General features: G+C 39.7%; 4 protein-coding genes across 8 annotated transcripts; 3 read left to right on the top strand and 1 right to left on the bottom strand.

Annotated features, from left to right (window-relative positions):
• Positions 1-2882: 2882 nt before the first annotated feature.
• Positions 2883-177716, top strand: LOC149081017 (dipeptidyl peptidase 4-like). 5 transcript variants are annotated; one of them, XM_089237759.1, is made up of 22 exons: positions 2883-2948; positions 6527-6687; positions 150171-150285; positions 150401-150499; positions 152999-153093; positions 157104-157178; positions 158445-158497; positions 159744-159822; positions 161298-161418; positions 161600-161769; positions 163223-163320; positions 165940-166066; positions 167108-167260; positions 167407-167486; positions 169329-169558; positions 169688-169789; positions 172214-172289; positions 172939-173133; positions 173229-173386; positions 174239-174376; positions 174484-174557; positions 176605-177716. In XM_089237759.1, exons 2-22 carry the CDS (start codon positions 6574-6576, stop codon positions 176752-176754), a joined length of 2502 nt encoding a protein of 833 aa, XP_089093885.1. In that variant the 5' UTR covers positions 2883-2948; positions 6527-6573; the 3' UTR covers positions 176755-177716. The 5 variants fall into 5 exon arrangements, with proteins under 5 accessions (XP_089093885.1, XP_089093887.1, XP_089093886.1 ...); XM_089237761.1 differs by lacking the exons at positions 2883-2948; positions 6527-6687 and adding an exon at positions 23949-24131; XM_089237760.1 differs by lacking the exons at positions 2883-2948; positions 6527-6687 and adding an exon at positions 122436-122709.
• LOC149081018 (uncharacterized) lies at positions 51548-65068 on the top strand. The gene is made up of 2 exons (XM_089237757.1): positions 51548-54748; positions 61259-65068. Exons 1-2 carry the CDS (start codon positions 54515-54517, stop codon positions 64982-64984), a joined length of 3960 nt encoding a protein of 1319 aa, XP_089093883.1. The 5' UTR covers positions 51548-54514; the 3' UTR covers positions 64985-65068.
• LOC149081019 (uncharacterized) lies at positions 95973-109458 on the top strand. The gene is made up of 2 exons (XM_089237758.1): positions 95973-99138; positions 105649-109458. The coding sequence occupies exons 1-2, from the start codon at positions 98905-98907 to the stop codon at positions 109372-109374; spliced, it is 3960 nt and encodes a 1319-aa protein (XP_089093884.1). The 5' UTR covers positions 95973-98904; the 3' UTR covers positions 109375-109458.
• Positions 177717-181762: 4046 nt separating the features above from the next.
• On the bottom strand, positions 181763-218258 carry LOC149081020 (midnolin-A-like). Its single transcript, XM_089237764.1, has 7 exons — positions 217872-218258; positions 197088-197175; positions 194436-194492; positions 188341-188790; positions 187655-187742; positions 187210-187524; positions 181763-184385 (listed from the first exon to the last, which is right to left on the bottom strand). Exons 1-7 carry the CDS (start codon positions 218051-218053, stop codon positions 184144-184146), a joined length of 1422 nt encoding a protein of 473 aa, XP_089093890.1. The 5' UTR covers positions 218054-218258; the 3' UTR covers positions 181763-184143.
• Positions 218259-288358: the final 70100 nt, after the last annotated feature.

Here is a 288358-nt window from a genome sequence, read left to right on the forward strand (position 1 = left end):
GGGAGTTGAGTTGACTTGAACGAGTCGAACTGTCCGTTCTCCTCCACACGGCACTACTAAAAAAAACAGAATCTGAAAACCCCGAAAAATTAGTAAAAATGACGTAGTTCACCTGCTCATCTCCCTGTGCATTATGAACCGGAGTAGGAGGGGAAAAAAATCAAATTTTTATTGATTCTAGCAGCAATGAAGTTGATATTTCATTATTATCACAAATAATTATCATCCTACACTATTATTTCAGCAAAAAAAAGGATAAATAGAGACGAAAATTGTGGGTATATCAGTACATTGAAAATAACATTCATCATACACTATTCGTTACGGCCAACGGGAATCAGATTCCTTGTATTATACGGAATTAGAAAAAAAATATTTACCTGAAATTAATAAATCAGCTGGTTACACAGGTCAGCCCTGATGAATGACTGATAATAATGCTTAATAATTACGGTAAGTGAAATTCATGTTGCAAATGTCCAATATTTGCAGGGAGTTGTTATTCTATAACATGAAGAAGCTTTATTTCCTTTTAAGAGCTGACAGTACTGCTACCATATCGAGAGAGAAAAATATAACTGTGTTTATCTTGGAGGGGTTAGGGTTTTCCCATATACTCCCCACACGCACGTGTGTGTGCGTGACCTACATTTGCATTTCACGCATTCCATTCGACAGGGATTTGGGGTTAGGGTTGCATCAGAAAACATTTCTGTAGAAAATAGAAGTTGCATACAACATAACTGTTTATTTTGTCACAAAATTCAGCGTCGGGCACCTCTCGTACAATCTGGACCGATGAAAATATGAAGGAATATTTCAAGAGTTGCGTTACTTCTGTTGCGTTCGACCAGCATGCAAGTCTCCAAGTGATTCCGTTACGTAGGATATTTTGTCGCCAATACGCCAACATCCCGAGGAGCTCCATCGAAATATACGCGTTCGATCTTCTGGATACGGAGTCTCCTATCAGTCGCGAGACTTTAGTATCCCCGTGTGGGGGGGGGGGGTCATTAGCTACACTTGCATACTTCCGGCATAAAACTCATTCGGTAGAAACTGTCCATGGTGATAGGACCTGAGTAGTGCTCGGTTTCAAGGAAAGAAAGAATGGGGCAAAAGTTTGATTTCGAAATTTTCCAAAAAAAATATTTCTCTCAAGTGTAACACCCAAAAACACCTTCACTGTATTCAAAGTTATTGTTTATAGCTGGAATTCTCCTCCAATTTTTCATGCATGCCTTGAAACTTTCATTCATATAGCGTATGAAGAGCAGCCGCACTTAACCGGAGGTCCACTTCTCTTTGAAATTTCTTGGAGATGCTTCAAGGGGGGCAGTGAGCTTGGATCAGAGAACAACTAACTTGCTATTTTCCCTTAAAAATATGCTAAAGGGGACCGGGTCTTTCATCTTATTATCAACGTATATCACAAAAAGTGTATAGGAAGGGGAAGACTGGAGCCAAGGAATCTTTCTGGCGAAATTTTGAGTTACCAACCTTCCAAAAGATTTTACATTTACAGAAATTGATAATCAAAACAGCGTTTAAAATGATTATCTCTTGTATAACAATTTAAGGTATCCGACTACGTTGAAAACGTCATTTTGGAAGAAAATATGGATTTTCATTCTTTATTATTTTTTTTTTTTATAAAAGCTCTATTTGTTGTGATTCCAAAACGGGCCTTGTTTTGTTTATACGATGCTTAGAATCAAAGTTACGTTCACTTTACTGTTGCGTTTTTACATACAAGTAATACGCGAATAAAGACTTTAAACGTGTTTTACGAAGAATGCAATTTTTGACATTTTACTTGAATTTGTGACATGATTTATACAAATTGATGCATTGCATCCTTACGAAATTTTAATGTGATATTTTGCTATATATTGTTGAGGTTATGAACCAAAATCTAAGGTCTATCACATATATATTTTGAATTACAGTGTTTTATAGGCAAAATGTAGGATGAAATTTCAAAAAATTCACACGTACTTAAACATATTTTGGTGTAACTTATGAACATATCATGCAATCCTCTAAATTTTGGTTCATAACCTGCAACATTACTAGTTAAGTGCACTGTGAAAATCACAAAGCATTTCATTAATAAAATTTTTTGCAATCGTGTTTCAAATATCACGTGAATTTTGCCTAAAATTTGACATAAAAACGACTTTTTCATAGAAAATATAATAGATAGACCCAAATTTGTCACTGTTTTGACCATTTTGGGACACTTTCTATCAAAAAATGTTACTTAAGTTCACTCCAGAACCATTTTAAAGGAAAGTGACAAGAAAGTTAGTCGGATACCTTAATTATTTTAAACACACATATTTAATTTAATTTTTTTTTAAATTGTTGATCGTCTGGCCGGGAGTAGGGCACGAGTCTATTATTCCTCTCCAACCTGCGTCTCTGGTTCCTGGCCTTTGTCTTATTGGAGCAAAGGTTCCGAAGGACACAAAGGTTCAAGAACCCCGATGAAGAGAGTGTCAAAAACTACTTTTTTCAACGATTATTTCATTACAAAGAAAACTCTCCAGTGAGGGAAAAAGGTATGTTCTTTGTTCTGGAAGTTGATAAAATGAAAATTGGCGATTGTTCTAAGTGCCATTCTCTCGCCAAAGACGCGTGCCATACTAGAAATAAGTGAGAGTTTGGCAGAAAAAAAGTAAATATAAGGAGCAGATATGGATGGCAACCCTTAATTTTTCTCTTCTCTTTTTGAGGTTATGGAAGAAATAAAGCTCGTGCAAAATGTGATCGCGCATGGCGTGGCTTGGCTTTTGGGTGGACGTTCGGTTGTCATTAAGACATTATTGTCGGTGTCGATGTCCACCGGAAAACGACAAATAAAGATTGGTTTTTTTTATTTCTTTTCCAGGACTGTGTCTAAGACGTCAACATCTCACTCATCCTCTCAATTTCGTTTCCAACAGGTAAATAAAGCCTTTTCATACTTTTGGTAATTAATACGATTATGTCTCCAAAAACTTTGAACTTTGTCACTTTTGCCAAACAAAAACGCAATTTACCTTACGTATGCGGAGTTTCATTTTTAGTTTTACATACACAAACCTGTTAGCATAAAGTTGTAATTATTTGTTTTTTTTGCTGAAAGGTTTCTTGAATTGTGTATCCTAAGATAAAACAATGTATTTTCATTTTATAAATTAATTTAGAATTAATACCTCCAATTCAAAATGGCAGTCGAATTTTAATAGGAACTCAGAAAAGTTCGAAATAGTTTCTCGAGAAAGTTCAAAAGAATTTGAAAGAGGTTTTCAAAAGAGTTTAAAATAGTTTCTCAAAAGAGATTTTGTATTTAACAGATTTGTATTTAACAGATATAGCGAGTGTCAGAAATGAATCTTTAAATTTGTTCAAACAGATATTGCAAGCGTGAGATATGAATCTACGAATGAGTCAGAATATATTCTCAAATGTGTTTGCTATAGGCTTCCGAAAAAGTTTAAAATTGCTTCTAAAACGACTTGAAATTTTTTCTGAAGAGACCTCAAAATTTCAGAATTAAGGAAAGAGATTATTACAGAAATTAAGGATTAAGAAATTATTCCACAACTAAGAAAGGGAATGATTTACAAATTAAGAAAGAAATGAATAAAAAAAAATTAAGGATTAAGAAAGAAAAATCCCAATTAAGAAAAGAAGTGATTTCATCATCAGAAAAAGAATAAGAATCCAGAAAAGAAATGAATTAGGAATTAAGAAAAGACATTTTTTTTTAATTGAGGAAAGAATTTTTTTAATTAAGGAAACATTTTTTTTAATTAATAAAATAAATTATTTAAAAATTGAGAAAAGAAATGGTTTCGTAATTAGGAAAAAAAATTACTTCATCATCAAAAAAAGAAATGATTTAAGAATTAAGGAAATAAATTTTTGAATTATGAAAAGAAATGATTTCACAATTAAGAAATGATTCCATAATTGAGAAAAGGAATGATTTCATGATTAAGAAAAGAAATGATTTCATCAAGAAGAGAAATGTTTTAAGAATTAAGAAAATAAATTATTTTAAAAAATTAATTAATATTAAAAGAAATTGTTTTACAATTAAAAGAAGAAATGATTTCTCATTTAAAAAAAGAAATGATTAAGGAATGAAATGATTAAAGAATGGATTAAAGAAATTTTTGAATTAAAACAAGAAATGATTTCAGAACTGATGAAAAATTAATGACGGAAATAATTTCAGGATTGTGGAAAATGAAAATATAATTTGGGAAACAATTTCACAATTGATGAAAGCCTTTCATTTCCCAGAGGCATGTTGGCCAACCCATTAATTAGCCACTGATTAAAACACATGTAGTTATTTCTAACGTTTTGCATAAATTTCTTGGGAAATCGAAGTAGGTTTTTTTTCCTTTATCAGCATTTCAACTGTTAGGTAGGCCCCGCATTCTCGTAAACTTACCACCCCAAGTATAGCCGGATAATATGGAGAAAATGTATCGGTCACGTGAAATACGGGACGCAGGCAGGCCTGTCATTTGGGGGGACCGGGGGGGGGAGCCCCCCCCCCATATCAACTTTAGAAAGTACACTAGAAATGGTATATATATATACATACATTATGCATACATCCAGGGCCGAAACTAGATGCTTGGTCACCCGGGGCAAACGCGCATTTTGACGCCCCCTTGTAATGTTGGAGAGGTTTCAGAATGAAATTTGCGCCCCACTCGGGGGGTCTAGCGCCCGCGGCATGAGTCCCGCCTGCACCCCATTAGTTGCGGCCCTATATAATACATCTATATACAGTCGAATCCCGTTATAACGGGAAGGGGGAGGCACATAAACGTAGTATTTTGTAAACCCCCCACAAGAAGAAATCACACATTGTGAGGTCCGGCGATCTTGGAGGCCAGTGATGCTTAACTGAATCGTCAGGTTCCGTACGGCCTATCGCATCGTTTAGGAATGCGAGTGTTCAAAAATTCTCGAACGTCCAAGCTCCATCTAGTGTGGTGGTGCCCCCCCGTCCTGCTGGAAAATGAAGTCATCCGCATCGGTTTCGGAAAAGCCAATTTTGACAAACACTGAAGTGGCGGCCGAAGGAAGAGTGTTGGCGCTATCTGTCGGCAACTGAGTGGAAACTCGAGATTTCCCTCTTTCTACCTGTACATTATTCGATCAAAACGGATTAAAAGCTGAATAGTTACGATTTTTTTTGAATCGGACGATTCGTTTTTGGAACACCCTGTATATTCATTTCTACGTTTCTTTAAATCTTGATTTGTTTATTTCATGAGTCGAGCAGGAAGTCACCATATTGGTTAACTTAGACACGGTTTGTATGTGCCTCAAAGAAAGAGTGAGTATCACGTGATCCAAAAAGCCTCATTGAAGAAAACCCGGGCAGCGCCGGGTGTTATAGCTAGTGTATCTATCTATGTGTTACGGGGTAAAAGCCCGAAGACTGGTAAAACCTAGAACTCATCGGTAAGACCTAGGTTTTACCATGACGAGTTGGTAAAAGCCCGAAATGTGTTTGTGAAAACGTTTTCATTTCTGACTTTTACCAAGTCATACCCCCTTTTTTAATGTTAACGTATTCGTTTCTGCCGTTTATTAGTTAATGAATAATTATGAAATTTACTAATTATAATTAATAGTTAACAAATGAATTAACTAACCAACAAGAACTTATTAGTTCAACGATAATTAATTAATTTATTCATTAATTTACTCCGAACAGTAAAGGCCTGTTTTTAATGAATCAATTGAATGCCCCACATTATTATCAGTTAACTAATTTAGTTAGTTAAATGATTAATAACAGACCATTATAATAAATTAGTTAACCATTTTAATAGTAATTAAAAATAACTATAACTATTTATTAAAAATGGGCATTTCAGTGTACTCCGAACAGTAAGAACTTTAAACCAATTAATTCATGAATTTATGATTTACCTACATAGCGTCAGGAACTGAAAAGTTCACGTTGGTTAATAAATTAATTTGTTAATTATTAATAATTATCAGTTAATTTTAAGCGGCAGGACGTAATAAATTGATGATGATTTATTCATTCATTAAAAACGGTCTTTGACCTCGTCGACGTCCGAAATGAAAACGTTTACAAGATTATTTCGGCTTTTACCAACTCGCCTTGGTGAAACCCAGGATTTACCAGTCTTCGGACTTTTACCGTAACGTGGAATAAGTTGAAATGACGGTCCTGGACGTAGGTAATCATTGGTCCACTAACATTCGATATAAGTCGCTCCCTCTATCATATCCAGTGGCGTCGGAGCCGGGGGTGCTCAAGCACCCAGGGTAATTTGTGGCATGGATCCGAGCACCCCCAGAATTGATTCAGAAATGAAAATTTCCGATATAAAACTAAAGACGAGCACCCACAGTTTCGAAACATTTCCGACGCCCCTGATCATATCATTCTGAATACGCACCTGCTTTTTTGAGATCGTTTATGGCAATACCATGTCTACCTACCCATATATATCATGTGTGTTTCATTTCTAAGGTTATTTGAATGAAGAGGATAAATGATTTGTTTGTGATCGGCCGGGAATGGCGTCGGGTGTCGCTCCAGACATGTCGTCGGTGTCGACGTCCTTGAAAGTGAGTAAAGGACCACCCGCTCGTGGTGGCGAAATGGACGCCTTGTTGCTGGGACGGACCAGGGTGAGTTTTTGAATCGATTAATTTCATTATTTTTATCGACACCAGATGCTGTTTTAAAACAACTATTACCCTTTTTTAACACTTTTCAACACTCTTGAAAAGCAAACAGTGATGAAACCGCCAGGAAAAGGTAAATTAGCTGCTACTCAAGAAATGTTCATCATGCTGTCCTGAGCCGAAAGCGCACAACGGCATGTTTCACAACAGATCGAAGTGTATCAGGGGTGATGTTGTGAATGTGTTGCGCGATGTAGTTTTTCAACTCGGCTAAGTTCGCAATCGGACCACTGTACACAACATTTTTTTGGATGACCCCCCACAGCCAGAAGTCACAAGGGTTCAGGTCAGGTGATCGTGGCGGCCAAACTGTTGAAAAATGGCGACCAATAACTCTGTCATTGCCAAAAATGGAGATTCAACAGTTGCTTCACTGGTGTTGAAAAATGCGGAGGAGCACCATCGTGCATGAAAATTGTGCTATCCACACATCCGCGCTGTTGCAGTGCTGGAATGAGCTACTATTACTACTAAACCACACATGCACCTCGTCCATAAGCTGGAATGAGCTGGTTGCGCAAAATAGATTTACACCTAGTCCCATTGACGGTACAGGTTACAGGACCCAAAGGACCTATCTCCTCGAAAAAGAAAGGCCAACGATAAAAGCTGCCGTAAACCCGCACCACGCAGTGACCTTTGGGGAATAAAGAGGCAATGGTTGCATTTAGAACGGATTCTCTCTTGCCCATATCCTGCAATTGACAGAACCTTGGAGATGGAAATGGGCTTCGTCTGTCCTCAAAATGTTCCATGGCCGTGCATGGCCCACCTCCATCCGAGCGAGAAATAGCAGGGTGAAATGTTCTCGTAATGGCAGGTCCGCAGGCAACAACTCTTGAACATGCGTAATTTTGTATGGATAGCAGCATTGCAGGATGTTTCGTAAAATTTTACGAACCGTGCTGACAGGCATGTCTAAAGTTCGGCCAATTCCCCGAGCACTGCACGTTCCCAAAGCACTGCTTGACGCTTCCTTCAATGCCGTAGCTAGCCACTTGCTCCACTGACGTCGAAGCAATTGCTTTCCTCCCTCTGCCACGTTGCACGTCAAACGAACCCGTCTCTTCGAATTCAGCAATCCTCTTCTCTAGACCCTTTGCAGACGGGGAATTGATGTCTGGAATTTCTTGAATGCGAATGAAGAATGTCTTTCGAATGAAGACAGTGTTCGGTGAACATGCGCTACTACTACCACTACACCAGACATGCACCTCGTACATATTCCTCTGCGGAACCTCTAACGAACTGGTACATGTTGGAATGTGCATGTACGTGTAGCGAAGTTTGTTTCTGTGTAATGCTTGTTATGTGTAGTGCTACCATCTGCCCCCAGTTTTTCTAACTATGAGTGAAGTATAATGATTGAATGATTTATCGTTGTAGGCCTGCTGCTCTCTGTGGCGAGACTTTTTAATGGGGGAGATTGGCTCGCATTTGCGCCTCAAAGTTGGGAACCACAGGAAACCAACTTCAGCCGACCACCACTGTGGTGACGGTGGGGTTCGAATCCGGATCCTCGCGATGCGAGTACGTCACTATGACCACTCGACCACCACAGCGGCCCTCACTTCACTTCTGAAATATAGATGGCAGCAATAAAAAAGCAGACGTCATGCTGTAGATACGCACTCAGACTGTTAGATACACACACTTACACTTCCGGCACAATTCACCAGGTAGTAAATTGCCCATGGCGATGGACCTGAGTCGCGCTCGGTTTGAAAGAAAGCGATACCGCGGATCTAAAATTCGGTTAGCAGACGTCCCCTCCTTTTTTGATGTCCTTTCAAGCGTCTCTCCTCCTACGTTCCGGAAAATTCACAATTTTGTCCTCCTTTTCCGGTTTTCTGAATTGTTTTCCTTTCCTTTTTTCTGAGGAAATTTGTTTTTCCACTCCTGAAACATATGAAACATATAAAGCTTCATTTGATATGAGCGTTTTTATCATCTTTTTTCCGCTCACGCACTGACTGATGACCCCTCTTTTGACCAAAAAACTTATCGGCGACCCCTGCATGAGCTGGCCGTGATCATTACATTGTCTGACCATGTGTCCCGGTTTTTCGGAACAATCCGATTTTGTTGGAAAGCCCTTTGCGGAACGTTTGTTTCAATTAGGTGATATTGACGTCCACACAAGAGATATCCTTCTTTTTTTAAATATAAATATTTACTTTGTATTTTGCTGTACTTGGTGTAGGATGGAAGTGTAGCGATCTGTATGGGGTCCTTGATTTTCGTATATAGGGTGATTAAGAAAGAATCAACAGATACGGAAAACTGGCTGAGTGAGAAGATATCGATGTTTCAGGAAAGGAAAATTCATCTCTGCCCTCTCACGGGGGTTTGTTAGAGCACTACTTCACCAACTATGGCCATATCGCAATTTACTGCCATTAATGAGATGAGCTGGAAATGAAATGCGCTGTCTATTGGTGGTCGGCTCACGTTCATATTAGGTAAAATATATATTATTTACATCCTCCCTCGGGTTCGAACCCCGGACCGTGAGACGGTGGTAGACGAGCATCTTGCCACCACGCCACTCGCTATTAATGGAGCACTCGTCCGGCAAACGAGAGATCGGGGTCCGGGTCCCCGTGAGAAGGCAGAGATGAATTTTCCTTCCCTGTGTAACATCGATATCTCCTCATTCAGCCAGTTTTCCGTATCTATCGTATTAACGAGGGAGAGTGACATCTTTCGTCAAGAAAGAATCATGCGATTCCAAAATGATTCTACACTGGAAATGGACCAGGATTAAAAACTTTCGTATGGTAGCGGAGAGTGACGTCATCCTTGCATAAGTCGCCATCTGGTGGCAGCGTCAGCAGTTGTGAGCTTGGCCTGAGTCTGGTCCGGCCGTCCATGTACAGTCCCTTTCAGTGTTCACGAGCTCCAAGGAAAGATTGAAAGATTCGTTGCCCCTGTAGACTAGTTGTCTAGGGCGTGGGTTCGATTCCCCGCAGGAGAAGTTGAATTTTTTTTCTCCTTCCAAAATATATCTTCGCAACAACCAGTTGTTAAAAACCTTCGTATGGTAGCGGAGAGTGACGCCATCCTTGCATATGTTCATGCCTTTATAATGCTTTGCCACATTTTCAATCCTCCCAGTAATGAGGTTTTTATTGACGTCATAATCATCATGAGCATCACTCCGACGGACTAACTCTACATGATCCCCATAGAGATAAATGTTGAAATTGCCGATTTTAACTGTAGAAATGCGGAAATTTAGTGGGGTTTTCCGCCACGAAAATGTATCCGTATTGTTTTTTAATATTCAACTGCATAAATTCATATAGTTTAGGTTGTTTTAAAATCAGTTACGGGCCCATAAAGTACTTCGAAGAAATTCCATGGCTTTAACTAAGCATTTTTGGAAGCTGAAACAGGCAGAGATGGATAACTTGAAGTTCAGGGGGGGGGGGCATCGAAATACCTAGCGCCCCTTGAAAAAAGAAAAAAAATATTTTCATTTCTACGTTTCTTTAAATCTAGATTGGTTTCTTTCATGAGTTGCGCAAAAAGTCGCCATATTGGTTAACGTGAACGCAGTTTGTATATCCCTCAAAGAAAGAGGGAGATATCACGTGATCCAAAGAGGCTCATTGAGGAAAACCCGGGCAGCGAAGGGTATTATAGCTAGTATTTAAATAAAACTAAATCACTCTTATTTGTAAATTTTTATTTTGGACAATCTCCCGCATCCCCCTCTAGTTCATTGACGTGACCCCGCGGGGGAGAGGGGGGGGGGTCGAGACTTACGGTTTGCGCAGCACTGAATTACATGATAGTAGAATGTAAACAAAATATGAATTAAAATAAAATTCATAAAAACTTCCATTTAGTCACTTTTTTCTATCCCTGCCAGTGACCACTTCCTAATCCTCCGAGAAGTGATACATCGCCGCTGGCAGGATCATTGGGACACTCAAATAAATAATAAACTACATGCCATCAAGCCCACACTCGGCCTTTGGCGTTCGAGCCGCAGGACTAACCGGATTCGGCTGAAGTTGTTTTTCTGTGGTTCCCAACTTCGAGGCGCAAAATTCGAGCCGATCTCCCCGTTAAAAAGTCTCGCCACAGAGAGCAACAGTCCTACAAACAGTACAAATATTCAGTGACTACACATCACTCACTTCACTTCCGAGATATAGATGGCAGCACTGAAAAATCATACACAACACTAGATACGCACTCAGACTATTAGGTACACACACTTACACTTCCGGCACAACTCACTAGGTAGTAAATTGCCTATGGCGATAGACCTGAGTTGTGCTCGGTTTGAAGAAGAAGAAGGACTAACCGGAATTAGGAAGTTTTGCTTGCCCAGGACACAATCGGCTCTCACGCAATCATATTTATTATTACGAGGGAATCGACCTGAGTTCCCACGTTGTCCGTCCATTGACCATCGCTCATGCTTTTACTTGTTCACATCATCGTCATCATTTTACGACCGCTTTCGGTCGTAGTCATTTTTCACTTCGCGACGTTTTTAGTGGCCATTGCGATGCATCTCGTATTTTTAAGTTCATCAAAGCTATTGCTTTTTATAACAAAATTTGGCTTTACACACTTTCTTCTTCAAGCCGAGCACAACTCAGGTCTATCGCCATAGGCAATTTACTACCTAGTGAGTTGTGCCGGAAGTGTAAGTATGTGCACCTAACAGTCTGATTGCGTATCTAGTGTTGTGTATGATTTTTCAGTGCTGCCATCTATATCTCAGAAGTCAAGTGTAATAACTGAATATTTGTACTGTTTGTAGGACTGTTGCTCTCTGTGGCGAGACTTTTTAACGGAGAGATCGGTTCGCATTTGCGCCTTGAAGTTGGGAACCACAGAAAACCACTTTTATACACTGTTTTTTGTTTAAGTTTTGTTTTGTCATGCGTGGTTTTACTTTCTTAACGCGACAAAAATACATTTTAATTGCTCAATTGTTTTGGCGCAGTTTGACCCAACTGGTCATTGCGCCAATAAATCGAAAATCCAATCCAACCTTCCTCTGAAAAGAGACTAAATTTAGTCGGGGAAAAAAATTGTTGTTGTGCGGTCGAATTTATTGGTTATAGTAAAATGGCGTAATCCGTTGTGGAAATTGGGAAAATTGGCGTTATAAAGGGTGCCCGCGCAGGCGTCCTCCATTCTGAGTTTTTGAACCTGGTAACCCTAACCCAGGTGCGGATCTACGGGGGGGGGGATTATCGGGGTGATCAACCCCCCCCCCCCCAAGAGAAATGCGAATATGATAATACAGTCGAATCCCGTTATAACGAACGTCAAGAGACCGAAGCAGTCATTTCGTTATAAAGGAATTCCAGATCTTTGCAATGTTTCTAAGTAAACTTATCTGGGGGATTGGAAAAGTGTTTGTTGAAACGCGATTTTCGCTATAACGATATTCGTTTAAACGGGATTCGACTGTATTACATTCAATAAATCCGTTGAAAATTATTTGTGTCAATGCTTTGGATTAAATAACAAATTTCAAAAAAAGTCGGAACAAAGAAGAAACCGTGACTGTTCCGCAAAATACGGGACAATGTGGGATGTATGGTCATGCTATTTACAGCGTAATAAAAAAACCAAAAGATCTGTACTTCCAGTTTCATTTCAAAAAAAGTCCCAATTCGAAGCTTTTTGTGCTGCCATCTATGTTTGCATTTTTGAGACATGGAATATACACTTCCTGAATTGAATACAAACTGAATATGCAATATTTTTTATTTCAATCATACTTTTACTTGATTTGAAAATGATTTTATCTTTCAAAGTTAATAACTTGTTGAAAACAGTAGATTTTAAATTAGGTGCAGGAGTTTAGGATTAATTAGGTGTTAAATTTATTCAGCCCATCGCCCCCTTTTTAAAAACTGAATTTCTCATCGCCCCCTGGAATGGATGTTAAAAATCCACATAGAAAAGTTGAAAGATGCAGTGACGAAATTTTGCATCAATGTTTCCCTGCAACGGGGGTAGTATATAAAAAGGGTTAAAATTCGAAAATACTTGCAATAAACTTTCAAAAAAATTACAGTAAACATCATTACAAAACATATAAAATTAAATTTTTGAATTTTAATAACATATGCATATATAGAGCCATGGCCCCCACATCATACAGCGGGGAAGGCTGGGATCTTTTGTGGGCGTCCCCGGTCAGACTTTTCACGGGCGCCTTCTGTAGTTAAATTGTAGGGCGAAAAAGCAAAAAAATGATGAGAACTGTTCCGAACCCCAGGGCTATAGCCAGTGCCGTCTTAACGCTTGGGCCCACCCGGGCACGGCCGGGGCGTTTTTATCACACAAAAATTATATCTGGTTGAACTTTTCTCTGATTAACCAGGTAGAGCCTCAGAAAACTCACTTGGCCCGGGGGCCCCATGATGCTCTTAAGACGGCCCTGGCTAGAGCCCTGCCAAACCCTAGGCTTACTAAGAGTGTGATGATTGTTGCTTGGTTTTACTCTCACAAATCCTCACAATTGAATATCCGTTGGTGATTTCGATTTTTGTCGAAAGAGATTTGCGTCTGCATTGAAACGTCTCGCACGTGAAAATTTTTTTAGCTACATTAGAACCTCTCAATAACGGACACTCACGGCAGGCGGTCTTGAGAGCATCATGGGCCCACGGGTCAAGCGATTTTTTTGAGGCCCCACCCAGTGCCGTCTTAACGCATGGGCCCACCCGGGGGCCTCACGAAAATGAGATCTAGTTAAATTTTTTTTTTATAATTTACTAGTTAGGGCCTCAGAAAAACCACATGGCCCGGGGGGGGGGGGTGCATGATGCTCTTAAGACGGCCCTGGCCCTACCTGGAAAATTGTCAAAAAATGCAACTGCTTGTTTTTCTGAAGCCTCTCTTTTCTTGAGGCCTGCGGGCCGTGACCGGGTGGCCCATGCGTTTAGACGGCACAGACTCACGGGACCGAAAATTTTCTCCGTTGAAAAAAATTGGTTGCACTTAATCCGTCCACTGTTTTATAGTTAATAATAATTGCATTACATTATCCAAGTTAATGTCAAGCCAAAAAATAAAGTTCGCCATCGGCCAGCTATACTTATATAATGCAGTTTAATGCTCGAGCGAAATATGTCATCAAGGAAACAGTTATTTTACGGATATTATGCTGAGGTGAACTTGGAAACAAAAGCCATCACGTCTCCGCCGGGAAGTAGAGGCAGTAGACTCAACTTCAGGAAATGGCCCCCGGGTGGGACGGTTCAGAGAGCGATAGATGGCTTTTTGATATCTCGAGCTGAGAAAAATACAAATACAACGCCACAACAGGCAAACCGCCCAACGAGGTGGCTGACTTAAGAACATCATGGATCCCCGAGCCCCTACCTATTACTGCTACACCACACATGCACCCCCCCTCCCCCGCGGAGCCCCCCAACGAATCGGTATATGCGGGAATGTGCGTGTACGTGTAGTGCAACCTGACGTAAAGTTTGTTTCTGTGTAATGCTTGTTATGTGTAGTGCTGTCATCTGCCCCCAGATTTTCTAATTATGAGTGAAGTGTTATGATTGAATGATTTATCGTTGTAGGACTGTTGCTCTCTGTGGCGAGACTTTTTAACGGGGAGATCGGCTCGCATTTGCGCCTTGAAGTTGGGAACCACAGAAAACCAACTTCAGCCGACCACCACTGTGGGGTTCGAACCCGGATCCTCGCATCACGAGTCCGGCACTATAACCACTCGACCACCACAGCGGCTCTGAAAAAGCCATCTATCGCTCTCGAAATATGTGAAACGTGTGGAGAAGTAAATTCCTAATTTTTCTCTACTTTTCTAATACGGACTACGTTCATCTGAAACGAAATCATTTACGACTAACGCCATCTTGTCAAAGCAAAGTTGGCAACACTAAATCCCCCATCTCTCAGATCACTTATTTGCGTTTAAATGAGCCTGAAAGTTGCTTTCTGATGATAATCCATACTGAGAGTTAGAAAATTCTAAAAAGAGCAATTCTTTCGTTCTTAATGCTCAAAATATCAAAGTTTTGCAGATTATGGCTTCTTAAATTCACTAATGAACTCAAAACTATGATTAAAATAGGCATTTATGGCTGTAAAAGTTCAAAAAAGGCATTTTTAACAAAAAAAGTTTGAAAATAGGTCAAACTAAGCTGATGATTTTTTCGCTCTCGTGCACACACACACACGTACTGTGGAACTGTGAGTAATAGTCTTCCCTACAGTGTCCGGTTAGCGTACCTCACTGGAAAAATTGACTGTTATACGAAACTAGATGTCGCATTCTATGTGCGTTTGTTTTTTTATAAATTCTGCTTGGCCAAGAGTTGACCATAGACGAACTGATGGACCCCCATTGCATGCAATAGCAAGAGCTTATATTGAAGGTATCTTTTCCTGAGGACGAGAGAGAAGAAATTTCACATTTGAAAAGTAAGAAGTCTCTCACTTTTCAAATGTGATTAGAGAGATGTGTAAAATGTTGGAATCTGTGCAAAATTCTGTAGAAAAGTACCAATGAAATAGAAGCACAGTCAGAACCGCAATTAGGGGGAGGGGGAGCAGGCGAGTCTCGTGCCCCGGGCGCAAATTTCATTCTCAAACCTTACCTTCAACATTACAACGGGTGCCAAAATGCGCACTTGCTCCGAGTGACCAAGCATCTAGTTGCGGCCCTGAGCACAGTAAAGCTTCAGTCCCACGAGAGTGGGCTGGAGCACTCTTGGTAAGATAATTAAAGTTAAAAGTCTTTGTTGAACATAACCGCAAAAACCACAGCTGCCTTGAAGCAATCCCTATTTGTTCGGTTATTCACAAAGGAAGACGCTCGTTCGCTGCCTTTATATTGAAATCCATAAAAATTATTGCTTCCCCGAGGCCCGAGGATCCTGACAGACTTTTATTGTCTTAAACTTTAATTATCTTACCAAGAGTGCTCCAGCCCACTCTCGTGGGACTGAAGCTTAAAGCAAGCAATAAATTTGTCCAACGACAATGCGATTTCCCATCTCCGTGAAATCCTAAAAAGGAGGCAAAAAGCAAGTGCCATTGGATACGTTCTTTTTAAAATCACACAAAAAGAATAAGAATGCAAACAACAGTGAGTCCGTAAATCGTCTAACACGAGAGAAAGCCCTCTTCTCTCTCGTTGTTTAGAGTGAGTTAATTTGTATACACTATCGTTTCGCATGTTTGTTTACGGCGTTATTACATTATACAGTATATACTGTACATATTTCACTTGAAAGCTCTAATTCTTCACCTCTCTTTCCGTGTGTGGGCCCCCTTCAGCACTTGTCGTGACTCGCCTTTCCATGTGTGTATCACTTTTAGAGTATTCCAGGGCCACTTGGCATCAGATTGTGAACTACTGCTAGTATACATGCAAAGAAAAATCATTTCACTGGAACTTTTGCTGTCACCTATCGAATAAAATTTCTGACCAGCTTTTAAATAACGTAATTAAAAAAATATATAATGTATCATATTGATAATATTTTAAAAAACAATAATATATATAAAATTATCAAATTTACTAGAAAAATTTATCAGTTGATATTTGTGTACAGTAATTTAAAATCAGAGAATTTTATCAACCGCTGCCGTCTTTCACTTCAATGACATTGAGAGTGAGTTATTAATTGATGAGGTAAAGAGAACGGCTTATGAAACCATGGACGGCTCTTCTTGGCAAACTTACTAATATTATTTTGCTTTTTAAAAATATTAATCGTTAAATTTTTGAAGTAAATTCAATAATTTATAACATATTATTGTTTAAAAAATTATTTTATTATACTATATTATATTATTTTTTCAACATATTTCACTAATCGAAAAACTTTTTACCAATGTCAATTCAAAATTATATTAGTTTTATTCGGTAGATGGCAGCAGATATTTCAATTAAAGGATTTATGTTAGCATGTTAGATTGCAGTGGTTCTTGATTAGATTGCCATATGACCCTCTAGCGTCTCTGGGATATTCTGGGGCGTGGGGAGCACAGGTGAAAATCAGATGAAGGGGGAACCACGACTATAGTGCTGAAGAGGGTCCTCAGAGAGAGAGAGAGAGAAAGAGAAGTGATAGATTTTTTAAGTGAATTATATGGTGGGAGAAAATGTTAGTACGTTCTGAAATCACAGCACAGCATGGAACCAGGATCATCTAAATCCGCGGGCCCATATGGGCAAGGTCCGTGGCTTGATATCCTTAGGGGGCACATGATGAGATCTGGCACTACAATTTCTGGATGTAATTAGTATGTAAGCACTACACTTCTCTCCAGCCAAGTACGGGTGACCCAGAACACTTTGTCATTGCCGTCTTAATACGTGGGCCCACCCTGGAACGGCCCGGGGGCCTCAAGTTTGAAAGGGGTGCTCACGATAACGATATTTGGTCAAAATTTTCGAGAGCTTCAATATGTGAATAGCGTACTAGACAGGCCCCAAGTACGGGGCCTTAGAAAAATTACTATATCCAAGGGGGGAAGCCGATGGGGCTCTTAAAACGACCCTGCACTAATTTTAAGCACATCAAAAAAATGCGTCACTTCGAGTCAGAAACCGTGGTGAGAATCAAATGTGGCCTTCTCGTGGGCATTCTAACCGCGACCTACTTTTGTCATATAAACGAAACTTGTCCATTCACACAAAACAAAGTGTAATACATAATAATTCATTTTGATTAGCAATAACATTTATAAATGCTTTGAACGCAAAAAGTTCAACAATAAAAGTTTGTGGGAAAAAAGTTCAAAATTTAATCGTTTAATAATGAATTCGTTTTTGAAATTATCAATGGAGCCGCTCGTGACACATTCGTTCTTGTTCTAAGTAAATTCTGAAACGAATTCGCGCGAACGCGAGTATTTTCTTATTATATTACCTTATGGACAACCAAAAAATTTGGACTCGAGTCACAGAGGCCCTAATACCTGCCTTGCCCGGGACATTCTCGTGTCGGGCTCCGGCTAGCTGTCATTTATTTTTCAAATCGCCGGTGTTACTGCGATATTATACAGGTCCAAGCTTCAAGAAAGTGTAATTTTACATTATTTCAAACGCAGGCCTCTCACTTCTTCCTTGATTAAAATTGGCCAGCATTGGGGGTGGGGAGACGACGACATTGCAATTGATTGTTTAATTCTACATATAATTCTGAATGAAATCTCATTGAATATTTATCGTTGTTTTATGAACATATCAGAAATCTTGATTGCAATGAATTGCAACACTTTCAGCTCAAACAGTAATACAAAAATCCAGATGAAACCACGCTTATTTAAACGTAAAAATACAATAAAAAAAATCCTTTCAGAGAAATATGATTGATAATACAATTATATATCATTGAGTAAAATGCTATTAATATAGAACACAAAGAAAACCGACGATGTTCACTAAAAATACCCGGAAATTCATTGGCGTTCATTTCCGTGTATTTTTAGTGAATATCGTTGGTTTTTGCATTCTACACTGCTCAAAACAAATAGGGGAGCAAGCAAAAAAGTGAAGAAAACCGTGCGAGACAGCCACGTATTGGCATACAATGGATAGTACACGCGTATCAATGCGCAATACAGAAAAAAGACGTAAAAAAATTTGGAATTAAGCTTTAATTCTTTGAAAATATGGAAAAAACATGAAAAGATGATTCAGGGCAACAATTTGGTTACATGTAAACGATAAAAAAAAGTACTGTTTAGACATGATGCATGAGTTTTAATAGGGCGTGTGGTATCCTCGAACAGCTAAGACTGCTGCACACCTGTTTGCCATGGATGCGATGAGGTTATCGATCAGACTTTGGGCAATACTGTTCCACTCCTCAAGAAGTGCAATCTGCAAGTCTCGGACAGTAACAGGCGGCCTTGGTCGCGCAGCGATGCATCGTCCGAGCGTGTCCCAAACATGCTCGATGTCTGGATTCAGGTCAGGAGAGCACGTTGGCCATTCCATACGCTGTATTGTTTCAGCTTCAAGCATGTTCTCCACCAGATGAGCTCTATGCGGTCGGGCATTATCATCCTGGAAAACAAAGGAATCTCCAATGGCTCCAGAGTAAGGGATGACATGAGGTCGCAGTATCTCGTCTGCATACCTTCGGGCCGTCAAAGTGCCATTCCGAATGATATGCAGGTCCGTACGTCCGCCTATGCTGATTCCACCCCATACCATCCAACCAGCTCGTCTGTATTGTGACCTTTCACGAACGAATGCGGGGTTATTTCGAGTGCCCCTGCGGGTGTCACACTCCAGACTGAATCGGGACTCGTCTGTAAACAGCACACTTGGCTCCAATCATGTTGCTCCCAATCTCGATGTTCAGCAGCCCATCTTCTTCGGGCCGCACGGTGGCGTGGGGTCAACGGAATGCAGACCATTGGCCTACGTGCATAGAGCCCTCCCTCATGAAGCCGATTACGTACTGTTTGGCTGGACACCCTTCGTCCTGTCGCCAAGAACAACCGTCTTTGCAACTGCGTAGCATTCTCTGTTCTGTTTCGACGGGCTGTTAACCGTATATACCGGTCATCAGTTGCTGTAGTGGCGCGTGGCCGAACTTGCCCTGGTCGACGTCTAACATTTCCTGTTTCTTGGAATCGAATCGATTCATTTTACGTTACTTATCGGTATACATCTTTGCGTAATTTTGTTAAAACCATGTGCTCCCCTAATTGTTTTGAGCAGTGTACATTATTATATAAAAAGGTAATATTCCATCATATTAATTAATATACTACGATAATTAAGAATGAGTCGATTTCGAATTGAGTGGAATCACTTTTCCATGTCAGCGCCTCTGATAGGTAGATTCGCGCAAGTGCCTTACTTGAAAGTCATGAAAATCAGTCAATATAATTTATTACACCTCGTTTATTACTTGTAATTATTAAATTTTCAATTTTGACGTGATTATGACCGCCATGGTATACGAGTTTGATTTATAAATAAACGCCAGATGCATATCCAACCCTTGAAATCTGCAAAACATGTAAGGCGGGATGTATCTGGTCCTTATCGGTCAATATAAGAGCATGTGGAAACATCAAAATTTTAATGAATAGAAAAACATCAGTGTACTTACGGTGTGCGGAAGAAGTAAACGCACATCTTCTTCCGCATTACATTCGTTTCTTTTCGGACACCATCGAAATTACAAACACAAAGGCCACAACAGGCAAATTAATTGCCCGACGAGGTGGCTGAAACTGATATGCACGTTTGAACCATGAAATGGTTCAAACGTGGTTCAATGGTTCAAATGGTTCAAACCATCCGTTGTGTAAGGGGCCGTTCAAGTATTACGTCATCATCGATAGGGGAGGGGGAGGGGGTTCCGATTTGCTGACTTTTGATGACAAGGGGGGGAAGGGGGGTTTGGATAATGCTTACGTCATCAACCACCCTTTATGAAAATATGAGTTAGGATTCAGTGGGGCAGAGCTGATGACGAAATTTTGCTGATAAGGGGGGGGGGGGTCAGCGTTTTGCTGACTGTTGCTGACAAGGGGGGGGGGTCAAAACTGGCTAAAAATTCGCTTACGCAATACTTGAATGGCCCCTAAACAAACACTTTAGACGGGGCCGCAACTAGATGCTTGGTCAAGCTGGGCAAGCGCGTATTTTCACACCCCCTTGTAATGTTGAAAGAGAGGCAGTGGCGTCGGAGCCGGGGGTGCTGTGGGCGCTCGAGCACCCACGGAAGTTTGTAGAACGAGTCCGAGCTCCCACAGAATTGATTCAAAAATGGAAATTTCCTACATGAATCTCAAGACGGGCACCCGCAGGTTCGAAACACTCCCTGAGGAGAGGTTTCAGAATTTAATTTGCGCCCCCTCGGGTCAAGCGCCTGGGGCACGTGAGCCGCCTGCTCCCCCTTAGTTGCGGCCCTCACTTTTTTTGCACGAAAATTCAATACTGCTAGCCTGTATAATTCATATTTTGCACACACACACTACAAAAAAAGACAAGCTGTAGATGAATGAACAGTGATACTGAAATCGTGGCCCCACCCGCATCCTGCTGCAGGGTCCCGAGGCTAGGCTCTTTAGCGGGCCACAGATGTATTGAATTTATAATGTTTAAATAAAAATGAGAATCGTCTCGGAGGCCCCTGAAATCAGAACACTGATACCAGCCACACTTTTGTGGGGGGGGGGGGGGGAACGATGGCTCCAATAGCAAAACCAGTCCCAGGGGGATGCTGGACCTTTCATTCCCAGGTGGTGTTGAAATTTGTGCGGCAGTAGGCTTTATATCGATCAATTACAATTACAATACATCTGGAATGTATAGCGCATATTCGGGGGGAAAAACACTTTAGAGCTCTGTGTCCTTAACACAGAGGTCTTCGACCTTTTTCTAGTCACGAGCACTGCCTGTACCAATCATCAAAATGAGAGCACCCTTAAGGCAAGTTTGGCATACGAACGCATGCAATCAGGCGGATTTGGATCCTTGTAAGCAATTTCGCAAGGTGTTTAATTGTAACGTTGGTCAAGTGCTCGCGAGCACGAAATTGAACGCAAGTATCGAGCACTCTAGATGCTTCAGACAGCTCCGTGGTGCTCGCGAGCAACGGGTTGAAGATGCCTGCCTTAACAGATGAAACAAGTACTGCTATTGTGTGCAATATTCTTACTTTCTTTTTCGCCCATAGGCACTGATATTTACGAAGGCTTTCTTGGGGAAAGGGTCCGAGTTTTCGAAAACTTATTTTTTCCTCTCGTCCTCCCATCGCCCCTCATGCCCATTCGTGGCCCCCCCCCAATCGTGTTTGCAGCTTGTATCGCCCCCTTAAATAGTTCCATCGCCCTCTTTGGGCGACGTCGCCCACTTTGAAAAACACGGATGTAGAGAGACTCTTTAGAGAAATATTGTGATTAATCAGGATGGAAGAGATTAGACCAGTGTTTCCCAAGTAGGCGATGGAATTGTCCAGGGAGTCGGGATAGAAGCTACGGGTGTAACATAGGATCCTCTATGGCAGCGATTCTCAATCCATAAAATCTTATGTTATACTCGTAGCTTCTACCACCCCCTGGAACATTCCATCGCCCCCCCCCCGGGGGCGTTAACGCCCACGTTGGGAATCACTGGATTAGACCAATGTTTTCCAAAATGGAATTTTCCACGGGGGTGGTTAGCCTACGCCCCATGTAGATACGCCTGTCTAAAACACTGCATAAACTATGCATAATAAAGCACCCAACATCGCCCAGCCCGCTCATCCGGGCAGTGGCTAAAATTGACAATGGTCGATAGAGCCTGGGCGGTGCACGGAATGAAATGTCTAAAACACTCATTTTGGTCATTCACATGCTTGCACACGCTCTGGGTCACTCTTTTGGTCATTCATATGCTTGCACACATTTTTAAGTCACTCTTTTGCTCACTCACGTGCTTGTAAACTCTCTTGGTAACTCACTGACGAAGTCCCTTGCTGTATGGACAGAGGCAGATTTGTTGAGGGTTATACAAAGTCCGCTGCCTTTCTCCTATTCTACTAATTCTCTTGGTCAATCATTTAGATCACTCTCTTGGTCCATGACCATGGCCCCCACAAGGGGTGGGCTGGCAAGGCTCCAGCCCTGGGGCCCGGGAGGATTTCAATAATTTTTTTGCTTTTTCACGCTATAAATTCATTATAAAGGGGGGCCCGTAAAAGATCCCAGTCTAGGGGCCCTGCTTCAGGATGTGGGGGCCATGTCCATGACTCATCAGTTCCTTCGCTCTCTGATCACTGACAAGCTTGCACACTGTTTTGATCGCTCACTGACAAGCTTGCACACTGTTTTGATCGCTCACTGACAAGCTTGCACACTGTTTTGATCGCTCACTGACGTGGTTGCTTTCTCTCTGGATCACTCTCGGGCTTGCAACCTCCTTACGTGATTCGTTTGGTCGCTCATTGACTAGCCCCTTTCTCTATAGCGGGTCCGTAAGCATAAGCGGATACCGGCCTTTCTCGAACGGGGCGGGCGGAATTTCCACCTCCACCTTCCCGAATATGCCAATAATGCTTCCTTTATTTAAAACCGAGCACAAGTTCCATCCATCGCCATCTATGGGCAATTTACTACCTAGTGAGATACGCGGGAAGTGTACGTGTGTGTACCTAACAGTCTGTGTGCGTATCTGGTATCTATATTTCAGAAGCGGAGTGTAGTTAATGATTGAATTACATTTGCACCGTTTGTAGGTCTGTTGCTCACTGTGGCGAGACTTTTCAAAGGGGAGATCTGCTCGCGTTCGAGCCTCAAAGTTGGGGGGAACCACAGAAAACTAACTTCAGCCGACCACCACTGTGGCGACGGTGGGGTTTCGAACCCAGGACCACTCGACCACCACAGCGGCTACTAATAACAATACTTTTTTTGGGGAATGGCCGTCTATGGTCGTAATTATGATTTTTTTTTTTTGGGGGGGGGGGGTGTTTGAACTTGATTCCGCTGCCTCTCTCCCCCCCCCCCACTGTAAAATTCGATGACTACCGAACGGTGATTTTGGTTCCTACGTGAATTGTACTGTTCCCCAAATTTTTGCGCCCTCTAGACAGAAGAAGAGGGCGATTTATCACAGTCGAATCCCGTTTTAACGAATACCGTTATAGCGAAAATCTCGTTTTAACGAATACCGTTATAGCGAAAATCTCGTTTTAACGAACACTTTTCTAATACCTCAAATAAGTTTACATGGGAACAATGCAAACAACCTGAAATTCCTTTATAACAAAATTTCGTTATAACGAAGTGATTTCTCCTGTCTCTTGGAGTTCGTTATAACGGGATTCGACTGTATTTCGCCGCTTGCGTGGACAACAAAAATTTTGCCATCCTTCCCCCACATACTGTACTAATTTTCTTTTTCTTGACCAGACCTCCCCCCCACCCTCGTAAATACGCCCCTGCTCCTTACTCCACCGTCGAATCATTATTTTCGCGTGTTATCGGTTAAGCGATAACGGTAAGGAGATGTCGTCTGCAAGCAGCTGGAAGTTTTGGTTACATATAATAGTTTTAAACAAACAATTCTCTCTGTTGTTTTGGCGATTTTTATTTTGGATCACAGTACAGAAAAGGCGCCAAACGGGACAGAAATAAAACGAAAACGGAACGTTGTTGCGCCACGCGCGCGGTGGAAGGAAACATTCACTTTCACCTGTCCCGCGCCAGGTGAAGGGTTGTTCGTCGTGATTGTTCTTTGATTGTTGTCGTTGTTGAGAGCGAGAAGGTGTGCTCTTTTGTGTGTGTTATTGTTTTTGTATTTAAAAAATTAACCAGCCATGAATGTTTCCACTGGGGGTACAACGGCTGGTGGCGCCACTTCCGGTAAAAGAGGAAAACAACAATCCGGAAACGAACAATTTTCGGTAATTGTTATTTTTATTTCCTATTTTTGAATATTCCAACAATGACTCTGCTTTAATGACTTTTTTTTTTTTAAGGAAATGTTATTATTATTGTATGTTACAGTGAATTGGCGATAAGTCGAACTCCGATAGCTCGAGAATATCTCTTTAAGTCGATGTTTGATGTTTACACACAGCTCCAGAAATTTTTCCGTGTGTCAACGTTGAAATTTTTTTTTTTAACTCGAAGTTTTCTTCAAGTCGAAGTTTTCGGGAATGAGTGAAATTTTAAAAAAAATAGCATGTAGAATATATAATAAGAATTTATCATTTATCAATAGAATTTAGCACCAGAATTTATCATTTAGCAACGGATCAAATTTTATCATTAAGCAACTGAATTTATCATTTAGCAGCAGAATTTAGCATTAAATAATAGAATTTATCATTTAGCAGCAGAATTTAGCATTAAATAATAGAATTTATCATCTAGCAATAAAATTTATCATCTAGCAATAGAATTTATCATCTAGCAATAGAATTTATCATCTAGCAATAGAATTTATCGTTTAGTAAGAGAATTTATCATCTAGCAACGGAATTTACCGTTTAGTAAGAGAATTTAGCATTACCTAACAGAATTTACCATTACATAACAGAATTTACCATTTATCAATAGGATTTAGCATCAGAATTTATCATTCAGCAATAGAATTTATCACTAAATAACAGATTTATCATTCAGCTGCAGAATTTACCATTTAGCGACCCATTGTATAAAAATAGCAAATAACTCCGATGCAATTTAAAAAAAAATGGTCATTAAAAAATAATTTCAATTTTGCGTCTCCGAGTCGTCGGTCATCCAGAAAAATAGTCTCATTAAAATCAATTTCCTTTTCTTCTTCTCCAAACTTTTATTTTGGTTTTTTTTTCGGATCATTCAGAAAATACTCGTAACAAATTGCAATTTTTTGTCTCAACATCGAGAAAAAGTTACTATTTTATTAAATTTTTTTATCCAAGAAAATGGCCATTAAATTTTGAATCTTTTTGGAAAATGGTGATTAAAAAATTGCAATCTTGTGTTTTCGATCCACGGCTCCTCAAATCACATTAAAAATAATAATAATACATAATAGCCATTAAAATAGTTTTCTTTTATCCCACGCACACTGAAATAGCCGCTAAAATCACAATTTTATCCAAGCCGTTCAGAAAATGACCAATTAGGATCATTCAGATCAGTAAGAGAATTTATAGCATTAAAAAAATTACCAGAATTTACCATTTATCAATATGATTTAGCTTTTCTTTACGAGCCATTTAAAAAATTGGTCATTAAAAAGTATTCTATTTTGTGTTTTGTAGACGTCCAACAGCCGTTAAAATCGAAATTGTTTTTATTCGAGCAATTAAAAAAAATGGCCATTAAGGTATCCGACTACCTTTCTTGTCACTTTTCTTTAATCGTTCTGGAGTGAACTTTAGTAACATTTTTTGATAGAAAGTGTCTCGAAATGGTCAAAACAGTAACAAATTTTGGTGTATCTATTATATTTTCTATGAAAAAGTCGTTTTTATGTCAAATTTTAGGCAAAATTCATGTGATATTCGAAACACGATTGCAAAAAATTTTATTAATGAAATGCTTTGTGATTTTCACAGTGCATTTAGCTAGTAATGTTGCAGGTCATGAAACAAAATTTAGAGGATTGCATGATATGTTCATAAGTTACACCAAAATATGTTTAAGTACGTGTGAATTTTTTGAAATTTCATCCTACATTTTGTCTATAAAACACTGTAATTCAAAATATATATGTGATAGACCTTAGATTTTGATTCATAACCTCAACAATATATAGCAAAATATCACATTAAAATTTCGTAATGATGCAATGCATCAATTTTTATAAATCATGTCACAAATTCAAGTAAAATGTCAAAAATAGCATTCTTCGTAAAACACGTTTAAAGTCTTTGTTCGCGTATTACTTGTATGTAAAAACGCAACACTAAAGTGAACGTAACTTTGATTCTAAGCATCACATAAACAAAACAAGGCCCGTTTTGGAATCACAACAAATAGGGCTTTTATAAAAATAAAAAAAATGAAAATCCATATTTTCTTCCAAAATGACGTTTTCAACGTAGTCGGATGGATACCTTAAAATCACAATTTTTTTTTTTTACCTACGAACCATCCGGAAAAATTGTCATTTAAAAATTACAAATTTGTGTCTTCTAGACATCTGAAAAAATCGTCATTGACTTTATCCCGGACATCCAAAAAAAATTACCTTAAACATCACAATTTTTTTTTTCTGCCCTGAAACATGAAAAAAAAAAATGTTTAAGACAATTTTTTTCAATTTCTTTGTCTTCGTAAAATATCCAAAAAGCAATTTTATCCGAGTTATCCGAAAAATGACCATTACGAATGAGTTTTCTTTGTTCGCCAAGCCATTCCAAAAAATGGGCCATATAAATAGTAATATTTATCTCCGAGACATATATACACACGGTAGACTATCTCGATAATCCGGCCGTTCACTTATCCGGCGTTTTTTTACTCGGGGTTTCTTTTTTAGTATAGAAGCAAAAACATAGCATGTCTTTTTGCGGAGAAGTTGATATCATTTAAATGGGGGTTTTTTTTTCCATTGACTACCAATAATCCGACGATTCACATAATCCGGCGCACCCTCTCTGATACGTGCCGGATTAGCGAGGGCATCTTCAACCCGTTATTCGGGGGAAGCAACGTGGTGCTCCCCCGAATAACCCAGAGTGCTCGATGACTCGTGCCCGATTTCGTGCTCGCGAGCACTTGATCAACGTTCCAATTAAACACCTTGGAGGAACTGCATTCAAGGAATGAAATCACCGTCCTTTCATGCATTCGTATGTTGCTTTCAACAAGTCCATCTTCTCTTGATGATAGGTATAGGCAGTGCTCGCGACTGGAAAAAAAGGTTGAAGATCTCTGGTCTACTGTAATAGTCAATTGAAAAACTGCAATTTCGTGTTTTTCGAGTCATCCAAGAATCAGAGACATTCACAATTTTTTTTTTCCTTTAAGACATTCAAGAAATATCATTCAGAAATCCCAATTTTTCTATTTCTGAACCATCCAAAAAACTGGTCCATCAAGGGAAAAAACCCTGTAATTTTGTGGCCATTAAAATCACAATCTGAAGCATAAAAATAGCCTTAAAAATCCCCATTTTCCCCTTCCAAACCATCCAATAAAAAGGTCATTAAAAATATTTCAATTAGTGCTTTCGGTGGTACATTTTTTTAGCCATCTAGAAAATTGCCACCCACACACACATTAAGAACCACAATTCTTTTAACCGAGCCATCCACAAAATGACCATTAAAATCTCAATTTCAATGGTCATTATAAAAACTCATTAAAGAAAACTGAAATTTTGTGGTTTTTCCAAAAAAAAAAGCCTTTGAAATCAAATAATTCGAGACATAAAATGTGACCACTGAAAATCATAACTTTTTTGAAAAAGATCTCTGAGAACCCCATCTATAAAAATGCTTAATTGCTATAATTGCAATTGTGTCATCCAAAAACATTGCCATCAAAAACACAGATTTTTGGGCAGAGCTGACGAAATTTTGCTGACAAGGTTGGGAGGGGTTCAAAAATGGCTGAAAATTGAAGTAAAATGACGTAATAATTGAACGGTCCCCATTCAAAAAATCGGAATGATTTTGTGTGAATGGTTTTGAATTCGCAATACTGTACTTACGCGAAAATATACACTTTAGCGGACAAAAAAATCGCAACCGTTAGCATCCACTGCCCTAATCCCATTCCAGTCTAATTTTCTTGGCTACCCTTTCCGCGAATTCGCCACCCTGTGCTATAACCCCGTGCTTCGCCTCTCTCCTCTCCTGCAAGTACACCCGTGTTTTTGAGTCACGCTTTTGGTCACTTCCATGCTCGTACACTCTTAGTCACTCACACGCTTTCATACGCTCTTAGTCACTCACATGCTTTCATACGCTCTAGGTCACTCGTTTGGCTGCTGACTCTCATGATTCCTTGCTGGGTCAGTCTTACGATCAAGATGCTCGTCTACCATCGTGAAGGTTGTTGTCAGGGTCCCGGGTTCGAACCCAAGGGAGGATATCGAAAAGATATTTTCCCTAACGAACTCGAGGCGACCACCGATAGACAGCGCCTTCGCTTCCAACCCATCTCACTAATGGCAGTAAATTGCAATATAGCGATATGGCCAGAGTTGGTGTTTGGTAAAGTAGTAGTCTTATGATCATTTACATATGCTCTAGGTCATTTTTTTGGTCATCACATGCTTCTCTAGGTCACTCTTTTAGTCATTCACATGCTCACACACTCTGTAAACCACTATTTTAGTCATTCACATGCTCACACACTCTGTAAACCACTATTTTAGTCATTCACATGCTTGCACACTGTTTCAATCACTCACATGCTTGCACACTGTTTCAATCACTCACATGCTTGCACACTGTTTCAATCACTCACATGCTTGCACACTGTTTCAATCACTCACATGCTTGCACACTGTTTCAATCACTCACATGCTTACACGTGCTCTAGGTCACTCTTTTGGCTGCTCACTGACATGATTCCTTGCTGAGTCACTCTTTCGATAATTCACATGCTGTAGGTCATTTTTTTGGTCATCACACGCTTGCACGCAATCTAGGTCACTGTTTTGGTCATTCACAAGCTTGCACTCACTCTAGATCACTCCTTTCGTCATTTACATGCTTGCACACACTTTTAAGTCACTCGTTTGTTCCTTCACGTGCTTGCAAACTCTTCAGGTCACTTTTTTGGTCACTCACTGACAAAGTCCATTACTGTCTGAGCAGAGATGGATTTATTGAGGGTTATACAAATTTTGCCACCCTTCTCCCATTTCACTAATTTTCTTGGTCAATCATTCTTCAAATTTGTCACCCCTTTGAACTCACCGCCCTGGGCCCCCCCCCCCCCCGTGTTAATACACCACTGAGCGACAGACTAGAGTTGTGTTCGGTTTGAAAGGAAAAAAAACGTAATTACAATCAAAATAAATCAGGGGAGGGGGAAGAATAAAACGTAAAAGACATCCAATTTCGGGAGGCCCCCCACCCCACAAAGAATTGGGGACCCTGGGCATATTCTTCGTTTGCCTATACGAGAACCCAGACACTGATTGCACGTCAAATTATACGTGTGTTTTTGCACAAATAGCTCAAATATGTAGATTTCACATCGGGGGGGGGGTGTCTAATTTTTTTTGCCCAGTGATTGTAACGATACCCGATAATAACCATTTGTTTTTACCAAACACACGGACAAACAACGAAAAACTTGGAATTGAGAGCACTTTTTCTGCTCTCTTTGCCGGTAGAAATGCGCGTGGTGCTCGCTTTCCCCGAGGTTAATTTCACTCCACTCTGGTTACGATGTCACGTATTCGCGTCACGAGTTTTGTGTGCGGGAAACGTGTTCCGGTTCAGCCATATTGCCTTTTCCCAACTCAATTTCAGCGCAATTTCCATCCTCAAAGGGGTATTTTCCCCCCACCGACATCGATTTCTAAGAAAAAAAATAAGTTTTTTTTCTCAGGTTCCATGTATATTTCAACAGCAGAGTTTTAGTAAAGTCCTCTCTCATAACCTGATTATGATTTCTAAATTATTGTATGAATTTCAAAATTTTTGTCGATGCAACTGCCCTAATATCTTCCGCATCGATAGCACCACGAATATCCAGTATTAGTGAAGAAAGGCGCGGTAGCCCGGTCGATAAGATGCTCGCCTAAAGTATCAAAGGATGTTTAGAGGTGTCGCGAGTTCGATACCCGGTTCATCCATGTCAGAAAACTTTCCTGACACAGGGGTACAACAAAAAACGGCGACTTGACCGCAGCAAAAAATTGCTACCGCAGGGAGTTTCCCCCATCGAGGGGTTAGTGCACCAATCTCTCGATGAGTATAAATACAATCCTGCCGTTCGGAATCGGCAATAAATTGTAGGTCCCGGTCTAATTAGCCCTCGTGTGCAGAAAATGACCGTGGTTGCGACAAAAATGATCAAATGATTAGTGAAGAAGAGCACCAGTACAACACATCTGCCATATGCTCAAACTCAGATTAGTGTGGTGTGAATTTTTAATGAGATTATTCACTTTTGGGCATCTGTCAACCCCTCTCGGTCACGAAATAGGGCAAATCCATTGACTGCTATGTCAGATACTTCATCGAGCAACAGGTTGAAGATGCCTGCCGGTCATGTCAATGCCGGAATAACCCTGTGCCCGATACTCTACGGGAGTGGTCTGAGATGGGTACGTGGTATTTTAACAAATCTAACCATTGCCGCATCCTGTGCAAAGCATATTCCGCCTTCACATAGATATTTTCAAACTTTAACGAGCGACGTCTTTGCCTATCATCATGAGAAGAGTGCCATATAGCAACACACACACACTAACTAACATACCTGAGAAATTGATGCCCTCTAAAAGATATGAAAGATAACTAGAGAAAAAAATATATGCTATTCAATTACATATAAGAATGCATCATTGAGCTGGAACTCCGGCTGTCACCTATCAAATAATACTGTGGTAATCCTTCGATTGCAATTGGTGATCGGATTTTTTTGATTGATGTGACACATAAGGTAAACAAATACAGTAGGACATTGAAAAATACTTTCAAAGCCAATAAAAAATAAATTGAACAATCAAATTTGCTGCAAAACTTTAACAGTTGATGTTTGTTTTAAGTAAGATAATACAAGAGTGAAACCAGAATCAAGTTATTCTAATTGCGGATGCTGAATAGCTATAATTCCAAAAACGTAAAGAGGACTGATTCCTCTTGGGTTTTGCAAACTTGATAGCTAAATGCTCAAGAAATATTTATTAATAATGCCCCCATATTGTTTCTTTTTCATGCGGCACATCAATTGAAAACCGGTCACCAGTTTCAATCGAATAATTATAACCGTTGTGGTTTTTTTTTATTTGATAGATGACAGCAGGAGCTCCTGTTCACAGCAATGTTTTTACACATAATATAATACTGTATAGTTATTTTCAATATTTTCTAGAAGACATATTTTTGCTGATAAAGTTTTATTTTTCGCCCGTTCATTGGTTATGGGCAAAAATAAAAAAAAGCCTTCTCGTACACTCCACGATAATGGGATCAGGGCGCGGTAACCCAGGTCGATAAGATGCTCACCTAAAGTACCAAAGGATATTTAGAGGTGTCGCGAATTAGTTACCCGGTTCGTTCTTGTCATAAAATTTCCTGACACGGGTACTTGACAGCAGGAACAAAATTTCTACCGCAGGCAGTCCCCCATCGAGGGGTTAGCTCACAAACTCCTCGAAGAGTATAAAAAACAAGCCTGGCGTTCGGAATCGGCAAAAAATTGTGGGCCCCGGTCTAAAATTAGCCCTCGCGTGCAGAAAATGACCGTGGTGCGACAAAAATGATCAAATGATGACAAAGGGATCAGGTGCTATGAGAAAAGCAGGTGCCACTTTTGCAAATGCCTCGTTTTTCCACGCGGTAATTTGAGCAATTGACAAGGGCTACATAATTTTTGGGTCTTGCGATGGGGGCACGTCCGAAGCTCCCCTGTGGATTTATCGTATTGTGGCCCCATGGACTATACGAATTTTGCCACCCTACACCCATGAGAATGAACTAGGCAGTGTGTGTAAGTATGGAAGTGCCCTAGAGAATGGGGAACCACTTGTATAGTTTCTAGAACTTTTTTGCTTATGCCCCCCCCCCACCCCCAGAAAATTCTCTTCCTTGTCAACCCGCTTCTTGAGCGATGCCATAGGATTCTGTGTTGAATCGTCAACTGTAATCGCCCCTCTGGTACTTTCCATCGTCTCCAGGGGGCGTTATTGCTCACTTTGGGAAATACTGACCTTGAGAGGTGGGAGTATGACGTGAATAGGGAACGAGTCAATGAGCTATCAAAAGAGTGACCTAGAGAGCGTGTAAGCATGGGAGTGGCCAAATGAGTGACCTACAGAGAGTGTGGAAACATTTCAGCGACATAAATAACGACACACAGAGACAGGGGCAAAATTTATTGGTGGGGGGGGGGGGAGAGTAGGCTATAGCCCGAGACGGGAAATTTGAGGATTGAATGGGCGAATAAATTTGATTAGAATGGGTAAAGGGCAGCAACATATATGTGTAGCCAACAGGTGGCAAAACCTTAAACCTGCCTCTGAGTTCACGGAATGCGGCACTGATTTCTTATCAAAACTGGAAGCCGATTCATTTTATTACGAAACCCCATTGAAGTGGCCCAACGCTCTCTCGAATAGGTAGGGCACCCCCTACCCCCTGATATAAATATCCAATTTTTTGGACAGGACAATAATCGGTATTGATTTCTTCTTCGTGAGTTCCATACACAGCGCGGAGTTTCCAACGTCCGAGCGTAATCCTCACGGTGTTGGCCGTATTACGTGACAGATTAATGGTTATACTTCAAGAAGTTTCTCGAAATTTTCCAAACTCGAGGAGACTTTAACTTCAAGCACTGCATATAGCCTCGAACGACACATGATATCCAATTTTAGAACGAGCCAAGTTCAAAAAAGAAAAAAAAAATGTCGCCTACGCTTCGAGACACACCTCCAACAGCAAATGTGCCAAAATAAATCTAGGTTTAATCACACGGCTATACGCGATAATAACGTCTCTCTCTTCCTCTGTATGTTTAACCTAATGGGTAGGGCGATCCTAAAACTTGCCGGAAACATAAATGTCTGTTACAGTATCTGAATCAGCATCATGAGAGCCATAAACGCTTTCTAAACTGTCTGTTCTCTAGACCAGTGTTTCTTGAAACTTTTCTACTTCCGCACAGGTGAGATTAAGTGAACAATTTCGCGGAGCAGCATAAACGGGAGAAATAATTTGCGAAATAGATGGGGGAAAAACACAATACAAAATATGAGGGAAAATTTCCGAACTTTCTAACTCATCATACTTGTGCGAAACATAATCAGCATTGAGCTGGGACCTGTACTGCCACCTGTTAGCGAAAACGAAACTATTATTTAGTTACAATTCTTCGAGTAAAATTGGTTGTTGTCTTAAATCGGTGTGCAGCATGTGAATAAATAATGCATGGCATGCCACCATATATTTTTCATTTTTTTCATTTTCGTGGTGTAAATTTTATGCGCCATAATTCCAATCAGAAGCGGAAACAGGCTCTTCGAACGATTCATTTCCATGCTGCATAGAGGTATGTAACATAAATCAATTTTACTTGAAGAAATTGTTTCAAATAATTTTCGTTCTTATTTTATAGGTGGCAGCAGAGTTCCCATTCGAAAAAGTTATGCAGTCGAATCCCGTTATAACGAACTCCAAGAGACCGGAGAAATTACTTCGTTATAACGAAATTTCTTTGTAAAGAAATTTGCAGGTTTTTGCATTGTTCCTATGTAAACTTACCTGGGGGATTGGAAAAGTGTTCGTTAAATCAAGATATTTTTTTTTTCGTAATAACGGTATTCGTTAGAACGGGATTCGACTGTATATATGGCTTCAGTGCTGTTTTGCGATCTAAAAGCGCTACAACAATGTCCATTCGATTCCTGTTTGGTTTTCATTGCTAACACGATTGAGCAATTTTATTTCACATGTCGTTCCCATCCCTCAACATTTCAGCTTCGTGATGGTGTGGTACGTTCAAGAATTTCGCGAAATGTTTCGCAACCCCCCCCCCCCCACCAGCAGAGGAAATTCCCACATACCAGCTGCTGAAGAACAACACCACTGCTTTGGATGGCTCATCTGTAGATCTTCGTGGCATTTAGCCATCAGGAAAGGCGTATGCCATCCGTCACCTATAAATAGGAGCAATTACAAAATTGTAGGCGGCAGCGGCACCTCTAAAAAAAAAATTCGCTCGTCATTAAGAATCTGCCCGGTGTGTGTATTAAAGAGAAACTAAAAGAAGTTATTGATTTTAAGGGTGGAGATCGAAAGGACCTCACATACAATAACCCTTTTATGCCCATTGTTCGGATATTACAAGGCGAGTGAGAGATCTTTAATAAATTGCCTCTTACATGGGCCGAAGAATAAATCAATAAAGATCTTAATCACTTCCATGAAAAGCTTTATGTGAAATACTGTATTGATTTCTATTGTTCTTCCCAATCCTTGAGACACTCATTTATTTTCTTACCCTTTAGGATGTTTTTAAAATTTCAATGATCCACATTATCACTCGCACAAGTCGGAGCCGCCCTTTAAGGGTGTACGACAGGTTCAGTCGCACCGGCACCCTTCGGTTTGCGGGGCTCCGAACACTTTTACTAACAATTCTGGAGTTTTTTCCTTCGTTAATCCTGAATTTTCATCAATTCTGGAATTTTTTTTTATCAATTATTTTCTCGAATTATTTCTTTCATCAATTTTGAAATAATTTCTTTCACCACTTCTGGAAGAATTACAGTAGAACTTCGGAATAACGATTCGCATTACGAGCTAAAATTTTCCGCTTCGTTCATTTATTTTCACATTATCACAACTGCGCTGGAGAAACCGCGAGACACCCAGGATCTGTCGCAAGAAGCAACGTAAGCTCTTCTAACCCCCCCCCCCTCCCAGGGAGAGAGGTCCAGGGCATCTCCGGCGAAATCACTATTTATTGGTACGTCAAAGATTACGTATAGTGCAAGCAAATTAAAAATTATGTAAATCGAAGAATCAAATGAATCAAGTTAAAGTAAAGTGCAGCGGGCACGGATAATAATCATAGGAAGTTGTATAAAATCATATCGCAAAAGGCGCAATTGAAAATTTGATCAAGGATTGTATGACAGAAGGACAGAGCACCCCCATGGCGCTCGGGCAGTTCAATACACTCAGTCTGATTCGCTTTTGATCACTGTTGAAGATCTTTAAAATTTCTCCGGGACTTCATTAGATTTGGGATTAATCCTGCTCCTCGCCTGCAAACATTGCCACGAGCGCACTGTCACGGTGAAGACGCGGCGATCCCAATAACGGCGCTGGTACCGGAGTTACAGGAGCTGGCGTAGACGGATCCCATATCTTCTCAGGATGTTCCTCAAGGAATTTCACCATTTTTCTTATCAAATTTTTCTTTTGATTTCTCTCGATGTAGTATGCCAAGCATCCATGGTCTGTGTAGATGGGCAGCCGGCGAACGGAAGTGAAAGGGCGTCGTTTCTGGACAGCACGTGGCGTAGTGCAGGGGCGTGCCAGGCTCAAGACAAGAACATTTGTCACTGGCATTTGCCGGGAAAGGCCCATGACCGGTGACAAATAAGATGAGCTCGCGTGACCAGCCCCTGATCCTAGTATATACTTTCTTTATAACTTCATGAGTTGATCTTCTTGACGCCTCCGGCATATTCCAATCCAGTTGCCACTTTGCTATCATGTCCCGCCAGAGGAGAGACTTGGCGTAAGAAGCTGGATATATAAGAGTTCGTCGCAAAAGACTCCGGTATTGGTCGCTTTGCGTTTTCAGAGAGCGGGTTTAGAATGGCCTGGGGACTTGAACGGCTATCCGATCTTATTACAGTCTGCCTCCTGTTTGTAGCTGCATCCAGAGCTGCTGTAAATATAGCGAGCATCTCAGCTTGATATACTGAATTATTTTCTTTTAGTTTAGCAGCCCATTTATCCACGATCTCCGTTCCCACGGTTTTTATACAGGCAGCTCCTGTACCTGATTCCAGTTTAGAGCCATTAGTGTAGTATGCGATGGATTTCTCCTTAGGTGGTGTATCGTCCTCCGAAGAATCTAGAAGTACTTGATTGACCTGCAGAGATTCTACAGGTCCAGCGAGGGGTCCAGCCTATATTTTTCTGCTCGAAGGCGTCCGGGGCTAATGCTCCCCCTAGCAATGGACATGACTTGTGAAGCTTTAGAAGACGCGTGACTCTTGCCAGGAATTCTATCTTCAGGGATAATGGCGGAAGCCCCAGAATCACCTGAAGAGCATTCGTAGGAGTAATTCTGTAAGCACCAGAGATATATAGGTGGAAGGGTCTTTGTATATTCAATCGAGCCGTCTGAACATCTGGATCTTGGCAGAATGCCATATTGAAGCTCCATAAGCTATCATAGGCTCAACCACAGTCACGTAGAGTGATCTCCTTAGAGCCCGTGTCAGTCCCCACTGTGGTGCGGCCATCAGGCGCATCTTCTGAAGAACACCGGAAGCCTTTCTCTTCTGTTCTTTGACGTGATATTCCCAGCTAAGTTGCTTATCGATAAAGACACCCAAACAGCATAGCACGTCCGTTTTCTTGATGGAACACAACTGAGCAAAAACCCATCACAACTGAGCTGATGGGTTTTTGCTTTCGCTCACACACGTGTTATGGAATTTTGGGTAATATTCTCCCCTACAGTCTACGGTAAGCATGCCTCACTCGGAAAATTAACACGCGTTCGAGTATGAATTTTTACGATGCGAAACTAGATCTTGCTAGATCGATGCGCATGAAGTTTTTTTTCAAATTCTTCTTTTGTGTGTGCGTGCGTGCGTGCGTGTGTGTGTGAAAAACTGTGGGCTGATTTGAATTAGTGAACGTGATTTTGAGGGAGGGGGCTAACTCATGAACAGGAACCACTACTTGTCGAAGAGATTGTGTGATTGGGGAAGACCATGGACTGTGGAGGTGCATGAGGATGGCATTCAAAAACTAGTAGTGAAAAATGTCTAGAGATCACGGTATATGAAGTTATGGATCTCTTTTTCACGCACCAGCAAGAGTTTATGGACGGTATCTCGTCTGAGGAAGAGAGAAGTAAGGAGTTCCTCACATGAAATGGGATTAGAGCGATGTGTAGAATGTGGGAATATGTGCAGAAAAGAACTACCCAAATAAATCTGTAGCAGTGTGCTAGCAATGTGCAATCTCTCCAACGACAGAACACTGTAATTTCCCATTTCCTAGAAATCCTAAAAAGGAGGGAAAAATCAAATGCCATTGGTTAAGTTTCTTTTGGAAAGTCAAAAAAACTTTTCATTCTGTCGCCCTTAGCTCCAGAATCTCTCATCGCGCCCCTAGCTGAAGTGAACGCATAGGATCCTATGTTAAATCCGTAGCCTGTGTCGTTCCACAGGACTATTCCCATCGCCCATAAGGGAGCGATATTGCCCATTTTGGGAAACACTGGTATAGACCAAGGGTGTTCAACCTTTAGAAGAGTGCGGGGCCACTTCATTGATTTGAAAACGTGTCGCGGGTCACTCAAGTGATATGTAAATGTGCTACGTATTCTTGAAGTGATCTGAAAATGTTCCGCGTGCCGCTTAAATGCCTTAATACTGCACCGTGGATCACTCAAGTGGTCTGTAAATATGTCGCAGGTCACTTGAGTGATATGAAACTGTGACACAGGCCGCTCAAGTGCTCTGTAAATATACCACTGGTCACTTAAGTGATCTGTAAATGTGCCATGGGGCGTTTAAGTGCTCTGGAAATGTGCGGCGAGTCATTCAGATGATCTGAAAATGGGTCGCTTAGCTCATTTTTACAAAATTCTGTTTGAAATCACCGGCCACATCAGATGAGTCTGAGGGCCACATTTGTCCAGCTGGCTATTGGTTGAGCAAATATGACTTAAGGTATCTGAAAATGTGTCACGGGCCACTTTAAGTCATGTGGAAATGTGCCGTGAGCCACTTGAGTGATCAGGAAATGTGCCATAGTGATTAATCGAGAACTCTGCCACGAGGAACTTAAGTGATGTGGAACTGCGCCGCACCGCTTATGTGCTCTGGAACTGTGCCACACGTCACTCAAGTGATGTGATGCTAAATTGTGTCACGGGTGACTTGAATGATTTGTAAATGTGCCGCGGGTCACCTAAGTGACCGGTCAATGCACCATCGGACACTTAAGTAATGTGGAACTGTACTATGGGCCACTTAATTGTTCTGTGAATATGCCACGAGTCACTTTCAAAATTTGCCACGGGACACTTGAGTCATCTGTAAAAATGTGCCACCCAGTTTATTTTTACAGCCGCTATGGTGGTCGAGTGGTCATAGTGACGGACTCGCATCGCGAGGACCCGGGTTCGAACCCCACCGTTGCCATAGTGGTAGTTGGTTGAAGTTGGTTTTCTGTGGTTCCCAACTTCAAGGCGCGAATGCGAGCCGTTAAAAAGTCTCGCCACAGAGAGCAACAGACCTACAAACAGCACAAATTCAATCATAACACATCGCTCACTTCACTTCTGAAATGTAGATGGCAGCACTGAAAAAAAATCAAACACAACACTACATATGCACTGAGACTGTTAGGTACACACACAGTTACAGCTCCGGCACAACTCACTAGGTAGTAAATCGCCCATAAATGGTGATAGACCTGAGTTGTGCTCGGTTTGAAAGAAAGTTTATTTTTACAAATTTAGGTTTGAAGCAACGGGCCATATTCAGATTACCCTCAAGGGTCACATATTGCCCGCTGGGCATGAGTTGAGAATATGTATGCGCTAATATCTCCGAGACTTATCGCAATAATGGAAATATATTTCCATGCATTCAAAACAGGAATGTATAAAATGGGTACCTACGGACAGGGCCGCAACCAAAGAGAAGCAGGGTCTGGTGCCCCGCTCGCCGGACCAGAAGGGGCGCAAATTCCACCCACTGACATTTCCTTAAACGAATTAGACAAAACGAATGGGACCTTCCCTTAAACTTGGGGGAGCTAAAATGCGTGCTTGTCCCAGCTGCCCAAGCATCTAGTTGCGAACGTGTACATAAGTGACTCGTAAACGTGTAGTTAAGTTCGTTTTTTTTTTTTTAAATTAGGTTTGAGGCAGCTTGTTATGCAGTCAAATCCCGTTTTAACGAATACCGTTATAGCGAAAATTTTGTTTCATCGAACACTTTTACAATCTCCCAGATAAATTTGCATAGGAACAATGGAATTCCTTTATAGGGAAATTTCATTATAACGAAGTGATTTCTTCGGTCTCTTGGCGTTCGTTATAACGGGATTCTACTGTATATCAGATGACTCCGAGAGCCAAATTTGGCCGCGGGCCATGGGTTGAGCATGTATATTAAAATTTGTGTTTCAGTTGGAAAATAAATTGTTTTTTTTGCTGTTATAGAAGGTGCTTATGGTGACAAGTTGGGAGGTGCGATTGCGACAAATTTCAGGAATGCGTTTTTAAGAAAATTCGCCTAAAATGGCAAAAGGGCTGCAAAATTTGCGTAGCCCTCAAGCGGCAAATCCATAAATCCACCTCTGACTATGTATACTATTCTCCGGTGGAATCGGAATGAAATTTTGGATATTTCATAATTGGTCATTTTCTGGTTTCCTGACAGAAGTCGTAAGAGTATCATGGGAACCGGGCGAAGTGATTTTTCTGAGGGCCACCTACCTGGCTAAACATTTCCGGCCTACCAATTTACACGCTTATTCCCGAAAATTTCAACCAGATTTAATTTTCATGAGCAACCCCATCCGCCTTCGTGCCACATTAAGACGGCACTGGCCCCGGATCCCCCTGAGGTTGTCGAGTCACGTATCGTATCTTCGGATCCACTTTCATCTTCAAATGGGAAAGATGGAACTTCATCCAACGAAGGAGAGAGGATTCGGCAACTGTGCAGCCTGTAGTTGGTGTCTTCTACTTCAGCGTTTCTTAACCCTTTTTAGCCCGTGTTCCCTCATACAGTAAATCATTCGGTCACTCATACGATCAATCACTCAGTCACTCTTGGTCACTCATACGCTCAATCAATCAGTTACCTACTTGTACTTGAAAACTCATACAAGCATTCAGTCGGTCACTCACTTGATTACTCATATGGTCAATCACTCAGTAACTCCCTTGGACACTCATGCGGTCAATCACTCAATCACTCGCTTGGATATTCATACCGCCACTCACCTGGTCACTCATACAATCATTCATATGGTCAATCACTCAGCCACTTGTACGGTCAACTACTCGGTTACTCATTTGGTCAATCACTCACTAGGACACACATACGGTCACTCAGTCATACAGGCAATTCCCCTCTCATAGATATTGTCACTCACGTGGTCAGTCATTCTGTCACTCAGTCATTTGTACGGTCACTAACTCACTCTTAAAGCCGATTTCACACTCACTTGGTCATTCACATGGTCACTCACACAGTGACTCACTTATATGTTCAGGGCAGGTGAAATATCAGGTGCGAAAATTTCGGGGGCGAAATTTCCGGGGGTGAAATGTGACCGGGACGAAACATTCCAGGGGCGAAATTTCCGGATCCCGTTCCCCCTTTGGAGAATATTTTCTTCTCGTGCCACCCCCTTCCCTCCCGCTTGTCTTATCCAGGCCCCCAACCTCATCCAGGAGCGAGACTTTTCTCATTGAATCGATTTTAGTTAATACTAAATTCATAATCAACAAAAGTTTGAAGAGCAAACAAAAAAAACAGGCGTGGATCCAGAAGGGGGCGGGCAATCATCCTTCCCAAGTAAATCCCATATGGAAAAAATTAGTCTGTCCCAGAAACTACGGAACGAACTCAAACAATCAATCGCCCCTCCTGACATGCCACCCTGGATCCGAGGTACTGCAGGAATTCAGGGCTATGCAGGACCGTCCCAACATCATGGGTTCTGAAGCAAGGTGCTGTTATGGGTGGGAGGCCATACTTAGCTGGAACAGTAACAGCTTACATATTTGCATACTTCCTCGCAAAAATCCGTGATCTCATCACGGAAGTCTCTTATCGACTTGAAGCTCTCAATATCATACTCAGATGGGTCCATGATTTAAGCTGGTCCAAACAGTGCCATCTGAACCCCACGACCAACCCAGGTCCTGCTCGGCCACTTCTAATACAGAGGGAGGATTCATGATAATGAAATATGATTAAGATTTTCCAGATTGAGCTTGTAAATTGGTAGGCATAGGCATTTCTAGAAGGGTAAAGCCCCCCAGAATTTTTTTTTTCCATGGGGCGCCCATGATGATCTTAAGCCATCTCTGAGCCCAGGCTTTTTTGTGGATTTTGAAACCAATCACATTTTTTTCCCGAATCACATATTTCACCGAGAGAACTTTCCAGCCGAATTTGTTTTCCCAGTTCTCCGTGCCCCAGCCCCCGCCCTTAAATGCCTGTCGTGGCTCCCCTTTCGCTTGATTTTTTCTAGGTCGACTTAGACTATCCCAGGACCGCAAGAGGTTCCATATGGACCGTAGATTGAGAACCTTACGTTCCAGGTTGTCCTCAGTGAATCGAATGGCTCTTATCTACCTCATATCTATTATACTTTTTCCCTTTTAAATATGTTTTTCCCCCTTTTCCTTTTCAAGCGTGTGATTAGGTTAAGACAAGGTAATCATATTTATCACCGATTCGTCAGAGAGATCCCAATTTTCAAAATTTCTAGCCAAAACTTTGTACGTGAAGTGCTTAAATGCAAAGAATACTCGCCAAGCCGCGAGAATCGAAAAAAAAAATGCACCATTTTCCACACCACCCAAGAGGTATGGTGCCAGGCGCGTTACCCCTTTTGTGTACGGCGGGTTCCCACGTAGGCATATTTCCGTCTTCATCCTGCGCAACCCATCGAAGATCTTCTCTCGACGGGCCCCAGAGCAGCAACCGTAAGTGGTCGGTTGGGTGCCGTGGTAGAGGCCTCGCCCGTACACCACGTTTCGGCCGAGCCCCGGACCCGGTTAAGGTCGTATGGCTCGGCCCAACGATGGAAAGAAGCCTTTCGACACGGGCCGCTTCCTCTGCCCCGGCTTCCTTGACAGTCGACCATCACGCGCGCGAGTGAAATGGCGACCGACCAGCTGCACGTGGGGGCAAACTGGGGGTTGGTCATCCAAACTCGTCGTCACCGAAGATGGGACGGGCAAAAGCCGTGGAGCTCTCCTCAGAGGCGGATGGATAAGAATGAAGCAGTCTGAGAGCATCATGCTTCCAATCAAAACAATGGAATTTTTATATTGTTTAAGAAATTCGTTCCAAAAGCTTCAAAAATATAACTTCAAAGCTCATTGTTTCGATTTATAAACACAGAAAAACAAAGTTGGGTTTCAACATACATGTACTAGACCAGAGTTTTCTTAATCTATGGGTCGTCGCGGGCCTTCCGAGACGAGTCGTAGAACTTCACTTAGTCAGGGATTCTTGAACTATGGGTCATAATCCAAACTTGTTTCAGGGACTTCTGACATGGATCCATGGGTGGAGATACGGGGGGGGGGGAAGTCGACTGATCTAATGTATATATGTATATATCATTTATACAAAAATTGCCACGTTTTTAAGACAAATAAATTCAATTCGTCGAATGGTTGACGCGTTTCGGCTCTTCAATGGAGAGCCGTCATCAGGACTTCGTGGTCAGAATTCACATTTTTTTTTTCTGATAATGTATATATCAATTGACATCATCATCATCTTGCCCCCCTCCCAACAATAATGACCGTGCCCCCCCCCCAGACTTCCAAGTCTATCTCCGCCTATGCATGGGTCGTTCAAATCGACTAATAGCTGGTTTCTTGACCTATGTATCGAGACCAGGACCGCAACTAAGAGGTAGAGAAGGTGGATCTGGTGCCCAATATGGCAGAGTCTATTAAAATTAGAGTCCGAAAATTCATAATTCCGTCCTACAAACTAATATTACACAGGATAAAAAATTATCTTCTGCAATTTGAAGACATTCGTGTTTAGCTAAATCAAGCGTTTCAATTCAACCTTAAGAAGAGTAGGGGCTACTCCATTGATTTGAAAAAGTGTCACGGGCCAGACTTAGGCGATGTGTAGATGTGCCGCAGATAACTGCAGTGAACTACTTTAAGACCAGTCATGGCCCAGGCTCTGTCCCTTAGGACAGTGGTTCCCAACCGTTAGGGGGTACGCGAAAAGAAAATGGTAATGGCGGCCATCCATCTAAAAAAAAGAACAAAATAATTAAAAAACATTAAAAAGAATTTTTAAAAGTAGGTAGAGGTTTTTACTGACATTGTCAGTTGTAATATATTGACTTCCCTATCAATAAATTCCTCTATAACAGAGGGGTTGCGACCACTGGAAGGATTGGTCTTCCCTCCTCCCGCCCGCGCCCAACCTATGATCGGTTTTTGTGAATTCTATCCTCTCGACTCACTTTTCTTCGGCATTTTAGATTTGATTGTTGACACATTCCGGTCTGCGCATAAAAGCGAAGAATTAATTCGTGTTGTGTTTAAATTTTGTTGTGGGCGTTTGTATTGAGGCGTGTGCGTGTAATTACCACAATTTTCTACGTCAACTTTTCTACCAAGCACCTATTACTCATGCGATTTGCGCTATGGATCACAGTGACTAACAACTGGATCTGTGCGGAAGCGGAAGTTGACCGAAATACCAAGATGAAATACCGTGCACCTGTAAACGTGAAAACATATTTTGAATCTTCCAAAAGTGATTCTGTCAAAGCCACCGAAACCTCTTACTGCATTAGCTGTCCTGTTGCGAGACAAGGAAAAAATCACACTATTGGTGAAAATATGCTGTCAGATGCATGTTTGCAGAGGAAAGAGTGCTCTTATAATGAGTTTAATATCTCTGTCAAATAATACGGTGTCTCGAACAATACAAGACGCGCCAGACGATGTTGAGAGCAGTCATAAGTCACGTCAAAGGTTGTGAATTTTTTTTGTCTATCCAAGTCGACGAAAGTATCGACGTTTTGCGCAATATTCTGTGCTACTTGCTAAGCACTTGAAAGAGAATTCGAAGTAAATCTTTTTATTTGTCACCCATTGAAGGGGGTCGTACGACTGTTAAAGACTTATTTGAAGCAATTGATCATTATTTCGTTGAAAAAGAATTCAATGGTCAAAATGCATTGGGCTCACAACAGATGGAGGAAAATCCACGGAAAGTTGCTACTCAGGCCGTCGTGTACGCGTGGCAGAAGTCGCTCCCAAAATGAAATGGACTAACTGCACAGACAGATCCTTGCATCGAAACCGTTGCCCCCAAATTTGCGAAACGTTCTTGATGAGGCGATCAAGGTTTTCAACTTTGTCAAGGTGAATCCTATCAACTACAGGTTGTTTAAATTGTTGCGGGCAGTCCCGTCTTAACGCATGGTCCGGGGGCCTCAAGAGAAGAGGGGCCTCACAAAAATGAGATCTCGTTGAAATTTTCCAGAATGTACCTTTTAGGGCCTCAGGAAAACCACTTGGCCCGTGTCCCATGATGCTCTTAAGACGGCCGTGGTTGTCGGAAGACGTGGACATCCTACACAACGCTTTGCTTTCGTACACCGAAGTTACGTGGCTGTCTCGGGGCCAAGTCCTGATGTTGCTGTTCGAACTTCGGAACGATGTAGCCCTTTTTTTTTTAGGAAGTGTTTAACACCCTTCACGATTTCTTGTCACAAGCCGAGCTAAATTTGACAGTCAGTCACTTGGACGGATTGAAATCCTCGTTTGAAAAATATTTTTCAGAGCCGGAAATAGGAGATCGGTGGACATCTAATCCTTTCAAAGAAGACTATTTCGAACCGGCTTTATTGGCGATTCCAGAAAAGGAGAAATTGCTAGAGCTCGCATCAGATATATCTCTCTCTGAAGATCCTCTTCAATGGCGGAATGGCGAAACTAGTCGGTTTTTGCGCTTGTCGCGGTGATGAATACGTTGACCTTTTTAGAGAAGTCATTGTTTTTGTTGCCGTTTGTTAGTTCGGAGCTTGTGTTGAACGGGCGTTTTCTTCTCTCTCTCTCGTATACTTACGTAAAAAAATAAATATAGAAGCAAATCGAACGCGACTTGAGTTTGTATTTATGCTCTTTTGAGCTAAATTTTTCAAAATTTTGTAATTCAATTTACAATCCCAAACATCACATTAATTTCTTTCCCAGTCTTTGTGTTAATTTGTTTGCTTACTTGGAAAAGAAAAAAAGCTAAATAATGAAAAAATATACCATTTAATTTAATTCAACATGTACATTTGTTTTTTAAGTTTTCCGAAAACTGTAATGGGTGAAACAGATAGGAGGTGGGGGGGAGTCCGGAGGATTCTGGGTTGGGGGTTACGCGGAAAGGAACCGAGCCAGCTGGGGGTACGCGGACTGAAAAAGGTTGGCAACCACTGACATAGGGGATATAAGCAATTTACTCCGAAGTGTTGGGACTACTACTGGAAATGTGCCGTGGATCACTTAAGTGATCTTTAAATGTGCCATGGGATGTTTAAGTGCTCTGGAACTGTGCGGTAGGTCACTCAGATGATCTGTAAATGTGTCGCTTAATTCATTTTTACAAAATTAGGTTTGAGGTCGCGGGCCACATCAGATGAACCTAAGGGCTACAACTTTCCCGCGGGTTATGGGTTGAGCGTAAATGGTATACACCAGTGGTTCCCAAAGTGTGGATCGCGAGTTGTTTTTCCCTCCTGTTCCTTCATCGCCCCCTTATGTTCGTTCGTAGCCCCTGTGTCTAGAGCTGGTATTGCCTCCCCCCCCCCCCGCGAATAGTCCCATCGCCCACTTTAGGAAACGCTTATTTAGAAGTTTTTACAGTGTCATCTATTAGCAAGTGATAAAATCAATTTTGGTTTTCTTTTATTCTACATAACGTTTAAAATTTCTTATTCAAAAAATTCATTTTAGTTTGTAAAATTATATTTTGTAAGAAAATATTATAATTTTAAAAAAGTACGTGATTTATTAAAACAAAACTTTCAAAACTTTTGACAGTAAAATAGTATATAAAAAAATTTGTATTGTGAATTCGTTCCTTCCGCGCCTATAATCTTAAGTTTTCGAATAAGGGTCCATATTTCCGTATCTTGTGTAAGGACCCACTGAGGTATTGGCAGTGTTATTATAGTGATGGTTGTGACAAGGTGGTTTGAAATGCCTTTGTTTAGCAGAATTGTTTAAGATCCAGGATGGAAATTACATAGGTAACGTTGCAGTTAAATTTGCCTTCGTGTTATTTACTAGGGATGCACAACTTCCGGCTCGCGGAAGGTGCTCTGGCAGAAATGGCAAAGCATCAAAACATATGCAACGATATATACCTGGGATGGTGAAATTTCCTTCGCAAAAATACTGGAAACGGATGGATACGGGGGCATCGCAAAAAATTGTCAAAAGCAAGTAAAATTTCCAATAGCTAAAGACAGGAATATACGAGCTACTGCGATTAAAATGGATTGAAATGCAACTCACACAAAAAATAAAGCATAAGTGAATATATTTTTACGATACTTTATAGATTATATTACGATAATAGTGGCTCTATAAGTCATGGAAATATTCTTAATTTTAGTGAAGAATAAAAATTCAAGCAAGTTCATTGAAAATACGGGGATAAACGAGATATTTCCGTTAAGGATATCATATTTAGCAGTACGAACTAGAAATCGTACATAATCACTGTTAAATGTGATAAATTTGCAAAAATTACGGGAATATTACATAAAAAATACGGGGGTCATATGGTCACCTCCAGATATGCCATTTAACTAGCTGGGCAATGCCGTCTTAACGCATGGGCCCACCCGGGCCGTGCCCGGGGACCTCAAGGGAAGAGGGGCCTCAGGGAAATTAGAACCGGTTGAAATTTTCGAAAATTTCTCAGGTCGGGCATCAGAAAAATCACTTGGCCCGGGAGACCATGATGCTCTTAACACGGCCTTGTAGCTGGGTCCTAGGACTCGGGTCATTGGCAAAATCTGAGCCCTTTTTGAATAAAAGCGGGTCCCTCTCGAAAAAAAAACCAGTTGGGTAACCCCTCCCCCATTATTAATCAAGCAAATAATAGATTCCTAAAAAACACACATGTTCAATCCAAAGTTCACAAACATAAAACATTAATTTACTAATATAACTGGATTTTGTTACATCCATTACCGAGTATTCTACTGTGTGGTAAAGAAAAGTTGAAAAGAGAAACCCACCAACACTGAGGAATTAACAAATTTAAAACAAATATAATTTAGTCACATTTATATATTTACTAATTAATTAATTGGTCTGAAAAATTCTCTCTTGATTGATTTTTTACTTCAGAAAACCTTAGCTCTTTCGATAATATCTTCTGCATAAGTTTAAAGTAAAATGATTCTGATTTGATCATATCTTCTGATTCAGAAGAAAATCCCTTTTTGACCAATTTTCAGCTGGGAATGGTCTACAGTTACTCTACCACCATTTAACTGCCACATATTTCGCACCTGAATATGGAAGCTGTATAAAAGATTTGTTGGACGCTGGACACACAAGAACAACCTAACAGTGTCCAGCGTTGTGTCTTGTGTCCAGTAGGTGGTGCCATCCATACATCAGATCACTAATGTGTGGATTTGCAGTTTAATCTATATCTGTGCTGTAGGGTTTGCTGGTCATCATGGCAGGGATAGCTCGAGACAAAATCTCTACCTGTGCAGGATTTGTTTTCGGCACCCCTCCTGCCTACGCCCTATCCCAGCAATTCAAAACGAAAAAAAAAATTTTTCGCCCTTTAATGTTGGATATGGCACCCCTCCCAGAGCGGCCTCTCGTGCGGCCGCTCCAAAGAGCCACGTCCCAAGAGCCACCACCATACCAACCGTGACCCCCGCTCTGTCCCCCTACGGGATATAAGCTGGTCCGTCTCAGGAGACGTGGGCCACGGTGGAAAAATCCAACGACATCCAAGACCAGCAAACCACCCACACCAAGCAACGAGCCAACCAGTAGCAGGACCCCTTATAAAACTTCACCCCCCCCCAACCACACACATTTCCCCACTTGTTGTACACGAGATGATATTATCCCTAGAGCCTCCTCTGCGTCGTGGCAACAGCTTTTTTTAAATGGGTAGCCAACTCAAAGTTGGAAAACCTGAGAAAATCGTACTTAACTGACCACCACTGCGCATTTGTGGCCTACCGGGGTCCAAAACGCAGATATTTGCGATGCGAAACTCACGACCGCGTAGCGGCTAGATGACAAAACTGGATATTTATGATCGAGTTATTTCAGAGATTAGGATTTCTTTTTCTCCAACGATCTCGGAATATATTCTTGCAATTCGAACGGGCGATGCAATCCAGTACGAATCTTCAAAAAGGCCTATGTGCAGCCTTCTGGGAACGAAGCGAATTTACGCTGTAAAAACGCTGTCTCTGAATGTGCGTGGGTAGCCACGGAGGTACCGTTATTACGGAAATAACGTACGCGAAAACACGTTGGTCATGCATATTATTAACTCCTTTGGTGGCGCAAATAGTCGGAGATATGCCTCTTTCTGTGTGTCTACGCTAACGAAATTTATTTCTTTTCTTTTTAGTTTAAGTTTATGAAAGATAGATGACAATCAAACGCAGACGTTGCTTTGACCCAAAATAATCGGATATAGTTTAAGTTATCTGGAACTGCTCCACGGGTCACTCAAGTGATCTGTGCATAGCCCCCACATCCTGGAGCGGGGGCCCCTAGACTGGGATCTTTTGCGGGCTCCCCAGTTAGACTTTTCACGGGCCCCCTTCTGTAGTAAATTTATAGCGTGAAAAAGCAAAAAATGATGGGAACTGTCCCGGGCCCTAAGGCTAGAACAATGTCAGCCCACTCCCCTTTGTGGGGGGGCCATGGATCTGTGAATATGCTGCTGGCCCCTTAAATATCCTTTAATGTGCCATGGGGGCTACTTGAGTCATTTTGGAATGTTAACTTAATTTTTACAAAATTAGGTTTGAAGTCACGGGCCACATCAGATGAATCTAATGGCCACATTTGGTCCTCGAGGTTATGGGTTGAGCATGTATGCTGTGGGAGAACAAAATTCGGTTTAGATACAAAATCGAGGATAAATGTTTGTTGGCATTAGCAAGTCAAACACGTGAACATGGGATTACATTCTGTTGGCAACAGTCTGTTGCCATAATCCGCATAATGTCCCCAAACACCTGTTTTTGGAAGTGAGTGTATTCGTAGATTCAGAGAGTCCACATCGATTCGATGCGGACTCCATTTTCGTAACATTAGTGTCCCATTTCCTAAAGAAGATATGTTTGAATGTATGTGCATTTGTTTTGTTCCTTAGACAGGAGCTAAAAAAAAACCATGAAATTTATAAATGACAAATATCTGTCCATAAATTTAAACCAGCGTAACGTCTCCCTCATTTACGTCTGAGACATGTCAGTATGAACATGATATATGGTTATTGAGTGAAATATTTACGGAATGTCCTCTGAAACAGGAAAAGATTCATCACGAGACACGGAAAAAAATATGTTTACGTCATGATTTAATGTGGATTATCACGAAAACATGGCTGACTGCGCCCGATCGTCATCTTGGAATCAAAACTATTGTTTCGAATAGAAACTATTGTACGATGAGAGTTTTAAACTCCTGCCATATTTTTACCGTGCAGCGCCATCTATTGACAAAAGTTTTAACTGAAATTTATTCTGTATCAAAACATTTCTCTTGTCGAGAAAATAATTCTTTTGCGAAATAAACATAAAATATCCAATTTTTTTAATTTGTAGAAAATAATGAATAATTAATAATAATATCTAGTAAATAATTTATTAATATTTTAAAAATTTATAAAATTTTAAAAATGGTAACATTAACTACATCGATAGTGAGCGCTGAACTGGCAATACGCGTCGGCAATATGCCGGGAATGATTCGACCCGAACCTTTTTCTTTTCTTTCGTGCTGCGCCTCTATCGGCACAAATATTAACTTATTTTTTCCTATGGCGAAGAAAAGTCCTCCTTTATGAGAATAACTTTTCCTCAAATCGCTTTAAAACATACAAATTCCTTCAACTTGAATTTTTAAACTATTTACGGGACACGCTGTACTTCTTACATTTGTGGAAGTCATGACGTAGGGCCATTCTTACGAGACGAGTGGCCTGGTGCGATATGAAAAGAGGGGTCTTATCACGGGCTGCGGTGTTTTGATTTCGGTTTATATACATATATCTTAATTTCTTAATATACACTCATGTCCATAAATTAAGGATAATGCCAGCTCCGACAAATAAAGATTCAGAAACAAAACAAACGTTACTTATTCATAAAGCCCATTTATTAAACAAAATATAAAGAACAAAAACGATGGTGTATGTATGATACCATTCATAAAAACTACGATTTTTGCTCCCTGGAGCAATTGTAAAAAATATCTCCTTTACAAAAACTTGCTATTACATGGTTGGTAGGATGGTTAATACATTGAATGTCTCCCATGCGATGAAATACAGTCCGTACAACGCCTAGGCATGCTGAGTATCAAATTATCGATCTGATCTTGGGGAAGATCACTCCACTCAGCAAGCAATGTTCTCCGAAGTTCCGATACACATGTAGGAGGTGGTTGACGGGCTGCAACTCGTCGGCCAAGCATGTCCCACACATGCTCTATCGGATTCGAGTCAGGTGAGAATGCTGGCCATTCCATACGGGCTATATCCTCAGATTCAAGGCATTCGTTTACGATGTTTGCTCGGTGAGGACGGGCGTTTTCATCCATAAACACAAATTCTGCGCCCATGACACCCCTAAACAAACGTACATGTTGTTCCAGAATGATGTCCCGATAAATATGGGCTTTCATGGTTCCCGTTTGAACATGCAGATATGTTCTGGAACCCAGTATAATTGCACCACCGTAACGGTGTCGTTCAATGATGTTGTCTTGGTGGTAACGGGTACCTGGCGTTCTCCATATGAAAGTCCGACGTGAATCAGACTGCAAGATAAACCTGGACTCGTCGGAAAACATCACACAAGCCCACTGTGACGATGTCCACATTGCACGTTCTCTACTCCAGGCTAATCGCTGCCGACAGTGAGTTGCCGTGAGCGGAACACATTTGACAGGACTGCGAGCATATAGACCAATAAGTAGGGGAAAAATGGGGTTTTCAGGACAATAGGCACTCCCCACTTACTCCCCACCAGGACAATAGGCACTCCCCACTTACTCCCCACCAGGACAATAGGCAATCCCCACCTTACGAGTGGATGTCTTCCACTAGATGGCGCTCCCACGCGATAAGGGATGCTTCGATAAGAGGGGTGACGCTTTACTGTTTTTTTTTTTTTCCTAAATCAAATTGTTTTATTGGGGGTCGTCCTTAAATTAAATTTTTATGCCACGTCAGGGATCTTTCCTGGGAGTCATTATTAAATTAGAATTTTTTATGTCACCCTCTGTATACCGGGGCTATGGGGCACTCACGTGATCAACTGTGCCCTACTTTTTTCATCCAAGAAAGCTAATGACGAACAACATCATTAAAATATCGCATGATGTCACATTAGGGGTCGTTCTTAAATTATCGTTTTCTCCAACTTACTTTTTTTTTTTCAAACAGGTTTGATGAGGGCTTAAATTATTAAAAAAAAAAAAAAAAAAAAAAAAAAAAAAAAAAAAAAAAATTATCGAGTTTAGCAAATACGATACCAAGGAACCTTTCCCAAATTAAATTTATTTTATGTCACATCAGGGATCTTTCTTATATTGCATCCTAAAATATTGTTTTTTTTTCAAAGAAGTTTGATGAGGGTTTGAATTACTTTAAAATAAAAAATTATCGTTTTTTTTTTACGATGCAAGTCGTTCTTACTTTTTATGTCAGTTTTCCCAAGTCTGACTAAGAAAAGTCCCTAGAAGTTTCCAACGCTTTTTTTACCGTTCTTAATTTTTTTAATGTAAAAAGTTTTCTTCCCACACAAATTAAATCCCCAAGATGAGCTTAGCTGTAAAAAAAATAATAAAACAAGGGAGCAATAAAATACAGAGCCATTTTATGCGAATCAAGTTTTCATTTATTTCAAATAATTTTCTTCTATCTTTGATTTCAAAACATCAAAATCAATCGCATCAAAACATTTTTCTACGACATTGTAATTTTCCACAAGAATTTTTGCGACTTCGCGAAAGTCAATTAAAGTTATAGCGTGATCTGAATATTTGTAATACATGTCATCTACCTGCAGACATTCATGGCCCAGCTGATTGGCATAGCCCATAGAGCATCCGTGACAATCAATAACATTTCCAATGGTAACTGAAAGTTTTTCACTCACCAGTTTAGCGAGAACATCTGTAATATCCAAAGAGTTTGTCCCTTTAGTCTGGATTTCGCGCACACACAATTTGAGATAGTCCAAGCAGAGTGCTTTCTGGATGAACTTGGTGATAACACTATGAAGCTGTTGTTTTTCATCACACCAGAAAAGTTTATCTGCTACGCAAAACGACATCTTGACGATGTTTCCAAAACACTGAAACTTTTCACCGTTGCGATGAATAGGTTGAATGATCACAGCATCACCGCTGTAATCCGCTATCAAATTCTCGGACACTAAGAATGTTCTTCCGACGCGTTGAGACATACTGCGACGGGAGAATTCAGTTAGCAAGCATTGCCACACGTATGGAGAAAGGGTCACACCGTTCTTGCCTGGCTTCACGAGTCCCTCTTCTTCGTAGTATTCGCGTATGTGAACTTTCACTTCCCCGTTGAAGATCGCTACACTAACATAAAAGTTCTCTTCGATGTGGAATATGTTGGTTGGTAGTTGGCTTTTATCGAAGCCACTGCTGCGAGATCTCTTAGCTGGTGGTGATTCTGCCACGGCTTTCCTCTTTGTCTGGACTATTTTCCGGAACGTGAGACTAACGCGAACGTCTTTGACTTTCGAGTCCTTTGGAATCGCGTGACGCCACAGCTGGTTAGTTGGAGGTAGCATTGTCAAGAGGCTGTTGTGCTCGAGGATTCGGTCCACGGACTTGTGCTCCCGACGAGAGAAGATGATGTTTCTTTCAGCGCCCAGGGAGAGGCAAGCGATGGGATGATCTTTCACGAGCTGCGCCTCATCATCGGAGTGAGGGGAGATGCTCTTCTGTCCATCAGAGTATCGGTTGATGACGACGAAGTTGTAGTCGTAACCTGTGATGCTCTCGACCACAGCTTTCAAATCCAATAGGAGAGGCGTCCACGGTTGGGCTTGGAGCTTCATTCCAGAAAATTTGTAGAATAAATCGGGGTCACCGTAGGCTGCGTGTTGGCGGGGCATTGGATAAGTCCTATCACCGAACTTGAAGATGCATTCCTCGGCCGGACGGTATACGATTTCCCTTTCAAGTTGTCGTAGCACAGCATTGGGTTGTTCCAGAACGTTTTGTGCGTATTCAAAGCAAAGACTTGTCATTTTTTTTTTTCTAAACGAGAAGAGTGACAACACATTCAATCCGCAAATCTCACGATAAGAAAAAATTTATGAAAATTATTCCCCAAACCAATGAAATATATTTTTTTTTCTGTTACGCATAAACAAATAATTAAAAAAAAAATTGTAACTATTATTAAAAAAAAAATTAGAAATTAATTTTAACCATCTAACCATTCAGCGTACGCCATGACCTTCCCTCTAGCACAATGACCCTTTTGCAGAGGGTGAAAGCTGCAAGAAACGCTGTTTGTCGCTAGCGATTTAGGAAAGTTCAAGACTTCTACCGTTTTCAAATTAAATCGCTGCTCTAGAAATTTTTTTTTCTGAATGCAATTAACATAAATTTGACTATACTTATTATTTACGCTTACGAGATGAATTTTCATCAATTTATAGTCGAAAAGACCTTCTTCCCATCCAATATTATGGATATTTTTACTAACCCAAACCATTTGCTTAAAATCTTCATCTGCAAGCTCATCGCTAGAAAAAGGTGGCAGATAGAGTGAATGATACACTCTCCCTGTGCCTAAATTGAAGCAAGCCATTTCCTTAACTACATATAGTCCATTTCTAAGCATTATCCCTTCCAGATCAAGTACACAAGAAGCCATAGTTATAAAAAAAAAAAATTCTTACCGAGTGAGATTTGCGGAGAGAGAGAGCGTATCCAAAGCGAGTGAGTGAAGTAAATCTGTCTACCCTACAGCTTTTATATGCGAGTATGTGAATATACTATGTTGGAGTCAAATATAATCAGTACTATTGCATTGGCAAGCGCAAAAAATAAACAGTACCCCATTTGGTGATTTGATAGCACCAAAAAATAATCAACAGTATAACATTCGACTGTATAAAAAATAATCAGTACTACATTTGGTAAGTCAAAAATAATCAGTATTGGCGTGCACAAGTTGAGTCAAAAATAATCAGTAGAGTGAGATTGTCACGAGTACCCAGATGCATGTGAGTCACCGCGATGACCGTCGGCTGTACATGAATCATCGATAACGCTCTGGTCATCACCTTTCGCGATAAAAAGTGTCGTCTTCACACGATCTCTCATTTCGTTTTTGATCTCAATAGAGTCAACTTCATTTCAGCTTTCTTTCTTCGTTCGCATTGGAAGTATGAGTTCTTTCGTGAATTTCGGGATTAATGAAGAAGATCTAGTTAGGTTGTTTGCTGATGAACAAAATTTCATTGATGAATGTCTCAACGATAATTTAATTAGTGGAAGTGAATTTAAATTTTTGGTAGAAGACGAGGAGAATTTCGTCAAACAATGTATGAGCATGAATAAGCGTATAATGGAAGAAGCTGGACCGAGTGGTTATGCTCCAACAGAGAAGAAGAAGAAAAAGGTCAGTGTTTTCTTTTAATTTTTTTTTTATTGCTTTTAAATTTCATTTCATGTCGCGAGGTAAATTTATTTCGACACAAGAATTCAAATACATAGAAAAAAATATATTTTATTCAGTTGTATATGAGTACATCCGCAGACTCGTGAATCAATTTATACATTTGCGAACTGGTGAGATTAACGGCTTTCGTAGTGGGTGCATTTCCGCTAAAATAGCGTATATCGTAGGTTTTATTGCAATACGTGAGAAAAATATTTCCTCCCAGCGGAAGAGAGGAATTACATCTTTCAAAGTCCATTTGATTTTTATATGTTGTTGCTATAAGAGTAAATAATATAACAATCAGTATCGTGAATATGGCGAACATTCTCTTGTGTCTTATCAGTTCTCCATTACTCTCCAATTCGTAGGACCAGCAGCTCGGTAAATCGAATGACGGTACATCCGTTTTCCATGCGATACCCTGCTTTCTATTGTTTTGATCGTAGATCACGGCTTCCACTGTTGTTGGCATTTCAAAGCTCTAACCAAATATGTTTCAAAAATGGGTTTTTTATATAATCTCTCGGAGCTCCGGTTTCTTCTAGCGCTTTCAGGAAAATTTCTTGACCCACCACGGGTGATTTTCTCCGACCGACCACACTTGATATCAAATCGCGAATGTCGCTTCCTTTGATGAGTCTGCTCTTATAAACGATCGAGCCGTTAGAATTAATTTTTAATATGTTCGGATGCTTATTTATATGCATGATAATTTTTTCTGAGTGCCCTCTTTGCGATTTCGGGACAGAAATCAGAGCTATTGGTGATTCGTCAACTTTCTTTTTCTTCTCTTTTTCTACTTCTTGAATTTTCGGTTCTGGTAACCGCGGTGGATTATTCTCGGCGACGTTGATTCTCTTGTTCAGCAGATTCTGATAGAGTTTAATTTTTATAGCTTCGGGCTCCTTGCTTCGCAGTATTTTCAACATCTCGTTGTCCAACTCAGAAAGCTGCTCTTTTGTGGTCACATGACGCGATAACAATTGTTCTGGAACCAGAGCGAATTTCTGTGCGTGCTCCATTATCTCGTGAACAAAGTGGCGAGGGTTTGTATGGCGGCTGGGATTAACTGGAACAAAAAACCTCCTTTCTGAATCAGCACGCGCTTTTTCTCGTATAGCGGCGTCTTTTTGCAGGCGAGTTTGCGAAGTGTATTTCTGTGCCTTTTCAGTTTATTTTTCTGTTTTGAGGATAACGGTATGACACCCTTCAAAATATTGAGTGAGCACTCGCAGACTGTCTTTAATGCTGATTTCGGTAATTTCTTCAACAAATCCTTACGTTTATTCCTCGGACAGGCAGAGAGTAGACGAAGCACTTGTTGCTTCTCCAATGCCATACTTTTAAATAACGGTATTTTTATTCCAACCATATGCTATATGCTATAGCCTTCTTCAGCGCGCAGTGCTTTATCATGCTTTCGTGACGACAACAGTTCGCGCTCACTTCCGGCAAGTCCACAATATTGGGGCAGAGAATGGCATCGAGATTATAAACCTTTAACCCGTACTGTTGCAGTAGCATCCGGCACTTGTCGTGGCCTTTCGCATACAATACGACTTTTGATAATCGCTGCAAATGTTGCTCCAGCATTTCAAAGGGTACATCACCCGCCGACCACGATATTTCGTGTATGTTGTTGGTGACGTAGAGACATTGGTGTCTATCTCTAGGAGATAATTCCGAAAATTTTTTGGGCGGTTTGTATACAGAGTGAAAATTCTCTCTCGAATGCATGAAGCACCACGCCAACTCCTTGATTATGAATGTTCTATCCGACAGCTGGAAACCCTCGACCTCTATCACTGCCGTCATTTTCAAAAATGGAAAGTTTCATTTCCTGGGTTTATAGATATATTGCGTCTGCCCAGGTAACACGTTAGTGCGCAGGCGCATTTCTTCCTCCGTCTCGGGTCGTAAATCTACCATTAAATACGAATACGGTTTTTTCGTGCTATCCTCGAACACCTCGTTGAAAAATTTGATTTTGCTGGGAAACAGCTGACGTCCCAGGTGGATCACTTGACTGACATCTCTTCTATTTTTGAATAGAAACATATACTGTGCGTTCAGAGAAACGTTTCTCATTTCCCGCCCCTGATGAAACACGTTCTGCACAATGAAAATCACAGTCAATTTTCTGTGGTGGCTGTATTTTGTGAAAAGGTTTGCTAATTTTTTCTCGCCGGATAGCTCGTTCATGAGATCATCTAAAATCACCAAGCTGTCTTCTTCCACGCTTTCGAAATTGCTCCCCTCTCGAAATTCCACGTAGTCTTCCATGTCTTCGAACAGGGTCTGATATTCGCCGTAAAACCATATAACGCGCTTCGGGTGAGGTTCTCGAAACATTTCGTTTCTGTGTTTTAATAGTTCTCTGAGAAAATATGTTTTTCCCGAACCGGTAGGTCCGGCAATGAGCACGGTGCTCGGATGTGTCAGCTTGAAAGGTTCCATAGTAAATGACAAAAAAATTACAATGCATTTTTTATTTAACAGAAAAATTTTTCTTTACAAAGCTTGCTACGCGCATATCGTTTTGCATATTAAAACGCGATACAATATTATTCATACTTTCGCCGATACATCGAGAATAGATAAAAAAAATCACATAGTGACCGCACACGGTTGTCTTATCTGATTGTAACATGACGTCATTATAGTCGACGCGCGAGTAGCGTCGTAGAAATCTGTTTATGCGTCCCTTCTTGAAATAGGTGGGCGGGTTCCCGTAAGAGTCGAAGAAATCAGCTCTCGCTTCGTTTTCGATGTAAATAGCCAACCAGTGCGTTCCGGGTTCGTTCTCTCTGTCCGTGTTCACAACCAGTGCAGCGGGATACGCGATCACATTTTCGGGTAAATTATCACTCGCAAAAACACCTAGGAAAGCCTTTCGAGTGTGGGGGTGTGTCGAGAGGGCGTGCTCTATCTGTTTAGTGTTCATCCCGCAAAGTCACACAAGACGCTTCTGGACTTTGTTATTTCCACCAGCGATTCGAATTCGGCAAATATTATAACCGACACCGTCTTGGTCAAGGCTGAGGAGAACTTGAGTTCCACTCGCAGATTACCCTGCTTTTGTAGGTGCACGTGTCCGCAGTCGCTCATGTCGGGTATCAGGTTGAAAGCGAAGAGGCTGTAACCACCGGCTTCGTATTCTTCTCTGCTCACGTCACATCCTTTATCTTCTCCGGGCCTTCCGGTGCCCACGAAGAGTGTGTTGTAGGCTCTGATGACGTGTCTGTTCCTAAAGTCTGGTTGTAGCGACGTGTGGGGGACGGGTCTTCCATCGATAGAAACAGAAACAAAGTTGACGTTGTTGTGCTTGAAGTCGAAGGGGTTTAAACCGAACGTTCCGTTGAATGCTTCCGTGTCCACCATGCCCATAACCAATCGCTTAGGCATGACACCCAGAAATACGTTATCTTGCACGAAACTCATGCTTCCCATGGATATCGAATAGACCTTGCATATCACGCGGTTAATGCAATATTTGGCTGTTGTTTTCTCGAGCGCCATGGCATGCGCTACAGCCACAGCAGGATTCATTCTTACTTTGCGCACAAAAATACTCGCTTGCTCGATAACCACGTCGCAACCCTGAGCAGCAGTGATCAGAAAGAACTCTGGTTTCGATCGAACCAATCTCATCTTCAAGTCCACGAGAGAGAGCATCAGCTTCGGTTGATAGAATATGTCGACGTGAGGCACGCCCATCATTTCAAAAGAATTTTCCGCGAGTTTTGCTCTCTTCTTGGCCCCTTCGTTCTTGGTGAGGTCAGACATGTGACCTGCAGTGTCCTTGTAGTACCCCTCGGCTGTCAGGGGTCCTCTCTTTGCATCCGATCCGTAGTTAAGCAGTGTTTCCAGGTATGCTCGATACGGATAAGTGTGTGATGAGTTCGTGAGCGTTCTCCCGTTCAGCGAGACGTCAATCTGGGAGAAGAGGGAGTGTAGGAAATTATTCGCCGTCGATACGGCTTCGTCGGATTCTGGTTTTGTCACCTTTACTCTGACATACAGCTGAGTGGCAGAAAGGTCTATGTATTCTTCGGCACTACCGGCCACGTGAAATTCGAGGGGGGCCCCCGAATCACGCACTTGAGATATGGGATGGTACTGCACCCACTCGGCTGATTCTATAGAGGTTTCCGTGGGTGGCACCGTGAACAGATCGGCTTCGCTTTTCAAACATTCATGAGAATTTTCGTGGATTAAAGCCATCGCTGAATATATCGGATGTCGACAGCTTTCTAGCTCTCTTCTTACTGACAGTTTTCTTGACGAGTCTCTTCCTTTTATTCTTTCCTCCGAGCATGGATTTGACTTTACTGGCCGCCCTATCCGTGAGAGACCTTCCGGCTTCCTTGGCACGGTCGCGAGCAGCTATCTTTGCGTCTTTTCCTTGAACGATGTCGTTGGCGAAATCTACGCCCGAGCGTAACAGTTGAGATCCCACGGCCTTGGCACCTCGCTTCAACAGCGGTACGGTCGATCTGAAGAGAGAGCTGAATATGGACCCGAGGCCATAACCTCTTTGCAGAGCGCTACCCTGATAATATCCGAGTCCGTTTCCAGCCTGTGTCAGATAGTAATCGTTGATGCTGTGGGCACAGCTCCGGTACGGCTTATAATGCATGTCGCAGTCTAAAGTGTAGTTTCACTATCACCTTTCCACGTTGAAATGTGAAAAACTTGCCCATGTGCGTCCTTAAATACATGTGAACGATGTCGAAACTCTTTCTGGCTAGCGGCATGTAATGGGCGCGTTCGAAAGACACGCTGACTATATCCCCATCTTGACCGCTAGTTTTCACGATTCTCAGTAGCGGTGCGTAGGTGTTACCCACGACCTGAGGTTCAACCAGGTTGCAGTACACGTACAAGAGATGAAAGTCCAATTTAGGATCCGCTGTGAAAGGGCCGTCGACGATGGTCGGGCCCTCTATCAGGCCGGGCTCGAAACCCAAGTTTTCAGCTATGCCGTGTCTGAGTCTGAGCTTGGCGTCTTTCTTGAGGTTCACCTTCACTTTTTTCGTGACTTTGTTGTACGTCACACCGATCTTGTCTTGAAAATTTTGAGTGGATATGGCTTTGATCAGTTCAGGGGTCGTCTCGTAGAAACCCGGGGCTATGCGACCGGTCTTCATTACCTTGTTACCGACATCGAATTCGAAAGTGTTTGTCTCTTTAGTGATGTTGTGGAACGAATGGGGATAAATTATCTCTGACAGTGCGACTTCCATCTCGGATTCGAACTCCAGGGTGTTTGGGAGTTTAACCACGAAATTCGAGAGCGTGTTGTCTGGAAAAAAGTCCATGGAGGCATCGCTGGGTAAAGTGAGATAGAAAGAAGCCATCTCGAAAATGACAGATGCGTGCGCTGTTTCCGGGTTTTTATAGCACTACCCACGAGTTGAATTTTTTCGGATACCCGCGAAATTTCACGAGGTACTGGACTATTCCTTTTCTTCTCCTCTTCTTCAAAACTTTTTCTATCGGGAATTTCTCTCCCATCTTAACACCGACCATCTCTTCGGCGTAGAAGGTGCCCTTGATTTCTTCCCCCATCAGATCTTTGAGTCGGTAAACGGGAATTTCCCTTCTAACGCACTCGCTCACCACGAATATCTCCTCGGTGAAATTGGACTCGTAACCCCTCTCGAAAGTGTGCTTCGATCTGCTAATGCGCACGTGATCACCCACTTTAAACTTACATTCTTGTTTCTTGGATGTATTCCCATAGAGATTGTTCCACACCTCAGACTCGTTTCCGGGGTTCACGTCGACCGGTCTCATTTTTATAGATCTGTGATACCTGTGATTGTAACTCCACACGAGATCTTCGATCATGTCGATGTAGCGATAAGTATTCTTGGCAGTGAAGTACTTGTACATCCAGTTTCTGAGCGACCTGTTCCACCTCTCCACCACGCTGGCTTTGATCTGTTCGTTCTCCGTAGTGAAAAACTTGATGCCCTGACGCTTTAGATAACGCTGTACTGGCGCGGCTATAAACTCTCGCCCCTTATCGCTCTGTAGCGCCACTGGTTGACGTTGTTGAAAGATGCTTTCTAAAGCTTTGACAACGTTGTCACCGGTCTTTCTTTTGAGGGGTATGACGAAACCATATTTGGAGAAGACGTCGATGCATGTTAAAAGATAGTTGTAACCGTCGTTGTGAATGGCTAGATTACGCATGTCCACCAAATCGATTTGAAATTGACTGCTCAGACCGGCCACTATTGTTTTGTTGCGGGGAAACACTTTTTTAATGGACCTGTGTAACGTGTACGCTCTCTCGCCAGACAACCAATCTCTGATTTCTTTTTTCTTTGATGACTTGAGCACGCGCTTGAGGGCGGATACGCCACCGAAACTAGCGGGAAGACGTGGGTTTCTGTATCTCTCATCCATTGCTTGTGTTAGACTTACGTGTCCTACATTCCCTTTTTATTTGTTTTTCAGGAGCGACACCTATGCGAGACGTGCGGCAAGGAGTTTTCCCTACGTCGGAATCTAAACCGTCATAGGTTGACGCATGGTGAACGCCAGCACAAGTGCATGGAGTGCGATGCAGCTTTTCACCGCAATAGTCACCTCATGCGCCACCAACGCAACATGGGCCACGCCCCCCAAAGAGCACCCCAGCTTGGAGGGGCACCGAGCCATCACCGAGCACCACCGCAGCTAGGAGGGGCACCGCAGCAGGGAGCATCACCTCATCTTGGAGGAGCATCCCAGCAAGGCGGGGAAGCGGCCCAGCCTGGGGCATCGAACCATCACCGAGCACCACCGCAGCAAGGGGCAGGAAGGCAAGTCAGGCGTGCTTTAGGCATGTTATCCACTCACGAACTGACCCCCACACCAGACACAGAGATGGACATGACTACCTTCCTCGACAGCGTGAGAGGGGAATTGACACAGCGCTTGGGGGAAGATATGATCACTCATAGATCATTAAAGTGGAATTTAGTTGCGACTGCTGTGTTTTCGAGGAGGGGTAGTGACGGGGAAGACGAGTTCTGCAGCGGGTATCTCCGCAGCAAGATGCTCACCACTTTAGATATCGAGCAAATCGATGAACAGCTGCAGGAAGCCTTCGATAAGGTAAAGCAGGCGACAGAGGATTTCGAGGGCTGTGGGAGTGGGTGGGTGCTCGAGCGGGTGCTCTTGCTTGAGCTGAACACAAGTAGGTATCAACCACTGGGTGCAGCTAGTTACATCACATTGCCAAATGGGGTAGCCAACAGGGGAGCCATCATCAACATCAAGAACCACGACGAGAAATGCTTCCTCTGGTCGGTGTTGGCTGCCCTACACCCAGTGCAAGTACATCCCGAAAGGGTGAACCAATACACGCAGTTTGAGAACGAGCTTGATACCACAGCTCTCAAATACCCGGTGACCCTAAACCAGATTGGTAAATTCGAAGTGTCGAACTCTCTGCGTATAAATGTTTTTGGGTGCGAGGGGATGGAAGTTTTCCCTCTTAGGATAAGCGAGGCGTCATCGCAGACCATCATTAATCTGCTACTCATCAGCAACGAGACAACGGCCCATTATTGTTTAATCAAAAATATGTCTCGTTTGCTATCATACACCACGAAGCATAAAGGTGCTTCTTATTTCTGTAATTACTGCCTTCAAAAATTCTCCACCCGTGAAAAACACAATGCACACATATCGCATTGTCGCGAGCATGGTCCGCAGCGCGTCACTTATCCTAGTGAGGGGGATAACATCATGTTTTACAAAAATCACCATTTCCAACTTCATGTCCCCTACATCATATATGCAGATTTCGAGGCAATCCTGGAACTTGTAGAAGGATGCGATCCGAACCCCTCGTTTTCCAACACCACGCAGAAACATCATCACCGCCCCTGCGGTTTTGCATATACACTTGTGGGACCCGATGGGTTGTATGTGAAAGAGCCCAAAGTTTATAGGGGTGAGGATTGCATCAGTGAATTTTTCCGGTGCATCATCAATGAAGAGCGGTTTGTCATGAGCCAGTTAGATAACCCGGTGCCTATGCGGATGACTGCTCATGATCAAAAAAGTTTCAGCGAAGCCTACACTTGCATGGTTTGTGAGCAACCCCTGGGCGATGATAGGGTTCGTGACCACTGTCACATTACTGGGGCGTACAGGGCCGCACTCCACCAGAAGTGCAATCTCCAACTGCGGCTTAGGAGATTCATACCGGTGATTTTTCACAATCTGCAAAACTATGATGCTCACTTTCTGGTGAAAGGTTTGAGCGAATATCCAAACCGAAGGATCGAAGTGATCGGGAGGAACATGGAGAAGTTTATCTCCTTTTCTCTCGGTCGCTTGCGATTCTTGGACTCAAACCAGTTCCTCAATGCGTCATTAGAATCCCTTGTGAAGACTATGGAGCCCGGTGATTTTCTAAACTTGTCCAAATGCTTCGGGGGTAAAAGTCATTACCTTCGAAGAAAAGGTATATATCCATATGAGTATTTGAACTCGTTCAGTAAATTTAATGACCCAGTGCTGCCCCCAAAAGAGGCCTTTTACACCTCTCTTGGGGATCAACATATTTCCGATGAGGATTATGAGTACGCACATGACGTTTGGAGAGAGTTCGAGCTTGCTAATCTCGGTGATTACCACGATCTGTATGTAAAGACAGATGTGCTTCTCCTCGGGGATGTGTTCGAGCGTTTCAGGAGGCTGTGTGAAGGCAACTTCAAGATAGACCCTGTGCACACGTATACATCCCCTGGATTGGCTTTCAATGCATGCCTGAGGATGACCGGTGCCAAGCTTGAGCTGATCACTGACCCGGACATGCACCTCTTTTTGGAGAAAGCTGTGAGGGGTGGTGTGTCAGTTATCTCCAAACGATATGCGCGGGCAAATAATCCTCTCGTATCCGGTTATAATCCCAGTGAACCAACTTCTTATATTATGTATTTCGATGTAAATAATTTATATGGTAAATGTATGATGGAGTCTCTCCCGGTGAGCGATTTTAGATGGTTGTCACCGAGTGAGATCAGCGAGATCGACTTTTTAGCTGTGGACGACAACGCCGCCAAGGGTTACATACTCGAGGTCAGCATGGAATACCCGGTGAATCTGCACGATAGTCACAATTGTTACCCCCTAGCAGCTGAGAACATAGAGATAACCCCAGAAATGTTGTCACCGTATGTGCAGAGACTCGGTGGCAAACCATCTAAAAAGCTCGCTCCGAATCTGATGAATAAAACTTCATACGTCATCCACTACCGTTGTTTAAAATTATACACCTCGCTGGGGATGAAGCTGACGGGTGTTCAACGTGCTATCGAGTTTACTCAGGAGCCGTGGATTCGACCATACATAGCGTTCAACACCGAGAAGCGAAAGCAAGCTCGGTGTGAGTTTGAGAAGGACTTTTACAAACTTCTCAACAACGCTGTGTATGGGAAGTCCCTAGAAAACCTGCGAAAGCACGTTGACATCCGTTTGGCCAACAACCAGAAGAGCTTGAGGAAGCTCACATCATCCCCAGCGTTCGAAGATTTTCGTATAATCACCGGTGATCTAGCTGTGGTAAGGATGAACAAAATCAAAATTCATTTGGATAGACCAATCTATACCGGTGTGACTATTCTAGACCTATCCAAATACATCATGGCAGATTTTCATTATAATTTTATGAAAAGAAAGTATGGATCCAATGTTGAAGTTTTATTCACAGATACGGACTCGTTCTTATACGAGATTAAAACCGGTGATGTATATAGGGATATGCGGGAGGAGCTTCATCTATTCGACACTTCGAATTACCCCAGTGACCATCCTCTGTTCAGCCTGAAGAACAAGAAAGTGGTGGGTTTGATGAAGGATGAGAACGGCGGCGAACCCGTTGTGGAATTCGTTGGTCTCCGCGCTAAAATGTACTCGATGACCACAGCAGTCGCGGAGAAAAAGACCGCAAAGGGGGTAGTTCGCGCAGTGGTTAAAAAACATCTAAAGCACGAGGACTACTTGGCTTGTCTAAGTAGCAAGGCCACCATAAAAAATAACATGATTAAAATTGCATCAAAACATCACCAGCTGCAGACGGTGGTCATGAGGAAGACGACGCTATGCCCCCGTGATGACAAACGATATATTCTCGGTGATGGTATAAATACATATGCATATGGACACTACGCGATCCCCACGACGTAGTGTTTTGTAAATATTTTTTCTTGTAAATATTATCTTTCTTGTAAATTTTTTTTATTACTCAACTATTCAATGTATATATCTTTAATCATGTAAATAAATGAAAACTTGATTCATATAGAATGACTCTGTAATTTATTATCGTTGTGTTTATTTTTCTTTACAGCTAACTTGGAAAAAAAAAAATGGGGGGGGGGATATATTGAAAACTTTCTAGAAAAGTCATCTTTGAGTAAAAGTGTGTTAAAAAAAAATTACAAACCATAATTTTTGTACGATCCCTATTTAATTTTCTAATGAGTGACGTCATTTAAAAAAAATTACAAACGATAATTTATATACATCCCCCTATTTAATTAAGGGGGGGGGAAACATGTGAGCGCCATCTAGCGGAGGGCTGCGGAAGACATCCACTCGTAAGGTGGGGATTGCCTATTGTCCTGGTGGGGAGTAAGTGGGGAGTGCCTATTGTCCTGGTGGGGAGTAAGTGGGGAGTGCCTATTGTCCTGAAAACCCCATTTTTCCCCTACTCCAATATCTCCCAAACGTCTGTACACGGTTTGCCTTGAAACTGTGGTACCCGTAGTTGCAGATAGCTGACGAGACAGGTCGGATGCTGTGCTCCGTCTGCTTCTTTTGGCAGTTACTGCCAAATACCGGTCTTCATTCGGCGTTGTTACTCGGGGGCGACCTGTACTGTAACGTCTACTGACATTTCCGTTATCTTGGAATCGTTGCCAAAGTCTAGAGATGACACTTTGGGCAATTCCAAGTTCCTCGGATACTTCCATCTGAGTACGCCCACATTCCAGGCGGCCGATAATTCTACCACGTAAAAAATCATCCACATGCATCCTCTGTGTCATAACTATTCGCTTATGGCACTGAGCGCCGTACAGAACTCTTGTGAAGAATTTCACTTCTTTGCCACCATTCGTTATATACCCCCCTCTTACACTCTCGTCATTGTGACGTACTATCGGCATCATCTGGTGGCTTCCTGAAATTTGCATATCATTCTTGCAGATGTGTGTGATAATTCTACAGGTGAAATTTTTACTTTAGATTTCGATTTCCGTGTGATTCTGAATTATCCTTAATTTATGGACATGAGTGTACATATTATTTCTTTCATTAGTTTTAGATTTTCATCAAATCCGAATTTCCATAAATTCTGGAATGATTTTTCTTGATTACAATTTTCGTCAATCTCTTTCACCGATTCTCAATTTTCAATAGTTCTCCAAGGTTTGTCTTTTAGTAGTTTCAATTTTTAATTTGTTCTGGAATTTTCTCATTGGTTTCAAGACTTTCATTAGTTCTCGAATTGTTTAGTAATAATTGAATTATCTTATTTGCACACAGGCCATTGGCCCCTTATAAAGATTGGCAACACCAAATTCTCGAATTATTTATTTTATTAGTTTCAAATTTCCATTAGTCATGGAATTATTTTTTCCATCAATTATCAAATTTTCATTGGTTCTGGAATTTTGTCTTTCATTAGTTCTAGAATTTTTCTTCCATTAGTTATAGAATTTTTTCTTTCATTAGTTCTGAAAATTTTTCTTTCATTAGTTCTGAAAATTTTTCTTTCGTTAGTTCTCAATTTTCATCAATTCTGAAATTTTTCTTTCGTTAGTTCAAGAGATTTTTTCATCAGTTCTGGAATTCTTTCATTAGCTTGGCTATTCATTCATTATTTCTGGAATTCTTTCATTAGTTTGGCTATCCATTCATTATTTCTGGAATTCATCCAGTAGTTCTGGAAATTTTTCTTTCGTTATATCTGGAATTCATGCATTAGTTCTGGATTTTTTCCTTCGTTAGTTCTGGAATTCTTTCTTTTCCAGATTTAATGGAAAAATTAATTTTTCCATTAATTCTGCCTTTTTAGTTCCATTAGTTTCAAATTGTCACTCAGTACTTATTTGTGAATGTCGTTATGAAATTGAGTTGTGTCTGAAATTCGAAATACAGATGGATCAACACGTTTCGAGCATGTTTGCTTTCTATTGAAAACCTTACACACATCAAGTGAGTAGACATGGCAATTGTTATGTAAATAAGTGATTATCGTACTGTGATATGGATCCAGCTACTAGTAATGGGGTAGTACTAGGATCCAGCTACTACCACAAATATTATGTGGGAGTGAATTTCATGCATTGAACATGCATTCCGTATTTTACGGTACAGTGCTATTATTATTTGCTCATCTTTCTTTTCGCTCCCTTTATCTATTAGGAGATGAAGCTCCCCACTTTCTCTCAATAAAAAACATCTATTTTACGATACAAAACGCGGCAGGGTACGCTAGCTTTCTTCGCATTCAAACCATCTGTACATTTCTGAGGGTACATATGCAAGCCTTGTAGGCCTGTGCATGTGAAAGGGTACGTGAGCCTGGTTACGTAAGTTTGTAGTCCTACGCATGTGAGTATGGGATCAGCAAGTTTCGATATGCATTTCAAAGGAGGTGCGCATTGCTTTCACGCATTTTTAGTGTTATGTAGTCATCCTACGCATACGCCTACCACGCATTTTTCGAGTGGTACGAGTGTTTCGGGGTTAGCTTAATTCTTCGGTGCATTTCTAGGGATACGAAAGCCCTTTCTGCATTTCAATAGTAATCATACATATTTAAGGGGTATGATACACGTATGGTATAAATAAATAATATATATATATATATATATATATACACACACACACACACGTATTAGGGGTATGATTAAGGCTAATCACACGTTATTAAGACTATTCTTACGTACCGATAGAAATTTGTAAGAGGCGTGTATATATACTCCCGTACATATGAGAAAATAAATGCTCCCTCCGGGGAACCCCCGTATTGCGAATCATATTCTCCGGGCCGGGGTAAGTTACTCATATGAGTATCCCTGGAAATGCGTAGGATACTTGATTTTTTCCAGACACGTGCACGATGTCCATGTACCCCTGAAAAACACGTACAATGTTTGTGTATCCCTAAAATGCATATGAGGCTTGTGCACCCTCTAAAATGTGAACGAAGCTTGTGTTCTAAAATTCGTACGAGGCTTGTGTTCGCCTAAAATTCGTACGAAGCTGATACTCCTAAAATGCGTACTAATCTTGTGTACCTCTGCAATGCGTAGGAGTTCTGTGTTCCCCCCCCCCCAAAATGAATACGAAGTTCGTGTGCCCCTAAAATGCGTAGGAGGATTATGTGCCCCCTAAAATGAGTGCAAAGGTTTTGCAGCCCTAAAAATAAGAATGAAGCTTGTGTATCCCTCTGAAATGCATGTGAAGCTTTTGTACCCCTATAATGCGACACATACGAAACATTTGTACCTCTAAAAAGTGATGTGTACAAAACGTGTGTATACCTTAAAAATTTGTATAAGGTATGAGTAACCCTACAAAAATGAGTACAAGGCTTATGTACTGTAAGAAATAAGTAGGGACCCCCCTTTTAAGGGTACGAAAATCATGCGTCTTGCGTACTTTTAGAGGTACGCTAGCGTCTTACGTTTTTACAGGAGGGTACTTGATGATTGAAAGATTGGGATCCACATACATAAAAATGTACATAGAAATGTAAGTATACACGAGAAAAGTAGGTTATCTGTTCATATTAAAAAAAGTTTGTGTAACACAATTCTGGATATTAAGGGTATTACTGTGGGTTTTATGTGTGGGCCACAGCAAGATAGGCTCAAATGTGTCAAATCCCAAGTCGTTCTTTCAAATTCCTACAGATAAGACGGGAGCATAAAAGCTTAAAAATAACTTCTCGTGTCCCATGAGCAGCTTGTCCAGCTGCATGCACATTTGTTGTTTGAACAACGCTCTTGATAACAGCTGGATATAGTTATTACAGTTTTATTTGTCTCATTACATTCGTTTTTTGCTCACGATTGTTTGTGAATTTTCACACCGTGATACAAACACACCGTCCGTGAATACAAATACAAGACCACAACAAGCAAAATGCTCAACGAGGTGGCTGAGAAAAAGATGTCCATAACAAGTATGAATATCGTGCTAACAAGTATGAATATCATGCATTACTAAAATACAGCAATCCAACTAAAAATGTAATCACAAAAATTATAAACACTATATATATATATATATATATATGCCCATACAATGCCCATAAAGAATACTTATGGTTGTCTTATTCTAAGAATGGATAGCTTCTCGATTTACCCCAACATGTTTATCGTATTTCTTTTTAAACGTGTCAATTGTGTCACACTTTACTACCTCCGAGGGTAAGCTATTCCATTTATTAACAACCCTATTAAAGAAAAATTCCCTGTGACACCATAACCTTGCATTGTCCCTCACCAATCGATACTGGTGTCCCCTTGCAGTCGATTGACGGTGTAACTATAATTTCCATGGTTCCTCCTATCTGTCCCGTTGAAAATTTTGTACACTTCGATCATATCTCCCCGACAATTGCGTTCATCCAATGTAAACATATTCAAAAAAATGAAGTCTCTCTTCAGCTCTTCTCTGCGCGAGCCGATCTCCCCGTTAAAAAGTCTCGCTGCAGAGAACAACACGTGATCATAGAAGCAGAGGAGGTTAGTTACACATGACTTTCCCCCCTTCCTGACATGCTGATTATCCGACACTACACTATTCTCGTCTAGCCATTTCACCATTTGCTTTTTGATAATAATTTCCAAAATGTTCGAAAGGGAGCTCGTCAAACTCACTGTATGATAATTGTTAACAGCTTCTCTACTACCCTTCTTGAATATCAGAGCAAAATTATCAAGTTTCCAATCCCTTGGGACGATACCCTCAGCAACACTACGCCAGCAGACCTGCGCGACTGGCCCCATCAATTCAATAGCATATTTCCTGAGGACCCTGTAATAGATATCATCTGGTCCTGGTGCTTTGCTCGCACATACATTTTTTTGAAGATTTAGGACCTCCACGTCTTCCACTTGGATATCGTTGATGATTTTATTACTCCATGTAATAAAATCCAACACCCATACATTGAATATCGCATTTTGTATTAAAAACCGACGCGAAAAAGTCATTGAAAGCGTTACACATACCTACATTGCTCTCTATCCTAGACCCTCCTATCGAGAGAGGGTCAACTGTTCCCTTACATCCATTATGGGCGTATCTAAGAAATGATTTTCGGTCGGAGCCAATGTTGTCTGGCAACCTAGACTCAGTTTCCTTTTTACAACGCCTTCTTCAACGCCTTTCTTCTATCAGTAAAGAATGACAGATTTCTACGTTTATACTCTTTGAATGCTCTTTTCTTTTCAAGATAAAGGTTACGCACGCTCGCCGTGAACCATAGGGGCCGCGATGTACAAACATGCTTTTTTCGAACAAAGAGAATAATGTCGTGCAAAACAGAAGATACCTTTGTACTAAATTCTTCCCATTGACTTACCACCCCGATTGATTCCAACCGGTCTCTGAAAACTTCCGCTAACCTTCCTCTCAAAACATCAAAGTTAGTTCTCCGAAAACAAGGCACTAGTCTTTTGTTATCAACCTTACTCGAAGAAAAGTTACAGTGAAAACTGACGACACGGTGATCACTGGAAGAAAACCCGTCCCCCACCGAAACCTGTTCAACAAGATCCTCGGAACTAGTGAGAACTAAATCCAAAATAGCGAAGGAAGTAATGGCGAAATATTCGATTTATGCTATGTTTCTGCTACGATTCTTCATACAAACTAAAACCATTCGTAGTCTCAGAAGGACCGCAAATCGGTGGCCAAATGTAATAACCATAGGCATACATTACATATTCTATGTCTATGGCACTTACCGTGCGGTGTCAAACGTACTTTGACATTTCCTCACGTCTGTAGCTGCACCTAGAGCTCCTTGAAATACTCTGACTCACCCCGCCATCTTTGGTCAGAAGTGTGACATCAGTATTACCGCTATAGCCAATCACTGTACCCTGCTTATATTTAATGATTTCCAGGACATCACTTTGAAGCGCAAACTTGTTCTACGTTCAAAGATGGAATAAGAGTCCACTCCCCTAAACACCTTTGTTCAGCACCTCCTAGAGATAGAAGGCCTCCGCACGGGTTGCCAAGTTCATCTGTAACGTCATTAAGACTACCTAGAAAGTTTGCCACATTTTTAACCAGAGCATCCAGATGAGTGCGCATGCGTCCTTATGGCCAAGTTTAGGAATGTATCTTGAAACCCTTTTAAACTCTTTCAATTGCATATTGAGTACGTAAATAATAAATAATATCTTTACATTTGAACCCTTGCTGCCATCCGTAAAATATAAAAAAGTACTAAACATCAGCCTGGTTAAAAAACACGGTTGAGATGAAAAAATATTTTTGTCGGTGGTTTAAAAAAACGCGGGATAGTATACGAGGGATCCTTATTATCTCAGATGGGAGGGAGGGGGGCATCTTTCTTTTATTTCACCTGCACTGGCCTGTATCTCTGTGCCAGTGGCGTCGGAGCCGGGGGTGCTGTGGGTGCTCGAGCACCCACGGAAGTTTGTAGAACGGGTCCGAGCACCCACAGAATTGATTCAAAAATCCAATTTTTTCTACATGAATCTCAAGACGGGCACCCACAGATTCGAAACACTTCCGACGCCCCTGCTCTGTGCACAGAAATCGATACATGTGACAAAATAACATGCTACTTTATGCAATATAGGGAATTTTTCTCTGCTCAGCAATAAAATCTGTGCATTAAGAAGCATTCTCAGTCATTCTCAGACTCTAAACTTATTCGACCTGAACCTTGAATATTTGTATGAGCTCATGGTGATATTTGTTTCTAATATGTATTGCCTTCATAGTAATGTTTATGTGCATTCCCAATAGTATAAAAAGGGAAAATTTTTGTAATGTAAATAATATATGTGAGTAATTCAAATGTGAATGCCCAGCATTGTCAAAGAAGGCTCTGTTTGATTATTCCCGTCGCAGTGGAGGCTCTGTGCGTTTTCTGTGTGTGTGTGTATACTGCATATTCCGTAAAAGGAAAGGGAAACAAAACTGCCCAGCACTGTGGACGTAGGCTTTGTTTCTTCGTTTCCCGTCACAGTGGAGGCGCTGTATATGTATATTTTGTATACATTTGTGTATTTAGACCATTCTCAAATCTCTGCCACTTCAACATGCCAGCTTCTTCTTTCTTGCCCACAAGTCTTTTCCCACACTTCGAAATGCCAGGCTGCGGTCTCCGGCCCTTATGTGCCACTGGGCGCACGTGCAATTTTTCTCCCTAATCATTGGGTTCAGCTATGCATTTTAGTCAAATGGCTTGTACGTTGCATCGAGTTGATGGCTGCCTTCATGGGGAGAATGACGCGAGTGATTCGATACTTGCGAGCACGGGGCAAGAGGAGCCATCACTATAAATTTTTAACTTTTCCGACGTAACTTTGCCTCTTTTGAGGTAACGGAAGTAAGGTGCTTTGTATCGGTCCAGGGTTGTGAGCGTTTCCATCTATCTATTCGCCCCGAAAAAATGCCTTTCTTTGTAACTTTTGTCTAGAACCAATAACCGGGTAAAAATAAAATTCTATCAGTAAGAATGCGCTTTCTGGAAAATATTGAAAATAAGTACACAAAAAATACAGGGTACACATTATATTACATGTAGACATCATTGAAGTGGAACTATTACTGCGACCTATCAAATTACAAATACAACTATTACAATTCTTCGATTGGAATTGATGACTGAATTTTGAATGTTTGTATCGCATAAGGAAAAGTCAGTATTGTATGGTATTGATAACTATTTTAGAAGCAATAATATATTAGTTATCAAGTTTGCTTCAAAATTTTAACAGTTGTTGTTTCTGTGTGGTGAGCTAACGTTAGTAAGATAGGCTAGGACGTCCTCTACAGGCATTTCAAAATAAAGATCACAAAGAATGGCCGGAATCCGTTCCATCAATTACACAAAGCCATAAACGATTATGTCGTGATTAACGATAATTAGTTTTATATAACAACGGTTATAATTTTCATACAGACTTGACAATTTAACTAATATTACCATGCAATACCATATAATACTAACTTTTCCTATGCGGTACAACATTCAAAATTCAGTCATCAATTCCAATCGAAGAATTTCAATAGTTGTATTTGTTATTTGATAGGTCGCAGCATTAGTTCCAGTTGAACGGACATGGGTGCCCCATTGAAATAGCACTAGAGACTCGCATACCGTTTCTAGCGATTACCTTTCGCGTACCAACCGAACACAACTTTAGTACGTGCCACAGGTTGGGAACCGCCTTCCAGACGTCTATTTCGATAAAAAAAATCGACGTCTACCACAAGCGAAATCAACCAGGTGATTACACCGTGATATTCAGTCTTAGGTCAGTCACCTCATGGCCAATATATTCATCTCGAGTTTACACGACCGATCAAACAAAAAAACACACATTGTTTTCGCCTCATTCTCGACATTTCCTCATTTTTACAACAAAGTTGTACATTTTTTCCAACTGGTGTTTTTTATATACATCACAGATAAGCTTTACTTTTTCCTCGTATTAAAAGCATATAAATCTCACACTTTACCGAGATTACGACAAATTACCGTAGTAAAAGACGGACTAATCCGAACGTAAAATAAAAAAAAGACGTCGACTTATCACGTTATTTTTCCTTATCCTCCAGACACATCGCAAACAACTTTGTTGTAGAAGAGGGGGAAAAACGTAGGGAAAAATATCGCGAGGGGGAATACGTGACGTCATCGATAGCGAATCCCGTAACATACACGACTACATACCATCGAGCGTAACAAACCTGTTTGCTGTTCAAAGTGACGTCTAATCGTAAAAAAAAAAAACCGGCATAGCAGCTATTAGCTGCAAGGCGTTTGTAAAGGTGTATTCTAATTGGCTGTAGCGATAATACTGACGTCTATTGCACAATAATGGTGGTTGATGAGTCAGCCTGGATTTTAGTGGCTAAAAGCCATACGTGCTCAACCCATGGCCCACACGTTAAATGCAGTGCTGTCTTAACGCATGGGGCCCACCCGGGAACGCCCCCCCCTTCCAGAGAAGAGAGGGCCTCAGAAAAATGAGAAGTTGAATTTTTTAAGATTTTTCCATGTAGAGCCTCAGAAAAATCACTTTGTCCGGGGGCCCCATGATGCTCTCTAAACGGCCCTGGCTAAATGTGGCCCTTGGAGTCATTTGATGGTGATGATATGCGTATATATGAACGTCAGTTCATATATACGCATATACAGTAGTATCAATATGCTCCACCTTTGGCGCTGGATAGGGGGGGGGGGAGAGGCAATGCCCGTCACTTGAATGACGAGCGGCACATTTGCAAATCACTAATTTAGATGGCCCAAGGCACATTTTCAAATCAGTAGAGTAGCTCACATTCTTCAGAAGGTTTAGCACCCTTGGTATAGGCTATTGACAGTAGCGGAAACGCTGAAATTTCCAGTGGCTATGTTGTAGCACAGAATGGTCTGAAGCAAGTGAGGCGGCCAAGCACAGTCAAAAGAATTGTCAAATGCAATTAAACTCAATTACATCAAAAAAATTATCAAAGGAAGGAAAGGTAGACAATTACAGCCAAAAAAAATTTGCCCAAAGCACGTAAAGTAGACAATTACCACTAAGACAAAATGTCTGGAGCAAGTATGGTTGCCAATTACAGACAAAAAAGTTATCCTAAGTTAGTATGGTTGCCGATTGCAACCAAAAGAATTCTCGAAAGACAAGCGAATTTGCCAATTACAGACGAAAAAAAAAAATGTCCAATTCAAGTAAAGTAGCCAATTACAGCCAGACAAGTTTCCGAAGCCAAGTAAGGATGCCAATTGCACCAAAAAAAACTGTCTTAGGGCTGTAAGGTTGCTAGCCAAAGAATTGTCAAAATCAAGTGAATTTGCCAATTACAAATGCAAAATTATAATAAATAAAGTAGCCATGTACAGCCAGAGAAATTAGTAATGTTTCCAATTGCAGTCGGCCCCACTTGATCGGAAAACGGATATCCTTGCTAATATGGATAAAATCCTCCGGAAACCACAGTTTCTCCCCATAGAGACAATGTTGAAGTCCCCCCCCCCCCGACTTTTCCTCTCTCAACCCTTTTACGTTGAGAGACGTAATATTCGTCCAAATGCCAGGGAATCAATTCAATCTTGTTGACTTTTTCATCCTCTTTTTCCAAACCATAGCGAAGGTTTATTGTAACCATATGAAATAAAGCCGTGCGTGCGTGTTTTTCTCTTCTCTGTTCTCCATCACCACCATCAGGATATCTCAACAAGATAACGACAAACTGATACCGAGCAACTGAAATAACGATGGTGGTTCGCCTCAGCTTTCCCACCCCCCCCCTCGTTCTCCACGGCACATCTCCTCCCTCCACATATATCATTCTCAGAACTAATCCTGCTATTATATATACACTGTACATAGAATTGAGAACAAGTAAAAGAACACGTTTGTAGGTAAGGGCGAAAAAGTAAGGCGCACTGTACTAATACCCTCTTACCAAATATATCTCTGTACTGTTCTTCCACACCCTTATTTCTTTTTCTTTCTTTCTTTCCCTTTCTTAACCACTTTGCGGTCAAGGACGTAATATTGAGTCCTAACGCCGGTGGAATAAATTCAAACACGTCTCCCTGTCTTCTCTTTCCCCTCCTCCTCACCGCAAAACTTTGTTGCAACCCTGTGAATAAAAAAAAGTTGTTCTTTTTAGCTCTGTAATGTATCCTTCTACTATATACATGTACATAAAGTGAAAGAGAGCTGGTGCGTAAGGGTGAAAACATAAATCTGCTTCGTACCTTACTCTCTTACATGTGAGTATTACAGATAAGAGAGAATATATTATCTATTACACTTCTGTTTTCTTTCATTTTTTTCTTTCCTTTTTTCTAACATGCAGTTAGGTTAGAACTAGGTTACCATATTTATTGCCGATTCATCAAGCGGAGATCATCCGAATTTCTCGCATATCGCTCGTAAGTGAAGCGGTAAAACGTGGAACAAGGCCACCACATATTTACCATCTATAAGTCTGATAGAGATCATTCAAATTTATCGCAAACATCTTGAACGCAAAGCCGTTAATCGAATGTTAACACTTCACGCGTCACCAGTGAATACACATCAACCACTATATACGTAGTTTTTATAGAATGAAACATTTCAAATTTATATGGAAAATATATTCCCATGTTAAAAAGGTAAATACATTTGGGAGTAGGTAAGGGGGCCGTTCAAGTAATTCGTAAGCAAATTTTTTGCCATTTTTGACCCCCCCCCTCCCCGTCAGCAAAACTGTGACCCCTTTTTCCCCCCTTGTCAGCAACATTTCGTCATCAGCTCTGCCCCTCTGAACCCTAACGCATATTGGTGGAATCAGAGACGTACACGGGCCCCCCCCCCCCCACGACGATCAAAAAAATTTTTAATGCAAAAAAATATTTTTTAATGGAAATTTCGGAAGAAAATACTTATATATGTTATTATAATCAATTTCTGCTAATTTCAGTGTTATTTGAAGTCTATGAATAAATTCATTGCGACCCACCCTCTAAGCCATATAATGATAAATCACATGAAGGCCCTTGGCCTGTGGACCAAATACGGCCCTGGGGTTATCTGTTGCGGCCTGTCCTCCTCAAACCTAATTTTGTAAAAATGAACTAAGCGTCACATTTACAGATCGCTTAAGTGACCCGTGGTACAATTCCAGAACACTTAAGCGATCCGTGACACATTTATAGATCCCTTGAGTACATAGGGGTACGCAGAATTTTCTCGGGGAGGGGGGGAGTGTTCAGTTTTTTTTTCTCAAGGGGGGGGGTTTACGTTTTTCCTGCAAAATAACACTATGATCTCGGCTTGAAAGGAGGGGGGGGGTTAGAACCCCAAATCCCCCCTTTGCGTACGCCAATGCTTGAGCGACATGTGACGAAGTTTTAGAGCACTTTAGTGGTCCCCAGTGCGGTTCTACTTTACTCAAGTTACCCGTGACACATTCACAGATTATTTAAGTGATCCGCGGCATATAATTGCTGATCATTTGAGTGATGCCTGGCACAGTTCCAGAACACTTAAGCAGCCCGGAAACATTTTCAGAGCACTTGAAAGATCCGCGAAACATTTAGAGATCACTAAAGTGGCTTTGTAAGGCCGGTATTACACTATAAAAGTTTGATAAAATCCCTTTTATAAAACTCGAAAATTCGTACCAATATAAAGCTCATAGGTTACATTCGAGCAAATGCAACCGATAATCTTATTGGTTGAATTTTTTAAGTTTTATAAAAGGATTTTTAGAAAACTTTTATAGTGTAATACCAGCCTAAGGCACTTATCAATGGGGGGGGGGGAAATCTTCAAGTGGCCACAAACTATCTAAGGTTCTCCCGTCTTTGGCACACTGAGTAAGATGCCAGTAAAAATTATCTGGTGCACCAGATAATGCTCTTAAGTAGCATTATCTGGTGCACCCTCTTAATCATATATTGTGAGCATGAATCGTTGATATCCGATTAAGCAGGGCCGATTGTATGTGTGTGTGTGTGTTCACCCCAAAAAAAAAACTGCCTTTGGGAAGTAAGGTAGCCGATTACCACCAAAAGAATTGTCAAAGGCAAGTAAATTTGCCGATTACGGTCAAAAAAATTGTCAAAGGCAAGTGAAGGTGTCAATTGCCGACAATTTTTTTTTAAATTCAAGTTAATTTGCCAATTAGTCAAAAAAATTGCCGAAGGCAAGTGAATTTTTCACTCAATTCTTGGTTTCAAAAATTCAAGAATCCCCGTTGGAAACAAGGAGGGAAAAAACGGGACTCTTTAAGAAAAAGTTGGGACGAAACACAAATTACGAGAACGATCCGCAAAAATACAGGTCATATGGTCACCCCATACACACATGTTCTAGTCCACTAACTAACTGAAAAGATTGTGCGCCGGAGCATAAAAAGTAGGGGGGGGGGGAAATACTAGCGCCGTCACGAGATGACAACGAACAAAATTCTATGGCGTAGGGAAAATCATGGGGAAAAAACGCGTGACGTCACCGATACACACACACAATCGGGGTGAAAAAAGAAGTTACCAAATGTAGGTCTGTCATTACTCGACCCACTGTTCCTGTTTGAAATTATCGCACATATAATAATAGTAAAAAGAAGATAACACTCGATAAAACATGTGACGCATAATTATAACATCGTGGTGTTGTTGTTTTATTTAATTATGAATTATCATCAATTCACATGGTGTTTTAATAGAGATAAGACAACTTATAAACCTTTGGACCAAAGCGATGATGATCGCTATGCTAGATACGAGGAAGGGGTATGTATTTCGTGAATTAGCTATCTCTTCCATGGAAATTATTTTTGTTCATTTTAATGAGAATTATTATTATTGCATAAACACCAGAATCCGTCACTTTTTTTTTTCTCATGTGAAAGAAGAGGTAGTGATGGATAGTATCACGTGATTTCATGGTCACCTGTTTCCGGTGTCTGTGTGTCAGTTACGCTACTGAAGTTGTTGTTGGGGCTATACCCACTATTTTTGTTGTTAAAGACATGTACATGCGTGATATCAATGTGTTTTCACAACGTTAAAATTGTGTAATGGGGGAACACCTGTTATCTCATGAGAATTATTTTTTCCCCTTCTAAATAGTGATTATGTAATATGATCATCAAGATTGTCATTGCGATTTTGTGCTTTTGTTTTGGAAATTATCTACACCAGTGTTTCTCAACCTATGGTCCGTGGACCAGAGGTGATCCGGGATGGCGTCATAGGCAGGAACGACTTTAGAGCAGCATCGACCCCCGGGGGGCCAAGTGATTTTTCTGAGGCCCTACTACGCAAATTTGCATGTATGCTCCTGGAAAATTTCAACTAAAATTTCATTTTTATGATGCCCCTCCTCTTTTGAGGCCAACGGGCCGTGCCTGAGTGGGCCCATGCATTGAGACGGCACTGGACATAGGTGCTCTGCAGGCGGACTTGGTAATTCGATTCTAACTGAAAGAGAAGTTATTCAACTGTTGTAATTGATATCAGTAATATCAATATATGGGTCCAAATGAAAATTTCATATTCATACTTAGGTCCAGTACACATCATCAGGGAAAATGCAGGAAATTGCGATCTTGCAATAAAAATGCATTTACGACAAATTTAGTAATTACTACTAAAATGGGTGAAGGAATTGGGGGGGGGGGAGGAATAAACGCAAAGAACCATGCTAGTGAGCTAGTGAGCTTGAACATGCCTAGAGCATGTTCAGTACGTGAATGACTAAACCAGTGTGCAAGCATGTGAGTGACCAAAACCAGTGTGCAAGCATGTGAGTGACCAAAACCAGTGTGCAAGCATGTGAGTGACCAAAACCAGTGTGCAAGCATTTCAGTGACCAAAACCAGTGTGCAAGTATGGGAATGATTTATAGAGTGTGTGAGCATGGAGTGACCAAAACAGTGTGTGAGCATGCAAGTGCCCAAAAACAGTATGCAAGCATGCGAGTGCCCGAAACCAGTGTGCAGGTATGTGAGTGATCAAAAACAGTGTGCAAGCATGCGAGTGTCCGAAACCAGTGTGCAAGTATGTGAGTGATTTATAGTGTGTTTGAGCGTAGGAGTTACCAAAACAGTGTGAAAACATGCAAGTAACCAAAACAGTGTGAAAGCATGCAAGTAACCAAGACAGTGTGCAAGCATGTGAATGATTTATAGAGTGTGTGAGCATGTGAATGATTTATAGAGTGTGTGAGCATGTGAATGATTTATAGAGTGTGTGAGCATGTGAGTGACCAAAATAGTGTGAAAACCTGTGAGGTATGGGAGTGACCAAAGCAGTGTCCAAGCATGTGAGTGACCAAAACAGTGTGCAAGCATGCGAGATCCCAAAAACAGTATGCAAGCATGCGAGTGCCCGAAACCAGTGTGCAGGTATGTGAGTGATTTATAGTGTGTTTGAGCGTAGGAGTTACCAAAACAGTGTGCAAGCATGTAAGTAACCAAGACAGTGTGCAAGAATGTGGATGATTTATAGAGTGTGTGAGCATGGGAGGGACCAAAAACAGTGCGCAAGCATGTAAGTAACCAAGACAGTGTGCAAGCATGTGGATGATTTATAGAGTGTGTGAGCATGGGAATGACCAAAAACAGTGCGCAACCATGTGAGTGACCAAAATAGTGTGAAAACCTGTGAGTGACCAAAGCAGCGTTCAAGCATGTGAGTGACCAAAACCAGTGTGCAAGTATGTGAATGATTTATAGAGTGTGCGCATGGGAGTGACCAAAACCAAGGGCGTAGCGGGGGGGGACTTGGGGGTCTGTTCCCCCCCCCCCAAAATGTGAGAAAATGACCAAAAAAAAAGGGAAAAATATGGCCAAATCTATTGTTCTATCACTTTGTTTGGTCCCCCCCCCCCCCGGAATGAAAGTGGTCTTCCACTTTTATAGTTGTTATGATTGTAATGTATGCTTTTTTATGAATGAATTGCCAGAGGTATCCAGTCCGTGTGGACAATGAGCCGATATTGCCATATGGTGATGTGGCCTGGGTATCTTTCGGTTTGATGGTCTTCCCCCCCCCCCCCGAACGTAATTTCTGGCCACGCCCCAGACCAAAACAGTGTGCAAGCATGTAAGTGACTAAAACAGTGTGCAAGCATGTAAGTGACTAAAACAGTGTGCAAGCATGTAAGTGACTAAAACAGTGTGCAAGCATGTAAGTGACTAAAACAGTGTGCAAGCATGTAAGTGACTAAAACAGTGTGCAAGCATGTAAGTGACTAAAACAGTGTGCAAGCATCATGAGAGTGACCACAATAGTGGGAAAGCATGTAAGTGACCAAAGCAGCGTTCAATCATGTGAGTGACCAAGACAGTGTGCAATGGAAATATGTATGGTTTTTTCCGACATTCCTATCATTTCTGCAGCTGTACTGTATAAGCCAGGGATCTACAATCTTTCAGACACGGCGGTCAAAATTGAAACTTCCCACGAAGCCCGCTGGTCGCCAACTTATGTAATTTAGTGTCATCCTTATAGAAAGGATAAATGGGGGGGCCCTGAGTTAAAAAAATACAAAATAATTGAAGACATTTGTTTATTCTTGAGTTATTTATTTTAGTAATTATCAATTTTTATTAGATCTGAAACAATTTTTTTTCACTAATTCTGAAAAATTTTGTGATTAATTACTTATTAAATTACTTAATCCCGAGGATTAATTAACTAATTAATTAGGATTTAATCTGAAATAACTTTGAATTATCGGTAAGTTTGAGAGAGTACTTCCATTCTCAATATATCTTGAAACCATTTCGTTCAATAATTATGAAATTATTCTATTATTGATATTGAGAAATAATTTGTATCAGAAATTGCGAATTTATTCACCTCATTGATTTATATATACTTTTTTTTCACTAATTTCGAAATTATTTCTTTCAAGAATTCTGAATTTTTATCAATTCTTAAATTATTTCTTTTATTAATTCTGAATTTTTATCAATTCTTAAATTATTTATTTTATTAATTCTGAATTTTTATCAATTCTTAAATTATTTCTTTTATTAATTCTGAATTTTTATCAATTCTTAAATTATTTATTTTATTAATTCTGAATTTTTATCAATTCTTAAATTATTTCTTTTATTAATTCTGAATTTTTATCAATTCTTAAATTATTTCTTTCAAGAATTCTGAATTTTTATCAATTCTTAAATTATTTCTTTCAAGAATTCTGAATTTTTATCAATTCTTAAATTATTTCTTTCAAGAATTCTGAATTTTTATCAATTCTTAAACTATTTCTTTCAAGAATTCTGAATTTCTATCAATTCTTAAATCATTTCTTTTATTAATTCTGAATTTTTATCAATTCTTAAATTATTTCTTTTATTAATTCTGAATTTTTATCAATTCTTAAATTATTTTTTTCAAGAATTCTGAATTTTTATCAATTCTTAAATTATTTCTTTCAAGAATTCTGAATTTTTATCAATTCTTAAATTATTTCTTTCAAGAATTCTGAATTTTTATTAATTCTGGAATTGTTTCTTTCATTAATTCTGGAATTGCTTCTTTCATTAATTCTGGAATTGCTTCTTTCATTAATTCTGGAATTGTTTCTTTCATTAATTCTGGAATTGTTTCTTTCACTAATTCTCAGGTTTCATCAATTTATTCTGGAATTGTATATTTCATCTATTCTGGAATTGTTTCTTTCATCAATTCTGAAATTGTTCCTTTTATTATTTGGAATTATTTTTTTCATTAATTCTAAGTTTTCATCAGCTTGTTCCGAAATTATATCTCATTTATTCTGAATTGTTTCTTTCAACTATTCTGGAATTGTTTTTCATTTATTTTGGAATTGTTTTTCATTTATTTTGGAATTGTTTCTTTCATCAATTCCGAAAATGATCGGTGGGCTACGACAAAAAAGCTCCGAGCTCTAAATTCGGCCACGGGCCATGCTTTGAAGACCCCTGATGGAAGCGTTTTCTTCGGCGTTTCAGGGCATAAATCTCTTAGCGCGTCCCCTATTCCTTAGAAGTTCCTCGGGAATATTAACCAGGAGGGGGAAGCGCGTGTGATTTAATAAAGGGCAAAAATATTCCAGACGTTTAAAATCCCTGTCATAAACCGACACAGATGTTTCTCGAATCGCGTCTTGTGATTTCAAATCATATGGTCACTAACGCGATAACGGCAGACCATCGGTCATTTTCAGGAGACAATATTATTAGCCGATTGAGGATTTGATAATCTGAAACAAACAGCGATACCGGCTGATAATAGTCGGAATGCTGAACATGTCGGGAAGCTCCATTGGCAAAACATAATAATCTCTGAGCGCATTAATTACACATACTGGTGCGGATTAAGCGGAAATCAATTGAGTTCTTATAAAATAATCAATGAAAATCGTAGACCTTGAACGGAAAGTAAGATTTATAATTCTTGTATCTCTCAAAAACCAATTAAATTTTTTAAAACAAAAAATAATAAATTTCGCTATTTAAAATAGAGTAGCCTATACAATTTTAAAATAATTCAATTTGACATTGAAAGATATTCCAATTTTAAAAAAATGCTAATTCCATTTCACATTGAAAATACTCCAATTTAAAAAAAAAATTATAATTCAATTCGACATTGAAAATTTGATATTGTTCAATTTTAAAATGATAATTGAGTTTAGCATTGAAAATGTTTTTAATTTTGAAAAGATAATTTCATTTGATACTGAAAAATATTTCAATTTGAAAATGATAATTCGACTTGATATAGAAAAGTATTTCCATTTTGAACACTTGGAAACCATAATTGGTGATACCGGGGTTTCAATGAGTAGTAATAATCCCTTAAACCTATAGGGTAGCCAGATGTCCCAGTTTTTTGCCATTTTTCGCCCTGTCCCGAAGAAAGCTTTCGGGACGTCTGTTTGTCCCGGTTTTTGCTTTCGCAATGAAATAGAATCATTTTCAATATTTTCTTATAATTTAACTTTTAGCTACGTTAACTTTAGCTACGATATTGGGCTAGGAATTTGTTATTTCACTCTTATATGTTGCTATGTTAATATGTGTTACGTTGCTGGTAGCTTTTGATATGGCAATATACGTAATGATTATACTGATTGGCAGCAAGTGACTTAGAGAAATATGAATTCAGTTTTGAAGGAATTGTGTCCAGATTGCTTTGCAGGCAGAAATGTCGAGAACTTTAGCACTGAGATTATAAATGCTACAGTAAAATCCCTCTTAACGAATGGACTTTTTTTTTGTAACACCGTTATCCACAAATGAGAGATTTTACTGTATCATAGAAACCATACATGACTCCGCTTTTGCTTCAGCATGGAATACAAGCCCGTTATCTCGCAGAGTTAGGATTGTCTCTTCTAGGGAAGAGCGTTTTCAGTGTTAATCTAATGATTTCAATCGGTTTTTCGTTATTCACTTAAGTTCAAAGCACTGCTGTGAAAGTTCACACTAAACATATTGGGAGTCCTTGGAACGAATAAACCAATTTTACATTGATTTTCCTATGGAGGAAAAAAACTATTTCGGTTGCTGAACAATTCGGTTTGCGAACGGAATTCCGGAACGAATCGGTAAGTTCGTAAACCGAGTGTCGACTGTTCGTAGGAGTATATACGTTATAATATGAGACTAAGATTTCTTAAGTTCCTCCCTCCTTTATAATGTAACGCATCTCACCCTTCATGGCATATGCTCTTCAATCACGTGGTACGTTTGACAGCCATGGCTCCCATCCCTATGCTTTACTCGTTTTTGCGCCTCTGTGTAGTAGTAGTAGTGTAATAATATTTTCGTAATACATTTTGTTTCCAATTTTGCACTGCAATGTCCGCCGAATGAGAATTTTGAAAATGTCCTGGTTTTGTCCCGGATTTTAACACCGATTTCCGGGATTTGTCCCTATTTTGCAGGCACCTCATCTGGTCACCCTACTCAACCCCCCCCCCCTTCCCCCCTCATCGTTACTCTGCCGATTCAGTAGCAGTATAGTGCGCTTTGCCACAACAGTTTGTATTCATTAAGTGGGTATGTATTCATTAAGTATCAAATCCATACATTCACCTGACACCCAAAGGGCTCTTTTCCCAGGAAATAGCTATAATTATACACGGGCCTGACTAGGACCCATGTATATGACATTTCCCATTTTCAAGATGTCATTTCGCATTTTAAAATGATAATTCAATTTGATATTGAAAAATACTTCAATTTAAAAATGCTTGATAAAAAATTCAATTTCACATTGAAAAAAATGTTTCAATTTTGAAATATCAATTTTATATTGAAAAATATTTCAATTTTGAAATGATAATTCAATTTAATATTGAAAAATACAGTATATCAATTCATATAATGGAATTTTTACGTGAACGTTATTCAATTAATTCTATTTTTCACAGATTTCACTTAAAAATAATTATTCAAAATTTGATTCTAAATTAACTTTATTTTTCAGGTAAAAGAAACAGTAATGAGATTATAGAGTAAGAAAATAATGTTGAAATGATGTTATAGAGTCGATTTTTCTCTTTCAGTATGTATATTGATAAGAAATGTCCAATTAAAAAGTAGTTATCCCTGAGGCGTATTTCCTGGTGCGCTGAACTTTCCATCTTATCATTTCCAAGAAAATCTTCAAGGAAATGATTTTTAAGAGGAAAAATTCCCTAAAGGGATATTTTCAGTTTGATGGAACAAAAAAAAAGATTTAAACATTTTTTTTTAATCTTGTTATGCTTCTTCAGGCGGGGATTACCAGTAATTGATCACTTATAAATGCATGGAACTCAAAAATTGAAATTTATACTTGTTATTGCTTCATTTTAATACCTACTAACTCTACGACTTCCATGCATCGTTGTTTGAAATAAGAAATAATGGAAATACATACATATTTAACAAAAAATAATTTCAGAATTAATGGAAATGTAATGTACATATTATTAATTAATATATATAATTATTATATGTTAATAATTATATATATTAATACACATATAATAATATACATATAATTAATACACATATAATAATAACCTAATACACATATAATTTTCATGTTAACGAAAATTCATTTCATTTCAGAATTAATGGAAATTAAATTAATATAATTAATGAAAATTATTTTATTCTACAACTACCCATAATACCAGGCGCTGCCCGGGTTTTCTTTAATGAGGCTTTTTGGATCACGTGATATCTCCCTCTTTCTTTGAGGGACATACAAACCGGGTCTATGTTAATCAATAAGGCGCCTTCCTGCGCGACTCATGAAAGAATCTAGATTTAAAGAAACGAAGAAGCGAATATTTTCTTTTTTAAGGAGCGCTGGGTATTTCGACCCCCCCCCCCCCGAAATTCCATCTGCCTGTTTCTGCTTCCAAAAATGTTTAGTTAACCTGTGGAATTTCTTCCATGTACTCTATGGTCCCATAATTAATTTTAAAACATCCTAAACTGTATGAATTTATGCATTTGAATATTAAAAGACAATACGGGACATTAATTTCATGCTTGAGAAGATATAAATAAAAAGTTGAAATCAATGCTATTGCATGGATGTACAACATGGATGTCCAAAGTAGGTCCGGCTAATAATTATTATTTAATAATTAATGGAAATAATAATTATTATTTAATTTTCTGGGCTTCGTATATGTATCTAAGCGAATTCAATATTTCAAAAATCAAGAAGTATTCAATACAATTTTTTAAATTATTGATGTGGCGAAATACCCCACTAAATTTCCACATTTGTACAGTAAAACCAGCAATTTCAACACTGATTTCTATGGGGATCATCCTTTGCCTGACCCTCAAAGTGATGCTGATGACGTCTATTCAAAAAGCTTCATTACTGGGAGGATCGAAAAAATGGCAAACCATTATAAAGGCATAAACTATTATACATATATATATACTGGCAGCATTGAAGAAGCGTCAACCCATTGTAAAGGCATATATATGTCTCAAACGCATTACTAGGGAACCACGGTAATTAAATGAACGTTCCGAAAGTGATTGTTGAGGCCCAGAAACCATTATTGCCCGACAGTTTTTCGTCCATTTCGGACATTTGCCCTGCTCTGACGAACATTTAAAGTAGCCTATGGTTCAAGTCGGGTCCCGTTTGGTATATACGCAAAATTTGGCAACGATAGATCTAAAATTGTAGATTTGTAAAGAGACAGACCGCACGCACACGCACAGTTGTTTGGCTGAGAACAAGAGAATGCGTTGGTGAAACAACATAAATGACGGTTAGGTTACAAATAAAATCGGAAACAGTTGTACAATCAATAACGTTTGTTGTTGTTTTCATTTCACAATGAAAATCCATATAATTTCACAAATAAGAAAAATTCATATTTAATGGAAAAGAATATTTCCTTAGTATTAATGATTCAACATTAATAAAAATTCTTACAATTTCAGAATTAATGGAAATTCATGAGATTTCAACGCTAATAAAAATTCATGACTTCAAAATTAATGAAAAATTCGTATTTATGGAAGAAATAATTTCTCACAATTTTTCATTCCTATTTCATTTCAATGCGTGTATTCATTTTCTTCCTTGAGCATAGTATTTTGTTTTGCGCGCATTTTTCTTCATAATTCATTTTTTTTAAATTTCATACATAAACTTAGAAGAAATTCCAAATTTTTATAACTATTGGAGATGTTAATTTTTTCTCCTAAGAAATAAATTGCAAAATTCAAATAGTTTTTTTTTACGTTTTCCCGTTAATTTTCTTTGCAAAGTTATATTTGTTTTTTTTTTAGGCCTACTTCCCAATTTTCAACTAGTTTTCTACTCTTTTTTACACTTTTATGGGGTTTTTTGCTGCTTTCATTCTTTTCCAGACGTCTTTTTTTTTTCGTTTATTCTATTCCGTCGTGTTATTTTTCCACACATTTCCTTTTAATTCTGTTTTACTTTTTGATTTTTAGCATTTTTCAATATTGGAACGTTTTACGTCTTTATTCTTTATCAATCTCCGTGTGTTTTGTATTTTATCTATAAGTATATCTTTTTTATTGCTTTTATTGCTTTTTCTAGTTTTTGAAACTTTCCGATTTTTATCAATATTATTCTCTTCTTGATTGTCAATTTAGAATTTTTTTATTTTCACTTTTTTGGTTTTTATTCTTCACTTATATTTTAGTTTCCATTCTTTTTTCCCCTTTCATGTTTGTTCATTTATCTTATTTTATTTTCCTTTATTTATTAATTTCTTATTTTGGCTCATTTTCATTTTTAGTTTTTTTTGTATTCCCCGTCTTTTTTTCACTTTAATCCTATCCATATATATTTTTTTTTCTCTCCCATTTTCCAATTTTACCGATAATTTTCACACCTTATTTTTGTTCTTATTTTATTTAGGTCTCATTTTTTTCTCACCTTTATAAGGGAAGAGATCGATTTCTTCGTCTCTTCATTTCAATTCAGCTATTTAAATTTTTCTGCAATGAGTATAAATTTCCCCTTCGCGCTTCTTTTTATTTCCTTATTTCTGAATTCTTCTTTCCAGTTATCTTCCGTTATTATCGATTGATTTCAATTCTTAACTTCAAAACTCAATTTTAAATTTTTATTTCATGCAGAAAAATAATAATAAAGGTTTATATTTTGAGAATTTTTCAATTTTTATTATTTTTTTAACGACTTTTTCCAATATTTCTGCTGTACGATTAAATTTGGTTTTCCTTCACACAGCTATCCACATCTCATGAGCATATTATATATACAGTATTATTTATATTTATGTATAAATTATCTGAAATCTTCAGAATTCAATTTAAAGTAAAGGTTAGTTACTCTCTCTCTTTTTTAACCGAAAGGTTAGTTACTTTTACTGGTATTATACATACTAGTACCCGAGCGTCGTTTGTAAATTTAATAAGTACTAAAGGAATTATTACTTTTGTCGGTGATTATGCATGATACCCAAGCGTCACGTCGTTGGTAAACATGATAAATTTTGCTATATGATACGTATGATAATTCATACATGTATTGTATCATCATATCGGGGTACGATCGTAAAATTTGTTATTCTATCGGCGTCCGACTATATTCCCCACACATACTAGACTCATTTGCATTTTTTTTTTCATATTTATCAAATTTACCAATTACACTAGGGTGTTATGCACAGTCACAGATAAAGGCGATAAATTTCAAGTATTTATCAAATTTACCAACGACGCTTGGGTATTACGAATATTCGTCGGTAAAAAATGATAAATTTATCAAACTCGCCAAGACGATTAGTAAGTATGCAGAATAACGGGTTATTATGTGCAATAACCTATTTATCTCATTTACCGTAATTTACATATGCCAAACAGGACCTGACTGGAACAATAGGCTACTTTGGAAGTTCGTCAGAGCTAGACAAATGTCCGGAATTAATCGAAAAACTGTCCGGCAACAATGGTTTTTCTCACCTCAACAATGGCTTTTAGAATGTTTGCTTTTGTTTCCTTGGTTCCCAGTCAATGCGTTTCAGACATCTTTACTCCTTTACAATGGTTTGTCATTTCCTCAGTGGCCTAACATAGGGAAAACCCTGGCAGCAGCGCGCGGGGCATTATTGTTTAGTTGTTACTATTATCATAAATTTATGGAGACACGAAATTTTTAATTAATCAATGTATTATAACCAAGCTTTCGAATGTTCTTGAAATTGTCAACAAAAGAAAAATTCGATCAATACGAATTCGATTAATTCCTCATCCGAATAATTCAATTCAATTCCAAAGAAATTGGAATATCAATCACAGCTTTGGCGTCGTTTTCTCTCTCTCTCTAACTGCGTTGGCGACGTTCATTGCAGCATTATCAACGTCGTAACATTGGCGACAATTCATACCGGGATCTGTCGCCACGCGCAAATCATCTTTTGTAGCGAGGAAAGTGAAAGGCAGCAGCAGTCGGAGTGAGACAAGCGCAAGCGTCGGTATGCCCTTCCTCGCGCAGTGTCGGGGTGTATTGAAATCCCGCCCATAAAACAAAAAACAGATCTTTTTCGGGTCATATCTTGAATCTTCGACAAGATATCATACCCAGACATGATTCTAGGACAACATAAACTGTGGATACATGTTCCATGTTGACCTGTATCTCGAGAACCTGTTCCGCCAGGAATACTCCGAATTATTATTAACTGCGCTTTTTTTTTTTTTTTGCTGGAAGCTGCTGCATACATAACATCACCAAAGCGTGAAAATACCCACGAATTGGGGAGGGGAAAAAAAAAGTGGATTCATATTTGCATCATAGAATCATGAGTGGTTGAAGTGTTAGCACGGAAATCATCCAGAACAAGAACTGTCCGAAAATTCCAGTGCTCGATATCATTGTCATTCGGTGGATGAAAGATCGGAAAATATGACCGCTGACAGTAAAAGTAACGATGTCACCCCTCAGTTGAACTCAAACAGGCAGCCACAAGAAGTGCCGGTGAGTGGAAATATTGACTTTTTATCTCGGTATGTATCGCGAATTGGTCGTATGGTCCCCGCAATATGGTCCGGTCAGTTCAGGAGTGACCACCGACCAGATCCGGAGATGGGAGCATGATCGCTGATGGCGACTTTCCGGGGGAATGTTTTGCGCTGATATGTTCTTGCAGGGCCTGTCTCTCTCTTTTACAGACGCGGGGATCGGTGCGAAAATGATGCAGGCCAGTGTTGTCTTGACGATTTCGGGGCCTCCCCAGAAATGTTTGGGAGCCCCTTCATTTAGCCTATAATATTTTTGAGACAGCCCCCCCCCCCTTAATGTGTGTTAACTTTGTGTGTGTGAGGGGGGGGGGGGAGTGCGTCTTCCAAAAAAATCCACACGTTGTTACAGAATACCTACTGAAATGCTGAGGAAATTTATTTATACACGGAATATGAACATGTAAACGCGCTGTTGAATGTTAAATTAACACAGAAGTTAATGGAAATTTCGAATTGATAAAAATTCAGAAATTAAGAAAATTTTAAAATTGATGAAAGAGGCACTTTTAATACTAATGAAGATTATAGAGCATATTTGAGAGAAATAATCCCAGAATTGATGAAATTTCGGAATCAATGAAAGAAATAGCTTCACAATAAAATGATTTCATCTTTAATGAATTAGTTCCAGCTAAAATTAATGAAATAAATAGCTCCAAAGGAATTTCAAAATTAATGAAAATTCAGATTTGATGAAAGAAGTAACTTCAGAATTGACGAAAGCCTTCAATAATTCAAACCCCCCAACCACCCACAATTGATTCAGGGCTCTAGGTAACTTTGAGTCACAACTACAGTCGTGTCCCACCGAACACTTTTCTAATCCCCCCGGATAAGTTTGCATAGGTACAATGGAATTCCTTTATAGCGAAATTTAATTATAGCGAAGTGATTTCTCCGTCTCCTGACGTTCGTTATAACGGGATTCGACTGTATAAACAAAAATTAATTTAGTCTCCTGGAGCAAACATTTATTTATTTTTTTTTTTTTTGTGATCCCTCTATGGTTTTGGAAGGAAAAAAAAGGTGAATTTTTGGCGATATTTTATGATGATATATATTTTTTAACTTCTGTTACCGTGAGTGCGGCACCAGGTGCTGCTGCCGCACCTGTCGCACACACTTAAGTTCTCCGTGTTCTTGTAAGGCAAAGGCTTAACAGTGTAACATAACATTAAATCAATTGATTCAATGTTATGTTCACGTTTTTGGCCGCGTTCCGTTTAGGTGGGTTATACAGGGTGTTGTCTAGAAGTGGCGACAAACTCAGTGGGGTGATTGATGTTAGGCATCAAGGCGATACAGAAAATGTATCGCAAACCACGTTTAGTCGGCGAAAATCACAAAAATACTCATGAAGGGTGTGACGTCGAGTGGGACAAAAAGGCCAATAATAAGTAGAAAAAACATTCATTTGACACCATGCGTGATTACAAGACAGCATGTGGTGTACAAAATAAAGTACAATTATAAGTAGGCCTACAAAAAATAGTAAAATAAATAAGTGCAAAAAACCATTCTTACTTGGCAGCATGATTACGGATTAGCTCAGACTCGCGACGTCTATTTTTGCGATTTTCACCGACTGAACCAACGTGGTTTGCGATACCATGTTATTTCTATGGCAATTTTCGTTCCTCTCGATGCCTAATATCAATCCTCTGAGTTCGCCGCCGCCTCAAGGCAACAAACACCCTGTATAAGAGTTTTATTATTTTTTTCTGTGGTCAAAAGTGAATGGAAAACATTGATGAAATCGGTATTAACGTCTCTCATCAATTTCGTATGCACATAAGAACCAAACTCCCCGTCTATATCGTATTTGGGAGTGAGAAGTTTCTGAAATTGGTTTTGCGTGAGTGACGCATTAGATTCTAAAATGGGTCGGATTGTCCAGTTCGCTGGACTTCTTACAAACATAATTTAAATTTTATGTTTTCATCTGAAGAAAATAATATTGCATCATTATTGTTGGTTTAACACTTTCACTGACCATTAAATTTGGTAAAACCCATGCTGACAAACCAACTCCCCATTTTTATAAACACTACCGTATCTACAGTAAATTACATGAAATGATTATAAATACAGCCTAACTCGATTAATTCTAAGTCCAAAGTCACTGGGAAATAATTCGAATTAATCAATTATCTGACTACTTACTTGCACATTCCTCTAAGGAATTTCTAAAGAACTGGTGCATGCCGGAATGTACGTGTACGTGTTTTGAACCTAACGTGAAGGTTGCTTCTATGTAATGCTTGTTATATGTAGTGCTGCCATCTGCCATCAATTCTTCTAACTATGAGTGAAATGTAATGATTGAACAATTGTAGAGACCTGTTGCTCTCAGTGGCGAGACTTTTTTTACGGGGAGATCGGCACGCATATCCTGATCTGCTTCTAACTACTCCTTAACCGAACATGCACCTCGTACACATTCCTCTACAGAATTTCTAACGAATCGGCTCATGCCGGAACATGTGTTCTGAGTGTATGCTTGGCCATGACGTATTTATGTTGTCGAGTTGCGCTTGTTTCGTGTTCATGCTGCCGTCTGGCTTCCGTTTCGTGAAGTGAAGATGGAAATGCTTGAATTTTCATGTTTTGTCAGTATCGTGTTGTAGGCCTGCCTGCTCTATGCGGAGAGACTTTTTCAAATAGGGGACCGGCTCGCATTCGTGCATCGAACCTGGAAACCAACTTCAGCCGACCACCATTGTGCCGTCAACGAGGTTCGAACCTGGATCCTCGGGACGGGAGTCCAGCACGATGCCCACACGACCCCGCACAGCGGCTTATCCTATCCTGATCTGCTTCAGATTGCAACTTAATCATCAACATTCACATAAGAAAATTATTGATTAAAATTTCGAAAGTGGTTTCCCGAATTTTTGTAATAATTAATAATCATAATAATTCATCTTAGCTGCAACATTGTTCGACTGAAGTCCGGAATCAGCATCACGGCAGAATTCCTTGACCACGTTCAAAGCCTGATTTTACGGAAACGGTTCATGATCACACGCTACGAAACTGCTGCACAAATTTTGCTTATCATCATTCTTATGCCATCAGTGAAATATACTTCCATAACGTATTACACAATCCTAATTAACGTATTACAAAGCGGAACTTCCCTATACTTTATTAATGACGACAAAAAGATTCAGATTTCGAATGTGTTACATCTTAATTCATAGCTGGAGCAACATCATCAGTATCAAGTACTGCACATTCTCGATGTACTCCAGCTGAACAATGTTAAAATAGGCATTCAATTATCACATACAAGAATAGAGAAAAACAAAATTTTCGAACCTTTATTAGTCTTTAACACCTTCGCGTAAAAGCTGGTGGCGATAAATCTGAATGATCTGTATTAGGCCGAGATTGCACAATAAAATTTATTAAAGAAAACTATTAGAAAGCCTATTGGTTGCATTTCTCAAGTTTTATAAATGGCCTTTTATCAAACGTTTATACCAGCGGTTCTCAACCTTTTCTGACTCGCGGAACCGTTTTTGGTATATAATTTCTATGCCGGAGCCCCGTAGGCCAATTTTTTATTTATTCATCAAAGTTATTTATTTATTTTTGTTGTTCAAAAATATTTATAATCAATTTTTTTTCAAATTTATTGGTTTTTTTATTTTTATTTTCCTCGAGTGGCCGCGGAGACCCTGGAAGTTCACACGGAGCACCGGTTGAGAACCGCTGGTTTATAGTTTAATCCCAGCCTTAGACGTATAGGCGATAAATATGTTAGCTTTGTTCCCACGTTAAGAAAGGTAGAATGGGAAAGAAAGAAAGAAAGAAAAAAAAAAGAGGTGGGGATGAAAAGTTTAGACAGTAGATAATTAGATAAAAGAGTAGCAGAGATAAAAGAGATGTAAAATACCTTGCTTTTTCGCCCTCATCTACGTGTTGTCTTCCTAAATTTCATATACAATATATAATAGAAGTACAAGTTCTGAGGTACATTAGAAAGATACGTTATATGTGGAAGGGGGGGGGAAGGAAATTGTCATTGGGAATCTCTGGAAGGGGGAGGGGAGCTGAGGAGAAAGAGAGGAAGAAAGCACTCACTTTTGTGTTTCATAGGGTTACAATGAAGCTTCGCGACGAGGGAAAAATAAGTTAAAGAAACATTCAGCTGGATTGAATTTATTCCACTGACGTCTGGACAACGATATTGCATCCCTGGTCGGAGAAGGGTTAAAAATTTGTTTAACAAATTTGATCGAGAAAACGAGAAAAATAAAGACTGTCTTCTTGTAGAAAATTTCCAAACTGAATTTGTCATAGCTGTCGTTCAAGTAATTACGTAAGCAAATTTTTAGCCATATTTGACCCCCCCCCCCTTGTCAGCAAAATTTCGTCCTCACTGCCCCCCTACCTCCTAACGCATATTGGTGGGATCAGAAACGTACGCGGGAGAAGAAGGGGTATAGGGGGTTCGTGCGCCTCCCCCCCCCCCCCCAGACGAAAAAAAAATTACTTTTTAAAAATTAAAATTTCGAAAGAAAACACCTTTATATGTGTTATTATAATCGATTTCTGTTAATTTCAATGCTATTTGAGGGATAAGAGCTCAAAATTTCTCTTTAAGACAGTCATTGCGACCCACCCTTTTAGCCATATATGGTAAACCCTTGACCCGCGGACCAAATGTGGCCCTGAACGTTATCTGATGTGGCTTGCCCCCTCAAACTTAATTTTGTAAAAATGAACTAAGCGGCACATTTAAAAATCGCTTAAATGACCCGTGGCACAATTCCAGAGCATTAAGTGGCCGTGCCACATTTTCAGATCACTGAAGTAAGCCTCAAAGATCACTTTCACGTTCAAAGATCACTTTCACGTTCAAAGATCACTTTCACGTTCAAAGATCAATTAGTAACCCGTGACACAGTTCCAGAACACTTAAACGATCCGTGGCACATTTAGAGATCCCTCGAGTGAAATGTGGCACAGTTTTAGAGGATTTAAGCGACCCCCAGTGTGGTTCTATATCACTCAAGTTACCTGCGCAACATTTCCAGATTACTTAAGTCATCTTTGAGTAAAAGTGTGTTAAAAAAAAATTACAAACCATAATTTTTGTACGATCCCTATTTAATTTTCTAATGAGTGACGTCATTTAAAAAAAATTACAAACGATAATTTATATACATCCCCCTATTTAATTAAGGGGGGGGGAAACATGTGAGCGCCATCTAGCGGAGGGCTGCGGAAGACATCCACTCGTAAGGTGGGGATTGCCTATTGTCCTGGTGGGGAGTAAGTGGGGAGTGCCTATTGTCCTGGTGGGGAGTAAGTGGGGAGTGCCTATTGTCCTGAAAACCCCATTTTTCCCCTACTACCAATAAGTAGGGGAAAAATGGGGTTTTCAGGACAATAGGCACTCCCCACTTACTCCCCACCAGGACAATAGGCACTCCCCACTTACTCCCCACCAGGACAATAGGCAATCCCCACCTTACGAGTGGATGTCTTCCACTAGATGGCGCTCCCACGCGATAAGGGATGCTTCGATAAGAGGGGTGACGCTTTACTGTTTTTTTTTTTTTCCTAAATCAAATTGTTTTATTGGGGGTCGTCCTTAAATTAAATTTTTATGCCACGTCAGGGATCTTTCCTGGGAGTCATTATTAAATTAGAATTTTTTATGTCACCCTCTGTATACCGGGGCTATGGGGCACTCACGTGATCAACTGTGCCCTACTTTTTTCATCCAAGAAAGCTAATGACGAACAACATCATTAAAATATCGCATGATGTCACATTAGGGGTCGTTCTTAAATTATCGTTTTCTCCAACTTACTTTTTTTTTTTCAAACAGGTTTGATGAGGGCTTAAATTATTAAAAAAAAAAAAAAAAAAAAAAAAAAAAAAAAAAAAAAATTATCGAGTTTAGCAAATACGATACCAAGGAACCTTTCCCAAATTAAATTTATTTTATGTCACATCAGGGATCTTTCTTATATTGCATCCTAAAATATTGTTTTTTTTTCAAAGAAGTTTGATGAGGGTTTGAATTACTTTAAAATAAAAAATTATCGTTTTTTTTTTACGATGCAAGTCGTTCTTACTTTTTATGTCAGTTTTCCCAAGTCTGACTAAGAAAAGTCCCTAGAAGTTTCCAACGCTTTTTTTACCGTTCTTAATTTTTTTAATGTAAAAAGTTTTCTTCCCACACAAATTAAATCCCCAAGATGAGCTTAGCTGTAAAAAAAATAATAAAACAAGGGAGCAATAAAATACAGAGCCATTTTATGCGAATCAAGTTTTCATTTATTTCAAATAATTTTCTTCTATCTTTGATTTCAAAACATCAAAATCAATCGCATCAAAACATTTTTCTACGACATTGTAATTTTCCACAAGAATTTTTGCGACTTCGCGAAAGTCAATTAAAGTTATAGCGTGATCTGAATATTTGTAATACATGTCATCTACCTGCAGACATTCATGGCCCAGCTGATTGGCATAGCCCATAGAGCATCCGTGACAATCAATAACATTTCCAATGGTAACTGAAAGTTTTTCACTCACCAGTTTAGCGAGAACATCTGTAATATCCAAAGAGTTTGTCCCTTTAGTCTGGATTTCGCGCACACACAATTTGAGATAGTCCAAGCAGAGTGCTTTCTGGATGAACTTGGTGATAACACTATGAAGCTGTTGTTTTTCATCACACCAGAAAAGTTTATCTGCTACGCAAAACGACATCTTGACGATGTTTCCAAAACACTGAAACTTTTCACCGTTGCGATGAATAGGTTGAATGATCACAGCATCACCGCTGTAATCCGCTATCAAATTCTCGGACACTAAGAATGTTCTTCCGACGCGTTGAGACATACTGCGACGGGAGAATTCAGTTAGCAAGCATTGCCACACGTATGGAGAAAGGGTCACACCGTTCTTGCCTGGCTTCACGAGTCCCTCTTCTTCGTAGTATTCGCGTATGTGAACTTTCACTTCCCCGTTGAAGATCGCTACACTAACATAAAAGTTCTCTTCGATGTGGAATATGTTGGTTGGTAGTTGGCTTTTATCGAAGCCACTGCTGCGAGATCTCTTAGCTGGTGGTGATTCTGCCACGGCTTTCCTCTTTGTCTGGACTATTTTCCGGAACGTGAGACTAACGCGAACGTCTTTGACTTTCGAGTCCTTTGGAATCGCGTGACGCCACAGCTGGTTAGTTGGAGGTAGCATTGTCAAGAGGCTGTTGTGCTCGAGGATTCGGTCCACGGACTTGTGCTCCCGACGAGAGAAGATGATGTTTCTTTCAGCGCCCAGGGAGAGGCAAGCGATGGGATGATCTTTCACGAGCTGCGCCTCATCATCGGAGTGAGGGGAGATGCTCTTCTGTCCATCAGAGTATCGGTTGATGACGACGAAGTTGTAGTCGTAACCTGTGATGCTCTCGACCACAGCTTTCAAATCCAATAGGAGAGGCGTCCACGGTTGGGCTTGGAGCTTCATTCCAGAAAATTTGTAGAATAAATCGGGGTCACCGTAGGCTGCGTGTTGGCGGGGCATTGGATAAGTCCTATCACCGAACTTGAAGATGCATTCCTCGGCCGGACGGTATACGATTTCCCTTTCAAGTTGTCGTAGCACAGCATTGGGTTGTTCCAGAACGTTTTGTGCGTATTCAAAGCAAAGACTTGTCATTTTTTTTTTTCTAAACGAGAAGAGTGACAACACATTCAATCCGCAAATCTCACGATAAGAAAAAATTTATGAAAATTATTCCCCAAACCAATGAAATATATTTTTTTTTCTGTTACGCATAAACAAATAATTAAAAAAAAAATTGTAACTATTATTAAAAAAAAAATTAGAAATTAATTTTAACCATCTAACCATTCAGCGTACGCCATGACCTTCCCTCTAGCACAATGACCCTTTTGCAGAGGGTGAAAGCTGCAAGAAACGCTGTTTGTCGCTAGCGATTTAGGAAAGTTCAAGACTTCTACCGTTTTCAAATTAAATCGCTGCTCTAGAAATTTTTTTTTCTGAATGCAATTAACATAAATTTGACTATACTTATTATTTACGCTTACGAGATGAATTTTCATCAATTTATAGTCGAAAAGACCTTCTTCCCATCCAATATTATGGATATTTTTACTAACCCAAACCATTTGCTTAAAATCTTCATCTGCAAGCTCATCGCTAGAAAAAGGTGGCAGATAGAGTGAATGATACACTCTCCCTGTGCCTAAATTGAAGCAAGCCATTTCCTTAACTACATATAGTCCATTTCTAAGCATTATCCCTTCCAGATCAAGTACACAAGAAGCCATAGTTATAAAAAAAAAAAATTCTTACCGAGTGAGATTTGCGGAGAGAGAGAGCGTATCCAAAGCGAGTGAGTGAAGTAAATCTGTCTACCCTACAGCTTTTATATGCGAGTATGTGAATATACTATGTTGGAGTCAAATATAATCAGTACTATTGCATTGGCAAGCGCAAAAAATAAACAGTACCCCATTTGGTGATTTGATAGCACCAAAAAATAATCAACAGTATAACATTCGACTGTATAAAAAATAATCAGTACTACATTTGGTAAGTCAAAAATAATCAGTATTGGCGTGCACAAGTTGAGTCAAAAATAATCAGTAGAGTGAGATTGTCACGAGTACCCAGATGCATGTGAGTCACCGCGATGACCGTCGGCTGTACATGAATCATCGATAACGCTCTGGTCATCACCTTTCGCGATAAAAAGTGTCGTCTTCACACGATCTCTCATTTCGTTTTTGATCTCAATAGAGTCAACTTCATTTCAGCTTTCTTTCTTCGTTCGCATTGGAAGTATGAGTTCTTTCGTGAATTTCGGGATTAATGAAGAAGATCTAGTTAGGTTGTTTGCTGATGAACAAAATTTCATTGATGAATGTCTCAACGATAATTTAATTAGTGGAAGTGAATTTAAATTTTTGGTAGAAGACGAGGAGAATTTCGTCAAACAATGTATGAGCATGAATAAGCGTATAATGGAAGAAGCTGGACCGAGTGGTTATGCTCCAACAGAGAAGAAGAAGAAAAAGGTCAGTGTTTTCTTTTAATTTTTTTTTTATTGCTTTTAAATTTCATTTCATGTCGCGAGGTAAATTTATTTCGACACAAGAATTCAAATACATAGAAAAAAATATATTTTATTCAGTTGTATATGAGTACATCCGCAGACTCGTGAATCAATTTATACATTTGCGAACTGGTGAGATTAACGGCTTTCGTAGTGGGTGCATTTCCGCTAAAATAGCGTATATCGTAGGTTTTATTGCAATACGTGAGAAAAATATTTCCTCCCAGCGGAAGAGAGGAATTACATCTTTCAAAGTCCATTTGATTTTTATATGTTGTTGCTATAAGAGTAAATAATATAACAATCAGTATCGTGAATATGGCGAACATTCTCTTGTGTCTTATCAGTTCTCCATTACTCTCCAATTCGTAGGACCAGCAGCTCGGTAAATCGAATGACGGTACATCCGTTTTCCATGCGATACCCTGCTTTCTATTGTTTTGATCGTAGATCACGGCTTCCACTGTTGTTGGCATTTCAAAGCTCTAACCAAATATGTTTCAAAAATGGGTTTTTTATATAATCTCTCGGAGCTCCGGTTTCTTCTAGCGCTTTCAGGAAAATTTCTTGACCCACCACGGGTGATTTTCTCCGACCGACCACACTTGATATCAAATCGCGAATGTCGCTTCCTTTGATGAGTCTGCTCTTATAAACGATCGAGCCGTTAGAATTAATTTTTAATATGTTCGGATGCTTATTTATATGCATGATAATTTTTTCTGAGTGCCCTCTTTGCGATTTCGGGACAGAAATCAGAGCTATTGGTGATTCGTCAACTTTCTTTTTCTTCTCTTTTTCTACTTCTTGAATTTTCGGTTCTGGTAACCGCGGTGGATTATTCTCGGCGACGTTGATTCTCTTGTTCAGCAGATTCTGATAGAGTTTAATTTTTATAGCTTCGGGCTCCTTGCTTCGCAGTATTTTCAACATCTCGTTGTCCAACTCAGAAAGCTGCTCTTTTGTGGTCACATGACGCGATAACAATTGTTCTGGAACCAGAGCGAATTTCTGTGCGTGCTCCATTATCTCGTGAACAAAGTGGCGAGGGTTTGTATGGCGGCTGGGATTAACTGGAACAAAAAACCTCCTTTCTGAATCAGCACGCGCTTTTTCTCGTATAGCGGCGTCTTTTTGCAGGCGAGTTTGCGAAGTGTATTTCTGTGCCTTTTCAGTTTATTTTTCTGTTTTGAGGATAACGGTATGACACCCTTCAAAATATTGAGTGAGCACTCGCAGACTGTCTTTAATGCTGATTTCGGTAATTTCTTCAACAAATCCTTACGTTTATTCCTCGGACAGGCAGAGAGTAGACGAAGCACTTGTTGCTTCTCCAATGCCATACTTTTAAATAACGGTATTTTTATTCCAACCATATGCTATATGCTATAGCCTTCTTCAGCGCGCAGTGCTTTATCATGCTTTCGTGACGACAACAGTTCGCGCTCACTTCCGGCAAGTCCACAATATTGGGGCAGAGAATGGCATCGAGATTATAAACCTTTAACCCGTACTGTTGCAGTAGCATCCGGCACTTGTCGTGGCCTTTCGCATACAATACGACTTTTGATAATCGCTGCAAATGTTGCTCCAGCATTTCAAAGGGTACATCACCCGCCGACCACGATATTTCGTGTATGTTGTTGGTGACGTAGAGACATTGGTGTCTATCTCTAGGAGATAATTCCGAAAATTTTTTGGGCGGTTTGTATACAGAGTGAAAATTCTCTCTCGAATGCATGAAGCACCACGCCAACTCCTTGATTATGAATGTTCTATCCGACAGCTGGAAACCCTCGACCTCTATCACTGCCGTCATTTTCAAAAATGGAAAGTTTCATTTCCTGGGTTTATAGATATATTGCGTCTGCCCAGGTAACACGTTAGTGCGCAGGCGCATTTCTTCCTCCGTCTCGGGTCGTAAATCTACCATTAAATACGAATACGGTTTTTTCGTGCTATCCTCGAACACCTCGTTGAAAAATTTGATTTTGCTGGGAAACAGCTGACGTCCCAGGTGGATCACTTGACTGACATCTCTTCTATTTTTGAATAGAAACATATACTGTGCGTTCAGAGAAACGTTTCTCATTTCCCGCCCCTGATGAAACACGTTCTGCACAATGAAAATCACAGTCAATTTTCTGTGGTGGCTGTATTTTGTGAAAAGGTTTGCTAATTTTTTCTCGCCGGATAGCTCGTTCATGAGATCATCTAAAATCACCAAGCTGTCTTCTTCCACGCTTTCGAAATTGCTCCCCTCTCGAAATTCCACGTAGTCTTCCATGTCTTCGAACAGGGTCTGATATTCGCCGTAAAACCATATAACGCGCTTCGGGTGAGGTTCTCGAAACATTTCGTTTCTGTGTTTTAATAGTTCTCTGAGAAAATATGTTTTTCCCGAACCGGTAGGTCCGGCAATGAGCACGGTGCTCGGATGTGTCAGCTTGAAAGGTTCCATAGTAAATGACAAAAAAATTACAATGCATTTTTTATTTAACAGAAAAATTTTTCTTTACAAAGCTTGCTACGCGCATATCGTTTTGCATATTAAAACGCGATACAATATTATTCATACTTTCGCCGATACATCGAGAATAGATAAAAAAAATCACATAGTGACCGCACACGGTTGTCTTATCTGATTGTAACATGACGTCATTATAGTCGACGCGCGAGTAGCGTCGTAGAAATCTGTTTATGCGTCCCTTCTTGAAATAGGTGGGCGGGTTCCCGTAAGAGTCGAAGAAATCAGCTCTCGCTTCGTTTTCGATGTAAATAGCCAACCAGTGCGTTCCGGGTTCGTTCTCTCTGTCCGTGTTCACAACCAGTGCAGCGGGATACGCGATCACATTTTCGGGTAAATTATCACTCGCAAAAACACCTAGGAAAGCCTTTCGAGTGTGGGGGTGTGTCGAGAGGGCGTGCTCTATCTGTTTAGTGTTCATCCCGCAAAGTCACACAAGACGCTTCTGGACTTTGTTATTTCCACCAGCGATTCGAATTCGGCAAATATTATAACCGACACCGTCTTGGTCAAGGCTGAGGAGAACTTGAGTTCCACTCGCAGATTACCCTGCTTTTGTAGGTGCACGTGTCCGCAGTCGCTCATGTCGGGTATCAGGTTGAAAGCGAAGAGGCTGTAACCACCGGCTTCGTATTCTTCTCTGCTCACGTCACATCCTTTATCTTCTCCGGGCCTTCCGGTGCCCACGAAGAGTGTGTTGTAGGCTCTGATGACGTGTCTGTTCCTAAAGTCTGGTTGTAGCGACGTGTGGGGGACGGGTCTTCCATCGATAGAAACAGAAACAAAGTTGACGTTGTTGTGCTTGAAGTCGAAGGGGTTTAAACCGAACGTTCCGTTGAATGCTTCCGTGTCCACCATGCCCATAACCAATCGCTTAGGCATGACACCCAGAAATACGTTATCTTGCACGAAACTCATGCTTCCCATGGATATCGAATAGACCTTGCATATCACGCGGTTAATGCAATATTTGGCTGTTGTTTTCTCGAGCGCCATGGCATGCGCTACAGCCACAGCAGGATTCATTCTTACTTTGCGCACAAAAATACTCGCTTGCTCGATAACCACGTCGCAACCCTGAGCAGCAGTGATCAGAAAGAACTCTGGTTTCGATCGAACCAATCTCATCTTCAAGTCCACGAGAGAGAGCATCAGCTTCGGTTGATAGAATATGTCGACGTGAGGCACGCCCATCATTTCAAAAGAATTTTCCGCGAGTTTTGCTCTCTTCTTGGCCCCTTCGTTCTTGGTGAGGTCAGACATGTGACCTGCAGTGTCCTTGTAGTACCCCTCGGCTGTCAGGGGTCCTCTCTTTGCATCCGATCCGTAGTTAAGCAGTGTTTCCAGGTATGCTCGATACGGATAAGTGTGTGATGAGTTCGTGAGCGTTCTCCCGTTCAGCGAGACGTCAATCTGGGAGAAGAGGGAGTGTAGGAAATTATTCGCCGTCGATACGGCTTCGTCGGATTCTGGTTTTGTCACCTTTACTCTGACATACAGCTGAGTGGCAGAAAGGTCTATGTATTCTTCGGCACTACCGGCCACGTGAAATTCGAGGGGGGCCCCCGAATCACGCACTTGAGATATGGGATGGTACTGCACCCACTCGGCTGATTCTATAGAGGTTTCCGTGGGTGGCACCGTGAACAGATCGGCTTCGCTTTTCAAACATTCATGAGAATTTTCGTGGATTAAAGCCATCGCTGAATATATCGGATGTCGACAGCTTTCTAGCTCTCTTCTTACTGACAGTTTTCTTGACGAGTCTCTTCCTTTTATTCTTTCCTCCGAGCATGGATTTGACTTTACTGGCCGCCCTATCCGTGAGAGACCTTCCGGCTTCCTTGGCACGGTCGCGAGCAGCTATCTTTGCGTCTTTTCCTTGAACGATGTCGTTGGCGAAATCTACGCCCGAGCGTAACAGTTGAGATCCCACGGCCTTGGCACCTCGCTTCAACAGCGGTACGGTCGATCTGAAGAGAGAGCTGAATATGGACCCGAGGCCATAACCTCTTTGCAGAGCGCTACCCTGATAATATCCGAGTCCGTTTCCAGCCTGTGTCAGATAGTAATCGTTGATGCTGTGGGCACAGCTCCGGTACGGCTTATAATGCATGTCGCAGTCTAAAGTGTAGTTTCACTATCACCTTTCCACGTTGAAATGTGAAAAACTTGCCCATGTGCGTCCTTAAATACATGTGAACGATGTCGAAACTCTTTCTGGCTAGCGGCATGTAATGGGCGCGTTCGAAAGACACGCTGACTATATCCCCATCTTGACCGCTAGTTTTCACGATTCTCAGTAGCGGTGCGTAGGTGTTACCCACGACCTGAGGTTCAACCAGGTTGCAGTACACGTACAAGAGATGAAAGTCCAATTTAGGATCCGCTGTGAAAGGGCCGTCGACGATGGTCGGGCCCTCTATCAGGCCGGGCTCGAAACCCAAGTTTTCAGCTATGCCGTGTCTGAGTCTGAGCTTGGCGTCTTTCTTGAGGTTCACCTTCACTTTTTTCGTGACTTTGTTGTACGTCACACCGATCTTGTCTTGAAAATTTTGAGTGGATATGGCTTTGATCAGTTCAGGGGTCGTCTCGTAGAAACCCGGGGCTATGCGACCGGTCTTCATTACCTTGTTACCGACATCGAATTCGAAAGTGTTTGTCTCTTTAGTGATGTTGTGGAACGAATGGGGATAAATTATCTCTGACAGTGCGACTTCCATCTCGGATTCGAACTCCAGGGTGTTTGGGAGTTTAACCACGAAATTCGAGAGCGTGTTGTCTGGAAAAAAGTCCATGGAGGCATCGCTGGGTAAAGTGAGATAGAAAGAAGCCATCTCGAAAATGACAGATGCGTGCGCTGTTTCCGGGTTTTTATAGCACTACCCACGAGTTGAATTTTTTCGGATACCCGCGAAATTTCACGAGGTACTGGACTATTCCTTTTCTTCTCCTCTTCTTCAAAACTTTTTCTATCGGGAATTTCTCTCCCATCTTAACACCGACCATCTCTTCGGCGTAGAAGGTGCCCTTGATTTCTTCCCCCATCAGATCTTTGAGTCGGTAAACGGGAATTTCCCTTCTAACGCACTCGCTCACCACGAATATCTCCTCGGTGAAATTGGACTCGTAACCCCTCTCGAAAGTGTGCTTCGATCTGCTAATGCGCACGTGATCACCCACTTTAAACTTACATTCTTGTTTCTTGGATGTATTCCCATAGAGATTGTTCCACACCTCAGACTCGTTTCCGGGGTTCACGTCGACCGGTCTCATTTTTATAGATCTGTGATACCTGTGATTGTAACTCCACACGAGATCTTCGATCATGTCGATGTAGCGATAAGTATTCTTGGCAGTGAAGTACTTGTACATCCAGTTTCTGAGCGACCTGTTCCACCTCTCCACCACGCTGGCTTTGATCTGTTCGTTCTCCGTAGTGAAAAACTTGATGCCCTGACGCTTTAGATAACGCTGTACTGGCGCGGCTATAAACTCTCGCCCCTTATCGCTCTGTAGCGCCACTGGTTGACGTTGTTGAAAGATGCTTTCTAAAGCTTTGACAACGTTGTCACCGGTCTTTCTTTTGAGGGGTATGACGAAACCATATTTGGAGAAGACGTCGATGCATGTTAAAAGATAGTTGTAACCGTCGTTGTGAATGGCTAGATTACGCATGTCCACCAAATCGATTTGAAATTGACTGCTCAGACCGGCCACTATTGTTTTGTTGCGGGGAAACACTTTTTTAATGGACCTGTGTAACGTGTACGCTCTCTCGCCAGACAACCAATCTCTGATTTCTTTTTTCTTTGATGACTTGAGCACGCGCTTGAGGGCGGATACGCCACCGAAACTAGCGGGAAGACGTGGGTTTCTGTATCTCTCATCCATTGCTTGTGTTAGACTTACGTGTCCTACATTCCCTTTTTATTTGTTTTTCAGGAGCGACACCTATGCGAGACGTGCGGCAAGGAGTTTTCCCTACGTCGGAATCTAAACCGTCATAGGTTGACGCATGGTGAACGCCAGCACAAGTGCATGGAGTGCGATGCAGCTTTTCACCGCAATAGTCACCTCATGCGCCACCAACGCAACATGGGCCACGCCCCCCAAAGAGCACCCCAGCTTGGAGGGGCACCGAGCCATCACCGAGCACCACCGCAGCTAGGAGGGGCACCGCAGCAGGGAGCATCACCTCATCTTGGAGGAGCATCCCAGCAAGGCGGGGAAGCGGCCCAGCCTGGGGCATCGAACCATCACCGAGCACCACCGCAGCAAGGGGCAGGAAGGCAAGTCAGGCGTGCTTTAGGCATGTTATCCACTCACGAACTGACCCCCACACCAGACACAGAGATGGACATGACTACCTTCCTCGACAGCGTGAGAGGGGAATTGACACAGCGCTTGGGGGAAGATATGATCACTCATAGATCATTAAAGTGGAATTTAGTTGCGACTGCTGTGTTTTCGAGGAGGGGTAGTGACGGGGAAGACGAGTTCTGCAGCGGGTATCTCCGCAGCAAGATGCTCACCACTTTAGATATCGAGCAAATCGATGAACAGCTGCAGGAAGCCTTCGATAAGGTAAAGCAGGCGACAGAGGATTTCGAGGGCTGTGGGAGTGGGTGGGTGCTCGAGCGGGTGCTCTTGCTTGAGCTGAACACAAGTAGGTATCAACCACTGGGTGCAGCTAGTTACATCACATTGCCAAATGGGGTAGCCAACAGGGGAGCCATCATCAACATCAAGAACCACGACGAGAAATGCTTCCTCTGGTCGGTGTTGGCTGCCCTACACCCAGTGCAAGTACATCCCGAAAGGGTGAACCAATACACGCAGTTTGAGAACGAGCTTGATACCACAGCTCTCAAATACCCGGTGACCCTAAACCAGATTGGTAAATTCGAAGTGTCGAACTCTCTGCGTATAAATGTTTTTGGGTGCGAGGGGATGGAAGTTTTCCCTCTTAGGATAAGCGAGGCGTCATCGCAGACCATCATTAATCTGCTACTCATCAGCAACGAGACAACGGCCCATTATTGTTTAATCAAAAATATGTCTCGTTTGCTATCATACACCACGAAGCATAAAGGTGCTTCTTATTTCTGTAATTACTGCCTTCAAAAATTCTCCACCCGTGAAAAACACAATGCACACATATCGCATTGTCGCGAGCATGGTCCGCAGCGCGTCACTTATCCTAGTGAGGGGGATAACATCATGTTTTACAAAAATCACCATTTCCAACTTCATGTCCCCTACATCATATATGCAGATTTCGAGGCAATCCTGGAACTTGTAGAAGGATGCGATCCGAACCCCTCGTTTTCCAACACCACGCAGAAACATCATCACCGCCCCTGCGGTTTTGCATATACACTTGTGGGACCCGATGGGTTGTATGTGAAAGAGCCCAAAGTTTATAGGGGTGAGGATTGCATCAGTGAATTTTTCCGGTGCATCATCAATGAAGAGCGGTTTGTCATGAGCCAGTTAGATAACCCGGTGCCTATGCGGATGACTGCTCATGATCAAAAAAGTTTCAGCGAAGCCTACACTTGCATGGTTTGTGAGCAACCCCTGGGCGATGATAGGGTTCGTGACCACTGTCACATTACTGGGGCGTACAGGGCCGCACTCCACCAGAAGTGCAATCTCCAACTGCGGCTTAGGAGATTCATACCGGTGATTTTTCACAATCTGCAAAACTATGATGCTCACTTTCTGGTGAAAGGTTTGAGCGAATATCCAAACCGAAGGATCGAAGTGATCGGGAGGAACATGGAGAAGTTTATCTCCTTTTCTCTCGGTCGCTTGCGATTCTTGGACTCAAACCAGTTCCTCAATGCGTCATTAGAATCCCTTGTGAAGACTATGGAGCCCGGTGATTTTCTAAACTTGTCCAAATGCTTCGGGGGTAAAAGTCATTACCTTCGAAGAAAAGGTATATATCCATATGAGTATTTGAACTCGTTCAGTAAATTTAATGACCCAGTGCTGCCCCCAAAAGAGGCCTTTTACACCTCTCTTGGGGATCAACATATTTCCGATGAGGATTATGAGTACGCACATGACGTTTGGAGAGAGTTCGAGCTTGCTAATCTCGGTGATTACCACGATCTGTATGTAAAGACAGATGTGCTTCTCCTCGGGGATGTGTTCGAGCGTTTCAGGAGGCTGTGTGAAGGCAACTTCAAGATAGACCCTGTGCACACGTATACATCCCCTGGATTGGCTTTCAATGCATGCCTGAGGATGACCGGTGCCAAGCTTGAGCTGATCACTGACCCGGACATGCACCTCTTTTTGGAGAAAGCTGTGAGGGGTGGTGTGTCAGTTATCTCCAAACGATATGCGCGGGCAAATAATCCTCTCGTATCCGGTTATAATCCCAGTGAACCAACTTCTTATATTATGTATTTCGATGTAAATAATTTATATGGTAAATGTATGATGGAGTCTCTCCCGGTGAGCGATTTTAGATGGTTGTCACCGAGTGAGATCAGCGAGATCGACTTTTTAGCTGTGGACGACAACGCCGCCAAGGGTTACATACTCGAGGTCAGCATGGAATACCCGGTGAATCTGCACGATAGTCACAATTGTTACCCCCTAGCAGCTGAGAACATAGAGATAACCCCAGAAATGTTGTCACCGTATGTGCAGAGACTCGGTGGCAAACCATCTAAAAAGCTCGCTCCGAATCTGATGAATAAAACTTCATACGTCATCCACTACCGTTGTTTAAAATTATACACCTCGCTGGGGATGAAGCTGACGGGTGTTCAACGTGCTATCGAGTTTACTCAGGAGCCGTGGATTCGACCATACATAGCGTTCAACACCGAGAAGCGAAAGCAAGCTCGGTGTGAGTTTGAGAAGGACTTTTACAAACTTCTCAACAACGCTGTGTATGGGAAGTCCCTAGAAAACCTGCGAAAGCACGTTGACATCCGTTTGGCCAACAACCAGAAGAGCTTGAGGAAGCTCACATCATCCCCAGCGTTCGAAGATTTTCGTATAATCACCGGTGATCTAGCTGTGGTAAGGATGAACAAAATCAAAATTCATTTGGATAGACCAATCTATACCGGTGTGACTATTCTAGACCTATCCAAATACATCATGGCAGATTTTCATTATAATTTTATGAAAAGAAAGTATGGATCCAATGTTGAAGTTTTATTCACAGATACGGACTCGTTCTTATACGAGATTAAAACCGGTGATGTATATAGGGATATGCGGGAGGAGCTTCATCTATTCGACACTTCGAATTACCCCAGTGACCATCCTCTGTTCAGCCTGAAGAACAAGAAAGTGGTGGGTTTGATGAAGGATGAGAACGGCGGCGAACCCGTTGTGGAATTCGTTGGTCTCCGCGCTAAAATGTACTCGATGACCACAGCAGTCGCGGAGAAAAAGACCGCAAAGGGGGTAGTTCGCGCAGTGGTTAAAAAACATCTAAAGCACGAGGACTACTTGGCTTGTCTAAGTAGCAAGGCCACCATAAAAAATAACATGATTAAAATTGCATCAAAACATCACCAGCTGCAGACGGTGGTCATGAGGAAGACGACGCTATGCCCCCGTGATGACAAACGATATATTCTCGGTGATGGTATAAATACATATGCATATGGACACTACGCGATCCCCACGACGTAGTGTTTTGTAAATATTTTTTCTTGTAAATATTATCTTTCTTGTAAATTTTTTTTATTACTCAACTATTCAATGTATATATCTTTAATCATGTAAATAAATGAAAACTTGATTCATATAGAATGACTCTGTAATTTATTATCGTTGTGTTTATTTTTCTTTACAGCTAACTTGGAAAAAAAAAAATGGGGGGGGGGATATATTGAAAACTTTCTAGAAAAGTCATCTTTGAGTAAAAGTGTGTTAAAAAAAAATTACAAACCATAATTTTTGTACGATCCCTATTTAATTTTCTAATGAGTGACGTCATTTAAAAAAAATTACAAACGATAATTTATATACATCCCCCTATTTAATTAAGGGGGGGGGAAACATGTGAGCGCCATCTAGCGGAGGGCTGCGGAAGACATCCACTCGTAAGGTGGGGATTGCCTATTGTCCTGGTGGGGAGTGCCTATTGTCCTGGTGGGGAGTAAGTGGGGAGTGCCTATTGTCCTGAAAACCCCATTTTTCCCCTACTCCAATATCTCCCAAACGTCTGTACACGGTTTGCCTTGAAACTGTGGTACCCGTAGTTGCAGATAGCTGACGAGACAGGTCGGATGCTGTGCTCCGTCTGCTTCTTTTGGCAGTTACTGCCAAATACCGGTCTTCATTCGGCGTTGTTACTCGGGGGCGACCTGTACTGTAACGTCTACTGACATTTCCGTTATCTTGGAATCGTTGCCAAAGTCTAGAGATGACACTTTGGGCAATTCCAAGTTCCTCGGATACTTCCATCTGAGTACGCCCACATTCCAGGCGGCCGATAATTCTACCACGTAAAAAATCATCCACATGCATCCTCTGTGTCATAACTATTCGCTTATGGCACTGAGCGCCGTACAGAACTCTTGTGAAGAATTTCACTTCTTTGCCACCATTCGTTATATACCCCCCTCTTACACTCTCGTCATTGTGACGTACTATCGGCATCATCTGGTGGCTTCCTGAAATTTGCATATCATTCTTGCAGATGTGTGTGATAATTCTACAGGTGAAATTTTTACTTTAGATTTCGATTTCCGTGTGATTCTGAATTATCCTTAATTTATGGACATGAGTGTACATATTATTTCTTTCATTAGTTTTAGATTTTCATCAAATCCGAATTTCCATAAATTCTGGAATGATTTTTCTTGATTACAATTTTCGTCAATCTCTTTCACCGATTCTCAATTTTCAATAGTTCTCCAAGGTTTGTCTTTTAGTAGTTTCAATTTTTAATTTGTTCTGGAATTTTCTCATTGGTTTCAAGACTTTCATTAGTTCTCGAATTGTTTAGTAATAATTGAATTATCTTATTTGCACACAGGCCATTGGCCCCTTATAAAGATTGGCAACACCAAATTCTCGAATTATTTATTTTATTAGTTTCAAATTTCCATTAGTCATGGAATTATTTTTTCCATCAATTATCAAATTTTCATTGGTTCTGGAATTTTGTCTTTCATTAGTTCTAGAATTTTTCTTCCATTAGTTATAGAATTTTTTCTTTCATTAGTTCTGAAAATTTTTCTTTCATTAGTTCTGAAAATTTTTCTTTCGTTAGTTCTCAATTTTCATCAATTCTGAAATTTTTCTTTCGTTAGTTCAAGAGATTTTTTCATCAGTTCTGGAATTCTTTCATTAGCTTGGCTATTCATTCATTATTTCTGGAATTCTTTCATTAGTTTGGCTATCCATTCATTATTTCTGGAATTCATCCAGTAGTTCTGGAAATTTTTCTTTCGTTATATCTGGAATTCATGCATTAGTTCTGGATTTTTTCCTTCGTTAGTTCTGGAATTCTTTCTTTTCCAGATTTAATGGAAAAATTAATTTTTCCATTAATTCTGCCTTTTTAGTTCCATTAGTTTCAAATTGTCACTCAGTACTTATTTGTGAATGTCGTTATGAAATTGAGTTGTGTCTGAAATTCGAAATACAGATGGATCAACACGTTTCGAGCATGTTTGCTTTCTATTGAAAACCTTACACACATCAAGTGAGTAGACATGGCAATTGTTATGTAAATAAGTGATTATCGTACTGTGATATGGATCCAGCTACTAGTAATGGGGTAGTACTAGGATCCAGCTACTACCACAAATATTATGTGGGAGTGAATTTCATGCATTGAACATGCATTCCGTATTTTACGGTACAGTGCTATTATTATTTGCTCATCTTTCTTTTCGCTCCCTTTATCTATTAGGAGATGAAGCTCCCCACTTTCTCTCAATAAAAAACATCTATTTTACGATACAAAACGCGGCAGGGTACGCTAGCTTTCTTCGCATTCAAACCATCTGTACATTTCTGAGGGTACATATGCAAGCCTTGTAGGCCTGTGCATGTGAAAGGGTACGTGAGCCTGGTTACGTAAGTTTGTAGTCCTACGCATGTGAGTATGGGATCAGCAAGTTTCGATATGCATTTCAAAGGAGGTGCGCATTGCTTTCACGCATTTTTAGTGTTATGTAGTCATCCTACGCATACGCCTACCACGCATTTTTCGAGTGGTACGAGTGTTTCGGGGTTAGCTTAATTCTTCGGTGCATTTCTAGGGATACGAAAGCCCTTTCTGCATTTCAATAGTAATCATACATATTTAAGGGGTATGATACACGTATGGTATAAATAAATAATATATATATATATATATATATATACACACACACACACACGTATTAGGGGTATGATTAAGGCTAATCACACGTTATTAAGACTATTCTTACGTACCGATAGAAATTTGTAAGAGGCGTGTATATATACTCCCGTACATATGAGAAAATAAATGCTCCCTCCGGGGAACCCCCGTATTGCGAATCATATTCTCCGGGCCGGGGTAAGTTACTCATATGAGTATCCCTGGAAATGCGTAGGATACTTGATTTTTTCCAGACACGTGCACGATGTCCATGTACCCCTGAAAAACACGTACAATGTTTGTGTATCCCTAAAATGCATATGAGGCTTGTGCACCCTCTAAAATGTGAACGAAGCTTGTGTTCTAAAATTCGTACGAGGCTTGTGTTCGCCTAAAATTCGTACGAAGCTGATACTCCTAAAATGCGTACTAATCTTGTGTACCTCTGCAATGCGTAGGAGTTCTGTGTTCCCCCCCCCCCAAAATGAATACGAAGTTCGTGTGCCCCTAAAATGCGTAGGAGGATTATGTGCCCCCTAAAATGAGTGCAAAGGTTTTGCAGCCCTAAAAATAAGAATGAAGCTTGTGTATCCCTCTGAAATGCATGTGAAGCTTTTGTACCCCTATAATGCGACACATACGAAACATTTGTACCTCTAAAAAGTGATGTGTACAAAACGTGTGTATACCTTAAAAATTTGTATAAGGTATGAGTAACCCTACAAAAATGAGTACAAGGCTTATGTACTGTAAGAAATAAGTAGGGACCCCCCTTTTAAGGGTACGAAAATCATGCGTCTTGCGTACTTTTAGAGGTACGCTAGCGTCTTACGTTTTTACAGGAGGGTACTTGATGATTGAAAGATTGGGATCCACATACATAAAAATGTACATAGAAATGTAAGTATACACGAGAAAAGTAGGTTATCTGTTCATATTAAAAAAAGTTTGTGTAACACAATTCTGGATATTAAGGGTATTACTGTGGGTTTTATGTGTGGGCCACAGCAAGATAGGCTCAAATGTGTCAAATCCCAAGTCGTTCTTTCAAATTCCTACAGATAAGACGGGAGCATAAAAGCTTAAAAATAACTTCTCGTGTCCCATGAGCAGCTTGTCCAGCTGCATGCACATTTGTTGTTTGAACAACGCTCTTGATAACAGCTGGATATAGTTATTACAGTTTTATTTGTCTCATTACATTCGTTTTTTGCTCACGATTGTTTGTGAATTTTCACACCGTGATACAAACACACCGTCCGTGAATACAAATACAAGACCACAACAAGCAAAATGCTCAACGAGGTGGCTGAGAAAAAGATGTCCATAACAAGTATGAATATCGTGCTAACAAGTATGAATATCATGCATTACTAAAATACAGCAATCCAACTAAAAATGTAATCACAAAAATTATAAACACTATATATATATATATATATATATGCCCATACAATGCCCATAAAGAATACTTATGGTTGTCTTATTCTAAGAATGGATAGCTTCTCGATTTACCCCAACATGTTTATCGTATTTCTTTTTAAACGTGTCAATTGTGTCACACTTTACTACCTCCGAGGGTAAGCTATTCCATTTATTAACAACCCTATTAAAGAAAAATTCCCTGTGACACCATAACCTTGCATTGTCCCTCACCAATCGATACTGGTGTCCCCTTGCAGTCGATTGACGGTGTAACTATAATTTCCATGGTTCCTCCTATCTGTCCCGTTGAAAATTTTGTACACTTCGATCATATCTCCCCGACAATTGCGTTCATCCAATGTAAACATATTCAAAAAAATGAAGTCTCTCTTCAGCTCTTCTCTGCGCGAGCCGATCTCCCCGTTAAAAAGTCTCGCTGCAGAGAACAACACGTGATCATAGAAGCAGAGGAGGTTAGTTACACATGACTTTCCCCCCTTCCTGACATGCTGATTATCCGACACTACACTATTCTCGTCTAGCCATTTCACCATTTGCTTTTTGATAATAATTTCCAAAATGTTCGAAAGGGAGCTCGTCAAACTCACTGTATGATAATTGTTAACAGCTTCTCTACTACCCTTCTTGAATATCAGAGCAAAATTATCAAGTTTCCAATCCCTTGGGACGATACCCTCAGCAACACTACGCCAGCAGACCTGCGCGACTGGCCCCATCAATTCAATAGCATATTTCCTGAGGACCCTGTAATAGATATCATCTGGTCCTGGTGCTTTGCTCGCACATACATTTTTTTGAAGATTTAGGACCTCCACGTCTTCCACTTGGATATCGTTGATGATTTTATTACTCCATGTAATAAAATCCAACACCCATACATTGAATATCGCATTTTGTATTAAAAACCGACGCGAAAAAGTCATTGAAAGCGTTACACATACCTACATTGCTCTCTATCCTAGACCCTCCTATCGAGAGAGGGTCAACTGTTCCCTTACATCCATTATGGGCGTATCTAAGAAATGATTTTCGGTCGGAGCCAATGTTGTCTGGCAACCTAGACTCAGTTTCCTTTTTACAACGCCTTCTTCAACGCCTTTCTTCTATCAGTAAAGAATGACAGATTTCTACGTTTATACTCTTTGAATGCTCTTTTCTTTTCAAGATAAAGGTTACGCACGCTCGCCGTGAACCATAGGGGCCGCGATGTACAAACATGCTTTTTTCGAACAAAGAGAATAATGTCGTGCAAAACAGAAGATACCTTTGTACTAAATTCTTCCCATTGACTTACCACCCCGATTGATTCCAACCGGTCTCTGAAAACTTCCGCTAACCTTCCTCTCAAAACATCAAAGTTAGTTCTCCGAAAACAAGGCACTAGTCTTTTGTTATCAACCTTACTCGAAGAAAAGTTACAGTGAAAACTGACGACACGGTGATCACTGGAAGAAAACCCGTCCCCCACCGAAACCTGTTCAACAAGATCCTCGGAACTAGTGAGAACTAAATCCAAAATAGCGAAGGAAGTAATGGCGAAATATTCGATTTATGCTATGTTTCTGCTACGATTCTTCATACAAACTAAAACCATTCGTAGTCTCAGAAGGACCGCAAATCGGTGGCCAAATGTAATAACCATAGGCATACATTACATATTCTATGTCTATGGCACTTACCGTGCGGTGTCAAACGTACTTTGACATTTCCTCACGTCTGTAGCTGCACCTAGAGCTCCTTGAAATACTCTGACTCACCCCGCCATCTTTGGTCAGAAGTGTGACATCAGTATTACCGCTATAGCCAATCACTGTACCCTGCTTATATTTAATGATTTCCAGGACATCACTTTGAAGCGCAAACTTGTTCTACGTTCAAAGATGGAATAAGAGTCCACTCCCCTAAACACCTTTGTTCAGCACCTCCTAGAGATAGAAGGCCTCCGCACGGGTTGCCAAGTTCATCTGTAACGTCATTAAGACTACCTAGAAAGTTTGCCACATTTTTAACCAGAGCATCCAGATGAGTGCGCATGCGTCCTTATGGCCAAGTTTAGGAATGTATCTTGAAACCCTTTTAAACTCTTTCAATTGCATATTGAGTACGTAAATAATAAATAATATCTTTACATTTGAACCCTTGCTGCCATCCGTAAAATATAAAAAAGTACTAAACATCAGCCTGGTTAAAAAACACGGTTGAGATGAAAAAATATTTTTGTCGGTGGTTTAAAAAAACGCGGGATAGTATACGAGGGATCCTTATTATCTCAGATGGGAGGGAGGGGGGCATCTTTCTTTTATTTCACCTGCACTGGCCTGTATCTCTGTGCCAGTGGCGTCGGAGCCGGGGGTGCTGTGGGTGCTCGAGCACCCACGGAAGTTTGTAGAACGGGTCCGAGCACCCACAGAATTGATTCAAAAATCCAATTTTTTCTACATGAATCTCAAGACGGGCACCCACAGATTCGAAACACTTCCGACGCCCCTGCTCTGTGCACAGAAATCGATACATGTGACAAAATAACATGCTACTTTATGCAATATAGGGAATTTTTCTCTGCTCAGCAATAAAATCTGTGCATTAAGAAGCATTCTCAGTCATTCTCAGACTCTAAACTTATTCGACCTGAACCTTGAATATTTGTATGAGCTCATGGTGATATTTGTTTCTAATATGTATTGCCTTCATAGTAATGTTTATGTGCATTCCCAATAGTATAAAAAGGGAAAATTTTTGTAATGTAAATAATATATGTGAGTAATTCAAATGTGAATGCCCAGCATTGTCAAAGAAGGCTCTGTTTGATTATTCCCGTCGCAGTGGAGGCTCTGTGCGTTTTCTGTGTGTGTGTGTATACTGCATATTCCGTAAAAGGAAAGGGAAACAAAACTGCCCAGCACTGTGGACGTAGGCTTTGTTTCTTCGTTTCCCGTCACAGTGGAGGCGCTGTATATGTATATTTTGTATACATTTGTGTATTTAGACCATTCTCAAATCTCTGCCACTTCAACATGCCAGCTTCTTCTTTCTTGCCCACAAGTCTTTTCCCACACTTCGAAATGCCAGGCTGCGGTCTCCGGCCCTTATGTGCCACTGGGCGCACGTGCAATTTTTCTCCCTAATCATTGGGTTCAGCTATGCATTTTAGTCAAATGGCTTGTACGTTGCATCGAGTTGATGGCTGCCTTCATGGGGAGAATGACGCGAGTGATTCGATACTTGCGAGCACGGGGCAAGAGGAGCCATCACTATAAATTTTTAACTTTTCCGACGTAACTTTGCCTCTTTTGAGGTAACGGAAGTAAGGTGCTTTGTATCGGTCCAGGGTTGTGAGCGTTTCCATCTATCTATTCGCCCCGAAAAAATGCCTTTCTTTGTAACTTTTGTCTAGAACCAATAACCGGGTAAAAATAAAATTCTATCAGTAAGAATGCGCTTTCTGGAAAATATTGAAAATAAGTACACAAAAAATACAGGGTACACATTATATTACATGTAGACATCATTGAAGTGGAACTATTACTGCGACCTATCAAATTACAAATACAACTATTACAATTCTTCGATTGGAATTGATGACTGAATTTTGAATGTTTGTATCGCATAAGGAAAAGTCAGTATTGTATGGTATTGATAACTATTTTAGAAGCAATAATATATTAGTTATCAAGTTTGCTTCAAAATTTTAACAGTTGTTGTTTCTGTGTGGTGAGCTAACGTTAGTAAGATAGGCTAGGACGTCCTCTACAGGCATTTCAAAATAAAGATCACAAAGAATGGCCGGAATCCGTTCCATCAATTACACAAAGCCATAAACGATTATGTCGTGATTAACGATAATTAGTTTTATATAACAACGGTTATAATTTTCATACAGACTTGACAATTTAACTAATATTACCATGCAATACCATATAATACTAACTTTTCCTATGCGGTACAACATTCAAAATTCAGTCATCAATTCCAATCGAAGAATTTCAATAGTTGTATTTGTTATTTGATAGGTCGCAGCATTAGTTCCAGTTGAACGGACATGGGTGCCCCATTGAAATAGCACTAGAGACTCGCATACCGTTTCTAGCGATTACCTTTCGCGTACCAACCGAACACAACTTTAGTACGTGCCACAGGTTGGGAACCGCCTTCCAGACGTCTATTTCGATAAAAAAAATCGACGTCTACCACAAGCGAAATCAACCAGGTGATTACACCGTGATATTCAGTCTTAGGTCAGTCACCTCATGGCCAATATATTCATCTCGAGTTTACACGACCGATCAAACAAAAAAACACACATTGTTTTCGCCTCATTCTCGACATTTCCTCATTTTTACAACAAAGTTGTACATTTTTTCCAACTGGTGTTTTTTATATACATCACAGATAAGCTTTACTTTTTCCTCGTATTAAAAGCATATAAATCTCACACTTTACCGAGATTACGACAAATTACCGTAGTAAAAGACGGACTAATCCGAACGTAAAATAAAAAAAAGACGTCGACTTATCACGTTATTTTTCCTTATCCTCCAGACACATCGCAAACAACTTTGTTGTAGAAGAGGGGGAAAAACGTAGGGAAAAATATCGCGAGGGGGAATACGTGACGTCATCGATAGCGAATCCCGTAACATACACGACTACATACCATCGAGCGTAACAAACCTGTTTGCTGTTCAAAGTGACGTCTAATCGTAAAAAAAAAAAACCGGCATAGCAGCTATTAGCTGCAAGGCGTTTGTAAAGGTGTATTCTAATTGGCTGTAGCGATAATACTGACGTCTATTGCACAATAATGGTGGTTGATGAGTCAGCCTGGATTTTAGTGGCTAAAAGCCATACGTGCTCAACCCATGGCCCACACGTTAAATGCAGTGCTGTCTTAACGCATGGGGCCCACCCGGGAACGCCCCCCCCTTCCAGAGAAGAGAGGGCCTCAGAAAAATGAGAAGTTGAATTTTTTAAGATTTTTCCATGTAGAGCCTCAGAAAAATCACTTTGTCCGGGGGCCCCATGATGCTCTCTAAACGGCCCTGGCTAAATGTGGCCCTTGGAGTCATTTGATGGTGATGATATGCGTATATATGAACGTCAGTTCATATATACGCATATACAGTAGTATCAATATGCTCCACCTTTGGCGCTGGATAGGGGGGGGGGGAGAGGCAATGCCCGTCACTTGAATGACGAGCGGCACATTTGCAAATCACTAATTTAGATGGCCCAAGGCACATTTTCAAATCAGTAGAGTAGCTCACATTCTTCAGAAGGTTTAGCACCCTTGGTATAGGCTATTGACAGTAGCGGAAACGCTGAAATTTCCAGTGGCTATGTTGTAGCACAGAATGGTCTGAAGCAAGTGAGGCGGCCAAGCACAGTCAAAAGAATTGTCAAATGCAATTAAACTCAATTACATCAAAAAAATTATCAAAGGAAGGAAAGGTAGACAATTACAGCCAAAAAAAATTTGCCCAAAGCACGTAAAGTAGACAATTACCACTAAGACAAAATGTCTGGAGCAAGTATGGTTGCCAATTACAGACAAAAAAGTTATCCTAAGTTAGTATGGTTGCCGATTGCAACCAAAAGAATTCTCGAAAGACAAGCGAATTTGCCAATTACAGACGAAAAAAAAAAATGTCCAATTCAAGTAAAGTAGCCAATTACAGCCAGACAAGTTTCCGAAGCCAAGTAAGGATGCCAATTGCACCAAAAAAAACTGTCTTAGGGCTGTAAGGTTGCTAGCCAAAGAATTGTCAAAATCAAGTGAATTTGCCAATTACAAATGCAAAATTATAATAAATAAAGTAGCCATGTACAGCCAGAGAAATTAGTAATGTTTCCAATTGCAGTCGGCCCCACTTGATCGGAAAACGGATATCCTTGCTAATATGGATAAAATCCTCCGGAAACCACAGTTTCTCCCCATAGAGACAATGTTGAAGTCCCCCCCCCCCCCCGACTTTTCCTCTCTCAACCCTTTTACGTTGAGAGACGTAATATTCGTCCAAATGCCAGGGAATCAATTCAATCTTGTTGACTTTTTCATCCTCTTTTTCCAAACCATAGCGAAGGTTTATTGTAACCATATGAAATAAAGCCGTGCGTGCGTGTTTTTCTCTTCTCTGTTCTCCATCACCACCATCAGGATATCTCAACAAGATAACGACAAACTGATACCGAGCAACTGAAATAACGATGGTGGTTCGCCTCAGCTTTCCCACCCCCCCCCCTCGTTCTCCACGGCACATCTCCTCCCTCCACATATATCATTCTCAGAACTAATCCTGCTATTATATATACACTGTACATAGAATTGAGAACAAGTAAAAGAACACGTTTGTAGGTAAGGGCGAAAAAGTAAGGCGCACTGTACTAATACCCTCTTACCAAATATATCTCTGTACTGTTCTTCCACACCCTTATTTCTTTTTCTTTCTTTCTTTCCCTTTCTTAACCACTTTGCGGTCAAGGACGTAATATTGAGTCCTAACGCCGGTGGAATAAATTCAAACACGTCTCCCTGTCTTCTCTTTCCCCTCCTCCTCACCGCAAAACTTTGTTGCAACCCTGTGAATAAAAAAAAGTTGTTCTTTTTAGCTCTGTAATGTATCCTTCTACTATATACATGTACATAAAGTGAAAGAGAGCTGGTGCGTAAGGGTGAAAACATAAATCTGCTTCGTACCTTACTCTCTTACATGTGAGTATTACAGATAAGAGAGAATATATTATCTATTACACTTCTGTTTTCTTTCATTTTTTTCTTTCCTTTTTTCTAACATGCAGTTAGGTTAGAACTAGGTTACCATATTTATTGCCGATTCATCAAGCGGAGATCATCCGAATTTCTCGCATATCGCTCGTAAGTGAAGCGGTAAAACGTGGAACAAGGCCACCACATATTTACCATCTATAAGTCTGATAGAGATCATTCAAATTTATCGCAAACATCTTGAACGCAAAGCCGTTAATCGAATGTTAACACTTCACGCGTCACCAGTGAATACACATCAACCACTATATACGTAGTTTTTATAGAATGAAACATTTCAAATTTATATGGAAAATATATTCCCATGTTAAAAAGGTAAATACATTTGGGAGTAGGTAAGGGGGCCGTTCAAGTAATTCGTAAGCAAATTTTTTGCCATTTTTGACCCCCCCCCTCCCCGTCAGCAAAACTGTGACCCCTTTTTCCCCCCTTGTCAGCAACATTTCGTCATCAGCTCTGCCCCTCTGAACCCTAACGCATATTGGTGGAATCAGAGACGTACACGGGCCCCCCCCCCCCACGACGATCAAAAAAATTTTTAATGCAAAAAAATATTTTTTAATGGAAATTTCGGAAGAAAATACTTATATATGTTATTATAATCAATTTCTGCTAATTTCAGTGTTATTTGAAGTCTATGAATAAATTCATTGCGATCCACCCTCTAAGCCATATAATGATAAATCACATGAAGGCCCTTGGCCTGTGGACCAAATACGGCCCTGGGGTTATCTGTTGCGGCCTGTCCTCCTCAAACCTAATTTTGTAAAAATGAACTAAGCGTCACATTTACAGATCGCTTAAGTGACCCGTGGTACAATTCCAGAACACTTAAGCGATCCGTGACACATTTATAGATCCCTTGAGTACATAGGGGTACGCAGAATTTTCTCGGGGAGGGGGGGAGTGTTCAGTTTTTTTTTCTCAAGGGGGGGGGTTTACGTTTTTCCTGCAAAATAACACTATGATCTCGGCTTGAAAGGAGGGGGGGGGGTTAGAACCCCAAATCCCCCCTTTGCGTACGCCAATGCTTGAGCGACATGTGACGAAGTTTTAGAGCACTTTAGTGGTCCCCAGTGCGGTTCTACTTTACTCAAGTTACCCGTGACACATTCACAGATTATTTAAGTGATCCGCGGCATATAATTGCTGATCATTTGAGTGATGCCTGGCACAGTTCCAGAACACTTAAGCAGCCCGGAAACATTTTCAGAGCACTTGAAAGATCCGCGAAACATTTAGAGATCACTAAAGTGGCTTTGTAAGGCCGGTATTACACTATAAAAGTTTGATAAAATCCCTTTTATAAAACTCGAAAATTCGTACCAATATAAAGCTCATAGGTTACATTCGAGCAAATGCAACCGATAATCTTATTGGTTGAATTTTTTAAGTTTTATAAAAGGATTTTTAGAAAACTTTTATAGTGTAATACCAGCCTAAGGCACTTATCAATGGGGGGGGGGGGAAATCTTCAAGTGGCCACAAACTATCTAAGGTTCTCCCGTCTTTGGCACACTGAGTAAGATGCCAGTAAAAATTATCTGGTGCACCAGATAATGCTCTTAAGTAGCATTATCTGGTGCACCCTCTTAATCATATATTGTGAGCATGAATCGTTGATATCCGATTAAGCAGGGCCGATTGTATGTGTGTGTGTGTGTTCACCCCAAAAAAAAAACTGCCTTTGGGAAGTAAGGTAGCCGATTACCACCAAAAGAATTGTCAAAGGCAAGTAAATTTGCCGATTACGGTCAAAAAAATTGTCAAAGGCAAGTGAAGGTGTCAATTGCCGACAATTTTTTTTTAAATTCAAGTTAATTTGCCAATTAGTCAAAAAAATTGCCGAAGGCAAGTGAATTTTTCACTCAATTCTTGGTTTCAAAAATTCAAGAATCCCCGTTGGAAACAAGGAGGGAAAAAACGGGACTCTTTAAGAAAAAGTTGGGACGAAACACAAATTACGAGAACGATCCGCAAAAATACAGGTCATATGGTCACCCCATACACACATGTTCTAGTCCACTAACTAACTGAAAAGATTGTGCGCCGGAGCATAAAAAGTAGGGGGGGGGGGAAATACTAGCGCCGTCACGAGATGACAACGAACAAAATTCTATGGCGTAGGGAAAATCATGGGGAAAAAACGCGTGACGTCACCGATACACACACACAATCGGGGTGAAAAAAGAAGTTACCAAATGTAGGTCTGTCATTACTCGACCCACTGTTCCTGTTTGAAATTATCGCACATATAATAATAGTAAAAAGAAGATAACACTCGATAAAACATGTGACGCATAATTATAACATCGTGGTGTTGTTGTTTTATTTAATTATGAATTATCATCAATTCACATGGTGTTTTAATAGAGATAAGACAACTTATAAACCTTTGGACCAAAGCGATGATGATCGCTATGCTAGATACGAGGAAGGGGTATGTATTTCGTGAATTAGCTATCTCTTCCATGGAAATTATTTTTGTTCATTTTAATGAGAATTATTATTATTGCATAAACACCAGAATCCGTCACTTTTTTTTTTCTCATGTGAAAGAAGAGGTAGTGATGGATAGTATCACGTGATTTCATGGTCACCTGTTTCCGGTGTCTGTGTGTCAGTTACGCTACTGAAGTTGTTGTTGGGGCTATACCCACTATTTTTGTTGTTAAAGACATGTACATGCGTGATATCAATGTGTTTTCACAACGTTAAAATTGTGTAATGGGGGAACACCTGTTATCTCATGAGAATTATTTTTTCCCCTTCTAAATAGTGATTATGTAATATGATCATCAAGATTGTCATTGCGATTTTGTGCTTTTGTTTTGGAAATTATCTACACCAGTGTTTCTCAACCTATGGTCCGTGGACCAGAGGTGATCCGGGATGGCGTCATAGGCAGGAACGACTTTAGAGCAGCATCGACCCCCGGGGGGCCAAGTGATTTTTCTGAGGCCCTACTACGCAAATTTGCATGTATGCTCCTGGAAAATTTCAACTAAAATTTCATTTTTATGATGCCCCTCCTCTTTTGAGGCCAACGGGCCGTGCCTGAGTGGGCCCATGCATTGAGACGGCACTGGACATAGGTGCTCTGCAGGCGGACTTGGTAATTCGATTCTAACTGAAAGAGAAGTTATTCAACTGTTGTAATTGATATCAGTAATATCAATATATGGGTCCAAATGAAAATTTCATATTCATACTTAGGTCCAGTACACATCATCAGGGAAAATGCAGGAAATTGCGATCTTGCAATAAAAATGCATTTACGACAAATTTAGTAATTACTACTAAAATGGGTGAAGGAATTGGGGGGGGGGGGAGGAATAAACGCAAAGAACCATGCTAGTGAGCTAGTGAGCTTGAACATGCCTAGAGCATGTTCAGTACGTGAATGACTAAACCAGTGTGCAAGCATGTGAGTGACCAAAACCAGTGTGCAAGCATGTGAGTGACCAAAACCAGTGTGCAAGCATGTGAGTGACCAAAACCAGTGTGCAAGCATTTCAGTGACCAAAACCAGTGTGCAAGTATGGGAATGATTTATAGAGTGTGTGAGCATGGAGTGACCAAAACAGTGTGTGAGCATGCAAGTGCCCAAAAACAGTATGCAAGCATGCGAGTGCCCGAAACCAGTGTGCAGGTATGTGAGTGATCAAAAACAGTGTGCAAGCATGCGAGTGTCCGAAACCAGTGTGCAAGTATGTGAGTGATTTATAGTGTGTTTGAGCGTAGGAGTTACCAAAACAGTGTGAAAACATGCAAGTAACCAAAACAGTGTGAAAGCATGCAAGTAACCAAGACAGTGTGCAAGCATGTGAATGATTTATAGAGTGTGTGAGCATGTGAATGATTTATAGAGTGTGTGAGCATGTGAATGATTTATAGAGTGTGTGAGCATGTGAGTGACCAAAATAGTGTGAAAACCTGTGAGGTATGGGAGTGACCAAAGCAGTGTCCAAGCATGTGAGTGACCAAAACAGTGTGCAAGCATGCGAGATCCCAAAAACAGTATGCAAGCATGCGAGTGCCCGAAACCAGTGTGCAGGTATGTGAGTGATTTATAGTGTGTTTGAGCGTAGGAGTTACCAAAACAGTGTGCAAGCATGTAAGTAACCAAGACAGTGTGCAAGAATGTGGATGATTTATAGAGTGTGTGAGCATGGGAGGGACCAAAAACAGTGCGCAAGCATGTAAGTAACCAAGACAGTGTGCAAGCATGTGGATGATTTATAGAGTGTGTGAGCATGGGAATGACCAAAAACAGTGCGCAACCATGTGAGTGACCAAAATAGTGTGAAAACCTGTGAGTGACCAAAGCAGCGTTCAAGCATGTGAGTGACCAAAACCAGTGTGCAAGTATGTGAATGATTTATAGAGTGTGCGCATGGGAGTGACCAAAACCAAGGGCGTAGCGGGGGGGGACTTGGGGGTCTGTTCCCCCCCCCCCAAAATGTGAGAAAATGACCAAAAAAAAAGGGAAAAATATGGCCAAATCTATTGTTCTATCACTTTGTTTGGTCCCCCCCCCCCCCGGAATGAAAGTGGTCTTCCACTTTTATAGTTGTTATGATTGTAATGTATGCTTTTTTATGAATGAATTGCCAGAGGTATCCAGTCCGTGTGGACAATGAGCCGATATTGCCATATGGTGATGTGGCCTGGGTATCTTTCGGTTTGATGGTCTTCCCCCCCCCCCCGAACGTAATTTCTGGCCACGCCCCAGACCAAAACAGTGTGCAAGCATGTAAGTGACTAAAACAGTGTGCAAGCATGTAAGTGACTAAAACAGTGTGCAAGCATGTAAGTGACTAAAACAGTGTGCAAGCATGTAAGTGACTAAAACAGTGTGCAAGCATCATGAGAGTGACCACAATAGTGGGAAAGCATGTAAGTGACCAAAGCAGCGTTCAATCATGTGAGTGACCAAGACAGTGTGCAATGGAAATATGTATGGTTTTTTCCGACATTCCTATCATTTCTGCAGCTGTACTGTATAAGCCAGGGATCTACAATCTTTCAGACACGGCGGTCAAAATTGAAACTTCCCACGAAGCCCGCTGGTCGCCAACTTATGTAATTTAGTGTCATCCTTATAGAAAGGATAAATGGGGGGGCCCTGAGTTAAAAAAATACAAAATAATTGAAGACATTTGTTTATTCTTGAGTTATTTATTTTAGTAATTATCAATTTTTATTAGATCTGAAACAATTTTTTTTCACTAATTCTGAAAAATTTTGTGATTAATTACTTATTAAATTACTTAATCCCGAGGATTAATTAACTAATTAATTAGGATTTAATCTGAAATAACTTTGAATTATCGGTAAGTTTGAGAGAGTACTTCCATTCTCAATATATCTTGAAACCATTTCGTTCAATAATTATGAAATTATTCTATTATTGATATTGAGAAATAATTTGTATCAGAAATTGCGAATTTATTCACCTCATTGATTTATATATACTTTTTTTTCACTAATTTCGAAATTATTTCTTTCAAGAATTCTGAATTTTTATCAATTCTTAAATTATTTCTTTTATTAATTCTGAATTTTTATCAATTCTTAAATTATTTATTTTATTAATTCTGAATTTTTATCAATTCTTAAATTATTTCTTTTATTAATTCTGAATTTTTATCAATTCTTAAATTATTTATTTTATTAATTCTGAATTTTTATCAATTCTTAAATTATTTCTTTTATTAATTCTGAATTTTTATCAATTCTTAAATTATTTCTTTCAAGAATTCTGAATTTTTATCAATTCTTAAATTATTTCTTTCAAGAATTCTGAATTTTTATCAATTCTTAAATTATTTCTTTCAAGAATTCTGAATTTTTATCAATTCTTAAACTATTTCTTTCAAGAATTCTGAATTTCTATCAATTCTTAAATCATTTCTTTTATTAATTCTGAATTTTTATCAATTCTTAAATTATTTCTTTTATTAATTCTGAATTTTTATCAATTCTTAAATTATTTTTTTCAAGAATTCTGAATTTTTATCAATTCTTAAATTATTTCTTTCAAGAATTCTGAATTTTTATCAATTCTTAAATTATTTCTTTCAAGAATTCTGAATTTTTATTAATTCTGGAATTGTTTCTTTCATTAATTCTGGAATTGCTTCTTTCATTAATTCTGGAATTGCTTCTTTCATTAATTCTGGAATTGTTTCTTTCATTAATTCTGGAATTGTTTCTTTCACTAATTCTCAGGTTTCATCAATTTATTCTGGAATTGTATATTTCATCTATTCTGGAATTGTTTCTTTCATCAATTCTGAAATTGTTCCTTTTATTATTTGGAATTATTTTTTTCATTAATTCTAAGTTTTCATCAGCTTGTTCCGAAATTATATCTCATTTATTCTGAATTGTTTCTTTCAACTATTCTGGAATTGTTTTTCATTTATTTTGGAATTGTTTTTCATTTATTTTGGAATTGTTTCTTTCATCAATTCCGAAAATGATCGGTGGGCTACGACAAAAAAGCTCCGAGCTCTAAATTCGGCCACGGGCCATGCTTTGAAGACCCCTGATGGAAGCGTTTTCTTCGGCGTTTCAGGGCATAAATCTCTTAGCGCGTCCCCTATTCCTTAGAAGTTCCTCGGGAATATTAACCAGGAGGGGGAAGCGCGTGTGATTTAATAAAGGGCAAAAATATTCCAGACGTTTAAAATCCCTGTCATAAACCGACACAGATGTTTCTCGAATCGCGTCTTGTGATTTCAAATCATATGGTCACTAACGCGATAACGGCAGACCATCGGTCATTTTCAGGAGACAATATTATTAGCCGATTGAGGATTTGATAATCTGAAACAAACAGCGATACCGGCTGATAATAGTCGGAATGCTGAACATGTCGGGAAGCTCCATTGGCAAAACATAATAATCTCTGAGCGCATTAATTACACATACTGGTGCGGATTAAGCGGAAATCAATTGAGTTCTTATAAAATAATCAATGAAAATCGTAGACCTTGAACGGAAAGTAAGATTTATAATTCTTGTATCTCTCAAAAACCAATTAAATTTTTTAAAACAAAAAATAATAAATTTCGCTATTTAAAATAGAGTAGCCTATACAATTTTAAAATAATTCAATTTGACATTGAAAGATATTCCAATTTTAAAAAAATGCTAATTCCATTTCACATTGAAAATACTCCAATTTAAAAAAAAAATTATAATTCAATTCGACATTGAAAATTTGATATTGTTCAATTTTAAAATGATAATTGAGTTTAGCATTGAAAATGTTTTTAATTTTGAAAAGATAATTTCATTTGATACTGAAAAATATTTCAATTTGAAAATGATAATTCGACTTGATATAGAAAAGTATTTCCATTTTGAACACTTGGAAACCATAATTGGTGATACCGGGGTTTCAATGAGTAGTAATAATCCCTTAAACCTATAGGGTAGCCAGATGTCCCAGTTTTTTGCCATTTTTCGCCCTGTCCCGAAGAAAGCTTTCGGGACGTCTGTTTGTCCCGGTTTTTGCTTTCGCAATGAAATAGAATCATTTTCAATATTTTCTTATAATTTAACTTTTAGCTACGTTAACTTTAGCTACGATATTGGGCTAGGAATTTGTTATTTCACTCTTATATGTTGCTATGTTAATATGTGTTACGTTGCTGGTAGCTTTTGATATGGCAATATACGTAATGATTATACTGATTGGCAGCAAGTGACTTAGAGAAATATGAATTCAGTTTTGAAGGAATTGTGTCCAGATTGCTTTGCAGGCAGAAATGTCGAGAACTTTAGCACTGAGATTATAAATGCTACAGTAAAATCCCTCTTAACGAATGGACTTTTTTTTTGTAACACCGTTATCCACAAATGAGAGATTTTACTGTATCATAGAAACCATACATGACTCCGCTTTTGCTTCAGCATGGAATACAAGCCCGTTATCTCGCAGAGTTAGGATTGTCTCTTCTAGGGAAGAGCGTTTTCAGTGTTAATCTAATGATTTCAATCGGTTTTTCGTTATTCACTTAAGTTCAAAGCACTGCTGTGAAAGTTCACACTAAACATATTGGGAGTCCTTGGAACGAATAAACCAATTTTACATTGATTTTCCTATGGAGGAAAAAAACTATTTCGGTTGCTGAACAATTCGGTTTGCGAACGGAATTCCGGAACGAATCGGTAAGTTCGTAAACCGAGTGTCGACTGTTCGTAGGAGTATATACGTTATAATATGAGACTAAGATTTCTTAAGTTCCTCCCTCCTTTATAATGTAACGCATCTCACCCTTCATGGCATATGCTCTTCAATCACGTGGTACGTTTGACAGCCATGGCTCCCATCCCTATGCTTTACTCGTTTTTGCGCCTCTGTGTAGTAGTAGTAGTGTAATAATATTTTCGTAATACATTTTGTTTCCAATTTTGCACTGCAATGTCCGCCGAATGAGAATTTTGAAAATGTCCTGGTTTTGTCCCGGATTTTAACACCGATTTCCGGGATTTGTCCCTATTTTGCAGGCACCTCATCTGGTCACCCTACTCAACCCCCCCCCCCTTCCCCCCTCATCGTTACTCTGCCGATTCAGTAGCAGTATAGTGCGCTTTGCCACAACAGTTTGTATTCATTAAGTGGGTATGTATTCATTAAGTATCAAATCCATACATTCACCTGACACCCAAAGGGCTCTTTTCCCAGGAAATAGCTATAATTATACACGGGCCTGACTAGGACCCATGTATATGACATTTCCCATTTTCAAGATGTCATTTCGCATTTTAAAATGATAATTCAATTTGATATTGAAAAATACTTCAATTTAAAAATGCTTGATAAAAAATTCAATTTCACATTGAAAAAAATGTTTCAATTTTGAAATATCAATTTTATATTGAAAAATATTTCAATTTTGAAATGATAATTCAATTTAATATTGAAAAATACAGTATATCAATTCATATAATGGAATTTTTACGTGAACGTTATTCAATTAATTCTATTTTTCACAGATTTCACTTAAAAATAATTATTCAAAATTTGATTCTAAATTAACTTTATTTTTCAGGTAAAAGAAACAGTAATGAGATTATAGAGTAAGAAAATAATGTTGAAATGATGTTATAGAGTCGATTTTTCTCTTTCAGTATGTATATTGATAAGAAATGTCCAATTAAAAAGTAGTTATCCCTGAGGCGTATTTCCTGGTGCGCTGAACTTTCCATCTTATCATTTCCAAGAAAATCTTCAAGGAAATGATTTTTAAGAGGAAAAATTCCCTAAAGGGATATTTTCAGTTTGATGGAACAAAAAAAAAGATTTAAACATTTTTTTTTAATCTTGTTATGCTTCTTCAGGCGGGGATTACCAGTAATTGATCACTTATAAATGCATGGAACTCAAAAATTGAAATTTATACTTGTTATTGCTTCATTTTAATACCTACTAACTCTACGACTTCCATGCATCGTTGTTTGAAATAAGAAATAATGGAAATACATACATATTTAACAAAAAATAATTTCAGAATTAATGGAAATGTAATGTACATATTATTAATTAATATATATAATTATTATATGTTAATAATTATATATATTAATACACATATAATAATATACATATAATTAATACACATATAATAATAACCTAATACACATATAATTTTCATGTTAACGAAAATTCATTTCATTTCAGAATTAATGGAAATTAAATTAATATAATTAATGAAAATTATTTTATTCTACAACTACCCATAATACCAGGCGCTGCCCGGGTTTTCTTTAATGAGGCTTTTTGGATCACGTGATATCTCCCTCTTTCTTTGAGGGACATACAAACCGGGTCTATGTTAATCAATAAGGCGCCTTCCTGCGCGACTCATGAAAGAATCTAGATTTAAAGAAACGAAGAAGCGAATATTTTCTTTTTTAAGGAGCGCTGGGTATTTCGACCCCCCCCCCCCCGAAATTCCATCTGCCTGTTTCTGCTTCCAAAAATGTTTAGTTAACCTGTGGAATTTCTTCCATGTACTCTATGGTCCCATAATTAATTTTAAAACATCCTAAACTGTATGAATTTATGCATTTGAATATTAAAAGACAATACGGGACATTAATTTCATGCTTGAGAAGATATAAATAAAAAGTTGAAATCAATGCTATTGCATGGATGTACAACATGGATGTCCAAAGTAGGTCCGGCTAATAATTATTATTTAATAATTAATGGAAATAATAATTATTATTTAATTTTCTGGGCTTCGTATATGTATCTAAGCGAATTCAATATTTCAAAAATCAAGAAGTATTCAATACAATTTTTTAAATTATTGATGTGGCGAAATACCCCACTAAATTTCCACATTTGTACAGTAAAACCAGCAATTTCAACACTGATTTCTATGGGGATCATCCTTTGCCTGACCCTCAAAGTGATGCTGATGACGTCTATTCAAAAAGCTTCATTACTGGGAGGATCGAAAAAATGGCAAACCATTATAAAGGCATAAACTATTATACATATATATATACTGGCAGCATTGAAGAAGCGTCAACCCATTGTAAAGGCATATATATGTCTCAAACGCATTACTAGGGAACCACGGTAATTAAATGAACGTTCCGAAAGTGATTGTTGAGGCCCAGAAACCATTATTGCCCGACAGTTTTTCGTCCATTTCGGACATTTGCCCTGCTCTGACGAACATTTAAAGTAGCCTATGGTTCAAGTCGGGTCCCGTTTGGTATATACGCAAAATTTGGCAACGATAGATCTAAAATTGTAGATTTGTAAAGAGACAGACCGCACGCACACGCACAGTTGTTTGGCTGAGAACAAGAGAATGCGTTGGTGAAACAACATAAATGACGGTTAGGTTACAAATAAAATCGGAAACAGTTGTACAATCAATAACGTTTGTTGTTGTTTTCATTTCACAATGAAAATCCATATAATTTCACAAATAAGAAAAATTCATATTTAATGGAAAAGAATATTTCCTTAGTATTAATGATTCAACATTAATAAAAATTCTTACAATTTCAGAATTAATGGAAATTCATGAGATTTCAACGCTAATAAAAATTCATGACTTCAAAATTAATGAAAAATTCGTATTTATGGAAGAAATAATTTCTCACAATTTTTCATTCCTATTTCATTTCAATGCGTGTATTCATTTTCTTCCTTGAGCATAGTATTTTGTTTTGCGCGCATTTTTCTTCATAATTCATTTTTTTTAAATTTCATACATAAACTTAGAAGAAATTCCAAATTTTTATAACTATTGGAGATGTTAATTTTTTCTCCTAAGAAATAAATTGCAAAATTCAAATAGTTTTTTTTTACGTTTTCCCGTTAATTTTCTTTGCAAAGTTATATTTGTTTTTTTTTTAGGCCTACTTCCCAATTTTCAACTAGTTTTCTACTCTTTTTTACACTTTTATGGGGTTTTTTGCTGCTTTCATTCTTTTCCAGACGTCTTTTTTTTTTCGTTTATTCTATTCCGTCGTGTTATTTTTCCACACATTTCCTTTTAATTCTGTTTTACTTTTTGATTTTTAGCATTTTTCAATATTGGAACGTTTTACGTCTTTATTCTTTATCAATCTCCGTGTGTTTTGTATTTTATCTATAAGTATATCTTTTTTATTGCTTTTATTGCTTTTTCTAGTTTTTGAAACTTTCCGATTTTTATCAATATTATTCTCTTCTTGATTGTCAATTTAGAATTTTTTTATTTTCACTTTTTTGGTTTTTATTCTTCACTTATATTTTAGTTTCCATTCTTTTTTCCCCTTTCATGTTTGTTCATTTATCTTATTTTATTTTCCTTTATTTATTAATTTCTTATTTTGGCTCATTTTCATTTTTAGTTTTTTTTGTATTCCCCGTCTTTTTTTCACTTTAATCCTATCCATATATATTTTTTTTTCTCTCCCATTTTCCAATTTTACCGATAATTTTCACACCTTATTTTTGTTCTTATTTTATTTAGGTCTCATTTTTTTCTCACCTTTATAAGGGAAGAGATCGATTTCTTCGTCTCTTCATTTCAATTCAGCTATTTAAATTTTTCTGCAATGAGTATAAATTTCCCCTTCGCGCTTCTTTTTATTTCCTTATTTCTGAATTCTTCTTTCCAGTTATCTTCCGTTATTATCGATTGATTTCAATTCTTAACTTCAAAACTCAATTTTAAATTTTTATTTCATGCAGAAAAATAATAATAAAGGTTTATATTTTGAGAATTTTTCAATTTTTATTATTTTTTTAACGACTTTTTCCAATATTTCTGCTGTACGATTAAATTTGGTTTTCCTTCACACAGCTATCCACATCTCATGAGCATATTATATATACAGTATTATTTATATTTATGTATAAATTATCTGAAATCTTCAGAATTCAATTTAAAGTAAAGGTTAGTTACTCTCTCTCTTTTTTAACCGAAAGGTTAGTTACTTTTACTGGTATTATACATACTAGTACCCGAGCGTCGTTTGTAAATTTAATAAGTACTAAAGGAATTATTACTTTTGTCGGTGATTATGCATGATACCCAAGCGTCACGTCGTTGGTAAACATGATAAATTTTGCTATATGATACGTATGATAATTCATACATGTATTGTATCATCATATCGGGGTACGATCGTAAAATTTGTTATTCTATCGGCGTCCGACTATATTCCCCACACATACTAGACTCATTTGCATTTTTTTTTTCATATTTATCAAATTTACCAATTACACTAGGGTGTTATGCACAGTCACAGATAAAGGCGATAAATTTCAAGTATTTATCAAATTTACCAACGACGCTTGGGTATTACGAATATTCGTCGGTAAAAAATGATAAATTTATCAAACTCGCCAAGACGATTAGTAAGTATGCAGAATAACGGGTTATTATGTGCAATAACCTATTTATCTCATTTACCGTAATTTACATATGCCAAACAGGACCTGACTGGAACAATAGGCTACTTTGGAAGTTCGTCAGAGCTAGACAAATGTCCGGAATTAATCGAAAAACTGTCCGGCAACAATGGTTTTTCTCACCTCAACAATGGCTTTTAGAATGTTTGCTTTTGTTTCCTTGGTTCCCAGTCAATGCGTTTCAGACATCTTTACTCCTTTACAATGGTTTGTCATTTCCTCAGTGGCCTAACATAGGGAAAACCCTGGCAGCAGCGCGCGGGGCATTATTGTTTAGTTGTTACTATTATCATAAATTTATGGAGACACGAAATTTTTAATTAATCAATGTATTATAACCAAGCTTTCGAATGTTCTTGAAATTGTCAACAAAAGAAAAATTCGATCAATACGAATTCGATTAATTCCTCATCCGAATAATTCAATTCAATTCCAAAGAAATTGGAATATCAATCACAGCTTTGGCGTCGTTTTCTCTCTCTCTCTAACTGCGTTGGCGACGTTCATTGCAGCATTATCAACGTCGTAACATTGGCGACAATTCATACCGGGATCTGTCGCCACGCGCAAATCATCTTTTGTAGCGAGGAAAGTGAAAGGCAGCAGCAGTCGGAGTGAGACAAGCGCAAGCGTCGGTATGCCCTTCCTCGCGCAGTGTCGGGGTGTATTGAAATCCCGCCCATAAAACAAAAAACAGATCTTTTTCGGGTCATATCTTGAATCTTCGACAAGATATCATACCCAGACATGATTCTAGGACAACATAAACTGTGGATACATGTTCCATGTTGACCTGTATCTCGAGAACCTGTTCCGCCAGGAATACTCCGAATTATTATTAACTGCGCTTTTTTTTTTTTTTTTGCTGGAAGCTGCTGCATACATAACATCACCAAAGCGTGAAAATACCCACGAATTGGGGAGGGGAAAAAAAAAGTGGATTCATATTTGCATCATAGAATCATGAGTGGTTGAAGTGTTAGCACGGAAATCATCCAGAACAAGAACTGTCCGAAAATTCCAGTGCTCGATATCATTGTCATTCGGTGGATGAAAGATCGGAAAATATGACCGCTGACAGTAAAAGTAACGATGTCACCCCTCAGTTGAACTCAAACAGGCAGCCACAAGAAGTGCCGGTGAGTGGAAATATTGACTTTTTATCTCGGTATGTATCGCGAATTGGTCGTATGGTCCCCGCAATATGGTCCGGTCAGTTCAGGAGTGACCACCGACCAGATCCGGAGATGGGAGCATGATCGCTGATGGCGACTTTCCGGGGGAATGTTTTGCGCTGATATGTTCTTGCAGGGCCTGTCTCTCTCTTTTACAGACGCGGGGATCGGTGCGAAAATGATGCAGGCCAGTGTTGTCTTGACGATTTCGGGGCCTCCCCAGAAATGTTTGGGAGCCCCTTCATTTAGCCTATAATATTTTTGAGACAGCCCCCCCCCCCTTAATGTGTGTTAACTTTGTGTGTGTGAGGGGGGGGGGGGAGTGCGTCTTCCAAAAAAATCCACACGTTGTTACAGAATACCTACTGAAATGCTGAGGAAATTTATTTATACACGGAATATGAACATGTAAACGCGCTGTTGAATGTTAAATTAACACAGAAGTTAATGGAAATTTCGAATTGATAAAAATTCAGAAATTAAGAAAATTTTAAAATTGATGAAAGAGGCACTTTTAATACTAATGAAGATTATAGAGCATATTTGAGAGAAATAATCCCAGAATTGATGAAATTTCGGAATCAATGAAAGAAATAGCTTCACAATAAAATGATTTCATCTTTAATGAATTAGTTCCAGCTAAAATTAATGAAATAAATAGCTCCAAAGGAATTTCAAAATTAATGAAAATTCAGATTTGATGAAAGAAGTAACTTCAGAATTGACGAAAGCCTTCAATAATTCAAACCCCCCAACCACCCACAATTGATTCAGGGCTCTAGGTAACTTTGAGTCACAACTACAGTCGTGTCCCACCGAACACTTTTCTAATCCCCCCGGATAAGTTTGCATAGGTACAATGGAATTCCTTTATAGCGAAATTTAATTATAGCGAAGTGATTTCTCCGTCTCCTGACGTTCGTTATAACGGGATTCGACTGTATAAACAAAAATTAATTTAGTCTCCTGGAGCAAACATTTATTTATTTTTTTTTTTTTTGTGATCCCTCTATGGTTTTGGAAGGAAAAAAAAGGTGAATTTTTGGCGATATTTTATGATGATATATATTTTTTAACTTCTGTTACCGTGAGTGCGGCACCAGGTGCTGCTGCCGCACCTGTCGCACACACTTAAGTTCTCCGTGTTCTTGTAAGGCAAAGGCTTAACAGTGTAACATAACATTAAATCAATTGATTCAATGTTATGTTCACGTTTTTGGCCGCGTTCCGTTTAGGTGGGTTATACAGGGTGTTGTCTAGAAGTGGCGACAAACTCAGTGGGGTGATTGATGTTAGGCATCAAGGCGATACAGAAAATGTATCGCAAACCACGTTTAGTCGGCGAAAATCACAAAAATACTCATGAAGGGTGTGACGTCGAGTGGGACAAAAAGGCCAATAATAAGTAGAAAAAACATTCATTTGACACCATGCGTGATTACAAGACAGCATGTGGTGTACAAAATAAAGTACAATTATAAGTAGGCCTACAAAAAATAGTAAAATAAATAAGTGCAAAAAACCATTCTTACTTGGCAGCATGATTACGGATTAGCTCAGACTCGCGACGTCTATTTTTGCGATTTTCACCGACTGAACCAACGTGGTTTGCGATACCATGTTATTTCTATGGCAATTTTCGTTCCTCTCGATGCCTAATATCAATCCTCTGAGTTCGCCGCCGCCTCAAGGCAACAAACACCCTGTATAAGAGTTTTATTATTTTTTTCTGTGGTCAAAAGTGAATGGAAAACATTGATGAAATCGGTATTAACGTCTCTCATCAATTTCGTATGCACATAAGAACCAAACTCCCCGTCTATATCGTATTTGGGAGTGAGAAGTTTCTGAAATTGGTTTTGCGTGAGTGACGCATTAGATTCTAAAATGGGTCGGATTGTCCAGTTCGCTGGACTTCTTACAAACATAATTTAAATTTTATGTTTTCATCTGAAGAAAATAATATTGCATCATTATTGTTGGTTTAACACTTTCACTGACCATTAAATTTGGTAAAACCCATGCTGACAAACCAACTCCCCATTTTTATAAACACTACCGTATCTACAGTAAATTACATGAAATGATTATAAATACAGCCTAACTCGATTAATTCTAAGTCCAAAGTCACTGGGAAATAATTCGAATTAATCAATTATCTGACTACTTACTTGCACATTCCTCTAAGGAATTTCTAAAGAACTGGTGCATGCCGGAATGTACGTGTACGTGTTTTGAACCTAACGTGAAGGTTGCTTCTATGTAATGCTTGTTATATGTAGTGCTGCCATCTGCCATCAATTCTTCTAACTATGAGTGAAATGTAATGATTGAACAATTGTAGAGACCTGTTGCTCTCAGTGGCGAGACTTTTTTTACGGGGAGATCGGCACGCATATCCTGATCTGCTTCTAACTACTCCTTAACCGAACATGCACCTCGTACACATTCCTCTACAGAATTTCTAACGAATCGGCTCATGCCGGAACATGTGTTCTGAGTGTATGCTTGGCCATGACGTATTTATGTTGTCGAGTTGCGCTTGTTTCGTGTTCATGCTGCCGTCTGGCTTCCGTTTCGTGAAGTGAAGATGGAAATGCTTGAATTTTCATGTTTTGTCAGTATCGTGTTGTAGGCCTGCCTGCTCTATGCGGAGAGACTTTTTCAAATAGGGGACCGGCTCGCATTCGTGCATCGAACCTGGAAACCAACTTCAGCCGACCACCATTGTGCCGTCAACGAGGTTCGAACCTGGATCCTCGGGACGGGAGTCCAGCACGATGCCCACACGACCCCGCACAGCGGCTTATCCTATCCTGATCTGCTACAGATTGCAACTTAATCATCAACATTCACATAAGAAAATTATTGATTAAAATTTCGAAAGTGGTTTCCCGAATTTTTGTAATAATTAATAATCATAATAATTCATCTTAGCTGCAACATTGTTCGACTGAAGTCCGGAATCAGCATCACGGCAGAATTCCTTGACCACGTTCAAAGCCTGATTTTACGGAAACGGTTCATGATCACACGCTACGAAACTGCTGCACAAATTTTGCTTATCATCATTCTTATGCCATCAGTGAAATATACTTCCATAACGTATTACACAATCCTAATTAACGTATTACAAAGCGGAACTTCCCTATACTTTATTAATGACGACAAAAAGATTCAGATTTCGAATGTGTTACATCTTAATTCATAGCTGGAGCAACATCATCAGTATCAAGTACTGCACATTCTCGATGTACTCCAGCTGAACAATGTTAAAATAGGCATTCAATTATCACATACAAGAATAGAGAAAAACAAAATTTTCGAACCTTTATTAGTCTTTAACACCTTCGCGTAAAAGCTGGTGGCGATAAATCTGAATGATCTGTATTAGGCCGAGATTGCACAATAAAATTTATTAAAGAAAACTATTAGAAAGCCTATTGGTTGCATTTCTCAAGTTTTATAAATGGCCTTTTATCAAACGTTTATACCAGCGGTTCTCAACCTTTTCTGACTCGCGGAACCGTTTTTGGTATATAATTTCTATGCCGGAGCCCCGTAGGCCAATTTTTTATTTATTCATCAAAGTTATTTATTTATTTTTGTTGTTCAAAAATATTTATAATCAATTTTTTTTCAAATTTATTGGTTTTTTTATTTTTATTTTCCTCGAGTGGCCGCGGAGACCCTGGAAGTTCACACGGAGCACCGGTTGAGAACCGCTGGTTTATAGTTTAATCCCAGCCTTAGACGTATAGGCGATAAATATGTTAGCTTTGTTCCCACGTTAAGAAAGGTAGAATGGGAAAGAAAGAAAGAAAGAAAAAAAAAAGAGGTGGGGATGAAAAGTTTAGACAGTAGATAATTAGATAAAAGAGTAGCAGAGATAAAAGAGATGTAAAATACCTTGCTTTTTCGCCCTCATCTACGTGTTGTCTTCCTAAATTTCATATACAATATATAATAGAAGTACAAGTTCTGAGGTACATTAGAAAGATACGTTATATGTGGAAGGGGGGGGGAAGGAAATTGTCATTGGGAATCTCTGGAAGGGGGAGGGGAGCTGAGGAGAAAGAGAGGAAGAAAGCACTCACTTTTGTGTTTCATAGGGTTACAATGAAGCTTCGCGACGAGGGAAAAATAAGTTAAAGAAACATTCAGCTGGATTGAATTTATTCCACTGACGTCTGGATAACGATATTGCATCCCTGATCGGAGAAGGGTTAAAAATTTGTTTAACAAATTTGATCGAGAAAACGAGAAAAATAAAGACTGTCTTCTTGTAGAAAATTTCCAAACTGAATTTGTCATAGCTGTCGTTCAAGTAATTACGTAAGCAAATTTTTAGCCATATTTGACCCCCCCCCCCTTGTCAGCAAAATTTCGTCCTCACTGCCCCCCTACCTCCTAACGCATATTGGTGGGATCAGAAACGTACGCGGGAGAAGAAGGGGTATAGGGGGTTCGTGCGCCTCCCCCCCCCCCAGACGAAAAAAAAATTACTTTTTAAAAATTAAAATTTCGAAAGAAAACACCTTTATATGTGTTATTATAATCGATTTCTGTTAATTTCAATGCTATTTGAGGGATAAGAGCTCAAAATTTCTCTTTAAGACAGTCATTGCGACCCACCCTTTTAGCCATATATGGTAAACCCTTGACCCGCGGACCAAATGTGGCCCTGAACGTTATCTGATGTGGCTTGCCCCCTCAAACTTAATTTTGTAAAAATGAACTAAGCGGCACATTTAAAAATCGCTTAAATGACCCGTGGCACAATTCCAGAGCATTAAGTGGCCGTGCCACATTTTCAGATCACTGAAGTAAGCCTCAAAGATCACTTTCACGTTCAAAGATCACTTTCACGTTCAAAGATCACTTTCACGTTCAAAGATCAATTAGTAACCCGTGACACAGTTCCAGAACACTTAAACGATCCGTGGCACATTTAGAGATCCCTCGAGTGAAATGTGGCACAGTTTTAGAGGATTTAAGCGACCCCCAGTGTGGTTCTATATCACTCAAGTTACCTGCGCAACATTTCCAGATTACTTAAGTGACCCGTGGCATAATTACGGATCACTTGAGTGATGCGTGTTACAGTTCCAGAGCTCTTAAGCGGCCCAGAAACATTTCCAGAGCACTTGAAGGATCCGTGAAACATTGAGAGATCATTAAAATGGCACTGTAGGGGACTTATCAATAGGTAGAATGTTAGTTAAGGTGTCCAATAACTATCGAAAGATTTTTCCCTTATTTGGCGCACTGAATAAGATGTCATTAAGAATATATCATATCTTCGAAAAGGGTGGTTGATGCACCAAAGCATCATCCAAACCCCCTCCCCCCCGTCATCAAAAGTCCGCAAATCGGAACCCCCCCCCCCCCCATCGATGCTGACGTAATACTTGAATGACCCCATACAAGAATTATGATTCCTTCCCACCCCCCCAACTTCGAACTTCGCGAATTAAACAAGAAATTTTAACATTAAATTAGATAGAAAATTCAAGGGGAGTTCGTAAAAGTTCGAATTATCTAGAATTCGAATTTACCAAGTCCTATTTTATGTATTTTTTAGAGGTTGGAAAGCCTCCCCCACCCCCCAAAACAAAAAAGAACTTTGGCTGAAGCCCAGATCCATTCTTAATTCTCTATGTACAACTTCACTGAAATAACGACGCTATTGGATGTAGGATGCTATGCTATGTATACTGTCCTAGCTAGAAACCTGTATGTAAATTGAAACGTGATGTCCAGTTAACGTGACATGGGCAGAGAAAGTGCCCATATATATTTATTTTAAACATATTAACACTATATTAACATATCGGCATCAACATGGAAGATACTTTCTTCCACGTGAATAATAATAATAAAAAATGTAAAACGTGTTCCAATAATAATAATAATAAGTATTTCAGACTGACTTTTATCCTTCAGCAATGAAGGCTTGACAAATCGAAGGCATTTTTTGGTGCCAGTCAAATTCCTTAGGGGTCATTCAAGTATTACGTCAACATCGAGGGGGGCGGGGAGTTTCAGATTTGCTGATTTTCATGACAGGGGGGGGGGGGTTTGAAGTGTGCTTACGTCAGCGGTTCTCAACCGGTGCTCCGTGCGCACCTCCCAGGGGCTCCGCTGCGACTCGAGGAAAATAAAATGAATCAGTAGATTTGATCGATGAGTAAATAAGAGAGGGCTACAAGGATCTGCCATAAAAATCGTGTACAAAAAAGGGCTCCTCGAGTCTAACAGTGCTCCGCCACAGAAATTATATACTGAAAAGGGCTTCGCGAGTCAAAAAAGGTTGAGCACCGCTGGTTTAAGTCATCAACCACCCCTTTTTGAAGTGAAGATATGAAATATTCTAAGCTGCTGACGGGAGAGGGGGAGGGAGTCAGTGTTTTGCTGACTTTTGCTGAATGGGGGGGGGGGGGAGTGTTAAAAATGGCTGAAAATCTGCTTACGTAATACTTGAATGGCCCCTTATTAGAAGGCAGGGATAATTTTAAACTCAAGAGAAACGGTTCGAAATAATAGTTTTTTTTCGACGTTTTCCGGACTATCATCCTTTTCCCATGTTAAAAGACACTCTGTAGAAAATCAGAAAATTTGTGCCATTCATAAGAGTCCAGTTTAGCTATCACACATACAAAAAATTTCAAGCACCAATGCTGATTTTAAAGTCGCCATGGCGGCCAAGCGCCTGGGATTTGCCACCCCTCTGTCAGGAGGGTGATTATTAACATCCAATTAGTGCCGTCTTAAGGAATAGGCCTACCCGGGTCTCAGATGCATGGGAGAGCCTTATGATTGTTGAATCTGGTACTACTACTACTAAACCAGGAGCCCAGGTCGATAAGATACTCGCTCAAAGTACCAAAGGATGTTTAGAAGTGTCGCGAGTTCGATACGCAGTTCGTCCTTGTCAGAAAACTTTCCTGACACTGGTACAACAAAAAATTGCGACGTGGTCGTAGAAAAAATTGCTACCGCAGGGATTCCGCCATCGAAGGGTTAGTGCACCAACCTCTCGATGAGTATAAAAGACAAGCCTGCCGTTCGGAATCGAAAATAAATTGTTGGTCCCGGTCTAATTAGCCCTCGTGTGCAGAAAAATGACCGTGGTGCGACAAAAATAATCAAATTTTCTACTAAACCAGACATGCACCTCATTCATATTCCTCTGTGGAACTTCTAACGAATTGGTACGTGTTGGAATGTGTGTGTACGTATAGTGAACTTCCGTGAAGGTTGTTTCTGTGTAACGCTTGTTATGGGTAGTGCGCTCTCTCTCTCTCTCTCATCTGCAACCAATTTTTTTTTAACTATTAGTTTTTTCTCAACTCAGTGATGGAAGTGAAGTGTAATGAATAAATAATTATACCGTTGTTTATTTATTTAATTAATTTATATAATTATAAAATTAAATATTAATTGAAAGGTGTATAATATGAACTCATAATTCTTATATGAATTACGTATATAACTATTTGTTATGTGACCTAATCAGCATAGATTTTTTAATCTAATATAATTATCAGATGTTCAAAAGTTACGTCATATGATTCTGATGGGACTATGAGGAGTGTATTAATGTTCTGTAAATTCTAATGACCATTTGTATAACCTTCTACTCTATTTTTCTATTTTATAATTATTTATTTTTCAAATATGTTTGTCAAATGTTTTGAAATCCCATTGAATGGTTTTGGTGACATTGTTTGAGTTTTCATGTATATACACATATCATTTTTTGTCTAAATGGAAATATGTTGCAAAATATGCTATAAACTTATGTTGTAAAGCATTGGTAATTTTTGCAATTTGTGGCAAAGTGGGTCACTTGTGAAACTGATTTGTTTATCATTGTAGATATTGAGAATATTTGCAATCGACGAGATGTGTTTTTGAAAGTAAGTGTAATCTGATGGGGTAGAAGATGTTTTAACCCCTGAAAACTGTTAACAGTATATTGATACTGTTTTGTATTAGTGAGAATATTTTATATAAAGGGTTATATATAATTTAAAAAAAAATTACCAGTGGTTGTTTTTAAGCAACCATTCTGCCATTGACTGATCAATATCTCTACCTAAATAGAGAAACCAAGACGAAGAAAACGAGAGCTCAGTGCTCGATACTTCGCATCAACTAACAACGGCAACTTAATTATACCGTTGCAGTCCTGTTGCTCTTTGCGGCGAGTGAATCTGGTACTGCGATGTTCGCGAGTTTCCCAAAGTGGGCAATAGTAGTGTGTGTGTGCGTGCCTTTGTCTTTGGGACAATATGAGATGGATAGATAATAGAACCGCTCACGTTAGGTTGAATGAGGCAGGGTTGGTTTGTTGGAAAATTTCGGTCAGTGAAGATTTATAGCAGTAGCCCCCGTCCCCGTGTCGTAAGCAACACGAGTAAGTATGTAAACTGGTGGCCTGATAACTCCAGGCTAGTGGTGGGGGCCCAATGCTTTAAGCGGTTTTTAAAATTTCACTGATTCACATTAAAATAGGGTTTTAAGGTGGTGAGATTTATCGTAATTGTTGAAATAAAAGACATCAAGTTAGCTGAGAAACATCGTCGTTACCGCTGATATGGTTAAACATCACTTTCCCTATGGCCCATGTTGCTCTTCAGACGGCACTGCGTCCAATGGGTCTATACAGTACTTGATCCTATATTATCAATATCACGGTAAAAAATAGTGGTAATTTCGACCATTCGGACGCTTAAGATTGAAAATGCAAAAGTGCGTTTGCATGCACGTGCTGTGTGTTATCCTTGAGTGGTTTGCTGAAATTTCCTCCATGAGTGTGTGCTTCTGTCGCAAAATATTCCATTGCTAGCAAAGCAACGCGCACTAGACGAACGTCAAACTTGGAACGACCCGCCAACAGTTGGCACAGTAAAGAGACTTGCATCTCTTGGATTTTGCGCAGTGAAAACTGTGGCGCTGCAATAGGGGAGAAAAATAAAGATAGGTGGAAAAATGTAAAAGAACCGTGTACTTTTATTACCTCACGGTCAAAATCGAGTGGAGCATAGGTTGACGTTACCTTAACACCTTTTATTGGATGTGCTTCCATCTAGTGTTTAAATTTGAAAAGATCCATAGCTTGCAGTGGAACGCTGTCATCTGGTCACGTCCCCGAGAAGAAGGGTTTAATTTGTCAAAAGATAAATTTATTTTTATGATTTGATGAACGGAATGAAAAATTTATGTCAAATAATATTTATTTTAATTACGTTTTGTGAAATGCATATTAAAAAATAATTAAGGAATGTTCAATTCACTTGATACAAATAATTTATTTATGTATGGTGCGATTAATTCCGCCTTGCAAGAGTCTGTTTTACATGCACAATTTTTTCAATTATTCAACCATTAATTTCAGTTCTCAATGAGAGACAAATTTAAAATATTAAAACCATTGAATCGCTGACGAGTACCGGTTACAATTGAGATATCTCAATAATAGTCGTTATCAAGGACATTAACGAACATTGGACATCATCAATGCGTGGAGCGCAGCGAAACAGTTATCGAATCTCGATCAGTTCCAACGACATCCACGATGACATGCGAATTTATTTATCGTTATCTCGATTTGATAAATTCTGTTTCGCGGGAAAGAAAATTCGGTGATCTATAAGCTCACCGATTGCCTAAATAAGAGCTGTTCAATTTTTTTGTGTGTGAAACTCACGCTCATATTCATAAACCTTATTGCAGATCATATCAAGCTTATACTAATCATGGAGCATATAGATTATGGCTGCGTTCCGGCTTCGAGTCTTATGTTATAATTAGTCTTTTCCCCCCTTTCTTGAGCAGCCTAAACAAAGATGTGGAACAACAGAAATCGTATTGATCACCAGAAGAATCAACGTTCACATTTTATCCATATGTTGTGAGGTTCAGAAAAATTAGGATTGCCGTCTCCACACGAATGCAATGAAGCAAAGCCAGAGCGCTAATGACAGAATATCGAAACAAGATCTGCAACAAAAAAAAAAATCACAGCAAATGAGCAGTTGAAAAGAAGAGTTTATTTATTTATACAATATAATTGGCCCTGGGGCCTATACAAGAGGATGCGATTGAAAACGACAAAGATATTGTTTGATATTGGACAAAAAACTAGTGATAGTGGGGGGATTCGACAATAGAGCTTGCTTGGGAGTTTGTTCCATTCACCAATGGCATGAGGAAAGAAGCTGTATTTAAAGCAGTCTCAGTGGAAGTAAAAATAGGTTTTATTTTAAGGGAATGGCCGAGTCTTCCAGAGATATAGGATGGTTTGGCTAAGATACCAGAAGTATCTATGTTGAATTGACCATGGAAGATTTTATATAATAACGTTAATCCAGAAATGAGACGAAGAGTAGAGAGAGAGGGAGGAGATTGAAGTTCGTTTTTTTTTCAAGTTCGGACACGGAAACGAAAGATGGCCAGCAGTCGTGTAAGGAGATTTGTACGACCTATGCCAAAAGCCCGTACTACCCAAGCTGTTGGGTCGTGACCCATAGCTTGAGAATCTTTGGCTGTAAATGGATTTGTACGACCCTTTTTGGAAGAACTGGTAAATCAAGTTTGGGTCGTAACCCGTAGCACAATAGATTCTGGGTGTTAGTGGAATTGAACGACCCATTTCAGAAGGCCTTGCGACCCAAGTTTGGGTCACGATCCATAGGTTAAATACCCCCCCTGCTTTTGAAGTCGTTACTTGACTCCCTGTGGTAAAAAGAACAAAATTATGCAATGAGAAAAGCCACCCACACACGTTTGTGGCACCAGGGTCTGAAAGGGATATACCGTTGCCATATCATTCCCAATAACGCCAAGTCCTATGGTCAACGTCAGTCCAAACTTGCGGAGGGTGCCGGGGATATAGGGTAGCGAAACTTGAGGGCTATGAATTCACACAGACAATGAGAATGTATGATTCTTCAGAGAGTATCTCGGCGCAATTTCGAATTCATCTTGTATATAACCCTGTGTACCCGAATTCTTGAAAACAGTAATAATATGATCCAATTATAATTGGATTATAATTTTCTTTATAGTTTCTCGGACGAGAGAAATGCCCATGGGCAAACCCGGTTTACGGAAATTTCGCCTCCAACATTTCGTTCCCGACGTTTCATCCGTGGCATTTCGCCTTCCGTGACCGTGTTTAACGTATGGGTCCATCCGGGCACGGCCCGGGGTCCTCAAGAGAAGAGGGGCCTCAGAAAATTGAAAAGTGGGTGAATTTTCCGAGAATTTGCCAGGTAGGGCCTCAGGAAAATCACTTGGCCCGGGGGCCCATGATGCTCTTAAGACGGTCCCGGTTTGACGAATTGAGTGGGAGAGTGACCAAGTAAGCAAATGACCATATTAGTAAGGGGTCATTCAAGTATTAAGTCAGCATCAATGGGGGGGGGGGGGTTCTGATTTACTGACTTTTGATTAGGTGACAAGGGGAGAGGGGACTTGGTTTGGATGATGCTTACGTCATCAACCACCCTTTATGAAGATATGAAATATTCTTAATGGCATCTTATTCGGTGCGCCAAAAACGTAAAAAAACCTTTCGATAGTTATTGGGCAACTGAACTAACATTCCCCCTGATAAGCCCCCTACAGAGCCACTTTAGTGATCTCTAAATGTTTCACGGATCCTTCGAGTGCTCTGGAAATGTTTCCGGGCGGCTTAAGTGCTCTGGAAATGTTTACGGGCCACTTAAGTGCTCTGGAACTGTGCCACATGTCACTCAAGGTATCTTTAAATGTGCCACGGATTGTTTAAGTGCTCTGCAACTGTGTCGGGGAATACTTAGGTGATCTTTGAATGTGAAAGTGATCTTGAGGCCTACCTCTGTCATCTGAAAATGTGCCAAGGGCCACTGAAATGCTCTGGAATTGTGCCACTGGTCATTTAAGCGATTTGTAAATGTGCCGCTTAGCTCATTTTTAGAGAATTAGGTTTGAGGGAGGCAAGCCACATCGAATAACCTTCAGGGCCCATTTGGTCCGCGGGTCAAGGGTTTACCATGTATGGCTTATGGCCGCAATGAATTTCTTAAAGAGAAATTTTGAGTTCTTGCCCTTCAAATAGCATTGAAATTAACAGAGAAATCGATTACAGTAACACATATAAAGGCATTTTGTTTCAAAATCTTAATTTTTAAATATTTTTTTCATTAAAAAATATTTTTTCTCCGGAGGGGGGGGGGGGAAGGCACACAAGCCCCCTCCTTTTTCCCCCTCCCGCTTACGTTTCTGATCCCACCAAAATGCGTTAGGAGGTAGGGGTCAGCGATGACGAAATTTTGCTGACAAGGGTGGGAAAGGGGTCAAAAATGGCTAAAAATTTGCTTACGTAATTACTTGAACGGCCCCTAACCAAGTGAATACGTGAGTGACAGTATGATTGATCAAATGCATGACCATACAACTAACCAAGTGAGTCATCGTATGACTGATCGACTAAATTAGTGACCATATGAGTGACGAAGCGAATGCCAGCACTAAAGCAAGCATTACGCAGAAACATACTTCACGTTAGGTTCTCAACACCTACCAGCACATTCCAACATATACCAATTCATTAAAAGTTCTGCAGAGGAATATGGATGAGGTGCATGCGTGGTTTAGTGGCAGTACTAGCCCCTAATTTTATGCAGCCCAGAGCGATCGCACGCTTCACGCCTGCCTAAAGTCCCACCCTGTATTCATATACTGCATCAGTTGATGTTGTGCTTTAACTAAATCTTTGAGGAGTTTTTGCAACCCAGGGCTGGAATTGAGACTTTTGAATTAAAAGAATGGAAGTTTCAATGCATATGATAGCATATCTGGAAATCCAGTGAAGGTGGACTGTGTACTCCTATACATTATTATCCTCGGTACTCCACAAATACTGTCAGAAATGAATAAAAACTTGACAATTATTTTTTAAAATTAATGTGATTAATTTTCCCTGTGACTTTCCGCTAAAAATTTACTGAGGTACCAGTAATTGAAATTTTTGCCAGTTTCTTGCATCTTTTTGCATTGCCTTGAAGATTTCTGAGACTTAATGATGAGGAGATAGTTCTCTGGGTTCAAAGGAATTTGATTTTACTGATGTTTCGTCCAGATCTATGTGCAACATTTTTAGTGGTGGCGGGTGGATGTGACGTTACTGTGGTCTTCTTGACTGCCTAGATATAGACAGGCGCCCCCCCCCCCAAGCCAAATACATCAAGGAAACATATTTTCTGGACTTTATGCCAAGGCTGACCAAAAAAGAAAAGTCGTCTTTTCTGGAATGGAGGAGGGCCTATGTTGGAATCCCGTCGGATAACAGGTGACTTTTCTTTCTGTGTGCACATTGGCATAGGGTCCAGAAAATATCTGTTTCCTTGATAGTAGTCTCCTAATATTTGGCTGGGGGGGGGGCATCTGACCATGTCGTCTTAAGAGCGTCATGGGCCCCCGGGCCAAGTTATTTTCCTGAGGCCCTACCTGGCCAATTCTCGAAAATTTCAACTTGTTCTTGTTTTTGTGAGGCCCAAGGCCCCTGGGCCGTGCCTGGGTGGGCCCATGCGTTAAGACGGCACTGCCGTCTGTCTCTATCTCTGCCATCCAGCCTGGGGGGGGGGGAGGCTACTAATGCCTCTACTTCAGCGTTTCGCACCACAGTGCATGAACGAACAAAGGCAGGGTCATGTCTCCAGTGATGTAGATGGTAGCATGCTTGCCTGAAATTCAACAGGGCTTGGGTTCGACTCCCAGTAGAGACCAGATGAGTTATTAGTGTGATTAACACAAATCCCATATTAATTAGCCAAAAGTTGCAAGGTTTATAGTAGCGTTCACCTGTCATTTGAACATGGCGGCCAGGTGTCGTGTCATGTTGTTATTGTCAAAATGGTTCTTCAGCAGCTGCTTCGCTGGTGTTGCAATGTGCATCTTGATAAAAGTTGTGCTATCCACCAGGGCTGGACAAATACAAAAAATAATTAGGTGCCAGCCAAATTCGTTGAAAGTAAAGCATGTTTTTCCGCAAGTAAAACCTGAGTAATGGTTTTTTTAAAACTTTTCCAGGACTTTATGACCCACACCCATGTTGGGAGACACATTATTACAAAAGCAAAAAAAAAATGTGTCATGCTTCATTTTAGCAATAATGCGTACAAAATTTTAGGCACCAAAACTGATTTTCTATTCTAGATCTGGCATCTGGGATTTGTCTAACCCTGCTATTCACACCACACTGATGCTGTTGAAGTGCTGAAATGATGTGGTTGCGCAAAATAGATTATACCGCTGGCCAAGTACAGCATCATCTACTTGTACATTTTAAAGTTTTTTTCTTTCGGCAAAGAAAATTCCATTCCTTCATGCAATGGACCCATGTATATTTTCAAGCCATTCTGATCAGCAGTTCTTATTCGTGTTTTGGAATCGGAACTTTAACTTTAATCACCCTGTGCATAGCTGATTATTTTTCATAAATCACTTATTACTGTACATCCTAACCAAATTGTGACAAAGTACATATTCCAAGGGATTTCTACCTGAAAACTTTTCTGGGCAGGGATCGCCAGCCACTTCACGAACTGGCCAATTTCGGGCTTTTACTTCCGTACAATGGAACCTTGATTAACTGGGGGATAATGTTGAAAATATGCAAACATAATAATTCAATATTGAGCCTGGTTGCATTATGCAGTACAATATGCCTTGTTGCATTATGCAGTACAATATGCCTTGTTGCATTATGCAGTACAATATGCCTTGTTGCATTATGCAGTACAATATGCCTTGTTGCATTATGCAGTACAATATGCCTTGTTGCATTATGCAGTACAATATGCCTTGTTGCATTATGCAGTACAATATGCCTTGTTGCATTATGCAGTACAAGATGCGCTGCTTGCCATGAAAAAAAATGAAAATGTCCGTGGGTAATGTAACTATTAGTAGACTGGTCTTTTTCCTTAAGGAGCAGCTGGTCCCCCTTTTGGATTATAAGACCAGCTGCTCTTAGCAAGCCAGTGAAGTCACTACTGTTGCTGCTTCTTTATGAGGGGAAAAAAGCCTTTGAGATAATACACCACCACCACATATATGTGATGCATGGACGGAGATACGGAGGGCCATGCCGCCGTGCGTCAAAAGTTTAGTGGAAAGATCTAATGTATATCTGAATTGACATCATCATCGTGTCGCCCCAGACTTCCAAGTCTATCTCGGCCTATGGTGTGATGATGCAATCCTCATTCATGAATTTGTTCAAGATAGACCATCAGAATGTAGTGCAAAGTTAGAAAATGCAGTAAGAATGAGAAATTTTGATACTATATATAACTTTCAGCTACGAAGATACTTAATATGAAAGAAAATTTATATTTAGGACACTTTTATGAGATTTTTTTGAAAAAGAAACCACTTATATCATCTTACACCATTTAAGGATATATTATCAGAATACACCCGAAGGATAGAAAATGTGGTAAGAATAAAACATATTGGCTAATAATGAACCAATGTGATATTTTTAAGGGAGGAAAAGTTATATTTAGGCTAGTTTTATGTGATTTTTTGAATAAAACCAACATGGTTTAGACCAAACAACCCTGGCTGAAACTCATCCATTTTGCACAGAATACAAAATGTTATTCATTGTTCCTTCATATAGTTTCATGGTTAGCCTATGTTTTACTTTGCTTGATATAATCTCATGCCATATTATTGAATTTGAATTGAATTTGACTAACATGCCATATTTCTTTTTCTTTGCAGGAGCTGGTTGTACCAGTGCCAGATGAGAAGAACTGGAGAGGGATAGGTATCGCTTTGCTGGTCATCGTGCTAGTATGTGCTCTCATCGTCACAGCGGTAGTCCTATTGACACCTGGTATGCCTATAGCTGTTTCTATTTTCTCATGCGCATGTTTTATAAGTCAGTTCATTTGAAGGTAAATATTGGATTTTATTTTGAAATTGACTATCATCTTTTAATTTTGATTCAGGTGACAAAGGTTTCCATTCAGGGAAGAAGAGAGTTAGCCTGGAAGAAGTGTTGACTGGTGTCTACAGTCCTCGAACTTTCAATGGGACATGGTTCTCTGGTATGTAACAGTTGCCTACCCCAAACAATTTTACTGGGCAGACTGCCCGGTAACTTTGATTTCCTACCTGACAAGGATTTCATTGTTATGTGTTGTTACCTGAAATTCCCATAATACAGTCAAACCTCAATATAACTCCACCATCCATCCCAAACAATTTACACACTGTAATGAGTTTGTCATTATATTGGATCATGATTCGAATAGTGTTTCAGAGAAGCACTATTATCACATGTCTATTATGAACTATGGTATCTCAACGTCTTATTAGTGTTACTCCATGAATAATATAACCTATTTTAGACGCATTTGGTTGTAAGTGGAAAAATTGGTAAAATAGTAAACATTGTACAATTACTTGAAATATTTCTGCATATAAAACTTGACAGAAACATACTTACCACTGAAATTACTGTAATTCCGTATAAATTTTTTAACACTGTGCTTTCCCAAATTTCTTCCATTTTTTTGAATTTGAATATCTCTGTGAATATTGCACTTAAAAACAAACAATTTTTTTTGCTGGAATTAGGAGAAACAGGGCAACAACTTTCTAATTGAAAGTTAGGGCACAGGGAAACCATATAAAAATTTAGTCTTTTTATTTTGTTACGCACTGTAGTTTCCCCCTCAAAACTGGTACAGGGTAATTTTTGAATGCCTGTTGAGCATTTTTGAAATTAGACTCATACCTTTACAACAGGCGATTCATGAGATAAAGGCTACATTAGCATTTGTTGAACACCCTGTATATTGATTTCATAGTAAAAAAAACCATGTTCTTTAGATATTGAAAAAACAAATCTTTTGAACATGACTGAATGGAACAAATCATGGAAGAATATTTCTTAATGATCCGGGACGCAACTAGGAAGGGGTGGAGCAGCTTGGTCTGGTGATCAAGGCACCGGACCAGGGAAGAAGCACAAATTTCGTCCTTTAAAACCTTCACTTACAAGATATTGGAAAACAAATTCGGATGATCTCTATTTGATGAGTCGGCGATAAATATAGTATAATATATACCTTGTCCTAACCTAACTGCATGTTAGAAAATGGAAAAAGAGAAGAAAGAAAAGAAAGGGAAGCAGTATAATAGATATGTAGATAAGAGTGGTATGAAGTAGATTTCTCTTTTCACCCTCACCCTACCTGTTATCTTTAGCTGCTATATGTAGCCTATATAATACCAATAGAAGGATGCATCTCATGTACAAAACAAATCACTAATAGGAATACAGAAATGAATGAAGGTGAAAGAAAAACTTATTCTCATAGCATATTACAACAAAGCTTTGCAATAATGAGGAGAGGGGGAAAGAAAACAGTCACTGATTCCACTGGCATTTGGAGACAATATTACATCGTTGATCGTAAAGTGGTTAAATTCTCCTTCTCCTCTCTTACAAGGGCACGCCAAAATGTGTGCTTGTCCCTGCTGACCAATGTCTAGTTGTGGCCCTGTTAATGACTATCCATAGCTCTTGAAATGCAATGACCAGTGAGTAAAAAACCATGCACTGTTAAAAAACGAATCTTGACAACGTTGCACAAACTGGTTCAGTTCGCCGATTGTACACTTTCCAGTATCAATAAATCTATTTCTTTGAATAGGTTGTTTGTTTTCAGCTTTACAGTCCCTATGCACGTTCAGGTATTCATGAAAAATGTGATCTTTAGGTCCCCCTCCCGACCATTCCATTCTTTATTTTTTTTTCAAGTAATTTTATCTAAACAGTTGTCATGTTGACTGTTAATAGTAGTGAAGTGAAAAGGATGAATCCCCTCAAGTTCTTCCAATTAAAAAAAAAAGGGAGATGCAAGAAGAAATGTGGAAATTCTCGGAAAATGACACAGACTTTGTATACATCCAAACAACAGTTGGCATTATGAGGAGTTGGTGCTAAAACAGTTTTTTTTACATTACAATGCCTATATGAAAGATTTGTTCACTGAAAACTTTTGGCCCTACCCTGTATTGGTGCTATTACAGGGGTTCGACTGTACTATGACCTGTACCGAAGCTCTACCCAGATTTTTTCCTCCCATCACAACCGATATTCCCACTTCAGGTGCTGGAAAAAAAATTCTGAGATGAGTACTTACTCAATGACGTTGGCTCTGGCCACGTTTATGGGAAATTATCCATGACATAAGAGTAGACATTGAACACTTAATTTTAATTAAAGTGAAATTAAATGAAAATTATTTAATTTTATATCAGAAATATTAATGATATTTCCATGGATGCAAACAACAGATCAGAACGCATACTGTACGTTAGTGGGCTGTGAAAATATTTCAGACATTTTACTGGTCTTCATGTTGGTGCTTCTAGTGGTCAGAAAGGTTGAGAAACACTGTTGAAATACAGTGTACTCATTTAGTTGTTATTACTTTGCATACTTAGGGGAGGAATATAGCTGATTGTTCAATGTTGTTTTGTTTGCCTAAAATGAATTCGTTATATTAAAAGTTATATTTATACTTTGTTTTCAGACCATGAGTTTTTATACAGCGATGATTACCACAACATCCTCATGTACAATGTGCATAATAACACTAGGCAGAGCTTGATGTCAAACACCACTTTCGTAAGTTTGTTTTTCTAATATTTCATAATTCCTAACTGTATTCAATTCGAGTGCCATGTATATTAGAATGAGGCATTTACAAAGTGGTTATAAAAAAGCGGTACCGCAACTCACATATAACGGAAGATTTTATTGGTTGATCATTTTTATCGCACCACTTGTCATTGTCTGCACATGAGGGATAATCAGACAGGGACCTAAAATTTATTGCTGATATCGAACTGCAGCCATTTTTGTTTTATACTTATCGAGAGGTTGGTGCACTAACTCCTCGGTGTGGGACTCCCTGTGGTAGCAATCATAATAATGATATCATCTCTTCATCACTGAACATTTGATGTTTTTCTAGCCCAGTTCATAAAAGAATATAACCAGATTATGGTTATCTCACCAAAGTATGGATAGCTTCTCAATTTATCCCATTATGTCTATCATACTTCTTTTCAAACGTGCCAATTGTGTTAGAATACACGACCTCCGAAGATAAGCTATTCCAGTTATTAACATCCCTGTTCGAGAAAAACTCCCACACCTCAACCTAGAATTGCCCCATTATTAAATGATACTAGTGTCCCCTTGTCAAAACAGTTGATTGACGGTGTAAAATAATGTGAAATAAAAAGACTCATTTTTTCGGGAGTTTGAGATATTTTTAGTAGCACCATGTGAGGGAGAATGGGAAACATGACATGTGCAAGTCAACTCTACTCTCAAGTTGAGGATACTCTAGATCAGTGATTCCCAACGTGGGCGTTAACGCCCCCAGGGGGGCGGTAGAAATTACGAGGTTAACAGAGGATCGTATGGGCTAGATTGCGTTGGGGGGCGATGGGAGAAAAAATTTCTGAAGAAGTGGGCGATGGGACAAAAAAGGTTGGGAACCTATGCTCTAGATCAATTCGAGTATTCCAGTGTGAGGAGGCCCTACTCTTTCATTGTGTTATTATGAAGGTTGAGGTATGCACATGCTACCGCTGAATCTAAATAAACTTGGTGGTTCTAAAGAAAGAAGTTTGCTAGTTGGGTGCATTTCGGTTCTTGCCTTCTTCATCATAATCCCTGTATTTCATTCGGGAAGTTGATCTGCCAGTTACAAAAGCAGCTGTTTTTTCCAAACAACCATTATTGAGTAAGTTCATACACAAACTATGTGAATCAATTTATAACTAGAAAAATTATTATAAAACATTTTTTATTAAAATAAAACTGATAAAATATTTGCATTCATTACTTCTTTAAATTTTACATTTTTTGCTTTTTTAACAAACAAAACTTCACTGATGCAAAAATCATTTCAATAATTTTGATATCATTGAAATTCATATGTTATAAAAAACTGCTTGACTCATTAGTAGATGGCGCTAACAATGATTAAAAAATGTATGCTATTCAAGTTGGTGATGCATGATATGTATATGATGTATAATGCATGATATCTCCTATTGGTGTGGGTGCAGCAAGATTAACCTCTTTACGATCATGAATGTAATATTACATACAAATACTAGTCAAAATAAATTCAAACAAGTTCTCTGTGATTTTTTTTGTTTCTCTTCACCATCACAAAGCTTTATAATAACCTTATATATGGAAGTTTCTCTTTCTTCCACTCCTTTCTTTCTGTAATAATAATATACAAATACAAAAGCCACAACAATCAAATTGCTGCATGAGGTGGCTGAAAAATTATCCCCATAAAAGATATGGATATCAAATATTACCAAAATATCACTATAAAAGCATATATCAATATCCCATTATGTCTATCATACTTCTTTTCAAACGTGCAAATTGTGTTAGAATACACGACCCCCGAAGATAAGCTATTCCAGTTATTAACATCCCTGTTCGAGAAAAACTCCCTGCCACACCTCAACCTAGAATTGCCCCATTATTAAACGATACTAGTGTCCCCTTGTCAAAACAGTTGATTGACGGTGTGGACTCATGATCCACCCTATCCATCCAGTTGAAAATTTTAGACACTTCGATCATATCCCGACACCTGCGTTCCTCCAATGTGGACATATTTAAGAAATCAAGTCTTTCATCATTGCTCAAGCCTTGCTTGCCAACAAGAGCACGTGTGGCTCTTCTCTGCACCCCTAACCAAGTCTATGTCCCTCTGTAGTACAGTGTCCAAAATCTAATGGCATGCTCCAGTTCATTATGAACTAAGCCTCAGAAAAGAAAGAATGACTTTATAACACGAAAAGACCTCGTTAAGAATGAAACCGAGCATTCTATTTGCTTTTTCCACTACCGCTGAACAATGTTCAGAATATCTAAATTTTCCGTTAATGAAAATTCCCAAATCAGTGACCCTAGTTGCATCTGGGGTAGCGATACCATTCAACTCATAAGTGAAACATTGGTTGTTCGAACCTAAAATGAGCAACCATAAAGATCATGCTACATTTATTAGCCCATGTTGCAATCATATTCAAATTGATCTTGAGCAATTCCCTATCGATTTGGTTCTTGACTACCCTCATTAGCTTCATGCCATCTGCAAATTTGCTAACGATCTCGTTGATACCCTGATCGAGTTTATCGATAAAAAGTGACAAAAAGTATGGGCCCAAAGACTACTTCCTTGAGGGACTCCACTCTCAACACTTGTCCAGTCAGAAAACTTCCCGTTCACCATAATGTGTGGTGACCTATCTCTCACCCATGTTTCTATCCAATTGAACAAATTGCCTCCAATGAAGCCTCCAATGTTGCTTCCTATTCTCCAACAAATTGCCTCATAATGTGCATCTCTACAATGCATGTGAGAGTGAAAGAGAACACTGTGGTTGAAGCAGAAAAAAAAGCTCTGAAAAAACCTCTTATCTATTATATTTTTTTCTTTTCTATATTTTTCCTTTCCCCTTCTTTCTTTTCTAACGTGTACCATTAGATTAGCACATGGTTACCAAATTTATTCCCGATTCATCAAATAAAGATAATCCAAATTTCTTCCCAAATGGCTTTTACGCTAGTGGTTAAAAATATTTCCCATTTAAAGTATCAACGGGCTGTATTGTTCACAAACTGTGTGTCACAGCAATTTAGAGCTCAATGCCACAAAAATGATTGTCTTTGTTCTTGTCATCATTCAATCTTTGAATGATTTTTTCAATAATGTGACAATAATTAATAATTATTCCAACATCATATATTAGTTCACCCATAAGACTTTACGCAGCAACCCATACTTGAACTTATTAATCATTACAGTATTTATATTGGACTATCTTGTTGACAGAAAAACTCCAATGCATTCAAGTCCCACCAACTTTGCTAATCTCTTGCATCACAATTTCATTTTGACAAGCTGGTAAAAAGTCTGGTGAATTGGTTTTTCCAGTTACATATATGATGCTATTGAGATAAACCTGGATTGTGTGTAGAAGGCGTAGTTCATCTTCTACAGTAGAGGTCTTTAACCTTTTTCCTAGTTGCAAGTACTGCCTGTACCATCATATCATCAAAAGAGCAGCACCCTTATGTTAAATTTGACCAGCGCCGCAACTAGATGCTTGGTCACCTGGGTGTGAGCGCACGTTTTGATGTCCCCCTTGTAATGTTGAAGGAGAGGTTTCAGAATGAAATTGGTGCCCCGGCGGGTCTGACGCCAGGGCCATGAGACCCGCCTGCTTCCCCCCCCCCCTAGTTGTGACCCTGAGTTTGACATGAATGCATGGAAATGTTTTGAACCCTTGAATGTAATTTGTACAATGTGTTTATTCAGAATTTTTATTAAGTGCTTACGGACAGGAACTCGGACACGGGTATTGATTACTGTTTGTGCTTCAGGGAGCACTGTTGTGCTCGAGAGCAACAGGTTGAAGGTGCCTGTTCTAGAGTCAACCCAGAAGCAGGAAAAGCCTAGAAATAATAAAAATTGGTGTACTTTTTATTATCTTTTGTTTTTTTCTCAATGCAATGCTGTGTGTCATATTTTACATGAGACTTTGAAATCATTCAATTTGCAAATTTTATTTTCTTTAATTTTGTTTCAGAGACAGCACAAAGGAGTTATTTTTTCCTTATCCCCTGATAGACAGTATTTTCTTATAGCTCGAGATTACAGTAATGTAAGTTTCTTGTTCTATAGCTCCATATTATACAACTAAAGGTATGTCTTATATTTTATGTAAACACCAGATCAATTACAGCAGAGCCTCGATAATCCAAAGCACTGAGGATTATCAAAAAACTTGAATAATCCAAAAAAATGCTTTAAATTGTTGGTTTTACATTTAAAAAAAAAAAGACAAGCAAAAAAAAGCAGTACTAGCATGCTTACTGTATTTTTATACTCGACTATAGATGCCAAATGATGTGTTTCATAAAAAATGAAGAATGTGGAAATGGTGCGAATATGAGAGACGATTGAGAAAAGTTGGGGATGGGATTGATGGTGAACGACGCTGAGACACCAATAGTCTTTAACTGTCTTTCCAATGTTTTTATGTAAGCAATTAAGGATCAATGCTATTTTCCACCATCATGAAGAAAATGGTCAAACTTATATTTCTTTCTCTGTGACCCCCCCCCCCCCCTGAAAGTTCTTCAAGGGGTTCTCGTCTACTCAGGGGAGTCTAATATTTTGCAACAACTGTACCCATTATAGAGCTGGGAGCTGCCTAGTCCCTTTTTAACCCCTGCCTATTGCTACAGTGTTCATCAGATGAAGTTGGTTTTCTGTGGTTCAAAACTTTGAGGCACAAATGTGGGCGGGTATCCCCATGAAATAGTTTCGCAACAGAAAGCAGCAGGCCCCTACAACAGAACAATTATTCAATCATTACACTTCAGTAGTTAGAATAATCGATCGCAGATGGCAGCACTACATATAATAAGCATTACACAGAAACAAACATCACCTTAGGTTCAAACATGTACATGCACATTCCGGCAATTAAATTCATACCAATTCGTTAAAAGTCCCACAAAGGAATATGGACAAGTTGTACGCGGGGCTTAGTAGTAGTAGTCCTTTTGAAACTAAAATTACTGCACAATATTTATGTACTACGCAGTATGTTTGGGAAGAAAAAATAAAGAAGTTGGATTCTTGGAGGAAAAAAAACAGGAAAAGGAGTGTCTCAAGAAAGAAATTTGAAAATTTTCCTTGCCTCGGATTATCTGGAAACTAAAATTTACGGGGCTCAGGTTTTTGAGGCTCTACTGTAATAACTTGAATTCATCAATAATGTGAGAACTTAATAAAGTGTTCTCAATGTCTCAATATCTTATGAAGATCAATTTTGAAGATAGACTTTATTATATTTGATTTTTTTCATAATCATCATTTCCTTTTAACACCATCTAATGAGTAATGGTTTTGCTTTCTTTAGGTATTTAGATACACGTATAGAGCATCTTTCCTACTGTACAACATAAGCAGTGAGTAGGTATACTTTTTGCAAAATTATCATTACTCTTTTGCCGCATTTTTTTGTGTAGGCATAAAAAATTTATGTGATTCTACTATATACCCCAACCTAAGTGATTTCAGAGTTACACAATTTTCTGCGAAAAATGCCTGATTCTTGAATTCTTCAGCACATTTCGTAAGCATTATGGTAATTATAGCTATACACTTTGATCTTAGCCAAAAGGCTCAGAAGCGACTGGGATTATAGATGGGATCAAAAAAATATTTTCTTTCGATGTTATAATCGAGTAAATAAACATTTTTCATTCAAACTGGACACCACATATAGCCAAGCTGAGCTGAATTTTGAGGTGCCGAAAGCTAAAAGCTAGGAAAGCTGCTTAAAATCTTTTTTCAGAGAGTTCGAAAATCAATTTTGACTTTAGATAAATTGTGAAACATACCTTTCATTTTTGAAGAATGATCCATTTAATGTATTCCCGTTAAAATGATGCTATTAACATTTGTTGAAACAATGCACATGCCACACTTTACTTGACTTTATCCAAAGAAACAAAAACTAATAGCAAAATTATTTGGTTTTGACACAAGAAGCTAGATTTTTTTTTGTGGATCAAATATTGCTCTATATATGACTTTCGTTTATGCATATATTTGACCTGAATTTAAAAACTTAATGAGAATTCTTTAATTACATGTAGGAAAACCTGCATTTTGAGTACAGTTTAAAAAAAAAAAACCCTTTTTTGGTGTTCTTCAGAAATACTAGTTTCAATTAAATCACTATTTAATGGATTTGTATGCGAAATTGCACTCAACTTACATGCTTAGTCATGACCTCACATCCTGGAGCAGGCCCCTAGGCTGAGAATTTTTGCAGGCCACAAGGCTGGGAATTTCGGCAGGTCCCCCCTCACCAACCTTTACATGCCCTCCCCCCATGGTTAATTTATGGGGGGGGGAACTGATGACAATCTTCCCAGGCCCCAAGGCTGGAGCCCTGTTATCCCCACCCTTGTTGGGGCCCATGCAGTTAGTGCCTACCCCACCTATCGGGTAATTCTGGGGTATTATTTGCATGTTTGAAATAGATATTTAGTATTGCTAAGAGAATTTAGTTAATTTACCTACATAAAAAAGTATTTGTGAGATGTTTCCTGTTGTCAGTTTAATTTTTAATTTATAAATTGTATATGAACTTATCACATTTTAGAAAAAATATGTTTGTTTCATGTATATTTTTTCTGCTATTTTATAGCTACATGTCACCATTATTTCCTGAATCCCCAGACATGAAGCTACAATATGCATCATGGGGCCCAACAGGAAGTCAACTAGTAAGTATTCATGTTTTTTAAAAATGTGCGTCGGTGGGTTGATATGCAGAATATGTTCACAAATATGCTGCAATATGCTGTGTTTCTGTATGGAAAGTAACATGATGCCTCAAGTATCTAAGCCTCAGTCAGCAATAATATAATCTTTGTTTCCCACAGACAGAGCAATCAGGCTTACAACATTCTGCAGAAACAAACTTCATGTTAGGTATGCTAGGTGGGATAATATTCTTTGGGGGTGAATCTGCTTCCATAGCGAAGAAACAAAACAATTTTTCTTTACATTCACTTCACACACAAAGAATAAAACATGACGAAACATATCCAGACTAAAAACAAAATATGTGGCTGAATGCCATCTTGCCCCACAGATCGATTTATGCTGCCAGTACAACATATCTAAATATTTCCCTGACGCTGCAGCGCCATCCATTAGTCATAAAATAAAACTATAACAAACTAAAATCCTAAAACTCTGCCATCCTATGGCTCACTGAATTCAATGAAATTTCAGATCAATTTTCCAAGTAAAAAGCAAACATTATACACAGTGCACAAAAATAACATTGACATATTAAGCATTAGAGAGATATAGATGGCTTCTTTCTCAGCCAGAGATATCAAGGAAACAGTTATTTTCCGGATATTATGCAGAGGCGAGCTCGGAAAGAAAAGTCATCACGTCTCCGCCGGGACTCGAACCCAGGCCCTCTAGCATGCTTGCCCGGTATGCAAGAGGGCCTGGATTTGAGTCCCGGCGGAGACATGATGACTTTTCTTTCCGAGCTCGCCTCGGCATAATATCCGGAAAATAACTGTTTCCTTGATATTAAGCATTGTTTTCATAAACATGTGACACCTTCATAATCAGGATGGCTCACATGAGAACGAAATCTTTGAGCCCAATTTTGTTTTAGAGCCAGGATGATTTACACAAAGATAAAACTTTCACAGTCAGGGTGAGTCTCACGAAACCTTCAGCGCAATCTCCTCACTGAGCCCCCATTTTTTTCTAGGGATATTTCTCTAGAGGTGAATCAACTTCCACAGAAAAAAGAGAAAATCATTTTGCGATACATTTACTTCATGCACAAAAGAGAAAATATGAGGAAACATGCACAGGGTACAAACAAAACACATGGCTGAAGGCCATCTTGCCTCAAACATACTGACTCATATTGCCAACGTGATAAATCTAAATCTTCCCCCATTCTCTGATGCCACACAGCACCATCCATCGGTAAAACAAAACAAAACTGTAACTAAAATCCTTCAGATATTAGGTACATTTTTAATGAGTATCACTAGAAAAACATCGTTTTTTGAAGGAGTGTGTGCTCACATTTACTGTGGATGATATTGTAGTTTACTTCTATCACTTTCATATAGCTTTGAAATATTTTGAAAGAAATTTCAGAAATCGAATGCATTTCATTTTGCTTTTTTTCCCCCCGATCTAATATTTGGAAATATAGGTCTATGTGCTTTACAATGATGTTTATTATATGGAAAGTATTCACTCAGAACCAAAGAGATTGACATCAACTGGACTTGATGATGTCATATATAATGGAGTACCTGATTGGCTGTATGAAGGTGAGAAACATTCGTCTCATAAATGCTGATTGATATTCTTTGTACAATAAAGTATTTATTGCCCAATGAATCATCATATAGAATTCTTTAAATTTATGTTTTCCTATGAGATCATTGCCATAAGTTTTTCATCTGGTGTATATTTTTATTCAAACATTTCTCACATTCCACACTGTTTCAGAGGAAGTGCTGTCAAGTAGTCATGCCCTCTGGTGGTCAGAAGATGGGAAACAGCTTGCTTTCGCCACATTTAATGACACCAAAGTTGAGGAAATGAAGTACCCTTATTATGGTTCATACAGAGATGTGAAGAATGTTTATACGGAAATGATATCTTTAAGGTACCCAAAGGTATGCACAATACTTTCCTTTCCAGATCTAGCGTTTTTCAAGTAAAAATAGATTGCAGCACTAGTATAACACTAAACATGCATAACTCTGGCAACATAGATACTTTAGGATAACCCATACACTCAGAACACATGTTCTATATGTACTTTGTTTATTCATATTCTGTAGAAGAATGTTCAAAAGGTGCAGGCATGATTAAGTGGTAGAAGTAAGAATACTTATAACTTGCAGATTGTCTCAGAATCATGGAAAGTGCCCTATTTATTTGATCAATAATGCTTTTTTTGTTTCATACCTGTATGATTTATGCCCATATTCTTGTTACTCCTATCTGCTGCAATCAAAGTATGAGTTTTTAACCCTTAATTTTAGTTGCAGTTTTCATGATGTGACTACACAAAATCTGGGCCTATTATAATTCAGTATAAAAATCCTATATAATGATAACCAAGGCTGTAGGGGGAAAATTATGGGTCTTTCTCCCAAACCAAAATATGATAATATGACAGAAAAAGGGAAAAGATGGCCAAATCTATTCTATCACTTTGGTCCCCCCCAAAATGAAAGTGGTCTTCCTCCCTGCAAGAAATTTATGGCTACAGGCCTGATAACTATCTCCTATAACAACAATTTCCTATATAATGATGTTAATTTGATACCAGTGCGCTTTTCATAGTGAAAATAAATACATTAATACATGGTGAATGAAAAGTCCTGGTCGCGTTTTAAAAATCAATAACAATTCAACCAATTCACATGAAAAGGTATGGTTTGCATTAAAATACTTATCATGGCCTAGAGGTTGTTTTTCTTTTCTTTTTTTTGATAAATTAGAAAGTTTAAATTTTCTGACTCATAGGTGGTGCTGTAGAACAATAAACTCGACATAACACATGAAATGCAACACAAACAGTGCATAATTAATGTATATGACAATTTGTGTTGCATAAAACTATCACATTTCAATATAAGCACCCTTTTTAGCTCAAGCTACACCGAAATGGATGAAAAAGTGCTCTTGTTGAAGTGCAGTACTTTTATATAATACAAAGTGTCATAACATTGCCATAAACATTAATTATGCACTGTTTATGTTACATTTTATGTGTTATGTTGGGGTTTTGATTTTACGCTGCCACCTGTGAGTGAAATTGGAACACACTTTCTTTAATTTATTTAAAAAAAAAACCTCTAGGCTATAATAGGTGCTTTAGTACAAACCACAACTTTTTATGTCAATTGGGGCAATCAATCTTGATTTGTTATTAATTTTTAAAATGCATGGACTTCTCGCCAACCCTATATATTCAATCTATAATGATATGGTTCTCCAGTCCATTGAGTGTTATTATATAGATTTTTCACTCTTTATACAATCGCTGAATGATATAAAAGATATGTTGAATTCATTACAATGTATTAATCATTTTAATTCTTGATTCTCTCACTACAGCCAGGAACGCCAAATCCTACCGTGCAGATATGGGTGGTGGATCTAACAGATACTTCACGAATTCTGCAAGTACAACCTCCAAAAGAATACGAGGATCTGTAAGTAATTTTGATTCATATTTTATATGGTATCTATAATTCAAGAATTCTAAAAAGTTTTCTTCATGGGAGTTAGATTAGGATGTTTGGTGCCTTTGCGTCACTTGTGTGTAATCTTGAACAACTATAGCATCTTGTGAAGCGCATACAACATTTTCAATACCGAAAATTTTTCAATCTCTCTGCAATGAAAAAGGTTACTCAACTATCGATATCTGTATGTGCAGATATTTTTTACGGATTTCTGTTAATGAATGTACAGTAGAGCTTTGAATATCCAAGCCTCCAAAGTTAGAGTTTTGTAAATCATCTGAGGCACTGAAATATTTTTTGAGTTTCTCTCTTGAGATCCTCTTTCTCTCGCTTTACACCCCCCTCCCCCCCCCCCAAGAATACTCTATATGTAGTATATACATACATATTGCACAGTAATTTCAGTTTCAAAGGAACTAGGTAGCCCCCAGCCCTATTATGGGTATCTGGTGTACAGGGTGGGTTCTGGACGCTTTTCAATTGCAAGCGAATAGTATTTTGGTTACAAAAAAAATCAACCCTCTCCTTCAGTTGGTGTTTTAAAAAATTGCTCCCTTTTAGTTTTCGCCCCAAAAAATTATCCCCCTTCAGTTGGTGCCCTCTGTAGCCACATAGTTTGCAGAAGTTAAGATTCTTTCCAGCTGGTGTAATAAAATATCACTCGCTTGAATGGATGTAGACCATTTTAACTTTCAGAGCTTCATTGAGAAAGAGGAGCAAGTTTGACCATTTCCTTCATAATGGTGGCATTTTTCTTTAATTGCTTATGTAAAATCATTGGAAAGGCAGATGAAACCTGTGTCTCAGCCAGTGTCGTCTCAAAAGCATCGTGGGCTCCTGAGGCCAAGTAATTTTTTAAGGCCTTATTAAGGCCTTTTTTTAAGGCCTTGGCAAATTTTCAAATTTCAACCAGATCTTATTTTACTTTATCAGATCTTATATTTTGTGAGGCCCTTTATTCCCTTGAGGCGCCTGAGCCATGTCCCGGTAAGCCCATGTGTTAAGATGGCACTGGTCTCACCTCATTCACCATCAATCCCATCCTGAACTCTTCTCAACCACTCTCTCATCTTCACGCCCTTTTCCACATTCCTCATTTTTTGAAACTTGTTGTATGGCTAAGAACTCTATACTGTGCTATTTTTCATGTCTGTGAGATGATGCAAAAATTATTTCAAAAATACAAGTAAAAGAAAGTTTGTTTCTATGCTAACCAAGTTTGAAGCTATAAAAAGACTGAATAGAAACGAAACTTGTTGCAAATGGAGTAAGTATGCTAGTTCTGCTTTTGCTTTTTTTTTTTTCAAAATAAAACCAAAATTTAAAGCATTATTTATTTTTTGGATTGTTCAAATTTTTTGGTAATCTGAGGTGGCTTCAGTCCCATCCACCTCGGATTATAGAGACTTGACCATACATAGCTATACCTCAAGTTACAAGTTTAGATTATGGCTGAAAGTTACTCGTATCTCAAAGCAATTTTCCCCCCACACAGAATGGTAAATATCTCTTCAATTCATGCCCCCCATTCTCTAAAATGTCAACACTTATATAAAATTCAATTACTATGGCACAGTGCAATGTACTCTATGCACAGAATTAAGGTTGTAACTTAGTTTTTTTTTGCGGGGGGGGGGGGGAGAAGGAGGGTGGAAATATGATTTTGTTACCCCCACCAATGTAAAATGTTATTATTTTATGATGGTGTTTTTGTTTTCACACACACACACCTAAAATTTGCTGCACAGGATAGTTGCTCCTTTGCCCCCCCCCCTCTTGTTCTGGCCCTGCACAGGAACAAATGTAGCCTTACAGTTGAACCTCATTAAGGTGAGGTCGAAAAAGTACCAATTCAAGTTGTTGCAGTACGGTCCAATACAATCGCTTTCAGTGCTAGCAGAACCAATCAACCAAGCTTTCATGTATCAAATGCATTTTTTGTACATTTCAAGCTCATAAGTTGGGTATTTTGTCTTGAGTTAGAGGAACAGTTTATAAATACTTTTTGTCGTGGACCCCTCAGAAAATCTTTGTATCTGAAATGAACCTCCAGTTTTAGCCGTGGATCCCCAGAATTTATGTCTAGCCATGAACCACCCATTCATATCAGCAGGAACTACAGCCTCACTCTAGCAGTGAGAATGTTTTCGAACAGTGGAGAACATTTCATCCAACTAATAAATACAATACCATCAATGATAGCAATTCCATCTACTGGACTGCAGAAGAACCACTAAAATACTGCTTCATACCCCTATCAAGATTTGTCTCCACAAGTACAATTTTTGGCGAATCATAACAATATCACTGCTGCAGTCTATCAAAGTCTGCCCTTTTGCTCGTAAATTAAATTGAAACTTTTATTTTCAAGTAATTCATTCATATTCGCTTTCTTTTTAAAAAACTTTGCTTTAATTTATTTTATAATCCCACAATCAGACCATGGACCCCTGGAGTTTTCTACGCACACCCATTTGGGAACCACTGAGTTAAAGCACTTTTAGTGATTACTTTTGTTTCAACTTGGTTCATTTGTGAGTCAAGGAACTTGTAACCTGAAAATGTACCATTGTATATTTGAAATAGGGACTATTATTTCACTACGGTTCAGTGGGCAGACAACGGTTCGTTGGCTGTTACTTGGTTGAAACGCTCTCAAGATCATGCCATCATCAGTATCTGCAGGGAATCAGACGGATGGCTCTGCAAAACAGTAAGAGACTCTATATTCACTATAAATGACTAATTCTTTGTAATCATCTTTAACGAAAGAAAAACTAAAACTTGATAGTTATATAGTTGGTGGCCTTTCTTGTCATTGGGTGGTTTTTCTGTAGCATTTGTACCCAATATTTGTGCAGCTTTATGTACAGAGGAAATGTTTTGATACAGACATCAGTGGCGGGAAGGGGGGGCTTAGCAGCAGAGCCGTTTCAAGAGCATCATGGACCCCCAAGCCAAATGATTTTTCTGAGGCCCTATGCGGTGAATTCTCGGAAACGCCAACCACATTTCATTTTTGTGATGCCCCTTTTCTCTTCAGGCTCCTGGGCCGTGTCGGATGATCCCATGCGTTAAGACAGCGCTGCTTAGCAGGCTGCTATAGCCTGGGGTGGCAAATTTGAGGAAAGTGACCAAAAAAATTAGTAGAATGGGAGAAGGGCGGCTAAGTTTATGTGACCCTAAATAAATCCACCTCTGCCACGTAAGCCAGTGAGTGACCTAGAAAGTTTGAAAGCAGGTGAGTGAGGAGAAGAGTGACCAAACAAGTGATATAGAGAGTGTGCAAGCATGTGAAAAACCAAAAAAAAAAAGACATAGAGCATGTGTAAACTTGTAAATGGTATATGTCTGATAAACCAAAGAACCATGCCAGTAAGTGACTAAAAGAGTGACCTAGAGCATGTTCAATCATGTGAGTTACCAAACCAGTGTGCAAGCACGGGAGTGACCAGAACAGTGTGCAAGCATGTGAATGACTAAAAGATTGACTTAGTGTGTGAGCATGGGAGTGATCAAAGAAGTGACTTTGAGGGAGAGTGAGTATGGAAGTGACTAAGACACAGGTGTACTGGTAGGAGAGGGATGGGATGATCTCAAGCAGGTTATAGCATAGGTTGATGAATTTAAGGTATTAATCATCAAAAAATTAGACTAGAAGAAGGGCAGCAAAATTCATGTATCTCACAGGCAGCAAAACCATAAATACGCCCCTGGCAAACATAGCATACACAATTTTTTAAATCTTTTTCAGAATCATGAAGAAGATACCAAAGGACAAGGATGGGTTGAACTTTACGATGGTCTGAAGTTTACAGATGATAAACAGTATTACTTTGTTATTTTACCAGGACCGCCAGAAAGCAGTGCTGGCCGTTTCAAACATCTAGCCATGGTGAATGTTCAGGTGAGGTGCATACTGTGTTATTTTTTTTCTCTATTTCAGGGAAGTTCGACTGTTGCACTATTTTGATGAATGGACGTTTAATTCACTGATTTTGGACATTCTCATACATTTCCATTCTAATGACATGAATTGATGTATCATTACAGACCGGAAAATTAGACTTCTTGACGAAGGGTCAATATGTTGTCACGGAAATTCTCGAACATAGTGCCAAAGATAAGACTGTGTAAGTATGTTTTTGCTGTTCTTTCATTGCCGCAATCAACTCTGACTGAATCATTTCAGTCAAAAAAAATCATTGATTTGAGCCCAAAAATAAAACGCACAAGATCTTGAAAAAAATGTTCAAGTCATGATTATAAATACAGTCGAATCCCGTTATAACAAATGCCAAGAGACTGGAAGAATTACTTCATTACAATGAAATTTTGTTATAAAGGAATTCCAGGTTACCTAGCATTGTTCCTATGTAAACTTATTTGAGGGATTAGAAATGTGTTCATTGAAATGAGATTTTTTGCTATAACGGTATTTTTTAAAATGGGATTCAACTATATATTGGAATCGCCCATACTGGGCACTCCCTGTTAGCCATGGACCTCACATCTTGGATAAGGGACCCTAGGCTGGGCCCATATTCTGCAGCTCCCCTTCCAAGCCAGACTTTTCACAGGCCCTTCCAATGGTGAATTTATTGTGTGAAAAACAAAAAAAATGTCGTCCCAGGTTCTGGGACCTGGTCAGCCCCATTCCTGTGGGGGCCATGCAGTTGGCAGACTTTTTTCACATTAATGGGCACTTTTCTTGATTACACCAACACGCCTCAATGCATTTTACTATCCATTAAGAGACACTCCTCGTTAGCAGAAAAATCTTCAGTTTCTATTATCAAGAGGTTCTACCATATTCCTTTCAAGCTATGAACAAAATATCGCACCGTAAATATGCTTCTGTGCACACAGAATTTTTGCCATGCAGAAGAAATTCCCTCTATTGCACATGGTAGCATGTTATTTTATGGTTTCCCCATGGATATTAAAACTCTGAGTGCTGAGTAATAACAGGCCTGTACAGGCAAAATATAAATTAGAAGGCACGTTGATAATCACTATTTATCCTCTGTATTAGAAGAGCACTCAAATGGGAATTCTGACATACATTCAAACCGAGACCCACATGCAGATACAAAGAGGAAACGTGATGACATTCCCCTCCTTCACTTGAAAAAATGCATTGGAGGCATGGGGGGGGGGACAAAGGCAAACCAATAGCCTCCTACTTGCACACCGTGTATTAAGAGCCTGTATCCACTCATACTCACACCAGTATAATATAAATCACTGAATATCTCTTGATTGAGCTAGTTTAATTGAGGTGTCGATCAACACCTTCATAGCAGGAAATTCAACACAAATATTGATATTCAAAGTGAGAATTAAGAATGTTTGCACAGGGTTACCAGATTCAAAAACTGAGAAAGGGTGACGCCTGCATGCACACTGTGTTTTAATATCACTTTTTCCCATTTTCACTAAGAATCAGCATCGAGTGTTGTTTGCATCCTGTTTTCTTTGTTTCTGAATGGAAGACATTACTCCTCCCCTTCCTTCCCCTGTTGGTAAGGAGGACCAAATCACTGCATTTAATGGCGAGCAAACATTAAAATAAATGCTGCAGTTTTCTTCTTCCAGAGTTGTTTTTCAAACTTGCATTTTCCATGGTTGGAATAGTATTTGTGGCCCTGCCGGTAACTTGGGTTCTTGTATTCTCAGAATTTTGACGGCAATTGATCAAAGCATGTAAACGTGTGGGGGAGGGAAGGGGGAACCCCCACAAACCAACATTCATGTCAATGGAGAGGTGTAGGGTTTTAGTTTTCCCAGAAAAAAAAATAATGAAATCCTGAAAAAGAGGACAAAACGATGAATTTTCTAAAATGTAGGAGGGCACTTGAAATGACATCAAAAGGGAGGACATCTGGTAACCCTATGCTCGCAAGCATTGAGAATGTCTTGTCTAGATTTAATTATTGTCACAGCTTCTTATGATTTGTTCCTTCTTACTCTAGATATTACATCAGCACACTAGAAGATAAGCCTGGTGAACGTCACTTGTTTGGTGTAACAGATATTACTCATTCATCTCCTGGTCAGACATTTTGTATAACATGCGATGTTAGTCCTGATTGCCTTTATAACTCGGCTCGTTTCGCTCCTAAGTCTTCTTATTACATTCTGAAGTGCCTTGGACCTGGTGTTCCGCAAATAGAGCTACGATCAACTGAAGATAAAGAACTAAGTAAATACAAATTTCATCCTCACATATTTGCTGAACCTTAAATCAAGTGGATAATTTGATGGATTCAAGTTTATAAACATGTGATTACAATTCATTGTGTGACCAATTCATTTTTTTATTCTCGAACAGAAACAGTTTTGGATACAAATGATAACCTCAAAGAGTTGCTCACAAAAAGATCCCTTCCAACGATAAAGCAGCTCCAAGTGCCAATTCCGGGAACTACTTACAGTGAGTCCTATTTTGATTATGTTTTCGGTTTTTCGTTTATCAAATCTCATCTATAAATATGCAAATATCCCTCACTTTGTACAATTTCACTACAACATTATTTTCAAAAGTTACTTCACGGAATTGCAACCTGCAAGATTTGCCATAAAGTTTATTTTGCATGCTCATTTACAGGAATATATCCGAAGGCATGACAGAGAATTGGCACTGAGTTATTATTGGTAGTAGGACCATTTAAATGCATTGCCTCATCCAGACACGGCCTGGGGGTCTTGTGATAATGAGATTTGATGCCATGATTTTTGAGAGTGAAGACCGAAACCCACTACACTGATGTGACGTGATTTCACGTCATGTCAAAGACGTTCTGTGACATGCAAATTCCACTTCACTTAATTTCCACGTCAGTGTGAAAGTCAGCAGACAATTCACAACTTCTCCGTTGTGAGCTGATATTCAAGTCACTTCAGCATAGTATATTCCAACCTTTAGAATTGGTAGGCAGGTATGCACTTTCAGTTAGGTAAGAGACATGGGCAGAGATAGGGGGCATACGAGAGCATAGTGCCCCTTCCCCCAGCATCAAAGGCAAAGCAGATTGATCTAATATATATATATTGGTGTACATGAACTAACATCATCATCTTCCCCAGCAATCATCATCATGCCCCCGTAGACATTCAAGTCTATCCTCTGCCTATGGTAAGAGACCCCCCCCCCTCCCAGAACATTACATTGCTTTCTCTGGGAAATTCCTGGCACTGCTCAGACAGTACTGATTACCACTACTACTTAATTGAGGCATATTTAGGGCTTTGCTGCCTACTACTACTACTAAATCACGCATGCACCTTGTCCATATTCCTTTGTGGAATTTCTAACGAATTGGTACATGCTGGAATGTGCATGTATGTGTTATGAACCTGATGTGAAGTTCGTTTCTGTGTAATGCTTGTTATGTGTACTGCTGCCACCTACCACCAATTTTTCTGAGTGAAGTTTAATGATTGAAAAATTGTACCGCAAGTCATTCAAATTTTGCTGCCCTTCTCTCTCCTGTTCAAATGTTCTTGATCACCAATTACTTGAATTTGCTGCTCTTCCAAACTTGCTGCCCTGGGCTATAGCCTTCCTAGTGCTCTTGCAAGTATGCCACTGATACAAAACCATACATGCAGCCACCTCATAAACATTCCTCTGGGGGAAATTGATAGCTGTGATTGATACCCATCAGTAAACTTACAAAGATTTAGCTACTTGCGTCATAGACAGATGCATATTTACAGGGGGTGGGCTTTAGCCCAAATTGGCAAATTCTGAGGAGCAACAAAGTTTAGTAATGAGTGGTAAAGTAAGTTAGAAAGTTATTAGAATGGTAGAAGCATGGTGAAAAGTTTTTATAGCCCACAAGCTGTAAAACCATAAGTGTGCCTCTGCCTAGAGAATGATGCACTAAGGTTAGTGAATGACCAAATGAGTGACCTATAGGGTTTGCAATCATGTGAGTGAATGAAAGAGTGTGCAAGCACGTGAGGAATCAGAAGAGTGACCAAGAGAGCAAAGAACCTGTCCGTGAGTGACCTAGAGAGAGAAGGGTAAAACCAGTAACTGACCAAAAGAGTGACTTTTAGTGTTTTGAGCGTGGAAATGAACTGGAGATCAAGTGGCCAAAACAGTGTGTGAGCATGTGAATGACCTAGACAGTGAAGAGCTACATCAGTATGCGATCGAAAAAGTGACCTAGGGTGCCAGTTACTAGGTCAGTGAGTGGCCTAGAATGTGTGCAAGCATGTGAGTGACAAAAAAAAGTGTGTGAGCATGTAAGTGACCGGGTTAAGGTTATGACCAGGTAAGTTTACTGGGTCGGGGCCAAGAAGGTCATGTCACAGTGCTGCAAATTTGAGTCCGTAAAATTAGACTTGGATGGGAGAAAAAAAAGGCAGTGAAATTTGTAAAGCCCAGAGGCAGTTAAACCATAAATACACCTATGGTTGTAGAATCTATCTGCCAGCATTAACCGAAGTACCATTGTATGGCAAAAAAAACACCACAAAACACTCATATCAATGAAGAGATGTATGGTTCAAAATGGGGGGGGGGAGAAGAAAGAAAAACAATTCCTGGAACCTGAAAAGAAAGACAAAAGGGCAATTTTTCCAAAATGTTGGAGGATGCTTAAAAATGGCATAAAAAAGTGACATCTGGTAACCCTAGTCCTGATGGTCTAATAATTGTCTTGATGACAGTAATCAGATCAGAGGTTGTGGGCAGTCAGGGGAAGTGGAGGTTCTTAGAACCTTCTTTCTCTAGCTAAAGCTTTGACTGCCAGGCATTACCAAGTTATGTTTCAAAAAACATGTTATTATGAACTTATTTGCTGTACATTTTAATCTATTAATTTAAAGATTTTGTTTTTCATTATAGAGGCGCAAGTTATGCTGCTGTTACCTCCTGGACTCAGGGAAGATGAAATAACGAAATATCCCTTGATGCTACAAGTGTAATTATTATTTTTTTAATAATCATCTTGTTTGCAGTGCCATCTTAACGCATGGGCCCACCTAGGCATGGCACAGGATGGCTAACAAAAATGAGATCTGACTGAAAATTTTTTAGAGTAAGCATATGCCGCTGTGGTGATCGAGTGGTCATAGTTACTGACTCACATCGCAAGGACCCAGGTTGGCTGAAGTTGGTTCTCTCCAGTTCCAAACTTTGAGCCAATCTCCCTTTAAATATGTCTCGCCACAAAGAGCAACAGAACCACAATGATACAATTATTCAATCATTACACTTTACTTATAGTTAGAAAATTTTATGGTAGATGGCAGCACTGCATAACAAGCATTACACAGAAACAAACTTCACATTATGTTCTGAACATGCACATTCCAACATGTGCTAATTCGTTAAAAGTTCCACAGACGAATATGGGTAAGCTGCATTTGTGGTTTAGTAGTTGTAGAGTAAGCATGTAAATTTGCCAGGGGGTAGGGCTTTAGAAAAATCCCTTGGCCCATGGTCCATGATTCTCTTGAGATGGCCCTGTTTGTTTGTATTAAGTAAATCATATAAAATTCTTAATCACAGTTTGAGATTAGATTAACTTGTAGATTTCTCTGTGTTGATATTTGTTCCCGTTATTTCAGTTATGCTGGACCTAACAGCCAGCTTGTCCAAGAAAGTTTTGGGATCAGTTGGGGCACTTACTTAGCAAGCAAGCGTAATATAATCTTTGCAATGATAGATGGCAGAGGTAGCGATTACAAAGGAAACAAAATGTTGCATGAAGTTTATCGCAAACTAGGAACTGTCGAAGTCCAAGATCAAATCACCATCACGAAGTAAGATTAATGTTTTTGATTGTTTAAATGAATGGCGATTTATATATATTTCCGACAATAGAGATGCAGTTTGATATCTGGGTGTAAATTTACAGATATTTAAGGGACACACTTCCATATGTTGATGAAACAAAGATAACAGTATTTGGTTGGTCTTATGGAGGCTACGTGTCCGCCATGATATTATCTTCAGATGACGGAATATTCAAGTGTGGGATATCCGTGGCTCCTGTGACGAGTTGGCGATATTATGGTAAGCATGGTTAGAAATTTTTAAACTATATATACAGGGTGATTATAGTTTCTGTACTCTGAGTAGTTTTTCTCAAAAAATGCTTATCCGAACACAGCCAAATTTTAAGAATATTTTAATGAGACCATCAAAGAGAGATTTATAGGAAAAAAGTTGTATTTCGATCATCAGGTGAAAAAAAAGATGCTTTTATTCAATTTTATTTTTTCCCCATGAACCAAATAGCGTATATACCAAGTTTCAACGGAATAAGTCTACCAGAACTGGAGCTACATAGGTCTGAGTAGTTTCGGCAGAATGACACTGCTCAGACTAATGTAGCTCCCATCAGTATACTGACATTACTCCGACCTATGTAGTGAACATTTTAAAGGACATATTCCATTGAAACTTGGTATATATATGCTATATGATCCATGAAAAATAGAAAAATACAATAAAAAAGCACAGTTTTTTCACCTGGTTGTCAAAAATAGAACTATTTTTTTATTTCATTAATATCTCTCCCATGGTCTCATTAAGGTATCCTAAAAATTTGGCTGTATTTGGAAAGTAGTTTTTTAGAAAAACACTCAGAGTGCGATAACTTAATTATAATCACCCCGTATATACAGTGAAACCTCACTACAACAATAACTATAAACTCCTCTATGACAGTATTTCTTTCAATGTTTGTTTGGAAATGCCTGCAGTCTAATGTTAACCTACCGCCGCTCGATATAACAATAATCCCTCTGCAGTAATATTTTTCCTTGATCCACAGAATATTATTATATCAAGATTTCACTGTAGTTATCAAATGCTTCTCACTGAATCCAGTTCCATACATTACTATTTCCTATTTTGATATAGATTCAGCGTACACCGAACGTTTCATGCAGTTTCCAACGGTTTCTGATAATTTGGTTAATTACGAAAAATCTGAGGTCATGAAAAGGGTAGATAATTTCAAGGGCAAAAAGTATCTCCTTGTTCATGGACTCGCTGATGGTATGTCGAATATCTTAGGTGTCTGAATGTAAAAGAAATCTTAATGTCTCATAAATTATGCATTTAATTTATATTATGTGAAATTAAGTAATTTCTGAATGTTCCAGATAATGTACATTGGCAGCAATCTGCGATGCTATCGAAATCTCTGACAGATGCTGGAATCATATTCCGTATGCAGGTATATAGTGTTGCTACTGTTCTCGCTAATGTATTTTAATGTTAAAACCATGATTTTAAATTTGCATTGAGAATGTTTGGGAAAGAGGGAAAAACAATCTAATAAATTCTGAAAAGATACTTAATATCACAATTAAGATACTTAATATCGCAAATGAAGCCACCACAATTCTTGTATATTCAAGAGCTATATACCAAGTGTTGCCTTGGAGTGGCGACAACCTCAGTGGGATAAGATTAGGCATCAAGAGGAAAGAAAAATTCTCATAGAACATGGTATCGCAAACCCCATTTATAGACGATGAAAATCACAAAAATGTTTATGAGAGTGTGGCATCGAGTGGAACAAAAAGGGCAATAATGAGAAGAGAAAAAATTTATTTGACAGCATGATCACAACACAACCTGTGGTGTACACAATAATAAGCTTAAAAAAAGGAAAATAAATTCCCAAAAACAATTTACTTGACAGCATAATTACAATACAGTTTGTGCAGCGCAGTTCAACGTCAAGTAGTAGAATAAGAGAAATGATTACACAGTAGTTGTTCGAAGTTGTGATCACAAAGGCCATTGCACAGCTGACAGTGACAGAGTAGCAATTGTTGGATGGGCTCGAAGATACTGGGTGCAGGCGATGTCTGCCTCAGTGACGACGATCCATGCTACAAGATACTCCAGTGTCTCCACAGGCATCTGATACACAAGTGATTTAAGGTGTCCCCAAAAGAACTGCCCTATCCTCATGACATCTGTTTTTGCGATTTTCACAGACTGAACGTGGTTTGCTACTTCATGATCTAGGACAATTTTTGTTTCCTATTGGTACCTAATATCATCCCTCTGAGTTTGTCGTCACTTCAAAACAACACCCTGAATACATACCTTTCAAAATGAAAGTTAATTTTGAATTCATATGTATATTATGGGTAGGGCGGTTGCCATAATGGCCAGAGTTCGTAGTCCAGGATTTATTTACGCAAAAGACTGAGCATGCCAGTGCTCTCGCCTTACCCAGCTTACATGCCTAGTAACTTGGAGATTTTTGTTGTGGTTTATCAATTTAATAAACAATAATAATATAATTATTTCATTACCATTATTTATTAAATTGAGATCTGTGTGATCTGGTCCAGGGACATCGCTTGTGATAGTACACATTCATGCCTAAACTGGAATTCAAACCTAGATCTGCATAGCCAAAGACTATTATGAAAATTTCTTGACTGCCAGGTGGCAAGCAATTTTAAGGCACAAATTGTTATCACACAAATCAATATACATTTGATTCCATCCCTGACAATTTGAAAGATAAACGGTAGTACCTACCAAAACGTGTTCGAGATAATGTGCCAGAACCTACCATTCAGTGAGGCTGACTACTACTGCTTTACTTTACATGCACCTCGTACACATTCCTCTATGAAATTTCTAACAAATCAGTACAGGGTGGAACGTGTTGTGTGTATTTATATGTGCACAGCTATGTAACTATCATGTTCATGGTCTGCCTGCTCTCTGCAGAGAGATTTTTTTTAAATCATGAGATATACCGGCTCGGATTCATCCCTTGAAGTTAGAAAAGGATGAAAGCGAGGGCAGAGAGATGAAGAAAACAGATTTCCTAAAACATCAATATCTTTTCATTCAGCCAGTTTTCCGCACATATTGTATTAGTCTACTGTATATCGGAGAAATATTCATGTTTATGTGGGTTCAGTAAAACAGTCTCATGACCATCTATAGTGACATCTTATTATATGGATCCGACCGGGCCTCAAGTGCAGAGAGGGGCCTCACAATAATGAGATCAGATTGGAAATTTTGAGAAATTGCTAGGTAGGGCCTCAGAAAAATCATTTGATCCGGGTAGTACATTATACAGTACACAGTATATACAGTACACAATCATTATGTTCCTAAGATGGTCCTGTCATCTAGGGTTGTGGAAAACAATCTCGCAATGATGTTAGTAAGGGTTTCTTGAGAACTGAAATGTTGGAAACATTTCGGTTTTTTTATGAACTTTTTCCTCTGGTATTTTTTAGGTATATCCTGATGAACGGCATGGACTTAGCAATGTTAAAATGCACCTCTATCAGACGGTAGATAACTTTTTAGACCACTGCTACACCGAAGAAATCAGCAGTACCAGTACCTCAGACAGCAACAGTGGCAGCAGCAGCAGCATCTCATAGTGACGCTGATCATTTCGATGACAGATCTTCGTCACGCCAGACACCGATCTCTTTCATGTGCTGTATCGTGAGCATTATGTGTACAAAAACTTTTTATTTTTTAACTGTATGCACACACATGTGGGAGGGTTTATCGTTTAATTATATCAAATCATGTTTTAATTACTTTGTTCTGTATTTGGACTATGTAAAAAAAACAATTAATGCTTGCGGCACAGGATGCGTGTCTTGTGATATACATACATACATAAATGTAGCAATGTGTTGTTTGTGCACTATTTCAATGTCGCTTATAGAATTGGTGCAATACATGTCAGCGCTGAATGACAACCTCACAATAAGGCATGGCTTCATAGTCATTTTTTTCTAGTCTGCCCACTTTTTCAACGTTTATTCTGCGCATGTGCAGTTAATAATAAAAAAAAGAGAATGTGATGTTATGCTTTGGAAGTATGTGTGCGTGAGTGTGTTTTTAGCGAGATAATTTGTGCTCATGCACATGAACAGAGTATTAAACATTAGTATTTTGTATGTTTGTCATTGTATAAGGGGGGAAAAATGAATATTTCTAAGCATAACGGGTTATTTTAATGTTTGTTACAGACTCCAAAACATACGCATGGTTATTATTTTATATTTTGTATCCACTTACTGTGTAAATAGTTGGCTTTTATTGTACAAAACAAAGATGGCGCAACATTCCGTTTTCAGGATCAGAGAATCTTTTTTGACAACGAACTGTAAATTGAACAAAACATTCCATACGTAACCGTTTCAGACATTAATGTGAATAAATTGTTACATTTGGTGGAATTTCGTCATAATTTGCCATGATCACAGGCGGATTTATGATTTTGTGGTCCTTTCCCCATTCTAGTCTAATTGACCAGCACTTATTCTTGAAATTGGCGTCACCTACAGCCTGATGATTTTTCTTCTACCCCCCCCCCCCCCCAGAAAACAGTTAGAAGTAACACAGAACCACCAATTTGCATACATACTCTCGAAAACTGTAACCAGATCTTCCTTTCATGGTGTTATTTTCCTCAGTCTAGGAGGTGGATCATATACTTAAACCAAAGCCAGTTTCAATAATTTCATAAAAATATCCACAGTTTTAACCACAAAATTTAAATCGGTAAAAAATGATTGAAGTGTCATCAATTTTTTAAAAATAAAATTGAATTTTTTAATAAGCACAGTTGAATTGATTTCAAAACCAATGTAAATTATACATAATAAAGGCTCAGGGGCTTCCGCTTTGAAAATTATTGAAAATATTTCCATTTTTTTAAAGTGTATGTATATAAACTAAAATTGAATTTTTTTTTATTTGACTTAACATTATCGATGTCTCATCATCAAGGTCAAACTGGCCCGTCTGAAGAGCCCGTGGGCTGAACAAAAGCTTGTTCATATGGGTCAAGTAATTTAGTGGCCAACTAAATTTTATATAAGTGGTCGAATGCTTTAAGATCTGCCCAAATCTACTTAACATGTGTTATTATAGTCTCATCTACTGCACCCTGATACACTAATGAAGGTTCAAGGTAACGAGTAGTGAATGATTATTGGATAATACAAAGCCACGCCTACTAGCGCATGCTCATAATGCCTGCTCAATCACAAAAATATACTGGATTCTATTCTGTCTACTTAATCACCAAATCACTTGCTTACTTAACAACTTCAATGGGCCGTTTACACACTCTGATTTCATTTGAAATTTAGTTGACTACTGAATTACTTTACTTGTGTATATGGGTGTCGACATGAAGAAAACATTGAGGGGTGGCTGAAAATCACTATTTGTGCCCATGCGCAGGAGGTGGAATGATGCATTGCATTAATATATACATATATACCCATCAATTATTGGGGAGCTCAAGTAGCCTCAGCCACCAGGTTAAGGAGCTAATGCCTTTAGTCGATATATTGTATTGAGCTATGTAAGTGGTCATGAAGATAAATAAAATCATGGGGGTCATGGAAAGGATGAAAATAGATCATTTGATTAAGGTCATCTTTTGCAGCACGAGCCCTATCAGCTGGGATCAGTCTGACCTTGGTCCATCGTTTACTTGCAAATGTACACTATGTATATGTGTGTTGTCAAATGCTGTTATATACCAATTAATAAAAGTATATAAATGGTAAAAAATGTGTGATTATTTTTATGCTTGTGCGCCAATTGTTTTCATATGAAAATAATTTCATGCATTTTTTTTTCCTTTTCTGCCTGGCTGGAAAAGAAGTTATAAAATATTTTTCTGTATTACTATGGGCCGCTTTGGTGTTCGAGTGGTCATAGTGGCGGACTCGCATCAGCGGGTTCAAACACCACCTTTGCCGCAGTGGTGGTCGGCTGAAGTTTGTTTTCAGCGGTTCCCAATTTCGAGGCGCGAATGTGAGCCGATTTCCACATTAAAAAGTCTCGCCGCAGAGATCAAGGCCTACAACGGTATAATTATTCATTCATTACACTTCACTCACCATGAGTTGAGAAAAAACTCATAGTTTAAAAAAATTGATTGCAGATTGCATCACTACACAGAAACAAAGTTCACTGAAGGTTCACTATATAAGTGAGGTTCACATTCCAACATGTACCAATTCGTTAGAAGTTCCGTAGAGTAATATGGACGAGGTGCATGTCTGGTTTAGTAGCAGTAGTACTGACTGTGGAATCTCTTTGGAGAGTGTGTTGTGATCTGAGGTTTCTGTTGTTCTGGATTTGGGATCAGTATTAAAACGAAGTCTGCTGGGTATATTTTACATATTCAAAGACCAAAGCGCTCAGTGCTCCCGCTTGTCCTACTTTTTGGTAAAATGTCCTACTCTTAAGTTTTTGGTCCAAATCCTATCAACAAAATTTGTGTAATTGATTTTAATTGCGGAGGGAATCATTAATATATTGCCAAATAATACAAATTTAACGGATTGCAATTAATGATTCTGCCAAAGCAGAAAACGTATCGTTTTCCAGGTTGTTTGGAAAGGACGAATTGTATGCGGACCATTTGGTTACTAATTGTTCGTTTGCTTAGCTTGAGGGTTCAACAAGTTGAGTGGTCATTAAAAACTTCTGTCTGGATAGAAAAAATAATTTTTCATTTACTACTTCATGGTCTTGAATGGTAACTGACATTTATTATTGAAAATTATGGCGTAAATTTTAGCCCCGTTCACATGGGAAATATAAAAAGTGGGTTTAAAAAAACCCACCTCAAGAATGTTCACCAGTGACTGCTCTTTCTTTAATTACGAAGGAAAAAAGTAGTCAAGCGGGTGCTAGAACTCCCAATGCTGTCGCAATATTTGCACATGTGAACGGGGCTTTTGTGTATAGGTGCATTGGCATACGTAAAGGAGGGGGTTTTGGGGTTCTAACCCCCCACCTTTGAGAAGAAAAAAAAATTGAAACCCCCCCCTCGAGAAAATTTTGCGTACGCCTATGTATAGGTGAAACAACAGTTTGCATTACAAAGCAGTTGGATACATAGGCCTATTCTAGGTTTGGTGATTCTGATGCTACCGAATAGCATTCAATTGTCTTCTGTACTTTTAGGCCATGTAGAGGCATAAACAATCTTTACAAATCTCTGCAAAGAGCTAGAAATGAGTGTCAAAAATGATTAGACTCAGGGCCGTCTTAAGAGTATCATGGGCCCCGGGACGAGTGGTTTTTCGGAGACCCTACCTGGTAAATCCTAGAAAATTTCAACCAGTCTCATTTTTGTGAGGCCCCCGGGCCATTCGTTGAGACGGCACTGATTAGACTGGCACTGAACAGTAAAATGTAAACAAATCTCTAAGAACGGATGGACAGCACAGTAAAACCATCCAGTTCACCTCTACATATTTAAATTAGACTGTAATTTCCACATTGCACTGTGCATTTGGAAATGGTCTCAAAAGAGCATCATTCTTGAAAAAACTTCCATGTTTTCAAGGCCGTAGCGAGGTGGGGGTCTGCCCCCCCCCCCGAAATGTGAGGAAAATGACGGGAAAAAAGGGTAAAAAGATGGTCTATAACATTAGTCTTCTCCCCCCCCCCCCCTCGAACGAAACTTGCTACAGGCCTGCATGTTTTCATAATTTGCTGTGTGCATTGTCAGTGTGTTGACAGACTGGACTATGGAAGACTCCAAATAGGAATGCAATATATTTTGTGTGCAAGAGAGAAAAGAATTATTTGTTGTTGCTAAAAGTACTGTTTTTTTGTGTTGTTGTTACTGAAAGTCATTTTGTTTTGGTTCCAGTCGAACTTATAGGATACTGAGTTATGAATTTTTTATGAAGGGGGTTAACCCCGGCACCTCCTAGAGATAGAACCCCTTTATACACGCGTATATGAAGGTATCGTTATACTCCGCAGTATCGTTTATTAGGAAAAGAAATGATCGAGCTCAGAATTGGCGATTTCTATGCCCCACATCCAATCACTATGCGGTATTTGTGAGCCAATAGGAGATTCTACGCCGAAATAAGAGGAAACGAAATAGGATGCTGTGTTTCAAAATGTAGCAAACTTGCTAGGTAGCCTGAATGACGTTTATGGCAAACAGTGCAGAGGCCTATCTATAGGAGAGGTGCTGGATAACCCACCCCAGCCCTCATTTTTATAACTTTTTGAGTAAGTGCCCTGCCAAACCTACATTTAAGTGGGACAAGAAATTTAATTGTAAATAGCAACATATTAAACCTCTCCAATCCTGCAGAATCTAACGATTTTGGCTTTCACAGCCCATTCTTTGTGGGCATACCAAATTAGTTTTGCATATATTGAAGCAACATTGCATGGGGGCACTGCCCCCAGCGTCAAAGGTGGAGTCGACTGATCTAATTTGATGATAATTTGACTGATCTAATGTGTATAAGAATTGACATCATCGTGCCCCCCAGACTTTCAAGTCTGTCTCCGCCTATGCTATGGGAATCCATTGCAGCGGATAAGCTTACACACTCTGTGTTCAGAATGATCAAGAAACAAAACTCGAACTCTTTAAGTAATAACAATAATTATTTATTTTTCATCATGAATATCCATTTTGAACATTTTAAAATGCCACAGACATTCATCTTCAGGACATACACACGAGAATCGAAACGGAAAAAAACTCCATTATTACAATACTGTTCGAAACCATCGAATAAGAAAATAATAACGCTGACAATGCATTGAAATTGTAAAGAAAAGAAAATTCATTTTTCGCCTAATTATTAGAAAAATTAACGGTTACAAATTATAAATGACAGTAATTATATCGATAATCAAATAAAGTTTTTCAAATGAGAAATTAGTAACGAAGCAAACAATACTGACAAATTTCTAGTATGTTTTAGCGACGCGCAATCATGCAAATTATAATTATCAGTTAAATACATTAATTATGAGTTGAATTAAATAATTACACTATTTAATACTGCAGGGGAAAAAAATTGGAACTTCTATGTATCGATATGCAATATTGTAAGGATGGGGGAAATACTGATATTGTAATAATGTATATTGTCTATAGATAGTGATAAAAAAAAAAAATGTTACACGACATAATATGCATTCACAAATATACAGTATAATATAATAATTGCCCGAAAAATAATAAGTACTGAAATACACGAACTAAAAATAGGATATTTCTCATAAATATTCGCACTCCTCGACATATACACAAACACACAATAGTAATAGTACATATTGGATTATGTCATATACAAATATTATGTACACTTTATACACACCAACCTGTACATATGAATACATAATATATGCTTAAATACAGAAAAACAACAGACATTTTGTTTGCATTGTATTTTAATTCGAATATTTTTGGGTATTTTTTGTAATAGCGCAACAAAATATTAATTTAAAAAAAAAATTGCAATTTAATAATATCACAGGTGCGAAAATAAACATCCGGGAAAAATGTTTCTCGATATTTGATATGTATCGATGAAAAATCAATGCTCGTAATAATTATCGTTATTAATTTAACATGCATAATCATTTATTGCTATTGCAAAGCGGCTATCGATTAATCGCACTATTAATTTTTTGGATTATCATAATTAGAGCTAATTATTCAATGACATTGATTTGTTTTCCTAGTTTTGAATAATACTGGACGAAAATGTATTTAGATTAGTTATGCCAGGGGTGCACGACTTCTGCCTCATAGGCCAAGTGCTGTGGCCTGGACATGAGTTCTGGTAGGAAAGTATAGATGCATACAATATGATAACTGTCTAGGCTGACCAATTTTTCTTCATAACTATATGGGAAATCGATTATACATATGGGATATCATCAGCTATTGCAAAAAAAATTGCAAATAAACTTGCTAACTAGAGCCAAAAATATTGTCAAAGGCAAGTGCGAGATTGCCAATTACAGCCAAAACAATTGTAAAAGGCAAACTAAGTTGCTGATTACGGTAACAAAAAAACTGACAACAGCAAGCAGTCACCAATCACAGCCAAAAAGTGACAAAAGCAAACAAAGTTGTCAATTGTTGCCAAAAAATGTTCAAATTCATGTAAAGTTGCCATCTATAGCTAAAATTGTCAATGGCAAAATAGAAGGCTAGTGCAAGTCACAATGGGTAAATAAATTTGCCAAAAACCATACATGTTCCACAAATATGTGAAATGAATACATGTGTGTATGACTGCAATTAATTATGATACTCATAATTATAAATAATTTTTATATAAGCCGTGTAATTAATATCATAATTCTTGATTTCCAAAACTCAAGCAACCCTTATTGAAGTTAAAGGGGAAAAACGGGACATGTATGAAAAAAAGTTGGGATAGCCAAAATTATAGAAATGTCCCATAAAATATGGGTCAAGTTTCTAGCCTGTGAGAAATACAGAATATCTGGCCTCAGACTGAAAAGATTGTGCACCCCCCCCCCGGGTTACGCGAATACATTTATTATTATAGCAGCGCTATCTACTAACATGCAAAATATTAAATACATACTTTGACTTACACATTACAAAAAAAAATTACATGAATACATGTATGTATAGGCCTGTACACATGTAACAACATCATCTATACAATTTACATGGCTACTTATATATATAATGTAACTCCTTCGAGCTGGAGGGACGCAGCTTTCTCATACAAGGAAGGACGCGATACAAGAGGAATGATCGCAGCTCATGGTACGGAAAACATGAATGTAACATGCAAACACAAACATTTCCTTTATACATACTGACAGAGTATGCTCCCTATTGCACTAGGCAGGCAAAAAAGGTACCGTTTCCGTACAACGTAACAAACTGGTTCCCTTAATTAACACCAGGACCATTTCCAACCAAAAATATAGTCAATAGAGATACGTAAAGCCACAGTCATGTGTATGGTCTTCATTCAAGCTACAGCAGTTTCGGAACCGCTGAAAGATGTCGACATCTTGGTAGGCTCGCATGCAGCAGCTGCTGTGCCAGTTATCTGATGGTCGTTGGTCTTGACTTGGTCCTGGATGACGGTGCTGGACCTGGTGTAAGGTGAGGGACGACGAGCTTTCCTCTGCCTGCGCCGTTCCTCCAGCATCGACTGAATGTGCTCCACTTTCTGCCTCAGTACTTTGTTCTCGTCTTGTTTCGATTCTCCTGTAGATAATAAATAAAAATTTAAAATTCTTGAATAAATTTACCTTCGTACTTCGACATATATCATAGAATAATCAACCTAATTGTAACACAACAGAATATTAACATATAATTTTCATTATGTCTCTTTCATAGATATTGCCACGCAGTGTAAGGGCTATCACCGTGGGACTACCGCTGGTCTGGAACTTCGGACCTAACCCTGTGATTGTTGTGCATTTGCAAATGTCGTTATCTGTTGTTCTGAAGTGCGAGCCTGTTTCTTTCTGATCTCATTAGGAGAATCTCTTCCTCTGTGTCTTCTCCTTCATTTTCTGAGTCAGGGTGTCTTTTGATTAAATTTTCATGATTTTGGATGAACCTGACCAGTCTCGACAGTCACCTGATTGCACCAGCCTTTTGAGTTATATGCTGCTTCCACGGTGTGAGGTACTCATTTGAGGTCCCGCCAAAGTAGAAGGAATCCATCAGTAGGCATTCTATCGCAAAGTGCATAGGCGTGCCTTCCGTGTCATATGCACATTTACCGAAGTGCATGTGCAGGGGGGGGGGGGGGGTTTGGGGTTCTATCCCCTCACCCGAGCCAAGATTATAGTGTTATTTTGCAGGAAAAACGTAAACTCCCCTCAGAAGGAAAGGAAATCGGACAACTCCCCCCCTAGAGAAAATTCTATGTATGCCTATGGTCAGTTGTTTTGTTGCTATCAGAAGTTGTCAGTTAAAGTCTAAAATCCGTCTTTGATGGAATTACAAATGTTTGTGACTATTATTAAGTAGGCCTTTGAAAACATTGTTGGACGTTTCTGAACTGGAATGTCCAAAGTGATCCTTTGGGGGGTGGGGGATAGGTGTGGCTAGACAGGGCTCTGCTTTTTGAAAGGCCCTACATGATCCACAAGGGTAGGGCTGAAAATGCTTTGGATTTGGGAAGGGGGGCATAACTATTGTTATCTTTTCTTTTTTTTTTGCTTCTTCACACTCATTACAGTGGGGGCAAATGAAAAATATGATCGTCAGGGAGCCCGTCAAAAATCTCAACCCAGGCTGGTTGCTTCCAGCAATGGCCCAACCCTTTGGGGTACAACACTTATATCCACCTGGGCCATGTCTGGCTGTCTGGCTTTACAGCCTTGGCCCTGCTGCAGGATATTGGTACATGTGATTCCCCCAACTTGTGTTTTTTCTTGCATGGGCAAAGTTATGGAGCATTTGCTTAGACCCCCATAATTTCTAGCCCCAAAATTTAAACAACATACTATGTATTCACTGACTAACCATAGTCGCAGAGACATCCTTATTGACAGCCCGGGAAACGGGGGGGGGGGAGAGACCAAGTGCGTTGCTCCCATTACAGCGAGACATTCACTTAGACTTTTTACGAGTATGCAAACTGACGGGCTTGCACAAGGGGTATCTCAGGTCATCACTTTACCCAGAAGCCTGTTGCAGTGCTGTCTTCACACATGAGCTCACTCAAGGATGAGTGAGCCCCCCCCCCCTCCCGAAGGCCTCATGATTAAAATTTGGTGCTACGTGATTTTCAAGAGTAAGGATAAAAACTGACAGGCTGGTAATTATCCAGGCCCATAGGGCCATGCTCTGGGGTCATGATTTTTCGCGAGAAGGCCTTGGCTATTCCATACATGAAGATAGACTTGGGTAGGGGATGATGTCTGTATTCATATACAATATATGCATATTCATAATATCAGTTGGCTCCACCATTGGGGGAGGGGGGGGGAATCCGTACCTCCGCCTAAGAAATACTTACATGAGTCACCATGCCCTGTGTCTGTAAAGAGCACAAGGGAATATAGACTTCTCAAATGGGGAGGAGGGCCAATGTCTACCTCCACACCTCCACACCATCAATATTACAACTTTTCACTGCACGGCTCTGTACATTCCGTCTATAGTTCAGGGCAGCACTGGAAATAATCATGCGCTCATGAAGAGCTCGATTTCAATCAAGAGCCCTAGAAGCTGTGAGTCGTCCTCTTCTGTGGCACAGAGGCCAACTAGAAAAATTCGTAAAAAAACTTTGCTGCCATCTGCTGGCATAATGTCCCACTTTTAGTTTCGATTTCAATATTCAGCCGACAGATGGCAGTAAAATATCTGATGCAAACTACTTTCTTTGCATGTGCGGGAATTTCAAAATTTCGCTGGGTGCCAATTCACAGACATGAGGTTGAGTCCCCTGGGTAAAGCACTAAAAAACGGTCCTAGGTGACTATGGTCAAAGATATTTTGGTTAACCAGTAAGAAAATGTTTAAATTTTGTTCTGCGCGAAATCATAAAGCAAGGGTGCCTAGCTTATTTGCAGCGCGCGGCCTACTTCATGTGTCGCCGGGAAATTTGAGTTATTTGGAAATGTATTTCGAGTCACTTCAATGATCGGGAAACGTGCCAAGAGCCACTAAATTGATCAATAGAAATTTGAAGAACTGTAAATGTGCCGCGGGCTACTCCAGTGATCTAGAAATGTGCGACCAGCCACTTAAGTAATCTTCAAATGTACCACGAGCCATTTGAGTGAGCTGGAGGTGTGCCGAAGGGGGCGATCAGTAATGTTTTTGGGTGGATTAAATGATCTGGAAATGTGCCGCGAGGTAATTAAATGGTTTGACAACATTTCGTAGACCAACTTGAGTGGTTTGGTAATTTGTTGCGTGCCACATCAAATGACTCCGAGGGCCACATTTGGCCCGCGGGACATGGGTTGAGCAAGTATGTCACAGAGCCATGGACAAATGCCGGAACTGCCAATGCGGAAATGAGGACCCTCAATATGATAATAATCACTCTGGGGCTCAATCTCACCTTCGATTTCAGCGACATCCGTCATGCTGACGTCACTGTGACTTGGAGAACTTGGCGGAAGGGTCGTGGTGCTCAGTGGAGTAGTCGCCGTCACTGTAGCCGTGGTTGTGGTGGTAGTTGTTGTTGTTGCCGAAGCCGCCGCCGCCGCTGCTGCTGCTGTGGCAGTGAGGTTCGCACCCCCAGGTGAGCACAGGCACTGAGCGGATGGACGACAGTGAGACGACGCACCCAGCAGATCGTTCAGGATGTGGATTATGGTGGTGATGTCCCTCCTGGGCCGGCCGTCCTTGTCTTGGAGGGAAGGATTCAACGTACCTTCAAATTAATTGATAAGAAATATTTTTCAATCAAGATCCATTTCAGATTTTCATTGATATGCGCCGTTAAGCAAATTGCATGTTGGGTGCGCGCGCATGCTATAGCACCAATGTTAAAGGTTAATTACCAGAAAAGGTTCCAGAATAGACGCCTCTGCCATGATGGAACATGCTCTCGATCACAGCGCCTCCTTGACGACGAGTAGTGCATCGACCCTGTTGTAATCCAAAAATACACCATAATTATTTTTTTTGTCGGAATTTTTTCCATTATACATTGATATTACTAGCAATAATGACTTTTATCTTAAAATGAATATAGATATTAGGCGTTCGACTCATTGAAGTTTTTTGTTTCTCAAAACCATAACTTTAAGACGCCACTGCTCTTCCTGGATGTGGCCGTGATAAGTGAATTCACCGGCCGTTGTTCCAGCCTCCTTGGGTCCCTGGACGCCACTGAGAATACGTGCACTGCAAGCAACAATGCCCCAAATTTTATTATCCGACATTCGTACGCATTAATTGACTTTGCGGGTACTATATTGATTAGAATTTAAAACGGCCTCTGGGGAAACCTTTTTGCCCTTTCAAGCATGGCCCCACAAGGGTGGGGCCCGGGACGAATCTCCTAAGTTTCGTTTCTTCACGCTATAAATTAAGTATAGAGGGGCCAATGAAAAGTCTGGCCTGGGGCCCCCCAAAAGTCCCCATGCTTTCAAGGGCAATTCTTCTCGAGTGATTGAGTTGGAAAGCTCCACGTGGATGGTTCAATTTAAGCAAGATATTACTTGGAACTCTTTGGCGCACTTACATCACAACTCTCGTTCATTTTCTGGCTGAGCGCTGCCGACGAAAGATGCCTCAGCGTATGGGTCAGGTTCCTGCTGGCCTCGGCCAGGACTTTGCTGTTGTTCGAGGATGGCCCGGCTGGCGCTGCTTGTGGTGGTACTTGTTGTTGTTGCTGCTGCTCGCCCACCGGTAAAAGAGGAGGAGCTGAAGGGGCGACGGGCAGCTTCGGAGAAGGGGGTGGTGATGGCGGCGTCGCACCCGCTGAGAACGGCGTCGGAAATTGCAGCGGCGTACTGGGCGACGTCGGCGTCGTCGGGGGAGTGGGAAGCGGCGACGGCGTCGACGCCGCAGCACCGTTGCGGTTCGAGGGCGGCGGCGTGATCGTGGACAGTTGCAGCTGGATGAACATCATGTGGTCGCCGAGCCTCATTGTCAAGTTCAGGGGCGACTTTCCCGTCAGGAAACTGTCGACCTGTAATGAGAGAATCGCAATGGAGTAATCACAATCCACAGAAAAATTAAACTCTAAATTAAAAAAAAACTAGGGAAACATTTTCATGGCGACTTAGAGTCACTTCTGCTACCAACTGATTTTGGTCGCCATGGAAATGTGACTGGCTGAGCAGCCTACTCGTTTTGGTACTCATAACGCATGAGCACCGAAATTCAATGAAACATTGGATTTTGTGAATATCCTCATCACCAAACTTGTAACTATCAACAACAGGGCTAAGATTCCCACTTCCAAATGTCATTACGTCAAATCGAGACCAAAATGGCTTGGCGAGAGAATAAAAGATCCAGTTCACTGAACATCGATTGTGTGTCCATCCTCAAATAGTTTAATTTTTAGAAACTTAAATCGCCAATGTAGCCAACTGCGAGTGTCAATTCGTCAATGTTGCCAAACAGTGATCGCCGTTTCCCTAATGTACCAAATTCCTGGGCCTCCCTGGCCGCAGAAATCCCTTACCCACGGTACCATCATCCTGATTTTCTCACGGGTTCTTCTCGTCAGCCCTCATTTTTCTTGCCTATCCCGACCCAATGTTCTTGAGGGTCCTTTTTTTTAGGGTTATGTACATCCTCCCCCCATGTCTCTTTCTCCAGCTATCATTTACTCCTTACTGTAACCTTGAAATATACTCGCGGTTCTCTTGCTTCTAATATTCATATACTGTTGGTCCCTTGCCATAGAGATTGTGCCATTCATCCACGACTTCCTTTTCGTAATACAGTAGTTCCCGAGGGTCTATTATCGTGCCCCTTCCTTACTCATTGCTCCCTTGCACTGAAAATCAAACCCCGTGAGTCCTTGCCCTAGCTCTAATTTATCCGTTGATTTCTGACCCTATATTTAGCCATATAACCACCAGTTTTTTTGCTTTAATACAACATCGAGTTAATTGCCCTAATATCTGAGGGTTTTTCTGCCTAAATAGCTAATTAATTGCTTGTTTTTTTTTTGTCTCCATAGCGATATGTATCCACGAGTTCTTTGCCAAAGTCCTCCTTTACCCGTTAATCCCTTGCCCAGTCAGGCAACCACGGGTTCTTTGCCAAAGTCCTCCTTTACCCGTTAATCCCTTGCCCAGTCAGGCAACCACGGGTTCTTTGCCCTAATATGGATATACCCCCAGTGAGAAAATTGCCTGATAGCCAAATGTGTGCCTAATGATTTTTTTTGCTCTAATAGAGTGAAATACCTGCTTGCTTCTTGCCCTAATAGTGCAACCGCCAGTTTCTTGCCGAATTCCCTCACTCACCCGTTAACTTCTTGCTCCTTGTTAGGCTTACTTGCAAGTACCCGCGAGCTACTTGCCGTAATAGTCAAACACCCGTAAGTTTCTTGCCCGAAGTCAAATACCTGCGGGTTATTCCCCATAATAGTCTAATGCAGTCGGCCCCACTTAAACGGATAAAATGTACCGACACCAAAATGTCTCCCGTAGAGACAATGTTAAAGTTTCCGCCTCTTAATACGATGATTTCAATGACTTTTCACCGCTTAATCTAATATTACGCTTCGCAAGTAACAACAGTTAATACACATCAACCACGAAACACACAGTGCTGTTATTATAAGAAACATTTGGAATTAATTGGAAAATATGTCAAAATTAAAAAAAAAAAACAATGTACATATGAGAGTAGTGGCGTCCAAGTATTCAAGTTGTCTTTAATATGTGAATTTAATTATTTTATTTCTGTTCTCTGTTGAGCCAATAGAGGGCGATAACTTTCCCGATGAAAAGTAAAAATCTTAGGTCATTGTGATCATTTTGTAATTAAATATAATTTTCATTTCATTTTTGATGTCTGATTTATTCGAGAAACTTATGAAATTAATGTTGATCCGTCATCAGTTTTCAATATACAAACAATGCTAAAGGGGCCATTCAAGTATTACGTAAACAGATTTTTAGCCATTTTTGACCCCCTCCCCCCCCCCCCTTGTCAGCAGCATCAAAAGTCAGCAAATCCGAAAAACCCTCTCGATGATGACGTAATACTGTACTTGAATGAAAAACTTGAAAGTTGAAAAACAACAATCGATGTGTTCCCTGCAAAATCGGATATGATATCCCGCTTATTCAAACATTGTGTCATGAAACCAGAAAAGGGCCGGATTCACCGACATGGTTAAAACTATAGTCACATTTTTTTTTTGATAAAAGATCGACACGGATTGGTTAAATTCAGGTTTTCAACCTATCTATGTTGATCTCTTATCCAAAAATTGTGACTACAGTTTAAACCATGTCGGTGAATACGGCCCAAACCGGCGCCGACTGTACCTGTGCGTTATTCCCCATAATAGTCAAATACTGTGGGGTTGTTTTTTTTTTGTTTTTTCTGCTCTGACAGGTATTACCAGCGAGTTAATTGTCGTAATATTTTTATACTCAATAACTAATTACCCTAATGGCCAAACACCCATGGGTATCCTTACCCTTAGTCAAATGTCGAGGGATTCTTTACCATGATAGTGAAATGCTGAGGATTTTTTTGTCTTAAGTCAAATATCTGCTTGTTTCTTTTTTCCAACAGTAATATCACCGAGTTTCTTGCACAAGCTCTCACTTGACCCGCCGATCTCTTGCGTTACCGTCATATACCCGTGACTCTGATGACCATCGCAGCGCTCTTACAAATTTATGAGTTTCCGCAAAAGTCGTGTGAATCCGAATCCCTACGCATACGCACATATCAATATCACCGTCACGGCTTCGACACACGCCACTGGGAGCGAGAACCGTTACTGTATATATATATATATACTCGTTCTCTCTCCCTTACGATCTCACAAATACTTCACAAGGGCCACTCTTCTCACGGTCAACATCCAATAAGAACAACAAAAAAAATTGAAGATTGCAAAGTTCCCTTTTGAAATGATCCAGTGACGGTACCTGTACCCTCCAGACGAGTAATGACGTCATTGGGAACATTATCGTTGCCAGGTTACGAAAGTGAAAAAGTAAAAAAAAAAAAAAAAAAACCGAGAGAGAGAGAGAAAGACCACCTACGCATCAGGAACTCAGAGAAGAGTCTCCGTTCCGAAGTTATGACGTCAAACGAATCTTAACCTATGGCAGAAGTGCCCGTCGTCGATACAACATACCCACGTTTTTTCAATACCGTCACCGGGAAAAATACTTTTTTTTTTTCGTGTTGGAAGGATGACCTTCCGTATAGGTGACCAGAGCACAGAGCTGTCATCGATCACTGACACACACGAAACCCTATCGAGTCAGACATCAGATCCAAGATACGTACAGTACTTTCAATTTCTTTTTTTTACACGAAAATTCAATCAAGTGGAAGAGAAGTGTGTCAGAGCTGCCATTTGGGTGCTCTTGCTGATAAAGACGGTGCTCTCTCGACTGGGGGAAAAAAAAAATGGGAGCAGGGGAAGGCTGACGTCCACCTTCCCTCCCGGAATACTTTTTTTACGGTATGAATTTACCATAGAAAATCCGTAAAGTGAGGACTTATGAAGGTTCTTGCTTAGGTGCCCGGATCCATGGAGGCCTCATCTTCTGTGGCTAATTGGCTGTAGTTTAATGTTCGTTATATTCCGAATAATAGAGAAGTTGGTGTCACGCATCAAAACTCAAACATAAAACTGGGTTTTATCGAGTGCTCTTCTTTTTAGTTGGACGTTGAACGGTGCTCTCATGGGGAAAAAAAATCTAGACTAACTTCTGTAAAATTCCCCTATGGACAAGTCTTGAACCGTTTCGAGTCCGAGCATAACCTATTCCCGCCATCATAATCAGAAGAAAGCACTCATGTGTATAGCACCTCTTATTCTCTAACTTAAATCAGCATAATGTGAATCATTCAAATTAATGAGTGGAACGTAAAACTGGAGACCGCAGACGGATAGGGGGGCCTCGATCAGTGGGAAATTTATACTATTACCATACATGGGCGTAGGTAGACATCCGCCCCCCCCTCCCCCGTCGTGGGAACTAGCGACTAATAACTCGTGAGCAGGAAATGAAGTACTAGGGATTCAAGGAGCACCGCAGTCGGCCTGCTATCTTTGAACGAGGTCTTCTTAGGACCGTTCAGAAAATACTGATTTCATTTTATAGTAAATTTGTAATTCAAAATATAGATTCTTTCCTGGACTTCAAGGACAGAACAGTGAACCCCCGGCAGGGATCAAGTCTACATTTTGTGTTGAAATGATAATGAAATCGACCAATGACCGGGCTAGTTTCGTGCCCCCCCCCCCCACACACAACCTGAAATACACACCCCTGAGACTACGATTTTTCGACTGGTCCCCCAGGACACAATATTTCCTACACAAACCACTCTTAAACATCAAATAATGGGATTCATTCTGGGGTCACTGAGCTGTAGACCTGGAACCATCCTCCCTGTCTCCCCTCCCACACGACGGAAGGCCATAGGTGGTCGATCCAGTCTGGGAAATCACTGCGGTAAATCGGCAAGAGAATGGACCCTTGCAAATATTATCTCGTGTTTTTTTTGATTAGTCAATGCAAGAGCGATAAGAAAGAAACATTTGCCGGCAGGCTTCGGAAAAGACTCGAACAAAACTCGAAACTAGTCCAACATAAACACTCCGAATAAACTGTGTTCCAGTTTCAATGTCTTTTCCAGTCTCTTCGGAATGACGAAAAACTATGTCTCACTCATTCTCTGTTCTTAAGAGGGCGCCTAAATACAAAGTATTCATTTGATATCAAGACGCAAAGTTTTCAAGTGGCAAACGAAAAAAAAGGAGCTTCCGACGACGTCCAAAACAAACACGAAAAAAACTCTTTTCCCTCTAAAGAACAAAAACAAAAAGAATTATACATGTAATGTATAAGTTGGCTCTTTACAAAATATATGCTCTTCAAGGCGAGACCTGTCGCCAACGCCATCCATTTCGAACAAGATGCCTGCCACAAGGCCGTGTGTAGGTCGATGAGAAAGTAGTTCTCTCCTCCGAAGATATGCGCCAAATTGGTTGACAACAAAACGGAAGTAAAGACTTGAAGGAAAAACAAAACAAAGTATCGAAATTTTGCCAAGAAAAATAACGATCGCCAACCCGCGAAAGTAACAGCAAGTGTTAATCTGTCTCTCCATCTTCGAAAAGAATTTCGCCAAGTTTAACAAGCTCTCCGAAAAGTTGCCGATGCGATCACTAGGAGTTCAAGCAGGCGCGGATCAGAGAGGGGGGGGGGGTCGATAGCTTCTCCCGAGAAAAAGATGAGAAAATTGGTCTGTCCCGTATATAATACGGGATGAGTCTACGAGCAACATCGTGCTGGATCCGCGCCCAAGAACATGAAGTTCACAATTTGCGCGAGATGTGCCAATAATCTCAAGTGTGTGTGTGTTTTAGTCATTGCGCTTTTACATACATCAATAAGTGTTCCCTGCGCAGTTATTGCGCTTTCATTTGCGTCAATGCCTTTGCCTCCCGTAGTTATTACCCTTTTACATCGCCTATAACTTTTCTTCCTGCAATTATTACGTTTTCAGGCACACAAATAACTTCACCCCCAGTAGTTATTTGGCTTTTACATGCACCGACATGTCATCCACGGTGATCAAGGTGAAAGAATGAGATACATTGGAACCTACCTGTGCGTCATTTAGGGTCTCAAGGGCCTGCATCACTCCAAGTTCTTGCCTTTGAGCCTGTGAAAGGTACAAAATTACCATTACATAACCTTCTAAAGAGATTTTTTACATACATCGAATGCTAAAATATTTACATAATTCAATAATTTTAAGAGGGACTTTTCAAAACGCGCTAAAATTCGAATCACATCTCACGTGTCTGGGATACCTCATGGAGTCCTGATTCGTTCCATATGCATTGTGCACATCGAATTTAGAGCCAAATAATGATAATGGCAAAACGTAATATCGATAAAGTGTGTGTGTGCGTGCGTGAAAGAGGATAGATACGGCACCGCGAGTGGTGGTGGCCGACGGCTGTGTCGTGACGTCAAGCACTTTCCCGTCAATATTTACGTCCACAACATGCGACCTTGAGGAACACGTCGCCTGGCTACGATCTCTGACGTCAGACAATGAACTCGCGTTGCTATTGGTTCTGTTGCTGGATTAGCAATGTTTTAATTGGAAAATGTTTCAATTTTATCTGAAAAAAATAATGTTGGGCAAAAAAAAAATCACAATCTGAACCCGACAGTGAAATTGAAACCTCTCGATAACGGACAGGGCCCCCCTTGCCCCGAGACTGAGAATTTTGTCCGCTGATGGGGAGTGTCCGCTATGTGGTAGGCTCCACTGTATTACGTCGTTCCCGAAATGTTATAACCAGGACTGTGTGCAGCCACGCCGGGCAGCAAAACGGGAACTGATCAGCAAAGCTTTCGCATGAAATTCTATCTACGGTTTCAGGAAATTAGTTCACGCGCCCTTGAGGTTACTAAGGGGGTGCCCGGGATGTGTTAAGAAAATCTATACACCGGCGGCTCGGGAAAAATCTCTACCCACGCGGGACTAATTTTTGGCACCGCTGACAACGGGGGTTTTTTTTTTCCGACAAAGACTTTTTTTGCCCTTTTAACTCGGATTTGTTGCCCCTCCTAGAGCGGCACCTTACGATGCGAAAGAGGCGCCCTAGCATTCCTATAGCGAGACTCGGATATCTCAGAGGGATCCTTGGCACATCCGTGACAGATCGGGGGGGGGGGATCCTCGGGAGAGTGTTTATAAAAATCAAATCAAATGCAGAAATACGAGCTTTCAATTTCGAATAGCCATCTAAGTACTTTTGGTATCAGAGCATGGGCAACACTGGCATGGAGTTATTTTCCAGCATGACCCAGGTCGTCTTCGACAAACTGCTAATTTCCTTGAGACAGAACGACAGGAACGTATCGAGCCTCGATAAATAACCGTGTTGCTGCCTTCCGGGGCCGCAACACGGTTGGACGTGGGTCATGTTGGGAAATAACTCCATGCCAGTGTTGCCCATGCTCTGATGCCAAAAGTGTCCGGCTTTCCGGGGCAGCAAAAAGGTTTTTTTTCTCTTTTTTTTCACTAGAAGGAAACAAACTTAGTTTTGCCGCCCTCTCGCTGAAAAACTTCATATCTGTGCAAACAGTGTTATTTCCTCCTATGCGTTTTGAATTATAAAAAAAACATTTTTCAATATTTATTCCAAAATTTTGCCACTCCTTCTCAATACATTGCACACACCCTCCCTTCCCTTTAGTTCCATCTCCTGTATACGTCGATGTTCTTACGCGATTCCATAAGCCGTCTCCTATACACAGGAAATTCCCCCACGGCCGACGAAAGCCTCGCGAATAAATGAGTTTCCTGCGAACCAGAGCCTCAAAAATCCGGTGTGCGTGGGCGACTCTATCGCAATTATCGAAGGACGACAACGTGTGTGTGTATTACCCGTACATACGGGTTGGTGTGGGAAATTGAAGAGATTCGGCAACCATTGCGAAACATCAACCGTCGTTGTTTTACGCATTCCTCCCTACATTACTTGCAAGTGTCTGAGTTCCGATAACTCTCTCGCTCTTCCTGGATCCGTCATCTATTATTCTGCCGGGAACAGAGATATTGCCCTTCGAAATCGAAATGTATCGATCGACGGGGGTGTTTACGGGACGAAATATAAGACACTTCTTGGAGTAGGAAAGTAGCACAAAACGCTATTGATTAGAAATCGAACGTTCCTCGGAGAATCGATCTCACGCTAATTCCGCTGAAAATCAGTCAATGATACGCCTCCTCACTGACGTTTATGAGATCCAACGCTTTATCATTGAAGAATTTGTATGTGACTGACTCAGAGGCGTATTTAAAAGGGGGGCGGGCTATAGCCCAGGGAGGCAAATTCGAGAAATGAATTGTCAAGAAAATTAGTGAGAGTGGGAGAAAAAGGCGATATACAGACATGAAACCCATAAATCCGCCTTTACCTAGACAGGAGACTATATATCACTTGTTAGGTCGCTCACTAACCTAGAGTTTTTAAGCATGTGAGTGATCTAAAGTTTGCAAGTAATTAAGTGTTCAGAATAGTGATCTAGAGAGAAAGGAACCAGATACGTTGACCTAGGGAACAAGGACCAGGTCAGTGAACGACCGAAACAGCGATCTAGAAAGTTTGTTAGCATGGGAGTGACCAAAAGAGTGAACTAGAGAGGAATGTACCAGGTCAGTGAGTGACCAAAAGAGCGTGGTTTCACAAGTCTTGGTGCAATTGATGCAATAAAAAAAATCATATATGTAACTCACCATTAATCCCGTCTCCACGCTAGGAAGAAGGGTCAATTTGGAACCTTCCACGACGCTATTGCCTTCCAACGTGCCGTCAACCAACTGCCTGAAAATACGCAAACAATTGAAAACTGTTAGGAAAGACATTGTTAGATACTTCAAAACTAATAACTAAGCTGTCCACAGGGCTCTTGAGAGAGGTTCCCGCGTGATTAGGGGGGGGGGGGGGGGGCAAGCGAAAATCCAAAACATTTCGGCGTCCAATTTTATCAGTAGAAACGAAATAATAACTCTGCTGACATTACAAATATATGTATATATATGGCTGCATCTCGAACAATTCAACCCTTTGAGCGGCGTTGACGAGATATCTCGTCTCCTTAAAAGCATTATTTTATCATTGCCAAGCTCAATTATGTTGTGAAATTGATTTTTCTGAATTAGAGCATATTTCTTTCTGAGGAGGATTTAGTGATTTCTGCTGTGCCGCAAGCAGCGGTCTTCAACTTTTCAAACACTGTGAGCCACATCGGAAGTTCCCACGAAGTCCGCAGGCCTCCAACTCGTGTATAATTTAATTTAGAGCAATCTTAATAGAGGGAATCAATGGCCCCCGCCCCGAATTGAAAAGGGGACAAAAATCAATTGAAGGTTTTTTTTTATTCTTTTATCAATTATCAATTTCTATTAGTTCTGAAGTAATTTTCACCAATTCTGAATTTTTTTATTATTGTTTAAATTAATTAATTCCCAACGAAATCACTTTAAATGATTCTGAAATGAATTTTTTTTTCAGTAATTATGCAATTCTCTGATTTTGTTGATTTAAAATAATTTCTATCAGAAGTTACTTCTGATAGAATTTTTTTTTTCCACTGATTCCGAAATTACTTGTTGCAAAAATTCTAAAATTGTTTCTTTCAGTAAATCTGAATCTTCGCCAGTTCTGGAATTACCTTTTTCATCAATTCTGAGTTCCCCACATTTTGTTCCAGTAATTATTTCTTTCATTTATTCTAGAATTAGCTCATCAATTCCGAAATTGTTCCTTTAATAAATTCTAGAATGAATCGCATTTTCAATGATTTCAAACATTTCCTGAAAATGACCAGCGGGCCACGACAGACAGTTTCGCGGGACAAATGTGGCCCACAGGCCATGTATTGAATACACCTCTGGCTTAAAGGGTTTAAATCCATTTCTTTAAGGCTCGTCGCGTCTGCAGAATTTCCAGGCAAATAAAAAGGCAATTAATATGTTACGCAAGTGTCCAATATAAAATGGTCATAGCCTAATATTTTTTAGGCCTGCTGTAATGAGTCCATAAACTTTTAAGCTAATTAGAAAATTTACGGTTATTTTAAAGCCTGGTTCCGTCCAGGACCACAATTAACAGACGCGGGGCTCATTACAAAAATAATAAGACGAGAGAGAAGAGGAGGACGTCTTGATAATTTAGAGCAGTGTTTCTTAACCATTTTTTGCCCGTGGCCCCCCTTTGAACCATATTTTTTTCTCGTAGCTCCTCTGGCTTACCCAGAGTTTTCAACTCTCATCTAGAAGCAAGACGTATACGTATTGAAATTATTTTTTTCAGTGAATTTGTACTGAACGAAAATTTTGCAAAGAAAATTGGCCTCCAGACCACTAGCCTGGAATTTATTGATCTCCCCACTAGTCCGAGTTCTATCAGGACCGTCTTAACATCATGGGGCCTCCACCTTAGGCAAAGTGATGCTATGGTAATCCCACATTTTAGCTGGAAAAAAACAGCCTACAAATTTCCTACTTATTTTCAAAATTCATATTGCACTATACAAAATATCATAAGGTATCACTTATGGGCATGAGGCCCCTGGACATGACCCCTCACAAGAGTGGGACTGACAGAGCTACAGCCCGGGGCTTAATATGGTTTACATCTTTTTTTTTGTTGTTGTTCATACAATAAATTTCATATAGAGAAGGGGGGTCTGAAAAATTTAGCCGGGACTTGAGAAAAACCTCATCCTAGGGAACTTGTTGCGAAATGTAGGCGGTGAGGCCTGGGTGGGTCCAAGCCCTAAAGAAGGCCCTAGTATTATGGGTGGTTTTGTTGGTTTCTCTCTCTCTCACTGTAAGTGTTGATCACTAATATAAAATCTTTATTTCTCCACACCTTAATTTTTCTTCTCAGCTCTCCAAACCACCTGTCATGGCCCCTTTCTCCATTTTCTTCCGGGGCCCCCTTGAAATATCCCAGTACCACAAGGGGGCCATATGGCCCCCGGTAGAGAACCACTGATTTAGAGGACCCAAAAATGTTTCGAGCTTTTTAGCTCCGATATTATTGTTTTTTTTTTGGGGGGGGGGGGGACGGGTTTCCAAAATTCATACATTATACAGAATATACAAGAATGCTGTAAAATATGTGTAAAAGAGATATATTTTAAATAAATGGAACATATTATACTAGAATTGATGGAAATTCAGGATTAGTAACAGATATAATTAATGAATTATGGAAAGCTTTCAATAATTTGGGGCTCGCGTTCGATTAGGGATCTATGCCCTTTTGGCCCACAACTAAAAACGAAAATGCATTTATTCACCTGGGGCTATCTTCTGTTTTTGTGCTCTTTCTATGATTTTGTATGAGAAAAAATGCAATGTTTTAGTGGTATATAATTTACTCCTAATTACCATGAGCGCGGGGCTCGGTCCGACCACAAATGCCACATAGGTCGGATTTTTCGATTGGATACGACACACCTACGAAATTCGGCAGTGATCGGCCCCAATTTTTTGATTTGAATTGAGGACAGTACAGAAAATCAATTTTACGAATGAAGATTTAAACAGTAAAATATCTGAATATTAAAGCGTCATCTGTAGTCAAACTTTAATACTAAATATAAAATTACCGTAATTACAACTGAAAACTAATTTTGTGATGTATTTACGTATGATACACAAAGCACTTTATATAAAATTTTATTTAAAATTATTTTAAATTTTTCTGAGTTTTTATAAAATGATTAAATGAATTTTAAAGCAATAACTTTCATGATTTCTTTTCTTGATGTTATTGTATGTTCAAAATAATGTTTTTAAAAATTATTACATATGTATACGCTTATCGGAACGTATGTATTCGTAGGCGACGCGCAGTCTCTCAAATCTACAGCCGTAGTATGCGTGTTGCATTTAAGTCTTGAATGAACACAGCTGATTTATGCGAAACGACCTTCAAAGCAGCAGCATACCACTCACAGCTGGTCCTAGGCTATTACTTCATCGAACCACAATATACAGCCCGTTGTAGAAACATTAAAAAGAGCCGATGTTACATATTTGCATAAAATAAACCGCTCACATGCAGGTGCACCAATTTTTTTTCCCCGTACAGGAAATCGCTTCCGGTGCGTGGGCAACCAAGAACGAAACACTGCAGAAATACGACGGTAGATGGCGCAACACAAATTTCCTTTGTTTTGCTGCGTACGTCTTTTCTCGTTTCTATAGTAATGAGCCGAATCACATCGACGACGCGTGGGCTGAATAAAAAGCGGCGGCAGGTGTAATTCCGTGTAAGTTGATCTTCGGCTTATACTTTCCCATGCATACACTACCCCTAGCTATTTTCTTTTTCTTTTATTGATCATAAAATAAAAAACAAAAGCATGAAGCGATATTGCGTGGGTTACGACAAATGTTGTTCCCGGACTTAACAGTACAACTGCTATGTTGTCTTTTTCTTTGCTGGATTATCTGGTTTTTGAATCCGTTTTGGTATAAATTGTTCTTCATCAGGTGAAAGGCAGTATAAAAATTGTAAAATAATAGACAATGTGTGATAGAATACAGATAGCATGTGCGATAGAATAAGATCTCAAATAATAACAGATAGTACGAAAATACGGTGCCACACTATATCTCTAAGACAAAACTACATATATAGAATGATACAATTTTCACAAGTAAATGAAAAATATTTAACAAAAAATCAAAATAGAACCACAAGTAGATACAATAGAGTATATCAGGTACCGAAGTCTAATAAAACACTGTATAAAAAGAGTTTTTCCTATGTACATAGCCCCTAAAGTTTTAACCTTATTTTATACTGAAAATCAAATTAGCAATAGAAAAAACATAAATCATATAGTATTTGACTTTGTTAAAAAATAATGATTATGAAATGATTTTAACAAATACGCTATAATCAGATATAAAAATAGTTTTGTGCACTGTGTACGAAAAGAGAAAGAAATTGTAAAATGATGAACGGATGTATATGGTTGTTATTGTGCATATAAGTATAGATAGATACATGTATATGTATGGTGTTACATGTAATGTACTAACTGATATTTATAATAAGTAATTTAATAATATAACCGTGATTATGACTCTCAAAATGAGAAATCTAACATCTTAATGTATACCGTAATCGTAAATATAAGTTGTATATAAATAAAAATACAATACAACATGTCTAATCTTTATAAAAGCTGTTGTCTGAAACATATGTGATTATAACCCCTTTAGACCTGCTGGAAGGACTTTTAAGTCCCTTGGGGTCACAAAGTGTTTGTATTCATGTGTTTTTATGTTTGTACCTATGTGTATGTTTGTATTTGTATATATGTCTGTGTTTCTGTGATTTGTTTATTAAAAAAAAAAATTCTCGATAACTGCTTTCATTGATTTTCTGAGTCCCCCCTCAACCAATAATTCTAACCCTTTAAGTGGCAGAAATATCTCGCCTCTTTGGAAATTTCTTATTTTAGCATTGACAAACCCCGATATTTCGTATAGTGGATTTCTCAATGAAACACTTTTCCCTATACCCCCTTAGCTTATAATCTGCTTGAAATCGGGATAAAGCCTTCTTCATTAAAAAAAAAGATAATGACATTTTATAGAGGGTTAAGTGATATCTGCTGTGCCACTTAAAAGGTTAAAGTGCAACATCCATCTCACGGAGATGGCGTCCTAGTTATCATTTATTTTGTGATGCGTAGATCCAAAGTTATCATGGCACACCATCGTATATTAAATACGTATCCACATCGGTATGTACAGTAACTACTTGATGTTTTTCCTGGTATACTAAAGATGAGAAAGTAGCACAGGAGAAACAATTGTCTACGATGAGTGGAAATTATGAGTCGCCGGTAGAACAACATTAGAAGGTGCCTTGATTTGGTGGCAGATGCGAAAAACATTAATCTACCAAAAATTAAAAACTATCGCCAAAACACTCACGCTATATCGAAATGTGGATTTTTAATTGTGGGACCAAATAATGTCAATGACCAAATGTTAGATTACCAAAAATTTTATGTGGATACAGAACCAAACGCCTCAAACGTAGGAGAAGGAAATTTTGTCTGCAACCAAGTATGACATGTCCTCAAGTGCAACAACAACAACACCAGGTGGCTTCACGTAAATCGATCTTCGGCTTATATTTCCCCTTATCGCACCTGCTTATTTTGTTTTTTACGTTGCCATCAATAACAAAAATACGTAAAATAGTATCGGTGGGAAAATAACTCAGTGTTATATTTCGGGACAGACCTCCACGGTAGATGGTGACGTTTTCTGACACACACACACACACACAGAAAATTCAGATTCCACAAACTTAATTAAACATTGCACCATTCGAGTTCAAAGAGATTCTCTTCTGGAGGAGGAGCAGCCAGCACAACAACAGCTACCGTTCCCTACAGATCATAATCAATTAGGCTTCTTAACCACAACCGCCACCCACCTTGAACCGCACCATGTAAATGGACCAAATGATAATAAAGTTTCCTCGAAACATCGTGATTTAATTAAAAAAAACGGAAGGAGGGGGGGGGCAACCGCAAGAAAGGTGGAACATTCCGAAAATTCTCCACGATGACAACAGCGAGGCTCTTTCTTCGCAGAATTTAAGTTAGGTCAGGGACCTTGAGAGAGAGAGAAGAACCGCATGCCTCTACGTTTGACCTTGGAGTCGCCGTCCAAGGACAGGTCACGGGTCATTTATATTTTGCTCCGCCATTTTTACAACTTTTCCTTTTTGTTGATTGAACCTTTCCTCCTGTTCTTCCGAGAAATAAAAAAACAAGTAAAAAAGCTCTGGAACTAGTTTTTATTTTGCTTTATGGGGGACGGACGGACATCTTTGTATTTTGTTTCGGTTTCACTCGTGGAGAAAATCTCACGGGAAAGGCATGTTTTTTTTCAGTTTGTACATGATGCAATGTAAGTTATGAAACAATAGTTCGAGTGCACATGGAAATGCGACATTTTCGCAAAATAGGAAATGATCATTTCAACTCCATCTATTAGCAGAAGGCCTCCGCGAGAAGCTCGTGACATCACTGAAAGTCATCTCACCTATAACAGTCGAATCCCGTTATAACGAACTCCAAGAGAGACCGGAGTTATCACTTCGTTATGAAGAAATGTCGTTATAAAGGAATTCCAGGTTTTTGCATTATTTCTCAGTAAAATTATCGAGGAAAAAGTTTTCGTTTAAACGAGATTTCTGCTATAACGGTATTCATTAAAACGGGATTCGACTGTACTACAAAAAAAGGTTAAAGATGGCGCGTTCGTCAGCCTACTATATTCAATGGCTATAGGTGAGATGACCTTCTTCAGTGACGTCATGAGCATCACCGCGATGTCATATATTTTTGAAATATATGGCATCCATATTTTTATGGGCATCTTTTTCTCAGCCACCTCGTTGGGCATTTTGCCTGTTGTGGCGTTGTATTTGTATTTATGTTGTTGGTCATTCACAGTACGAGATAACAACAAACCACGCCCTACCTCTCCATCAGGGCAGGGCCGTATTAAGAGTTTCATAGCCCCTTTCCCCCCCCCCCCCGGAAAAAAGGTGATTTTTCTGAGGCCCCCGTGTGGCTGGAAATGATTGTCCATCAATTAATATGCTCCCTCTCGAAAGTTTTAACCAGATCTCATTTTTATGAGGCTCCAACTGCTCGAGGCCGGTGCGGGTGGGCCCATGCGTTAAGACGGCACTGGATCAGGGGGTCCTTAACTATTTTCATCCGCGACCCAAGAGATCAGCTTTCCGACTTAACAGATGGGGCTTTCAAAATCGCAAATCGACCGTACAACAATTGGGGGCATGGTGTACAGATACAGGAGGGGGGCAGTATGCAGTTCGTAGTTGTTTCCCCATTAGACGGAAAAATGCCCTAGCTGCTACTGCGTGATACACATGCTACTAAGTAGCACGAGAGCATGCCACTTCCGAGTACATGCAACTAATGAGATTATTGATAACATTTGCACGAATGTTAATAATGGGCTTAAACGGTGCTCTCGACCTGAGAAAGGTTGAGGGAAACCCCACCCCGCGGTCCCACACAAAATATAGAAAATCTCAACACCATTCATCGAAAGCCCATCGACCCGCTCATCATTATCACAAACCATCAGCAATTATCCGTGTTTTTCAGCGGTATAATCACAGGAAACAATGCACGTTTTGAAGAAGGAAAAACTCATCAAATCAAAATACAATTAGAGGACGAAAATTATTGATCATCATAGACCCATCGGAGAATTAACCTTCGTACCCACGATTCCAAATTGAACACGGAGGCCAAGGCCCGAAAACAGACAGCAATAACACGATAAGTTCGGGCTCCGTAATTTCCAGATGCCTACGCCACTGTAAAATGAAATAAAAAAAAAGTGGGGGGGGGGGGAGAACGAGAGACATTGACGTATCGAATGATGGACGCGGCAGACGCAATCCCAGACGCAAAACTCATTTCCCACATATAATAACAAGACATTACTCGGCAACGCGCATCCTACGCAAAATATTTCGTATAAATAGCAATATGGCGCTCATCGGAAAGAGAGAATCCTATATATATATATAATTCCTTCTTAAAATTCCTACAAAATGTCTACCCGAAAAAAAAATAAACGAACGTGATTTCATGCATTTGCATACGTATTCAAGAGAGAGATGATCAATATCAAAAGTTTTCCTTCGTTTTTTTAAACTTTTCCCCCAATTCCAAAAATGCGTGGGAAATCCCGCCATCTTTAATCATGTAAATGAGATAGTGGGAAGATCTCCGGGTTTTGATCCGACCCGCCATGTTTGTTTGATGCCATCAAATCAAATTAAATGACGCCTAACCCTGTCACATTCGTTGACGAGATATCTCGTCTATTTCTCCCAATGCCCAGAAAAATGTGTGATAAGCTCAGATATCTCTTGCGTAAAAAGCTGATTTATACATGGAGCATATTTCCCCTATCGACGTTCACTTTGCACCGGCTGAAAGCTTAATGAAGCTGTGCTCAATCTTTTGGATGGTGCGGGCCGCTCCATTTGTTTGAAAACGTGTCGCGGGCAACTTAAATGATCCGTAAATGTACCACGGGGGTAGCTGAAATTATCCGTAGATGTGCCCGAGGGCACATCTACTTAAGTGATCTAGAAATGTACCGCAAGGATCACTTAATTGATCTGGGAATGCGCCACGAGCTGCTTAAGTGATCTGTAGATGCACTGCGGGTCGCTGAAGTAATCTGGAAGTTTGCCAAAGACCACTCAATTCGAGTCATTGTGTGTCGTGGATCACTGAAGTGATCTGCGAATGTGCCCCAGGTCACTTTATTGATCTGTAAATACGTCCCAGATCACTTCAGTGATGCCGCATATCCCTCAAGTAATATGGGAATGTGACTCAGGTCAATTCAGTGAATATCCCGCGGGCAGCTTAAGTATTCTGGAAATGCGTCGCGGATCATTGAAGTGATCTGGAAATGTGCCCCAGGTCACTTTGGTGATGTGCAACTGCATCGCAGGTCACTTGAGTGAGGTCTTCAACTTTCACAGAACTTGTGGGGTCATAAAAATTTTTTTTCATGAAGTCCGATGGCCAACAAGTGATACTGTGGTATCCAGATTCACACCGTGGCGTCTTGACGGGTGAGCCTCCTGACTGGGTCAAAAGGCATACGGGGGGGGGGGGGGGCTGTATTTCATTGATTCTGAAATTATTTTTCCTTTTGAATATGAATTTCCATTGATTCCGAAATTATTTCTCCTTTTGAATATGAATTTCCATTGATTCTGAAATTATTTTTCCTTTTGAATATGAATTTCCATTGATTCTGAAATTATTTTTCCTTTTGAATATGAATTTCCATTGATTCTGAAATTATTTTTCCTTTTGAATATGAATTTCCATTGATTCTGAAATAATTTTTTTATTACAAATGAATTTCTATCAACTCTGTTTTCATTAAATGAGTTTTCATGAATTGTAATTTTTTTCTTCAAAAAAAATGTATTCCCATTATTTTTTCCATTTTAATATACATTTTCATTCTTTTTTTTCATTAAATATGAATTTTCGTGCATTCTGAAATTATAATTTCTCTCGTCTAAAATGAATTTTTTGAAATTCTAATTTTTCTCTTTTGAATATGTATTTTTTTTCATTAAATATTAATTTTCTCATTATGGTTTTGTAATTTTTTTGATAGGAATTTTCATTAAAAATTTCTCAATTTAAAAATACTAATTAAATATCAATCTTCTGCATTCTCTTTGAGATAATTTCTTTTTATAATTCTGGAAATAATTTTCATTAATTATGAATTTTCTAGCCCTCGTGTGGTGAAAAATGACCGCGACAAAAATGATCAAACGATTATGAATTTTCATGAACTCCGAGAGCTAAACACTTTTTTCCTCTCATTACTTTTGCTTACAAATTCTGAAATTATTTCTTATCGATTCTGAAGTTATTTCTGAAAGGAAAATAGATTCTTTCACTGATTCTCAGAAACAATTTTTTTCATGAGCTTTTTTTCTCTCTCTTCAGCATTTCTATTAATTCGGTAACTTCATAAGCCTTTTTCGTCGGCAGGCCACTGCAAGAAGCTCGAGGGCCACATGTGTGTCGCGGACCACGCGTTGAAGAGAGACCCCTGGGTAAAAAGGTTAAAATCCAAACTTATTTAAAAAACTAAAAAAAAATTAATTTCCTCTTTTTTGTTTATAATTATTAATTTCGTAATGTGTACTCATGATTAAACACCAAACATTGGTAGTCAGTAGTATCAGATATTTTAGTCTACACCCACACTTTTGCTACCAGTACACGCTGCTTAAAAGGTTATTCCGACAGCCATTGTCCCAGACTGTCTAGACTATCGGGGAAAAGACATGCGCATTCGAAAATTGTGTGATTGATGATGGGGGAAGAAGATTAATAAATGACATTCATGAAAATTGATAGACATCGTCATATAGACTAGGGTTCTTCAACCCCTTTTTCGAGTCACGCGCATCGTCCGTGGACATTTTAACGCATGCTCGAACCAAGACCACCATAAAGGCACGTTTACATGCATTAAGTGATAAGTGCTCAAAAAAGTGTACACGCGTTTCAATTGATTTAGTAGATGGACAATACGAGACCACTCCCACTAACGCATGCTGTGGCATGTTTTCTGCTGTTTTCCAGCTACGAAGAGCGAATGCGAGCTGGTCTCCCATTTAAAAAGTCTCTCCGCAAAGAACAGGTAGCCCTACTACACGATACTGACATAACATGAAAATTCAAGCACTCCCATCTTTACTTCAGAAAATGAAAGACAGATGGCAGCATGAACACGAAACAAGCGCACCTCTGCAACATAGATACGTTAGGCACACACATTCCGGCATGTGCCGATTCGTTAGAAATTCCGAAGAGGAATGTGTACGAGGTGCATGTACGATTAAGTAGTAGTATTAGCGCATGCGCATCATGATTGCTTAATCGAAAAAATAGATCGGACTCCATTCTCCTTAACCACTAAATTACTAAATCACTTACTCGTGGCCCCCACATCCTGAAGCAGGGCCCTAGGCTGGGATCTCTCTCAGACTGAGAGTCTCAGTTAACGGATGTAAACGGGCCTGTATATGATTTTGAATGTATGTCCAGAGCTCTATTATTTGATGCAGCCTCCATATTTTTAATTCTTTGACATCCATTCTCACTTCTCACTTGAATGTGTGTTGCCTTTTGGTTTTTCTGAACTTTTGCAAATTTCTACTCGCTTTACCCTTTAGATTTTTTTTTGCAAATTCCTGCCCACTGAACTCTTTCGAGATTTTTTCTGACTTTGCTTTTTCGAAATTATAGCCTCCTTTTCCTGTTCAATAATGCTTTTTTTCTGCCCTTTTTCCTCTAATTTCTGCCTCCTTTAATTCCCCCCTTATTTCGAATTTCTGACTGGTTTGTCCTTTTCTACATTTTTTCTCACCTCGACATTTTCTTCCAATATCTGTACATTTCGTCCTTTCCTCTAAATTCTCATTTTCTTCCTCCTTTCTCATTTGAATCTTCACAAAATTTCTACTTCCGTTTCGCTACTTTTTTTTTCCAACCTTCTACAAGTATTTCCCAAAATTTTATGTTCATTTTACCATTTAACGGATTCCTGCACTTTTTTTTTTACCCTCTCTTAAATTTCCCCAAAATTCTTCCCACTTTTTCCGTTTAACGTTTTTGTGCCTTCCCCCCCCCCTTTCCGAATTTCAACAAATTTCTGCCCCCACTCCACCTTATTTCAAAATTTCTGCACTTCTTTCCTTTATTCTGATCATTTCTGACCATTTTGTCTTTTTTAAAATTTCTGCTTTTTTTTTTACTGTTTATGAATTTTCGACTCGAATAAAATGTGGTAAACTCTTCAACATTTCTGCCTCATTCTTGTCATTCTGCAAATTTCTACCCTGCTCACTCTCATATAATTTCTATCCCCCTTTTACTTTCATTTCAATTTCTGCCCCTTTTCTACATCCTTTCTGCCATTTTCCAAATTTATAACCCCCTACCCTTTTCAAAATCCTCTTTTTCTGAATTTTTAACCACTTTACCTTTTTTAAAGTTTGTCCTTTTCTGAATTTCTGTACTATTTTGCCCTTTCCGAAATTTTTGCTCTCTCTCTCTCTCTTTCTTTCCTCCTATTCACACAGTACAAAAAATCTGCCTCCCATTTGCCCCTTTTCCGAATCTTTAATCCGCCCCCACCCCATGCCCCTTTCCGAATTTTTTCCACCTTTTTGTTCCCCTTTTCTGGACTTCTGAAAAATTGTGCCCACTTCTGCCTTTTTCAACATTTCCGAATTTTTTTTTGGCCGCTTTCCTAATTTCTGCTGTTTTACGAATTTTTGCCTTGTTTTGCCTACTTTTGAGTAATCTCTTGAGCTATCTCGCTCATCCCCCCACCCCATTTTTCCCGAATAGCTACACCCTTTGCCCTTTCCGGCGTTTTCCCCCCGTTTCACGATAGAAAACTCTTTTCAATTTAACTACGATCATTCCCTCAGAAAGTTGTAAGCGATCCAAATTACTCTGTATAAAAACAAATATTTCTCTGGTTGGCGTCAAAAGGAGAGCCACCGAGTCCCTGCCAAATAATAACGACAAACAAAAATAAAATAAAACTTACAAACTCGGCAGTTCATTCAGTACTTTTTCAGATGGTGGGAAAAAGGCAAGGGTTGCTACGTGCCAACCTCGATAATCGCTTTCTTTCTCTTTCGACCGCAGGAAAATACAACGAATAAAACAAAAAAAGCCCGTACCTTTAAACGAAAAATCTTACGTTGGCGAATTTGGGATGATGTGGCCCCGATTCCCCCTTCCATATACACGATGACAAGCATTTGGGAAACGAAAAAAATAAAAACAAAAATTTACAGTGGGCGACGCATTCCTTGGCTTGTGTCGCATCGTAACTCGTGTCACAAAAGCGTTGGCGTCGCCGGCTTGAAAGACGACGCAAAATGTTATTTTCATTCTCTGTTCTAGTGTGGATGGGACAGGGCTATTTTCTGTACATTTCCACAGCCTTGTATGCGTGTGTGTGTTCCACCATCTATTTTTTTTTTCATCAATCTACGGCACCCGAGTGCCTGATTAGGGCACGCTTCAGAGACGATCACGGCGACGCTTGCGATGGCGGCCTTCGAGTTAGTTAAAAATAAGTCTATTAAAAAGTCTTTTAGGTCTTACTTTTCGGGCATTAACCCCACCCCTCTCCGACCGAACAAAAGATTTAATCCATCCCTACATGAAACCCGATCCTGGAATCGCTTAATGTGCTTTGTCAGCCTAGGTGACAACCATAGGAAACAATTGCGATGAGCCAGCCATGATTCGACGGAGCTTCATCCCAGAGGCGTCACCAAATTTCACCAAGGCCCCGAAGTGTCTATTTAGGGCCGAGCTTTAACATCTTGCGGCCTTTCTGTTTGCCAGAGGTGGATTCGTGGTTCAGCCGCCAGATCACTGACATGATCCCTCTTTATATGCCACTGTTTTGGTCGCTCACATGCTCTTGCACACTCTTTCAGTTACACACTGGCATAGTCCCGCTTTCTAGGCCACTCCTCTGGTTGCTCACTGGACCGACCCCTCTCTATATGTCACTTCTTCGGTCGCACTTTCTCTAATTACGTCCACCCTACTGGTGGCACGCTGGCGTAACCTTGATCCTACGGCGAACGTGAACTTATGGTTTTCCCACCCTGCCCCCATTCTACTCCACTAATTCCTCGAATTCACAGCCTTGGGATACCATCCGCTGAGCACCCCCCCCCCCAACTCCTTAGGCTTCACTCTGAGCAGTTGAATACAAAATTAAATCCGATGTGCACTTAGTATTTGTGCCGTTTTATACCCCTTCCCAAAAAAATATGTTGGGGCGGGGGGCCATTTATAATGCTAATCAATTGTCTGAAAGAAAGACCAGTATAGCGTCAATTATTAATCGCGCTCAAACAGAATCGGCTCCTGCCATCTATCGAACAGAAATTTAAACATATCTATTTACATTGAAATACGGAAAATTGAAATAAAAATTCAATTTTATAAAAATTATTAAAAAATCAAAATATAAATTTTAAAGAAATTCAATGATGTTTTAGATTATATTATTAATCAATAAAATTCAAAATAAATTAGTTATATAAAAATAACTATAATAAAGTTAATTACTATCTTCATACCATTCAGGTGTAATAATGAAGCTTGCAAAAGGGCTTTAATTAATCGGAATTGGCAGAAGTTTGATGGGTTATCATTACCCATTGGAACCCCGTATCACCAATTATGGGTTTCGGACATCTTAGTGCATGGCCATATAAATATGCGGTGCATAGTAATGCTCCGTGCATAGTGGGTCCTAACTTAGTGGGCAACTGGGCATCTCAAAATCATTACAATTTTTATTCATTCTGAATTTTTTCAATCGATTTACCTATTTCGGTTGTTTTTTTTTGTCAATTCACCTTTAAACAACAATCTTTCTGAAATTATAAACGGACCACAAAACTATTTGGTTCGGAAATGTTTTGTAAGAAAAAAAAAAAAATCAAAATACAGTAAGACCTCGGTATAACGTCATCACTTTCAACGTCAACCGGCCTATAACGTCACTTTTTCTACTGGTCTATACCAGTATATTAGTAAATAGGGATTACTCGATATCAAAGTCACCCCGCTCATGATATCAGCTTTGTCCGGTTACTCGGGGTGACGTTAAATCAGTTTGACTGCATCGAAAGTGCCTTTATATCAGGGGTTCTTGACTTTTTGCGTTGTACGGACTAATTTGTGGGAATAAAATGAAAGCCACTCCCTTCAAAAAATAACATTCAGTAATTGCTCCTCATACAACCTCATAAGTCCCCTGAAATCTCTCCAAGGATCCCTGGTTAGGAGCCCCTTCTTCCTTTTAATCTTGATCAATTCCCGGGAATTTAAAATGCTTTTTAAAGGTTACTGACTCAATTTTTTTTCTTTCTAGAAGAGATTCCTTGTGTTCGCCTAAACCTGGTGTGCACTCTTCCCTTCAAAAGTATACCCTGAATAAGTCCCAGCCCTGGGGCCCTGAACTCGTTAAGACATCCCTGAATAAAGAGGAAAAAAAACCGCTGACAAGAAAAGTCAGCTGTGTAGCTCAGCGCAAAAAGCGAAATCCAGAGTCCCCAATTCCCTCATTTTCCGAAAGGTCACATGATCAAATGACGTCACGGATGATTCTTCCGTGACGTAGAACCACTGACGTCACATCCCCAACATCACGTCAATGAGACAATGCCTCTCTTGCCAAGAAGGGGAAAAAGAAAATGGCTTTCTAATGTCACCATTTCAGACGATTCAGCACCGATATGGCGACGACGGTTTCAGTTTTTCGCACCTTCACCCAAGTTTCTCGCAAGATTCGAAATATGAATTATTGGGGGATTTATTCGCAGGTAATGTGCCAAAAAAATTTCCCCCTTGCTCCCTTTTGGACGAATGAAACTCGGAATGCCCTTACGTCCGAGAACAATTGCGAAAAGTAGAGGCGATTAAATCCGGGCATCAACCAGACCGCCCCCAAAAAAAGGGATAAATCCGAACGATATTGTCCACCTACGCATTTCTGGAGGGCAAAAACAGAATTACTGTTTCATTATTTGTAGGTAATACGGAAAATATCGTCCCTCTCCATTAACGTTTTGGACATGATTAATAAAATGGGGGAATCACATCCGAGAACCATTACGAAAAGTAGAGGCAATTGAATCCGGAAACCAACCAGATCGCCCCCCCCCACAAAAAATGGCAAGATAAATCCGCGAAAGACATCGTCCTCCCACGCATTCTTGGAGGGCAAAAAATGAATTACTGGAGTTTATTCGTAGGTAATATACAAAACATCCCCCGACGTTTTGAACGAATGAAACTGGGAATGCCCTCACGTCCAAGAAACATTGCAGAAACAAAAAAATGCAATTTAATCCGGGACCACCGCCCCCAAAAAAATACAAGCTCAAAAAACGAATCACATCATGCACCCACGCATTCTCGGAGGGCAAAAAGAACTACTGGAATTTATTCACAGGTAAAATGCAAAATATCACCCCCACAAGGGTGGGCTGACAGGGCTCCAGCCTTGGGGCACAGCGCCCTAGTTTTCATATTTTTTGTTTTCCCACACAGTCAATTCCCTATGTAAGGTTCCCCCACAGATCCAAGCCCGGGGGGAGGGGGGCTTTTTGTAAGATGTGTGGGGGGGGGCGGATCTTGAATCCTGCGGATTACAAGGCCGCGGTAGGCATCAATAAAAGAGGCCGACTTTCTAGGGTAACAACTGAAGGGGAGAGGCGATTTTTTTATCACCAAAATTTCATTCGCTCTCACTTGAAAAATGTCCAGAACCGGCGGGCCCTGGGGGGGGGGAGGGGGAACTTACCTCCCTCCTTGACGTCTTGGATAGTGACGAACAAATGGGGAATGCCCTCACGTCCAAGAATCATTGCAGCAAAATAGAAGCAAGCAAATCAGGGTACCAACGATACGCCCCCAAAAAAACGACAGGATAAATCCACGAAGGACGTCTTCCACCTACGCATTCCGAGAGGGCAAAAAATGAATCACTAAGGTTTATTCCTAGGTAATACGCGAAACATCATCCCCCCCCCCTCCCTCCTTGACGTCTCGGACGAACGAAACTGGGAATGCCCATACCTCCGAGAAATATTGCGAAAAGTAGAGACAATTAAATCCCGGTACCAACTAGACGCCCCCAAAAAAACGACAGGATAAATCCGCGAAGGACATCTTCCACCCACGCATTCTGTCGGAGCGAAAACCCATAAAACCACCCACAGTCTCAGTCAGGCAAGGGCGCTCACTTGCCAAATTAAACGAATCCTCTATCTACGGCAACCACAAAAATGTACCGCGTAGGGGGGGGGGGGTTCAAATTGGAGGCCGGTGAACCAGTGACATTTCACACACACACAGTACCACACGCGAAAATTTGTGATTTACAAAGAGGAAAAAAAAAAGAGGGACTGGAGCCAATCGATGACAAGGACACACACGCACGCACTTTCATGGACCCACCTTTTACACCCTCGGTCATTAGAAAGAACATTGAGAGTTGAGTAATTTGGTAACGGAACTTGGCTATAACGGAGATAGGTCACTGACGTCAGTTTTACGTTGATGGCAATGGGAAAGAAGAAAGCGCAGCCTTGGATATGATCAATCACATTGATGATGATTATTACGCATTGCAAGCGAGGCGTAAATAAAGTCCACCATTTCTTCCTCCCCCCCCCCCCATGGCCCTCCACATTTTTCAGTCGCCCCCTGGAAGATACTTTTACGAGCCTTACTAATAATTTGTGCGCTAAAATATATTTCATTCTGGGCGGTATGTATCAGCCTTCCTCTTGCGAGGGTCCACCAGTTGCGAAAAAATTCATGGGTTTTGCCACCCTTCTCCCATTCTAGTCCGATTTTCTTGGCCACTCATTCCTCAAATATATCACCCTGGGCCTGCCCCATGGCCCCCTTGTGGGGGGGGGGCTGACAGGGCCCGGGACAGTTCTCATAATTTTTTGCTTTTTCACGTTATAAATTAACTATAGAAGGGGCCCGTAAAAGATCCCAGCCTAGGGGCCCCGCTCCAGGATGTGTGGGTCATGGCCTGCCCCCCCCCCCACCCCTGTAAACACGCCTCTGTCTCTAATAACTCACTCGGTCGCTCGCTCACAGACCTGGTTTCTCGCTCTCTAGGTTACTTTTGGTCATTCACATGCTTGCACGCGCTCTAGGCCAGTCACTCTTGTGGTCACTCACTGATTTGATCATCTGCTCTCTCTCTCTCTTCTTTTGGATGGCGATGTGGGTGTGATCGCCCCTCCCCCGATCCTATCATGAACAAAGTAACCTCCAGTGTTTTGTATGCGGTCCACGAAAACGTAATTTTAATCGATTGCCCTTAAAACAGCCCACGCATTCTAGAAGAAGGGCCTCAATCTGAAACGTTTGGAGTGCCACCAAGTAACACTAGTAGCTCGGAGGACTTTTTCCTAGTTTTAATTAAACATAAGCGATAAACAAGATTTAACGCGTGACAAGGGGCACTGTCAGTCTCTTTACGGGGGGGGGGCGCATTCCCGTGAAGAAACATGGGAATTATTTATTATTTGGCGCTCAAATCAACCCATGTGCATAAAATAGTACGTTTGTATGAAAGAATTGCGCGTTTTTTTAATTTTTGGATGTATCTTTTCCCATTAAAAATTTACTACAGAGGATCCGGCGAAAAAATCCAGGCCTGGAGGGCTTCAGCTGCACAGTATGCGTGGGCCCCACGAATGATTCATGCATGATATTTCATCTCCAAATCAACCAACGTCAATAAATATTGCAAAAGAGTCGTTATTTATAGTTGCAATTTGTCGAAGTAAAAGAGGAAAGAGCGTGGGCAGCGATGCAAATATTTTCTCCGGCACTTTTCGAATGTAAAAACTATTACTTTGACCTTTTCCGCCGGGTAATATTGTTTTCACCCGGGACACGCCGCCACCAATGACGTCAATGTGTGGAAAACGGAACCTTATTAGAAAGACGCAACATTACGGGCACGGTATTTGCACACTTCTCTTTTTTTGTTTGTTTCCGAAGTACTAGCAGCATGTCACTTTTGATGACGGAAACATGCACGGAGCGCGCACGCTCAGTTGTGTGACTCACATGTGCGACATTATCGCGGAATGCGGTTACTTTTTTTTTTTTAATCCACTTACCGTGATCCAAATAATACGCTTACGGGGCTACGCAACCAACGCTTATTTCACTTTTGCTGCTCGTGAAAATAAGCCGACTGTGCATATAAGGTGAGGCCAATATTTGTGTTGGCTTACATACTGCATACTTTTCGGCCAAGTGAGGCGGAAGACAAGTAGAAAGACAAATTCGAAGACTAACATAGGGTTCTTCAACTGCTGGTCCGCCAACCAGTGACGGTCCGAGCTAATTTCCTATCGGTCAGCGGAACTTGTCGCCCAATTCGTATAGACGTTGCATAATCTTATATTTCTCCCATTTATTTATTTTTAGCTGCTCCGTAAATTATTTCTCTCATTTGTTGTATTTCTTTTTGCCGGTCCGCAAATTATTCCTCTCACGGTATTTTTACCGGTCCGCAAATTATATTATTTACGGTGTTTTGCCGGTCCACAAGTTATTCCCCTTAGTAAAGGTTTTTTTTGCCAGTCCATAAATTTTTTTTTTCGTAGTAGACCTACTTATTTTTTAGCGGTCCACAAATTATTTCTGTTTCGGCATTTCTTGCCGATCCGCAAATCATTTATCTCATTTACGGTATTTTTTACTGGTCTGCAAATTATTTCTCTAATTTGCGGTATTTTGTTGCAGCTCCGCAAAATACCTCTTCTATTCGCCGGTCTGCAATTTTTTTCTGCCATCCCCAGGATCACTGCTCTTGCAATCACAGTAGTTGTTCACAAGGGGTCGTATGACAACCTTGCGGTCCTAGGATATTCTAGCATGGGTTAAATCAGGTGAAAGAGGAGCTGCGAAAGGTGGTTAAGTCCGAATAGAATTGTGAAAGAACATTCCATTCGGCTGTAAAGAAATGAAGCTTTTAGGCGAATGTATTGTAGGAATACTTTCAGAGTCCAGCAGTCCTCCGTGTGCCAGATGTGCGGTCACTCAACCACTCGCGGACCAGAAACTTGTATGCATAGGGTGGCCATATGACGGACATTATGGGAATGTCCCGTAAATACGTCCCACCGGGGGGGGGGGCCAGATTCGGACAAATGCGAATGGTGCAACTGCAACAAATGATTGGACAAATCTATTGCCCGAGTCACTGACCGAACAACATGCCTGCCATTAGCGTGTAAAGCATTGATTCGGGCATGATTATTTGAAGTCGGGCATGTTAGTTTTCGGAGATTTGTACAGCCATGCAACAGGACCGTGACTATAAAATGAGACTGAATACGTACTTCATTGCTTAACTGAGCTTATCTGAAAATTCTAGAGATATGCCTTTCAAAAAATCTATTTCACACAGTACCGTCTTAACGCATAGACCCACCCCGCCAGGGAGCCTCACGTGCATTGTGGAGGGAATTTTGATGAAGGAAATATGATCAGCCTAGATATTTACCATGCGCATTGGCACTTTTTTAACTTAATACCTACGAAGGCCACAACTTTTTGACTAGCCGTATTTGGCCCGCGGCCGGAGGTTGTGTGCACTCCTTAGCTCAAAGATGAGAGGAGGATCGGATTAGGAGAAATGTGAGCAATAACTTCCAGCCAGGTAGGGGCCTCAGAAAAATCAATGACCCCGGTTGCCCATGATACTTTTAAGACAGCTCTGGTTTTACACCAACTTTACAACACTCTTGACCAGGGTTTGAGAGAACCTCTCCCCGATATTTTTTTGCTTTGTCCCCTAAATGAATAAATCGCGTCGCTTAAGCTAGTCTTGGCACCCGCTCCCTCCCCGGCGCATATTTCTGCAGGGGGCCCCTAGGAAGGGAATCATCAGTGGGTTCCTTTGCATTGAATTTATTTTACTGTGACAAAACGTGATGAGAATGGTCTCCGCCCTGTGAGACTAAGTTTAGAACCAAGGCGATCCAAAGAGCACCACGTAACCCCCCCCCCCCACGCGAAAATTTTTTCTTCTGAGGGCCCCTACCTGACTAGATATTCCTACTAATTTACACGCTTATTCTTTAAAATTTCAATCAGATTTTATATTTACGAGGCCGTGACCGGGAGGGCCCACGCTTTAAGATGACACTGGCTAGAGCACCATGAGCCCCCCCCCCTTCCCCGGGTCACGCGTAAAGATACAATTATATAGGGCCACAAAATTCTTTTTAAAGCCCTTCACCAATGTTTAAAAAAAATGAAAAAAAAAACTTACTTGTTTTTATGTAGGAGAACAATACGCTCTTTGGGGACTTTGATGCGTTTGGACAGGGCTCTTTTGAGGCAGGCCACGGTGCATCCTTTGGGGACTTTCATCTCGATTTGGCCACCGGTCGTTGGTTGTATACAAACTGTCTTCTCATTGTTATTACACGGCCTTTTCTTCTCTTCGGCCATCACAGGGGGAAAAAAAACACGCACGGAAACAATAGAAAAATTAATCACTCGATTAATTAAAAATCGGAGAAATTTCACAAATTCTTTGGCAACAAATTTCCAAAACAAAGGTAGAGTACACACTCAACGCGACGGACGCCCGTTCAACTCGACCGCCCTTCCGACAACGACGAGTTCCAAACTCCAACTGATTATTGTTATTTGTGTGTGTGTAACATTGCGCGTCGTCCTCCACATGTGCGTGACGTCACAGTTTGTTATGTGTGTGTGGGTTGCTGCCACCTAGCGTACGTTTGTGGAAGGTGGCGGCGGCGGGGGAAGAAAAGAAGAAGCAGACGACGTCGATGACGCAGGGAAAGTCGCCAAACTGGTGGCGATGGAGGCGCCACGAGAAGGAAAGAAGTTCTTTTTTTTTCTTTCGTATTATTACATGAGAAGCCGCCCTCTTGTGGCCCCAGTCGCCCCCACCACCGCTTCTTTATGTGAGAGAAAGATAGGAATTTCTTCACTATTACGTCTTGAGCGTGAACCTTTAAGAAAAGTTGGATATCGCGAGTGCAATAACAGTTGGTGGATTGCGGCCGCTGCGGGTAATAATTCGGAATTATTTATTCCTTTGGAAAAAGTAGGGGTGGGTTTCGAGAGTGGAAAAAAGATTCGGGAATTATCGTACCATGTTCACACAGTCCGTCTATTAGATGCTTGTGTGGTGCTGCTGCTGCTGCTGGTGTTTATGCTAATTCCCGTAAAAAAAAAAAACGGGACGCCCACGTATCCGTGATTGATGAAAGGGAAAAACAAAAATTATTCGTCCAAATATTATGGAACTGGATGTTCTTGGAAATGTATATGAGTCGGAGGGATTCGTTGGAAATGTACGATTTTGCACGGGGGGAAATTTATGATGACGTACTGTCATACTCGGCTGTAACGTCCGTGGCTGGTGGCCCTAGCTGAATAAAGATTACAGTGTTGATAAATGTACGCAACGGCCTCGGATGTAATGACGCTTCCATTTCCGTTTTTATGGTGTTTCCCCACAAGAAATTCTGGTAATATGTAACTATATGGCTCGTACACACACAGACACATTACGTTGAGGAGCACCTACTACGGCTGTGATTCTCAAAGTGTGTGTCGCGGCTTCTGCGGTCGTCGCGATGAGATGAAGATATTTATTTGTGCTTATGCTTTGAAGTGGTTCTAGTATAGGTAAATACAGTATAAGGTAAAATATCACTAAACTTGTTGGGGGGGGGGGGGCACAGATATAATCCACGAATTGGGCAAGGGAGCACATGCGACAAGAGTTTGAGAACTACTGTACTGGAGGGGTATCTAGAGATGCGCGTTGTCTAGGAGTAAGCAAAATTCCTACGCATTAATTATAATGGGTTCGAATCATTTTTACGCATTCTCTAATGGGTATGCAACACTTTTACACATTTACGTTGAGGCGCATGTACACTAGCGAGCTGATCTTGCAACGCACGACCCCCTGCAGCGGTTCTAATCCGCTCGTGGGTACACAAACTTCCTTTGTGCTCCTTTCTTTTCTTTGTGTTCGTTGAAAAACCCGATTGCAGGTGGGTCCAGTGGTAACAGCTCAAGAATCGTTCGCAACACCGTACGAATTACTGAACAACCAATTGCGAATGCTTTCATTGCATGATCCGCGCGCTAGTGTATACGCGTCTTTAGGTTAACGAAGCGGACACGCACATTCCAACATGTAGGCTACCAATTCGAAGAAGTTCTGCAGAGGAATGTGAACGAGGTGTGTGTGGTTTAGTGGCACTTTTACACACTACAATTAGTATGCACCACTTTTACACATTACAATGGGTATGCGCCACTTTTACACGTTCCAATTGCTGTGCACAACTTTTACGATGTACTGGATACAGTGCAATTGATATACGCCGCTTCCACTCATTCCAATATATACGCACAATTTTTTCACATTAGAAAGGTTACATACCTTTAAAAAAGTTAGGTGGGTTCAAGAATACGAAAGATTCGGCAAATATTGTGCCATGTTCAGTCCATTTAGTAAATGCTTATGCTGCTGCTGTTCATGCTAATTCCGTGAGAAAAAAAAACTGGGCGTCCACGTATCTATGATTGATGAAAGGGGGGAAATTATTCGTCAAAATATCACGGAGCTAGATGTTCTTGGGAATGTTATGCGTCAAGGATTTGTTGAAAATGTATGATTTTATATGGGGAAATTCACGCGATGACGTGATCATACTCGGCTGTAACGTCAATGGATGGTGGTCCTGGGGGTATTCCTATGGTGCCTTGGTTATAACGTTCATAAAAACGCAACGTCTTGTCCTCGGAAAAAAAAAAAATTACGTTTCTATTTCCATTTTTACCGTGCTCGCCCGCCCCCACAAGAAATTCCTGCAATATGTAACTATGGCTCAAATTACGTTGAGGAGTATTATGCGCATCTACTTACTAGGGCACTGATTCTGGAACATTCGCCACTCACGGCTCTCCCCATGCCCTATTAATAATTCATCTGCGGCTACCAAGACTAGTTTAGCAGATATTGTGCATTCATAACAGAACCACTTCAAAGCATAAATAGGCACACACATCAATATTTACAACTCGTTACGACTATAAAAGGGTCCCGTGACAATCTGACTACGGAGCCTACTGAAGATCCCAGCCCTAGGGCCCTTCGGTGAGATGTGTGAATCATACCAATGAGTACGCGCAACTTTTATGCATCCTAATGAGAGAGCAAAACTTTTATGCATTTTAATTGGTACACACTATTTGCAATACACAGAGTTAATTCTTCTTGCTGAATTTTACTGGTGAACCGTAGATTCTACAGGCATACTTCCAATTGGAAAAAGTATCCAAATAACGTGTAGAACTCAGATACGTCATTCATGTTGCAAAGGTTTGTATAATTATCAAAAAAAAAAAGTAACTTTCTATACGGACACCCTGTACCAAATGACGGACACCCCTTTCAAAAACCCAATTAGAAAGTTGGTGCCTTGTCTTTCCAGAGGCCAACAAAGAAATTCGCTTGGTATAGCGGTTTGAAGGATTTGAAACATATAAGTAATTTAGGTTGGACATGGGGTTACTCAATAATTTTCCATCGTCTGTGTCTTTTGATATCCTGCGCAAACGTATTATGAAAAAACTTTCATTTAAAACGATTGAAACTGACACAGCTAACGAACTCCTGCTTTGTAAATTGTATTTTTCCCTATAGCTTGAAAATATAGCTACCTATAGTCACCACCATTGTCAGGAAACATAAATGACTTAAATACTTATGGACCTATTTCTGCTCTGAATTCTGTCCTTATTCTTTTCTTCATCGCGCAATTTATATTTTCACTTAATCAATATAATAATAAATAATTATATTGATTTTACCAGTAGGTCCTTCAATGAATGGCAATTCGTTGTTGCTACTTCTTACAGTCGTGTTTACAAAATACACAATGCATTGGGAATATAATGAAGCACATATGTTGGTGAAAGAACAATTAATATAAGGCAAAGAGAAAAAAATGAATGGATGATAAGCACACAGAATAAACATGATCATAATATACCGACAAATAATAATAATAATAGGTAACATACGTATTAAGCGGACAAAAAAGCAAGTAATAAAAGAAAGAAATTAATAAACAATAGAAATACATGGAAAATTCAGTCCAAACATAGCGAGCGTAGGCGAATACACGTCAAGATAAATAGATATATTGAGTATTGGCTATCGAAAGTAATTGACTGTATTAACGGGACCTGAAGAGAGATTTAAATATTTGGATCTGGGATTAGAGTAAAAAAGGGCAGTGAAAAATCACATGATTCCAATGCTCAAAAAATAAAAGGTTGCAATATGTACAACAAATTATTGATGTGATCTATAGAAAATGTTTTACCATTAGCGAAAATTAATGTCTGATTAAATCTGAGTTGGGCAAAAACCCTTTTAACTGAGATGTGGAAAAATATTCTTCCATCAGGAAAGTTGTTTTTATATCTTTATAGTGAGAAAATTTGTTACTATTTGGGGCCATTCAAGTATTACGTAAGCAGATTTTCATCCATTTTTAACCCCCCTCCCCTTGTCAGCAAAAGTCAGCAAATCACTGGCCCCCTCCCCCCCCCTCAGCAAAATTTCGTCAGCGGCTTAGAATATTTCATATCTTCAAAAAGGGATGGTTGATGCCGTAAGCAACCTTCAAACCCCCCCTCCCTCCTTGTCATCAAAAGTCGGCAAATCCGAACCCCGCCCGCCCCCGACGCTGACGTAATACTTGAATGACCCCTTTGCAATACTGGAGGAAATCAGTTTGGATACCCTGGTTTTTTATACTCTCGATAAAAACCAGTGTGGAAAATAAGCTTTTACAAGACTTTGTAACCCAACTGGATTTTGTTGAACCCAAATAAAACCAAAGCCAGAGGCTGTGCGTCAAGAATATTTTTAACTTGTAATGCCCAATTATTTTTATTATTAGTTGACGAATTACAAGATTGAAATGGTTGGCCATAACTTATTATGGTTTAAAGGGGGTGGGGGCGAAAAAGAGGTTTAGAAACACTGACCATTTCCACGAATTCTATTGGGTACGCACCATTTTTTACTTGGACCCTGCAGAGTTGCGATATAAAAGAGTCACATACGAGATGTACTCCATTAATTCGCTCCGAAATGCATCAATGACGAGCATTTCGTCATTCATTAAAATTATTGTAATTACAGTGACAAAGTGTTAATCTCAGTGTTGTTTGTCGGTCGATTCGGGGAGTCTGAGTCACGATGCGTCGTCATGCGTGGTTTGATGACTCAGTACAGTGCTCTCTTTTCAAGAAAGCGGAATAGAGAAGACGAGGTGGCGGCTACATTGTCTAATACGTCTTTTAAGGTGTATTTATATGTGTGTGGGCGGTTATCTCATCCATCTCTTTAATAAAAGAATTCACATTAGGGGGGGCTCTATCTTTTGAAATAATTGTGTCTTTTGCTTCATCCTTTAACCTCAAATATCTCGTCTTTTTCCACGCCTACGTCAACAAAAATCTCTTGTAATTATATACTGAGAAAATTTTTTCAAGGGGGGCACCCACCTTTTCTGGAAAAACTGGAACTAGCCCCATCAGAGATAGGCCAGTGAACATGCGTATAATACGTACTGTATATGCTAGCATTTTTTAACCTTTTTTTCGCCCATGCCCTCTTTTCCTTTGTAACCATACACAGTCGACGCTCGTTAGAACAACCCAACGTTATAGCGACCATTCAATTACAACGACCGTGGTAGGACAGGTCACAAATGCTTTCACAGAACGATAACATCCGTTTTCGATGGGAGAAAGGGGGGGCCGTTATATCGAGCGTCGATATTTTTTTTTTCTCGTGACTCCCATTGTCTTGACCAGAACACCCTCCCCTTCCCCTCATCAAGGAGTGAAACCCTTCTTACTCATTAAACTGATTTTTTGAGCAAATATTGATATTGAAGAGAAATTGGAATTTCATGAGTAAGGTCGACCCCTGATTCAGCGAGGATTTTTGTTGGAAGTTATGTGCATTGCTGTCGCAACACCATGGGCTCTCGGGGGAAAAAAAGATGTTCTGGAACCTCTTTAGAGCTGAAAGCAACACCTTACGCCAGAGGTTTTCAACCTTTTTCTAGTCGCGAGTACTTGCCTGTAGTCATCATCAAAAAGAAGAACACTCTTACGGCAAGTTTGACATACAAAAGCATGAAATCTGGATGATTTCAATCCTTGAATGAAAGTTCTACCAGGTGTTTAATTGGAGCGTGGATCAATCGCTCGCGTGCACAAAATAGGACACGAGCACTCTGGTTGCTTCAGGGAGCACCGTGGTGCTACGGATTGAAGATGCCTGGCTTACGTATTTTCTCACTCTCGCAAATCATGGTACCAGATCTCATGATGTAGAACCCCTTATTGGCGTAAGGCTCTGGATTATGCCTGGATTGAACCATGTAAGGTGGCCCTGGTTTCATTCAAGACCATTTTAGCAGCATCGGGGGCTATCTGACTGGGAGTACTTGCATAAAAATTCACATAATTATTCTAGAAAAAAAATGACATTAAATTTCATTATCAGGGGGTCCTCCTACGCACTCACGGTCCTGGGCTGGGTCCAAGTGAGCGCGCATGTTAAGACGGCCCTGGTTCTATGGGCAGTTCATACTGAAAAAAGTCATAGTACCCTGAAGTCATACACTTGAAGCTGACATCTTTACATAATTTTTTTTTCACAGCGCTTTGTTGACCCATTAGTAGTTTGTCATTGCTCCCCTCCAATTTGATTTTTACCTGTGCCCTCCGTAGTATCTCAGGACCATAATGGGTTCATATGAACCCCAGGTTGAGAAACAATTCTGTATGTCGCCGTCTCGTGATGCCAATGTCAGATAGATAATATTGTGCTGATGGAAATTCAAACGACGCGTAGCTACGCTCCAGTCCCGTTTTTTATCGACATCAATTGCAGAGACACTTGTCAAGTGTTACGACACGCGTGTCAAGGGAAAAAATACTGTTAACGCCAGTGAAAAAAAACTGTTTCTTCCGGTGCGTTGGCATCGTGTAACGGTAGTTGTCGTATCATTATCATTATCATCCCAACATTGAAAGAGTAAACACCGGATTCATCCCACGTAGTATTTACATTTGCCAAACATTTCACCCATTTTTTTTTTTTTTACCCATCATCGTCGTGTCTCTAATAAGAGGCTCCTGCTTTAGCGCGGAAAAATAAAGATTGAGGAAACAAGATAAGTTTTTGCCGCCCCCCTCCCCCCCCCTCTTGATGATAAGGGCGGGCGCCGCTTCTCGAACTTTTACCTCTAGAAAACTAGACCTTTACTTCAACACCACCGAAATTTCTGGAAAGTTTTCGGACGCTCTCTTTTCGGGACTCAAAAACTAACGTAAACCAAACGTATTCTTATCGAAATTTGCAAAGTAGATGTCTCCTCAAATAGTCCCTGCCTGGAAACCGGGCCGCCCTGATGAGACGCGGGGTCCGGTACTAAAGCGGGCTCCTTAGCCCGCTTTTATATATTTGGGGGGAGCGGAAATCGCTATATCTCCAAAGATTTAACAAATTATAATATACAGGAATGCTGAAAAATATACAGGGTGTCCTGTAAGTGCTAGTACGGCCTTTATCTCATCAACTGTCTGTCCTGGAAGCATGATTCCAATTTAGGAAATGCAGTTTCGAGATTGAAAATAAAGTGTAACAAAATAAAGAAACTAAATTTTTTATAGTTTTCCTCCGTGCTGTAACCAACTAGAAAAAGTCCTAATTGCGTCCAACTAGAAAGTTGCTGCCCTGTCTCTCCTGGTGCCAACAAAAAAAAAATATCCATGCTTCTAAGAGCAATATTCACAAAGATATTCGAATTCGAAAAAAAAAGAGAGGAAATTTGTTAAAAAACAGCATTAAACGCGAGTAAAATGTAAAGAAAAAACTGAGAATTAATGAAACAAAAAATTCCAGAAATGATGAAAATTCAGAAATAATGTGAGAAACAATTCAAGAAGTGATGAAAATTTGGAATCAATGAGAGAAATAATTCCAGGATTGATGAAAGAAATAATTCCAGGATTGATGAGAGAAATAATTCCAGGATTGATGAGAGAAATAATTCCAGGATTGATGAGAGAAATAATTCCAGGATTGATGAGAGAAATAATTCCAGGATTGATGAGAGAAATAGGTCTAATCGCCGAACTGATGAAAGAAATAATTTCAGAATTGATGAAAACTCAGAATTTTTTTTTTAGTGAGGGAGTATGTTCCAGAATTCAAAATTCAAAATTAGAGAAGATATCCAGAACTGAAAATATATTTGATATATGCATACCATACTTTTTTCACTCTTTTTTTTACTATAACCTCGGGGTCCAGTAACACCTCCTAAGGGCGGCTCTGCCTGGAGAAACGCCTTCCCCTAGAGCATAGGCGGAAATAGACTTGGAAGTCTGGGAGGGGCACGGCCATTATTGCTGGGGAGCACGATGATGATGATGATGTCAATTCATATACGGGGTGATTATAAAAAAAACCATCCCGACATATGGGCCCCTAACTATCATACCATTCACAGAAACTGAATGAAATTTTGGCATAAGGTATTTTGAGGTATGCGCTCAAGAATGATATGGAAAACAACAGTGTCACTCTAACAGTTACGGTTACAGTGAGAAAATTTCGAGAATATCAAATGGCAACACCAAGTTTTTTGTATTGGAATGTGATCTCCATACTGAAAAACACTAAATAGCGTTGGAATGGCACCTGTAGCACGAAAATCCCCGGAGCTAGGCAAGGAAAAAGTAAAAAGGACTTTGCCGTGCACCAGAGCATTAATGTTCGTTTCATTCGTCACACCGTTTCCCAGCCTGATTAGTCCTCCACAAGGTCATGTGGAAAATTTGTGAAACACAATAAAATGCTTTATTTTATACTGCTTATTGGTTGTCCTCACTTTTAGCCTATCTACCGCCGGTGATGTTCATGCTACAGTTGCCGTTCGAACGCTATTTAGGGTTTTTCACAATGGAGATCACATTCCAATACAAAAAACTTGGTGTTGCCATTTGATATTTTCGAAATTTCCTCACTGTAACCGTAACTGATAGAGTGACACTGTTGTTTTCCATATCATTCTTGAGCGCATACATCAAAATACCTTATGCCAAAATTTCATTCAGTTTCTGTGAATGGTACGATAGTTAGGGGTCCATATTTTGGGATAGTTTTTTTATAATCACCCTGTACATTAGATCAGTCGACTCTACCTTTGATGCTGGGGGGAGGGGCACTCTTCCCCCCCTCCCCATATCTCCTCCCATGACCTAGAGCCCTACCATTATATTAACAGAGAGATCTTCAGCTCTTAGGGGAAACAACATTTAATAATTTAGATTCATAGTATTCCGAAACTTTTGTTCCATCACCCCCTTTTTATGAAAAATATTTTTCCCTCATCGCCCACTTTGGGAAATACTGATTTAGATAACCAAGTCTCAGTGAAATTAGAATTTCACCTTACGTAAGAATTTGATAAAGCATAGCATATAATGAGAAGATAAAAAATTTATAATGATGACATTATATTATGTCATTTATGATATTCAAAAACTTCTTTTGGCATGGTTGTATCCACTTGGTTAGGATAATAACGCGATTATAAACTACTCCGGAAACGCAAACGGGCTGAATTTTTAACCAATTTTAGTCATTTTTCCCACCCTTAATATCTTAATTTTCATTCATTTTTTTCTTTTATTCCATTAATTAAAAATGCCTTTTCTTAGCGCCTACTTTGAGAATTTTTAGTGCCTGTTTTGCGCATATTTTAAGCATTTTTAGTGTATTTCGTTCGGCCTATTGTTACAATTTTTACTGCCTAAACTTCCGGTCTCTAATAATAACATAATTCACGCAATCGTGAAAATTACTTTCATCCTTGATTTCAATGAGGAAAAGAATTCATAGCATTCAAGTATTTCATTGTTTTCCTTCCGCAAGTGAAAACGACAATCCTATTTGTTGCTTCGAGAAAAACACGGCATTACACGGGGAATGTGTAATAAAATATCTACCCTCCTGACAGTTTGCCTACAATCCGATCGTGACCAAATGTTAATACATTTTCTTTTACACTTTCTTACAGCAAGGGAAAATGGCAACCCTATCTGCCGCTTCGAGAAACATGGCTCTGCACCAATCTCGACTCTTAAAGCCAGAGACCCGTCACAGTTGTGAAGCTTGCCACAACAACCAACTGTTCCCTCATAACTGCCTTTATGTCTCTCGGAGAATGTGTAACGGACTATCTACCTTCCTGACAGTTTGCCTACAATCCGATCATGACCAAATGTTCATAGATTTTCTTTTACACTTGAATATTTCTGCAGTGGTTGTTGTCGTTCATTGGAAATGTTCTTCATTCTCGTAATGATCAGCTCATAACATACATATAAGGTAAGCTAAATAGATAGAAAGCCTCCGCACGCTGCTTGTGACGTCAGTAAGTAGTCTATTTTCCCTCAAAATATTCAGGGGAAAAAAGTTCCTTGCTCCTGCCAGTATCATCGTTGTGCGGAAAAGAAATTATCGGGCTCAGAATTGGCGATTTCTATGCCCCACATCCAATCACTATGCAGTATTTGTGAGCCAATCGGAGATTCTACGCCGAAATAAGAGGAAACGAAATAGGATGCTGTGTTTCCAAATGTGGGAAACTTGCTAGGTAGTCTGAATGACGTTTATGGCAAACAGTGCAGAGGCCTTCTATCTCTAGGAGGTGCTGGCGTAACTCGCATTCCTCTGTGGAAATCGAATCACTAACCTCGCACTTTCAGGACGTGCGCTCTACCATTAATCTACAGAGAACAGACATTTTCTTTTCTAAGAACACGTGTGTTCCTTCGGGCTGAACGGGTAATAGACAGCCTCAGAATCAACCCGTGAACAAATTAGCCCCCAGATGGCGGCATAGAACGAAACGATGAACCTCCCAGAGCTGTTGTTGAGTTAGGAGACTGTCTGTTGCGTCCGTTCAGTCATTTTTGGGAAAGAAAATGTCTGTCCTCTGTAACTTAATGGTAGAACACGCTACCGGAATGTGCGGAATTAATGGTTCGATTCCCCGCAAAGGAATGCGACGACTTTTCTTTCCAATTATCTTCGCTTGGTAACTAGTCATCTTTACTTCGTATAATTACCGGAGAGGTAATTATACGAATAGGATAATCATATCATATAAGATTAATTATATGATATGATATTAAAGTGCCTAATTAGCAAATATATCAGTTGATCTCATTTGCTTTAAATTTCGCTTCGTATTTGTGATGTTTCTTTTGTGCTTAAAATTTTGCGACGGATTATATTTTAAAAGTGCACTATATATTACATATAGCGAAAACTGAGTTTTAGACAGTACAGTTACAGTAATTTATATATTAAGCAGTATTTCTGCCATTTTCGTCTGGAATTTTGAATTCGTAAGTTGCCCCCGAAGTGTCACGGATTGTCCCACCCATGCCATTAACCACGTGGGAAGAGTGTTAAATTGGACATGCGCAAAAAAAAGGAGAAGAATCCTTTTGTGTGAGAGGGTGTTGTTTTCCACCTCGTGCAATATCTAATGAATTCTGTGACTAACAAAGAACACGTGTTGTGTGTGCGTGTGTGATAAGAGCCTTATCAAATAACAGATTCTCTTTATGCGTACAATCTTTCACGCTAGTTTGTGACCACGCGGGTGCTTATAAATTGGGTAACATCAGCAGCAGCAGCAGTAGTATAATAACTACCCGTGTCTTGTAAATTGTTGCTCCCACACTCGATAAACACTGCATAAACGTCCCACGTAATATTCGAATGTTTTTTTCCCCCCGTCACACGCTCTCGTATTCATTTATGCCTTAACGCGATTACGTTAAACATAAATGTATTTCAAAAGTGAGCAAAGTCCAAGTTCCTATATTTCGACGACGTTCGTGAAATGACAAGGATTAATTATAATTTATGGCGTGAGGGTTCTTAACCTATGAATCGCAGGAGATTTCGGGATAAATCGTACAAATCCATCTACAGCCAGGGGATATTAACCACTGGGTCGCGAACCAAATTTGTTTCACAGGGGCTCTTTCGAGATTTTTTTTTTTACAAATCCCCCCTACAGCCAAGGATTGTTAGGCCGTGCACATAGTTAGGCGACCAAGAGGTAAGAGAATGCTGAATAGAGATCAGCGACGAAACAGTTGTATTGGTTTGTTATACACAACGCATCTTATAGGAGCGAGACAAAGAAGAGAAATAGGCAGCTCCACCTGGTGCGCGATTTAAACAAACAAACAAGTTTACTTTCGCCTCTATCTGCTGATTGGTTCATCCCCCTTCTCTCTCTCTCTCTCTCTTTCTGCTTGAAAAAAAATGGGAGCCTCTGCGAAGGGATCATCATCATCACACCCTTTTACATTTCATAACCACTCTCTAGTTATTTTCTCTACCTTCCTCCTCCTGACTATATGCGAAAATTTCTCCCTCCGTTCTTATGCGATTTTTTCTTAAAACAGTCGCAATTCTGGCACCTCCTACATCTTCACGTCAGTGTGTGCCTTAGGGCTTCTGAAATGGGTGATGTGCAAATCCACTTATACAGCCAAGGAGTTCTCAACCCTATGGGCCTCGAACCAAACTTGTTTCGCAGTGGCTTCTGGAATGGGTCATAAAAATACACTTACAGCCAGGGATTCATACCTCGATGAGTATAGAAAACAAGCCTGCCGTTCGGAATCGGCAATAAATTGCAGGTCCCGGTCTAATTAGCCCTCGTGTGCAGAAAATTACCGTGGTGCGACAAAAATGATCAAATGGTGAGGGGATTCATAACCGATGAGTGTCGAACCAAGATTGTTACGCAGGTTCTTCCGAGATGCTTCGTATCAATAAACTTACAGCCAGTGATTCATAACCAATAAGTCTCAAACTAAACTTGTTTCGCAGGGGCTTTTCTGAGATGTTTCATACACATCCACTTACCCATATGTGTCGTGCATAGTAATGTTTATGTGTACCAACAATTATATAAAAAGGGAAATTTATATTATGTAAATAGCGTATATTATATAATTATAATATGTAAATATATGTGATTAATTCCGCCGCACTTTTATAGTATGATAGTAATTTTGTAACCTTGAATATTTGTATTATGAGCTCATGGTGATATTTGTTTTTAATATGTATTACCTTCATAGTAATGTTTATGTACATTCCCAATAGTATAAAAAAGGGAAATTGTAATGTAAAATAATGTATACGAGTAATTCAAATGTGAATGCCCAGCATTGTCAATAGAGGCCCTGTTTCTTCGTTTCCCGTCGCAGTGGAGGCGTTGTATATACATTTATATATTTTGTATACATTGTGTATTTAGACCAGTCTCAAATATCTCCCACTTCAACATGCCAACTTCTTCTTTCTTGCCCACACAGGTCTTTTCCACACTACTTCTTTCGAATTCCTAGGCTGCGGTCTCCGGCCCTGTGCCACTGGGCAAACGTGCAATTTTTCTCCCTAGTCATTTGGTTCAGCTGTCCATTTCAGTCAAATGTCTTGTACGTTGCATCGAGTTGATGGCTGTCTTCATGGGGAGAACGACGCAAGTGATTCGATTACTTGCGAGCACGGGGTAAGGGAAGCCACCACTGTAAATCTTTGCTAACTTTTTCCGACACAACTCTGCCTCTTTTGAGGTGACGGAAGTAAGGTGCTTTGAATCTGTCCGGGGTTGTGAGCGCGGTTCTATCTATCTATCTACGTATCTACAGCGAAGGGGTTCTTAAATAATGGGTTACAGAGATTCCAAGATGGGTCGCGCAGAACTCAACTTATAGCAAGAGGTTCTTAATTTATAGGTTACAAGAATTCCGAGATGGATCGTACAAATCAACTTACAGCCAAGGGCACTTAATTTATGGGTAATAGGAATTCAAAAATTACTCATACAATTCCATTTACAGCCAGATCGCAAACGTCTCTTTATTTTCCACGCGTTAAACTTTTAAACAGCGTGGCAGAGAAATCACTATAACCCCCGTTAAAATGAAATATATTTTATAATAAGGTAGGTTCTTTTCCGATTCGCAGCCGGTGTAAATTAAGAGATACAGCGAAGGGTGTTCCAGGGAAAAAACTCAGCTCTACAAAATACTTGAACTTTTCATGGCTAAAATTTAAAAAAAAAGCTTTTGAGAAGGCGAGTTATCTCGTCAATGCCGAGTACTGCACTGTAAAGTAATTATAAACGTCACTTTATAGCACAACGTGTACAAGGGGGGGGAGGGGTTTGGAAAATCTCACATGAATTTCCAGGGAGGGGTTCTTGAAACACAATCACGTCGGGAACCAGCATTAATGATACATTCATATAACATTGAGAATCCCTATCTATTAGTGAAAAAGAACACCAACTTATATATATTAGATTGTAATATTTGAGTTAGGACTTCGAGAAATAAACATCACTAAAATTCTTGATATACAACTGTATCTATAAAAAAACGTTGAAATAAATTGTTCTGCATTATTTTCTAATAGTAGTAAACAAATTGATCAATAAATCTGAAAGGTAATAAATTTCATGGTTAATAATATCCCTGAATTCTTAAATACTGCTACGTGGGCGTTTTGGTTATTTAACGTTGGTTCTCTCTAGTTGCTGAGGACCTTTGGTAGAATCTAGGCGGAGAGAGATACATCTACTTTGCAAATTTATAGTTTGAAAATTATGCTCCGGGATTATAACATAGTAAAGGGTGCATAGGTAACACGGCGTATAACATTTTAACCGGCGAACCGTTGGTCCTAGACGCATACTTCCAGTTTTTAAAATTATTCAAATAACGTGTAGCACTCGGGTATGTCATTCATGTTTCAAGGGGTTGTACAGCTATTGAAATTGACAAAAAAAAACAACTTTTTATACCGTATCTGTGTTAAAAAGTTTTTGCCAACTGTAATATTTTCGAATTGATGAAGTGGAGGACAGCATCGAATGCGATTGAAACGGTTCTTCCCCACCCCCCACTTTTAAAAAGTAAATTTTTACAGTAAATAAAAGTTAAATTTAAAAAAATTGAAAGTTATTTTAAAAGTTAAATATTGGGCGGTATACAAACGTAGTTTTGTTATTTTAATAGCTATACAACCAACCCCTTGCAACATGAAAGACATGTCTGAGTAGTACACGCCCCTGTTTCCTATTCATCCTGTATATACAAATTACCATATTAGGCTATTCCTCAGGAAAAGAAAATGTGTACTAATTAATACAAATACAACGCCACAACAGGCAAAATGCCCAACGAGGTGGCTGAGACTAATTAATTAATTAATATCTAAAGCAGTAACAACACTGTGATTCCGAATCTTCTTAATTACCTATAGCTGTATGTGAGACACTTTGGATACTGCCGATATTCCTCAAGATTAGGAGATTTTCCTCGAGAGTTAGGAGGTAGTGCAGGGTCAGTAGATCGTTCAATTATTTAATAAGTCGAAATATCGAATCTGATACTATCGGTGGAAAGAGAGAGAGAGAGAGAGAGATACTTCTAATCTGTAACGCCATCTTTATTCTAAATCACTAGACGAACGAAATGATGGGAAATCATCGATAACTGAGGTTCGATTAGAACGATATTTGATATATAACGAGCTGCTTATCGTGCAAACGCCCACGCTGATGTGTGAAATGATATGCTCTACAATATTGTGCCAACACACGAGCGTATGTGCCGTTCACTTTAATGAGGGGGTCTTCTTGAAGACGAAGAAGCCATCTCAGAGGTCTCTGGTACTTGCTCTTTTGTTATTGATGAAGCGATTTCCGTTATATATGAATCCGAATGATGGCTAGTGATATCCAAAAAGTTAACATTGCCTCACACGTGTTTGTGAACATTGCCTCACATTGACTGATTTGTTAAAGTCCTTTTGGTTGTAATTGAAGTATGTGGTTTTTCAACAACCAGATGAACTTTGGAAAGCGTCTCAAGAAAGTTCTTGTGGGGCAAAAAAATTTCAATTATTCGTTGGGAGTCACCAATGGACGACGTTTAAGGGGACACGGGACCCGCGAAAGTCGAGGAATGCAGAAAAATGTAGCATATATTTAAAAATTAATTAAAAATTACTAATTTGTCCAATTTGTTCAAATTTTTGAGAGTCACATTTAAAGTATTTGTAAATTTATGTGCATGCATCAAATTTACAAAATATATTTTTGTTTGTTTTTGCTTACAAGCAAAAGTTGAAAATTTTTTTAAAAAAATTATCATACACACACACCACCACTGCGGGCGCAATTTCATCTGCCCAAATTCGAATTTCTACATAAAAGTTCCTCATTCCGGTCGATCTTCTTGTTCTCCCACGGTGGTATTAAAGCTGGCTTATCTTCTTCTATGCGTTCTATTTTACCAATATTTTGATTAATGCATATTTGTTCTCCAAGTTGAAGCAATTTGTAACGTTTCAGCAGGTTTCGAATCGTAATCTGTATGGGTGGTATCCCAGTAAGTACATTCAACGCTTCATTAGAAACAGTAGCATAGCATTTTGAAATCATAATTATACGTGTATATAAAGTTTTCCTCTGGATAGAAATTAATTTGTTATCCTGAGTTCTTGTCACGAGCTTCTTATCGTAACTATGCTGAGGTGAGAAATGATGGGATTATCGTTGAGGCATTCACTTTAAAATGAAGGATATAAATAAATACAAATACAACGCCACAACAGGCAAAATGCCCAACGAGGTGGCTGATAAAAAGATGCCCATAAAAATATGGATGTCATATGTTTCAAAAACACAGCAACCCAATTAAAAATGCAATTAACACAAATTACAAACAATATATACACATGATAAAATATTATACAATGCCCATAAAGAATACTTATGGTTGTCTTATTCTAAGTATGGATAGCTTCTCGATTTACCCCAACATGTTTATCGTATTTCTTTTTAAACGTGTCTATTGTGTTACAATTTACTACCTCCGGGGGTAAGCTATTCCATTTATTAACAACCCTATTAGAGAAAAATTCCCTGCGACACCATAACCTTGCATTGTCCCTCAATAATCGATACTGGTGTCCTCTTGTAAAAGCAGTCGATTGGCGGTGTACCAAAAGTTCATGGTCCATCCCATTGAAAATTTTGATCATATCTCGACACCTGCGTTCATCCAATGTGAACATATTCAAAAAATGACGTCTCTCTTCATAACTCAAGCCCCGTGTGCCAATAAGGACACGCGTAGCTCTTCTCTGCACCCCTTCAACCAAGTCTATGTCTCTCTGTAGGTATGGTCTCCAAAACCTTACAGCATAATCTTCTCTTCACAATCTTCTCAAAATAATCTTCTCTTCACAAAGACAAAGTGATCCCCTGAAATTACTCTCTGGTACTTTCCACTATTGTTATCGACGTTAATATTTCCCTCACGCGATCTGAATAATAGCTTGTCATGTACAAATCCATTTATAGCCAGGGGATTCTTAACACCAGAGGGTTGCGAACCAAATTTTTTAAGCAAGCGAGATGGGTTATACAAATTCGTGTTCTGTCTTAAGTTAAATGCGTCCATCCATAGCTTCCATGATTTCAATAAATTTCGAAAAATAAAACAGCGCCATGAGTCGCTAAATTGATCATACTGGTTATTTTGGGCCTTGCTGAAAATGGTTAAGATTAACGGTTCATTTTTCATCATGAATTAATCCCATATTTTTGCCAAAAGAAAATACATGATGTCCCAGATTTTTCCCGCCAAAATATAATGTAGTATATGGAAAAAACTAATTTACCGGGACCCGGTGCGGCCTATAGCCCAGGGCGGTCTGTTTAAAGGGGCCGCAAATTTGGGGAATGAGTTGTCAAGAAATGAATAAAATTGGCGAAGGATGGGAAAATTTGTTTGACCCTAATGGTGGTAGAGCCCTAAATCCACCTACCTAAATAGTGAAGGACTAGGTCAGTGACAGACGAAAATAGTTACACGTAGAGCATGTGGGCAGTGACGTCTTAACTCATGGGCCCACCTGGGCACGGCCCGGTGGCCTGAGGAGAAGAGAGGCCTCACAAAAATGAGATCCGGTTGAAATTTTCTAGAATTTAGAGACACTTTTAAAGCTTGTGCAAGCATTTGAGTCACTGAAAGACTCATTTAAAGCTTGTGCAAGCATTTGAGTCATTTAAAGCGTGTGCAAGCATGTGAATGATCGACCTAGAGAGCTAAGGACTGGGTCAGTGAGTAACAAAAAAGTGTAACCTAGAGAGCAAGAGACCAGGTCGGTGAGTGACTAGATATAAGTCACCAAGAGGTTGTGTAAGCATGAGAATTACCACAAGAATTACCGAAACAAGAACTACCTCAAGAATTACCAATTTGCTACAGATTGTGTAAGAATAACGGTGACCAAAAAATCACTAAGAGGGCAAGCATGAGCGTGGCCAAAGGACTGACTTATAGAGCGAAAAAAAAAGGTTAGTGTGTGAATGAGAAAAAGTGACCAAGAAAATATACAAGCACAGGAAAGACAAAAAAAAGTGGTTTAAGGATACAGGCGTCATCACAATCGCGGGTTTTATGCGGATTCCATAGCCCAGGGCGGGAAATTTGAAAAATGAGTGGTCAAGAAAATAAGAATTGAACGCGAGAAAGTTGACAGAACCATGAATCCGCCTCTCAGTATACGTCAAGACAAACAATTATTGTTGTGGAACTTAAGGTCACAAGTGACTTTTCCATTCAGGGCTTATTTCGTCAATGCACTGTATTGCACTGTGAAGTTATCAAAATTTTAAAAAGTTAACTTTAAACACAACATAGGAAGGAACACGTAAAACATAGTGAGATCGTCAAAGTGAACACAAATGATGCATTCAATGTAGAATTGAGACCCGTCATCTAGTAATGAAAACAATGTTCATTCAAACATATTGGATTAGATCGTATTTTGATATCAATTATTTTGAAAACAGAACTACTTTGAATACTAAAATAAATAAAATGATTAGAACAAATGAGTTTTAATGAATTTCTCACCAGCAAACAAATCAATTAATGGATTCAAAAGTTAAAATTTAACATACCCCAAAATATTTCGTATTTTACCATGTTGAAGGGGTGCAAAAGTTATTAATTTTCGCACAGTGAAATTTGAATTTCACTGACATTTTATGCGATTGTTCGGAAGAAGTAGCTGACTCGCTTTTCTGACCATTTGGGGAATGCTGATTGCTTTGATGGTGGAGCTATCATACTATCACGGCCTTGCAAATTGCATTCAGCTCAGCATGAAAGACGGAGTTTGCTGTTCCATGAGCTGAACTTACTCCCCCAACTTTTCCATTTTGGGACCCATCCGTGTATATGGTATCCCCGGCGATTGTTTACAAAACGAATTGGCAGACAAAAATATTCCCCTAAAAATTATAGTTGTCTAATGTGCAACTGAAATAGAGCAACCAAATATAGAATAAAATTTTCTGCACGCGAGGGCTAATTAGACCCCGGGACCTACAATTTATTGCCGATTCCGAACGGCAGGCTTGTTTTTTATATTCATCGAGAAGTTGGTGCGAGCTAACCCTTCGATGGGGGACTCCATGCGGTAGCAATTTTTTGCTGTGGTCTTTTCGCCGTTTCTGTTGTACCCCTGTGTCAGGAAAAGTTTTCTGACAAGGAAGAACCGGGTATCGAACTCGCGACACCTCTAAACATCCTTTGGTACTTTAGGCGAGTATCTTATCGACCGGGCTACCGCGCCCGATATGGTATACGTCCCGGAGATTTTTTACAAAACGAATTGGCAGAAAAAATATACCCCCAAAAATTATAGTTGTCAAATATGCAACTGAAATAGAGCAACCAAATACAGAATAAAATACACTGCCCATAAAAAACATTATGGTTGTCTTATCTAAGTATGGATAGCTTGCCGAATCAAATTTCTTCTTAAATGTGTCAGTTGCGTAAGAATTAACGACTTCTGGAGGTAAACTCTTCCATTTGATAACAATCCCGTTGAGAGAAAAACTCCCTGCGATACCACAACCGGGAATTACCTCTTACTAAACGATACTAGTATCATCTTGTTGAATCAGTTGATTGAAGGTGCTTTATTAACTCATGGCCCATGTTATTCATCCCGTCTAAAATTTCAAACACTTCAATCATATCCCCATGACATCTGCGTTTCTCCAATGTAAACATATTCAAGAAATCGAGTCTTTCTTCATAGCTAGAGCCTTGTGTGCAAACGAGAACACGAGTACCTGCTCCTCTGCAACACCTCAATCAAGTCTATATCCCTCTGTAGGTATAGTCTCCAAAGACCTACGGTAATACGCCAGTCCAGGACGAACTGGACGGCTTTTATAGAAACGGAACCGGTTGCCATCTCAAAAACGTTAAAAATGGTTCCTTTTATATAGAAGCCATCCAACTAAGACTCACAAAAGCTGAGGAATGATTCTACGGGAACGTAAAGAGCCGTTTTGAACAATTGAAACGGAAACGTAGGGGCCGTTGAAGTATTACGTAAGCAAATTTTTAGCCATTTTTGATCCCCCCACCCCTTGTCAACAAAATTTTGTCATCAGCTCTGCCCCTCTGAATCCTAACGCACATTGCTGGGATCAGAGACCTACGCAGAGGGTGGGGGCATAAGGGGGGGGGTCTCTTGCCCCCCCCCCCCCACCCGACGATAAAAAATTTATTTTTTTAATTCACAAAAATTTTTTTAATTGAAGTTTCGGAAGAAAATATCTTTATATGTTATTTATAATCAATTTCTGTTAATATCAATGTTATTTGAAGGCTGTGAACTCAAAATGTATCTTTAATAAATTCATTGGGACCCACACTCTAAGCCATATAATGACAAATCGCATAAATGGCCCGCGGACAAAATATGGCCCTGGTGGTTAGCTGATGCGGCCTGCCCTCCTCAAACCTAATCTTGTAAAAATGAACTGAGCGGCACATTTACAGATCGCTTAAATGACCCGCGGTACCATTCCAGGGCATTTAACCGTCCCATGGCACATTTTCAGATCACTTAAATTTCCCGAGACACAGTTGCAGAACACTTAAGTGATTCGTCACGCATTTAGAGATCCCTTGAGTGACATGTGGCACAGTGTTAGAGCACTTAAGCGGCCCCTAGTGTGGTTCTACATCACTCAAGTTACACGCTGCACATTCTCAGATTATTTAAGTGATCCGCGGCGTATTATTACAGATGACTTGAGTGATGCGTGGCACATTTCCAGATCACTTGGATCCGCGAAACATTTAGAGATCACTAAAGCGACCCTGTAGCACACTTAACAATATAGCGGGGAGGGAATGTTACTTCAAGTGCCCACAAACTATCGAAAGGTTTTTTGTCGTTTTTGGCGCACCGAGTTAAGAATATTTCATATTTTCATAAAGGGTGGTTGATGACGTAAGCATTATGCAAAACCCCATCCCCCCCTTGTCATGAAAAGTCAGCAAATCGGAAACCCCCTCCCCTCATCGATGCTGACGTAATACTGGAATGACCCCCCATAGAAATAAAACCGTGCCATCTATATAGTTATCAAACTCAATAGGTCAATTCCAGCATAATGAATCACATCATGCTTTGATATAGATAATACTGAAAGCAGAAACTATTTTACTTCTTAAATGTAAAAAAATGGCTGAAACAAATGATTTTGATTAATTTTCCAACAGCGTGAATAAAGATTAATTAATTAAAAATTTAAAAAATATATATATATTTCATAATTTTGAGAAGAAATTTAGATGGATCGCTTGTAACAGATGGAAATTTCGTACGGTGGGGGAATTCCACCGACATATCTCGTCAAATCTTATTCTGCTGTACTTCGGTCACCCCGAAATATCTCGGGTTCTTATCACGCTTTTATTTCCAATGTAGCAGGTAATTTTGCGGTTGAAGAAAATTTTAAAAACCGCTTCTAAAAATTGCTAATCGCGGTAGCTGTGACCCACCGCTATGTCTCGACGAAGAGATAAAAGAAGTTGGCCAAATGTCCCTTGATACCGTGTAGAAACAAAGTTTAAGGCAAGCTTCAGTCATTGTTGACGTTGATTTGCTTGGCGCCACGCAAAGACCAGTTAGTCCGACAAATTGCATCGTACAAATCAATGTGCACGAAAATTACTGATATCCAAATTCGTGTTGTCGTGTATAACCGGTGTGCACCCAACATGAGAGTTGAGAATATTTATGCGTGGAAGTAGGGGCCTTCATCGAGACGTTAAGCTGGGTTTTCCTGGGTTTAGGATTTTTGCGCCGCCTGAACCGAATTAGACCATTTCGCGCCGAAAGAAACGTGTTACATTATCACAAAAGCTAACTAACAAACTTGACAGTAAATCGTTCATAGTAACGTTTTTTAGTGATAGTTGAGTTAGATTTAAGGAATATAAAATTATTACACTGTAAAATTAAAATTTCACCCAGGATTATTTATGGAAAATGTGTATGTGTTCATGAGGGTGGATTGGGGACTAGGTCGAAACTGTAGGCACGTTTCCAAGGAGGGACATTTGGGGAGACATTTACTTTGCAAATATTTAGTGTGAAAATTAGAATCCAGTGTTGCAGATTACCCTGTCATGCTCTTCCCGGGGAAAATTCGAGTACCAATAAATTAAATAATACGGCCAGTAGCAACAAAGTATAGTTCTGAGTCATCTGCATTACTCGCCGGTGCATGCGATGGCACTTTAGATGCTGCCGAAATTCCTCGAGATCAGGCGAGGGCACAGCAAAGAAGACCTTAGCCCAAGTCCATACGAACGATTTAATCAATGTCTTGCAGAATCGGAGCGTCTTCCAGCTACGACGGAATTCAGACTTATATGTTTCATACCATTAAGTCGAGAGAGAAACATTCTGCTAATCTATGCCGCCATACAAATCCTCTTTCTTGGGTCGGAAATTTTCCATGCAAAGCCAGGTCTCCACAACCAATGACTCTTGAAACAAACTTGTTTACAGAGGATTCCCAGATGGGTATCGTACACATCCACTTACAGTCAAGAGCTCTTATTTTATTGCTCACGGGTCTTCTAACATGGGTCGAAAAAATGAGCTTACAGTGATAAATTGTCAATTTATGGGTTACAGGGATTACGAAATAGTTCGTACCTATGAACTCACAGAGAAGGGTTCTTGATTTATGGTTGACGAGTCATCTGCATTACTCGCCGCTGCATGCGATGGCATTTTAGATGCTGCTGAAATTCCTCGAGATCAGGCGAGCGCACCACAAAGAAGTCCTTAGTCCAAGTCCATACGAACGATTTAATCAATGTCTGGCAGAGTTGGTGCGTCTTCCACTACGACGCAATTCAAACTTATATGTTTGATACCATTAAGTGGAGAGAGAAACATTCTGCTGATCTCTATATCCCGACATACAAAATCTTTTCCTCGTGGGTCGTAAAAATCCATTTAAATTCAGGGATCCACAAACAATGGGCAAACAAACTTGTTTCACAGAGGCTTCAGAGATGGGGTGTAGTACACATCCACTTACAGTCAAGAGGTGGTGGGTCTTCTAACATGGGTCGAAAAAATGCACTTACAGTGATAAATTGTTAATTTATAGGTTATATACGGGGATTACGAAGTGGTTCGTACCTATGAACTCACAGTGAAGGGTTATTGATTTATGGTTGACGGGGGCTTCTGTTCTAGGTCGTACAAATCCACTTATAGCCAGGGGAATCTTAACCAATGGGTCGCGAACCAAATTCTTTACACAAGCGGGATGGGTTGTACAAATTCGTGTCAGTCTTAATTTAAATGCGTCCATAGCGTCTCTGATTTACATAAATTTCGAAAAAAAAAACAGCGCCATGGGTCGCTAAATTGATCATGCTGGTTATTTTGGGCCTTGCTGAAAAAGGGGAAGATTGAACGTTCATTTTTCACCATGAATCAATCCCAAATTTTTGCCAAAAGGAAATACATGATGTTCCAGAACTTTCGCGCCAAAATTCAAGTATATGGAGAAAAGTATTCACAGGGACACTTTGCGTCCTATAAACCAGCGCGGTCTGTTCAAAAGGGCCGCAAATTTGAGGAATGAGTTGTCAAGAAAATAATGAAATTGTCGAAGGGTGGCAAAATTTGTTTAACCCACAGGTGGTAGAGCCCTAAATCCGCCTACATAAATAGTGAGGGACTAGGTGAATGAGACGGACCTAGAGAGCGAATGACTGGGTTAGTAAATCAACGCAAAAGGTAACCAAGAAAGCAAGAGACCAGGTCGGTGAGTAACTAGATGAAGAATGTGTGGTCAAATGAACATTAGATTATAGTGGATCAAAAGCGGCAAAATTTGCAGCTGTAGTGCAAAATCATAATTCCGCCTATGAGCACACGTCAAGACAAATAATTTTTCCTTCAAGCCTAGGATACCAAAATGACATTTTTATTTATCGCGTGTTTATTAACTCTTTAATTAACATAGCAGAAATGGCTATAGCCGCCGATAAAGTGTCATATATTATCTTAAACCGACTTTTCTCGGTTTTTCAACATAGGCAAAATAAAGTGGATGAGAAAACGTGTTCCATTCAGAAATCAACTTTACAAAATATATGAGCTTACAAAATATATTGTTATTGCTAAAATAAGAACCAATTTCGAGACGAGTTATCTCGTCAGTGCCGCGTACGGCTCTGTGAAATAATTAAAAACTAAAACTTTATCTTCAGCCACACAAACGAAGGGGAAGGAGGGGGTGTGTAGGAAAAACTCGTAGGAATTTCCAGGAGAAACTTGAAACATTAGGTTGGGAACAAATGCAAATAAAATATTCATATTAAAAATTAGACAATAAGACAGGGCCGTAACTAGCCCGCCCTGTGCCCTGTGCAAGAATTTGGATTTAGGCCCGTTCTAGATCATTCTGGCCCCCCTTAAAAGTGGGCCCTATGGGGATGCACCTGTTTCACCTCCCTAGTTACGACACTGCACCAAGAAACCAGGTCGGCGAATGACCATAAGAGTGACCTAGAGAGTTTGCAAGAACGTGGGAAATAACTCTTGAATGTTTACTCTGCCCATTGTTACTATGGAAGTTATTTTCCTAAAATGGCTTGTAACATGTGTTTAATTGTGATACACATTCACGTTTCAGGCAGAACTCAAATAGCAAAATAAGGTATCAAGCCACCTGATTAAAAAAAAAAGGTGAAAATTAAGACATTCGTGTTTCTAGCATGGGGACGGGGAGCGATATAGGATCCTGTAGGTTTGCTTGAGTTAGGGAGTTATGCATGACTCCAAAGTTGGGATTTTTTTCGAGACCTCAGAAGGGGCCGAAGAAAAGGTCCGCCTCGTCAAGCCCGTGGGGCCGATGTAAAATGTTTCAGGAACTGCTTTAGAGCAGTGGCTCTCAATCGGGGGCATGTGGTTCCCTTGTGGTACTGGGATATTCCAGGGTCACGGGAATAAATAAAGTGGGAGGGGAGTCATGAGACACACACAGGTAGTAAGGGGGCCACTAAGATCACAGAAAAAAATATAGAAGTGTTGAAATGAAGCATTTTTAAGCGAAATAGAGTGGGGGGGAGGGAGGGGATTGTTACTTCTTTCAGATCCCAACAGAACCTGGACCATCTTAACGCATAGGTCCATCAACGCACAGAGCGTTCCATCTATTGTTCGAAATTGTATCAATTTATAGCTAAGAAATCGTGACTTTTTTTACTCATGAAACAGAATCAGACTGTTTTTGAAATAATGATACGTAAAGCTACAAGAAAGGAAAGTAAGTTTGAATAATTTCCTACTTGCACTTTGAAACTTGGTCACTTTGAAAGTCAATTGTGACTATAAGATGAATGATTCTTCAAGATGTGCTTTCATTTATGGAAGTTAAATCTGTGTTTTTACTGAGGGAAAAATTTCATATTTACTGAGACCTTGTTAAGTTTAACTTCGTCCGTTTCAATTTGAGAATTCAGTAATATTTGGGATTCTTATTCCGATGTTGAGACGATCACCGATAAGGTTTTAAGTTTTCTTCTGATGATATAACTTCCTTCCCTCCTGTCAATCAACTAAAAGTGTGCAGAAAACAACTTTTGTTCAATTTCTCACTGATCACGGAAGGAGAGATCTTTATCACCTGTAGATGCATGTAATGTCACTTTGGATGCTGCAGAAATTTCACGAAATCCGGCGAGGGTGGCGTAAAAAGTCCTTGCTCTAAGTCAGGCATCTTCAACCCGTTGCTCGCGAGCACCACAGTGGAGTACCCTGAAGTGCTCGATGCTCGTGTCCGATTTCATGCTCGCGAGCACTTGATCACCCACCTGGTTGAAATTTAATTCAAGCATTGAATCATCCTGATTTCATGCATTTATATGCTAAACTTGCCGTAAGGATGCTTTTCCCTAATGGATGATGGGTACAGACAGTTCTCGCGACTAAGAAAGGTTGAATACCTGTGTCAATACGTTCGATTTCAGCATTGTCTGGTAGATCGTCCAACTACGTCGGCAGTCAAAATAATGAATCTGATATCATCAGTGGTTGGACAAATCCATACTTACAGCCAAAGGTTCTTAATTTATGGGTCACAGGGACTCCGAAATGGGTGATGCGAATACAATTATAGGTCTTGAACGACTTTTTATTTATCCAGTGTTTGTTTACGCTCTAACCACCATGGCAGAAATCACTACACCAACCCGTTAGGATGCCATATCTTTTTTCATGAGGTATTTCCTGTTCCGATTTTCGATAACTACAAAGTAAGGGGTATACGGAAGAGTGTTCTATTGACAAATTCAGGTTTACAAAATATCTGAGCTTTTCACGTCTAAAATAAAAAGCTTAGAAAAGAGGCGAGTTATCTCGTCAATGCTCGGAGTACTGCTCCGTAAAGTAATTAAAAACGTCACTTAAGGCACAGGGTACGGAGGACGGTAGGAGAGATTCGTTTGAATTTCCAAGCGGGAACGTGAAACGCGTGATGACGTGAGGAACCAACTCAAATACTATTGCATTCATGTAAAATTGTGACGCGCTATCTAGTAAGAAAAACTACATGAATTTTTTGTATTAAATAGGGTTATGTATTTCCGACGGCGATTTCAAAAAATTCAACACGATTTAAATTTTGAAGTATAAACTATTTTTTACGATTTTCTTTCAGTTAACGAAGTAATTAATGTGTTTGAAAGGTAGTAGTTATCATAAATTATTGTACTTATTAATTATTGCATCATAAGTTTTCTGACATGGATGAGCCGGGTATCGAACTCGCGACACCTCTATAAACATCCTTTGATACTTTAGGCGAGTATCTTATTGACCTGGGCTACCGCGCCCTATATGGTATGTGCATATGGTATACGTCGCGGAGATTTTTTACAAAACGAATTAGCAGAAAAAAATATACCCCTAAAAATTATAGTTGTCAAACATGCAACTGAAATAGAGCAACCAAATATGGAATAAAATACACTGCCCATAAAAAAGATTATGGTTGTCTTATCTGAGTACGGATAGCTCGTCGATTTATCCTAACATGTTTATCAAATTTCTTCTTAAACATGTCAGAATTCACAACCTCTGGAGGTAAATTATTCCATCTAATAACAACCCTGTAGAGAGAAAAACTCCCTGCGACACCACAGCCTGGAGTTGTCTCTTACTAAATGATACTAGTATTCTCTCTCTCTCTCTCTCTCTTGTTGAATCGATTGACGGTGCATTATCAACTCATGGTCCATGTTATTCATCCCGTTTAAAAATTTAAACACTTCAGTATCATATCCCCATGACATCTGAGTTTCTCCAATGTAAACATATTTAAGAAATCGAGTCTTTCTTCATAGCTCAAGCCTTGTGTGCAAACAAGATCACGAGTCCGTTTCAATTTGAGAATTCAGTAATATTTGGGGGTTCTTATTTCGATGTTGAGACGATTACCGATAAGGTTTTAAGTCTTCTTCTGATAATATGACTTCCTTCCCTTCTGTCAATCAACTACAAGTTGTGCAGATACAACTTTTGTTCAAATTCTCACTGGTAAAGGAGGGAGAGATCTTTATATCATCTGTAGATGTATGTAATGTCACTTTGGATGCAGCAGAAATTTCACGAAATCAGGGCGAGGGTAACTTAATAAGTCCTTGCTCTAATCCAGGCATCTTTAACCCGTTACTCGCGAGCACCACGGTGCTCTCTGAAGTACTCAAAAGCCCCGTTCAGATGTGCAAATATTACGGTGGGATTGGGAGTGCTATAGTACCCGCTTTTTTCCTTCGTAAGAAAAGAAATGGAGAGCAGTCATTGGTAGAAATTCTTGAAGGGGGGTTTTAATAAAAAAAATAAACCCACTATAATATATATATGTAATATATACATATATATATATATAAACCACTTTTTATATTTCCCATGTGAACGGGGCTAAAGTGTTCGATGCTCCTGTCCGATTTCGTGCTCGCGAGCACTTGATCAAAGCTCGAAATGAACACCTGGTACAAATTGCATTCAATCACTTAAGGCGCAACGTACGGAGGACGGTAGGAGAAGACTCGTTTGAATTTCCAGCGGGTACTTGAAACACATAATGGCGTGAGGAACCAACACAAATACTATTGCATACATGTAAAATTGTGGTACGACATCTGGTAAAAAAAGACATAAATTTTCTGTATTAAATAGGATTACATAATAATTACGATTTCAAAAATTCAACGTGATTTAGATTCTGACGTATAAAAACAAACTATTTTTCATGATTTTCTACCAGTTAACAAATTAATTAGTGTATTTGAAAGGTAGCGGTTGTCATGAATGATTGTGTATTTTACAAAATTTATGAGGTTGATCATAAGCACTAATTTGCATACTGTGAAATACTAATTTCATATTAATCATTACACGGTGAGGCATCTAAATGTACAGACATCTGTGCTAGTCTTTGCAAATTTACGTGTGAAAATGACACTACCAGGGCTATCCGTGGGGAAAAAATTACCAATCAAATAACATTGACGTGTGAAATGATATGATCCATTATATGGTAGAGAAAAATTACCTGTGTTGCCGCTCATTCCATTTAGACTCTTTGTAATGAACATCGAGTAACTACCGCTATATGGAATATTTGGCTTCCTTCCAATGTTTCTGTCTACTCTACTGATAGAGGAAATTCATAAAGTTCTGAAACGTGTCTGGCTATGGTTCCCTTATTATTTCGGGTTAAATTAAGTTGGTTTTCCCTTGGTATACAGTCGAATCCCGTTCTAACGAATACCGTTATAGCGAAAATCTCGTTTTAACAAGCACTTTCTTAATCATCCTAGATAATTTTACTTAGAAACAATGCAAAAACTTGGAATTCCTTTGTAACAACATTTTTCGTTGTAACGAAGTGATTTCTCCGATCTCTTGGAGTTCGTTACGACGGGATTCGACTGTATTATTATATGGTGTACGTGGCGTCACAAAGACGTTTGCGGCGTTCACTTCAATGAGGGATCTTCTACGAAAGGGCCATCTAAAAAATGCTTCTGATACTTTTGTTACTGATCATGCGATTTCTCTTACATGATCTGAATAATGGCTAGTCATGTTCAAGAAGTTAGCATTGTCTCGGACTTGTTCAAGTACCTGGTGGATCTAATTAAAGTATGGTTTTCCCAACAGCCGGACGACTTAAGAAAGTGTTGTTATGGGAGAAAAGAAATTTAAAATTTCTTTAAGGTTACCAATGAAGTAAGTTTAATGTTTTGGCATAAATATCAGTCTCGTAGCCGGTTTATGTCCGTTCGTGTCTTCAAGTCTGTTCTGCTCGGCACTTCAAGCCCATTGCATAGTTTGTCAGCCACTGTGGTGGTCCAGTTGTCACACTGACGCACTTCCACCGTGAGTACCCGGGTTCGAACCACACCGGTACCTTGGTGGGGATCGGCTGAAGTTGGTTTTTCTGTGGTTCTCAACTTCCTGGCATGAATCAGAGCCGATTTCTTCGTTAAAGAGTCTCACCACAGAGACGTACAGGCCACCACAACTGTACTAATATTCAATCATTTCACTTCACTCACAATTAGAATAGCTGGGCTAAGAAGAGATCTTGACAACGGGATAAATCCACGGCAGAGAATCCTGGCTTTCATTCACTGCATAGTTTGCCAAAACAGTGCTGAAGACGCCAAATAAGTTCGATTTTCATGAGCATTTATGAAACATATTCTTAACCCTAGAATAGTACCTATGCCTCACATACCATCACCGCAGAGAGATTCTTCTAAAATCTGTGACATCATCTGTGTTCTTAAATCTTAAGTGGAATGAAATGATGGGCAATCATCAATCACTAACGTTCGGATTGGTTGGTGGCTTATACGCTCATAACCTCTTCGCTCCGGAGAAGGTCCTAGTATAAAGATAACTGACCCAAATTAATCAATTAAACAATTAATTAATTTTTCTTTAAAAAAGGACTTTTCGACGTACAATAGACACAATCATTACAATAGCAATAATAATGGTTAGTTATTCGGCTCTGGTGTGAAGACGTTATGGAACTTCTTATCGAGTCAACCGCATACTGCTGTTTGAAATTACAGTCGATCCCGCTTATAACATTTTTTGAAAAACCGCCATGGGAAAATGTTCTAAGCGGGAAAACGCTTTAAACGGGAAATCTTAACGAGAATTATAGAGTTGAGACATAAAATAAGTCGTAGTAAGCGGGAAAACGTTATAAGCGGTATCGACTGTACAGTCATCTCCCCGTATTCGTGGTTTCCATATTCGCGGTTTTTTTTTTGGAAACACTCAGCAATCGTCATTCACGTGTTTTGTTTACAAAATTTCAGTTGTGCGTGTTTAGGATGGCTCATTCTTCTAAATGCTACTGATAATGCTTCGGAACGACAAAAAAAAGTGAAAGGTTCACAAGAAAAACTGGATATATATTGGCGATGCTTGGCCAAAGTAAGTCAATTGCTGCTGCTGTGGCCCGCCATTACGGAATCAACGAATCTACGGTGAGATTATCAAGAAAAAGGAATCTAAAATTCGTTCAGCCGAATGGCAGCGAAAACTTTGCATCGCCTACGGGATCTATGTGTTTCTCGTACAGAAAATGCTGTTTTTTGTGGGTACAAGACTGCTACAAAAAAGGCATTCCAATTGATTGTAATATTATAACTGAAAAATAGATAACATTTTAAGCTTCTATAAAGAGAAGGGCTGGTGAAACGTCTATTTCATCAGAATTTTATGCGAGTAAAGGTTGGTCTCATAGGTTTAAGGAACGTTTCGGATCACGCAATGTAAAAATCGCTGGCGAACGAGCCTCTGCCGACCAGGAGGCAGCTAGAAAATTTCCAAAGATTCTCCAGAAAATTATTGAAGAGAAGAAGGGTTATGCACCTCAGCAGGTGTTTAACGCTGGCGAAACTACACTATTTTGGAAGAAAACGCCGCAAAGAACATTTATCAATCAAGAAGAAAAGCGAGCGCCTGGTTTTAAAGATAGACTTACTATATTGTTTTGTGCAAAAAAAATGCATATGGGTACATGATAAAGCCCACCGTAATTTTCAAATCTGCGAATCCGCGAGCATTGAAGAGAAAGGATGTCAAAGCTTCCTGTATTTTGGATGAACAATAAAAGGGCTTGGACTATGAAAACACTTTTCCTGGATTGGTTTAAACGGTGTTTCGTTCCGGAAGTCAGGAGGTACCTTGAGAGTGAAGACATGGCATTCAAAGTTCTTTTGATACTGGATAGCGCTCCCCTGGACAGTCAATGTGTTCAAAGCTGATGGTGTGGAAGTCCTCTATATGCCTCCTAATCAGCATCTATCATTCAGCCCCTTGATCAGGGGGTAAAGCGAGTATTCAAGGCTCACTATACACTCCACTCAATGGAGGTGATTGTGCACACAATAGAAGACGCCAATGCATAAAATGTCTTGAAAGTATGGAAGAATTACACCATCACTAATGCCATTACTGTCATAACTAGAGCCGTGGCAGCTCTTAAGTAGAAGACAAGTTCACCATGAGTAGCATAGCGAAAGAGCTTCGCAAGTTCAAATCAGCAATAGATTATTTTCATGATACATGCGTACGTTCTTCACATGTAGGAAAATTAGTAAAAGAGGTCTTGTGTGAACATATTCCAACATACTTGATGATATGAAGAAAAAACAGCAAACCGAAATCACAATGTTATGTTCATGAATTTTTAACAAAATTCATTGCTGACTATTCAATTTTAGCAGGTGAAAAAGTGTTCCCAAAAAATTTTTTTTAGATTTTTTTTTAATTCGTGAGCCATAAGTATATAAAAATATAACCAAAAGAGATATTACACTGAATTACTCTCTAAATATAATCTAAACTTATTAATGCGAAAAAGTGGCTTAGAGTTAGACATGTATTTACAGTCGTCGTCGCGGATGTTACGCCCGTTATAGCCCAGGGTGGAGAATTTGAGGAATTAGGGACTAGAATGGGTAAAGAAGCGCAAAATATTTGTGTAAGCCACACGCAGAGGAATAATAAATCTGTTTGTGATTACGTCAAGACAATTTTTGTTGTCGGACGTTGGATCGCAAAAGACAAATCTTTATTTAGCGCGTGTTTATTAATCCTTTTAACCAGCACAGCAGAAATCACTACACCCACCGATAAAATGTCATATCCCATTTTGTGTAAAGTAGACTTTCTTCCGTTTATCGACGTGTGCAAAGTAAAGGGGATGAAAAAATGTGTTCCGTTCGGAAATCAACTTTACAAAATATCTGGTTTTGTCATTCCTGAAATAAGAAGCTTTTGAGAAGACGAGATATTTCGTCTGTTCTGCGTACTTCTTTTAAAAAGAATTTCCAAAGGGTATTTGAAACATAAGGTCGTGGGAACGAACACAAGTGAAATCAAGAAGCGCCATCTATTGATCAAAACTATATCAATTTTTACCTAGAGACTCAGGACATGTTTTAGTTGAAAAAAAAATCTCATATATTTTTTACGAATATTAATGATGCTCGACAGTATGTTTAGATTCAACATGATGTTTTATAGAGGCCGGACTTTTAGGCGTAGGGCTATAACAGCGCAAATTATCCGATTGTCAAATTTTAACACATTTGGGGCCGCATTCGCCGACATGTTTTAAATTAGTCACAACTTTTGGATAAGAAATCAACATTGATTGGTTATAAAGTTTGAATTTAACCAATCCGAGTCGATCTCTTACCAAAAAATTGCGACTATAGCCCCGTTCACATGTACAATAAAACATCCCGGGAAGTTCCCGGTAACGGGGATTTTCGCTGGTATATTTGAATGCGGTTCACAAAAAAGTTATTCTCGCGAAACGGGTACAAAGGGATACTCCTTTTGGTACAAAAAAATGATTAGTTCAAATTATTCTCCATGGAAAGCGCTGCACGAAAACAAATCACAAAAGAAAATATGCAAATCAGAGTCCTATAAAACATGTAGGTTGTACGATTAGCAGCACTCCTGGTGAAGTTTCACCTCAGCCACGGATCACCGGCTGAAGCTTCACTAAAGTTTCAGACACAGAATATATTGAAGAAAGAATCAAGTCCAATCTACTGTGAGTTGATTTATTGCACAGTGTCTTTCACCAACAAATATTTGAATTAATTTATTTCCTGTGCCAAAATGAAAACCCCCTTCGTGAGAGTAACTTCTTCGCAAACACCCATTCCAATGTGTTCCTGTTCTTTCAATTTTAATGAGTTTTTTAAATATTCACTTCACAAAATTAAAGTACGGGGGGGAGGGTCCCCTTAGCGAGCGAGGTCCCAGGGTGACAAATTCGAGGAATGAGTGATCAATAAAATTAGTAGAATGGTAGAAGGGAGGCAAAATTTGCATGACCTTAAATAAATCTGCCTCTCCCGAGATGGTAAGGGATTAGTTGAGCGAGTGAGCAAAAGAATGAATTTTTGAGCTTGAGCAAGCATGTGAATGGCTAAAAGAGTGACCTACAGAGCGAGTGACTAGACCGGTGAGTGACCTAGAGAGTGTGGAAGCATGCAAATAACGAAAAGTTGTGATCTAGAGCGCGTGCAAGCATGTGAATGACCACAAAACAAAAGATGTGTAAACGTGCAAATGATCAAAAGAGTGACCTATAAAGCGAGGAGCCATGTCAGTGAGCAACCAAAAGAGTGGGATAGAATGTGTGCAAGTATGTTAGGACCTAAACAGTGTGCATGCATGTGAGTGACCAAAACATTGTGCAAGTATTTGAGTGACCAAAACATTGTGCAAGTATTTGAGTGACCAAAACATTGTGCAAGTATTTGAGTGACCAAAACATTGTGCAAGTATTTGAGTGACCGAAACAGTGTACAAGCATGTGTGAGTGATAAAAACAGAAACTTACATAGTGTGTGAGCATGAGAGTGTCCAAAAGAGTGCTTTAGAGACACAGGTATACTTGCATGTTTGGGGAGGCCAGGCTGGTTATAGCACTGGGTGGCAAATTCGAAGAAAGATTAGTCAAGGGAATTAGACTAGAACGAGAGTAGGGCGGCAAAATTTGTGTGAATGCGGCTCTGGGAACACCCTGTTGCAAATTCATAGCATGAAAGACAAAATCCAGGACTCCATACTTCCTTGTTAGGTTCTCCCTGGGAAAATGGAAGTAACAATTAATTAATTAATGTCCAAATTAAATGATCTGATTCTGAATAATCTTTATTACTTGTAGGTAAATATGATTGGACTTTGGAGTGGGGGCTACTGAAATTCCTCGAGATCAGTCAAGGGCCCGTCAAGATCAGTTCAGGATTTGGATTTGTTGAACAAATCCCTCACCCTCACAGGCAACTGCTCTTAATTAATGGGTCACAGTGGTTTTTAGATGCATCATAAAATCAACTTAAACCCAGGAGGTTCTTAACCAATGGGTACTGAATCTAATTTCTTTCGCAGATACGTCAAAGATGTTTTGCACATATCCACTAACAGTCAAGGGTTCTCCTTAATTTATGTGGTCCTTTCGAGATGGGTCGTACCCCCAGAGGGTTAGTAACCATCAATGGGTCGTGAGTCCAATTTGTTTGTAAGTGCTTCCGAGATGAGTGATATCACTCGCCAGATGTTCTTATTTTACGGGTCACACGGCTTACCGAGTGTCGAAGTACTCTAAGTAAAAGTTTGATAAAAGATCTTTCATAAAACTTGAAAAATTCAACCACTAAGCACATCGGTTACATTCGAGCAAATGCAACCGGTGATCTTATTGGCTGAATTTTCAAATTTTATCAAAGAGCTTTTACAAAACTTTTATAGTGTAATTCCGGCCTAACACCTAAATTAGAAGTTTGATAGTACAAGTAGAAGCGTATTTACAAGGAGGAGGTCTTTGCGGGGCCCCAAGGTTTCTCTGAGGGCGGGAATTTGATGAATGAGTCGCCAAAGTAATTAATAAATTTGCATCAGGGACACGAAATTTGTTTAAGCTACAGGTGGTAGAACCCTAAATCCGCCGCTGTATAGATTGTGAGGGACTACATTAGTGAGCGACCAAATCAGTTACCTAGAGCGTGTAAAAGGAAGTGAATGGCGAAAAGAGTCACCTGGAAAGTGAAGGACAACGTCGGTGAATGACCTAGAGAGCGAGGGACGGACGGCGAATAACCATAGAATTAGATAGGAAGCAAGGAACCAGGTTGGTGAGCGACTAGAAGAGTGACCCAGAGTATGTAAACGTGAGAGTGACCTATAGAGTGTATAAATGTGGGTGACCTGGATGTGCATGCATGAGAAAGACGAAAATAATGACCTATAGAGTGTATAAATATGAGGGTGACGAGGAGAGTGGGTAAGCATGAGGGTGACGAGGAGAGTGGGTAAGCATGAGGGTGACCTGGAGCGTGGGTATGCGAGAACGACCTAGAAAGTGTGGAAGCTTGATATTGTCTAAATGATCATTTAGAGAGTTTTTAAGCATTGTGTGACCAAAAGAGTGACTAAAATAGCGGGAAGTAGGGCCGTCTTAAGAGTATCATGGGCCCCCGGGTCAACTGATTTTTCTGAGGCCCTACGAAACAAATTACCGGAAATTTCATCCAGACCTCATTTTCGTGAGGCTCCTCTTCGCTTGAGGCCCCAGGGCCGTGCCTTAAGACGGCACTGGCGAGGAGCTAAGGCGGCGAATGAGCAAAAGTGACGAAGAAAATATACAAGCATGTGAATGAAAAAAAAAGTGGGTTGGGGGGGGGGGGGAAAGCTTGTTTACAATCGCGGGTACATATTACGTACATGCCCAGGACGGCAAAGTCGAAACATTAGTGGTTAAGAAAATTACACTAGAATTATTAAAAAGAACGGCAAAATATGTGTAAGCCAGAGGTAGCGAAACCATAAATCCACCTCTGTGAGAACACGTCAAGGCCAACAATTTTTCCTGTGGAACTTAAGGTCGCTAATGATTTTTTTATTTAGCGTGTGATCATTAACCTTCGAACCGACACAGCACAAATCACTAAACCTACAGATAAAATGTTATTTTATGAAGTTGATTTTTCATCCGTTTTTCAACAAAGTAAAAAGGATGGAAAATAATGTCTTTCATTCCCACAGTGGTGGTCGGCTGAAGTTGGTTTTCTGCATTTATTCAACTTCGAGGCGCAAATGCGAGCCGATCTCCCCGTTAAAAAAGTCTCGCCACAGAGAGCAGCAGGCCTACAACGGTTACCATTAGTCAATAATTACACTTCACTCACAGTTATAAAAATTAGTGACAGATGGCAGCACTACACGTAACCAGCATCACATAGAAAAAAACTTCACATTAAGTTCACAACACGTACACCCACATTCTAACATGCACCAACTCGTTAGAAGTTCCGCAGAGGAATATGAACGAGGCGCATGTGTGGTTCAGTGTTTCATTCAAAAATAAACTTCACAAAGTATCTATGCTTGTCATTTCTAAAATAAGAAACTTTTGAGACGAGATATCTCGTTAATGCCGAGTACTGCTCTGTAAAGTAATTACAAATGTTACTTAAGGCACAACATATGAAGGGGGGAGAGGATAGAAGAGTCTTATAGGAATTACTTGAAACTTATTGTTGCTAACGTACGTAAAAAATGCATTCGCAGGAATATGATGCGCGCCATCTATTGAATACAACTATATCAATTCATGCATGAGAAACCAAACCGTGTTTCATCATAACGTTCCTTTATTCACAAAACCAAGAATTATTTAGATTTTATGACATATAATTACGCAAAAGGGTTAGTATGAATGATTTTTTACTAACAAACAAACCAATTATTTTTTTTAAAGTTAATATTATATGAGATTGACCGTGTTTTAAAATTATGTTGATAAATAGCAAAACAGCAAGTAAGTTTTTCGCATTCTGCAATTATCAACAAATGTTGGTGCGAAGCGGAAATCTAATTTCACTCAGATCTGATTGTTATTACTGCAGGTGAGAGGTTCGTTAAACCATCAGTTTCTGTAATCCGTCATCGTCTAAAAAGATTGGATCACAGCTATCGTCTGTGCAAATGCCACCGGCAATCATAGATTACCCCTGCTTGTAATCGGTAAATCCAAAAAAATGGGTGCTTTTTTTCAAAACTTTAAATATGAAACGCATTGCATGTGAACTATTATGCCCAAATAAAAGTGCTTGGATCAACGAAACAATTTCTTCAGAATTGTTTCATAAAGTTTTCGTGCATCAAGTTAGAGCTCATATGGCCGAAAAGTAGTTGCCGCAGGAAGCACAGCTGTTAATAAACAATGCCCCGATACATCCCTCTTGTAAACTCAAGGGTGATGATTACTATCATCAGATAATGGTCAAACAGTATGAGTGCCCGAGTGGCATGGTGGTAAGATGCTCGTCTACCATCGTGAAGGTTGTTGTCAGGGTCCCGGGTTCGAACAAAAGGGGGATATAGATAAGATATTTTCCCTAACGAACTCGAGGCGACCACCGATTGACAGCGCCTTCACTTCCAACCCATCTCACTAATGGCAGTAAATTGCAATATAGCGATATGGCCAGAGTTGGTGTTTGGTGAAGTAGTGGTCAAACAGTATGCATTTTACTATATCAATTTGTGCATAAGAAACCAGGTCACGTTTCATTACAAAATTTTCAAAACCAAGACAACATTTGGATTTAGTTACATATATCACACATATACAGAAAACTGGATGTGTGTTGTGAAGATATTTATTATTTGAGATGTTGATTTTTTAAGGAAGGAAACAAACTCATCTCGGCCTCTAACGGGAGTTGAACCCGGGTCCCTCGATTGCCGTGCTCTGACCACTAAGCTACAGAGGAGACAGAGATTTTCCTTCGCTAGAGCGTATATATGCCGAACGGAACTATGCAATGGACAGTGACACGATCAGCTAATAGCTCATGGACGACAAGCCACCCCAGAAGCATGTCCATTGCACGGTTCCGTTCGGCATATATACGCTCTAGTGAAAAAAAACCCTCTATCTCCTCTGTAGCTTAGTGCTCAGAGCACTCGTCCGGCAATGGAGGGACCCGGATTCGACTCCCGGTAGAGGCAGAGATGAGTTTTTGTCCTTCCTTAAAAAAAAATCAACATCTCAAATAATAAATATCTTCCCAACATCCAGTTTTCTGTAAGTCTTGTATTAACAAGGGGAGAGCAACATCATGTCATATAAATTGAGTAATGAAAATTCGATAGTTGAAATTCATCATGATTAATAACATTTTAATTCAATTATTACGAGGATGGTGTTTTATTCTAAGTAGCTTTCCGCTCAGTGAAATTCCATTTCACATTAGCCACTGATTATCTTTATTCATGAGCCAAGGTCGAGACGTTAGGTGTGCTTCCAAGTAAGTATCTTTTGAGGTGGCATCTACAGGATGTCTCAGAAATTCATAAAACATTGACGGAATTTTTATATATTTCATTCGCGAAGATTATAAAACTGTTATTCTCAACAAGGAGGTTTTTCTTTTTGGTAAGTTACTGAAAAACATTTAGTTCAAATTTCTGTGGAAAAAAGACACTGCTCTAAAGGAAACATACATACAGGGTGTACGATTAACAGCGCTATGGCAAAGTTGTTATCCCCCAGCAATGAATCCGACTGAAGCTTTACGAAAGTTTCGGATACCGAAGAGATTGGAGACAAAATCGAGGCCAATCATCCGTGAATCGATTTCGCACAATAGCAAACGATTCTGAATTATCTTCGTTACCTGTATCCTGTATGTAAAGCCCTCTGGATGATGCTGAAATTCCTCTAGATCAGGCGGTGCCGCAAATGAGTCCTATCGATTATTCAGTTGGTCTATCCCTGGGAAAGTGGATGTACCAAAAAAGAATCATCTTTATTTCCTGTAGCCGCATGTAATTTCCCTTTCAATGCTGCCGAGATCAGACAAGGGTACCGGAAAAAAGTCCTTAGTCCAAGTCATTACGATCGATTTCAGCAATGTCTGATAGGATCGGTACATCATCCACTAAGTCACAATAAGTAGTCTGATATCATCAGTGGGAGAGAGAGATTCTTCTAAAACCCTGGAATATAAAATCATATATTTATATTCCAGAACATACCGTGACTGTAAACACACTCTCTACGCCACTGCCTAAGTAGTGAGGGACTAGGTTAGTGAGCGACGAAAAAATAGTTAAACGTGGAGCATGTGGAAGCATGTGAATGAGCAAAAGAGTTATGTAGAGCGTGTGCAAGCATTTGAGTCACCGAAAGAGTTACAGAGTGTGCAAGGATGTGAATGATCAAATTAGGGACCTCGACAGCGAACCATGTCGTTGACTGACCAGAATAGTAACATAGAGAGCAAGGGACCGGTTTGGTGAGCGACTAGAAGAGTGAGCAGGAGAACTTGTGATCACGAAAGTAACATAGAGGGCTTGCAAGTATGACAGTGACCTAGACACAGTGTTAGCGTGAGAGCGACTAATAGAATATCCTAGAGAACGTGAGAATGACCAAAAGAGTGACGTAGTGAGGGAGATTATGCGGACAGCCCCCTAGGGCGATAAATTTGAGGAATGACTGCTCGAGGAGAAAATTAGACAAAAATGGTTTAAGAACTGCAAAACTTGTGTACACCACTGGCGGCCAAACCATAAACCCATCTATGAGTACAAATCAAGACAAACAATTTTTCTTGTCGAATCTAGGATCGCATATGACGATTTGTTTAGCGCTGGGTTACTAACCCTTTAACCAGTACAGCAGGTAATAAAGGTACTCACCGATAAAATGGCATACCTTATTTTGTGAAGTAAAGATTCTTCCCTTTTTCAGCAAGTAAAGGAATGAGAAAATAAGTTCCATTCAGAAATACACTTTGCAAAATATCTGAGCTTGTTATTGCTAAAATAAGAACCTTCCGAGCCGAGTTATCTCCTGAGCGCCACGTGCTGCTCTGTAAATTGATTAAAAATTGAAAACATAACTTAAGGCGCAACATACGAAGGAGAGGGCGGGGGTAGAAAAGTCTCGTAGGAATTTCCGGGGAGTAATTGAAACACTAGGTCATGAAGAAACACAAATACTACATTCATATAAACATTCAAGCGCAGCATCCATTGTTAGAAATTGTATCAATTTATAGCTAGGAAATAAGGTCATGTTTTAGTTATTATAACTTAAAAAGCGAAACCAGACCATCTTTGAAACGCTAATATTCAAAACTACAACAAAAGAAGTAAGTTTGAATAATTTTATACTGCAATATATACTCATTAGCGACTACGAAAATTAATAATTATCATATTTGATCATTTATTTAAACTTGTTGCCGCTCGAAACGTGGACCAAATTATCTTACTCTTGTGTCTGGTTGATTCTCTCAGGCATGGGCTGTAAGGCAATCTCGATAGGACAACATAAATGATGCATAAAATTAGATCAACTTCTACACATTTAACATTGGTCAATCTTGTAATGATCATTTCTAAAACGAAAAAGCATTGTTAAAATTCTAATATACCGGTGATTCTCATGAAATTGACTTCAATTGTGTCTACAGCATTTTACATTAACTATATTAGACACAGAACCTTTTTCTTCCACCACTTTCTATTCGTATTCCAGTTTCTAAAATGTCGCCACTATGTTTTTTTTATTTTTTTATCAAGAGATTTTTAAAATTTGCTTGAACAAATTTCCATTTTTTAAGGAATTCTTCTCCTCGCTTTTTCCCGCTGCCAATTTTTCAAATTTGAAAATGAAATTTCTACCCTAAAATAAAAATATATTCTCATTTTTAACAACACATATTTTTAAGACCAGAACTCTTTCATATTTCATCTTTTTTTTATAATTTTAAATATTTTTTATCAATAGTTTATAGCCAAATGATAATTTTCCCCAGCTTTCTTTTCCATCCGGAAAACATTGGTTCGATTCCTACAACACCAGTTGCCACCAATCAAATTTTGTGTTGAGAAGGTTAAGAAGACTGTAGCCATTATTTGAACCTCCTTTTGAATCAATCAGAGCATTTAATCAATTCACAAATTAGATTCATTCGGGAAAAAAGAGTCGAGTAGAGATGTGTAGCGCTTTCAATGACATTTTCACGGTGGTTTTTAATAGAGAAAATGCTATTCAATGTACGGGTGTTGCGTGGGGTGATAAAATCTTCAACGAGATATTCAAGTGGAAGACGTGGAGTTCCTAAATCTTTTGAAAAATATATGTGCAGGCACAAAGCAACAGACTAGATGATATCTATCCCAGGGTCCTCAGGAAATGTCCTAATTAACTGTTGGGGCCAGTGTCACAGATTTACAATAGTACTAATAGTGTTGCTGAGGGTATCGTCCCACGAGATTGGAAGCTTGCTAATGTTGTTCCGATATTTAAAAAGGGTAGCGGAGAGACTGTGTCCAATTATCGTCCAGTGAGTTTTACAAGCTCCCTCTCGAAAATTTTGGAAATTATTATAGAGGCGAAGTGGATAGACGAGAATAATGTATTGTCGGATAATCAGCATGGGTTCGGGAAAGGGCAATCATGTGTAACTAACCTCCTTGGCTTCTATGATCACGTGACAAAGGCTTTAGGTAAGGGAAAAAATGTAGATGTTGTTTACCTTGTTTCCCAGAACGCATTCGATCGCGTCCAACATGGTAAAACTCTTGAGGCGTTTACACGAGATTGGGATTGGGGACAACTTGCTGAATTGGATAGAATCGTGGTTGAGAGATAGGTCACAACAAGTTATGATGAACGGAGAATTCTCTGGTTGGACAAGCGTCACAAGTGGAGTTCCTCAAGGAAGTGTTCTTGGCCCCATACTTTTTCACTTTCTATCGATAAACGCGACCAGGGTATCGATGGGATTGCTAGCAAGTTCGCAGATGACGTGAAGCTAATGGGCGTAATCGGGAATCAAAGCGATTGAGAGTTGCTGTAGACAAACTAAAACAGGATTGCAGCATGACGTTTAGCGTTGACAAGTTCATGGTCGCTCATTCTGCTTCGAACAACCAACGATTCTCTAACGAGTTGAATGGTGTCATTATGCAACTAGAGTCACCGATTTGGGAATTCTCGTTTACGAGCGGCTTAGGTTTTCTGAACATTGTTTAGCGGTGGTCAAAAATCGAATAGAATGCTTGGTCACGATAGCACGATAAATACGATAGCACGTTGGGGTAAATCGAGAAGCTATCCATGCTTAGAATTAGACAACCATTCAGTATTCTTTATGGGCATTGTATAGTATTTTATCTCGTATATATACTGTTTCTAGTTTTTGTAATTGCCTTTTTATTAGGTTGTTGTAATTTTGGAAGTATCCATCCATATTTGTTATGGGCAACTTTTCTCAGCTACCTCGTTGGGCATTTTACCTATTGCGGCTTTGTATTTGTATTAAAGGCCCTTCTCCTGGATATTTTTTTTTTCTTGTGAGAAATATATATAATTGCAATTATTTTCACTTTATCACGTGTTTCAGTTCAGAAAAGACATCCACTGTTTCCTAAAAAGCACATGCTTAGTTTCTGATCAATGTTGCAAAACATGTAAAAAATCTCTTTCTGCTGGCTGTCTTTCTCCAGCTATTAGATAACCAGAAGTAAGGTTCGACCATAAGTTAAGTAGGGAGTTAAAAAAAATGTATTGCTTTGAGAGTGCATCTCAGGCTGTAGCAAAACAAAAACAAATTGGAAATCTGTTGCTCCCCCGTTAAAATTGACGAAAAAAAGGAGCAAGAAACACGAATAAAAAGTTCTTGCTTTGAAAAGTAAATAAATACGTTACTTAAATCACAACACATACGAGAGGCGGGTGCAGGAAAGTCTCGTAGGAATTTCCAGAGGAGGTATACTTGTAACATTAGGTAAACACAAATACGTACTATATACATTCATATGAAAATTTAAGCTCACCATATATTGTTCAAAATTGTGTAAATTTATAGCTGAGAAATCAGGTCACGTTTTAGTTGTTGTAACTTGAAAAGCAAAACCAGACCGTTTCTGGTACATAAAACAACCGCGAAAAAAAGTAAGTTTGAATACATTTCTACGAGATTACAGACTAATTATTGACCTCGGAAGTTAATAGTTATCATCTCCAAGAATATTTTTCAAATAGTGCGTCACTTAAAAAAGTTCAAACCATAATTTCAATTATGTGTCTGGTTAATTCTATCAGGCATGGGCTGTAAGGCAACCTGGTTAGAGCAACATAAACGATGCATTAACATAAAATTAGGAGAACTTCTACACGAAGTGCAAAAGCCTGGATAACCAAGCGGATGGACTGCGCATCGACAGCCTCCTAGCTGGTGGTTCGATTCCCCACAAAGGAATGCGAGTCTTCTTTTCGAACTACATCTCGATCTCCGCTTGGTTATCCAGGCTTTCGTACTTGATATGAACAGCGTAAAAACTGACACCATTTCTCTCCAACTTCTATACATTCACTCGGGTCATAATGTTCTAATGACGCTTTCAAAAACTTTGAAACGCTTGAAAAACTTTATTAAAATTCTGATATAAGGATGATTCTCATGAATTTGTGTTTGCAGCAATTTACATTAACTACACTGCTGGCCACCCAAATTGCAACACCAAGAAAGACAAGAGATATCGCAACAATATTTATTTTGCAGATAGCATGTTGACCAAGCATCAAATGATTAAATTTATAGACTTCTGTGAAGTGTGGTTCCTGCAAAAATCAGTAGCCAGAGTAGCCGCCATTGTTGAAGATCACCGCTGCCACACGCCTCGGCATTGATTCAAAGAGACTTTGGATGTGTTCTTGGGGTACAGCAGACCAAGCAGCTTCCACAGTTGCGGACAGACCACTCTGCTGTAAACGGCGTCGAATGGTACACGCAGACACTGGATGATGCGGTACAGACTGAATGTGCTGTGCTATGGTTCGTGATGTGGCTGAGCGATCCGTCACTGCCATACGCACAATACGCCTGTCATCACGTGAAGTGGTGCACTGGGGTGGATGCGATCGACCACGTCGGTCCGTCGTACCCTCCTGCATCCAACGATCACATATCCGCATTACAGTTGTTTGGTTTCGTCCAACACGACTACCGATTTCCCTGAAAGATAATCCACAATCTCGGTAGGCCACTATCCTTCCTCTGTCGAACTCGGATACTTGATCAAAAGATGATCGTTTTTCTGAAAAAACCACAAGAAAAACACAATTTCCGTACTTCAAATCGTCGAAATCTCCAAGCCTTAAATAGCGCTTTGAAGTGGCGCCACAGGCGCGCGTGATGTGCGTCTGCGCTGAAATTCTAATCATTTGCATATCTCACCTCCGCTAATGCATGTTGTAAATTTCATATTATTTGCATGCTTCCTTCAGGGTGTTGCACTTACGGTGGCCAGCAGTGTATATTTGACACAGAAAAATTTTTTCCCCGTGGCATTCTATTCATGTTATAGTTTGTAAAATGCCGCCACTATGTTTTTAATTTTTTAATCCACAGATTTCTGAAATTTGCATTAACAAATTTTCATTTGTCAAGAAAATGTCTCCGTCTCTCCTGCCAATTTTTCAAATTTTAAAAAATGCTAAGTTTCTATCCTAAAATAAAAAATGCATTCCTATTTTAATAATATGTAGTTTTAGGGTCAGTATACGTTCATATTTCATCTCTTCCATAATTTTAAATATTTATTATCTATAGTTAGTAGAAAAATTAAAATTTTCCCTTTTCCATTTGTGGCGATTGAGGAAAACACTGGCTCGAGTCTTACAACACCAGTTGCCACCTATCAAATTTTTTGTAGAGAAGGTTGAGAAGAACGTAGCGCCATCACATGAACCTATTTTTACTCAATTAGAAGCGTAAATTAATTCACAAATTTGATTTATTCAGGAAAAAAGTAATGAGTGAGTCAGGAAAGGAGGTGGTCTTTATTAAATGTCCTACTCCTGAGTAATTTTTTGTGAGAGAAATGCATAATTGAAAATTATTTCCACTTAACACTTTCAGAGACACTAATATTTCCTAAAAACGCAGCACGCTTTTAGGAAACGTGCTTCAAGGTGCTTTTATCTCAGTGTCCCAAAAAATGTCTCTTTCCTGGAATTAGGTAACCAGAAGGAAGGTTCGACCATAAGTTACGAGGCGAGGGGAGAGGTGCAAAATCACAAAAAAAAAATTCAAATTTCTTCCAATAATTTAAATTTATTAATGAGAGAAAGTGGCTTATAATGGATAGAGACGTATTTATAGTCGCAAGTGTCATGCGCATTAGCCCAGGGTGGAAAATTTTTCGAATGAGTGGTCGAGAGAATTATACTAGAATGCGTAAAGAAGGCAAAATTTGTATATACACCCCCACGGGCAACGAATATCTATATATATAAATTTAAAATTTCGTCAGACCAGGGCAAATGCCCCAAATGGGCAAAAAACTGTCCGGCAACAATGGTTTTTGGGCCTCAACAATCACTTTCCGAACGTTTACTTTGGTTACCGTGGTTCCCTAGCAATGCGTTTCAGACGTGTATATGCCTTTACAACGGTTTGTCACTTCTTTAATCCTGTTACTATATGTATAATAGTTTATGCCTTTATAATGGTTTGCCACATTTTCAATATACTCTTAGTAATGAGGCTTTTTGAATAGACGTCATAATCATCATCAGCATCGCTTTGAGAGTCAGAAAAAGGGTGATCCTCATAGAAATCAGTGATAAAATTGTCGATTTTACTGTAGAAATGCGGAAATTAGTGGGATTTTCCGCCCCATCAATAATTTTAAAAATTGTATTGAATTCTCGATTTTTGAAATATTCAGTTCGTTTAGAGATATACGAAGCCCAGGAGATTAAATATGAAGTAATTGGCCAAACGTATACTTTTGAGTTGGATATTCGAGCAATATCATTGATTTCATTTATATCTTCTCAAGTATGAAAATTAATGTCTCCATATTGTCTCTTTTGATATTTATTTGCATAAATTCATGTGGGTTAAGATATTTTAAAATTAGTTTAAAATGAGCCCGTGAAAAGTGCATCGAAAAAATTCCACAGCTTTAACTAAGGATTTTTGGAAGCTGGAACAGACAGATGGATAACTTGAAGTTCGGGGGGGTAATCGAAATACCTAGCGCCCCTTGAAAAAAGAAAAATATATATTCATTTCTACGTTTCTGTGTAAATCTATATTTGTTTATTTCATGAATCGCGCAGGTCGCCATATTGGTTATCTTGGACACGGTTTGTATGTCCCAAAAGAAAAAGAGAGGGAGATATCTCGTGATCCAAAAAAGCCCCATTGAAGAAAACCCGGGCATCGCCGGGTATTATAGCTAGTTTTTCAATAATATTGGATCAGTAATGACAGTATCCTCATATTTCATGAGGCCTGACTTATTGTTAGCACAGGGTGATCAGGTTATATTCGTGTAGTGATAATTTTTCATAAATGAAACAGCATTATTGAAATTCTGTGATATACGATGTATGTAACCAAAAAATTATACATTGAATTGTTTTTTAAATTCATTAATGAATTCGGTAGTTTTAAGCTGAAAGTTTTCATGATCAATAGTTTTTCCGATTGAATTTATAGCGCAGACTGAGATTTATTGCAGGGCCTCAGAAAAATCACTTGGCCTCGGGGGTCCCACGATACTCTTAAGACAGCCCTGATTTATTGCACAGTGTTTTTCAAGAACAAATATTTGAATTTATTTCCTGCGACAAAATCAAAACCCCCTTCGTGAGAATAGCGTTTTCGCAAACCCCATTCCAATATACTTGTTCTTTCAATTTTAATAGGTTTTTAAAATATTCACTTCACAAAATTAAGGAACACCCAGTGACATATTTACGAGGGGGGGGGCGGAGGGGGATCATTAGCGAGCTATAGCCCAGGGTGGCAAATTCGAGGAATGAGTGGCCAAGAAAGTTAGTAGAAAGGAGGCTAAATTTGTATAACCCTAAATAAATCTGCCTTTGCCGAGATAATAAGAGACTAGGTCAGTGAGTGAGCAAAAGAGGGGACTTAAAACGTGGGCAAGCACGTGAATGAACAAAAGAGTGACCTACAGAGCAATGGACCAGGTCAGTGAGTGATCTAGAGCGCGTGCGAGCATGTAAATGACCAAAACAAAAAAAAACGCTGTGTTAACGTGGAAATGATCAAAATAGTGACCTAAAAATCGAGGAACCATGTCAGTGAACGACCAAATGAGTAGCCTAGAGCGTGTGCAAATATGTGAGTGACCAAAACAGTGTGCAAGTATGTTTAAGTGAGCAGAACAGTGTGCCGCATGTGTTCGATAAAACACTGACTCAGTGGGTGAACATAGAAGTGTCAAAAAGAGTGTCTTAGAGACACGAGTGTACTTTCAGGACTGGGTGGGGGGGGGGGAACAAGTGGGTTATAGCACAGGGTGACGAATTCGGGGAAAGAGTAGCCAAGATAATTAGACTAGAATGAGAGAAGGTTCGGCAAAATTCCTGTAGCACACAAGCGGCAAAGCAAAGCCATAAATGCGGCTCTGGGAACACCCGATACTTCTTTAATGCTGTCAGAATTATGTATAAATCGATAGATGGCGCCTTCATTTCTAACCTAACTCATTATCGGTAGTAAATTGCAATATATCGATATGGCCAGAGTTGGTGCTTGGTGAAGTAGTTATGTCTCTAATAAAAGTTTAATCCTTTATATGTTTGGTCATTTTTTTCAATCCTCCAAACAACTGAAGAAAACCCGGGCGGCTCCGGCTGTTATAAGCTAGTCATTAAATATTATTTATTTAGCACATTATTTTATCGTTGTGAATTTTTACTGCAAAATCAGTGAATGTGGAGTTCTTTCATTCAAACGTATTGATGTGATCAAACTCCAATTTGTAATTTGGAGAAAATGAAAATGCCATGTGATTTCATGTTGAACACATTTTTCACGGGTAAAGAGATTACAGAATTGTGTTGAATCAAGTTCAAAAACGTTTTTTTTAACGATGATGCTATAATAGGTTGGAAACACGCACAAATGATACCTTCACATAAAAACAAGAAGCGCCATCTATTACTTTCAGCTGTAACAATTTATACACAATAAATCTGTTTCCCGGCCTACAGTGACGATAACAAATTTTTTGAGCAAACTGAAATATACTTAATCTGTATTTTGTAAATGAAAAAAAAAACTCTTTTTCTCTTAATATTTCTGTTATTATGTTGTTTTTATCACAATACTAGGCAGTTAACAGAATTTATAGTTAGTAGTTTTTATGTACAACAAAAAAATTTAATAGCACAATAGTTTGCTTACATAAAATTTGTCAATAGTGAATCCCCATTAATTTCTGATGCACTGAGTTGAAACAGAACTTTATTACCTGTATTGCATTTTTGATGTTATTGCTGGGGTTTTTTCCCCCCATTCCACTTCGAATAGATGTTGCTAGCTGCAGATTGTGTGACCTGCTTCTGTGAACTGTGATGACATTTGCCTGCTTCATGACTTTTGACCAGTTCTTTTTACATACACTACACATTCATGCGAACACATATCTATCTACAAACGTGTACACATTTTCTTCTTCACAGGTCTTCTTGGCCAGTTTTTATGCCGGCAGTTGGCCCTCGCGGGCTGGGAATCGGCTCAAAGTTCAATTCTGGTCTGGTCTGCACAATAGTTTATAGGAAACGCTAAGTTAACATTCATTGTGAAATTACAATTTCACTTTAGGTTATTGAAGGAATAGGGAGTGTTCCCCTAAAACTGATATGGTTCTTTGTTCGTGTAGATGCAGGGCCCTAGCTCGAAATTTTAGGAACGTTTTTGAGCAGAAACATTTGGGAAGACATCTACTTCGCAAATACAGTCGAATCCCGCTTTAACGAATATATATAGCGAAAATCTCGTTTTAACGACCACTTTTCCAATCCCTCAGATGAGTTTACGTAGGGGCAATGCAAAAACCTGAAATTTCTTTATAACGAAGTGATTTACCCTGTCTCTCTTGGAGTGGACATAAGAGGGACATTCAACAACATCAGGCACTCATCTACAAAGTAAGACCCCAACTCCATCGAACCTCCAACACCTCGTATTCGGCAATATTACCAACCGGTGGATCGCCCTGCACACGAACAACGGGGTGCCCCCGAGGGTCATGCAGTGGCCTCTTGCTGTGGAATCTCATTGGTAACGATCTGCTGAATCAGAGCTGGAATGCCAGGCATATGCTGACGACTTTCTCTTGGTAATCAGCGGCATCACAATCACTGAAGTGACGAAACGATCACATACAGCAGCAGCGATCGTTGAAAAATGACTTGATCACCACCATCTCTCAATAGAATTAGATAAAACAAAATATCTCTCTGGCTCTCAAAACATAAAAGCCGGCTATCCATAAGGATAAACAACAATCCTATCAAACGGGTAGACCACTTGAAGTATCTAGGTGTCACCTTCGACAGCGAACTCAACTGGACAGAGCACATCAGAATGATGAAAACAAAGGCAGACGCCAAATTGCTCAACCTAAAACGCATCGCAGGTAATAATTTTGGGGTATTCCCTTAAAATTCAGGAACATGCTCTACAAAGCGGTCGTTCTCAGATCTATAGCACACGGCGCAGTTGCATGGTTTGACACACCAACAGTTCGGATGAAGAAGGAACTTGAATCCATCCAGCGAAGATTTTTGCTCTATGTAGCAGGGGCCTACAATACCACAGCAAACAGTGCTCTTCATTTCATAACGGGTAATGCGCCCATTGACTTGCAACTCAAATATGAAGTACAGTGCGCCAAGCTCAGGCTCAACAAGTTAGTAACCATAGGAGAGACCACGCTTAGCCCCAACATAGTTGAAAATAAAACAATAGGGTGGACTGACTCTTCATCCGGCTATCAATATTCTAGACAAACAGACCATCTTGAGGGACACGAACAACTCCGGGACGTATACCATATTCACGGATGGTTCCAAAGGGGTAGGTTCAGCTCTTGTGGTTTATAAAAAGTAACGAAGAAATGGAAACATGGAACAGCAAACTGCGGCACACAAATTCAGTCTTTCAGGCTGAGCTGAGAGCGATTTGCAAGGCCATGGAAATCGCTCAATCACTAAAGTGCACGATAGTAATCAAGTCAGATAGCTTATCTTCCATCAAAGCAATCAGCCACCCTCTTTCATCGGGATCCGAAAATTTCGACCCCGACATCTCGCCCCGGTACATTTGGCCCCCGAAAAATTCACACCTGACATTTCACCTACCCTGAACGTATGAGTGACCGTATGAGTGTGAAATGGACTGTAGGAGTGCGTTAGTGACCGTACAAATGACTAAGCGAGTGGCAGAATGACTCACCACGTGAGTGACCGTATCAACTAGTGTGCAATTGACTTTATGAGTGAATGACCGTATGAGTGACCACGTGACTGACCGAATGGCCGTATGAGTGACCAAATGAATGACCGCATGAGCGACCGAGTGACCACATGAGCGACCAAGTGATTAACTGTATGAGTGATCAAGTGAGTGATCGAGGGATTGACAGAATGGGTGACCAAGTGAGTGACTAATTAAATACTGGTGTAAGTTTCCTAGTGAGTGATTGAGCGTACGAGTGACTAAGGGAAATATTGAGTGATTGAGCGTATGAGTGACCGAGTGGCTGACGGAATGAAAGACTGAGTGGCTGACGGAATGAAAGACTGAGTGAATGCTTGAATAAATTTCCGAGTGACTGAGTGATTGAGCGTATGTGTGACTAAAGGAGAGACTGAGTAAAAAATTAACCGTATGAGTGACCGAGTGATTCACTGTATGAGTGATCAAGTGAGTGATCGAGGGATTGACCGTGTGAGTGACCAAGGGAGTTACTGAGCGATGGAACGTTTGAGTGAATGAGAGACTGACCGAATGAGTGACCAAGTGAGTGACGGAATGAAAGATCGGGTGAATGCTTGAATAAATTTCCAAGTGAGTGACTGAGTAATTGAGCATGAGTGATCAAGGGAGAGACTGAGTGATTAACCGTATGAGTGACTGACCGAATGGCCGTATTAGTGACCAAGTGAATGACCGCATGAGTGACCGAGTGGTTAACTGCATGAGTGAGTGACTGTATATGTGGCCAGGTGAGTGACAGTACGAGTGTCCAAGTGAGTGATCAAGGGACTAACCGTGTAAGCGACCAAGGGAGTTACTGAGTGATGGAGCGCATAAGTGAATGAGCGACCAAGTGAGTGACCAATTGAGTGGCTGCATGAGTGACCGAAAGATTGATAAAGTGAATGACCGTATGATTGACTCAGTGAGCGATTGAGTGATTGACAAAGTGCGAGGGTGGAGTGTCTGCAAAGATGATCCTCATCCCCCTCTCTTTCTATAGGTAGTTACGTAGCACTGAGTGACCAAGTGACTCACACTTTAATGGATCCTAAGAATTTGGAATTCTCAGTTGAAGCATAAAATATTTTTCCCAAATTTACGTTGCTGCGAAATTTTTCAATATAAGAAGACGTATTACCATCTCCTGAACAAAAAACATCCCCCAAGGAGTAACCTTTCCCTCCCCTCACGCTTCCTACTTAAGCCAATACATTTGTGGCAGCAGTAGAGGTGACCTGCCTTGTATTGCCGACAATTCTGGCGACATAAGGTTGTCAAATTGAGAAGGTGTCTTCGGACAAAGCTAGTAAAATAGTCCCAACCCTGTGTGTGTGTGGTGAGAAATTCTTGCTACATCAACACCGATGATGCATTAAAAAAAAATTGAGATGCGCCATCTGCAAATTATAACGACTTAAACACATTCAATCGGGTCATGTTCTAGGTAGTAATGATAACTTCAAGAAAAGCATGGCATCACATTGGAATCCTTATATACATAAAAATAGCCGAAACTGATTATGTTGAAATATTTTCTAATCAGCAGACAAATTGATTAATGAACTCGATAGTTAGAATTTATCATGATTTAAAACTTTCATTAATGAATATCTTACTCTACATCCATGACATCGAAGTAGATTTCGTGCAGTGAAACATTTTTCGCTGAAGACTGATTAATCTTTATGATGAATAGAGTGAATGGGTGTTCCTAACAGTTGAAAGATCTGTATTCTTAAACGAAGGGGGCCCTAGGCAGCACCTCCTAGAGATAGAAGGCCTCTGCACTGTTTACCAAAAACGTCATTCAGACTACCTAGCTAGTTTACCACATTTTGAAACACGGCATCCTATTTCGTTTCTTCTTATTTTGGCGTAGATTGACTCACAAATACCGCATAGTGATTGGATGTGGGGGCATAGAAATCGCCAATTCTGAGCCCGATCATTTCTTTTCCTCGCAACGATGATATTGGCACGAGCAGGGAATTTTTTTTCCCCTGAATATTCTGATGGAGAATGGACTACTTGCTCACGTCACAGGCTGAGTGCGGAGGCCTTCTATCTCTAGGAGGTGCTGGCCTAGGTCGAGACGTTAGTTGCGTTCCTAAGCATGGGACTTTTATGGAGACATTTCGTAGGAAGAAGGGATTCTTCTTGGTATTGAAAAATATTTAGTTCAAATTTTAAGAGCGCTGCGGAAACCCAATGGGCAAATCATGAGTCCTATAACACATAGGGTTCACGATTAACGGCACTAATGGTGAAGTTTCTTCACCTTCCAGTCACGAAATCATCGCCTGTAGCTTTCCGGATGCAAAAGTGATTTCAAGACAGGTTTAATCAATCATCTGACAGTTGCTTTCGTGCAGTGTTCTGTATGAAAAAGAGCATTCGAGTCATTGCTCATGCGCACAGCACTTACATACGCAAACCATTTCAACCCCCAACATAATACACAAAACTCCCTTGATCAAAATTCCAAATTTTCCCTCTACGGAGAGCGCAGGCCTCCATAATTCGCTGGGCCCTTCTGCAATGGATGGTGTTGGCCCATCACATACTGTGCCGTACCCATACGGAGCGAAAAATGGTGCTAATAAAAATAAACGCCACAGTCACCCTCAGTAATGTCCAAATTCAGTCAGTCAGTCACAGTTATCCCCCCCCCCCCTTCAAGAGAATAACTTTTCCTCAAACCACATTCCAATATACCAATGCCTTCAATTTTTATGAATATTCAAATTACTTACGAATTCATGGAACACCCGGTACTTTGCAAATTCATAGTGTGAAAATTACGAATTAATTACGAAAAAATTCGAAATAATTAGCCTGATACCATTAGTGGGGAGAAATTCTCCTAATCTGGCAAGCCGTTCAAATTCACTTTCGTGTGTCGTAAAAATCTAGTTAGACCCAAGGCTTCTTAATAGGCCATGGGCTTCCGAGATGGGTCTTGGGGGCATATTCAACGACATGACTTAAACTAGAGTCACAATTTTTTGATAACAGGTCGACACGGATATTGGTTAGATTCAGGTTTTTAACCAATCTATGTTGATCTCTTATCAAAAAAAATTGTGACGACAGTTTTAAGCCATGTCGGTGAATACGGCCCTTAAGAATTTCACTTACAGCCAAGGATTCATAACCAATGGGTCCCGAACCAGAGGGTTATTCACCATCGATGGGCGACGAACCAAATTTGATTTCTAGGGGCTTCTGCGATGAGTCGTGCTACTCAGATTAGAGCCGGATTCTCTTATTTTATATGTCTCGATGCTTTCAAGGTGGGTCGTAAAGATCAATTTACAACCAGAGGCTCTACACCAGTGTTTCCCAAAGTGGGCAATATCGCCCCCTGGTGGGCGATGGAATGGTCCAAGGGGGCGATAGAACCTACTGATTTAACATAGGATCCTATGGGTTTACTTGAGTTTGGGGGCGATGAGAGGAAAAAATTTCTGATGAAGGGGGCGATGGAACAAAAAATTTGGGAGACTGCTCTACACCAGCGGTTCTCAACCTGTTTTGACTCGCGGAGCCCTTTTAAGTAAATAAATTCAATGGCGGAGCCCCGTATAGGCCAGTTTTTTAATTATTCATCAAAGTTACTGATTTATTTTTGCTATTTAAAAATATTTATAATTATTTTTTTTAATTTTACTGTTTTTTTTCATTTTCCTCGAGCTGCCGCAGAGCCCCTGGAGAGTGCACAAGGAGCCCCGGTTGAGAACCACTGCTCTACACGATTGATTTCACACAAAACTTTTCGTTCCATATATATATCGACCCCTTTCTTCACAAATTTTTTCTTCTCATCGCCCTCCAACCCATAGGGCTCCGCACTAAACTCAAAGCTTCTACCGCCAAATCCCCTGGGAAATTTCCATCGCTTCCAAAGGGGCGATATTGCCCACTTTGGCTCTAAACCAATAGGTCACGAATTAAAATCAGCTCATAGGAGTTTTCCGAGATGGGTCACGGCCGACTAGACATTCAATAAACTAATCGTTTAGTGGGCTATGGATGGGTCGTACAAAAATCCGCTTATATAGTCTCTTTTTAAATGCACTACCCGTAGAAGCGAATTTACAGGAGGTCTTTTTGAGGGCTATAGCCGGGGAGGGCCGAGAAGTAACAGATTTTAGGAATGAGGCAAAAAAATTTATAAAACGGGAGAAAGGCGGTGGAATTCCTATATCCGATTGTAGAAGCGCCGCTGTGGTGGTCATAATGATGGACTCCGGGTTCGAACCCCACCAGCACCACAGTGGTGGTCGGCTGAAGTTGGTTTTCTGTGGTTCCTAACTTCGAGGCTTTAAGGCGAGCTGATATCGCAGTAAAAAAGTCTCGCCGCAGTGAGTAACAGCCCTACAACGCTACAAATATTCAATCATTACACTTCAGCTAAAATTTGAAATATTAAATGGCGCACACACACACACACAAACAGTACTAAAAATTCCCACACAACAACCATATACTCGGTCAGACTGTTAAGTACATACACTCACACTTCCGGCACAACTCACTAGGTAGTAAATTGCCAATAGATGGCGATAGACCTGAGTTGTGCTCTGTTCGAAAGAAAGAAAGAGTCCTATACCGTGAAGGGGATGTACGATTTACAGCGATATGACTGCGGTTGTTTCACATCAGCCACGAATCATTGGCTGACGCTTCACGAACGTTTTTTTGCGTAGGAGGGGCTGAAGAAAGATTCGAGTCCAGTCATCTGTGAGACGCTTTGGGGTCGTTCAAGTATTACGTCATCAACGATGGGGGGGGGGGGGGTTCCGATTTGCTGACTTTTGATGACAGGGGGGGGGGTGCTTCGATAATGCTTACGTAATCAACCACCCTTTATGAAAATATGAGTTAGGATTCAGAGGGGCAGAGCTGATGACGAAATTTTGCTGACAAGGGGGGGGGAGGGGGTCAAAAATGGCTAAAAATTTGCTTACGTAATACTTGAACGGCCCCTTTCATGTAATAACTACCCCTACCAACAAAAATTCAAACTAATTTTTTTTTCCTGTGCGAAAACGCATCCCCCCTCGTGAGAATAACTTTTTGGCAAAACACATTCCATTGTATCGATTCCTTCAATTTTTATGAATTTTTAAACTTTTTTACGAATTTATGAAAAACCCTATAGTCTTTGGAGATTCATAGAGAGAAAATTAGGCTCCTTTGTTACAGATTACCCTGTCAGGTTCTCCGTGGAGAAATGGAAAGTACCTATCAATCAATCATATCGAAAGTAGTAACAAGTCTCTGATTCTCAATCATTTTCACTACCTGTAGCTGTATGTAATGACATTTTGGACGCTGCCGAAATTCCTCGAGATCAGAAAACGTTGCCTGGTTCCGAATCAATACGATCGATTTCAGCATTGCCTGGGATGGTCAGTGGATTGATCAACTACGTCGTAAGTCGAATTAATGATTCTGATACCATCAGAAGAGAGAGAGATTCTTCGAATCTGTGACGCCGTACAAATCCCCTTTCGTGAGTCGTATAAACCCACTTACAGCAAGGGATTCAACTTGTACCGTACGGGCTACCAAAATAGGTTGTACGAATCAACTTACAGCCAATAGTTCTTATAGTTCTTGGGGCTTCCGAAATGGCTTTTTCACAACCACTTACCCAGGGATTCATAATCAATGGGTCTCGAACCAAAACATGTTTCCGAGAGGTTTCCGCGATGGATTGTAAAAATCCATTTGTAGCCAAGGGTTCTGAATTTATGGGTGGCAAGAGAGGATTCCGAGATATGTCATATAAATCCAATTACAGCCAGAGGATAATTAACCATAAATGGGTCGTGAGCGAAATTTGTTTTGTAAATGCTTCCGAGATGAATAGTATCACTCAGATTTCAGATTAGAGCCAGATTTTGTCATTGTATGTATCACGGGGATTTCACGATGGGGTCGTACATATCAACTTACAGCCACTGGCTAGAGTCGCAAATGACTTTTTCGTTCAGCGCTTTTCTCGTCAATGCCGAGTACTGCTCTGTGTAAAGTAATTAAAATTTTAAAAAAGTTACTTTAGACACAACATACGATGGGGGAGGGGATACGAGTCTCGTATGAATTTCTTGTACAGGCACTTAAATCATAGTAAGATCGTCAACCCCCAACACAAATGACGCATGCAATATGAACCGCCATCTAGTAATCAAAACTAAATCACTTCGGACATATATCAGATGTTTCTATATAGATCATTTTGAGAACAAAACTAGTTTAAAAACTGAAATATAAAAAATTAGTGAAATGAATCACTTTGAATAAATTTGTCACCAACGTACGAAAAAATTAATAAATTTGAAAGTTAAAATACATCGTAACTGATGAGTCGTTTGGCAAATTCGATAAAGTCGTTCATTTACTTATGGTGAAATTCAAACTTCACTGATGTGTGGTTATACAGTCGAATTCCCTCGGGTAAGTTTTCATAGGAACAACGCAAAAAACCTGGAATTCCTTTATAACGAAGTGATTTCTCCGGTCTCTTTGAGTTCGTTATAACGGGATTCGACTGTATTAACATAAACGAAACACAGGGGAATAGCTCAACGAGGTGGCTGTGAAAATATGCCTCTCCTGATTCACTTGACTGTCAAATACAGCAACCAATAAGAAAGCAAATGTATTAAATATAGATACACTGCCCATAATAAAGATTATGCTTAATTCTGAAATATATAAAATGATAAAAACAAATAATTCAAACGAATTTCCCACGCAGCAAATAAATTCAAAAGTTAAAAAATCAACATAACCCAAAAAAAATTTTGTGTAATAAGTATAATGGAGAGGAATTTTTATATCGAAGTTAAATTTCCGTACGGTGAGATTTGAATTTCACTGAGATAATACTGATGCGACTGCTCGTAATCAGTTGCTACCTCGCTTCTCTGGCCATTAGGTGTGCGGTGAAAGAGGTTTGCCGATCACTTTGATGGAAGATAAAGCCATCTGTGACTTAGGCCGGTATTACACTATAAAAGTTTGATAAAAGTCCTTTTATAAAACTTTAAAAATGCAGCCAATAAGGTCAACGGTTGCATTTTCTAGAATGTAACCAATAACCTTATTGGTTAGATTTTTCAAGTTTTATAAAAGGGATTTTACCATACTTTTATAGTGTAATACCGGCATTAATTACTATCGCTCCCGTTGATGATTCATCGATTTCTATGGCCAACTGGAAATGGCTCTTCCCCCCCCCCCCAGCGATTTCTTGGCCATAGAAATCGCTGAATCATTCCTGGCTTTTGAAAATACACTAAAAATGGTATATATATATAAATATACAGGGTGATTATAAAAAAACTATCCCGACATATGGGCCCCTAACTATCATACCATTCACAGAAACTGAATGAAATTTTGGCATAAGGTATTTTGATGTATGCGCTCAAGAACGATATGGAAAACAACAGTGTCACTCTAACAGTTACGGTTACAGTGAGAAAATTTCGAAAATATCAAATGGCAACACCAAGTTTTTTATATTGGAATGCGATCTCCATACTGAAAAACACTAAATAGCGTTCGAACGGCAACTGTAGCATGAAAATTACCGGCGGTAGATAGGCTAAAAGTGAGGACAACCAATAAGGACAGAGAAACAGCATAAAATAAAGCATTTTATTGTGTTTCACAAATTTTCCACATGACCTTGTGGAGGACTAATTAGGCTGGGATCTCAGCCGAAGAAACGGTGCGACGAACATTAATGCTCTGGTGCACGGCAAAGTCCTTTTTCCTTGCCTAGCTCCGGGGATTTTCGTGCTACAGGTGCCATTCCAACGCTATTTAGTGTTTTTCAGTATGGAGATCGCATTCCAATACAAAAAACTTGGTGTTGCCATTTGATATTTTCGAAATTTTCTCACTGTAACCGTAACTGTTAGAGTGACACTTGTTTTTCATATCATTCTTGAGCGCATACCTCAAAATACCTTATGCCAAAATTTCATTCAGTTTCTGTGAATGGTATGATAGTTAGGGGCCCATATGTCGGGAGAGTTTTTTTATAATCACCCCGTATATATACAAATATATATATATATATATACATACATTGAGCCCATGTGCTTTGCCCCCTCCCCCTGGAAAAAGTTGAAACAACGGCCCTGGCTGTTCCATGTTTTCTTTATTCTTATAGCCACTATAGTTGAACCTACCCCCCCCCCCTTTCCTTCTTCCGTGTGGAGATCCGTGAATATGGTTTACGTCCCGGAGTTTTTTACAAACACGGCAAATGAATCTACTGAAAAAAGAAGCCCCTAAAAACTGTGATGTCAAATATACAACGATCAACACGATGCGAAAATGAATATTAGAACATGTGGCTATATACGATGTGGCACCACAAGGATGAATGTGGCGTTCACTTTAATCAGGGATCTTCTTAAAGACAAAGTGGCCGTCTCAGATGTCTATAATATGATCTCTTGTTATATATATATTGATATTAACATTTTCCTTACATGATCAAATGCGGGAAAGGATTCTAATGAGCAGTTATGAAACATATTTTTAAGGTGTTTGTGAAAAATAGAACCGACTCATCAATGATGAGTCTGCTCTATTTTTCACAGGCGTCTGATGAGTCTTCATACTCCAACTTTGAGTGAAAAAAAAGTCGTTTTGCTGCTTTAATTGATGTCTAATGTGTGAAAAAAGGAGGAGGACACAGCGATCGGCTATATCGATCACACCGACGACGTCACGCTTGCTTTCCAAGATTGCAGATGAGACAGCCTAGGTTTTCGAGTAGCCTCAGCTATAGCCAATCCCTGATTGTTCATTGGCACTTCAGTCTGACGTATCTATTCCTGCATGACCTAGGGGTTTTCTTTGACCACCTGCTTTTACCTCTTCCTTGAGGCAGAGGCGGCGGGCCATGATCTGGTAAGAAGGAGGAGTTTGACTTATCTGTTATCTCTGAGCGAAGTATGACGTGTGTATTATCGCTACAGCCAATCGTTGTTTCCTATCCTGGCTTTGTTAACGAGTATGGACTTCACTTTGAGAACACAAAATACTAGTTTTAAAATTAAGCTGCTGTTAAATCTACCAGGAAAAATATCCGGGTCCAATCATCTGTGAGTCACTTTTGCGTGTAGTGTCTATCAATAAAAATTTCAATTAAATAATTTTTCCACAGAAAAAAGAGCATTTTCCCATTTAGGGAAAATAACTTTTTCGTAAACCAAATTCAAATTCCTTCAATTTTTATGAATTTTCAAACTACTTAGGAATTTATGGAAGTTTCACTCTGTTTCGTGAAAATTAAAATAGCTTGAAAATCGGGCTCCAGGGTAAATCGCTGTGTTTCCAATACTCTTTTTGTCAGGGATTACACGTAATTTTGAACAAAATACTAGTTTTAAATTTAGGATGCTGTGTGGAATTAAAATGTTATTTAAGGCACAAACAGCATAAGGTTGCGTACGAAATTCTTGCAGAAATTTCCCCGGAGAGTATATACTTGAAATTTAAAACTATAATGACAGATGATGATTCATATAAAATGTGACCTGCCATCTATTGGTCGAAATTGTACCAACTTATTCGTATACGATCATGTTACGTAATAGCAATAATGAGTCTGTAAGCGAAAAATAAATAGTAAACACGTGGAGTTGAAACAATAAAAATTATTTTTTTCATCGTTTTCTGATAGCATATAAACCTATTAATCAATTGGAAAGTTAATTGTTTTAATGAATAATATTTTTGCTCTCTGATGATCCGGTACACATGTAGAAGGTGGTTGACGGGCTGCAACTCGTCGGCCAAGCATGTACCACACATGCTCTATCGGATTCAAGTCAGGTGAGAATGCTGGCCATTCCATACGGGTTATATCCTCAGATTCAAAGCATTCGTTTACGATGTTTGCTCGGTGAGGACGGGCGTTGTCATCCATAAACACAAATTCTGCGCCCACGGCACCCCTAAACAAACGTACATGTTGTTCCAGAATGATGTCCCGATAAATTTGGGCTTTCATGGTTTCCGTTTGAACAAGGCTGTCTCGGACAGCTCAAAGTCCCGCTAGAGGGCGATGGTATAGAGAAAACGGCTTCAGGACGCCGTTTAATCGATGGTAAATCGATTCCGACCAATGCATCGGTAGTAGTTCGCGATCCCACCGATAGGTGGCGCTGCGAACGCTAACGGGATATCTCCAAGTCCCGGCAGAGGGCGCTGGTAGTACGGGGAAATGGCTTGGAGACGACATTAGGCGATGGGAAATACGTTCGTTACGGGTATGTGGTGGTTTCTGTTTGCTTTCTGACGCCATAGAACAAGACCAGTTGCTCCATTGGCCAGAGGAACTAAGGTCCAGTCTTTATAGGCTGTTTTTTCGTTGGAGACCAAGGTCAGTTGCTATACCAGGTCAAAGTCAGACCATATGGGTACCTGGCGTTCCCCATATAGAAGTCCGACGTGAATCAGACTGCACGCTAAACCTGGACTCGTCGGAAAACATCACACAAACCCACTGTGACGATGTCCACATTGCATGTTCTCTACTCCAGGCTAATCGCTGCCGACAGTGAGTTGCCGTGAGCGGAACACATCTGACAGGACTGCGAGCATATAGACCAATATCTCCCAAACGTCTGTACACGGTTTGCCTTGAAACTGTGGTACCCGTGGCTGCAGATAGCTGACGAGACAGGTCGGATGCTGCGCTCCGTCTGCTTCTTTTGGCAGTTACTGCCAAATACCGGTCTTCATTCGGCGTTGTTACTCGGGGGCGACCTGTACTGTAACGTCTACTGTCATTTCCGTTATCTTGGAGTCGTTGCCAAAGCCTAGAGATGACACTTTGGGCAATTCCAAGTTCCTCGGATGCTTCCATCTGAGTACGCCCACATTCCAGGCGGCCGATAATTCTACCACGTAAAAAATCATCCACATGCGTCCTCTGTGTCATAACTATTCGCTTATGGCACTGAGCGCCTTACAGAACTCTTGTGAACAATTTCACTTCTTTGCCACCATTCCTTATATACCCCCCCCCCCTCTTACACTCTCGTCATTGTGACGTAGATATCGGCATCATCTGGTAGCTTCCTGAAATTTGCATATTCTTGCAGATGTGTGTGATAATTCTACAGGTGAAATTTTTACTTTAGATTTCGATTGCCGTATGATTCTGAGTTATCCTTAATTTATGGAGATGAGTGTATTTGCTCGAGTAAAAATACTGGAAATTGTTTGGGCTTCGAAATTCCACTAATTATTGCCAAAAATGAAGCCAAAAGTGCGCAAAGTTGCCTACTCATGTTAAAATCTGAAAAAAAAGTCGCCAATCGCGGGAAATGGAGCACCACTTCACCGCAGTGAATTAAAATCAAAAACATGACAAATATGATGATGAGATGAATTTCTTATTTTCAGTCGTAATTATCGTAGTATGATTTCTGAGTTGGGAAGACAATTTTATTCGTTTATATAAAGAACAAAATGTCAAGTTGGCTTCGTTAAAAATACGTGAAAAACCGGGACATTCTTGCAAAAAAAGTCAGGCCAGCCAGAAGAAAATTAAAAAAAAACGGGACTGTCCCGTGAAATACGGGCTGTATGGTCACTACTCATAACGAACTTCTTATGCTACTCACGCTAATGCGTGAAATGATGTGATGCACGCTCTGACATATGTGACATCACAATGACGGACAGCTCTTCTCATAGACGACGAGGTAACCGCAAATGCCTGTGATAATTTCTCTCATTGTTATTCACTTTGAACTTACATGATCTGAGTAATAGGTCATTATGCCCATTATAAATTAACATTATCGGATTTATAAAATTACCGGGTGGTAAAGTATGGTTCTTCAACAACCAGATGGATTTCCAAACTCCCCGCTTGAAAAGACAGTGTATTTACGCGTTGGGAATAAAATGCAAAATAAAATTTTTCTTGGTCACTAGTACTTCACTGTCTTGGCGTAAATCGGTTTTTGTCGCCAAGTCATTTTTGTCGTGTCCTCGGTTCCATTCTGAAATGCCACTTCAAGCCATTATCATAGGCCACCAAAAGAGTTCTGAAGGCGTCAAACGTAAAATACAAATACAACGCCACAACAGGCATAATGCCCAACGAGGTGATTCACTTCCCCGCAATCTGCAGATACTCATGGAATATCCTATATATTGGCTTCGCAGGAAGAGCAATAGAAAAAACATAGTTTCTTATAAAGGGCCACGCCAGCAGATTTTCAGGCATTTTTGACCCCCCACCTCTCAACCCAAAGCCGCGGTGGGCCAAATATTCCCATCGGGATCATCTGATGGGCCAGACACCTCAAACATAATTTTATAAACATGAAACTAAGAGGCGCATTTTGAGATCCCCTTCAGTGACATGTGGCACAGTTTTAGAGCACTTAAGCGCCCCCACCCAGGGCAGTTCTACATCAGTCAAGTCACCCGCGGCACATTTCCAAATTACTTAAGTGGCCCGTAAACATTTCCGGATCACTTGAAGGATCCGCGGGACATTTCGAAATCACTAAAAGTGACTCTGTAGAGGATTTGTTGGACCTTAAATAGGGAGAGGATATTAGTTCAGGTGCCCACAAACTAGGGAAAAGTTTTTGGCACACTCAATAAAGATACCATCAATAATATTTAATATATTTTTATATAACGGGCAGTTGATGACGTAAGCATCATTCAAACCCCCCCCCCCCCCGGCATCAATAGTCAGCAAATCCGAGAAGTCCCTTTCCTATCGATGTTGGCGTAATACTTGAATGACCCCCCTCTTAGGGAGGTGATGACTGTAGTAAAATACTGACGAGACTGTTTCCTCGGAATTTCAATCCCAGAAATGATTCATTCGTGCGAATTCGCCAAAAATTTCCTCCATTTAACAAAAAAACAAACAAAACTGCCCACCAAAATAAACAGAACAATTTGCGTTACTGGATTCCCCCCTTTTTGGCCTTTAATGCGTTAGGCTTAGCGTGTCTTTTTAATGTGATTAACAGCAGACGCCATCTATTTTCGACGGAAGTGAGTACTTAACACATGATTCAGCGGGAGAAAAAAAGTCAACTTTTCCGAATTTTCCACGCTGAATGCGAAACGTGGTCGTCGTGTGTCATCAATTAATAGCTGGCGACGTGTCGTTTTCCAGAAAAGAGAAATGTTTTGACTGTCCTCAATACGAATGTGTTGATTATAATTGCATCTGAACGAGTATATTCTACCACGGTCCTCCATACACGTTAGTGCAGCGTTTCGTCGATCCTTTTGCCCCTTGAGGGACCCTTGAATCAACTTCGTGTTCGCTTAAGAACGCTTGAAAGGGTGTTCTCATTCTAAGGAGCCCTTCGCAAGCAATGTTCCGTGTTCCGAGAATCCCTCGATGTAATATCCATGTTATAGGAATCGCATCAAAATATTCGTATTCTAGAATTATATATATAAGAAATGTTCTAGGAATCGTTTAAAAAAATGTATAAATGTTCTAGGAATTATGAAAAGAATGATCTGTGTTCTAGGAATCGCCTCAAGATGTTCATTCATGTTCTAGAAATAACCTGAGAAATTTTCGTGTTCTGGAAATCTCTGGGGAAAATAGCCATGGTCAAGTATGGGAAAACTTAGGAACAATAGCCATGTTCGAGTATGGGAAAACTTAGGAACAATAGCCATGTTCGAGTATGGGAAAACTTAGGAACAATAGCCATGTTCGAGTATGGGAAAACTTAGGAACAATAGCCATGTTCGAGTATGGGAAAACTTAGGAACAATAGCCATGGTCGAGTATGGGAAAACTTAGGAACAATAGCCATGTTCGAGTATGGGAAAACTTAGGAACAATAGCCATGTTCGAGTATGGGAAAACTTAGGAACAATAGCCATGTTCGAGTATGGGAAAACTTAGGAACAATAGCCATGTTCGAGTATGGGAAAACTTAGGAACAATAGCCATGTTCGAGTATGGGAAAACTTGGGAACAATAGCCATGGTCGAGTATGGGAAAACTTAGGAACGTTTTTTTCTTTGCATGTTCTATAGTCTGTAAATCGTACATGTTCACCACATGGCCAGCAGGCCAAATGTGGCCCTCGGAATCATCGGATAGGCAAATGGCACTGTGCAGATTTTTTGAGAGGCTGGCCGGCACATTTCGAGATCACTCGAGTGACCACAGGAACGCTTCAGAATCACCTGAGTGGCTTGCAGCACACTTACAGGTGAGTTTAGCAACACGCGACACATTTACAATTCACTCAAGTGACATTTTTATTTTTATAGGTCACTAAAGTGGCACTTGGCGCATTTCTAGATAACTTAAATTGCTAGCGACTCATTTACAGTTGACTTTAGCAGCCCGCGGAATTTCTATAGATCACTTGAGTGGCACATTTTCACTTGAGTGGCACATTTTCACTTGAGTGGCACATTTTCACTTGAGTGGCACATTTTCACTTGAGTGGCACATTTTCACTTGAGTGGCCCATCACTTGAGTGGCACATCACTTGAGTGGCACTTCTTGGCACATTTCTCCAGGTAACTTGAATTGCTCGCGACACTTTTACAGTTCACTTTAGCGGCCCACGGCATTTCTACAGGTCACTTAAGTGGCTCTTGACATGTTTTCAGATAACTTGAATTGCTCGAGTCTATTTCCAAATAACTCAGATGACCCGCGACACGTTTCCTAACCAATGAAGTGGCTCACACTCTCCAAAAGGGTAAACCTTCGGATTAATATTCGCGGTATAGTCCTGAAAACTTTAGAATAACCGCAATGATCTAGTCTGGAAACCGGCGTCTCTTCGAACTGCGCGATTCTTTAAAACTTTCTCTCTAGTCTAAAAATCTTCAGGAATCTCAACCATGGTCTAGATAGCGCCCTGAAGCAATCTCTGTTTTTCTAGAAAACCCTCAGAATTATTCGTGTTACGGCCGAAGAGAGTCCGGCCATTTTCGCATATTGGCCGAGATGTGTGTCCAAAGGCTGTCCAAGTCCATTAGACAACAAAAAAATTCAAATTTTCTAAGAGCAATATTCGCTGGAATATTCTCTAATTCAAAAATCGGGGAGGAAGGAACTGTATAACGAAACTGGGAGAAAGGGGGCGTTGTTCGTTACTTTTTGCGGTTGTTTCATAACGTCTCTCTGATTTTTGGAACTCAAATATTTCGGCTAATATTGCACTTAGAAACGTGGAATTCTCTTTTCTGTTGCCATCAGGAGCATACAGGGCATCAACTTTGTAATTGAAAGTTAGAGGACAAAGGGACTGTATGTATAAAAAATTTCGATTTTTAATTTTGCTATATACGCTGTATTTTCACTCTCAAAACTGGTACAGGGTAATTTTTGAAAGCCTTTTGAACAGTTTTTAAACTAGAACCCATATCTCTACGATGGACAGCTGATATGATAGAGGCCACATTAGTATTTACAGGACACCCTGTATACAATGTGCCTGTATGTGTGTGTGTTTTCAGGACTTTTATTTGAATTTTGAAATATTTACTAATGTATAAGTGTCGTCGAAAAAAAAACGGGACAACAGAAATTACAGGAATGTCCCGTAATACGGGACGCACGTGGCTGATCAAATTGTTTCAGACATGTTACTGGTCCTTGTTTTCAAAAAGGTTAAAAAAAAAAACACCGCTTTAAATAATATACATTTTTCCTACAGCACATTACACGCAATAACTTCACTTACCACTCATTATCATTTCTCACTGAGCCCCTGCAGCTACGTCGGGAAGACCCCGTTTGAGAGGAAACCCTCATCGAGCGGGGGTGCTATTTAAATACTCTGTACGTAATTATACATTTCATTAAGACCCCAAGATAGCAATTGTTAAGTATTAGATATCACCGAAATTAATTGCAAAGCAGCGTCTGATTTGCATATAGACGTCTGATCCCCGAGGCGGCGGCGGCGGCCACCCACGCGCATCCTCTCGCCGACCATTGATATCGGATTACAATGCATTTGCATCAACTTATTGTTCGCAAAACCACCCACGGGTTAATTAAGGATTCCAGACCCCCGTGCGTTGTGTAATCCGCGTTTCAGAATCGAACGGCAAATTCCAAGGAAGTCCTCAATTAATTTGCACATTTTCCGAAACAACAAAATATGCTCTTTTTTTTTGAATTGATTCAATTAAAATTTATTTGCGATCGAATCGAGCTCAAAACCTTGGAAAATATCTAAAATTACATTCATTGCCACTTCTCGCTATAGCCCCGCCAAAATTAGACATTCTTCAGCCGGTGGAATATGTACCCGGCCAGCGTGTTTCCCCAAACTGTGGTCCACAGCACTGTGTAAAGCAAGGGTGCTCAGCGTTTGGGTGAGCGTGGGCCTCTTCGTTCGTCTGAAGATGCGTCTCGCGAGCCACTGAATGATCTGAAAAATGTGTCTCGTGGGCCACTTGAGTGATCTATGAAAATGCGACGCGAATCACTACAGTTATCTGGAAATATTCCGTGGGTCACCAAACTAACTGGGAACGTGCCGAGGGTGGCTTAAAAGATTTCGGGAATGTAGCACGGGCCACTTGAGTCATGTGGAAATAAGTGATCTGGAACTGTGATTTGAATAACTTCTGTGATCTGGAACCGCGCTGTGGGTTCGTTGAGTGATCTGGAACCACTCCGTGAGTTCATTGAGTGATTTAGAACCATGCCGCGGATAATTTTAGTGAGATGTTATTTTGCCGCGGTAAACTTGAGTGACGTGGGACTGCGCTGTGAGCCAATTGAGTGATCTGAAACTATGCTGCGAATAACTTGGGTGAGGTGGAACTGTGCCGCGGGTCGCTTAGGTGCTCTTGAATTGCGCGCACATCGCTCAAGTACAAATAAACTAAGTACGTCAAAGCAAATATCTAAATATGTCTAGGGTCACTTGAGTGATCTGTAAATGTCCCACCGGTTACTTAAGTTGTCTGGGAATATAGCACGGTTCACCAGAGTGATATATTAATGTGCCACGGGTCAATTAGGCCATGTGTAAATAGGCTGTGGGCAGCTTGAGTGATCTTAATTTGCCGATGGTCACTTTAATCACTTGAATGACAGGGACTGCGCTGCGGGTCGCTCAAGTGATCTGGGAATGTCACGTACAAGACTTGCTCAGTGGGCGACGATCGAGCCGAACACTCGGATATGTAACCATTTACATCAGCGGGTGCGCATCTTTTTCAGTCCGTGGGCCAAATATGTCATATTGTTATCGCTCGTGGGACAGAGAATAGCATGTATATATATTCTGTGACCATATGACCCGTATTTTACGGGACATTCCCGTAATTTTTGCCGTCCTCTCCTATAAAATGCACCGCTTATTCCCGTATTTTAGACGAAGCTAAATTGAATTTATATTCTTTACCAAAATCAAGGATTGTATTTTAATTCATTGCAATTTTCTTGCAGCAGCTTGCCATTTTCCACCGTTTGCTTCTTTCCAGCAATTTTAGCTAGATTTGGCAACTTCAAATAACCTCTGATAATTTTTTTGGCAGTAATTGGTAATTTAATCTAGGTAATATTATTCCCGCAATTTCCAACTTGGTTTTGCCAATTTTTTCCCCCAATCGGCAACTTAATTTTCACAATTTGTTTCTACAAATAGCAACATGTCTGACTATTTCTTGGCGATATCGCAATTTCCCGTATTTTTTTAGTCAACCTAGCGACAATGGTGTCGTTTCGTGTGTGTTGATACTTTTCTACCAGAACACTTTTCGCCGGCCGGATGGTGGGCCACTTGACTGACCTCATTTGGCCCGCGGGCCGGAGGGTGTACGACCCTGGTTTATATCCTATGGAAATTCTATCAATTTGGTAAACAAAATTTCGACATGGCTCCGAAAATGCCCGTATGTATCAAGCTACAAAATAAAAACTAACAATATTAAATTTCCTTTTGGTGCTAGTGTTGTTCAATCGCTGGTCCGCAAAATCTACGTAACTATCACATAATTCCAGAAATAAGGTCTCTAAATTTATTGCTGCATCTTTTTTTTGCCGTCCGCTGATCTGGAAAAATAGTTCCTCCTCTTTATTTGTCCTCTCCCGATCCGCAAATATTTATTGTTCGTATTTGCTTGCCTTTTCACGGTCCGAAAACTGTTTTTTCATTTATGAATTTTTTGCCTGTCCGCAAAATATTTTTCGCATTTATTTTTTACCGGTCCGCAAAAATTATATTCCTTCTATTTATCTATCTTCCGTAGCTTCACAAATAATTTTTCGTACTTATTTATTTAACTCTTTTGTACGGTCCGCTAATTATTTTCTCAATACCGTGTTTGTCTTTTGCCAATCAACAAGTTATTTTCCGTGTTAATTTTTTGCTGCTCCGCAAATTAATTTACATATTTGTCTTCGTCGGTCAAAAATTATTCGTTCTTTTTATATTTTTCTTGTGCCAGTCCGCAAATTATTTTCCACATTTAATTATTTTTTTGCTGAGGTCCACAATATGCTTTCCATGTCTAATTTTGCCAGTCCGCAAATTATATTCCACGTTTATTTTTTTTGTCGAGGTCCACAATATGCTTTCCATGTCTAATTTTGCCAGTCCGCAAATTATTTTCCACATTTATTTTTTCTGTCGAGATCCACAATATGCTTCCCACATTTAACTTTGCCAGTCCGCAAATTATTTTCCACATTTATTTTTTTTTTGTCGAGGTCCACAATATGCTTTCCATGTTTAATTTTGCCAGTCCGCAAATTATTTTCCACATTTAACTTTGCCAGTCTGCAAATTATTTTCGACGTATATTTTTTGCCTATATACTAATTATTTCGTCATATTTAAATTTTTGCTTGTCCGCAAAAATAATTCCTTCTTTTTATTCATCATTTCTGGCCCACATATAATTTTTTCCTATTTGTTATTTTTTCTCTGGTCTGCAAATTATTTTCCATATTCATCCTTCGGCAGACTGCAAATGGTTTTTCCTCATTTATATATCTTTTGCAGGTCCGCTAATTATTTCTCTCATTTCCGCCGGTCCGCAGGTGTAGAAAAATGTTAGTATCATGAGCACTGCAAAAAAAAGGCATTTTGGATATCGATATGATTACATTGCCATCTGTTGACAATGTATTACTTCAGTGTGATAGATAATTGAGACTACCTTTCCTCACAGTATTGGGAGTCGCATTCAAGAAAATGTTTGTTTGTTGTAAACTAAAATTATTAGTTGAACATATTCTGTAATTTAATAACTGTTATCATACTTTTTTGATATTTACTTATATCAAATTTCAGAACAAATAAAATGTTATCATTTAGACCTGTTGCTTTTCTTAAACTTTCTAATGTAGCGTCACCATCGCCCCATTTCCACTTCAAAATACGACAGTCGAACACGAGACGTTCACAACTCTGACACCATAAATACCTTGAACCTTCGCTCTTATATCGGGATGCTGCAAATGAGACTTTAACACTGCTCATATCACTCTGCCAATTAAATGCAGTAATGCATTGAAGCCAGGGTTGGTATAAGAGAATGGGGATTATGGCAATATAAGAGTCATCTCTCTAAGATGTGGCGAAAATTTAGAAATGCGGCTGTGGAAGTAAGTCTTTACTCCGGGAATTACCCGCCACCCCTCCACAGAAACAAATGGATATCGTATATTCGTAATAATTGAAGGTAACTAATACTATGTGATAATG

The sequence above is a fragment of the Pholcus phalangioides genome, unplaced genomic scaffold (assembly GCF_987345545.1).
Source record: "Pholcus phalangioides strain wild (caught in Gottingen) unplaced genomic scaffold, Ppha-v1.0 ptg000010l_1, whole genome shotgun sequence".
Classification (NCBI taxonomy): Eukaryota; Metazoa; Arthropoda; class Arachnida; order Araneae; family Pholcidae; genus Pholcus; species Pholcus phalangioides.

Bases quoted from the DNA above. Each gene is read 5' to 3' on its own strand.
- LOC149081018 (XM_089237757.1), top strand. From the start codon at position 54,515: ATGAGTTCTTTCGTGAATTTCGGGATTAATGAAGAAGATCTAGTTAGG. The intron at 54,749-61,258 runs GTCAGTGTTTTC...TTTGTTTTTCAG, and splicing joins CAGAGAAGAAGAAGAAAAAG to GAGCGACACCTATGCGAGAC.
- LOC149081017 (XM_089237759.1), top strand. From the start codon at position 6,574: ATGGCGTCGGGTGTCGCTCCAGACATGTCGTCGGTGTCGACGTCCTTG. The intron at 153,094-157,103 runs GTAAGTTTGTTT...ATTTTGTTTCAG, and splicing joins TGATGTCAAACACCACTTTC to AGACAGCACAAAGGAGTTAT. The intron at 157,179-158,444 runs GTAAGTTTCTTG...TGCTTTCTTTAG, and splicing joins TAGCTCGAGATTACAGTAAT to GTATTTAGATACACGTATAG.
- LOC149081019 (XM_089237758.1), top strand. From the start codon at position 98,905: ATGAGTTCTTTCGTGAATTTCGGGATTAATGAAGAAGATCTAGTTAGG. The intron at 99,139-105,648 runs GTCAGTGTTTTC...TTTGTTTTTCAG, and splicing joins CAGAGAAGAAGAAGAAAAAG to GAGCGACACCTATGCGAGAC.
- LOC149081020 (XM_089237764.1), bottom strand. From the start codon at position 218,053: ATGGCCGAAGAGAAGAAAAGGCCGTGTAATAACAATGAGAAGACAGTT. The intron at 197,176-217,871 runs GTAAGTTTTTTT...GCGTATTTTCAG, and splicing joins GTTCTCCTACATAAAAACAA to GCAGTTGGTTGACGGCACGT. The intron at 187,743-188,340 runs GTAAGTGCGCCA...GGATTACAACAG, and splicing joins AAATGAACGAGAGTTGTGAT to GGTCGATGCACTACTCGTCG.